Source organism: Balaenoptera musculus, chromosome 6 (assembly GCF_009873245.2).
Source record: "Balaenoptera musculus isolate JJ_BM4_2016_0621 chromosome 6, mBalMus1.pri.v3, whole genome shotgun sequence".
Classification (NCBI taxonomy): domain Eukaryota; kingdom Metazoa; phylum Chordata; class Mammalia; order Artiodactyla; family Balaenopteridae; genus Balaenoptera; species Balaenoptera musculus.
Window position 1 is genome coordinate 95,889,582 of NC_045790.1, and position 283,039 is coordinate 96,172,620.

Sequence of the window (283,039 nt, forward strand, 5' to 3'; positions counted from 1 at the left end):
TGAGACACAGAATTTTAAAAGCCCAACCTACTTCTTCAATCTCCAGTGATTCCCCCCGTATTCCCTGCACTCCTGCCACCTCATGCTCCAGCCCCTGTTCCCTGTGCTTTCCCACCCCCAAGCTATTCCTATGACTGGGGTGCCCTTCAAGACCGCCATCCTTAGGACACCTTCTCTATTCTCCCTGGATCTCCACTGCATTATGTCTTGTGTGACATGGATCCCATTCTACTTGTAACCTCGCAGTCAAGCCAATGGGCTTCGGAGTCAGACACGCCTAAATGAGAACTCCAGTACCCGCAGGTACTAAGCTCCTCTGATCTCAGGCTTCTCAGGGGAAAGAGTCGCAGAGGCTTCAGGGCCTGAATGAAGGGTCCCAGGACCTCTGCTTCAACCCTAGCAGTTTCTCATTTTTCCTGTTTTGCATGTTGGGGTTCCACATAAGCTCTCCCATGACGAAAGGCCCTGCTGCTAAAAAGAAAGTTTGAAAGTGTTGGTTTTGAAGCTAGTTGGGCCCTCATGAATCTTGTTGGAGGTGAGGGGGACTCGTGGTAGAAAATGGACGCAGGTGTGAGGAATGAACCATCTCAGAGACCAGGAGCTGGTTAGTGGGGCAGGGTTGAATGCCCCGCATTCACTGCTTTATAGTCGGAATGCATTATGGAGGCTGCAGGGGGAGGGGTGAAGGCCAGATCTCAGGGAAGGAAGGGGCTCCCTGTCTCCAGTGTTTGTTGGGCCCGACTGCTTCCCTCGCCAGACTCAAAGCCCTGGGGGTGAGCCCTCCAGGCAGTCAAGGGCAGGCAGGAGATGGGACAGTGAGGGGAGGATGTGTTCTTGGGGTACAGAATCCTTGACTGCAGGGTCCAAAGGCTCGGGGCCAGCCACCAGGAAGCTGTGCATACCTACAGCCCGTGCTCCCTTGTAATCACATTGGTAACTGTCCCCAATATGGGCTGCCACCGCCGGTTCCACCTGAGCAAGGCGCAAGGCCTCATGGAAAATGCGGGGATCGGGCTTGGGCCAGCCGGCAGTCTCGGACGTCAGCACAAAGTCGAAGTGTTCCTGCAGACCAACACCCGCCAGGATGTCCTCCAGTCGTCGGTCAAAGTTGGAGACCACTGCCAGCCTCAGACCTCGTTTTCGGCACCCCCTCAGGGTGGCCTCAGCTCCCTCCAACACCTGCCAGGTGCGGGAACTGCTGAAGTCCTCGTACAGCTGGTCAGCGATGGGGGCCACAGCCTGGGCATCCCGAACGCCTGCCTGGTGGAAGGTCTGCAGGACCACATCCAGCCACCACTGGCGGGAGGTGAGGCCGTGGCTCAGGCCATAGCTGGGGAAGCTGTGGCTCTGAGCCCTGTACGCCCGCCCGAAGGCCTGTCCCAGGGCCGTGGCCTCCACCTCCAGCCCGTGGGCCCGGGCCTTGGCGGCATATTCCTCCCCCACGGGGTGGCGGAGCCTGAGCAGCGTGTCCTTCACGTCCCACGTCAGCAGTTGTAACTGGAGCCGGCGCGCCATGGGTCTGCAGGAGGGGGGCCAGGCCACCCCACTCGCACCTCTGCCTCAGGTCCGGGGGCCTCTAGGGGAGGTCGAGCTGGACGGCACCGCACTGAACAACCTGATGGTCTTCTCTTTCCAGGCTTCGTGGGTCAGATCTGCTGGCACTTAGGTAATGTCTTCACAGCAGAAGATCCTGGAGTGTGAGGGCAAGTGAGGTGGAAGTTCAGGCCTCAGAGTCCGAGACAGACTGGGTTCAAATTCTGACACTGCCAACTCACTGTGTGACCCTAAGAGTGTCACTCTCTGAAGCCCAGTCTCTTCAGGTGTAAGAAGAGCACAGTGACTCAACCTCATAAGACTGTTGGACTAAAAGATGATCTGTTCATTCCACCTATTATGTGCTAGATGTTGGGAAAGGGACAGATTTCTAGGCCTCATGGTATGCACAGGCATTAAAGAACAGGGGATACAGCTATCGGACAAAGAACTACATGAATACTTAAGCATAACGAAGACAGCATGTACCATGAGGATATCAATCCAGAAACCCGATTTAGTCTTTGTTGTCGGGGAACTTCCTAAGCAAGTGACGTTTCAGTGGAGATCTGAGAAAGCCTATTCAGGAAATGGAGGTGATTAAATGTTCCTGGCACTGGAAACAGCAAGTGCAAAGGCCCTGAGGCAGGGCAAGGAGTCTGGTGCTTTGGGTAGATAGGGGCCAGCTCAGGCAGGGCCTCGTAGGTCAGCTAAGGAAACAATTACTATGACTGCTATTACTATTGTTTGGAATGTGAAAGACGGCAGAGTCCTTGCAGACCATCTGACCCACCCCTGGACTGTTCAGCCGGGAAAGACTGAGCCAGAGAGGGGCAGATATTTGCCTAAGGTCACAGCCAGCCAGCGGCACAGCCAGGACTAGAACCCAAACCTCCACATTCTCTGGCCAGTACTCCCTTCCACTGCTTAGACGTACTTGGATATAAATTAAAAAAAAAAAAAAAAATCTGATTTTAGTGAACCTGTACAGCCCATGACAAAAGGCAGGACAGAGCAGCCTGTTCCTACCTGTCTTAAAGCCTCTCTCAGCCCCAGATGATGACGCCTGCCTGGGTGGAGAGCCAGTGAAGGATTACTGACCCAGTGCACAGAAAACAAATTCCTCAGCCTAAAGTCTAGAGGCTGGACGCAGCTTCTTGCCCCAGACGGAACTGATTCCAGACACCCAACCTGTTCAGCTAAAACCTGAGGGGCCAGAGTTCAGAGTGCTGCCAAGTTGTTGCCGAGGGACGGACTTGCTGGTGAATCTGGGGACAAGCCCTAGAGGAAGTTTGTCAAGGAAATGAATTTCAGTCAGTCTGGAACTTAGGGAGACCCGTCCAAAGACCCTCTCACTTTGCAGATAGGTAGATGGAGGCCCAGAGAGGGGCGGGAACTCGTCCAGAGTCACGCAGGGAGCCACTGGCATAGCTAAGACTAGAACAAAGGGCCCACAGCGTTTTCCATTTCTGGAAGCCGAAGTTGGGGCCTCTGGCTGCAGGCCGGAATTGCTCACCCTCCCTCCCCACCTCCAGGGCTCGGTGGCGCCAAAGTCCAGGTAGCCTGCTGCTAGAGCGACATCTCTACCCCTGCGGTATGCAGCGGAACCTCCCGCGCCAGTCCCCGGGGCACACGACCCACCTGCCTCGCGGGGAAGCCGGTCAAGGAAGCCGCAGCCGCACGCCTGCTCGGGAAAGAGCGCAGAAGCTCGGCGGCGCCCCTCTTTTCCTGTATCCCAGCCGTCCGCCTGCCTTCTCCGCCTCGCCCCGCCTCCTCCGCTTCGCCTTGCCTCGCCTCGCCCCGCCCCGCCCCACCCCCTCCGCCTCGCCCCGCCCCGCCCCTTCCACTTCTCCTTTCTGTCCTCTCCGCTCGCGCCCTCTGCAGCTTCACCTTCCTCAACCCGGAGCTCTAGTCCCCCATTACCGTGCTCCTCTGCCCTCCCCGTCCCTTCCGTGACCCTCTCTGCCCCTTCGTAAGACCCACTCCTCCTCCCAAGGATCCGGACACCGCCCCCCCCCTCCCCGGAGGTACCCAGGCTGATTTAGGAGGGGGGGATTTGGGTCCCGGTCTGGCTTGCTGAGTGTTGGGTAAACTTGGGCAAGGCGCTGCCCCTCTCTGGTCTGAGTCCCCAGTCGGTACTAGGAGGGAATTGCTTTCAGGTGGAAACCTGTCTTAACCCAAGACAATTTGCTGAGGGTAGAGTGAGGGTAGAGTCCTCTTCAGTAACCTGCTGATTTTTTTTTTCTTTTGATGAAAAAAAGGTTGTCGTGTTCATCTCAAAAACGTTTGAAAATACAAAGTGTACAAAGTGAAAAGCAAAAGCCCAATCTCATTCATTCACTAACTGCTTATTGAACATCTACTCTGTGCCTGACCCTGTTCTTCACGGAGGATATAGTGAGAAATAAGACGGGGTTCCTGCCTTCATGCAACATGGCATGGCAGACAAAAATCAAGATTTCAGAAGTGGTAAGAGCTATGGAGGTAGAAAACAATGGTTTCATGAGCAGTGATGGGGGGCCTCTGTGTTTTGTTTTGTTTTTTAAATTTATTTATTTTTATTTATTTATGGCTGTGTTGGGTCTTCGTTTCTGTGCGAGGGCTTTCTCTAGTTGTGGCAAGCGGGGGCCACTCTTCATCGCGGTGCGCGGGCCTCTCACGTTGCGGAGTACAGGCTCCAGACGCGCAGACTCAGTAATTGTGGCTCACGGGCCCAGTTGCTCCGCGGCATGTGGGATCTTCCCAGACCAGGGCTCGAACCCATGTTCCCTGCATTGGCAGGCAGATTCTCAACCACTGCGCCACCAGGGAAGCCCGGGGCGGGGGGGGGGGGGGGGGGGGGGCTCTTTGGATGAACCAGTTAGGGGAGGAGCAAAAGATCTGAATGGCAGCCAGGTGAAGCTTAAGGACAAGTACAGCTGAGCAAGGGCAATGGCCTCCCTATTTCCCAACCACTTCCCAGGGATTGCTGCAGTTTTGGTTGTTATGCTATCAGACATTTTTCTAGGAGCACACAAATATGCATGCAATTTTCTTTCTTTCTTCCCTCCACCCCCCCCCCCCCTTTTTTTTTAATAAAAACAAAACATCCTCCTATATGCCAAGGCTGGTCTGTTCATTTTGTTCAGAACTGCCTCACCCTCACTGGGCTCAGGCCTGTGAGGAAATACAAAGTTCAGAGTCACAGACCTTGGCTGGCAAGGGAGAGCCTGACTCCAGGCCTTTCTCTTTTTCTGAGTAACTTTTTCAGCAGAGAAAAGGGAGCCTTGCATGTCACAGGAAAGCCAATGACAGGTCCTGCTATTTTGAAACAAGCTTCTTTTTGATTCATCAGTTCAAAAATGGGTCCACTTCCTGGGTATAGTTTCCTTCCTCAGGCAGATGACAGAAATTCCTAGAGGGTTTCATCCTTTGATCTACCCTGTGTGGGCTCTGGCCTGGTGATTGCTCCTGGAGAGACCTGGCATGTCACAATACTGGCTGCTGGCTTAGGTTATTTCTCTTTGAGAAACCAAGCTTCTTACATGAGGGCTTTTTCCTTGAGATTCTCACCCAAAAGCACTAAGTAAACCCAGGCTGGGCCCACCAGACATACATCTCTCTCTCTTTAAAATTTCATTTAGGGAATTTCCCGGTGGTCCAGTGGTTAGGACTCCATGCTTGCCAAGGGTGCGGCTTCAATCCCTGGTCAGGGAAGATCCTGCAAGCTGCGTGGTGTGGCCAAAAAAAAAAAAAAAATCAAATTTCATTTACTTATTTTTTAACTTTTATTAAAATATACATAGAGAAAAGTGCAAAGAAGTGTATATGTCCTTGAATTTTTACAAAGTGAACATACCTATGCAATCAGCACCAAGACCAAGAAAAAGAACATCTCCAGAACCCTGGTGTCCCTGTCCTCTCCAAGTCACTTACTCCCATGAAGGGGAACCACTACCCTAACTTCTAAATGCATGGTTATACTTGTCTTTGAACTGTATCTAAATGGAATAATACAGCATGCACTCTTTTGTCTTGCTTCCTTTGTTCAAAATTTTAGTTGTAAGATTCATCCATGTTGCTATGAGTAGTTACAGGTCATTCATTCTCCTTCCTGTGATATCCCATTATATGAATACCCCACATTTTATTGTTGATGGACATCTGGGTTATCTCCAGTTTTTGGTTATTACAAATATTAGAAAATGTTGCTATGGACATTCTTGAACACATCTTTTGGTCACATGTGTACACATTTCTGTTGGGTAAATCCCTAGATGTGGAATCACTAGGCTATACATATGCGTATGTCCAGTTTCAGTAGATGGGGCAAGTTTTCTGAAGTGGTGTACCAGTCGTGTGAGATTCCACTTGCTCCACAGTCTCAAAAATTGGCATTGTTGGGCTTCCCTGGTGGCGCAGTGGTTAAGAATCTGCCTGCCAATGTAGGGGACACGGATTCGAGCCCTGGTCCAGGAAGATCCCACGTGCCGCGGAGCAACTAAGCCCCTGCACCACAACTACTGAGCCTGCGCTCTAGAGCCCGTGAGCCACAACTACTGAAGCCCACGCGCCCAGAGCCCGTGCTCTGCAACAAGAGAAGCCACCGCAATGAGAAGCCCACGCACCACAAAGAGTAGCCCCCGCTTGCCACAACTTCCGCGCACAGCAACGAAGACCCAATGCAGCCAAAAATAAATTAATTTAAAAAAAATTCGCATTGTCTATTATTTTTTAAATTTTAGGCATTCTGATGGATGTATGGTGGTATCTCATTACGGTTTTAATTTTAATTTCTCCATTGACTAGTGAAGATAACACCTTTTCATGTGTATTGGCCAAGTTTTGACTTAATTTACATGAATAACACATGAATAACACATGATATAATACATGAATATAAAAATGCACTTCAAGCTAAGGTAACACATAAAAGGAGAAAGTCCCTCTAAAAGCAATCCCTCACCTCTACCCCTTGCAATCCCTCCCCAACTTTTGAGCACTGGGCTTGGAGTTAGGAGACCTGAATCCAGCCTTGGTCTGCCACTGACTTGTGTGAATTTGGACAAGTCTCCTTTCTGAGTCTGTCTCTCATCTATAGAATTAGAGTGATGGTCTAATTATAGAATTAGACCATTACTTAGATGGTCTCTAAGGACCTCTTTACTTTGATAGTCTGAGCACTGTTTCCATGATTACAGGAAACTCCATGTGGTGGGCACGGCCATTTGCCCGCATATCCATTCTCTCCATCTTCCTTAGTAACTGAACCCCTGAGTTTTAGCTGAGCGCAGGGCTGCCCCACCAGGCTCTGTTTTCCAGCCTCCCTTACACAACTAGGTGTGACCATGTGACTAAGTTCAGACAAGGGCAGAATGGTGTGTACAACTTTCAGGTTGGGCCCTTGTAAGGAAGCGTCATGCCCTCCATTTGCCCTTCTCCTCTTTCTGCTAACTGAAAAGAGGACCTGATGGTGGGAACTGGACCCACCATCTATGATCACGAGATAGAAGCCGAGATGTGTTGAGGATGACAGAACGAGGCAGGAGCCGTGACCCACCACACCGTATAGCTGACATAGCCTGGACTACTTAAAGAGAAACGTATTTCCGTCTTAAGTTACCGTTATTTTGGCTTTTGTTATAATTACTACACTTGAATCCTGACTAACACAGAGTGACGGGGGAATGACTTTAAATTGGGTGTCAGGGCAGGTTTCTTTGAGGACGTGACACTTAAACCAAGATCTTAACAATGAAAAGGAAACAGTCATACAGATTTTGGGGGAGAGAATTCCAGGCAAAGGGGAGGACCATAGGTGCAAAAGCTCTGAGATCCCACCAGCCTTCCGTGTAAGGAGGGAGACCTTGTCAATCATGGTGCCACATCTCCCATTCCATTGTTTATAGGGACTGAACGGAGAGGCTGGTTATGTGACCTGAGCAGGGCCAATCAGAGACCTCCAGAGATTTGCTATGTGGATAATGGGATAGAAAGGATCTGTCTTTCTCTGGGATTAAGGACCATCTAAGGATCATGTTGCTGTCAAGTGGCAAAAGCCCATCTTAGAATAAAGCCAAGCTGAGGCAAACACATATGAGAGCTAGGAAGGGACAGAGGTCTCCATGAGAGCCTTTGACCCTAGATCCAGCTACACTTGACCTTATTACAGCCCAATTATGGAAACCAATTAGTTCCTTTTTTGTTACTGAATTAAGTTTCTGTCACTGGCAACCAAGAGTACCCAGAACAATGCAGAATATGGGGTGTTGTAAGTCACAGGCCCTGATGTGTGGAATTGGCTGGCAGAGTCCACATAGGGCATATAATAGGTCAGGACTCCCCCTTCCCTAGTTGGGAAATTGGTAGTAAAATGTTTGGTTAAAATGCCTGTTGTTTTTGGGGACCCTCAACCATAGGCCCACTGAGGTAGTTTTAGGGACCTTTTTTTTTTAAAAATAAATTTATTTATTTATTTTTGGCTGCTTTGGGTCTTCGTTGCTGCGCACAGGCTTTCTCTAGTTGCGGCGAGCAGGGGCTACTCTTAGTTGTGGTGCGCGGGCTTCTCATTGCCGTGGCTTCTCTTGTTGCGGAGCACGGGCTCTAGGCGTGCGGGCTTCAGTAGTTGTGGTACACGGGCCCAGTAGTTGTGGCTCAAGGGCTCTAGAGCGTAGGCTCAGTAGTTGAGGTGCACAGGCTTAGTTGCTCCGCGGCATGTGGGATCTTCACGGACCAGGGCTCGAACCCATGTCCCCTGCACTGGCAGGCGGATTCTTAACCACTGCGCCACCAGGGAAGCCCAGTTTAAGGGATCTTAGTGAAACAAAAAGTGAGGACGATGGAATGTGATGGCTATTTGTGGTGGCCTTCAGGATGTCCCACAGAGACAAGCTACCGTCCATGCTGGCACATCTGAGAGGGAAATAATAAAATCAAATCTTGTTGAGAGAGGCCCTTAATGCTCACCAGATGCCTGGAAATCTGAGAATAAAATGCCTTGTTGACTGAGTTCTCTGCCCAAAGATAAAATTACGACTAGCAAGAAGAAGGCACACAGCAGGAGACGGGGACTGTGGAGGAGCCAGGCCCCCCAGGACTACCCAGATCCCTCCAGCTGCCTGCCTGGTCATTACTGCTTTTGTAGACAAAACATAGCGGGGTGGGGGTGGAGCAGACAGTAGGCTGGTACCTCAGGTGCCGAGTCCTGACTCCAGAGGGTGCCGCTCACATAGACCATGATGCCTGAAGGCAACCCCATTACTGGAACTACTAATAGCATAATGTTAGAGCCATAATTTTGTTACTGTTTATTAGGAGGTGGTATGGCACAGTGGGTAAGGGTAGAGGCCTTGGAGTTGTGCTATGTGAGTTCAAATCCCAGCTCTGCTGTTTTTGGTGACTGGGGTCCTAGACCCAGTTCTGCCACAAACTTGTTGAGTGGCCTTGGGAGAGTCACATAAACTGTCGACAGAGCTTCCTCATTGCAAACCCAAGCTAAATTTAGGATTCCCCTTCCAAGCCTTCCCACCTCAGTAAATGGCCTATCAGCCACCCAGGAGCTCAAGCCAAGTTCGTTCTTGACATCTAATCTACCTTCTAAATCCATTCCCTTCTCCATCCCCACTGTCACCACTCAGTCTAGGCCACATTTCTTATTTGCACTTTGCAACAGTGCTGTCAAAATGCTTTTATAAAATGCAAATCAAGAGTCAGTCATTCCCCTGAGTAAAAGCCTTCAAATGGCTTCCCTTTCTCTGGGAATAATGAGAAGGCTCTCCACCTTCCTTCAGCATGGCTTTTGAACCCCTGCATGGTTTGGCCCTGGTGTCTCTCTGCTCAGTTCAGGCCTCTCTTCCCCATCCTTCCCTGTGTTCCAGCCACCCCAGCCTTCCAGCTCATTTTAGCCCCAGGGTTCCCTCTGCCGGGAATGCCCTTCCCTGAACATGTCTCAGCTTGGTTGCTCATTCTCCAGGTCTAGGTTTAAATATCAGACCCTCAGGGAAGTATTTTCTGATCTTCAAACCAGGTCAGGCCCAGGTGTGGCCTTCACAGCACCTGTCACATCATTGGTAACAGGTCCGCCTCTTGGTTTTCCTCAGGGAGACTCATCATCACTCCACTCAAAGTTTACCCTGGGGGCTCTAGACACAGTTATGTGCTCCCTGAGGACTGTTTGTACCTAAAGGGCAGTGTCTTTTTTTTTTAAGAATCGGCAACTTTATTGAGGGTCCCGCTGTGCCTGTGTTTTGCGCTGCCCAGGGGAGCGCAGGTGCCTGCCCAGGACAGGCCAGTCTGAGCGCACAGGGAGTCACTGCCGTTATCTATCTCCCATCTCCATGTGCCTAGAACAGAGCCAGGCCCCCATATGTGCTTGGCCAATGATGAATGTAGGATGGCCTTGAAGGATGTTCCCTTCCACACTAACCAGAAATGAGCTCAGGGGCCAGGTGCCAGGAAGCCAAGAAACTAAGGTGGCGGAAGGTTCTGGTGTGGCCCAAGCCCTGAGACCCGTCAATGGCTGATCTCCCATGAATGTTTCGGGCCTCTAAGTGACTCTTCAAGTCCCAAAGGCTGAGGACAGAATGAGATCAGGTCTTCAGTTAAGTCGGCCACAGCTCTGGGGAAAACTACCAGGAGTCAGAGGGGAGCTGCTTCTGACTCATATAATTCCAAATTTTAAAACAGGTTGTACTGCTGTAACATCCAAACTAACCTTGCTTTGACTCTAGAGTTGGGATTCTCTGTCACTTTGCAGACAGGCAGGTGGACTTGCAAACTGGCGCCTCCTTAGCTGGGCCTGAACCTCCATTGGGGGGAAACATTACGTCGCGTCACCCTCAGAAGAATGAATGGAAACCAGCTGCCCAAGCCAGAAACCCATGAAGGCATCTGTTTCCTCCCATTCCCTCCCTCAATCCCCGCAATGTGAAAGCATCAGCAAAATCTTCCTAGTCTATCTCCAGAATGTATTCTGAATATATTCTGCTTCCTTCTCTCTCCACTGCCACCACCCTGGTCCAGGCCACTGTCATTGCTCCGGGGGTTCAGTAACAGTCTCCCGACCAGGCTTTTTCTGGCTCACCCCTCCATTTTTTTCACAGGAGCAGAATGGGGGAAATTGGAACACATGTTAAGTCCTGGTTAAGATCCTTCAGATGGCTTTCTATCAGATGCAAAATAGAACCCAAGTTTCCTACAAGGTGCAGGATCTACCTTTCCAACCTCCAGTCCTGCAGCCCACCTTCCTCTTCCTCATCTGGCTCCCAGCGGCCCTGCCAAGCCCCTCCCACGGCAGGAGCCTATACACTCCGTCATTCTCGCAGCTTCTGGTGTCTGCTTCCCTCTGCCCTCTGTAAGGGTCTTCCCTTGTCCCTCAACCTCATGGAGGGCTTCTCAAGCAAGGCCCATCATCTGTTATTCTCTGTCTCAGACCCTTTCTTTCCCTGGAAGCACTATTACAATGTGTAACTGCCTTATTTGTCTGTTTTCTTGTTGTTTTCTGTCACCCCTGTTCTCCTTGTATAGATTCCACTCAGAGACAAGCCGAGGTCTGTCCTGCTATACCCCCAGGACCCAGCATTGTGTGTGGGCACAAAGCAGACCTTCTCAAAAAATACCTCTTCAATAAAAATCCTTTTTGGTGGTGGCATCTCCAACAGTCAGGAACTCTCTCTTTGCTTCTGAATTTCGATCCTTACGCAGCGTTCCTGCTTGTTAATGAATAATTCTTTTCTGCTCGTTAATGAGTAATTCTTCTCTGGGTTTATGGCTCAGAGAACAACAGGAGATCTCAGGCAGCCTGGCAACCACTGGCCTGTGTGGGAATCGCCTTCCAGTGGAAGCGCAGCAAATCTCAACTCTAAACCCGGGGTGTCAATCTAAGCCTCAGTCCCAGTGTGCCCAGCTCTACTGCCAGAGGCCTCGAGCTTTCCAGAGCTTTTGAGGGTCCAAGATTCAACTGCCCTCCTTTTCCGTTAATGCTTCAAGCCTTTCTCCCAGGCCCCACTGAGCCAAGGTCCATGATTCCTGGTGGCTTTCAAGCTGAAGCCACCCCAGAGGAAGGAGCTGGGGTGGCAGAGGTGAGCCTCAGGGTTGACCCAGGGGAGGGGTAGGGAAGCCTGGGAGAGCCCATGAGGATGTGGCTGTGAGTGGGAAGATTTGGCACGTTGGCAGAAACCACCCAGGGCTTCTGGGCGCCTGCCAGCGTGTAAGCAGGAAGAGGGCACGAGCACACAGTTCTAAAAGCATCGTTTACTTTGGTTTTCACTTCTCCAAGGCTCAGGAATTAAAAAGTTCTAGTTCTTGGGTCTTGCACACTTTCTCCATCACTCCTTCAGCCACTGCAATAGCTGAGGCGTGTAGTAGGTGATGATGATGTCGGCACCTGTGTTGGGAGAGAAGCGGGAAGCAGGGGAAGGGCAGGGCATCAGCTCGGGGAATACCTTCTGGGAGATGAGGGCCGGGGGTGGGAAGAAGGCTACCATGAAGAGGCACAGCCCACGGGTGTCACAACCTAAGACTGAGTTCAGTTCCGGTGAGTCCTAGCTCTGTACGTTGTGTGACCTTGGGGAAGGCATTTTCTCCTTCTGGGCCTCAGTTTGCCAATGTATAAAACTGCACAGTGGGGGAAACAGGTGAGCTGTGAGTTCCCTCCCAACACTGTATGCTCAACCAACAAAACCAGCTCCCATTTATGAAGTGACAAGCATATGCCAATTACATGTAGGATCTCATTTAATCCTCTTGACAACCACGCACCAGCTATCTTGTCCCTAGTTCATAGACAAGGCCACTGAAGTTAGAGAAGTGGCTTGGCCAAGGTCTCAAAACCAAAAAATAATAGAGGGCTCTGCGTGCTTCACTGTTCCACATTCTGTCCTGCGGTTTCATGTCTCTTCCCCAGCCTGTCTGTTTAGATCTCTGGCATTTCCAGGCATGAGACTCCAGGCTGTCTCATGACTTTATTTCCCTGTCTGGGCAAAGTGCCTATCAGTCCCTGCAGCACATGTCAAAAACTCCCACCCCTGCTTGCTCACCTGCTCTGCGGAAGGCAGTCATGACCTCCAGTACAGCAGCCTTGAGATCAAACGCTCCGGCCTGGGCTCCATGCCACAGCATGGCAAACTCTCCAGAAACGTGGTACACGGCAAGAGGGAGCTCAGGGTGCTGTGGAGAAGCAGCGGGGGGCAGGCAGGTTGAAGTGGGAGGTGGGCACGCCTCTGGGAGTATCCCTTCCTCCCTGCTCAATGTGTGACCGTATTGAGGCCCAAGCCCTGAGTCACTGCTGCTGCCGGCCTGGCCCATCCTCGAGCTGTTAAAGCAGAGCTGTTCAAAGGCTCCTGCGAGCCCTGGCGCAGAGGCCCACAGTGGTTCCCCGGGCGGGACGGGAATGGTGGGGGTGCTGGGGATTCCTGTTTCCCGGGCAGATTGCTCAACTCCGAGATTCTGCAGTCCCTCGATCAAAGGGCCCAGAATCTGTGGACACACTCTCATCTCCCCGAGCCCCCTCTGGCCTCTGCCCTGTGCTCACCTTGTTCTTTACCTCCCGCACGAGGTCCAGGTAGGGCATTCCTGGCTTCACCATGAGCACGTCAGCGCCTTCCCGTACATCCCGGTCCTAAGGGATGAGTTATGGTGTGGGCAGTGCCTGGGAGGCGAGGTGACAGGGGGACAGGCCGGGTGGGGCTGGAGCTCTGGTCACTCACCACCGCGCGGAGGGCCAGGCCTCGTGCTCCGGGCGGCAGCTGGTAGCAGCGGCGATCACCAAAAGCTGGGCTCGACTGAGCTGCGTCCCTGAGAAGTAGAGACACCAGGGTGGGCTCCAGCTTTGGGTTAACGGGTCAGGGATTCAACAGCAGACCCCTGGCCATCCCCACTCACCGGAAAGGTCCATAGAAACAGGAAGCGAATTTGGCACTATAGCTCATCACTGATACCTACGGGCAGATAATAGGGGTCTCGGCTCAGCCAGCCCTCCAGATGTCCCAGGGTGAAGTGACAGGGAGAGAAAGGACCCAGGCCGGAAATAGAGGCCTGTGTCCTAGTCCCACTGGAGCTCTGGGCCTTGCTTTCTCTGTGTGAGGTGCAGACACGGGGGCAGATCCGGTCCAGGCTCTCTTACCTCCCCACGTGCTGCCTGCACCCCCCACCCCTACCCTGTTGCCAAATCCATGTGCCATCAGAGCCTCCTTGATGGTTTCCACGCGTCCGTCCATCATGTCCGACGGGGCCACCACCTGACATCCTAAAGGGCAGAGGGTGGCCTTCAGAACTCTGGGACCCTCCTATCCACCCTGCCACCTCCCTGACCCGGGGGTGCCCATCCCTGCTGGTGGCTCACTCACCTGCCTTGGCATAGGCCAGCGCCACCTCTGCCAGCCGCTGGCGGCTCTCCTCAGCTTGGAACGACCCATTCTCACTCAGAAGCCCTGCAGGACAGACAGCTGGGTTTGGGGAGCATCCCGGGCCTTGGCCCGTCTCCACCGCAGTGGGAGTGCTGGTGGCAGCAGGGCTGGTGGAAGGAGGGAAGCTCACCGCAGTGACCGTGGGAGGTGTAGGGGCACAGGCACACGTCGCAGGCCACCAGGAGGCCGGGGAAGTTCTTGCGCAACAGACGGATGGCCTCGATAGCCGGGGAGTCCTCGGAGTCTGCCGCAGAGCCCCGCTCATCCTAGGGACAGGGGAAGGACAAAGCGGAAGGACAAAGTCACACGAAGCCTTTGGGAGGCACAGTGGCCAGCCACCAGGGCACAGCCCCGGCCCTCTCCTTTATCACCACGACCGCCCCTGGACGAGGAGGCACGGGGAGGACCGTTCCCATTTTGCAGAGGGAAACCTGACTTGCCCATTCAGAGCTGCAGCCCTACTTAGCTTCCCGATCCTACATGGCTGCTGTTTCAAGGGCAGGGGCTGTGTCCGTTCACCGGTGGCCCCAGGGCCAGCACAAGGCTGGAGCGAGGGTGTGGTCAGTGTGGAACCTCAGCTTATCCTCACCCAGCCTCCCCCTCCCCTTCCCTCTGACCCCTCCTCTGATTTGTCACCTTGGGAACTCTGCTGGGGACGCCGAAGACTAGGACACAGCGCAGGCCCTCCTCCACCAGGGGCTTCAGCATCTCTTCCAGCCGGTTCACACCATACCTGCATGGAGGGGCTGAAGTGAGGCAGGTCCCAGGCTAGGGTCCCCCCACCCCTCTGGCCTGTGCCTCTGTTAAGAGTCAAGGTGCACATGGCACGAGGAGGGCTCAAGCCTCACAGTACACGGAGGGGCAGGAATGCACCCACCAAACAGATGGGAAAACCGAGGCCCCACGTAGCAGAGCTATGGGATTCAGCTGTGGAAGGCCCCTTCAAGGTTCTGTTATTGAACTCCCATCTGAAGTTCAGCGTTCCTCTGCTGCGGCGCCTCTGGTGACAGGTAGCTCATTACTGCCCGAGGCTGCCTCTTTTGTTGTGGAACAACTCTGCCCCCCGAGACAGTCCTTCTGAGCTGAAGTCAGCCTCTCTGGATCTTCTACCTCCTGGGTCTGCTTCTGCTTCCTGGCACCTCCACCTGTGAAACTGCTCCCTCCATCATAACCCTGCCCTCCCCACTCCGTCTCCTACCTGGCCACTCCTGGGAGGCTGGCGATAGGCTGTTTGTCATCAGGAACATCCCTGCAAGAGTGGGGGATGGGCTATGGATTGGTAGCTGTGGGAAGGGGCAGTGGTGAGGGGGTGACTGGGAGGGATGGTTGGGAAACTGGGAAGGAATATGGAGGTGGAGATGGTGGGAGGAAGATGGGATCCAGTGTCTGGTTCCCCTGCCTGGCCAAGCCCAGGGCCTGAAATAATAATAGGAACAACAAGAATAACAGTGACAACAAGCAACTGGACTCAAAGAACAGTACTCCTAGGAAGGAGTCAAGTGGTTAAGAACTTGGACACTGAGATCAGAAGGTCCTTGCTTGCTATCCCAGCCACTTACTGACTGGGCGACCTTGGCCAAATGGTACTCTTTGAGCCTCAGGGCCTTCATCTGTATCCTGGGTCGATTCATTCATTCATTCAACAAATATTTATTGAGCACTTATTATGTGTCAGGTACTGTTCTAGGCTCTGGCAACACAACAGTGAACAAAACAGACAAAAATCCCTGCCCTCATGGAGATGACATTCTAAGGGATAATATCCGTATTCTTCTCATGTGAATACTGTCAGGGTGGAATGAGATAATATACATAGGTGCTTAGCATACCAGTACCCGGGACACAGTAAGCCCTCAATAGGTATCAGCTGTGCTATTGTGACTCATCATGACTGCCACCTCTGACATGTACGTAGTACTTTACAGCCAACAAAACATCGTCTCGGCTTCTGTCTTGTTGCAAAAACTCAGGATGACAGGCAAGGGTTATTTTTATTTTCCAAATGGGAAGACTGTATTCTCTTCAAGGTTTGTTTTTCTCTTAATGGCTGTCCTTAACCCAGCAGGCCACGTCCAATACATCGAGCTCCAAGCTGACAGCCCACTTTATCCCCGCAACACAGACACCTGCTCTGTTCACATGCATGCACACACACTCAACCCACCCCCTGCCGATCAGAGACCTGGCTCATTTGGGGACTCACGTGACAAAGATGGGGTAGATAAGGCTGGAGGCACTGAGGCTGGCGGTGGTTGCCTGCCAGGTCCGAAGTAGTGGGTGGAAGTAGCCGCTGTGCAGGACTGACTGGGGCTGCATGGTGGGCAGGGGGGACACAGGGCAGCCGGGTGGCTGGAACTGAGGGTTCCTGGGGGTTCTGCCTCGTGCTCAGCTCTGTGAGGGCGACGAGAGGCGTGTGAGACGTGGTCCCTGGAACCGGGAGGTAGTCACATACCCGCAGGCTTTTCCAGATTCCTGCTTCCCCTGTTCTCTACCCCAGTGCTACTCCTAGTGGGGTTCACCAATCCCTGCCGGTGTGCACCAAGATAAGTAGACACTTTCATGAAACTTCAGAAACTTTCAGAAAGTTTTCAGAAACTTCCAGAGCAAGTTGAATCTAATAATATAAAATCTGGGTTTGTATTTTATTTGGTCTCTTTTTTTAAAACAACATGTCTCTAATAATTCATTTTCATCGCATTTTATCAAAGAATCAGTCTGGGATGGACTGGACTTTACTATGAGAAGCCCTGATCTAGCCACCACTTAAACTTTGCCTATTCCATGAACAATGTCCATGGCCATGGCAGAAATTTTAGAAAAGTACAGATAAGCAAAAAGAGAAAAATTTCCTGTAATTCTACCTCTAGGGGAAAACACTGTTAACCCCTTGGTACACGGACACACACTTAAGAGGATTAAATCGCACCGTGCCGACAGACAGACAGACAGACACGCCTGTGGAGTGGCCATGGAGGCTGTCTTTTTCAGCCCGCCTCCCGCTGCTCCCCAAGCACACTCGGGTGCGCCTCACCCTCTTTCCCTAGGAGGCTGGTGCTCTTTCCACAACTTCCCCATCCCCAAATCCTACCAGGTTCTCCACCAGGCGGCCCCTCCTTCCCTCTCCCTTGCAGCATCTCTTCTTGCCCAGATCACAGTCTCTCTCATATACCAGTTCTCTGTGGCCTTATCTTATCTCGTCCCAGTAGGTGGAGCTTCTGCAGGGCAGGGTCCACACTTAGTTCATGTTTGCCTCCTGCACGGCACTCTGCCACACAGTAAATATATTTACCCACATGAAGTACAAGACAATATGCCCTAAATGCCAAATAAGGGGTGTAAGACAGAAGGAAGCTGGGGCATTAACGTTTGTTTCTTGAGCACCTACTATGTGCCAGGCCATGCTGGGCACTCGCACACGATTTCTCATCCAGTTGGCACCGCAGTCCCAGGGGGTCGGGCTGACTGAGCGCATCTCGGAGAGGCCGAGCCTACCATGAAGGAACCATGACTTCCAATGTGAGTTAGGAGGTCAGAAGCTTGTTGGAAGAAGACAGGACTAGAACTCGGTTTTGCAGGATGAGTGGGTTCGGCTCGGCAGAGGGAAAGGGGAGAATGTTCCCTCCGGAGGGGAAAGAAGGGGCCAGGAGGACGGGCTGCGGACTGCTCTGAGGACTGAAGAGGCAATCGAGGATGTGTGTTTGGAGGGGAGGGGCGGCCAGACTGAGGACAGGGAAGATTTCTGAGCAGGGGGCAGGGCAGGGGCCTGCTCAGAGCCTGGCTTTAGGAAGATAATTCTTGCAGCCTGAGCAGAGCTGACTAGAAGCAGAGGAGGACAGAGGCTGTGGGGCGAGAGGGGTGGGGAGGAGGGGCCATCCTAAGGCAGCCAAGAGGCAGTCTCTTGGGGCGGATGCGCTAGCTTGCTTGACCTGGAGGGCAGCGGAGACAGGGACAGGCAGGAAGAGGGCGGTGGGGAGCCGAGCCTGGAGAGAGAGGAGGTGGAGAGCTCCGTTTTAGACGCTTCCTTTTGGAGGTGCCTAACAGCCAAGTAGGGGGAAAACAAAGAGCCACCAATCTCTCCTTGTATGAATGGGACCTCAAGGCCCAGAGAGGGGCAGGGACTTACCCACGGCTGCACACTCTCTGGGTCTGGTTGGGGGGTCCTTTAGTACACTGATGATGCCTTCCCCTCCCCCTGCCCTCCAGCCTCCCAGGCCCCTTGGCTCCCTCCCAACTAGCTCAGGGGCCTGTTTCATCTGATCCTCCTCCTTGGCGGGGTTGGGGTTATCAGGAGCCACAGAGGATCCACTCCACCACCACACCCCTGGGCCAGCCACAACATCTGACACAGGGGCAAGCCAGGCCTCCCCAAAGATGTCCCAACCCCCATATGAACAATCATTTAGCAGATACAAAGTCCTGAGTGCCCACTTTGTACAAGATTTTGCTCTTAGGTCTGCTAAGGATTAGCCCAGCTCAGAGAGGTTAAGTCACTTGCCCAAGACCACACAGCTAGTGACTGAGCCAGAATTTGAGTTTGTTGTAGACAATGAGTGCAGGGTTTTACCTACCATACCCCATACTACTGATAACCACTTGATTCAGTAGGCGTTGCTCTACCTATACTATCTCTGCCTTGGAGAGATGGAGGGTATCAGAGAAAAATATACTGAGTGTATGTTGTGTGCTGGGCACTGCACTAGGTACTTTACACATATATATTATCCCATTTAATTGCAGAGAATTGTTCTAACTTTTAGTGATAAGGAGATGGAGGCTCAGAGAGGTTAACTGACTTGCTCAATGTCATTCTGCAGAGTCACATCATATTTTGAAGGCAGGTCTTTAGGTCTCTAACTCACTTTCCAGAGAACCTTTATAGCAGCAGGCCCCCAGCTTCTGGAATCCAAAGCTGCATTCCACTGGCTTCAACCCCACATCTACTTTAGAAGGCTGAGGAAGCAAATGCCTTCTGCTTATCAGAAGCAAAAGGGCAGGGCTGCCTAGAGGCCTTGCAGTCCAATTCACCCAGAGGAGACTGGGGGTTAGAGAGTGGTGAGGGGGAGGCCTTACTAGGGCAGTTCCACTTTTATCTGTTTTTTTTTTAAATTTTAGGATTCAGCGAGAGATTTGAGAAATGGGTATTAGTGCTGAAAAAAATTAAAAAGTTGAAAATCACCAACCCTGTTTAATCGTTTACATTCTGCTGCGGAAAGTAGGGTGCAGAAAGGAGACAGGAGTTGTTTGACATCCACAGCGAGTCAGGTACAAAGCTGGGCTTGACCATGGGTCTCCTGGCTTCTACTCAAGGGCCTGTTACCTGCCCCACAAGTAGTCATTCTGTTACATACGTGCTTAATAAACAAACATCTGTTTTTTGTTGTTGTTGTTGTTTGTTTGTTTTGCTGCACCACGTGTCACCTTAGTTCCCCTAACAGGGATCGAACCCGTGCCCACTGCAGTGGAAGCGTGGAGTCTTAACCACTGGACCGCCAGGGAAGCCCCAATAAACAAAGATCTGTGCAGTAGAACAACAGCCCCTGAGCAACAGAGGTGCTTCTCTGTTTGCAGAGCCAAATCCAGGTGGAGGTTTTGCTTTGCCAAAAGTCCCTGAAAAATTGGAAGATTTTCACATACTTGGAAGGGGCACTTCTCCCAAATCAAGGGAGCCTGTGAGCCACAGCTTAAATCCTGTGACACCACACTGAAGACAAGGGCAAGTCACCATGGGATGCAGAACAGGTTAGCTTAACTGGAAGGCTGTAGCAGGCAGTGTAGAAAGAGTAATGTTTCAGGGTCAAACAGTCCCAGGTCTGCTCTGTGCTCTGTGTATGACTTTGGGCAAGGTTGCAGAATCTTCATTTCGTAATCTATGAAATGGGAATGATACTATCAAACTTGCAAAGCTGCAGAGATCAGAGATAGTGAAGAGGTACATGCCTGGCACAGTAGCCACTCAGTAAATATGCAGCTACTTTTACTATCATTAGGAGTAGAAGTGAGCTGACTAGACCTCCTGGAGTGGCTCACAGCTGTGCCCTCTGCACCACACCCAGAAGGGAGAACTTTCACTCAAACCTGGATGGGCCACAGGGTCTCCCAGGATATCTGAGGTGGGGTCCTTGCCTTCCAGCAGCTTATGTGGTGAAGGAGAAATAGTCACCATACAGATGCTACAGTAGAGGGGTGGACTATGTGCTATAGGAGGGACCCGTGTCTCTTGGAATCAAGGATGGACGGCTTCATGGAACAGGCAACACTGAGGGATAAGTAAAATTTCAGATTGTTTGTGAAAGTATCTCCTTCCTTGGAAGGTAACTTCTTCAACTTGGGAGTAACCTAAGTTGGGCCCTGAGAACTACCACCCGGAGGGGCTGAGAAGAGATGCAGGGCCTGATCCCCCCATGTTGTGCTCCACTGAGGATTCCAGAGGCTGTGGTCTTGGCACAGAGGGTTGTGAGCTGCTGCCAGCGATGACAGGCTCTGCCACTAGCAGGGGAGGGCCAGCTAGGTAGAAGGTGGCCAGGGCTGAGAAATCCAAACCCCCAGAAGGGCCCAGGACAGCAGCTGTCAGGCAGTTCTGAAAAGGAGCCGACTGGCTACCTGTTTATTCAAACTGCATTTCCTGAATATCTACTCTGGGCCTGCCCCAGTGCTAGGAATAGGGATGAAAGAGAAGAAGGAGACCCAGGCCTTGACTTGGCTTTGAAGAGCCCAAATCTCCTCTGGAGCTAAAAGGAGAATCAGCCAGTTCCACAAATTCCTAGAACACACTGATTAAGAGGTTCCTTAAAGCTTGCTGACTACATCATTGAAATGATGGTGATACTGGGCTGACACTGGTCCAAGATCGTGCAGGGGGTCAGTGGCAGATCTCGGGCTAGAATCCAGGTCTCCAGCAGAGAAGTCCTCAATTTCCACCATTACTCCTTGATACTTTAAGTACAGATTTCAAAGCTGCTTATCAGCAGAGCTGGACTCCTGGAGAGCTCTGGGTGAAGGGGGTGAGGAAGGAAAGAGGCAGAACGGTGACTCTGGACCTGGCTGCAGTTGGCAGCATGAGGGTTACGGGTGTGGGTTTTGGAGTCTGTAGATGTGGGTTCAAATCCTGAGTCTGTCACCTTCCAGCTGTCTGACCTCAGAATCCTCATCTGGTAAATAAGGACTTGAACAGACCTCAATGGGCTGTTGTAAGACTGAATGGGCCAATGCATGTAACTTATGTACAATCCTAGCACAGAGCGGCTGTTATTGTTTGCACCTCCCTCCCCCATCCTGCGAGGCACCTCGGGCTCTCCACTGATGGAGACTACCCAAGCGGTCTCCAAGGGAATGGACCCCAGACAGGAGACTCGGAGCCCAGACCCGGGTCCCCAAGGGCAACGGCCACGCAGAGACCTTAACCTCGCTGCAGCAGGACATTCTACCTCTAAGAGCCTAAATAGGAGTCCCAGAGTCACTCCGTCCTCGGCTGCACCGCCAGCGCTTGTGGATTACAGCAGAGTCTGGGTCTGGGGACACAAGACTTTGATGCCACAGCCCCTGCCTCCAAGTCCGCCATCTCCCCGGGTCCAGTCCCCACTCACCTGCCTCCCTAAGGAATCTGAGACGCCACTCCCGCCACCGCTGCCGCGCGCTCTGGTCTCCCAAGTCCCACGTGGGGGCGGGGCGGCTCTCCCGGAAGCAGCTGCCTCTCTCACAGCCCGCCCCCTACCGCATGCAGGCCTCGCCCCCTGTGGGCACTTGGCCTGAGGTCGGCTCCGGCCGAGACCACGCCCACTCACGTCAGTAGGCCTTGCCAATCGGGTGTGCCGAAAGGCTGGAGGGCCCGCCCCTCCCTACGCTGAGGTTCGCTCCTGAGCTGCGGAAGTCCCGGGGGAGCCCACTTGGGGGCGCAGGAGCGGCGCGGCAAGGGTGCTGCGTGTGAACCGACCTCGAAGGTGGTTAGAGGCCTGAGGTTTTCTTTATAGCCCCTCTTTTCCCAGCCTAGCGCATACTTGGCACTAGTTGTTTTTTTTTTAAAAAATTGGGTGTTTTTTTTTTTAACTTTCGGGTTTTATTTATTTATTTATGGTTGTGTTGGATCTTCGTTTCTGTGAGAGGGCTTTCTCTAGTTGTGGCAAGTGGGGGCCACTCTTTTATCACAGCCTCTCTTGTTGCGGAGCACAGGCTCCAGAAGCGCAGGCTCAGTAATTGTGGCTCACGGGCCCAGTTGCTCCGCGGCATGTGGGATCTTCCCAGACCAGGACTCGAACCCGTGTCCCTTGCATTGGTAGGCAGATTCTCAACCACTGCGCCACCAGGGAAGCCCGCACTAGTTGTTTATTGAAAGAATAATTAGATGTCAAGGACATTAAAACAACACCATAGTGCCTAACACAATAACTAAGTCCATTTTTGCGGACTGAGCATTTTAAAGTTGTTGAGTTCAGCACCAGGCTGCCCTCCAAGTTTTCAGAGAAAATTTATTTCAGCGTAATTTCTCAGGGCTTACTTACTCTGTGCCATAGTTTGGGAGATGTGATGTGAAAGACATGGGCACTTTGGAAAGGCTCCAAGTCTGACAGGGGAATCAGCCCTGTCTATCTATTATGGGTACAATGAGAGATTTGACCAAAAGTCTGGGGGGGAAAGATGGGGCAGGAGGGATCTGGTGAGGCTTATGGGGCTTGGGTGAACTGGTAGCATCAGATGAGTGAAATAGGGGTCAGGATCAATACCCTAGCAAATTAACTCCTTTTTTTTCCCCCCTAAATATTTACTTATTTATTTATTTGGCTGTGCCGGGTCTTAGTTGCTGCACGCGGGATCTTTAGTTGCAGAATGCGGGATCTTTAGTTGCGGCATGCGGGATCTAGTTCCCTGACCACGGACTGAACCCGTGACCAGGGATCGAACCCATGACCAGGGATCGAACCCGGGCCCCCTGCATTGGGAGTGTGAGTCTTAACCGCTGGACCACCAGGGAAGTCCCAGGAAATGCTTTGTGAAAGTGAGAGGGGGGTTATTGAAAAGTCGACTTTGAACTGTGAAGGATGTCAGAGGGTTGTATTACACTTATTCTCAGATTTTATTTCTCAAAATCTGTACCCCAAGCCTGTTTTATACCTCTTTATATTCCAAGTCTAAGAGGCAGAGAGGCTTAATGCTGGGAAAATATGACACTGCTTAGTTCCCAGCTGCTAGAGTTCTGATCTGTGTTCCAATAAGGAAGGTGGTGGAAAGAAAGTAATGCTTTTTTGTGCATTAAAGAGTTAGGGACCGTACCATACATTTTACATTCACTTATCTAATTTTGATGACAACTATGTTACTATCCTCATTTTATAGATTGGGAAAACAATTGCCAGGAGATTAATTTGCCCCGTGCCACACTGGGATTTCTCTTCATTGCCTGCGAACCATATTCCTTCAACTCACAGAGGTAATTACTATTTATTTTTTCCCCCAGTTTAGATCCCCTGCCCAGCAGGTCTTTCATAACACCTCTCCCGGACTTCCCTGGTGGTCCAGTAGTTAAGACTCCATGCTTCCAATGCAGGGGACATGGGTTCAATCCCTGGGTGGGGAAGTTACGCATGCTGCATGGCATGGCCAAAAACAACAACAACAAAATACCTCTCCTATCTCTGAGTTTATTGATAACTAAAAATAATTAGTACCATTGGATACCTCCAAGATCCCAAACAGGGTGGAAAATTTAAGAATGTTGCTGTTTGGTGTAATCTATTTTTCCCATGTCACTCTTATTCTTGACTGAGAGACCTGTTCCCACTTCTCGCACCCCCCCCAAATATAATTTTGCCTTAATTTGTCACTCTTATCCATAAAAAGTATTGTGAATGCAAGGACATGAATCTTAAATATAACGCTGAGCAAAAGGAGTCAGACACAAGAGAACATATTGTATGATTTCGTTTATATGAAGTGCAAACCCAGGCAAAATTAACCTGTGCTGGAAGTCAGGATAGTGACTACTACTGGGGAGATAGGAAGTGACTGGGAGATCGAAGGTTCTTTTTAGGGTGCTGGTCATGTTGTTTATTGATCTCAGTGTGACTTTCATAGATATGTTTCATTAATTAATTAATTAAATTTTTTTCTTGGTTGCATCTGTGCCGCTTGTGGTATCTTAGTTCCCCAACCAGGGATTGAACCCGGGCCCTTGGCAGTGAAAGTGTGGAGTCCTCACCACTGGACCACCAGGGAATTCCTTCATAGATGTGTTTAGTTGTGAAAATTTACCAACCTCTACTCTTATTTGCACCTTTTAGTATGTATATTCTACTTACTAAATAAAAAGTAAAAAAAAACACCCCAAACTCCCACTTTATTGAGTGCCTCCCAGGTAGGTACATGGCACTGGGCTGAATGCTTGTGAAGAACATAAAAAGAACCAGATATTAGTGGTTGCCAGGGGCAAGGGGAGGGAAACATGGGGAATAACTGCTTGACTGGTATGAGGTTTTATTTTGGGGTGATGAACATGTTTTGGAACTAGATAGACGTGGTGGCTGTGAATGTGCTAAATGCCACTGAGTTGCTCATTTTAAAATGGTTAATTTTGGGCTTCCCCAGTGGTGCAGTGGTTAAGAATCTGCCTGCCAAAGCAGGGGACACGGGTTCGAGCCCTGGTCCGGGAATATCCCACATGCCGCGGAGCAACTAAGCCCATGCACCACAAGTACTGAGCCTGCGCTCTAGAGCCTACGAGCCACAACTACTGAGCCCGTGTGCCTAGAGCCCGTGCTCCGCAACAAGGGAAGCCACCGCAATGAGAAGCCCGCGCACCACAACGAATAGTAGCTCCCGCTCGCCACAACTAGAGAAAGACTGCACGCAGCAACGAAGACCCAATGCAGACAAAAATAAATAAATAACGTTATTAAAAAAAAAGGTTAATTTTATGTTCTGTGAATTTTATCTCAATCAAAAAAGAAAATTGGTTCACCAAATGCAATATGGGTTTTTTCTTAGCTTTGACAAATGTACCATGGTTATGTAAGATTAACATGAGGGCAAACTGGGTGACGGTTATACTCTTTGCTACTTTTCTGTAAATCTAAAATTGTTCAAAAATAAAGTTTACTTAAAAAAAAAAATAGAAGCAAGGCAGTGGGCCACTGGAACGGAATCCCAGCTTTTATAAATTAGTGGTAAGTCACTTCTCTCTGATGAGCCTCAATTTCCCATCTGTGAAAATAGGAGATTTTTTGTAATTTTGCATGGGTAAGGATGGTAATCCTCCCACCCTCCAAATCCAAATCAGAATCTCTAGGCATGAAGGGCTGTGGTTAAAAACAGGTGAGAAACATTACCTTGGCCTAGTAAGGAAACTTCAAAATCCGGATACCACTACAGGATTGAGAGAGGTGTGGTTGGGAAAAACTGACGGATGACCTCAAAGATTCTTCCCAGTCCTTGAATTCTTTTTTTTTTTTTTTAATAAATTTATTTATTTATTTATTTTTGGCTGCGTTGGGTCCTGCGTTGCTGCGCATGGGCTTTCTCTTGTTGCGCTGAGCAGGGGCTACTCTTCGTCGCGGTGCGCAGGCTTCTTGTTGCGGTGGCTTCTCTTGTCACGGAACCCAGGCTTTAGGTGCATGGGCTTCAGTAGTTGTGGCACTCAGGCTCAGTAGTTGTGGCTCTCGGGGTCTAGAGCTCAGGCTCAGTAGTTACGGCGCACGGGCTTAGTTGCTCCGCGGCATGTGGGATCTTCCCAGACCAGGGCTCGAACCCGCGTACCCTGCATTGGTAGACGGATTCTTAACCCCTGCGCCACCAGGGAAATCCCCAGTCCTTGAATTCTATAGTTTTAAGTTATAGTCCCCACTCGCAGGAAACATGATTTTTCTTAGGGAGTCAAAGTTTGGTAAGAACTAAGGTCGTGTGGAAGGAGAGTTCTTTGGGGGATTCATTCTTGACTGGAGCCTTCTGTTGGGGTAGAAGCATGTTACAGAAGGTCAGGTGAGCCCACCTTAAGCAGGCTTTGAGTAACAGGTCTAGGTATGGATTTGACTTAACAGAAAGCAGTGAGGGACTGCAACATAGCAATGTTCCAGGAAGATCCACTTGGCAAGCAGTACACAGAGGAAGCTAGGGGAAGCAGAGATGAGGCAGAAAACTGAGCTCAAAGGAAGCCACAGAAGTCCAGATGGGACTTGAGGGCTTGGCTGAGTGGTGCTCATGGGAATTAAGAAACGACACGTTAAAAAAAAAAAAAAAAAAAGAAACGACATATTTCTAGGGACTTCCCTAGTTGTCCAGTGGTTAAGACTCCACGCTTCCACTGAAGGGGCCTCAGGTTCGACTGAGATCCCACATACCGTGCAGCACGGCCAAAAAAAAAAAAAGGAAACAATATATTTCTAGATATATGCCCTTATGTTCATCGTGGCACAGCATTCTTTACAATAGCCAAGATGTGGAAACAACCTAAGTGCCCACCAATGAATGGATAATGAAGATGTGGTGTACATATACAATGGAATACTATTCAGCCATAAAAAAAAGATGAAATTCTGCCATTTGTGACAACATGAATGGACCTTGAGGTTATTAAGCTAAGTGAAATAAGTCCTGTGGAGAAACACAAATACCGTATGGTTTCACTCATATGTGGAACATAAAAAACTAAAACCCCAAATAAATGAACAAACCAAACCAAACCTACAGAGAACTGAGCAGGAGTTACCAGAGGGGGAGGGGCAAGGGGGAGGGAAAAATGGGTAAAGGGAATCAACAGTATGGTGATGAATGGACAATAAAGTTTTGGTGGGTAGCATGTTGTAGAGTACACAGAAGTAGAAACAGAATGTTGTACACACGAAACCTATGTTATAAATCAATATTACGTAAATTAAAAAATTTTAAATTATACAATTAGAAATGAATATATTAATATAGAATGAGCAAACTGAAGTTAAACTTGAACTATTTTGGTAATCCTTAAATAATATTCTTCTGCTCCAAAAGCAATCAGATACTTGATAACAGTGCCTATGATGTCTAGTAGAAGCCACAGAGATTAGTCTTTAATTTATCACACAGAGTACAAATGTTATGCTGTGTATGTATCCAGACTCTACATTCTCCTTAGGCTACTATTATGAAAGAAAACAGATTATCTTCGACAAGATTATAAAAATGATTTCTTTCCTATTCTGAAGCTGTTCTGTTAATTCAAAGGGAAATGAAAATATGTACGGAAGAGAAAAACAAAAATAAAAACAAGGCCTTGCTGTGTACATGCCACTGTGCTAAAAGTCTTCTGTTATCTTTCAAAATTCTCCTTTTAAGGTAGGTATTAATACTGCCAATTTAAAACTGAAGTTCAGTGTATTTAAAAAAAAATCATTTGCACAATAACCAACTATGAAGGACTCAGTGTATGCTGTCTTCCCAGAGACATAATACTGTGACATTGTAACTAACTTGTAGAAATAGCATCAATATAAATTTCAAGGGAGAAATAAGAAACAAATATATTGAATAGCTTTGTCTTTCATACAAATATAAATGTGAGAGACAGGAAAAAAAAAAAAGCGATGTTTCTGCTGTGGAGAAGGAAAAAGCCACTGGACCTAATGATCGTTGGGGTTGTGTATCTATCTGTGAAATATGATTTGAAACAGTTACGTAACCTAGAGGTAATACCGTGTCATAGCTGAAATCATGGAGATAACAGCAGTGTTCCTTCATAGGATTTAAGAGTTAATACTTGAAACCATTTAGAACAGTGCCAGGAACACAGCAGGGACTCAATAAATGTTTGGAGTTGTTGAGCATCTAGTATGTATGGGGTGCCCAGCAGAGCCATGGGAAGCTCTCACTGTGGTTGAAGAGCTGCAGCGCCCCTGCTTGTTAATGAGCAGCATCTGCTGGTCATCCAAGGTGACACAGGATCCCATATTTATAAGGGTCTGGCTCAGTCCACACCCCAAGAACTGTATAGAGCATGGTCAGTGGTCCTCCCCAAAAGCACACTTACAAACAAGAAGGATGAAAGAGGAGTCATCACTTTTAACAGGAATTTTTATTTATACAAAGCATTATAATTTTCTCAATATTCTTCATTCACTTATCAACAAACTTTCCACTGTATTCATTTAACAAATTAACAGTGTCACACTACATTTCACTACCTTTCAACCTCCAAGCACTCAATTTAGAGACGAACAAAGAAGTGCTCGAAGCACCAAATGGAAAGAGAAGAAAACTAGGAAGGGTCAACAGAGATACTTCAGAAGCAGTTAAAGGGGATGGGTTAGGGGAGGAATTAGATTCCTGAGCACCATCAGATTTCCCTTATGGTTCAGAAAGGTTTACAAAATCATTTTTAAAAGACATGAGATTAGAACTAGGGAATCTAAGACTAAACCATCTGTTTTACAAGAGTAAGACACTGGCATCCTTGCTTGACTAATTCTACTCTGTTGATTTAAAAGCGTTATGTGCCAAGAACATAGCCACCCAAGCAGGTAACATGCCTATAGGCAATACAGAAGGGGTCCAAGCCAAGTGGCTCTGTAGAAACCAAACTTCAATTAATGTTACTGTCAAGTGAGGAGACAATAGAACAGATTTCATTGTTCTCTCGAACCCTTATAGTAATTTCCTAAAGCTAAGCCATTCTGATCACCTGAAATAAGCTAGTACTACCAAATACTGTACAATCAAATAGGCTGACCATGATCAAACCCCAATTTTTCCTGAGCCTTGACTGCCTCTATGATCTGGAACACAGTCGGCAGCATGGAAGTTATTATTACTTTTTTTGGGGGGTGGGGAGGGAACTGGGGATCAACAACTGCCTAACTATACGTGTAAGTAAACAAGAGAGATCAAATTGACCAATTAAATTAGCTCTTCAGAATCTCTCTTGCCAAAAAGTCATAACCTTGAGACTGATTAAGCAAAACAGGATTCCGCTACTCAGATGCTCCGAGTCTGGGAAGCGCTGGTTTTCATGATAATTCAGTTTTTATTTCGATCTTCTGCCTAAGACTACTCTGTCCAGCACGAAAAAGCTTCACACAAACGTGTACGGCGTTTCAGAGTGGTACCTTCCGAGCTGCGTCTCTCCATCCTCTTCAGTTGTCCACTTCCTCCTCTTCATTCTGTTCTTCTTCCTCCAGCCTTTCCTCATCTTCATCGTTGTCCTCATCCCTGCCCTTGTCTTGCTCTTCCGAATCTGTTTTTTTGTCTTTGTCCTTCTTCTTTTGCTCTGAAGCTTCCTTCTTGCCTTTTTGCTCCCTCCTGTAAGCTGTAAGGATGAAGGGGAGGGAGTTAGGAGGCAAGGCTGAACCAGACTGCAGCAGCTAACTCCACTGCATAACTGGAAAAGCTGAGGCACAGAAGGAAAAATAACCCGCCCAGCACCACAAAACAGTTACGCGGTGGTGCCTGCCATCGGAGTCGCATCCAATACTTGCTTACCAGACTTAAAGGCACCCAAGCTGATAAAGACTCAGGGCCAGGTGAGCACAGGTCATACAGGATGAACATCTACTTGGATGAGAAAACGAAAGGGTAGTTACCTTCCAGAGCTTCTTTTAACGGGGTCACGAACCGCTGAAACTCCATCTCCTCCATGGCGGAGAGCACATCGCTGGCATTCAGTGTCTTGCGTTTCCCTTTCATCGCGAAGTTGTTGGCACTGAAAGAAGAAAGATTAAGGGCTGTCAGATGCCCTCTTGCCGCGTCCGGAGTGGGTGGGAAAAGGAGCACCAGAAGTGGCATGAGAAAGCCTGCATGCATGGATGTCTGTGACACGGTAAGTCCCTCCCTTACCGGTACCAAGTTACTGTTGCCTTATTTTGTTTCAGAGATTGCAAGCCCTGGACGAGGGCTCTGAACCTCCTCCACTGAGGTAGAACATAATTAACTGGGGTGTGCGGGCTCCAGGCCACGAACTCCGAACCGGGTGGGGGGGGGGTTGTCTCTTTACGCCTCCCTTATGCCCAGCTAAGCTCCGGCTAGCTCTGTCCGCCTCACCAGGATGTGGCGTACAGCACGAAGACGCTGGCGGCGCGGGAGATGGCGCTCCGGGCCTCCTTGGAGATGCTGACACCGTCCGGGAGCTGTGAGAAAAGCGAGGGTGAGCAAACCTACCGACCCAGGACCTGTTTTCCCCTGCCCGCTCGTCCGCCCCTGGCCCATTCGCCAGCCGGAGCTCCTCACCGCCTCCTTGATGATCCTGGTGATGACGGCATTGGGCAGGTTTAGGTCCTCGGGCCTCTCCGCCATTGCCGCGGCCGGGGCCCGGGCCTCGGACCTCCTCTTCAGGCAGCTACGGCGTCCGGACTTCCCGCGTCGCCACGGTCTGACCCAACGAGGCTTCCGTCGCGCCCCGCGTTGCCCACACAGTGTCCCACAGTTCCCCGCGCGCCATAACCTGCCTCCTCCTCCAGCCCCCCTTCCGCCTCCAGTGGCCGGTGCTTCCGAGCTTTCCACGCTGCCATGGTTTTGGCTCGAGGGGCTTCCGTCCGGCCTCACCGGCACCTGGCGTCCCTTCCCAGGCTCGTTTCCCTGCTTTACGCCACCACCATATCTGGAACTTGCTTAGCAAATGAAGTATGGCTCACTGGGCTTTCCGTCCCTTTCCCATAGTGCTCTGCGCCGCTGCCTGGCGACGTCGCCGCCTGGTGGCTAGCGTGGGAGACGGAGGCGTGGACTGAGCTGGCGGGGCGGGGCTCCTCCCGATGAGAGGCTGGGCGCATCGTTCGCTTCACCGCGCGTCGAAGAGTGGCGTTTTTCTGTGGGATTAGGCCGCTTGGCTTCTGCTTTGGTTTCGCGGAAGCGCGGCCGTCCGAGGCCGCATTCTCCCACTTCCCTTTTCCGGAACGAAGCGGGAAATCTTTTTTCAACTCTGCCGGCGCGAATGGCCACCTCTAATCTTTTTAGCCCTCTCGACTTTGTAGTAATGGTATTAAGAATAACTGTTACCTAAAATTTTTTTTAACGCAGACTACTTTGCCAGCACAGTGCTAGGGCTGGCGACATAGAGATGGGCATGACTAGACCTCGGGGCTCAATTCGGGCTGGTCAGGTAACAAAAGGGCAACACGCAGCCGGTTGTAAGAATAATGTAACATTATATTCGCATTCAAAAACAAACCCTCTTACAATTGTATTTGCTTTTTAGTTCATCGAATTGTTCATAGTGCATCTTTCCTAGTAAAAAAACATTTCCATGGTTTTGCAGTGGCTTTTTTTTAAAAATTTTTATTTATTTATTTTTGGCTGTTTTGGGTCTTCGTTTCTGTGCGAGGGCTCTCTCTAGTTGTGGCGAGCGGGGGCCACTCTTCATCGTGGTGCGCGGGCCTCTCACTCTCGCGGCCTCTCTTGTTGCGGAGCACAGGCTCCAGACGCGCAGGCTCAGTAGTTGTGGCTCACAGGCTTAGTTGCTCCGCGGCATTTGGGATCTTCCCAGACCAGGGCCCAAACCCGTGTCCCCTGCATTGGCGGGCAGATTCTCAACCACTGCGCCACCAGGGAACCCCGCTTTTTTAAAAAAAAAAAATTATTTTATTTTATTTATTTTTGGCTGCATTGGGTCTTAATTGCTGCGCGTGGGCTTTCTCTAGTTGTGGTTCTCTTGTTGCGGAGCACGAGTGTGGGCTCTAGTGTGGGCTTCAGTAGTTGTGGCTTATGGGCTCTAGAGCTCAGGCTCAGTAGTTGTGGCGCACAGGCTTAGTTGCTCTGCGGCATGTGAGATCTTCCATGACCAGGGCTCGAACCCTTGTCCCCTGTATTGGCAGGCAGATTCTTAACCACTGCACCACCAGGGAATGCAGTGGCTTTTTAAGTTCTACCATTTTCCTGTTACATTTGTAGCAATTGTCCTCACTCCCGCAAAGCAGAAATGCTTTTTTTTCTTGAAATCTGCTGTCTCAGGTCACCCTTAGTTTTCCTGTTTTTGACAGAGACATGAACACGGAGAAATATTTCCCTATTATAAAAAAAACAACAGCAAATGGGATGATAAATGGCAACTGAAACTGCTTCAGTTAGAGATTATAGGGTTTGGTGGGAGAACTGTCCACTTGGCTAGAATACACCTGGTTTAAAGATGTCAGGAAGTGCTCAGCTCCAGCCAGTTGCTATCTAGTTGGAATTGGGCCCCTGTGTTGTTAGATATTTTAATCTTTAAGAGGAGCCAGCAATCTGGACATTATGGACTATTTCCATCTTTGCGTAATGGCTCAAAGTGCAGGCCAAACAAAACAAATCATAGGCCAGGTTCAATCCCAGGCCAATAGTTTGCTATCTTTGATTTAAACTATAAGCTCTTTAGAACAGGGACTTATTTTGTTCTTTATTGTTCTCTATGCCCATAACAGTTCCCCTCACATATTTGGTAGTCAATAAATGTGTTGAGTAAAAGAAAAAAGAAATGGACACTGTCCTTAAAAAGTTATTAGGGATCAAGTGGTAGTGATTGCCTAAAACATTTCTAGAGAGAGAAAGATAACATTTATTGAGCACCTGTTTTATATCATACATAAAAGTACATTATCTTATTTAATGCTTCTATGATGCTACTTAGGGATTTCCCCTTCCCTACTTTATATGAGGAAACAGGCTGAGGGAGGTGAAGTAACTTGCCCAAGAGCATACAGCCAGTAAATGAAAAGCCAGTGGCTTCTGATGCGTCTGTGGGTCGACTGATTTGCTGTTTGAGCAAACCCATTCATTTCTGGTGGGTATTTTAGCCGCCTGTGTGAGAACTGGAGCATACTGAAAATTGAAGCATCTTTTCCAAAAGTTTGAGCCATCTAAAGTACTTTTGCGCCTCAGCCGTCGCTCAGTATCCACAGAGGATTGGTTCCAGGAGCCCCTGTGTATAACAAAATCTGAGGATACTCAAGTCCTATGTACATTAATTATAATTTGATAAGGCTTTTTGGAGATGGTGGCATCTTCTCCCTAATGATTAATGAAGGGGAAAAGGAAGGATGCTAATATTTATTTTGAACTATATGCCAGAACTTTTAATGTCCATTAATTAATTGTTGTGGTGACCCTGTGAAATAGACTTATCCTCATTTTGCAGCTGAGGAGACTGAAGCTCAGATTGGTTAAATATCAGGTCACTCAGTTATTAATTTAAATGGTCAGTTAGGAGACCTTCTGGAGTCAGTCTGAACCCAAACTCTTATCACTCTACTCCATGCTGAGATTATTTTATACTTGCTTGTTACCCAATTCCTAATTATCCCGTGACCACCATTTATCTATATGGTTCAATAGAAATATTTCATGCTTTGAGTGCAACTTAATATCTGGACTGCGTGGCTAATGTATAGTATTCCCTAATTATGTGGTGATTGTTTTTCCAGAGGGCTAGAAAGCTGCAAGATTGGCTTTTGTCCTAAAGCATTTGTAGCTATGGACTTGCCAGATAAAAGCCAGTGGGATGAAACTACCTGTGACCTGGCTGTTTGTCAGCACCCACAATGCTGGGCAACTCTCCGCCGAATCGAGAGGGGCCACCCTCGAATTCTGGATTCCTCCCGCAGATCTCCTCTGGATGCTGAAGGTGAATTAGCCAGCCCTGTCTCCTTCCTTACAAGATCCTTGAATTGTTTCTGTTTGGCTCCCTTTTGACATGTTACATGTTTTCCTCTGGTCTGGTCTTTCAGACAGACTCCCAGTGCTCACCATTGTAAACATGGCAGATTCCTGCTTCCAGGCCAAGAGACTTGCTTGTGGTCATTTATCAGGATTTACCTTCCCCAAGGCTCACTCTTTATTGTCTCAACGTTCAAAGTTTTACTCCAAATTTCAACGCAGGTAAATTATCATGGAATCTTCCTTAAAGGGCTTACGACCTCAAAATTCTGGGTTAACTTCCTTTGCCCATGTAGTAGACTTTGAGAAAGCTAGATTAAAAACAAAACATTAATGGGAATTCCCTGGTGGTCCAGTGGTTAGGACTCGGCGCTTTCACTGCTGTGGCCGGGGTTCAATCCCTGGTCGGGGAGGTAAGATTCCGCAAGCTGCATGGCGTGGCAAAAAAAAAACAAAAACAAAAAACAAAAAACCTCACTTAAAGGAGTGATGAATAGTCAGTGGGAAACAGAAAGAAAGTATTTTTTTTTTTTAAACTAATTGTTGAGAACACTAGTGCTTTTTTTTTTCTTTAAATGAAAGCTTCTTTCCTTATTTTTGGCTGTGTTGGGTCTTCTGTGCAAGGGCTTTCTCTAGTTGTGGCGAGCGGGGGCCACTCTTCATCGCGGTGCGCGGGCCTCTCACTGTCGCGGCCTCTCTTGTTGCGGAGCACAAGCTCCAGACGCACAGGCTCAGTAGTTGTGGCTCACGGGCCTAGTTGCTCCGTGGCATTTGGGATCTTCCCAGACCAGGGCTTGAACCCGTGTGCCCGGCCTTGGCAGGCAGATTCTCAACCACTGCGCCACCAGGGAAGCCCTTTTTTTTTTTTTTAATAGAAATTTATTTATTTATTTATTTTTGGTTGCATTGGGTCTTCGTTGCTATGTGCAGGCTTTTCTCTGGTTGCGGCGAGCGGGGGCTACTCTTCGTTGCGGTGCATGGGCTTCTCATTGCGGTAGCTTCTCTTGTTGCGGAGCACGGGCTCTAGGCATGCAGGGTTCAGTAATTGTGGCACACGGGCTCAGTAGTTGTGGCTCGTGGGCTCTAGAGTGCAGGCTCAGTAGTTGTGGCTCACGGACTTAGTTGCTCCACGGCATGTGGGATCTTCCCGGACCAGGGCTCGAACCTGTGTCCCCTGCATTGGCAGGCAGATTCTTAAGCACTGCGCCACCAGGGAAGTCCAAGAAAGTATTCTTATTTGTCTTGTAGGAGTTGGTTAAAAAGGGGGGGCGGTGTATTAGTGTTCTAGGGTTACCATAAAACATGTACTATAGACTGTGGGTTAAACAACAGAAATTTATTTTCTCACAGTTCTAGAGGCTAGAAATCCAAGATTAAGGTATTGGCAGAGTTGTTTTCTTCTGAGCCCTCTCTCCTTGGCTTGTAGGTGGCCATCTTCTCCCTTTGTCTTAACATTGTCTTCCTTCTGTGTGTCTGTGTCCTGATCTCTTCCTACAAGCACACCAGTCATATTGGGTTAGGGCCCACCTATATGACCTCATTTTACCTTAATTATCTCTTTAAAAACCCTGTCTCCAAATACAGTCAAATTCCTTTCTTTTAAACAAAGATTTAAAAAATATTTATTTATTTATTTATTTATTTTGGCTGCGCCGGGTCTTAGTTGTGGCACACGGGATCTTCATTGCAGCACACGGACTTGTTTAGTTGTGGCATGCGGACTCTTGGTTGCGCCATGCATGCAGGATCTAGTTCCCCGACCAGGGATTGAACCTGGGCCCCCTGCATTATGAGCTCGGAGTCTTACCCACTGGACCACAGGGAGGTCCCCAAATACAGTCAAATTCTGAGATACTGGGGGTTAGGACTTCAACATAAGAATTTTGGGGAACACAATTCAACTCATAACAGGGAGTATCTCATCAGCTTCTGTGGGTCTTGAGAAAACTGTGTCCATATACACTGTTTTTCTTATCTTTTATTTTTAAGTATGAAATTATTTGTAAGCTCTCGAAGGCAGAAGCAGTGGTTTCCTTTTGAATCTCCTATAGAGTCTAGGCACCCAGTTAGAGCTTGCTGATGTTGGAAGCTAAGGGACGCGTGTCTGTGGAAAACGTAGACTTAAAATTCAAAGGCCCTGTTGCCTGGAATCAAAACACTAATGAGGGCCCTTATAGTGGTTTCTTTTTCCTGTTTGATTTAAGCAGCCCTTGATGGTTTCTGTTAGGCTAAAAGGTAGTATAGGAGAGGGTAGGACTACTTGCTGGTTTTCTGAGACTTGAACGCTGAGAAAATGGTGGCTTCTTGCAGTCAGGGCCTGTCAAAGCAGACTATGACATCATTTGCTTAGTTGCTCATTGATTTCAGAAATATATCTTAGCGGGGCCACTTTGTTGTGCGCTGGGGATACGACGGTAAACAAGATACGGTCTTTACCTCTAAGGGACTTTCAGCCTAGTTGGGGAGACAAAGAACCATTCAGTGTGATGTGGGTGGTGAGAGAAGTGCCCCCTTGGCATGTGGAAGCACACAGGTAGGGCTCCTAGCCCAGGGCACTGTCTTCTGTACAGATGGTATCTGTGCCTAGACCTGAAAGCAGAGCAGCCTAGTAAAGTGGGGCTTATAAGTGGGTAATGCACGGGAAGAGAGTTCTAGACTATAGCACATGCAAAGGCCTGGAGGCAAGAGGAAATTGTTTACGTATCAGGAAAGTAGCTCATTGTGTCTAGAACAGAGAGCAGGAATGGTCAGAGATGAGGCTGGGGAGCTGGAGTAAAAAGTAGGGGCCTGTGTCTCGGAGGACTTGATAAATCAGGCCAAGGAGTTAGGTCTTTATCTTACACCTCTTCGCAATATTCATTCATTTATACATTTAACGTGTTTTTTAAAAAAATAAAATAGCAAATGATATGAAAATGTAAAGGGTTGATATTCTTTTTTTTTACTGTGGTAAATATACATAACATAAAATTTACCATTTTAACCATTTTTAAGTGTACAGTTCAGTAGCATCAAGTACACTCACAGTCTTGTGCAACCATCGCCACTATCCACTTCTAGAACTTTTTCATCATCTCAAACAGAAACTCTGTGCCCATTAAACAATAACTCCCTTTTCCCTCCTCCCTGTGGCCCCTGGTAATCTCTATTCAATTTTTTTGTCTCTATGCATTTGCCTATTCTAGGTACCTCATATAAATGGAGTCATACAATGTTTGTCCTTTTGTGTCTCGCTTATTTCATCTTGCATAATGTTTTCAGGCTTCATTCATGTTGTCACATTTTTCAGAATTTCATTCCTTTTTAAGGTTGAAAAATAGTCCATTGTATGTCCGTGCCTCATTTTGTTTATTTAGCATGTTTTTGAACATCTACATCAAAGTTGCTTAATAAATTTTTATTGATGGTGATGTAACTATCTGTAGTTGGAGAGAGAAGCACATAGGCTATGAATTCAGTTTGATGCAACAAATAGTTGTGAAGTGTTTGCAATGTGCAACGTCTGGAAGCTGTTCCAGGAAAAACAAACAAAACTTAAGGCGATGCTGAGACCCTACATTCATTTGGTAGGAATTAAGCCCAAGGGTTTCTGTAGATAAGTAGGAGGCTTTTCCTCATAGCACTAATTTTATCATTCCAGTAAGTCTTTTGTGACTCTGTTTCATGTTTGGAAACTCTCATTTTTTAGGCCTTGGAAGGATTTACCTGACAGAGACTTAATATGCCGTACTAACAGATCTCCCAAAGTAAGTCACAGATTACAAAAGGTACTTCCTCAGCATTTTCTCTTTACTAGTGGGAATAAAATATTTGCCTTTATTTAACATTCAGGATGACTATAATCTGAAGATCACTAATGAAGATGAAGATCACTAATATTGGGCCCTTACTATGTGCTAGGCTCTGTGCTAATGCCTTTACATGTTATACTGTTTCTAGAAATCCCAGACACAGTGGGATTGATTTGTGGCAGTTTGGCATAGGTGAGAATTTCCTACCTCTGTCCTGCATAGAGCATGTTCAGCTACTAAGTAAACACTGTCATCTCATAATACAGGGAAATTAGAATGCCAGAATGTCAGATCTAAAATAAGCCTCAAGATCGTCTACACTCATGACTTTCAGAGTTTTTTTAGCTATGACCTATGGTAAGAGATACACTTTACAACAAAATATCATGGAACAATCTTTACCCTAACTATGAGTGATAGACTCTGAAATTTTCTATCCTATTCTATTTCATTTTAGAACAGTGTAGGCTGTGATTCACAAAATTTGATTTCATGACCTATGAATAAATTGCAAATGCAGTTTGAAGAATATTGCTGTGGTCTATCTCATATATCTTACAGTTGAGGAAACTGAGGCCCAGATAGGAAGTGATTTGCTGAAGCACAGCTAGTTAGGAGAAGAGCTAAATTTTAAGAAGGACAAAACCCTTCTACTTGTCTACAATAGAGATTTACTATTTTTTGCAGTCCTACTGGATGCCTTATATTTTTTTCCATAAGATCCTTCACTTTTCATGTGGTGGAGAGTGTAAGGGACCAAGAGAGGGTACATGGGTTTGAAAAGATGAATGAACAAATCACTTACCTCTTTGACCTCTTCAGAATGAGAGGGTTAGATTCAATTAGTTTTAAGTTAATTGTCTGGGATAATACACGCGCATGGTTCTAAATTCAAAATGCATAAAGGGGTTTATGGTGCAAAAAAGGTCTTCTCTGTTCCCCCAAGCCAGTTAGTTCCTTTTCATGGGGACAACCTTATTTTTAATAGTTTTTCTTTTTCCCTGCCTGAATCCTGCCAGGGGTATAGACTAGATGATTTATAAGATTTCCTTATAAATCTAGGATCCTAAATAGTGAAATGTGAAAAAATTTATGACTTTAACTTTTATGTAGTTGCTTATAATTGCAGACAGGCTGTAAAAGTAGAAAACTTGCTTCTGCCTCTGTCGGTTCTCTCCCTGCTCCCAGACTGTGTTGTTTTATCTTCAGGGGATCTAAGTCTCTGGAGTGCAGTGGGCAGGATGAGTAGTGTTCCCTTAGGTAAGCCCCAAGGTATCCTCCTATGAGGTGGGGTTGGGAGTTGCTAAATGCTACCCTAATGTGGCAGGGAGGCAGGGGAGACTATACACTTACCAGTGCTCACTCTTGCAGAGTACCTTTACTGATACCTAGTTTCTCGGAGGAATAGTATGAAGATATTTTGGGGATGGGAAATGTTTTTTTCTTACCATCTTCTGAACCACCATACCTTTTGGTTAGCATGATGATTCAGTCCTTATCCTGGTACTGAATACCATTAGGAGTGGGTAACTTCAAGCCATACACAGGCTTTATATCTTTCTCTTAGCTATCAGTGCTAAATTTGAATGAGACACAACTTCCTTGTCCTCAAGATGTAGGAAATACGGATGTAATCTGGATCCCAGAGAAGCATACGAGGTGAGTATCATGTCGAGAACTTGGGAGTCTTCAACTCTTGTGTTCTACAAATGCCTATCGTCCTCTGCAGACCTTCTCTCTGTGACCTCGTTTTTTTTTTCTTTTTTTAAAATTAATTAATTAATTAATTTTTGGCTGTGTTGGGTCTTCGTTGCTGCGCGTGGGCTTTCTCTAGCTGCGGCGAGCAGGGGCTACTCTTCGTTGCGGTGCGTGGGCTTCTCACTGCAGTGGCTTCACTTGTTACGGAGCATGGGCTCTAGAGCACAGGCTCAGAAGTTGTGGCACACGGGCTTAGTTGCTCCACGGCATGTGGGATCTTTCCGGACCAGGGATCGAACCCGTGTCCCTTGCATTGGCAGGTGGATTCTTAACCACTGTGCCACCAGGGAAGTCCCCTGTGACCTTGCTTTTAGCTACCTCATTGCAAGAAGCAGGAGGTCAAGCAGAGCAGAAGGCTGTGGTCTCTTGTATTTGCCTCTTGCTACACTGGAATTCTTGTTAGTACACTTTGAGATTCATGCTTTGGGAGTTGTCTACGTAAAATTCTACCTGACAGTAAATAGCATACAAGATAGGGCCCAATGTATTTATGAGGTTTGATTAAGAAACAAATGCCTTCTGACTATCAATTTTTCTTATTAGCCATCAGCAACTAGTAAAGTTTTCAGTGAAGCCTGTGAATCTTTGGTCTCAACCCTAAGGACTAGCACACTGGTACAAAATGAATAGCATATATATAGCACTTGTATACAAAGCAAGTGTGACGAAGATCATTTGTCGAAGGTCCAAAGGCTTGCTAATATTGACAATCATTGGAAGAAATTGGTTTTCCTTTCGTGACTGCTGAGGCTTTCAGATTCTTTTTGAGTGACTGTTTAGAGATGATGAGACTTTATTTTCTTTAAAAAAATCCTGTGAATGCTTCTTTATATATGCATTTTGTGTGCGAATATATATGGTGTAAACAAAAAACCCCTAAGGATTTATTTCCTTTCATGTAAAAGAAGCCCAGAGTTGGGTGGGCCAGGGCTAGTATGTCAGCTCCATGAGGTAATCAGAAGCCAGAGCTCCTTCTAGCTTTTTGGGTCATCATCCTTAGCCCATGGCTTCCATCTTCTTAGGTGCTTTCTAGGGGCTTTCAAAGTCTAAGTTGACTGCTAGAGCTTCAGCCATCATATCTGTGTTCCAGGCAAGAAGGAGGAGGGAGATGACAGAGCAAAAAATATTTGAGCACCTCTGTGCTAAGCAGTGGAATTCAGTGGAGAACTAAATACTTTGTCCCTTCCTCCTGCAGTCTTATGGTGGTGGTGGGATTCAGACATTATAGACATCGCTGCACCTAAGTATATAATTACTAGTTTGGATGAATACTATGAAAGTAAGTAACTGGATTGTATGAGAGAACGGTGGGGAACCTAGTTCAGATGTGAGGGCGAGGTGGGGGTGGGGTTCTTGTTTTTAGCAGCCTCTGGGAAGCAGGCACCCCTGGCTTCCCAGCCAGCCGTCCTAGAGTACTGAATGGAGGATGGAAATCTTCATGGTCGTCATTCATACATATCCCTGATGTTTCTGTTTAAGATGTTTGGGAATAAGTTGTGGTTATTCTTATTTCAAGTCCAGCTGAGAAGCATATTATTCGCAGCCAGGATGGGGAGATGAAAAGAAAGAAATCTACAGGGGTAAGTGTGCTGTTTTGGCCAAACCTTCATGATATTACTCTGCAGAGTTTATTTTTGTTTTCCTTTCAGGTATCTTCCCCCTCCCCCCATTCTCTCTTTAAATGAACAAAATCTGCCAAAGAAAACCCCTCTTAAGGAAGGAATAATTACCAAACCATCTTCTACTCTGAGACTCTTTTCCCCTACCTCCTCCTTGTAGGAAGGTAAAAGAACACTTTGAAGAGATGTTAGGAGGAACTGTTGGGTATTCAGAGGGAATTTTTGGTTGATGAAAAGCTAATTTTCATTGTGATGGGAATAGAATGTCAACAGACTAGAAGTTATAATGGACCTGTGCTTCTAATTCTAATTCTGCCATTTATTGGATAAATGTAGCCTTGGGTAAGTCACAGAGCTGGCAGGTTGCTATGTCCAGGAGAATAGTGTCTTGGCCCATTTTGTTTGTTGCTGAATCCCCAGCCCTAGCCCTGTGCCTGGCACATAGTTGGCCAATAAGTATTTGTTCAGAACCTTTTGGGGAAAAAAATGACACAAAACAGCTAATCCCCATATTATCTGAATTCAACAGTAGGGTTGGAGAGCCAGATTAGGAAAAATGTGGTGGGTCTGGTAGTGTAGAGGAGGCGAGGATGCTGGAGTAGGTCTGGAAACAAGAGTTTCCCATGGCACCGTTGTACTGGGAGGCTGGAATGCTGATGGGACGAAGTGGCATTGAAAAGAGTGCTTCAGGGAGTTCTTTCCATCATTTCTCTTCCAGAAACACAAGTCATCTCGGGACCCACAAACACAGTTGGGACCTCCAGGGATGATTGTGCCTCCTTCCTCCCCAGTACACTTGTTTGAACAACTAAGTTCAGAATGCGTACCTTTATGGAACCAGTATGACATGTTACCTCAGGATCTACTGAAGGAGTAAGTAGCACGTAAGCCTGTGGGAGAGCCAGAGCATCTTCTTTTCTTCAGAAGCTGAGAAGGGTCTAAGCAGTGTGCTCTTTCTGAGGAGGGAGGGGAGAAAACTGCCACTCTACTTGGTCACTGAGTTCTTGGACTTATCAGTGTGCAGTGATGACAGTAATCACCCCCATTTATTAAGTACTTGCCATCTGCCAGGCCCTGTGCACACTGCATATCTTCTCTCCTTTAAACCTCCACTGGGAGGTAGACACGCTTTTCTTTCTGTAGATGAGTTACGGGTAAGTGGGAGGCAGAATGGATATGTGGTTTGGAGCGAGACAACCTTTGAATTTTGTATTGAAATTTACCGCCTTTGTGAATTTTGACTATTTAGTTAGCATCTTTAATCTTCATTTTCCTCATTTGCAAAATGAGGATAATAATACCTGTTCTTACGGTGTGGTAAGGATTCAGTGGTATAAAACACATGAGCCTGACGTATAGTAAACACTTAATCCATTCAGCTACAATTATCATACTTGCATCTCAAAGCCATTACTGAACGAGCACCTGTTGGTACAGGCCTTTGAAGGCCCAGAGTGGACATGTCTTCAAATGTGGAGCCTTTTCATCTCTTTCTCCTCAGCCAAGAAGAGCTGTTGCCGACTTTCTGCTGTCTCTGTTCCCTGCAGCCTCTTGCTGGATAAAGGGAAAACCGTACCTTATCTGGAGATGCAGACACAGCTGGCCATGATGAGAAAGAAACCTCCCCTGGAAAAGAGCCGACCTGACAGTGCCATTTCTGCTAAGATGTATTTATCTGTACACTGCCTCACCCCGCAAGTAAGAGCCAGGGAACCTCAGAGGAAGATGTCTGTATGCAAGTCCAAACTCATCTCTCCTCAAGGCTGGAGGAGTTAACGTTCTATTTCTTCTTTCTCTTCTATCCTTCCACTCTGGATCCAGGCCCCATAGAAGGGCTGGGCTGTATGTAGGTGAAAGCAAATGTACAGGGAGAGGTTTAAGGAGAGCAGCGTTCTCTATTTCTTCTGCATTTTGCTTCCCACACCTTTCCCCTCTCCAGAGCCCCTGGTACAATGCTGCACACATTGGCTTCTCAAAAAATGTTTGTTGACTAGATGGATGAATGCATTTGGGGATACATTTTGGGAAAGGGAAAGACCTACAGTAGAGCTGTTCTTCTTCTTTTTTTTTTTTCTCTAGAGACCAGCATTGAGATATCCTGAACATTTGAAGAAACTATATTATAACCTGACAACAGAAGGTAGGTTTTTCTGGTGCTGCTAGATCTCCAGGTACCATTCCCCGTCAGCCCACATTTCTGATACTTGATCTTGGTCCCATGTTTGTGGCCACAGTCTTATAGGGTCACATGTAGAACTCAGAAAACTGCAACTTCAAAAAGCACCCCCTCCCGGCTTGGTCCTGACCAGAGAGAGAGTGTCACCACTGGGTAGCAGAGCACAGCAAGCAGCCCCGCGGAAGGGTGGGAGCTGTCAGGGAGAAGAGGATTGAGCTGGCTCTCTGGTCACCAGGTTACAGGAAGCAGCAGCAGCAGCAGCAGGGGAAGGTGAAGACAGCTACTAGGAAACAGGTAGAGTGGCAGCGAGGGGACCCCTAGGACCTGCTGGGATTGGAGCAAGTGGGTGAAGCCTGGAGCAGGAAGGGATGTATGAGAGATGGGATTCTCCCTGTTGTCTGCTGGTTGTAGATACAAAGTTCCTGTATGGTTATAGATACTAACTTCCTTCCTTTAAACCCTTTTTGAAAAGGTTTCTTCACTTCCAAAAGTCCTAATTCAGTTCCCCCTCATGTGGGTTTCAGGAGGCTAAAAAGAAATCCAAGAGTGAACCAGGGAGCCACAACACCTCGCGTAAACGTTCAGGTGCCATGGTTTATGACCCACGCTGTGGTAAGGAGAATGTATGGGTTTGGGAGTGACAGAATCCCAGGACCTAGCTGAGGACAGGAAAAGCTGAACACGTTTGTCATTTGAGGACCTGCCTTTATCAGGCGCTCGGAGTTCCCCTCGGAATGCTTTGGTTTGGCTGGTCTACCATGTATCATCCTTCCATCAAATATTTACAAAGCAAGCGAGCTGGGCCAGATGTCTGCTTCACATGGGTATTTGAGAGATGACCATGAACATGAGTCAGAGTCACTTTCCGCTCAGGTTCTACTTTAGAAAAGGCGGCGGTTTGAGGATGAAGAGCTAGCCCAGGTTATTGAAGAGAAGAGCCCTGAGGGCTCATCGGCCAGTAAGGCAGGGAAGAGCCAGGGTCCCTCACCAGAGGGCCATGAGAGTTCTAAGGAAGCGGAGTCAGCCGCTTCTCAGCCATAGGTTAAAAGTCTCAGGAAGCTCACACTATCTAGCCCCATCCAGCAGTCAGGGGGCTAATTCTTGACAGGCGATCCTTTTCCTGTGGTGTTCATGCCAGAGATAAGAGATTCCCCTTTTTGGAGTTCTTATCATGTCTGAGCTGAAGGATATACTTGCCCTGGTCCCTCTGACGTTTCTCAGCTTGAGTGCAGAATGGGAGAAAGAATCCCCCTAAACCTTGGAAGATTCTTCTGCCCTAAATAGACTGGACATTGCTGTCTGTAATGTGAAAATAACTGTTTAATCATCAGAATTCACTCTGCAACCCTGGGGCACTGAGGGCTCGGGTAAGATGTTTCCTGAGAAGGATGCTGTTCTTTGTTTAGCTCCCATCCCACTGAGCTCTCTGATACCTAAAGTGTCTTCTAACCTGAAGATCTAAGAAGGCTCCTGACCTTCACATGGGAGGTAGACAGAACTGGGGCAGAGGTACTTGTCCAAGGTTAGCCCTGCATCCAGGGTGATCGCCAGTCCCCTGAGTTTCATTCTGGTGCCTTCTGTTCCTCTTCCTGATGCCTCCAATAGGAGCAGCTTTGCTTGGATGACTGGGGAGCCCTTTGAATTGTGTTCTTAGAGTGGTGGCTTGTCTTCCTTGAGCTGAGAAAGGCCTCATGCAAGAGATGATTTTTTGTTTCTTTTTTTAAAAAATTTTTTAGGCCGCGCTGTGTGGCATGCAGGATCTTAGTTCCCCAACCAGGGATTGAACCCGTGCCCCCTGCCCTAGGAGCATGGAGTCTTAACCACTGGACTGCCAGGGAAGTCCTGAGGTTATTTTTGCATTGGATCTTGAATATGTGTGAGAGTTTTCCCAGTATGGACGAGAATTCCTGGAAACAGGAATAGGCTGGGTAAAGGCATCTTGGAGGAGCATGGCTGCAGGGAGGAGCACTGAGCAGTCTGACGTGGCTGTGGGGTCAGGTATTTAAGGGAGAGAGGTAAATCAGGCCGAAGAGCCTGCTGAGATGTTTGATCTTCATCCTCAGTGGTGGTCAGTGATGCTCTACCTTCACGGTGCCCTGAAATCAATTGAGGAGCTTTTAAAACCCTAAAACCCAGGCTGCACCCCAGACCTGTCAAATCAGAGTTTCTGGTGTTAGTATCCAGGCCTCGGTGGTTTTTAGAATGCCCCAGTGCTTCCAGTGTGTGGCTAAGGTGAGGGCTAGTTCTGTTAGGCAGCCAACACACGTGCCGAGCAAGGGAGTTCCTTGATTAGCGTTCCCTTTTACCATCATACCTCTGGTGGCAGATTGGAAGATGTTCATTTAAAGAAAGGGAAACTGAGAAAGGAAAGAATAAGTGCATTTAGGGACTAGTTGGGGAAACATCTGATACAAGAGAATCATAGATCTAGAGTTTTTTGGGGAGGGAGGATGTTCATTTTCAGGAGCCAATATAGGTACGTAGGGATGGCACAGAAAGTAAGAGCAGTGTTCATAGACTGAACAGGTAGACTTAGGGGTTCTTTTGCTGCTATGATGTACAGGCACCTGCCCCTTAGGTTTCATGGAGGAATCCTGGATATTTTAATACAGACTTTATCTTAATCACTAATTCTGTAATAGGTGTGGTCACAGTCCCAGGTGAACAGAATCACACGTAGAACTCAGAGGGCTTAACTCCCTTTTACCTGCCTCTAAGGTTCTGTATTGTCCTGGATGGGGAGTCACCTGTAGACTAGAGATCAACTAGAAGTTCAACAATGGGATATGAAATACCAATAAGAAGAGAACTGCATTGATTTTGTGGTCACTAGGTCACAGAACTCTACCAGGTCGGGAAAGTGACAAAACACAGCAGCAGCAGATGAAGATAGACGGCCCCACTTTGAAACAGGTGAGAGTGTCTGAGTGCCATTCTGCTAGGGCTGTTTCAGTTGTCTGTCACTGTATAACACACCACCCCAAAGCAGAACCATAGTGGTTTGCTATTTCTCATGGTTCTGTGGGTTGACTGGACAGTTTTTCTGGTCTTGCTTAAGGTCACTCATGCAGCTGCATTCAGCTGGAGGCTGGGTTGGGGCTCTTGGCCAAATTGTCTTAGTTCTCTTCTATGAAGCCTCTCCATGTGGCTAGTTTGGGCTTCTTGACAGCATAGTAATCTCATGAAAGCACTTTCCTAGGGATGGGCCTGGAACTGGAACAGTATCACTTCTGCCACATTTTATTTATCAAAAAAATCACAAGTCTAGTCCAGATTCAAGAGGAGAGGAAATCAACTCCATCTCTTGATGGAAAGAACAGCATGTACATACAGGAATGCGAGGGATTGTTGGCAGCCACCTTTGGAGGCAGTCTACCCTTAGTTGACAGCTGGAAATGGGGGAAAACTGGGTTCTGCCTTCATCTGGTCAGCCTGGAGGTCAAAGAATGCGTGACACAAGCTTCTCTCTTCAATCTCAGGAGGTGGCATTTTGTCCTGTCTTAGATACTAATTTCTCCAAGAAAAGCATCTTTTAGAAAAGCCCTTTGTTTCCTAAAGTCCTGATTCAAGTTTCCTTACACGTATGAATTTCAGGATTCCACAGAGAGACCACAGATGGACTGCACTAAGAAAATCCTGGATTCCTTCCCCGGTAGGAAGAATAAGATACTGGGGTGGAGGAACCTTAGTAAGTGACTGAGGACAGGAAGAGCTGAACCTGTGCTGACCAGGATGGTTCACCTCCCTGGAGGGCAGAGCTGTCATCCCTCAGAAGGGTCCTAAAGATATTCCAGCCCTTCCTTTCTGTCTTGATTTTTCACAGTTAGTTGGGAGAAGGCTACAGGTGCAATTAATGGCTGGGTCTTTTTTTAGGTCCTGAATTTTCCACAATAGAATGCACTAACAAGGACATCAGGACTCAGATGGAGATTTTGCTGGAAGCCCAAGAGAGGACCCCAAACAGTACTTCTAGAACAGGCTGGAACCCTGAGCTCAAACTGCTGAGGATTCTTCAGGCCACTGATGAAGAGGACGAGGAGAACCAACCCTCTGGGGCACAGAGTGAAGAGTCTCTGGAGGCATAGGCGGAAGGCATCATGGGGCAGCCTTATTCCAGAGCAGCATGCTTGGATTCCTGAGGACAGTGACCTTGGACATAAGGGCAGGAAGGAGAGGGGACTTCTACTTCCTGGAGCCTCTACCGGGGTCTGACCTTAGGGATTCTGTTTTCTTCATTCACTTCTACTTGCTTCTAAAATAAGCGAGGGAGAAAAAGCCCCACCCCTTTCTAACTTAGACCTTTTCTCTTCCATTAGGTCCAGGATAATTTTAGTGATTAAATACAGCTGCTGCTTATCAAAAGACTCATTTCTCTGTTTCTGGGTCACTTTTATCTCCTCTCTGAAACTGAAAGGTTTCTAGTTACAGGAAGATGAATTTGGCCTGTGGGAACCCCTACTGTGTTGCTTTTCCTCCTATTCCCTGGAAATGGTTTATTTTGAGGATGGCATCTGCATCATTATCAAATAACATTCATTGTGCTGTGTGTTATGTGTAGTATTCTTTGTGTGGTAGAGGACTCATATTAACCTAAAAGAGACTAAGGATCCAGTTCCTAAGTTACTGAGTCTGCAGGAAAATTCCAGTGATGTTCATAAAGACGCAGAATTTCAGAGTCTCAGGGTTGCTTGTACTTGGTTTTTGGAAGGATTTCTAAAAATGTTTTTGTCCTTAAACTTTTTAGTACAGAAAAATTTCAAAATTACATAAAAGAGAATAATATAAGGAAACTCTCATGTACCCATACTGAAAGAGAATAATATAAGGAGACTCTCATGTACCCAGTATCTTAGATTTGGGTAATAAAAGCCTGGGCCCCATGCCCCATGAGTTGAGGTAAGGGCAGTTGGGGCCCCAGTATTCTCAGCAGCTCTGTACCCAAGGTAGAGCTTCCCTTCCACAATTAGGGGCTGGGTGGTAGAAGAGAGACTCCGCCTATGGGCTGTACTCACAGAACTTAGTCTCAGCGACAGGTAGCTAGGGGCAGGATGAGAAATGATGACATTCTGTTCCTCCTGGAAAGTAGCCCTCTGACTTGGAACTAGGGAGCGAGGGAGCCCTGCATCCTTGGGCGCAGCAGTCTGGAGTCGAGTTGTCCCAGTGAAGTGGGGGAAAAGGGCGGGGGAGTGGGCCTAGGGTCACATACCGTAGACTCTTGGAGTTCTTACCGAGGTTTTGTAGATTTTCTTGAACAAGCGTTTCTTCATTTGTTGTATGCACTTAGAGCCATTTCCAGAGACTTAAATAAATTAAAATAATTTTCATTAGTTTCACTGGAGAGCTGTTTGTGGAGCTCCTTGCACTGTGAGGCAAGAAGTGGAATTCTGGACTGGGCCTGTGAACTTTTTGTAAAGAGGAACTTACCCCTCATCAATTAATTTGGTTACCCTAAGTACAGTTTGTACAAGAAAGGCAGATTAAATGTTCTACCCTTTTTTAACATTGTCTCAAAACAGACCAAATTAGAAAGCTAAAACTGCTGCCTGTCCATTCTTCATCTTTCCCAAGCCAAATCAAAATTATATGACATCATTTGTGTTACTAGACTGAACTATATTTAGCTGAATCTTCATGGTGAGAGGAATCCAAGAGGCTTATATAGGCTGTTTTTCTGAAAATAATTATTTCTCAAATGTACATTACATTGCAGAATGACTCCTGTGCGCTAACTTAAAAATTTACAACTGTTTCCACTTCTTCTTAGCCTACCCTTAGACCTGTCCTCCCGAGCAAACCCGATTTCCAATGGGCACTAGTGGGGTTGAGGATGGGCAGGGCTTAGCTTTAATTTGCTCATTTTATCTGAAGACTTAGAGAAGGTCTAACTATAGTGAAGCAACTCCCAGAAATTGGCACATTCGTTTAAGTCGTGATGATTAGTACAGAGTTACCTTTTGAATCATGACATATTTTGAGTGAGAAGATATTTGCTATCTGAATACTGGCCTTTGCTTCTATTTTCAAAGAGAGAAAAAATATTGTAGGCTGAAACTTGTTTCATCTTTGTTATGCCAGTCCCTCAAATTTGGATAATCATAAACAGAATTTAGGGAAATATCTACATACCACATTACAGTTTTCAAGGCACTTTATACCCACTATTTTGATTGGTTCTCTGGCCAACTCTATAGGTAGCTGTGGATTGTCTCTGTTTTATAGTTTAAGAAACTCAGGCTCAGAATAAAGGGCTGATGATAGCCCATTTGGAGCCTTTGGGTGAATTAGAAAAAAGGGACCCTTTAAGGCACTTTACTACTATCTGCTAAAAAATTATTTCAATGAATATACAAATCTACGGTGATTACAATTTGAGCAACACCCCTAGTGTTGGTCCACTGCACAACAGTACCTGCTGGCCTTGCTGGAGAGGTTAAGTAATTTGCCAGAAATCAAAGGCCAGCAAGTGAAGGGGGTTGGGCTTAGAACCTGAGCCCTTGTCTGTTCCAGTGTGTTCTGATGCCTCTCTGATTCCCTCTCTTTATGCACAGCTGACAATCAGAAAGGAAGGATGAGGCCCTGTAGAAAAGAATTGACTGATGGGGAGGAGCCCTCATGAACCCTTTGTTTCAGCCTCCCAATGTTCTGAGAGAGAAGGAGCCAGGTAACTGTTGCTAACTGCCGTTTCCCCACCATCTGGGCCATAGGAATCAGGAGAATCGAGGCCTAATAGCCAGGAGGCTCCAGCCAGAATCGCTTGAAGATCTGCTTTACGCACTTGAGCAGACAGGACGACTTAAGACTTGGTCTGTTGGAATACTGTCCGGGGAGCCTTTTGTTCCCAAGAAACTAGATTCTGTTTTTTTTTTTGTTGTTGTTGTTCTTTTCTACTTTCTTTGTGATCTCTACTAGGGATAGGCCACTTTATTTGCTCACCTTGGTTTTCTGAGCATACTTCCCAATGACACCTGGCCCAGTTTGACCTGTGTGCATAAGCAGAGTCAGTGAAAGCATCTTCAGACATTCTGTGCCCACACTCTCATCCTTGCAGAGCCAGCTGTCTTTTGTTTTGCTCTTGGTCCTGACATCTGGGGTAACAGATTCTGTTCTTCATTATTTTTGGATTACAGAAAGCTCCCTTTGGAGAGCGGGAGTCAGGGTTTTCATTCGCTGTGGCAGTGACCCTTAAAAAAATCAGTGTATTCAAATGTGCCTAAAGGAATTGTTCGCTAAATTAAGGACAGAAATGCCTCTCGCTTTTAGATTAAAATGATTAGAGGTTCTTTGGAATCTAGAAGAATGTGGGAGAAAAAAATTGTAAATTTTCAATTGCCATAAGGTACTAAGGTATGAAATTAATTTGCTCGTCTGTTTATACATTTATTTAAAAAATGTTAAGTACTTATTATATGTTAGAGGATCAACCCCTAGATTATCTTGATAGAAAAGGAAATGTTCTGCAGAGATGGTGGGGAGTCATTCATAGGAATATAGCTAGAAGTTTCACTGGAGCAAATGGTAAAGTTGTTTGAGACCACTAGGTGGTGATATTACATTATGAAAATGATATTCTTCTAAGACTGGAGGCCTCTGGTTGTTTCTGAGACCGTCTGTATACACAGCCAAAGAGACTTCTTTGTGAGTAAACGGAGGAAAAGCTACATTTCAACCTTTACCTAAGTGATCTAATTTAAGTGCTCAAGGGGACTGGAATCTCCTGGAGGGATTGGGCTGTGTCTGTTGTGTCACGCTTATCGCCCCAGCTTATAGCTCCAGCATGTAGTAGGCGCTCAGTAAATGAGTGAATGAATGAATGAATGAGTCTTTGAACAATTTAGATTCTCATTAGAAGAACCATTTCAAGAGTGTGGAAAATTCTGGAACATGCACAGAGGCCTAGGATTTGGGGAAGTTGGGGGCTATTGATGGTCCTGACAGATCATCAGCTGGGCAGAGACTCAGGGAGGCAGCATTTGGGAAGGTAGAAACATCAAAAGCTATCTGAGGCTCCTATATTGCTTTGTGTCTCCTAAATTTATCTTGATGAGATTTCACCTGTTTAATATAGGGAGGGTGTAAACCAACAAATTCGGATTTTTTCTTGCATCTGTATTACTTCTAATGATGGCTCTGCCTTGGAAAGGATCTCCAAAAATAACTTACTCTTCTCTGCCTCTCATTCATTGGTACAGTTGTTCATTCAGTAATTTATTTGTTGTTCATTCATTCAGTCCACAAATATTAATTGAGCACCTATTATGTGCAAAGCACTGGTCTAGGCTGTGTGATCATCTCTGACATTCTCCTATCATGGCCCCTTTGAGTTCAGGGAATCACCAAATCCTATTAGCTGTAGAATCCAAATTTATGCTCCTCTCTGTTCCTCCTGCTCTTACCCTAGTCCAGGCCTCCATCTTCTTTCATCTGGGTCACTGCATCAACCCCTGATCTTTACTGCTCCCATCCATTCTCCCATCTTTCCAATGTGCAAATATGGTCACGTTACTCCTTTCCTTAAAACTCTCCCTTGGGGACTTCCCTGGTGGCACAGTGGTTAAGAATCTGCCTGCCAATGCAGGGGACATGGGTTCGATCCCTAGTCCGGGAAGATCCCACATGCTGTGGAGCAACTAAGCCCATGCACCACAACTACTGAGCCTGCGTGCCACAACTACTGAAGTCCACGCACCTGGAGCCTGTGCTCCGCAACAAGAGAAGACACCACAATGAGAAGCCCGCGCACCGTAACAAAGAGTAGCCCACGCTCGCCACAACTAGAGAAAGCCTGCGTGCGGCAACGAAGACCCAAAGCAGCCAAAAATAAATAAATAAATAAAATAATTTAAAAAAACCTACCAAACAAAAAAACTCTCCCTTACCCTCAGGGTCAAACCCAACCTCTTTTGCTTGTTTTACAAGCCTTACAAGATAGGGCTGTGACCTGGTTGGGCCCTACTTGTTTTCCTTAGCCCCAATTCCCCCAACTCTCACCTCGTTCTGTGTGCTCCAGTCATAACTTTTTCTTTTGGTTCTTTTAATAAGCCCTGTCCTCTCTTACCTTCAGACTTTTTCTTCCCCCATACTCTTCCTTTAACCTATAAAATTATTTTCTTCCTCCTTCTGCCTGGCGACTTTCTACTCATTCTTTAGATCTCAGCTTGTGTGTTATTATTTTGGGGAGCTTTTTCTGAGCACTGTCATGGTGAGGTTCCACTCTTTCCCCTTTCCTCTCATACCCTTTCCTCACAGCTTGTCCGTTGCCACCCTCCACTGCCAGACTATCAGTTCTGTGATTGGCATCTGTCTTCACTGCATATCTTTACCACCTGGTTGACTGCCTGGCACATTGTAAATGCTCAATGACATATGCTGAATGAGTGAATGAATAAAAAACACAGTGACATATCTCCTCCTTTGGGGTACATTTGATGTAGCAGTGTGAGTTGAGTGGTACAAAGAAGGAGCTATAGTGGTAAGAAGGAAGGGGTACTTTGGGTGCTACCATCTGAGGCTGAATTAAGTTTTGGCAAGTGGAGATGTTTGTGGAGGTGGCCTTTAGGTAGAGGGAAGTGGGAAAAGTTTGGGGGATAGGCAGGGGGTGTAGTGTTCCTGTCTGGGAAGAGTGGAATGTAGGACTGGAGATGACTTGTGACTAGATAGTTTAGGGCCTTGAATGCCAGCCTGGAGAGAGTGGACTCTATCTGATAACACTGATGGCTTTTGAACAGAGGAGTGATAGAACGAAATCAGTGCTTTAGAAAATGTTAATCTAATGTCAGTGAAACAAGAATTGGAGAGAGACCAGCTCTGTGTCATAGGAGGCTGTCATAGAAGTCAAGATGGGAGGTGACCAGGGCTTGGATCATGTACGTGGCAATAAGAATGGAGACAAAGGGAAGTTGTGCAGAGGAAGAATTAAGAAGCTGGAAAGTGGAAAGAAAGAGTGAGGGAGAGGGAGGAGTCAAAGAATTTTCAGCCTGACAGTGAGGTGCTGTCATCAGAAATTGTGAAGTTATAAGGAAGAACCAGTTTAAGGGAAGATAAAGGAATTCGTTCATCAAACCTTTCAGTGGAGTTCTAGCTATCTATGCTTTTCACTTACGGAAATTCAGTCAGTGTGTGGGGCTAAAACATGAAGCACAAGTGCGAGGGAGTGACAGACTATAATGCAGCTGGTGGGGGCTGTTCTGGCTCTGCACTCAGTGAAAATACATCCCGGAGGGAGTGCAAGATGGAGAAGGTGAATTTGCCGTTCCCCTTTTGATTCACAATACCATGTGCATTTTATGGGTGACTGAGGGCTTATTTGAGGGTAATTTTGACTATTCACAGTCTATGCTTTATATGCTGATTTAGATCTGAATTCCCTGGCAAGATTTGCCTTTTTAAAATGTGTGCCAGACTAGGCTGGGCAGTAGCAGCTACTAAGAAGACACATCTCAGTCACTGCATTAGAGTTGTTCACAGTTAGCTGGGTAGAAAGATATGAAAGCAGACAATTAGGGCTACAGTCTAGGTGAGCTGTCGGGGAGAGGGTGGGTGCAGAGAGGAAGGAGATTTTTGGTTAGTGTGTCAAAGCAGAGGTGGCCCTGGGCCCTAGCGTTGCAGAGAGATCCAGGAGTCAGATCAGAACAGGTAGCTGAGAGTAAAAATAGGAGTGAATGAGATCTCAGAGGGGGAGAATATTGAGGAAGGAGGGAGACTGAAGGGCACAACTGGGTAGCATACTCTCACTAGGAGGCAGGAAGAGCCATAAAATAGAGGAATTTTCAGAGAAGTGGGAGGAAAACTAAGGCAAGGGGGATGAGGACTGAGAAGAGGCAAATGATATTCAGAATATGGAAGTCAATGATGACCTCTGAGTGAACAGTTTCAGTAAGTGGTGGGAGCAGAAAAAGGGGTCCGAGAGTGATTGGTAAGAATCTGGAAGCAAAAGGAATACATGTCACTGCTCTCAGTTACAGTTCCAGTAAAACCAACCCAGATGTATTCCCTAGTTCCCAAGGAAATTCCCTTGGACAATGTTTGGGATCTCTAGATGCCATGACCTCTGTCCCTGTATGATCTGCTACTGTCCACTGGAAGACAGTTCATCATCACATTACATTGGTCCAGAAAAAGGCTTTGGTCTACATAAGCTTTATATTCAAGCTTGAGTGTCATCCATCTGAGCCACAGATCTCAGCTGTGGTGGTTGCATTTTATACTAAATATATCCATATTATTTTCTTCCATAAGTAGAATCCACATTCCCACCTGACTGCAAATGCTAAGTTGCTAATAGCTTCCCTGGAGTTTGCTTCTTGCAATTACCTCATCAGAATTTAGACAAGGCAACATATAACAATTTATTCCAGGATGCAGGGAGCTCTGGGTGTTTTTTTTTTGATTTAATTTATTTTATTTTTGGCTGCATTGGGTCTTCACTGCTGCGCGCAGGCTTTCTCTTGTTGCACCGAGTGGGGCTACTCTTCGTTGCATTGTGCGGGCTTCTCATTGCCGTGGCCTCTCTTGTTGTGGAGCACAGGCTCTAGGCGTGTGGACTCAGTAGTTGTGGCATGCGGGCTCTAGAGTGCAGACTCAGTAGTTGTGGTGCACGGGCCCAGTTGCTCCGCAGCATGTGGGATCTTCCTGGACCAGGGCTCGAACCCTTGTCCCCTGCGTTGGCAGGTAGATTCTTAACCACTGCGCCACCAGGGAAGCCCTCTGGGTGTTTTTTTTAGTTAATCATTTATTATCCTAGTTATAGTGTTCTTTTTTTTTTTATTTCTAATTTTTAAAATTTTTTTAATTTTTTGCAGCATAAGAACAGTAATGGTTTTGATTCACTTTATTTATTTTTTTAAACATCTTTATTGGAGTATAATTGCTTTACAATGGTGTGTTAGTTTCTGCTGTATAACAAATTGAATCAGCTATACATGTACCCCCATATCTCCCTCCCTCCCACCCTCCCTATCCCACCCCTCTAGGTGGTCACAAAGCACCGAGCTGATCTCCCTGTGCTATGCGGCTGCTTCCCACTAGCTATCTATTCTACATTTGGTAGTATATATATGTCAATGCCACTCTCTCACTTCGTCCCAGCTTACCCGTCCCCCTCCCCATGTCCTCAGGTCCATTCTCTACGTCTGTGTCTTTATTCCTGTCCTGCCCCTAGGTTCTTCAGAACCATTTTTTTTTTTTAGATTCCATATATGTGTTAGCATACGGTATTTGTTTTTCTCTTTCTGTCTTACTTCACTCTGTATGACAGTCTCTAGGTCCATCTATAGTGTTCTTTTAAAGAGATTTAAATAATAGGAAAAAACCCTTTTATATGTACCCACATAGTTACCATTTCTGGTGTTCTCTTCATTCCTTTTGTAGATCAAGATTTCCATATGGTATTGTTTTCCTCCTGCCTGAAAGACTTCAGCATCTCTTGTAGTGCAGGTTTGTCGATGATGAATTCAATTAGCTTTTGTAAGTCTGAGAAAATCTTTATTTTCGCCTTCATTTTTAAAAGATGTTTTTGCTGGGTATAGAATTCTAGGTTGACAGTTTTTTTCTTTAAAGTTGTTGCTTCACTGTCTTCAGGTACATATTTCAGGTAAGTCCAATGTCATTCTTTTCTTTGTTCCTCTGTATATAATGTGGTTTTTTCTTGCTGCTTTCAAGATTTTTCTCTTTGTCACTGGTTACTTAGAAAGCTTTTGATCTTTTTGGGTCTTGCTTTTAGGGTTTTTTAGATGAGAACAGAGCATCATTTAGTCTAGGGCTAATTATTCCCCACAACTGGGGTAAAACCCTTCTGAGTACCTACCCAATGCCCCATGAATTAGAAGGTCTTTCCACTCTGGCTGATGAGAATAAGAGCTAATCCTGGTCCTGTGAGAGCCTGGGAAAGATTATTCCCACTAGTTCTTTTTGGTGGTTCCTTCCCCAGCCTCAGGGTACTTTCCTAACACCTATGAGCTCATTAGCACTTAGTTGAAGATTTGAAGGGAGACCCTCTGCAGATCTTTGAAGCTCTCTGTGCAGCTCTTTCCTCTCTGATGTTCTATCCTGTGAGCTCTAGCTGCCTTGGCCTCCTGACCTCCTCAACTGAGGGTTTGGAGTTGGTCTCTCCAGGCAAGGAGCTGCGGCAATCATAGGGCTCACCTTGCTGGTTTTGTTTCCCAGGGATCACCGCCCTTTGTTGCTTGATGTCCAGTATCTTGAAAACTGTTGTTTCATATATTTTGTCCAGTCTTTTAGTTGTTTCAGGTGAGAGGGAAAATCCAGTCCCTGGATTGGTCCAGTCCCAAGATGTTACTCCATCTTGGCAGGAGGCAGAAGTTTATATTGTTCCTTAAGTTTGGAAAACTTTTTGAGGGCCTCTGGAGCCCTTGACTATGCCAAGCCAAGCTGCTTGTTATCAGGTCAGGAAAACGGGTGCTTATTGAAGAGGCTAAAAGGGCTTCCAACATAACTACAAGGAAACTGAGCCATTCTAGAAGAGACAGGTGACTCAGCTTTTCTGTCAAGCCTTTGGCCCTTATCATTGGACTCAACTTACTATTTCACATTCCTCTGGCAGGGAAGGTTTTGTTCTCTTCTATTTTGAAATAATATCTCTCAGCTTACTTGAAATCTTGAGTTTTTTTTGCTTGGTTCCCACTTAGACCCTATTTGTGTATTTAGGTCACCAAAGGCTCCTATAGCTGAGGCAAATTGAAGTTTCTCAGTGGTATTTACAGCAACCAGCACCTGCTTCTGTAGAGAACCACTAACCCAAGATACTGTGTTTTACCTTGAAGATGAATTGCAGACATACATACTTTTAAAAGGCAAATCCTTCATTTCAAGGGTGAAAAAAATACCACTTAACAAAACATTCCAGCTGGTTAAATTTAGGACAAGAAAAAAAACCTGACCCAAGAATATTCTCTGGCTTTGAGCCCAGGGTATTTTTCCTTTTGGAGTGAATTTGGTACAGTTTCATTCATGTGGAGCTGTTGCCTCCCAGCATTTTATTCTGGGATGGAAGGTCAACAATGATTGTCTTGTTGCTAAATCCAATGGACACTTCTCAGTTATTAACCTACTTGACCTCTCAACAGTGTTTGAGATTGTTGACTATTGTCTCTTTCTTAATACATTGCCTGGCTTTCCTTCTCCCTTTCTAGCCTTTCTTCCTCTGCCTGTCTTTTCAGTTGGTATTCTTCTTGGTTCTTTCCTGAGCCTTCTTCTCACATTAAACATTCTATTTGGGCTCTTTTATCCATGCCATGGCTTCACTGGGAATTCCTAAATCTATGTTTTAGCCTAAGTGTTTTTTCCTGAACTTATGTCCAGTGTATTCAACAGTTCACTTGACATATTCAGTTGGACAGCAAGTAAGTAACTCAACCTTAGCAGGCTCAGAGGTGAACTCATCAAGTCTCCCCTCGGTCCAGCCCTTCCTCTCATGTTCTCCATCTCTGTAAAGGTCACTTCTGAATAGCTAATTTCTCAAGCCAGGATTTCTTGACTTTTACCTTCCAATCAACCACCAAGTCCTGTTGATTCTACCTTTTTCTATCCCTACTGCTACTACACTAGTTTTTTTTTAACCTGGGCTATTGGAAAAGAGTTCACCTAACAGCACTTTTGGATTCCAACCCTCATGCCACCCCTCCATCTTCCCAATCCATTTTAAAAAAAAATTATTTATTTATTATTTATTTTTGGCTGTGTTGGGTCTTCGTTGCTGCACGCGGGCTTTCTCTAGTTGCGGCAAGCGGGGGCTACTCTTCGTTGTGGTGTGCGGGCTTCTCATTGCTGTGGCTTCTCTTGTTTCGGAGCACGGGCTCTAGGCGCTCGGGCTTCAGTAGTTGTGGCATGCGGGCTCCATAGTTGTGGCACTCAGGCTCAGTAGTTGTGGCTTGCGAGCTCTAGAGTGCAGGCTCAGTAGTTGAGGCGCATGGGCTTAGTTGCTCCGCGGCATGTGGGATCTTCCTGGACCAGGGCTCGAACCCGTGTCCCTTGCATTGGCAGCTGGATTCCTTTTTTTTTTTTTTTTAAAGATACAAAAGATGTCTTTTATTTCTTCAGTAAAGCCCTCCAGGGTTCTCTGGTGGCGCAATGGTTAAGAATCCGCCTGCCAATGCAGGGAACACGGGTTCGAGCCCTGGTCCGGGAAGATCCCACATGCCGCGGAGCAACTAAGCCCGTGTGCCACAACTACTGAGCCTGCGCTGTAGAGCCCGCAAGCCACTACTACTGAAGCCCATGGGCCTAGAGCCCGTGCTCCACAATAAGAGAAGACACCGCAGTGAGAAGCCCGCACACTGGTAGGAAGAGCAGCCCCCGCTCAACGTAACTAGAGAAAGCCCGCACGCAGCAACAAAGACCGAACACAGCAATCAATCAATCAATCAATCAATCAATAAATAATCCATCCCTCCAAAATTTACTCTCCTATCTTATAAGGCCCACATTTTCTCCAAGGACCAAACCCACAGCCTTTGGCGTTGCCTAATTTACTTTACCAAGGAATTAAAACCATGAACCAAAGCTTGCTGCTTAACCCTTTCAGTTCTGACCTTCCCCATATCTGGGGCGGAGGGGGTGTCGGGGGGGTGACAGTGAAGTGCAGAGAGGAGAGGACAGACACACAGGGTGTACTCATGAGATGCGGGAGCACCAGCGTTAACGGAAATAAAGCCAGCTTTGGATAGGGGGCTCAGAAAGTTAGTCCCGGATGTACTGGGACACGATGCGTCACCTCCTCACACTACGTCCCTGGGCTTTCCTCTCCTCTGCTGCAGGTATCAAACCAAGCGCTGTTCTTCCAAGATGCCCTGCCAGCCCAGGGGTCCAGGAGGCCATAGGTCTGGCCTCTGTGACATTCTGAATACCTCCTCACTAAGAACAGCAGTTTGACAACATAAATTATCTGGTGGCGTGGAGTCAGGCTCAGGCTGTACACCCCCACACCGCTTTTTATGGATCCCGCCCCCTGCGCTTCCCGATTTCCCCCCGACCCCCCCACCCCCCTTCCTGCCACATTTGGAGCTAAAGACACCAGCATTTGTTATGACTTCTGCATAAAGCAGTCATGGAAGCGGCCCCCTTCAGGGTCTCTGGCTGCCCACTTCCTCTTGATCCTCCCCCACCCCTACGAAGTCCAGTCAATGCAGAAGAGATCATGCCTAAAGCTACAATGTGCAGTGTTTCTAAAGGGAAGGGAAATGTCACATAGAAAGTAATACAAAAAAGGATTAAATTTGTCAGCTGTCCACACACTATTAAGACCACATGCTTTATACAGCGGCAATGCAGTCGAGCCCACTTCTTCACTCAGCAGGCAGAGCTGGGGACAGGCCTCTTGGGCTCGGGAGGAGGCAGCTGAGGAAGGCAAGGAGGCACTAGGAGCTCTCCTGCTTCTGAAGTCTCCACTCCGTGGCAGCAGGGCGGGCGGATTCTTAACCACTGCACCACCAGGGAAGTCCCCCCAGTCCATTTTTTAATACTCTAGCCAGAGTGATCTTTCTAAAACACAAAACCTTTTGGGATCGCTCAAAGTCTTTCAACGACTGCCCTACATTTAGGATAAAGCCCAAGCTCCTTTTAATAATATGTGAAGCCCTGTATGATGTTTACCTTCTTGCATATTCCTCCCTCCCTGCCATGTGTCCCACTGTTCCATTCCTCAAATGTATAAGCTTCTCTCATTATCTGGCCTTTGCAAATTTTGTTCTTTTTGCCTATAACCCTTCCTTCACCTCATTGGCTTGGCTAAATCATCCTTCAGGTCACTTTCTTTGAGAAGTCTTCTCTGACTTCCATTCTCATCTTGGTTGGCCCGGATCCCCAGGCTAAGTGAGATACTAATCTGTGTTTCTGCAGGTTGCCATGTTTCCTCCATTGTAACACTCATCCAATCTTCCACCAGATTGTAAGCTCCATCTTGTTCACTTCTGTATGCTCAGTGTTCAGTGTAAGGCTCAGCACAACATGGGTGCTTAGCTTAGCAAACATCTGTTGAATTGAATTTTAATGTGTTAGAAGCCATGGAGGTCTTAGTACTACTAGTTGAAGATTAGTGTGAAAGATGACATTCTATAGTGGTTCTTTGGCTGGATTCTTATTTCTCCACTGTTTATTTACTACCTTAGCCACCTGATTCATTTAACAACTCTGAAACTTAGTTGTCTCATCTGTAAATACAAATGCTTGAACTTCCTGAAGGCAAATGGTGGGATGATTTTTTTCTTTTTCTGGTTACTAGTATTTTATGTATTAGTCAATTACATTTCCTCTCTTGTGCAATGATTATTCATGTTCTTTGGTACAATTATTTTTTCTTACTGATTTGTAAGACTTCTTTGTACATATATACACATTTGCCATATATTTTGTAAATATTTTACATTCATTTTTTAATTTAAAAATTAATTTTTTATGGCCATAGAAAAACCTTTTTTTTAAAATTAAAAAAAATTTTTTTCAACCATTAAAAGCTGTAAAATCCACTCTTAGCTTACTTGCTGTACAAAAGTAGGTGGCTGGTCAGATTGGCCTGTAGGCAGAGTTTGCCAACCCCTGCACTAGTATGTTCATTAAATCTGAGCCGTCTTTGCATTCCTGGAATATATACCATTTGAATGTATCATGAATATACTGCTGGATTTGATTTGCTAATATTTTATTTAGGATGTTTGTGTCTATATTCATAAATCAGATTGGTCTAGCAGAGATTTCAAACTAGTTATAGGGCAGAGGTATATTTTATTTGGCCTACATAATATTTTTTAAAAATTTGAATGAATAGTCAATATTAAAAAATTGGGAGACATCATATGAAAAATTAGACATTTCTAGCTTTTCTTTTAAAAAAGGAATGTGGCAAAACTGGGGGAATGTGGGCCTAGTTTTGTCAAATTTTTAATAGGTCTTTTATCTATGTTTTCTATTTCATTAACTTCTACTCTTATTTTTATCTTTGACCTTTGGTCTGTAGTTTTCTGTTGCTAACCTTATCTGGTTTTGTCTTTGCCTAGCCTTGTATCTAGTACTGACAAATCTTCCAGTTTTGTTTTTTTTTCTAGTTCTGAAACAGTTTTAAATTACTTAGGCATTATCTGTTTCTTGAAGGTCTAATAGAATTGGCCTCTAAAACTATCTGAGTCTTCTGTAATTTTGTCAGGTAGATTTTTTATTTCCTTTTGTATTTTATCTATGGTTAGTGATCTATTAAAAATTTTAAACTCTTGTATCAATTTTAATAATTAATACTTTCTAGAAAAGCATCAATTTCCCCCCAGATTTTCAAATTTACAAATAAAGTTGCAATGGTTTTCTCTCATAATTTAAAGAATTACCTTTGTATCTTGGCTATCTTTCTCTTTCCTAAACTTGTTTATTTATAGTTTTCTTTGTTTTGCCAGAGTTCTGTTTTATTGGTCTTTTCAAAGAACCAGGCTATGGTTTTATTGTTGAAGTCTGTTTTTTAAAAATAAGTTTCAACTTTAACCTTATTATTTCCTTTTAAAATTTTCATCTGAATTAGCTGTTCCACTTCTCTTTGAAATGAGTCTTTAGTTTAAAGAATTTTGAACATTGTCTTGTTTTCTAAGTAAAATCATATTTCCCCTGAACTTTCTATTCTGTTCCATTGATCTGTTTGTCTTCTTTCTACATTATTATAAGACTGTTTAACATCTGGTAGTCCTAGTCCCCTTTATTATTATTTTTCAAAATTGTTTTGGATATTGGGCCAGATGATATCTTAAAGGCACTAAGTTTCTTTGATAGCTAATGTGAAAATGCACCCAAATAAACCTCTTTAGTCCCTTCCCTCCAAACACAAGTAGTCCTTATTCTTCTTGAAACAGAGTTAGTCTTAAAAAATATAATCAATCAATCTTTGTATGTGGATGTGCTGTATGTATATAGTGCATTTAAGTGAGTTTTTTTGGTGTGTGTGTGTGTGTGTCTGTGTAGCGTGTGTCTGTGTGCTTGTGTATGTGCATAGGATGCATTAAATCTGTGGGGTGTGATTGTATATATGTGTGAGGTGTGTATGTGGTGTGTTTGTGTGTGGGGTGTATGTATATGGTATGTTTGTGTATCTGGTGTATTCGTGAATGTATGTGGGAAGTGTTATGGTACACGTGGGTGTGTGTGCAGAGCGTGTGCAGTGTTAATATTGTATGTGTAGTTTGTTTATGTATGTGTGGAGTGTGTGTGAGTGTTAGAAGGATACTGAGGCCCATGACCAGGGGAGCTAGAGTGTTCAGGGCATGTCAGAAAGCCAGGCGTGGTCCTCAAACTCCCTTGTCTTTTTGGAGAAAGCAGGGCCATAAACCTCAACCCTTTCTGGATGTCCGCTGTAGACAGTAGTGTGGGTTAATGGGGCCAGTGTCTCCTGCAGTGCCACTGCCCAGGCTCCCACTCACTTCTGTCCTCCCCCTCCTGAGAAAAGAGTGACCTGCCCCTTTAAGAGAAGGAAGCTTCTAGTGCTCTACTAAGTAAAGGGGCCTTACTGTTGGTGGTGAGGGCGGTGGAGGTGGTGCCACCCCAAGAGTCAGATCAGTATCAGAGTGGCACTGGGGTCCCCAACTGATGGGGCAGGAGGAGTCAGGAGGGAACCTGCAAGGCAGCAGGACCTTTGTCCCGAGTAGGGGTGAAGTGCCAAGTGTGGGCCTCAGTCTTTTCTCCCCCAGGCCACAAACAGATAATGCAAGTCTACCCAGCTCTCCTGCTGGCTTCTACCCTCCTGAATGTGTATCTATCTGCCGGTTGCTCACAGCTTCCTGAGTCCAAGGTGATCTCCCTTAGTGCAGGTGCTACAGTGGTCCCTGAGCTGTGAAGGGGCCACTGTCACCTTGGGCACATCACTTTTCCCTTTGTGGGCCTCCCTTTGCTCAGACTCCTGAACATCATACTTTCTAATTCCTACTGGGATGGACCCCCCTTTCAGGGGGCATCCTCAGGCCATGCCTAACTCATGCTCCCATCTTGGTCCCGCAGGTCTACAGCACTTCCAGCCTCCGTGTCCTGTCTGCATCCTGTGGCTTGAGCCTGAGGTTGCCTGTTTTCCTTGGCTGGATGGAGTGGCAGAGCCGGGATACTTCCCTGCCCAGAAAGGATGCCTGGATTCAGACTTCCCCAGCCAGGATAAGGATCAGGCCTGCTCAAGTCCAGGGTGCAGGTAAGTCTGTCTGTCACTGGGCTGGGGCCAAGGGAGCAGGCTTGCCCCTGCTAAGGGCAGTGCTCAAGGAGTTGGGGTGGGGGAAGAGCAGAGCAGGGCTTCACAATGCGCCAGGATTTGAACAACCCACTGGCCTTTATGTGACTCATTTGCACTTGACCACTACTTTGTTGATTTCTGGGCTCCTTTTCCAGTTTCTGCTCCCCTCTGGTGGCCAGCTGGCCCTGTGGCATCTAGTTTCCTTACCTGCCTCAAGAAGGCAGGTCTGCTCCCTCCACCTGCCATTGGCCATGGGGCAGGAGTGGAGGCCAAGGAAGAACAGAAGGAGGATGGCCTTTGGGGCAGACCAGGCCTGGGTTCAAATTTCAGCCCTGCCCACCTTGGAAAAGTCACCTGCCCTCTCTGTGTGAGATTTACCAGGTTTATCCCTGGTAAATTGGGGCTAATACTTCCTAGGGTTACTGTGAAGATTAAATGAGAAGATGTGTGTAAATTGCCCAGCTCAGCCACTGGCACCTGGTACTCCATACATATAACTTTTCTCCCCACTTTCTTTCTTGCATCCCCCAACCTTGTCTTGAGTGGATCACTGAGCCACAGATATCCATTTGGCAACTGCCGACACTTCCCATTTTTAGATTTACATAAGACCAGCAGCTTTCCCCACGGCATCAACAGAGAGCTGCAGAGCAGATGTCTTTGAAACTGCTCCCAGGAGGCATCCCGTGAATGTTTGCCGACAAAGCAGCGCAGGGGCTGACCTTCCTTCCAGCTCTGCTTCCTCGCAACAAGCTCTGGAGATTGAAAGTGCCGGCCCCCTCCACATACTATACTGTGCATTTCTGTCCCCTCAGATGATGCTGGGGGCCTGTGCTCCTGTCTCATGGCCCCAGGCTGCCCATGGGGGGCCATGAGGCTGGCTGGAGGAACCTGCTCTGGTCTGGACCTGTGCCAGGCTGCTGTCATCCAAGAGAAGGCTCAAGAGAGAGATGGAGGGGCCAGGGTCAGGGAAGGGCCCTGCAGCTGGTGGGGGGTGGAGGTCCAAGGGTGGAGAACGTTTTTCCAAACCCCATCGCCTTGGGCCAGGAGTGTGCTCCCCTGCCCTTGCTTGGGTCTGGTGAGTACAGGTCTGAGCTTCAAAGCATGTTGCAAACCTGGCTAATTGCTGGCCTGGGGCAGCTGGGCGAGCAGGCCAAGCCCGCCGAGTGGGCGCGCCAGGAGCCGCGGGCCTGGTATGGGGCTGGCACCTGCAGCCCAGAGCGGCCCCCGAGCCCCGAGCCTTGGTGGGGCCGCCCATCCTGCCGGCTCCACAGGGAGGACCACCGTCCCGGCAGCAGATGGACCGCGGGCGCCTCCTCCCCTCGGCCGGTGGCGGCGCGGTCCGGTGGAAATCTCCCTATTCAAACCGGCACGGGCCAATCAGGGCCTGGCGCGCCCGCCGGTTCAAACGCGCGCTGCAGCCGGCCTCCGGCGCCCGCAGCCGAGACACTGGCGCGGGGGCGGTGAACCTGCTGCCTCGGTTACTGGGAGCAACACAGACGCCTCGAGTTACAGGCGCCCCGGCCCGGCCGGAGCGGGGCCATTGCCATGGAGCGCTCCCTGCACCGCGTCTCCCTCGGGAGCCGGCGCGCCCACCCGGGCTTGTCCTTCTACCTCACCACTTTTGGTAAGTGCCCGCGGCGGCTGCCGCCAGGGGCTGCTTCACCCTGCCCGCAGCGCCCAGAGAGGGCAACCCCTCGTGGTGGCAGGTGAGGCAGGGAGCAGCCATCCTTCTGTTTGGGGACACCTGCCCCCCGTGGTCGCGCAGGAGGGGCTCAGGGCACAGGCTCAGGCCGCGCAAGCCGCTGGGCCCCACCTGCTGCCTGGCCACTGGTGCCAAGTGCAGTTGGTTGTGCCTCACTTGGCTGGAACAGTCGTGCCCCAGTTAATCTTTCAGGGATGGGGTTTGCCACCACTAAGCTTCCCATTAACAAGCAGCTCAGGGTTAAGTCAAGGTCTTGTTACTACATCTCCAGACCTCCTCAGTCCTCTTTCCTTTGGCTCAGGGACAGGACAGGTGCTGGGTCAGCCCCGATGGCCTTGACTTCCTGTGGGCTCACCTTGGAGAGGCTGCAGCGCCATGGCTCCAGTGGATGCCTGACCTGCAGCAGAGATGGGAGAATTCTCTCCTCCAGGAGCTACTGCGCTCTCAGCAGGGTCCCAGGGCTGCCCTGGGGGCTTGAGGTGGAAAGAATTGGGCAATAGGCTCCTGCTTCCAAGCCCCTAGATAGCAGGAGTGGGTTCCCCCAAATAACAGCTGGGCAGCAGCTGCCCCAGTGGTCTGGGCAAACCTGGCCTTCCAAGTCCCCACAGTAAAGATAAATAGCCCTGTCCTAGGATACAGCTCTTCCTAGCCCTTGTTTCCTCACTGGTTCTGCAACTCTTTGTGGGGAGGGAGTTATATCTCCTCTCTGAAGACTTGAGATCCTGAGAAGAAGGTCTCCCAGTGAGCCAGCTGCAGAGTTGGTACCTGAGCTCAAGCCTTCTGAGATGACGTGTACAGCACATTAAAAAAAAACTTTTATACAATTTTCCTCATGAAAGTTGGGGCAGTTATTGCAACATAAGTGGACTTTGCCCACATTTCAAAGACAGAGCACCTAAGGAGTTATGCCCTCCTTGGGGTTCCGGCTCTCCTACTTTCAGGCTTACTACCTCTATCACCACACTTGGCTCTTCACAACCTGCCTTCTTCTCTAGGGGCAGAGGGAGTAATGGAAAAGCAGTGGCCTGGCCCCTAGAAATGGCCTGTGGTCTGGCATCCTGGAATTCACGAGTCCAGTTGGTAGAGGGTAACGAGTAATTAACTCAACACTGTTTGTTGCATGTTTATCACGTGCCATGCCGTGTGCCAGGTGCTTTCCCTGCATCATCTCATTTAATCCTCCCAACCGGTGGAGGCAATTCCTGTTAGCCCCACGAGGATGTAGGATTCTACCAGATAGGGGAGGTTGCCGGGATGCTCTGAGCTGGTGGTACTGGGGTGGTCAGGAAAGAGTGGCAGAGAGCTGTGAGGCCTTGTTACCTTAGCCGTGTCCTGATTAAAAAGTAAAAGACGTTTCACTGTTTTTTCTCCTCATTATCGCGGTAAGATGTATTCATTGTTGAAAACTTACTGAAAAGAAGAAAGCGAAAATCACCTGTAATCTGACTCCCCAGAGAAGGCCATTGTTAACATGGTTTATATCCTTCCAGACTTATTTCTCTGTGTGTGTGTGTGTATTTGTGTGTGCCTAATTTTAACAAAATTGAGATTCTGCTGTATGTACAGCTTTGTAACCTGTTTCTTTTCCTTACTGGTATGATGTGACTATTTCCTTGTATCAGCCCATATTCTTGTACTGAGTTAATCTCCCTGCCAGATCTGGGAAGTTGGGGAGGATCCAACCCAGCAGGGCGTGGATGACCTGCCCAGCCACGGCCTCAGGGCTGCGTTGGGTGGGTATCAGGGAGGGTTGTTGCTTGAACCAGTGATGTGACCTGAGTGTGCACCGGGGCGGGCAGGAACCTGGTGGGGTGGGGAGCCTCCCGCTCCCCGTATGCAGCCTCCTCTCACATCTCTCCGTGGACTGACACTGGAAGAGTTCTCTCCTGCTTCCTTCATTAGCTCTGTTTCCTTGACAAATGCCGCCCCTCTTCCAGGCTGCTGATTTCTTTGTACACTGAGTGATCTTTGCTTGTCTGCTTGGGAATGAAGAGTTTTACGGGTGGTTATCAAACGTGGCCAGTTATCAGAAGCACCTAGAGATCCCAGAGATCCTGGTTTAATAGGTCTGGGGTGGAGTCAAAGAATCTGTCATTTTAAGAAGCCACAGAAGTATTTTGTTGATGAGCCAGGTTTGGAAGCTATGGATTCAGAGTCAGTTGGCTATCAACTATTCAGTTTGATAGCCAACTTGGACTCCCTTAAAATGAAGGTCTTTGCTAAGTTTTCCTCAGTTCACGGGCTTTTCCCCAGCATGGCAGGTAGCCCCTGGCCTTCAGCAGTGGGCTTTGCCCTGGTGGAACCAGAGGAAGCTGCTGCTTAGCTGGTGGTTTCCTGAGCACAAATAGGTAAAGGGAGCTAAATTTCCAGCATCTCTGGAACTAAAAAGAAACAAAATTGTTTTGACCAGAATTTTTTTCTGGGAGAATACTGTATGGAATATGTCATGATTTATGTATTTTTGTGTGTGTGTGTGTGTGTGTGTGTTTGTGCGCATGAGTACAGCTCCTTGTCCCCCAATAAGGGGCACCTTCAAGTAACGTTAGTTGGCCATACATTATGTTGCCTTCTAAGGAGGTGACCTGGCTTCAAGGGAGGGGGGTAAGTAAACTAGAGCTCGAACCCAACTACTCCAGAGGGATTTTATATTTATGAGAAATGGTATAATCTGAAGAAGCCATTACAGGTGCACATAAGTTTTTTTTCCTTCAGGATTATATATTTTAATTTTATTAGTATATTTGTTAACTTAAAAAATAGCTTTTTTGAGATATAATTCACATACATACAATTCACTCATTTAAAGTATACAATTAAATGGTTTTCAGTACATTCACAGAGTTGTGTAACCATTACCACAGTCAATTTTAGACCATTTTTATCACTTCAAAAAGAAACACTATACCCTTTAGTTTATTACCCCCAATTCCCAATCCCCTCTGTCCCCTAACTCTAAGCAATCACTAATGTACTTTCTGTCTTTATATATTTGCTTGTTCTGGACATTTCATATAAATGGAATCCTATAATAGGTGACCTTTTGTGACTGGCTTCTTTCACTTAGCATAATGTTTACAAGGTTCACCCATGTTGTAGCATATATCAGTATTTCATTCATTTTTATGGCTGAGTAATATTCTATTGTATGGATATACCACATTTTGTTTATTAATTCATTGATAGACATTTGGATTGTTTCTGTCTTTTGGCTATTATGAATATTGCTCTGCTATGAACACTGATACACAAGTTTTTGTGTGGACAGATGTTTTCAGTTCTCTTGGGTATACACCTAGGAGTAGAATTGCTAGGTCAAATGGTAACTCTATGTTTAACTATTTGAGAAACTACGAAACTCTTTTCCAGAGTGGTTGCACCACTTTGCATTTCTGTCAGCAAGGCATGAGGGTTTTGCTTTCTCCACAACCTCACCAACACTTGCTATTATCTGACTTTTTGATTCTAGCCATCCTAGTGCATGTGAAGTGGTATCTCATCGTGGTTTTGATTTGCATTTCCCTGATGACCAGTGCTATTTAGCATCTTTTCATGTGCTTATTGGCTATTTGTATATCTTCTTTAGAGAAACGTTTATTCATATTCTTTGCCCATTTAATTTAAAATTTTAAAAATTTAAAATTAATTTAAATAACCAATTTAAGGACTATTTGTTTATTTTTTAGTTGTAAGAGTTCTTTATATATGCTAGATACTAGTCCCTTATCAGATATTATTTACAAATATTTTCTCTCAATTTGTGGGGTTTTTTTTTTTTTTTTAATGCTTTAATGATTTTCCTTTGCTTTGGGATAAAGTCTAAACTGAGTGCAGCCTTCAAGGTCTTTTTTAAAAAAATTTATTTAATTTTATTTATTTTGGCTGTGTTGGGTCTTCGTTGCTGCGTGCGAGCTTTCTCTAGCTGCGGTGAGCGGGGGCTACTCTTCATTGCGGTGCGCGGGCTTCTCATTGTGGTGGCTTCTCTTTGTTGTGGAGCACGGGCTGTAGGCACGCGGGCTTCAGTAGTTGTGGCATTGAGGCTCAGTAATTGTGGCTCGCGGGCTCTAGAGCGCAGGCTCAGTAGTTGTGGCGCATGGGCTTAGTTGCTCCGCGGCATGTGGGATCTTCCTGGGCCAGGGCTCAAACCCGTGTCCCCTGCATTGGCAGGCGGATTCTTATCCACTGCACCACCAGGGAAGTCCAATCTGTGGGGTTTTTGATCCACTTTCTTGATAGTGTTCTTTGAAGCTCAAATGTTTTTCATTTTGATGGAGTCCAATTAATCCATTTTTAATTTTGTTGCTGTGCTTTTGGTGTCGAATCTCAGCATCTACTATCACAGAAATTTACCTCTATGTTTTCTTCTTAGAGTTTTATAGTTTTGAGGGCTTCCCTGGTGGCGCAGTGGTTAGGAGTCTGCCTGCCAATGCAGGGGACACGGGTTCGAGCCCTGGTCCGGGAAGATCCCACATGCTGCGGAGCAACTAAGTCCGTGCGCCACAACTACTGACTCTGTGCTCTAGAGCCCGCGAACCACAACTACTGAGCCCGCGCGCCACAGCTACTGCAGCCCACGCACGTAGAGCCTGTGCTCCGCAACAAGAGAAGCCACCGCAATGAGAAGCCCGTGCACCGCAACGAAGAGTAGCCCCCGCTTGCCACAACTAGAGAAAGCCTGTGTGCAGCAACAAAGACCCAGTGCAGCCAAAAATAAATAAAATAAATAAATTTATTAAAAAAAAAAAGTTGTATAGTTTTGACTCTTAGATTTAGGTCTTTGAGTTAAAAGCTTATTTTTAAAAAAACATTTTGAGTTAATTTTTGTATATGGTGTGAGGAAAGGATCCAACTTCATTCACTTGTATACGGTATCCAGTTGTCCTGGCATCATTTGTTGAAAATACTATTATATTGTCATTGGATGGTCTTGGCACCTATGTTGAAAATTAATTGACCATACATACATGCGTTTCTTTCTGGACTTTTAATTCTGTTCCATTAATCTGTTTGTCTGTTCTTATGCCAGTATCACACTGTCTTGAAAACTGTTGCTTTGTAGTAAGTTTTGAAATTGGGAAGTGTGAATCCTTCAATTTTGTTCTTCTTTTTCAAGATTGTTTTGACTATCTTGGGTTCCTTGATTTTCCATATGAATTTAGGCATAATATTTTATATAGAAAATATAAAACCAAGTTCATAAAAATGTTTGATAAATATTTAAAGCATATCTTCTTGAAAGGATACCAATTTATTAGCTTGCCTGAGGCAACAGATAACTAACTTACCTGGGATTTGGTCCAGGGCCTGAATGTGGTGAGTAGTCATGGGAGAGAAAAGCTTGCCTTTTCTCCAGGGTGTCTGAGCCAGGAGGTGATAGGCAGGCTGGACACGTTCTGAGGGCTGCAGGGAGCTGTGGCCATTCAGTGACACAACCCAACTCTCTTTAGAACGGTTATACCCAAATGAACCTGCAAGATGAAAGCTGTGGGTAGCAGCTCTGCCTGTAAGCTCTAGAGAAAGTGCCTGGAATCTTGGGTTTGCTAGAAGGAAGTCAGAAAGATATGGTTCTGCAGGCAGAGTAGACTAAGGAATGTCGTTAATTTGGTGGGCATTTTCTTTGTTTTTCTATGTTTGTTGTGATAGTACAATATTAGCTGGGACCTGTCCCTCTCCTTTCTCTGCCTCTCATTAGAAGCCACAGAGATAAAAAGTCCATTTTCTGTAGTGAGAATGAAGCTTGGGAACAGATGCCAGGCAGGATGATGTGTTGGGCAGTGTGAAGTCAGGCCCTGAACTTGAGGCCTGCGACATGTCCCTGCCAGCTGCCCCTGGCTCGCCCGGCTGCTCTGAGCCCAGACCGATGGGGAAACCCATCCAACCATTTCTCAAGAGCTTGTCATTTGCTGGTCAGGGGACTCAGCATTTATTGGCTTTCCTGTCATTTGGAGTCCATTTGCTTGGGAGCTTTCAGAAATTCTCAGAGTCTGGCCTGTTGACAACCCTTTGTTTTCTTTTCCAGTTCTGCTCTCTATGTACTTTTTAAAAACACTATTTATTATGAAATATAACACACATACAGAAAAGTGTCCCTCCAAATGATGTGCAGTTCAGTGATTTATTGTGAAGCATATACTGTGTAACTTTCACTGGGGATTGGCTTCTGGATTGCCAATACCCAGAAACCTCATGTTTGATATGTAAATAGTTTTTTTCTTTATCATTCAGTTCAAAATGTTTTCTAATTTTCAAGTAATTTCTTCTTGAATCCATGAGTTATTTGGAATTATATTTCTTAATTTCCAAATACTGGGGATTTTAGTAGTTTTTTTGTTCCTAATTTTACCTTTATGCAGAGAACGTACTCTTCATCCATTTAGTCCTTTGATGGCTTAGCTTTTATAAATGTTCTGTGTGTACTTGAAAAGATCTGAAGTAGGTGGGTGTAGTGTTCTTTGCATATGGCAGGTTTAGGTCAAGTTTACTACTTATACTGTTCATATATTATATATCCTTGCTGATTTCCTCCCCCCCCATCAGTTACTGAGAGAAGTGTGTTAAAATTCCTACTATGATTATAAATTTATCTATTTCTCATTATAGTTCTGTCATTTTTTTCCTTTATATATTTTGAAGCAATATTAAGAACATACAAATTTAGAATCATTATCTTTCTGATGAGTTGAAACTCTTATTATTCTGGTCTTCTTTTATTGTTTTGAAGTCTTCTCTTCATTTTTAGTGGCGACAAAGTCCACTTTTCCTGACATTGACATAGATACCCAGCCTTCTTTTGGTTAATAATTGCTTGGCATATCTTTTTCCATCCTATTTCTTTCAATCTTTCTGTTTCTTTATATTTTAGGTGTGCTGTGTCTATTACAAACGGCAGGCACAGACTTGTTATTTTTTTCTTCTTAATGCAGACCTGGGATGATACCTTCTTTAAAAAGATCTTTATTTGTTTCTGTCAGGTGCTGGAGGTCACTAGCATCTGGAATAATCTTAATTCAATGTTAGGGACTCAGATTGAGGTGAGCTGCAGTCCCTTGAGGAACTGTGTCTGACCATGGTTTACTCTGTTCCTAAGGAGCAACCCTTTGGGGCTCCAACCCAAAATGTAGGGGTGCAGAAGGACCCCATTTCTTGGCAGGCCCTGGTCTCCAACTCCTGTTCCTCCAGCCCCAAGAGGCAAGCAGAAACTCTGCTCAGACTATCAGACTTTGTTACCTCTGGAATTTGTAAATACCCCCAGGAGAAAATTAGCCCAGAAAAACAGTAAACTTAATTGCATGGACCTCCATCCCCCCAGATCCTGCTTCGTAGTTCCTCTCTATCTTGTTACATCTCCAACAACAGCTCTATTAGGGCTGTATTATTATTATTCTTTCCATTGTACAGATGAGAAAACTGAGGATGTAGTGATTAAGGATCATCAGTGGTGGAACCAGGACCCAAACTAGGTCTTAATGATTCCAAAATGCTTTGCTTAGAGATCCATGCTTCCTCTCTTGTGTTTTTCATATTAGACTTGCTCTGCTGGAAAACTTCATTTGATAGTGAAAAAAAATAATGAAAATGTAAAACATAATGAAAATAGGGGACTTCCCTGGTGGTCAGTGAGTAAGACTCCACGCTCCCAATGCAGGAGACCTGGGTTTGATCCCTGGTCGGGAACTAGATCCCACATGCATGCCGCAACTAAGAGTTCGCATGCCACAACTAAGAAGCCCACATGCCACAACTAGGAAGTCCGCATGCTGCAACTAAAGATCCCACATGCTGCAATGAAGATCCTGTGTGCCGCAACTAAGACCCGGTGCAGCCAAAATAAATAAATAAATAAATAAATAAATATTTAAAAAGCATAATGAAAATAAATGATTGACTCCATTGTATGGCTCAAAGCTATTAGCAAGCACATAACAGGTGCTAATCATTATATAATAACATACTTAACTTTGGAGAAGCCTGTAATATGAAATGGATAAGGATGCTGAGTAATTTATAAAATGTGATAAAACTGACAATTCTGGAATTAAACTTATATGAATTTATAGATATGATTAAATTATTATAATAAAACTTAAAGGAGAATTGGAAAAGGCAGGATAATGTGAATTTTCTATATATTATAGTACTGTACACAAATGTGTATAAAAGAAAACCATTTGCTCTGCAGGTAAAGCATTTTCTTGAATGTGCTGGGCTGTCCTTGGGTTAATGTGGGACATTTCCAGATTTTGCAGTTTGGTGATAGTGAGTATGGTTTAAATCTATCAAAATTCTTTATTAAGAAAATGACGGACCTCAAAAACTGGGAGTCTTCTTTATCCTTAGTCATACTATACTGATTTATCTTAGAACTGTATTTTCTTAACAATTTTTAAAATTGAAAAATTGTTTCAGAATTGAGATCAGATTTATGTCACCCAATTGTGGAGGCAACATGGGTATGTATTAGTTATCTACTGCTTCATAACAGGTGATCCCACTACGTATTGGCTTAAAAAACCAAACATTTTTTATCTCACTGTTTCTGTGAGTCAGGAGTTTGGGGATGGCTTAGCTGGGTGTTTTTGCTGAGGGTCTCTCACGTAGGTTGCAGTCAAGATGTTAGCAGACTTATGCTGGCAGTGCAATCTACTTCTGGAAGGAAAAACAGCTTGGGAAGCCACATGAATATGAGGTTTCACAGGAAGCAGAGAGTCAAATGAACAGGGTTGAACTGACCCATCATGATTTTTATTCCACCACGGCAGCCCCCTCCTCACTTTTGTTCTGCCAGCACGTACCATCAAAAGCCAGGGCCGCTTCTCCAAATGGAACTCAAGGTTCTCCCTCCTCAAAACAAAACACTTGAAATTCTACAGGGCTACATCCTAAGAGCTGTGTTCCCCAGCACCGCTACCGTTTCTCCCTTAGAGGCAGAGAGAGTGAAATGCATGAACAGGGCATAACCCTCTCTGAGTGTTAGCGGCTGGCCAGGCTCCACGTAGACCCAACCTCCTTTGTATGTTTGTCCTGTTATCATCCATCTTCCTGTGGCTTTCAACACATGACAGCTCTTAAATGGGGAATTGCTTTTGGGGTGATTGAGTTTGGGGATGACTGGTGCTCCTTGCTAGCCAGGCAAGTCCCTCATAAATGTAGTCTCCGCACTCTGGGTGGTGTGAGCTCCTTCTCGGACACATTCCTGCTGATCCCTGTGTCCAGCAGTGGTGTGCAGCGCCCATCTTCTTGCTTCATTTTCTAAGTAGGTCTCTTCCTGACTGTGTCCTGAGAGTCGGAGCTCATCTTCCTGTGGCCCTCTATTTAGGAAGGTCTGCCAGATTAAATTTCTTTAGCTGACTTCTGTAACTTTTTTCCCATAGTGTCCAGTGAGTCCGAAACCCCCAAGTCCTGTACCCAGCAGAACATGGGTTCATTGCTTTCTCTGCACTTTCTGAAGCTCACTCTCATCCGGTATTTTTCCTGCCATATGGGGCCCATCTGTTCTCCCTTTACTTCTGGGCCCCCGCTCCCTGGTGACTTTCTGCAGCCTCTCTGGGCACCTGTCACCACCACCCTTTGCAGACAGAGTCAGTGCCCAACTGTAGCCCCATGGGAACTGGGGATGTGCCCTCTCCAGGGCTCCCGAACACCCGGTGAGGATGACTTCAGGCCCTCTAGCCTGAACTTCCTGCATATTCTCAGGCCACACCCTGAGCCTAGGGAGAAAGTAGGGATATTGACAAGACCAGAGATTTGGGGGGCTTGATTAGCTGGTACCTAGACCAGCTGAAGCCCCCAGGGATTCAACCTGACTTCCCCTCCTCCTGGTGGTTCATTTCTCTAGACTTGAAGACATTTCTTGGAGCCTGCCTTCTCTTGGGCTTCCTCTTGGCTTCTCAAGCAAAGGACAAACCTTGTCCTGTGTCTGATGGCTCTCTCTGCTTCTGGACCCCAGGGTTGCATTGGCAGATGCCATGGTGCGTAGTTAGAGGGCTGTGAGTGTTCTGGAAAACCAGTTCAGTGCACAGGAAAGGTTTGGGCAGAGTTCTGGTCTCTAGTTCTGGCTCAGTCTACCCTGGTCCCTCTGGGTCCAGGGCAAGTCACCTTTCATCTCTGGGCAGGACTGTTCTGGCTGCCAAATGAGGAGGTTGGGCAAGGTGATTTCAGGAGTCTTAGACATTCGATGGAATGGACTAAGGGGGAGGACAGAGGGGACAGTCATGGCCGAGGGAAGGGTTCCCATTCTTCATCTTGCCGTCCGTCATCTGTGAGCCTGACAGTGGGCTGGGGTAGGGTGTGTACTGCCCTGGGGACTTGGAGCTTGGTCTGCTGGGTTTGGTTTCTCTGCTGTTACAGGGTGTAGGCAGGGCCCAGAAGAGGAGCTGCGTGGAGCTGTGCAGACTCATCTGATTTCTGAGTCAGTCTTCACCCCAGGCCCGTCCTCTGCTCCAGCGCCATCCTTGACCTTGCTCACGCCCCTGTCCTAGCCACTGGGCTCTGAGTTCCCTGAGGGTAGGCACTGTTCAGATCTGCCCTTCCTCCCTCAGGCCTTTGTGCAGGTGCCTGGCAGATGTTTGCCAAATGGAATTAGTGACCATTTGTGTCGGGAGATTTCTCGGTTCTGATTTCTGGGAAAGGGCTGTTGGAAGGTGATAGGTGTTGGGCAGCACAGTGGTTCCCACGGCTGCGGAAAGCCAGATGTGTTTGGGGCCCGAGTCGGCTTTGCACTGGTAACAGTTTCAGAAAAAATGTGTTAACTGTAGATACCTTTGGGTTGATGAGATCCAGTCCATGGCTGCTGGCCCTGTTCATCTGTTTCCAGCCTCCTTCTCCCACCCCACGCTGGATCCGGGCCCGGTTTTTGTAGGAGGTTTCTCAGCTCTAGGGAGCCCCAAAGTGGTAATTGCTCAGACCTTGAACTAATAATACCATGGATTCTACTGGCGCCTTTCATCCAAGGACCTCCTCGCCCTCCAGCATTATCTGATCCCCACACAGCTCAGAAAGTGCGATAACCCCTATTATTAGCTCCACCTCACCACCGGGGACACTGCGGCTCTGAGAGAGGAGGGTAGTTGGTTCTGGGGCTGGAGCAGAACTCCTGGGCTTCTGAGATCAGTGTCCTGGGCAGGAGAGCGGCAGGGATTTCTGATGGGTGAAGAGCTGGACCAGGGTTTGCTGGAGCCTGAATTGCTTGGGACTGTAGCTTAAACACCCCAAAGTATGAGGGGCAAGATCATAGTGGTTGGTGGACTGCTGTAGAGCTATGAGACGTGGAGTTTCCCTCCTTTCTGTGCTATGCCTGCCCTTCTGCCAGCCAGCAACTAAGCGTGAGCCCCAACCACCAGTCCAGTTTCACGGGGCATGTCCAGAGATGAACAGTTGGGATGATGAGGGATGTCTAACTGTGCCATGAGGAATGTTGGAGGGACTTCAGACTTTGGTGTAAAGGAGAGAGCCCAGAGACTGCACAGTGAGGTCCAGTCAATGAAAGGTACTGAGAGACCATTTTTGGCTCAATAAAGATGCAGCACAGAACAATCAGGTCTATCTCAAAAGGGACAGGGCTCTCATTGCAGGAAGCAAGCTCCCCATCCCTGGAAGTGATCAAGCAGAGGCAGATAACTTCTAGACAGTGTTGTCATGGATGGAGCAGATGCAGGGCTTTCTGGATGATGTGCTGGTTTGCTGCAGGCTGGGAAGCCCTGCCCTTCCCCTGTGTCCACTGGGTAGATCTAGTTCAGTGGTTTCTTGAGGTTCTAGGAGGAGTCTATTGGATGGAGAGAAGATTTTTCCACGTGTCATTGAGGAGGAGGAGTGTGGTCCTATCTCTCCTCTATCCATTCTGGCGAGCCACTGGGTGTCTGTGAGGATGACCTGATGTTCTGTTTTTTGCGTTTTTTTATAAATTTATTTATTTATTTTTTGGCAGTGTTGGGTCTTCGTTGCTGCACGCGGGCTTTCTCTGGTTGCGGTGAGCGGGGACTACTCTTCATTGCAGTACGTGGGCTTCTCATTGCGGTGGCTTCTCTTGTTGCAGAGCACCGGCTCTGGGTGCACGGGCTTCAGTAGTTGTGGCACGTGGGCTTCAGTAGTTGTGGCACGTGGGCTCAGTAGTTGTGGCTCGTGGGCTCTAGAGTGCAGGCTCAGTAGCAGTGGAGCACGGGCTTAGTTGCTCCGCGGCATGTGGGATCTTCCCGGACCAGGGCTCCCACCTGTGTCCCCTGCATCGGCAGGTGGATTCTTAACCACTGTGCCACCAGGGAAGTACCCCCCTTTCCTTCTTTATTTGTTTCCTCTTTAGTTTTTTTTTTTAAGTTTTGTTGAAATATAGTTGATTTACAATGTGTGTTAATGTCTCCTGTATAGCAAAGTGGCTCAGTTATATATATATACATATATATATATTTTTTTTTTCATATTTTTGCATTATGGTTTGTCACAGGATGTTGAATATAGTTCCCTGTGCTATACAGTAGGACCTTGTTGTTTATCCATCCTATATATAATCGTTTGCCTCTGCTAATCCCAAACTCCCATTCCTTCCCTCCCCTACCCCTGCTCCCCCTTGGCAACCAGAAGTCTGTTCTCTATGTCTGTGTGTTTCCTCTTTAGTTTATTTTTAATTATAAAAGTGCTATAGGTCATGGATATATTTGTACTGTTACAACAACTACAATAGTGATAGGTTGAGATTCCTCTTGACTTCCCTCCCTCCAATTCACAGTCTCTTCCCTAGAGGTGATCACTGTTTTTAATTTGACATCCTTTCAGAAAACACACACACACACACACACACACACAGCACAGCACACACACAGAAATATATACCATGTGTATTGTTCTGCAATTTGCTTGTTCCACTTAAAAACATGTCTCAATAATGTTCCTATTCCAGGACTTATACTGCTCCCCCATTCTTTATATCAGCCCATACTATCCCACAGCACAGCTATAGTTCGTTCATTTAACCGTTTTCATATGGATGGATTTTTCAGGTGTTTCCAATTTTTTACAATGCTGTGGTGCCAGCCTTTGTGCACACTTGAGTTTTTGTCTATGATAGTTACCTGGAAGTATAATTGCTAGGTTGAATGATAAGGACATTTATATTTAATAGATATTGTCAGAAATTACCCTCCATTTACACTTCCTCCAACGGGGTATGAGGGGATCTGTTTTCCTGCATCTTTACCAACATTTGACATTATTGTCTTTAGATTATCTGCCGATCAGATTGGGGGAAGGTGGCATTTTATTGTTAATTTACATGTCTCAGATCTTCATGAAGTTGAGCATCTTTTTGCATGTTTATGGGCCATTTTGTCATTGCTGAATTTCCAATTCAATGTCCTTTGCTTGTTTTTCTATTGTGTTGTCTCATAACTTTGTTTATGATATGTTTAATTGTAACAGACATTTTAAAAGTCTTATGGAGTCAGATTTATCTATCTTTTCCCTGTGACTTATGCTTTTTTGTGTATTGCTTAAGAGGGCCATCTCCAAGCTTAGAAACATGTTCAGAGACTCTTCAGTGTGCTCTGGTCTAGGGCTCCTCAACCTTTAATGTGCATGCAACTTCCTGGGGATATTGGTTTTTTTTTGTTTGTTTGTTTGTTTTTTTGGATTAAACTACAATTTTATTTTAAAATATCACAGCCCCTCAGAAAACATCACTATAGCTTGAAAAATCACATTCACTTACAGCTCACATTCTTGATCCTTGAAGTGACATTTCATAACTCCAATATATGGCATGCTTCTCTGAGTCAGTCATTTTATCTTGGATGCCCTTTAAAGCAGCATTCCTTAGGGCGTCCTTGAAGCTCCTACATTCACCTGTACCTCTCATCATGATGGAAATCAAAGCCTTCTCTTGCTTCAGGTGACTAGAGTTGGTTTTCACTCTCGTTTTGGGGGAGAAGGCCATCCCCCAGCGAGTGGGGTCCCTGGGGCTGCGAGGCGGAGCAGCGTGAACCTGTCGGGCCTGCGAGGCCTGCTTGGCCGACACGAGACGCGAGGCGGCGTCTGGCTCTCCTTCCTGGGGATATTGTTAAACTGTAGCCCTGAATTCAGGAGGCCTGGGCCAGGGCTTGAGATGCTGAATTTTTAACTATCTTCCACGTGCTTCTTGTGCTGCTGGTTCTTGGACCTCACTTTGAGTAGCAAGGCTCTAAGCCAAGGTCAGAGAAAGCCTCCTTAGCTTTTCTTTAGGGAGGTCAGGATTCTGTGGAATGACTGGGGGCAGTAGCATTGACTTTGAAGGATCTCTCTGCCCACAGCTGATCTCTTTCCTTTTGCTTTTCCCGAAACTCATTCATCATATGTCCTTGTATTGTTATTGCCTTCCCAGAACATAGCTAGCTGTCTGTCACAGCTGGAAAGCTTTGGCCAACCCCCCAGCATGGACTTCTGACTGAGACCCAGGATCCTTAACTCTCCAATCTAGCCTCACTGAGGTGTGGATGCAACAACTTTTCCGACTGTCCAACAGTGAGAGCTCCCCAGCATTGACCTGGGCTGCCTTGTAAAGTAGTGAGCTCCCCATCACCTGGGGGAGGAAGGATGGAAATCAATACCGCTGGAGGTATTGACGTGGTGAGGAGGCTTAACTAGGTGGCTTCTGAGCTCTCTTCCAACCCAGAGACTGTATGAATCTTTGAATCGCTTCACATGAACAGAAGCACATTCCCGTCGACGTCACTCTCCATTTTTCACCTGGCAAGGAAACGAGGTGAAGCTGTTTCTCCTGTTGTTTCCTCAGGTCAGCTGAAGCTGTCCATCGATGCCCAGGACCGGGTTCTGCTGCTCCACAGTGAGTATGGCTGTGCGCCGGGCTCACCGGGGAAGGCTGGGCTACTTGGCCTCCCGCATGGAGCCAGGGCCGGGTGGAGGTATTACCATGGCCAAGGCTACTTTTTCATCTTTGTATAGTGTCTTGCCATGTGTCTGTTGAAAAAAAGCGGGTATTCACTTGGGACTCCTAGAGACATTTCCCTGGTCCTGCTCCGATGCAGGTGGAGTCCACGGCAGGCTGGAGCTGTCCCCGGGCACCTCAGCATCCTGCTTGGCCCCGGTGGAGCAGGGCCTCAGAAGAGCTTCCCTGTCCTTCCTCTCGTCTTTCTTCCTTCCTTTCTTCTCTCTTTCTCTTTTTCTCATCCATTCATTCGTTCACTGATGGCAGTGTCACGGCTAAGGTCACCACCTTTGGAACCAGACTGCTCGTGTCTGAATCCCGGCTCTGATACTTTCTTGCCAAGTGACCTTAAGCAAGCTTAGTTTCTCGTCTGCTGGATGGCAATAAAAGTACCTATCTTATGGGATGTGACAAGGATTAAAGGAGTCAATATTAGTGAAGCGCTTAAGACAGCGCCCAGCATGTGGTAAACCCTATATTAGTGTCTGTTAAATAAGATAGAAAACCATCAATTCCAAAAATAGTGATTGAGCATTGGCCCTGTGCTAGGGGCTGGGGACACCAAGGAGAAGCACCCACCTCTGTCTGGGTGGTGCTGATAGGATGGCAGGAAGGCTTGGCCGAGGGGGCGATGCCCACACTCCATCCTGAAGGAGGACCGAGCCTGAGCCAGGCAGAGGGGAGCAGGAGGGCCGGGCACTGCACGCTGGGGGAGCTGCAGGTGCGAAGGCCTGGGGTCAGAGAGAGCACCATGCCCTTGAGGACTGTCTAACGTGCCTGCGGCACAGCACAGGAAGGGGCGCAGGGGTGAGCTGGGACCGGGCCATGAAGGTCTGATGTGCCACCCAGAGGATTTTATACTTTACCTGCCATTTATCCATTTGTCCTTCCATCCAGCACACAAATAGTTACTGAACTGTCGTGGCCTGGCTCTTCTGTTTGGCCCAGCAGGCCCTGCCTGTCTCTCCAGCCTCCCTGGCTCTTGCTGTTCAAGGCAACCTCCGCCCCCTGTTCTGTCCGGTTTTGTGCCCTCCTCGCCCCCCAATGCATCATGCTTGCTTATGCCCTTGCCTTCGCGCCCACTGTTCCTTGCGTCTGAGCCTGCCTTCTGTTTGAACTCCTTTTGAAGAACAAGTCTCCCTTCCTCTGATTTTGTAAGAAATTCGCCTGCCTTAATCTCATTAAGACTCAGGAAGGAAGGCTCATTTTGCCTCATTTTTTCCCCTCCAGGAATCACCCCCTGACCCACCTGCAGGGCTGAGTTTGTTGCTTCCTCCTCTGTGTCCTCATCGCAGTCCTGACTACACTGTGTCACCCTGGTGTGTCCAGGATCTGTCTCCTTCAGTAGACGGGGAGTGTAGCGAGGGTGGGGACCGTGTCTGCCTCAACTCCACGGGGGGACAGGTAGACCAAGGGGTTCATCGGGCCTGGATCCGCCCTCAAGAGCCACACCCACAGGAAGGTCTCACGCAGGAACAGTTGCTAGGATACCAGGCAGAGGAGACCAGCAGGCGCCTGGGGTCCTCCAGTCTTGGCCTTGGGGGGCCCAAGGTGAACTTCCCAAGGACCAGCAGAGGGGGGTTCTTTGCCTGCCAGAGCCTGACTCCAGCTGTGCAAACAGTTTTTGCCAAGTGCATCTTGGCCTCCCCCGGTCCATTTGTCCTGCACAGTTTGCTTTGGCTTCACCCCAGTCTTAGGCCCTTCATCACTTCCAGCCTGTTCCCCTCTCTCCTTTGGCTTCCCAGGCCTCACGCCTCAGACTACAGGGGCTCCGTCTGAGCCAAGCGCTAGGGCTCAATTAAAACCGAACAGAAAAGAAAATAGAAAAGAGGCTCAGCTTCTGTCAGGTCCACTGTCTGCTTTCTACAGACCTCAGGCAAACAAGCCACACTTGCTTTCGGGGCCAGACCTGCACCCCGCACCCCACCCCCCAATCCCTTGCCTTTATTTATTCTTGTTTTCTTTAGCAAATCTTTCTTGAGCAATTACCTTGCCAGGCACTCTACTAAGCACCTTAAGACACATGATCTCGTTTAATCTGCACAACTACCACGTGAAGTGGATATTAGTATCACTAACCCATTATTATCACTGACCCATTACAAAATGGCAAATTCAGTCTCCTGGGTGAAGCAGCTTGCTCTGGCTCACATGACTATGTTCTCCAACTTGGCCCTTCCATCCCAGGAGGCAGTCTTGGGCGGTGGAAGGAGCACTGGACTGGGAGTCAAGAGACAGGGATCTAAAGCAAGCTCTGTCATTCCCATTGCTCTGTGACTTTGGGCACGTTTCTTACTGCCTTTGGATGCCCCTCATAGCCTCATCTTCGCCATTAAATGAGGGGTTGGACTCCATAAATGTTACATTCCCTTTCAGGGAGTCAGGGGATTGAAAGCATCCTATAATGCCTTGGTGAAGGTGCTGCCTGAGTGTGGGAGATGGTGGGAGTGGGCTAGACCAGAGAGGGGTTAATATCCAGTGGTTGGTATGTAGATTAAGAGCCTGGTAACGATCCTTCCCACCCACCCACCCCAACATTTTAATTCTCTGTTTAGTCATAGAAGGCAAAGGCCTGATGAGCAAGGAGCCTGGCGTCTGTGATTCCTACGTGAAGGTATATGATGAGCTGGAGGTGGGGTGGGGCGTGGTGAGGGACCACATCACCAGACTGAGTTCCAAGGTCCCAGCACATCTGTGGGCCTTGGGTCATTCGAGGTGGCAGCTGCGGTTACATCATTTGGTCAGTAGGCATTTATTAAGCCTAGTGATGAGGCCCTGAGCTAAGATGGACCCCCTTCCCTTAGCCCGGCTTGGCCTCTAGGGCTTCCTGCAAGCTCTGGAATCTTACGGGTGATCTTGGGCATCACCCCATAAGTGAGCACTGTGAGCGTGTGGTTGACGGAAATCCACAGGCAATCCCAAGCCCTCTGGTGAAAAGCAACATCTTCACTCCTCTCTTCCCCAAAACTAGAGGCAGGATGGCAGTTTGGGTGGTGGGGTAGAGGGAGTGTCTCTGAGGGCTGGAGGATCCATCTGAAAGGAGCCCTTGGGGTGAAGACAGAGGCCCCATAGGGGCAGGGGGCCTACTTCCAGCCGGAGCCAAAGGCCAGACGCCTCCCAGAGTGTGGCAGCCAGATGTCAGGTGCAGGCTTTGATGCACCGCTCTGCCTTCTCAAAGCCGCCAGGCTGCGCAGAGGCCCCTGTGGGCTGGGACAAGGTCAGGAGCGGGGTGGGAACCTGCGGCGGGGGATGCATGGCACTAGGACGAGAGCATGGGTGGGGGGCCTTGGCAGAGGCTGGCCTGGAGCCTCCTGGGAAGGGAGCACTCAGCAGCTGCTGGGAACTTAGAAGAGAAGAGGCCTTGTGCTTTGGGGGAACCTCTCTGCTTGGAGGAAGAGCAGAGATGGTCAAGTTGCACCCCATCTCTGCCTGGGCCTGGCGCTGCCTCCTGGGTACCACCCCCGTGAGGCCCTGTCCTGGCATCTGACTGCAGTGCCTCCAGCCCAGGGCTCCTCTTTCTTTCCTGGCATTTGGTTGAGGACTCCACTCTGTCCTCTGCAGAAGCTGGTTTGAAGAACACTCGGGAAGCCTTTAGCTTGGAGATGTGGAGTCAGCCACGGGGGTTAGGTGATTACATGGCTCTGAGATCGGCTAACCCTTACTTTTCTCCAATTCAAGATTTCTTTGGTCCCCGAAGATAATCGACTACGCTGTCAGAAGACGCAGACCATTCCAGACTGCAGAGACCCAGTCTTCCACGAGCACTTCTTCTTGTAAGAGTCTGGAGCAGCTGGGCCCTCGAGAGCAGAGGGAAGGAGTGTTTATCTGGAAACAGCTCTGTTTGCCAAATCTAGAATCAGATCTAAGCAGAAAAACAGTGACTTCTAAAGGATGTCTTTGTTGTCTCATTGACTTGTGTCCTTGCATCCCTGGCACCTGGCCCAGCAGCGAGGTCCACAGTGATACGGTATCATGTGGCTGGTTCTCATAACTAAAATGTCCAGCCTGAGGCTGGCAGCCCCTGAAAAAAGTAGGCAATTTCCCACTGTGCCTCGGGACAAACTTTCTCCTTTAGCAGCAGGAATTTTCCAAGCTGAGGGATGTTTTGCCACCCCTCCCGCCCGTCCCCAACTTGCTAACTTCTCTGAGTCTTGGCTTCCTTATTTGTAAAATGGGGCTAATAACGTACCAACCTCAGAGAGCGGAGGTGTAAATGAGACAGTATAACACAGAGTGTCAGGTGTTATTATTATTATTTCTTCCCCTCATCCCTGAGCTCTGGGGCCAATGGGAAGGTAATGGACATTTTGTATTTTCCTATTAGTGAAAATTAATCATATTTTGTTATTTTCCTTACTACACAAGGTAATTTTGCTTATTGTAGAAAAATAGAAAATATAGGTAAACAAGAAGAAGAGAGAAAACACTCCTAGTCCTGCTACTCACGGATATGTTTTGTGGTATTTCTTTTCAGATCTTTGAATTTGTGCGGGTGTGTGTTTCCAAAGATGGAATTGTTCTATAGTATTGTGTTGTAACCTCCTTTTCATCCCTAACAATGTAATGTAAACTCTTTCATGAATATAAATACTCATCTCCCACACTATTTATGCTCTAGTTTATTTAACCAGCTCCTTATGGTTGGATGTTCAGGTTATTTCCAGAATTTGCCGTGATGATGGACTCCGTGGGTCTGGACTGGAGCTCGGCCCTGCTAACACGCTGACTGTCTGGTTTGCTTTGCAGTCCCGTCCCAGAGGAAGACGAACAGAAGCGCCTTCTGGTCACAGTGTGGAACAGGGCAGGTGACTCCAGGTGAGGGGAACTGCTGAGCTGGAGGGGAGATCCTGCTCTGGGCTCATGGGTGGCAGCCAGGTGGCCAGCATACAGAAGGGGCTCAGTTAGTGCTTGGTGGATAAATGAATGGTGGTGGCTAAGTTTGAGAGGCTGCCACTCCCCTGAGTCCCCGTCACTCCAGGTGATGCCAAGGATCATGTTACCAACGTGCATTTGCTGAGCCCTTGGTATCAACACGACACTGTGTTGGCCACTGGGATGCCAACGAGCCTACATGTGGCTTCTGCTCTCAAGGGACCTACTTTCAGAAGAGGACACCAGGCTCTGCATGGAGGCAAATTACAGTCACAATACACACAGGCTCAGTTCCACAGGAGTAGAAGCTCCATAAAAAATGGGTCCATTTCTCTCTTAGTCACCACTGTACCCAGTGCCTAGCATGTAGATGTTTGGTGATTATTGGCTGAAGGAATAAAAGAACAAAATGAGTAATAAGACAGTAAGTGTGGGAAGAAGGAGAGTTCATCATGGGCTGAGGCGATTGAGGAAGGCTTCATGCAAAAAGTGGGATTTTGAACTTGGGGCAGAGCTCAAGAATAAGACAAGGAGAGTAGGCTGGAAAGGGCATTGCAGGCAGGAGCACAGCACAAGCAAAGGCAAAGAGGCAGGAACATGTGCGGGGGGCTCAGGCTGCCATGAGGAGGCCAGTTTAGGAGGTGCAGAGTTTTGTGTAGGAGAAACCTAACAGGTTTCAGGCAGCCCAGGACACAGGAGGCGGATGTAGTCGTTAGTAATGGCGGCCAGTACAGAGCAGGGGAAGAGTGCTGGGTGGTAAGGGTGAGAATCAGCTGCTAAGGGAAGGGAATGGAAGTGGGTGAGAGCACTTGACTGCATGGCCTGCTGTGAGCAGCAGGGGCTCATTTAGCTGGTGCAGCCCAAGAAATCTGGGAGACTCTGTGGCCAGTAACATTTGTCCAATAATCGTAGAACAGAATGGTGACCGGAAAAGGGCCTAGGTGAATGAAAATCAGCTCAACTCACCAGCTTAGACCCAGAAAATATTTTGGGGCTCAGTGCTTTTTGGTACCCTAAATTTGATAGCTAGTATGCTTTTAAAGTTGAGCCTTCCTCAACTTTCATAATGAAAGATTTGTCTTTCAATAGAGTATCGTTTACTGATACTTTATCGTTTACTGGTATCGTAAACAAGAGCAATCCTTTACTGGGTGTTGACCACAAGCCAGGGTTTAACAGTGCATTATCTCATTTAGTTCTTAAAACAACTCTAAGGAAAGTATGTTTTTGTCTTAAGTTTTCAGAAAAGGAAACTGAAGCTAAGAAAGGGAGTTACTTGCCTAAGGTCGCATGGCCAGTGGACAGTAGGGGCAAGATGGGAACCCAGGTATTTAGACCCTAGAGTCTTCAGTCTCAGCCAGTAGAGTACAGAGGGCAGGGCAGGAGTGGAGAGGGATCTGCAAACTCATTGGTGTTGCTGGAGGGTCAATTACAAAGTAGGGACTGACTGGAGATAAGATGAAGAGGCTGGCATAAACCACATCGGATGATTCTGTAGGGTTTCTTTGGAGTGTGAATTTTCTCAGAAGGGCCAGTAGTTCTCAGTCCTGGCTATGCATCAGAATCACCTGGGATGCTGGTGGGGAACATAGGTTCCCAGGTAACACATCAGATTGATTAAGTCCAAATTTTCACGGGCAGGGCCTAGGAATCTGCACTTACCCAAGTTCTCAGGGTGAACCTCATGCAGCCAGCTTGGTGTTTGGGAATCTGGTGATGGGGAGATACTGAAGGGTGTTGAGCAGGGGCATGACAGGTGTGTATTCTAGATCTATCACTCTGGTAGGTCTTTTGGAGGTTGGGGAGGAGCTGGGAGATTCTTGTGGTGACTCTGTGAGAGAGATGATTTAGGGATAGAGAGGAGGGAAACAGACCCAGGATATATTTAGGAGCTTAAACCAATGGTACTTAGCAGTGATCTGGCTGTGAGAGCAGTGGGAGAAGTCAAGGATAACTCCTGGGTAGCTGGTAACGTCTCCAGCTAAGCCAGAGTGTGCGGAGGGGAAGGGGGAGCAGCTGTGGATATGGTGAGATGGAGGTGCCTGGAGGGCAGCCAGCTGAGGGCTGTGTGGGAGGGTTGCCTTTGCTGACCTGGAGCTCAGGGGAAAGAGAGGTCTGTGGAGATGTGGGAGCCGTGCCCGCCAAGGTGGTGGGTGAAATTTTGAGCAGGTGAGACCACCCAGGAAGACAGTGGGTGCCAAGGACGAAGGGTCAGAGTCCCGTCTTGAAGGGATGGACACAGGAAGGGAAAGCCCTGAAGGAGACAGGGGAAGAGTGGTGGAGACACGGAAGGACGCCTGGCGAGCCTTCTGGATGGAAGCAGACACCAAACTGGGAGTCACCGCTCCCTCTGCTGTGACCACTCTCCTGCGAGAGCAGAGCAGGCCAGGCGGAGCCTGCTGGAGAAGTGGCGGCAGTGCACTTGGCGGTTTTTGGAAAAGAAAGTGAGGCTGGGGAAAGTGAGTCAGCACCCAGTGAGGCAGCGTGACAGAGGCAGTGTCTCCACTTGTTGCCTATTTTGGGAAAGTGAGATTCCTTATTAAACAAAACACAGGCAAACTCGTGGTCACAGTCCCAACCCGAAGCTCAAGAGGGACAGAGCAGGCTCAGGCAGACCTGCTTTCCCAACAGATGGCCCTGCCCAAGGTGCCAGCACCGCAGTGACCGGCTCAGCGGGTGGGAGGCAGAGTATTGATCCATCTCTGAATGAGGAGGCCTCTGAGCTGGAGGAGACAGACAGGGCGCTTGCCGGAAACTTCTGCCCTGCCGAACACTCTCAGATCAAACTGTGCTTCTCTGAAGGACGGACATGCAACTTCACAACATGAAAGACAATTACAGAAGGAAGGAAACAAACATTTATGAACTCTTCTCTGTGCCAAGCACTTTACATACATTATCTCATTTAATCCTCACAGCGACCCTGAGAGGTAGGAATTATTATGGTCTCTCTCTTCAGAGAAGAGAAAACTGAGATTTACGAAGGCTAAGGAACTTGCTCAAGGTTATATAATACCTCATATTTATTAATCACTTTATGTCCACTAAGTGTGTGGACATTAAGCATATTCCATGCATTATCTAATTTAATCCTCACAACACCATATAAAGTAGGCGTTATTGATGTCTGTCTTTTACAGGCACAGAGAGGTTAAGTAACTTGCCCAAGGTAACACAGCCAGCACATGGTGAAAACAAGATGCAAATCCAGGTGGCCTGGTGCCAAACCACATTATAGTACACTTGACCAGCTCACCCAGGTGACACAGGGCTCCAAAGCCACACTCTTTCTGTGTCAGTACACTTGTGCCTCAGGCCTCAGGCTACCTCTCATAGCATTTATAATGTAGTTTTATATAAATCATCCAGCTGAACATGTGGCAGTTACATTTTTTAAAAAAATTATTTATTTATTTAGGTTGCGCTGGGTCTTAGTTGAGGCACACGGGATCTTTGTTGCCACGTGTGGGCTCTTCATTGCAGGATGAGGGATCTTTAGTTGCAGCACGCGGGCTCTTTTAGTTGTGGCATATGGGCTCTTTTAGTTGCAGCATGTGGGCTTTAGTTGCGGCGTGCGGGATCTAGTTCTCTGAGCAGGGATCGAACCCCTGCCCCCTGCATTGGGAGCGCAGTCTTAACTACTGGACTGCCAGGGAAGTCCGGGCAGTTACATTTTGAAACTAATAGGAAATGAAAAGGGAGCATCTGTTTCATGAATTCGCATGATCCTTCCAGTTATGGCTGTAAATTTGTACTAGAGAAGCAAGATGATCTACAAGGAAGTTCTGGGGGTACTGGCTGATTTCAGCTCACACAGTGATTTCAGCTCTTGGTGGGAGCTGAGGAGAACCAGGCCTCAGAGCAGTAGATTTTGGCTTAGCTCCAACTCGCTGTGAGACTGTAGATAGGTCCCTTCCCTGCTCTGGGCCTCATTTTCTTCACCTGTAAAATGCAGTGATCTCAAAGATTTCTTTTGGCTTGCAGGTTCTGTGAGTTTTTAAGAAATTATAGACATTTTCAAACATATGCAAAGTTAGAAAATAGTATGTAATAACCCCTCACATACTCATAGCCCAGCTTCATCAATTATCAATATATGGCCAATTTTATTTCATTTATGCCCTCACCCACTTTCCCCTCCTCCAGTGGATTATTTTAAAGCAAATCCCATCTCATGACATCATCTCATCTCAGCTATATAAATCTCTAAAAGATGGCTTACGAAAACAACCACAATGCCATTATCACATTTAAAAATTAACAGTAACTCCTTAATGTCACCGACTATGGAACTGAACTACTTAAAAGTTTTGTTTGATGATATGGTAAAAGCCAAACTGAAGGCCTTCCCTGGTGGCGCAGTGGTTACGGGTCCGCCTGCCAACGTGGGGGACACGGGTTCGGGCCCTGGTCCGGGAGGATCCCGCGTGCCGCGGAGCGGCTGAGCCCGTGCGCCACAACTACTGAGCCTGTGCTCTAGAGCCCGTGAGCCACGACTGCTGGGCCCGCGTGCCACAGCTGCTGAGGCCCGCGCACCCTGGAGCCCGTGCTCCACGATAGGAGAGGCCACCGCGGTGAGGGGCTTGCACACCGCGGCGGGGAGTGGCCCCCGCTCGCCGCGGCTGGAGGGAGCCCGCGTGCAGCAATGAAGACCCAACACAGCCAAAAATAAAATAAAATAAAAAATAAAATAAAATAAATTAAAAAAAAAAAAAGCCTAACTGAAGCTTCTAGTGTCAATCATAGTGTTTTCAGAACTTGTGGTCAGAGAACAATCTTAGAATTGTAATGTTATGCACCAAGTTAAGAAAACCCCAAAACACACACAGCATATGTTTGAAAAACGGAATCTTTTATGCTAACAGTAATTAAGTATATGGAGAGGCTGCTTGCTGTGTGTCGCACACTATCCTGGGTACTCTGTGCTCTTTCCTTTAAACTATTTTATAAACAACCTCAGTGCCAAGTGCAGTGCCATAAAGTTAGAAAGCTTGTGACCAGAGATGGGGACTGAGCCTAAGGAAAGAAAAAATGATTGGAAAAATATTGTGCGATTTAAGCCATCAAATTAAAAATAAATTGAGATTAAATGGGATAAGTCTGTAACAGAAATAGTTTAAGCCCCTGAGAGAGAGAATTAAAGTGCATTCCCTTAAAATAACGCATTTTCATTTTGTAGCGGGTCTCCTACCCTGTGCTCAAAAGTAAACTGAGCCGAGTACAACCATCCCTCTGGGTCCATGGGGGATTTGTTCCGGGACCCCTGTGGATACCAAAATCCATGGATGCTCAAGTCCCTTATATAAAGTGGTATAGTATAGTCGGCCCTCCGTATCCATGGGTTCCGCATCCTTTCATACGGAGGGCTGGCTGTACTCTTGCCCTTGAATGTTCCATGATGCCTTACCTCTGAGCCTTTGTACCAGCTATTCCCTCTGCCTGAAATGCTCTTCCTTTCCTTCTCTCTGGCTTAACTCTTTAGGCCTTCTTTGAGCATCTCAGCCCTAAACTACCTCTTGCCTCTCTAAGCTTTCAGCATTTGTTGCCTGCACTGTTCAACTCTCAATCTCACTCTGTCTAGTGACATCCCTTGTATTGCTGTCTTGAACTGGTATTTAAATTCCTGAATGTTTGTCTTGTTTCCTTAATGCTGCAGCTCCTTGCCCAGTGCCTGCCAACATGGGCATGATGGATTCATCCGTTTGTCACGGCTTCACTGAGCTTAGGGTTCGGCATTCAGAAGTACCCAAGGCTTGGCCCCTGAGACTTTGTGCCTAGAGAAATTTCAGGCGGTCTCCCAAGTTTATTACCTGACTAGTATATTGCCGTGTACTCAGGCTGCATGTAAAAAAAGTCTTTCTTCTTCCAAAGGTTTTCGAAAACAGGCTTCAGAAGTAGCTAATTGAAGAACACTTAGAGGTTCCTGCTTATGGACATTAATTGTGACCATTTGCTTGGCCTAAATTATCATGAAATCATGGAGGCCCCTTAGCAGGAAGCAAAGCTCACGAGAGGCTATTAACCATTTAGTATTCTCTAAGCACCAGGGGGTGAAATTTCCACTTACTGAAGAGCAGGGAGAGGCAGCCTTTATTACAGCTAAAGCATCCTGCCTGGAGATTTAGAAAGTTACAGCCATACTCAGTGTGAAAGAAAAGTGTACAGCAAGGCAGTGTGGGCACCTAGATACCAGCTGGGTTGCTTTTGAATGTGTTGACACACAAAATTAAATCAGTGATGAGGACTTTGGCAAAGGCTTGACAAGGCTTTTCTGGGATGTCAGCTCAGGTCAGTGTCTGCCACTCATGTTGGTCACTGCAGCTGCCCCTCCATTAGTGCTGACTTGGCCACTTGCCAGGAGGGAGGAGTATTTGTTTTTGGTGCTGGGTGGGCAGGTGGATGTGGAAGGGTCGCTTTAATGGAGTGACTACACTGTTCTCTATGGGTAGATGGTTAATATGGCCTGGTATGATGGGAGGGGACAAGGAAGGAGAAGAGAGCAGGTGCAGCCCGGGCTGCAGGAAAGCGGGGGCAGGAAGAGAGAGCTGCGGGGGGCGGGTAGCAGAGTGAGAGTAGCTGGTGAGACACGGCCTGGTGCAGAGTGTGCATCTGTGGGGGCGGGGTACCAGCTTTGAGAATCCGTCCCCAGCATTCTGCATCCCTGGCCCTCAATCGGCTTGGCTGCCGGCAAGAAGCCAGTTTTATTTTGCTTAGGACTGTCAGGTGGTAGGCTGCCATCCTTTCTGGAGAATCCAAACAAAATGTATTTATAAAGATGTTGTACACTACCGGTCCTCGACTGGGGCAGGCACGGGTGGGTGCCCTGTAGGATCCCCTGGGCAGCTTTCTCCAGACTCCCATGCCCAGACCCCACCTTGGACATACTGGGTCTGGATCTCAGGAGCAGGCTCTGGGGCACAGGACTTGGACAGGCTCTTCAGGGTGTTCTGTGGACTTGTTCAGGCCCCCTTAGACCAGGCTCGGAGGAGGCACATCTCCAGGGTGTTAGTTCACTACCCATCGAGGCAGCTCATTACATCCTTGGCTTTGATATGGTGCCTTCCCCAGAACATGCTGAATCCCTCATCTATGTGGGTCCCTCACATATTGAAGTCAACCATCAGGGTTCTGCTCCAGTCTTAATACCCATGTTGTTTCTTGATTAATAGCTATTAAACCAATCTCTGAAGAGGCCTGAGTTTTGGGGATATGCTAAGAGAGAAGAGGTAGAAAAAAAAAGAAAGCAACTCTAGTGTTAGGGTGGAGAAAGGTGTGGTAGAATAGAAGTACTTTCAAATACATTTATACTACTTTTTTTTTTTCTGATTCCAAAAGTAGCGCTTGTTCCCAGTGAAAATTTAAAAACACTAAAAACCCAAAGGAGAAAAGAAAAACCTTTCTATTCCCACCTGCCAGATACACCCATTGTTAATATTTTGGTGGACATCTTTCTCATTAAACTATAGATTTATAAACTTGCTTTTATCTCATAATAGCAATATTATTTTTGTCACTTCATTAATATTAATCTATGCTATCACTGTTGAAAGCTGCCAAGTATCAATCAGTCCCTCAGTGTTGCACATTGGAACTTAATGATGGACATTTTTCAGGAACTTTGAATTACCCTTAGTCAAGTAGGACCCAACTGAACTCAGCCTGTCTGCGCAGCGTGACATTTCCATGAGTCCTGACCCTGGCTCATGTCTACTGGCCCACTGGCAGCCAGGTCAGGTTGGTCTTGGCAACTTTTGTGTGTCAGGTTGGTTTGGACCTTGATCTGGAACTGTCCAAGCACTGCCCAGGTCTTGCCTGGACCTAAGACAAATCTTCTTGAGCTTGAGGTCCCATAACTTTTCTCCTGGATTGAGCATCACCAGCAGATGTGGGAGCTGAAATTCCCTTTGGGGACTGGCTCTTCAGACCTACCAGCACCAGAACGGTTCAAACCTCCGAGGTAACTCTGAGCTTCTGTGGTGGGTTTCCCATGGGACTCTGCTACTAATGAGTCCTGTGACCTTGGGAAGGGGATCAACTCAGCCTCAGTTTTTTCCTCTGTGAAATGGAGAGAATAACTCCACTCCAGCCTCACTCACAAAGTTGGAAAGATCAAATGAGACAATGCAGGTAAAAGTGCTTCGTAAACCGCAGTGCATCAGGCAAACCTATGTTACACTTGACAATCGACCTCCCGATGTAGCGCAATGAAAAGGTGCTCACTCGAACTTCTCTTGTTCTCCCAGACAGAGTGGACTCATTGGCTGCATGAGCTTCGGGGTGAAGTCCCTCCTGACTCCGGACAAGGTGGGTCCTAGGGAAGCTTCTGGCAGTGTCAGGCCACCTAGCCAGGGCTGGTACAGGCAGGGGCCTTTGTCTGGAAGCCCTGCGGCGGGGCTTCAGTCTGTAAGATGGTGCCCCACTGAGACAGGTGCCCCCTGGCCTGATAACAACACTGTTACCTGCGTGACCAAGGATCTGGGTTCCTGCCTTGGCTCATTCTTGTCAGAGACCAGTTGTTAGGCAGCTCCAAGTCTTCCCAGAAGGCTCTAGGTCTGGTGTCTCCCCTTAAGGACACTGGCAGGTCCCTCAGAGCTCAGAGCACTCCCTGCCCTGGAGGCTGAGGGACGGGTGCTTCTCGTGGTCTGTTCCAGGGGTTGCCTTGACGTTGTTTGCCAGGTCTCAGGCTTGTGGGCCTAGCAGGTGCTCAGGGATGGAGTGAACATCCTCTGTGGCGCTTTCCTTCAGGCTGGGTGAGGACTCTGGGACCTAGAGGCCCCTCCCTGTGGGTGGCCAGACTGTTACCCAACTCTACTTGGATGGCACTCCCCGCATTGGAGGCTTTTGAGCAGGGGAGGGATGTGCTCCTCTTGCATATCCCTGGAGATGTTCTGGTGGCCTGCTGCAAGGAGTTGCCAGGTGGCCCTGCCACCCAGCTCTGTGTCCTGGAAGTGAAGTCTGGGGTAGGTGGCTGAGGACCCTTTATCCTACATGTGGGTCCCAACTATCTTGTCTTGACTGCAGTCTTGGCCTTATTCCCTCTTGGGAGAAGATGTCTGCCCCTGGGGACTGCTCAGGGGCCTCAGGATGCCTGCTTTCTGGCCTCTCCCTCCCTCCCTCCCTTCTGTTCTGTCAACATTTATTGGGCTCCTGCTGTGTACCAGGCACGGTGCTAGGCACATCAAGGAGCCTGTGTACAGCCTAGTGGGGGAGGCAAGCCTGTGAGTAGACTTGTTCTCTAGGGACAAGAGGCGTGGGAAATCGGCAGAGGGGAGGATCAGCTCTGCCTGGAGCATCAAGGAGGGCTTCCTGGAGGTGCAGGCATGGCAGCTCCCTTTGGGGAAGGGAGGCTGGAGTGTGTGTGTCTGCAGAGATGCTGCTCCTGAGGAGGCTCTCCAGCTGCTGCTTTTTGACGGGGATTGGTGGCTGCCTGACCTGTGCCCTCTGCCTCCTCTGAGCATGTCACGCCTTCTCTTGTGACAGGAGACCAGCGGCTGGTACTACCTGCTGCGCGAGGACCTGGGCCGGACCAAGCACCTGAAGGTGGCCAGGCGGAGACTGCAGCCCCTGAGAGGTGCATGTCCACCCCCTTCAGTTCTGCCCAGACATGCCGACCCCCAGGGCTCCCCCCACTCCACTGTGTAGTAGCCTCAGTCCCTGTGTTTTGTGGCATGTGTCACCCTAGGCTGCCATCAGACCCTGGGTCCAGGGACTTCTCACGAGTGCTTGCTAGAATGCAGCCTGCAGGCAGCCTCATGCCCATGACTCCTTTATTTATCTAGCTCATGGAGGGCTGGGCTTTTGGACCTTCCCGTGTGGCCCTTCCTCAGGGTCCGTGGTCTCAGGATCCCCTCTGGGCTGCCTGGCTGACCTTGGGGCGCCCACCTCTGCAGACAGGCCATGTGGGCCCTGCTGTGGGTCCTGAGGATTTTCCCCTTCTGCTCTGTCCTTCCCACGCACCCATCTGGCTCCTGAGTCCCTGCCTGGCCCGAGCCTGGGCATTCCCACATCCTGGAGGCCAGCAGTGACCTGGGCCGCCACATGGGCCTGGCACCCTGGCCTCACCCTCTGGGTGGTCTGTGGAACGGGCACTTAGATGCCAGCAGAAACTTTCTGACTCTGCTCTGTCACCTTCCAGACCCTTTGTTGAGACTGTTGGGAGGTGAGGACACCGAGAACAGGGAGAAACTCAAGGTAGGTGGGGACAACCTGGGCAGGACTGACGGGCCCTGAGCACTGCTCTGGGCTCTAACCTGCTTCTGGTCAGTCCCTTGGCCCAGGAGACCCCTAAACAGGGCAGCATTCGGTGCCTGAGACTCAGATTCACTTGGTGCTTGGAAACTCAGCAAGTTGTGCATTTTTAAGAGGTTATTTCTGGTGCTTTTCTTGGGTTACTCAAGCTTGGGGCAGCAGTGGGGAGAGAGCCGGGCCCTGGCCCCTGGAAGTAGAGGAGTCTGGGTTGTACTGACTTTCGGGCTCTTGAAGCCGAGTCCTCCCGTTCCTGCAGGCCCCCTCAGGCCCCTTGCCTCCCCTGCCACTGTGGCCCAATTCGCCTTCAGGTTTGGCCCCCTTGATGTCAGGGAGCAGCTGTGAGTCTGAGCCCGAGACCGATGGGTCCTCACTTCATTAGGGCTTTGAAGCTAGAGAGGAACCTTCCTATAGGGATTTTGGGGAATTCATCCAAATTTGTCACTTTGCAGGCCATGGCAGGTGATCTCTGGTTTGCTGTAACCACTAAGAGAGGGAGAAACAAGCTCCCAGTGCTGAGTAGTCCCTCGGTTGTTATCTAACATGACCCTCACTCCCACCTCTGAGGTGGTTGTTACTACCCATTTCACAGATGAGTGGGACTTGTAAGGTTCAGAGATGTTAGGTCACTCTCTGTGGCCACACAGCCAGCAAGTGGCACAGGGAGGATCTGAAATATGGCTCCAGGTATGGCTGTCTCCTGCAAGTGGCCTAGTTGGGAAGATACGACAGTGATATTTTCCATGATAATATATGACATTTAGGTGTATTATTATCTACAAGACATTTCCCCTTTCATTCACTCAAGTCATTCACTCATTCATTCATTAAGTATTTATTGAACGTCTACATGGGCTAGGCCTTGTGCCGGGTGCCGGGATATAGCTGTCAAAGATCCCTGCCCTCACAGAGCGTACCGGCTAGGGCTGCACTGCCCAGTGTGGCAGCCACTAGCCGTCGGTTGCTACTGAGCATTCGAAATGTGGCTAGTATGAACGAGGACCTGAATTTTAAATTTTATTTAAAAATTTAAATTTAAGTTGCACCTGTGTCTAATCGCTACCATACTGGATAGTACAGTATTAGAGTAACTTGCTGGGTCTCTGTTCTCTGTGGCTTCATTACAAGTTTAAAAGCTTTCTTCCAGCTTCAGTGGGGGAGCTGCAAAGGCCTTTCTCCCTCTCTCTGTACATGCCGAGCACAGAGAGGACAGTGACCAGGGAGTCTCCCTGGGGATTTGTGGGAATTGCCCGGGCATCAACACTGCAGGTTTCTAGGTGGCCTGGGAGAGTCCTACTTCGTGCTGGGCTCTGCACACAGGCCCTGGCCTCTGGGGACATTGTTCTGAGGTGTGTTTGATTTTACTCGGCTTGCACACGCAGAGATGTCCGTAGGACTCAGCAAGGTGTGGGTGATTGTCAGAGGCTTGGTTAGGGCAGGGGGAGAACCCCAAGAGGTGACCTGTTCAACTCCCTCTTCGTGTGCATGGAGGGATGGAGGATTAGAAACCTGGGTGACCTGACCACTGTACAGTAACCAAAGCTGGGCTGGACCGAGGGACACTGTCTGGCATGAAGGATGTGAGTGGCTGGGTAGTTTTCCTCAGGGGCTCGAGGTTGGTGGAAGCGGCTCTAGGCTCACCAGGCACTGCTCTACAAGGCAGGGATCAAGACTGGGGCTCTGGTCCCAGCTCCATCCCACCCTGCTGTGTGATCTCAACTGCTCAAGGCCCCCACTTCTTCACCAGTAAAAAGAGGAGGCTGGATTATCTAGTGATTGGAAATCCCTTCCCAACCTGACTTTATGGTCTGTCATCGGATCCTTAAAGCAGCCCATGTACATGGATGAGGAAACTGACTTTTAAGAGCTTCTGAGTGGCAGGCAAACTCCAGATGTTTTGTATTCCCTGTCTTGACGTGGGATGTCTGTGAGTGCAAAGCATCCTTAGGTTCTCAGGCTGAGTTAGTTCCCTGCATTTGTACCGGGGATCCTGGGATTTGCAGGGGGAGGCGGCGTTGTTACAGAGTGGGCCGTGTTTTCTGCCTGGGTTCTCCTCCAGCCAGCGGTGTTTGTGAGAACACTGGAATCACAAAGTGGCCCATGGCGGAGAATGCAGCCAGAACAAAGGCGCCCTCTCCCCGCCGGGGCCCGGGGAATACTAACTAGTTGACAGGAATTTTAATATAAAACTCTCCCTCTTCCTTGTCATTCGGAGGTTTCAGGAAGCCTTCGGGCTTATCGTGCCGAGGCACACAGCACAGACAGGGCTTGGGGAGGTGAGAGGTGATTTCCTGCCATTCTTCTGCGGGGCGGGCTTCCCAGGGCGGTCATGCCAGGCTGACGGGGCGCAGTGCGGGCTCCCACTGCTGGGGGGGAGAGCCGGGTTTTCATGGGTCGGCAGTCGAGGCAGGACCCGCAGCCATGAACCGCTTCAATGGGCTCTGCAAGGTGTGTTCGGAGCGCCGCTACCGCCAGGTGGGTGCTTGGCCCCTTGGGGGGCGCATGGGGTGTCGTTGGGGGTCAGGGGTGTGGGCTCACTGAGCAGGACTTGTCTCCCCACAAGGCCTTCCTTGCCTCCTCCTGCCCCTTGCAGGTTCATTGTGATCTGGGGGGAGGATAGAGGCAGGAACTGGCCCCGAGGTGGCCTTTACCTGCCGCCCCTCTCTAGGGGCAGACGAGGCCAGCTTTTCGCCATCCTAACCACTGACTGGGTGGTGTCCATGGTGAGATTATCTAGTTGATTTTCTGTCATTTTTATTTGGGAGGAGTGTGGGTTATAAAAAGAGCATCCCAAGCCTGAGATTGTAAGTGGCTAGGTTGCTGAACAGCTGGATTTGTGTTTTTTTGCTAACTTTCCCTACTTCTGATGGGACGGCAGTGCCTGTCCTGCGTTGTGTAGGTGTGATTGTGTTTTAGCGTGTGTTGGTGTGTGCTTGTGAGCGAGGTAGGATGTGTCTGTGTATATGTGCGCACACATGATTTTCCTCCCGGGTGGCTGTGATGCCTTGAGGTGGGTCCGGAGTCCTCTGGCTTCAGAGCCCAACGTCATGGAGGGGGCTTGGCCCTCAGCCTCCAGTCTCAGGATATGGGGCAGAGTGGGAGTGATGATCCCTTAGCCCCCAAGACTCTTCTGGAACTGTGAGGGACATTTGTTTTTTCTTATAAAAAAGGCATGGTGTCAGACAGGGTGAAGGCAAGGGATGTCCAGATTTTGGGAATGTCCAAGGTGATGGGACTCTGGAATGGTTCTGATTTTAAAAGTATAGAAAAGTCCCTCTGTGTTTTAATGACCAGCCTGGAATCTGGGTCCTGAACTCCTTCAAACAGGCAGACTTAGGTCTCAGGGAGATGCTCAGAGGGGCCTCCTGCACCGTGCGCGGGACATGTGTGTTCTCTCTCCAGTCCCTAGCTCTCAGGGCCCTCCCGCCCTCCTGGAGCCTGCAGAGCAGCCCCTGCGACACTGGCAACTGGATGGCGGGGTGGTGAGGCACAGAGGGCACGGGGTGGGAGGTCGAGAAGTCCTCGGTCACTTGGGACTACAGGCCTGAGGACCGGGACACTCTGGCAGTCAGAGTAGGACCAGGCATGAGTGTGGTCCGGGCCTGGGGCTCTGGGACTCAAGTTCAAAACGGATCCCCTGCTAGAAAGTAGTGCGAGGTTGAGAGCACCAGCTTTGTGCCAGACCCGGGCTCACATCCAGCTCTGCCCTTCTTGAGGTCTGACTCTTGTGCATGGCAGTTTACCTCCCTGAGCCTCAGTCTTCCTGTCAGTGGAATAGGGTGATAATGTGACGATGCTGTGAAAGTAAATGGAATGTGTATGAAGTGCCTGGTGCAGGGGGTTCAATAACTGTGACATTTAGGGATTGGGATTGAAGTCTAAGCATGACAGAGGGTCAGAAGTCAAGCAGGAGGGCAGAAGTGAGATGCTGGCATGGGTGAGATCTGAGAGCAGTAGCAGTTCCTGTGCTGGACAGGAAAGAGCAAGAAGCACCCCAGGAAGGATGGCCTCTGCCAGGAGTCGCGGAGGTCCCAGAGTTAGGGCAGGGCTGCTCCCCTTGCCTCCTGACCCTGAGGCCTGAGGTCAGAGAGGAGGGCTGAGAGCTTACTTGCTTCAGGCCTCAGTTTCCTTCTCTGTAAAATGGGCATACTGAAACTAGCCCTGCATTCCCTCAGGGCTGCAGTGATGATCAGGTTCTTTGGACATTGTCCTCTCAATATGGTCATGGTCACGATGGACAGAGCATAATTCTGCTTCCTTCACGCAGTCCCACCCCCTCACACTGAGCAGGAGAGGGGCTTGCTTCCCAACACTGTCTCCTCTTCCCCTCTTCCCAGCCCCCAGCTGGCCTGGACTGTTGTCTGGACTGGCTCTGCTTAGGCTGGTGCCCAGGAAGGCAGAGGGGTCTCCTGTCCACAGCCCCACCTGGATGCGGGGAACAGGCTGTTTTCTGGAGCACCCTCCTTCTCTCCAGATTCAGCTTTGGGGCCAGTCCCCAAACTGTTAGCCCTGGGTGCTGGGACTGGTTTTCCAGAGCCGCGCCCCAGGCAGGAGGGGCCGTGGCTCTTGGTGGGGTAGGACTGGGGAAGTGCTAGCAAGATGCTGGCATCCCAGCTTCTGCCTGGGTTGAGGGTGGGCTGTGAGGTCCCTAAAATCCCTGCTGGCCGCATGGAGTGGACCGGGCTCCTGTCATCGTCCCTTGGCCTCAGTCTGGGCTTTCCGCGCTCACTCCAGAGTTTGTTTTTCTTTCTTTCTTTCCATTTTTTTTCTCTTCCTGTCTTAGCTGTGTGTTTTCCCAGAATTCTTATGGGAACAGGGTATTTTCCTGCCCCCCCCCCCTTCCCCTTGTCTGTCAGATTTCCTGTTTTACAAACTCGCTTTGAATCCAGGCCCAGGGCTGGTGGGAAGCAGAGCCTCAGGGGCCTCCCCAGCAGCATCCAAGGGCCTGGGTCACCCCGGGCTCCCTGGCCCTCTCCTTTCCTGTGCCTGGCCTTTGGGACAGCTGACAGGTGAATGCCGGGCACCCAGCCTGGAAGAGGTAACCCCTAAAGGAAGGAGGTAGAAGTCTCCTAACGAGGCGGTGGCCCTTGACCTCTCTAAGGGTTGCTGAGCTGGCTTCTTCCTCAGCCTGCCTGGGGTGCTCTACCCCATGCTGCACCAGGGCCCACGCCACATCCAGGGAGCCAGACCCCTTTTCTGACTTTAGCTGCCTTAGGCTGTTGCTCTCATACACCTGCTCTGAGCAGCCTGGAATTGCTCTTTGAGTGGGCAGGGGCTGGGCTTTCTGCACCCCTCCCAAAGCCTAACTGGGGGTGCACAGAGAGGGCATGCAGCAAGGTAGAACTGAGTTGAGCTAGCAGACCGCGCCGCACCCTGCCAGCTTTCCGCTGCTGGTGGGAGGCTGCAGCGCTGTCCTCACTAGCGGAGCACTTGCTGGTTCCTGCCGTGCACCAGGCCTGTCATCTAAAGTCAAAGCACAAAGGACTCTTCCCAGCACCATCCTCACGTTTTGCTGTAATGCTTATCATGACCTGCTTTGCTTTGGAGAGATCAGTGTACCCTCATGCTCCTCTGGGAGCCAGAGACCAAGGCCTCATGACCTGGTACCTCAGCAGAGCCTGGCATGCAGTAGGAGCTCAATAATTGCATGTTGCTTTGAAAAGAGCATCCAGATGGCAGGGCCCTTTCAGGGGACTTCTGAAAGTAGGGGTTGTGCACCTGCCACGCACACAGGCTTGCAGCAGGCACAGTGAAGTCATTGGCTAGTTCAGGTTCAGCCAGGAAACCTATCTGTGCCCTCACTTGCCTCCTCACCCGGGAGCCCTCACTGATACCTTGAGGCCCTGGCGGTGGACGACCCTGAGACCCCTTAGCACGTGTCCCCTGCCCCTTGGCCTGAGGTGGTGAGTGTGTGCATCCCTGTCTTCCCTCCCCTGTGCTCTGGGAGGGCAGCCAACTGGCCAGCTTTGTCTCTGGGCCCTCAGCATGGGGCCAGCCTTGGGCCGATGCTCCATGAACCCCTGGGGAAAGGAGGAAGGGACCGAGCAGGCAGTGGGTCACAGGTGAGGTGGAGACGTGCAGTGCAGTGGGCCCTTAGGTAAAGGGCTAGGCCACATGTCTGCCAGGGCTGAGGAAGGCGAGATTCACCCTTCCAAGGCTCTGCCTGGGCCCTTCCACATGGGCCTGGCTTACCTCCTGAGCTCCCAGCCTTCCTGCTTGGCCCACAACCCAGTGCTCAAGATGCCTGGACCAAGATAGGGACAGCGAGGGGCCGGCCAGCCTCCTTCTTGGCTCCAGCAACCTTGGAGAGGAAGGTGGCTCTGGGGTGGGGACTGTGGTCTTCGCGACCTTGGAGCAGAGGCAGCAGCCTCATGGCTTCTGGGAGTAACTGGGCAGGGCTGTGTCCTAGATCACCATCCCGAGGGGGAAGGACGGCTTCGGCTTCACCATCTGCTGCGACTCTCCGGTCCGAGTGCAGGCCGTGGATTCCGGTGAGTGAGTGTCTCGGGTGATGCCAGCCCGAGGCTTTGCAAACAAGATGTTGGAACTGAAAGGGGAGCCCTAAATGGAGCAAAGTGTCCTGGTTTTTCAAAACGAAAAGAATAATATTTTTAAATGACCACAGATGAAAGTGAGGTCTATGAAAATACACCTACTCTTTTTTTTTTTTGTTTTTAATCAAAATGAAAATAGATTTTTATATTTTGTTTCCCAATCATTTCAAACAGGAACTAAACCTATATTTTCAGTAATGGCTGCATGGGAAAATGAGAGTCATTTGTGAACTCGATTTGGAACCAGTATTTTATCCTATTCCAGCCTGATTAGCACTTATAAATAGTCATTCCCTCCCTATTTTTCACAAAGAAAAGACTTCTAGTCACAGAGTGAGCATCCAAAGTGGAGAAGCTGGGACATGGTGATCTGGGTGCCCCCATTGCCTGTGAGCCTGGCAGCAAGGAAGGGTTCTCAAGGGGTGGGAGGCCCTGGGGAGGGAGGGGGGCCTGGCGGGGCGGTGGACAGCAGAGAGGTCAGCCAGTACTGGGTATGCAGGCAGGGAGGAAGTGAGGGCAAAGGGGAACCTCCCTTCAAGGTCCCCGAGAGCCCCCGAGGTTGGCCCCTCATTCACAGATGAAGAAACAGAGGGGAGCGGTCCTTGTCCAAGGTCACTGTGGAAGCAAAGGACCCCGGGGCTTTCAAGGGGGTTGTGGGCTTTAGGAGCCCTTGAGTGGCTTTTCTTTGTCCCTGCAGGGGGCCCGGCAGAGCGGGCAGGGCTGCAGCAGCTGGACACGGTGCTGCAGCTGAACGAGAGGCCCGTGGAGCACTGGAAATGCGTGGAGCTGGCACACGAGATCCGGTGACAGGGGCGGCGGGCAGCCTGGGGCCTCGGGCTGAGGCGCACCTCCCCTCCCCAGACCTGGGCACACGCCTCGCCCGTCCCTCCTTCCCAGCTGTGAGCAATTCACTTTGCTCCTTGGGGAATCAGTTTCTTGGCCTGAAATTGGAAGGTTCAGGTTCTGAGCAATTTTGGATCCCAGAGCAGACAGCGGGGAAGAAGCTCTCAAACAGACCCTGTGGTTTGTGGTGCAGCTCCAGGGGGTCGCTCTCTACTTTAGCTCATTAGTTTTGCTACCTCAGAACTAAGCCCTTGGTTTCCTAAGGATGCGTAGATGTTGCCAACATTTTCAATTGCACAATTAAACAGTTATTCTTTAAATTTTGGGGTCCCCTAAATTTTGACCCTCTGGGTTAAAGCCCTCGTGGCCCATTTTAGGTCTGCTTCTAGAATGACCGGATGAGGGGTTGTACACTGGCCATGGCTTTCTTGCTCCTCCTTGATAATACTTTGTGTCCAGGAGGCACATCACTAGCTGAGTTTGGTCTTCTTTCTTGTTTACTTGGCCTTGGCCTCAGTGTCCTTCCCAGCCTCTGCCAGTCAACTAGAGCCGACCTAAGGGACCCCTTTGCTGTCTCTACTTGAGATGGCCCCTGCATCCCTTCCTGCTCTGGCGCTGGGGCTTTCCTGCCCTCTTCCCCTCTCTTCCTCTCTGCCCCCGCAGGCCCCTACCGTGGCTGACTTTGGTCTCCCCCCGACTCAGCTTCTCTTTGTGACTCCCTGCCTCCTCCAACTTCCAGGAGCTGCCCCAGCGAGATCATCCTGCTCGTGTGGCGCATGGTCCCCCAGGTCAAGCCGGGGCCAGATGGCGGGGTCCTGCGGCGGGCGTCCTGCAAGTCGACCCATGACCTCCAGTCGCCCCCCAACAAGCGGGAGAAGAACTGCACCCACGGGGCCCAGGCACGGCCAGAGCAGCGCCACAGCTGTCACCTGGTGTGTGACAGCTCGGATGGGCTGCTGCTCGGTGGCTGGGAGCGCTACACTGAGGTGACCAAGCGTGGGGGCCAGCACACCCTGCCTGCACTGTCCCGTGCCACTGCCCCCGCCGACCCCAACTACATCATCCTGGCCCCGCTGAACCCTGGGAGCCAGGTATGGACAGCTGGTTCAGGGGAGGTGAAGGGCATGGGTCCCTGAGTGAGGCCAGGAAGATGCGAAGACTCAATATTGTGTTGTGAGGAGGCTGCCAGGGGCTTGGAGCCGGGAGCAGGGAAGTGGGCTGTGTGTTAGCGCCAGCCTCTATAGGGCTGTCCTGTAGGGCTGTCCTGGGCAGAGACAGCAGGTGGGTCTTTGTGGCCTCAGGGCACAGATCCAGGACCAGGGGAGGTCACACGGTAGAAGATTTCACCTCAAAAGAAGGAAGAGCTTTCTGCCAGTCTGCACTTTTCCGCAGCGGAATGGGCTGCGTGGTAGGCAGTGAGCCCGTCATAGGAGCTATAAGATGGCGTAATGGGATGTCGGCATGTGTGCCCCAAAATATTGGTCCCAGGAGATACTCTGGGAAGAAAGTTTCCTGAGGTCAAATAAGTTTGAGAAACACCTTATACTCTCTTCCTCTTCTGGGAGATTCCCAATGCATATTAGCCTATTTGAGGCTCTGAGGGCATCTGCAGTGAAGAAGGTGGTTTACCCTTGTTTAACCGAGCATTTCTCACACTCCCCTGACGGTGCACCCTTTGTGGCGGGGTTGTTAGCGTCCCAAGTGCCAGTGTTTCACAGAACACACTTTGGAACAAGCTGCTGTCAAGGAAGTTGGGGACTTGGCCAAGGGGTTAGGCTTGATGACAGCTAAAGCCTCGTTCAACTCGAACATTCTGGAGGATTCTAGATTCTGTGATCCCTCCAGGCCCCCCTCTCAGCTCGTTAGCGGGACTGCTGTTTTGCCCTCGTGCCCTGAGATGCTCCCCTCCTCTCCCCAGGCCAGGGCTGAGCAGCCTGCCTGGTGGTTGGCCCCGTTCCTGGGGCTGAGGTAGTTCTCTGTCTTTCCCTCGCAGCTGCTGCGGCCTGTGTACCAGGAGGATGCCATCCCCGAAGGTGAGTCTCTCCTCTGCTGCTGTGCCCTCTGAGCCCCGGAGAGATGGCGAGGTTAGCTGCGAGGCCGGGCCCCACCTCCTCCTCTGAGTTGGGAGGCCTTCCCAACAGAGTCAAGATCCCCCCACATATTGACACAGACTCTGTCTCCTCTTGGGACCTTTTTCTCCCTCACTGAACCAGTGCCTCTCTTCCTTGGAGCCTGAACTGAGGAGGAAGAGAGGGCATCTTCCCAGAGCAGTCTAACAGACGGTGTTCAGGACTCAGGCATTCAGCTGAGGTTCAACCAACGTTACTGAGACACCATGGTTGGGCCTGCTCGGGAGGGAGGCACGGAATTTGGAACTGGGAGGTTCCAAATTGGAGTCGTGTGAGTTTGAGCAACTCATGTCCCCTCACTGAGCCTCAGTTTCTTTATCTATAAAACAGGGCTGATAATTCCCACTTCAGAGGGTTGTTGGGAGGATTGAAGGAGATAATGGTTTTGAGTAGCAGCCTGTTTACTGAGTGATGTTACACAGAAGTTAGCTGTCTTTGAAGCGCACAGATGTCTCTGCTGTGTGAAGGGATTTTTCCCCTTTGTCCTTCAAATCCTGGCCTTATTTTTTAAGGGCCAGGGAGAGAAGCTGGGCTCAAAACCAGTTCCTTCTCCCAGGAAACCTGAGGTATCAGTGTTGATGCTGGAGTTGGCTGGGCATTCCTTTAGGCCCTCTCTGCGCTGGCCTGAGTCTAGCTGGCTGGAGTCCAGATGGTATCTGGAAGGTTGAGACCAGCCTTGCCTGGTGGTCCATGGTGCTGACCTTGGATATGCTTGAACCCTTCCTTCAGAGCTCACAGAATGCCCTTTGACCTTCTTCTTTGTGAACGGCCTTTTCCCAACCACTTGCAGACTTGCTTCCTTGCTGTCCCCCTCTGTCAGTAGCATGAAGACGATGCTTGCTTAGAGCAGGTGCCCTTTGGAGGGAAAAGGGCTCCCATCAGGCTCAGAGTTGCGGATGGAAGCCGTCTTTATTCTCTCCAGGCTGGGGCATTTGGGTGTTAGGGCTTGGTCTGTTGGAAATGAATCTGTGTTCGTTCCGGAGAAAAGTCTGATGGTGATTCAACACTGAGTTTTAAAAAAGCTTTTAGTTGCCGCATCGGGTTAGAGTGGAGATGTCACTGCTAAATGGTGACCCCGTTAAGGGCAGGGCCTAGGCCTGCTCACCTCCGTGTGTCTGATGCTGGTCCCAGGGTCTGACAGACAGCACGTACTCAACAGAATTTTATTTGAGTGACTGACTGAAGGGGAATGACTCTGGTTGCCTCCAAGGTTTGCAGACTGCTCATGGGGGAAGGGAGCTGGAGAGGTGTGTGGGTTGAGGCAGGCTGGTGTGGTTCCTTCTCGGCCGAGAGATGCCTCTTGGTGTCCTCCCAGCTCGTGTCCACATTTTGGTTCCCCTCTGAGAATACAGTACTTAGTAAACCAAGAAGGGCAGAGTCACGCAGGCTGCGGGAGAGGGACAAGCAAGGAAATGATGCTGCTGTTAATAACAGTGGTAACTTTTGAACGCATTATATTAAGAACTTGACCTGACTTCACTTATTCTTCACGATGATAATTATTTTGGTATCCAAGGACATCTTTGCTCTTTACCAGGGATCAAATATTCCTAGCTCCTGGTCCGCGGGTTCAGAGGAAGGGGTGGAATTCAGGGTACAAATCTTCCCTTAAACGCACTCAGGGTTCTCCAGAGGCTAAAGCTGTCGCCAGGGTGCCGACTTCTGTCTCCTCCTCTGGTTGAGCTGCTCGGCCTCCTTGCAGGAGGGTGGGTGGGTTGAGCCAACCTGAATAGAATGGGGTCTGGTGCCCTTCTGGGGCCTGGGGTGCCTGCCCGCCTGTCGTTGGCGTGTTCTCCAGGGCTGAGGGTGCCCTTGGCATTGTCCCTTGCCCTGTGAAAGCAGCCCAGCCTCAGATTCGCCACGGCCGGTGGGGGGGGCGATGGCTGCCAGGGCTCACCTTGGAAGCCGGAGCAAAGCCTAGTAATTACTGTTTGGTCAGTGAAGCAGGTGTTTAAGGGGTGATATGGGGGTTTGGACCAGAGGGTGTAAGTGGTAGCAGGTGGGAAGTTAAGGAGTTTGCCTTCACAGAGCTCAGTAGCTGGGTTATAACTTGGATTGTTTTTAAAAAAAGATACTTCAAAAAATCAGTTTTGGAAAATCAAGCCCACTTGCTACACACTATCCAGGGTATGTGGAGATGGGGCACGAGGGCATGCCACATAGGTTGGGTTGATTCCGCTTTGTACCAGTTACTGGCCAGATGACCTTGGGCAAGTCCCCCAATCACTCCAGGCCTCAGTTGCCTTGTCTATAAAATGGGGCTGCTTCCCACCTGAAGGCAGAGGTGTATGTCAAGTGGCTTATTCATGACTCTCTAGGCCCAAGGCAAAGATTCTGTGACAGCCCTATGCAGCTGGGCTAGGGCAGGGAAGAAGTGGATTCCTTTAAAGGTCAGACTGGGGGCGGGCAAAGGCCCAGATTTTGGCATTAGCAAACAGCCCCCTTCGTTAAGTTTGGTCTACTTTGCCTTGCTTGTCAGCCCTGTGTGGTTTTGCCTTCTCTGGTCTAGGCTCGGTTGTGTTAAATTAGACTGTCTAGTTCCAGACTGACCCTGTGATCCCCGTTCATGGTACAGTTTGTGGCGCAGCAGCCCTGTCCTAATGCCAGCCCTGACGGGTGGATTATTCGTTGTCTTGGGTTTATAATCCTCGTGCCCTCACACCCTGGTACCATTCACCAAACCCTTTCCCATCAGGTCTCTCGTGTGTGCCCTCACCTGCCCTGGGGCAGGCAAGGCAGCAGTCTGTTTTATCTCTGCTTTGCAGTGGAGAAAACTCTGGCTCAGGGGGGAAGGAACCTGGTCAGGGTTACACAGCCAGTCTCTGCGGAGGCCAGTGCTCAAGTTCAGGTGTCTTGTCCAACTCAAATCCAGTGCAGAGCTTGCGAGCCAGGATGGGTTCTTTCAGCAAAGGGGCCAGTGCCTGGCAGCACAGAGCCCTCTGGGGCGGACGTCCAGGGCCGGAGCAGACGAGGAGCTGGGTAGGTACTTCCAGGCATCTGCCCCCCGCCCCTGTCCTGGGCTCACGCTCTTTTTACTCTTCTCTAAGTGATTCCCTGAAGAAGCAGGAAGTGGTTTAGGTTATTATGGTTCGAGTGCTGTCCCAAGATACTGCCGTGATCGGTGGTCACTTGTGTGTGTGGGTTGACTTGTTTTTCTCACCCTGCTCGGTGAGGAGGGGCATGGGGTGGGTAGAGGAAGCAAGTGTGAAACCTTCCGAGCTGAGTTTTTCCCCTGAGACTGTGGACCACGCGTTGGTGGGGAGCTTCCCCGAGATGTAGCTGGGGGTCAGGCCACCTGTTCACCCCCAGGCTGCCAGGACTGGGGGTGGCGGAAGGAGACCTGGGCCCCAGTGGGCTGCGCATGCAGGTCAGGGAGGGCTGATCAGTTGCCCACCTGAGAGCAGGGACCCTCGGAGGGGGCCCAGGTGTGTGCGGAGTCTGAATGCCCTGGAGTTTGTCTCCTACCTGCTTGTGTCCAAGAATTCCTGACTTTTTAGCTACTCTGTGTTTTGCCTTTCTGCCCATTGGATGAGACATGATAAAGATCTGTATGCCACCCCTTGTTCAGTGTGAGGGTGCGTGTCCTGCTGTGTCACCTTATAGAGGGACTCCCTGCAGCTCTCTGCTCTTTTCCCTGGGGGTGATTCATTCTCTCTCTCTCTCCCCCTTTTCTGATGAGAATAATTTGTGAGTTGATAGCCAAGCCGGGGAATACCTCCTGGCTGCGATGAAGCCTAGGATTCCCAGAGTCCCTGGAGTATCTGGTTAACTTGCTTTTCCAAGTGGAGAAATCACAACAACAAAACCACAATAAGTTAGCAGCTCACTCTTATCGCGCACTTACCAGGTCCCAGGCATTATTCTAGGGGCTTTACTTGGAGTGTCTCATTTAATCCTCACAGCAACCCCATGAGCTTCGTACTATAATTGCAGTGAGGAAACCAAGACTCTGAGGGGGGAAGTGAGTTTCTGGTGGTCACCAAGCTGGGGAGCAGAGGAGTGGGATTTGGGTGCAGCCCTCTGGCTCAGGACTGGTGCTCTTCCCCGGGAACTGGAGCGGCAGGTGGCCCTCCTTATTCCAGACTGACTCAGTGAGCCAGGCCACTCCAGCCCCCTTGGCTAGTAGAAGGCAGACCCCCATAGATCCTGAGAAAGCCCACTGTCTCTGCTATCACTGCAGAGACATGACCTCCAGTCCCTTTGTTCAGGGGACCTGGGAGGCAATGAAACGGGCCAGCAGTGCTGGGTGTGCGCAGGGAGCAGTGGGGATGGGGACAAGGGGGAGCACACATGCTCTGCCACCCGGGACGCTCCATCTGATTGCTTGTTTCATGTGGGACTGTGGGCCCGGTGAGGTCACATCTTCTGATTTTTCGAATCTGAGAGATTTTCTGATTTTTAAGTGTACGAGGCCAAACCGATAGGTCTGATTCAGGTCCTGGGTCACCAGATGAGGAATGCTGCCTTCATCGTAGTTGGCGGTTCCCAGCTCTGTCCTTGCCCTGGAGTTGCTGGTTTACACGTTAGTATCTCTCACAGAGTATGAGGGGATTCCTTCCGAGGTCTCCCTGTCTTCTCAGCGCCTTGGTCAGGGCCCGGCACATGGTAGCTGCTGTTGTTAATGGCTGTTAATGGACTGAGCCTGTGTCCCCTGTTTCTGCAGAGGCATGCCTCTGCAGGCGGGATAGAAATGCCTCATGGTCCCCCATCTCTGTTCCACAGAATCAGGGAGTCCCAGCAAAGGGAAGTCTTACACGGGCCTGGGGAAGAAGTGTCGGCTGATGAAGACGGTGCAGACCATGAAGGGCCATGGGAACTACCAGAATTGCCCGGTCATGAGGCCGCACGCCCCACACTCAAGCTATGGCACCTACGTCACCCTGGCCCCCAAGGTCCTGGTGTTCCCCATCTTCGTTCAGGTGAGCTGATGGCCGACCCCAAGGGCTCCCTCTGGAGGAGGTGAGAAAGAATAGGGTCCTTCACTCCGGGACTCAGAGATGGGACCTCGTTCCAGGACTGAGGACCCCCTTTTGGGAAAGACAAATAGCTTTAGGGGCTCAGGATTCTGGGGGTTATACTGAGGGAGCAGAGGTTTCCGGGAGGAGGAACAGGAGAGTGGGGGCAGGGAAGCTCAGCAACAAGTGGGTCCCCCCTCCCCTCCCCTCCCCCTCCCCCTCCCCTTTCTCTGGGGCCATTGCAGACACGCTACAGCTGCTGGTTGTATTGGCACAGGGCCTGTGTGCTGAGGGTTCTGCTTCCTGGCTCCTCCAGTGCTTTGTTGTTTGGAGATGACCAAGGGAGAGAGCCTCGAGGTCTGGCATCTTGTCTGGCCATCAGACATCTTAGCAAACATGTCTGGCCGGTACTAGCTGGTGGCCTGAGATTATTTAGATCTCCCTTCTCCTACTTTTCTCTCTTTTTCCTTCTCTTCCTCCCCATTTCCAAACCTTTATTTATTCTATCACCCAGTTATAACCAATGTGAGCATTTAGATATCTTTCCTGTGCATATACATATTTAAAAAAAACCCAGACAGATCTTATTGTATGTTTTATATCCTGTTGCCTTTTTTAAGCAAGAATTGCAGCATGAACATTTCCTACATCATTAAATAAATTCTTTGAGTCTGTGTCTTGTACCGGTTGGACACTACTATATGGATGTACCATATTTATTTAACCGGTTCTCTATTCTGTTCAGACACTTGTGTTATGTCTACTCTTTTGCTATTGTAAATAACTCTGTGACGAAGATCCTCATGCATGAATTGCCTCTTGGATTATTTTCCTTGGGGGAGATTCCAAGAAGCGAAATGACTGGGCTATGGGTCATAAACATCTTAAAGGCTCTTTATGCATATTTTGAAAAATTGCTTTCCAGAGACACTCTTAGTTTATCCTCTCATCAGCAACCTAGAGGGGACATGGCCCCAAGAGCTTCATTTCTGACCATGCCTGCCTTCTCTGGCGTCCCATTCTGGGCCTGTCACTGGCCAGTGGATCTTAGAACTCATACTTTTATAGGACGCTCACAACGCAACTCTGGCAGGTGACGCGCCTCTCCCCAGACAACTCCGTGGGCAGGGTCTGCCCTTTGCCTTTCTCTGGGTCTCTTTTCTTTCTCGGGATGTAACCACAAAGGTCTTGGAATCCACGGGATTTATTTTTCATTTTCATTTTAAATTTTTACAAAAAAAATTAAAAATTAGTTTTTAAAAGTTATAAAAAACTTTTGAGTTGTAAAATATATAAACCAAAAATGGCATAACACTTAAATGCAGAGTTTAACGGGTAATTATAAAGCGGATATTGACTAAGAGAAAGGACTAGACCATTGCCACCACTCTAGAGGCTGTGTATCTCTCTTCCTGATTACGATGCCCCCTCCCCCCGAGACGTACCCACTAACCTGACTTTATGATAATCATTTCCTAGCTTTCCTTTAGTTTTACCACCTATATGTGCTTTCCTAAATGACTTCTTTTTGAATATTGCTTAATGAAACCATATCTCATATCTTCTTTTGGGCCTTGCTTCTCTTGCCTCACGTTACTTGTAAGATCCATCTTGGTTGTTGTGAGTAGTTGACATTTGTTTCGTTATCTTTCTTCCAGCACCTTGCTTGGTGTCAGGTGCCCAGAAACCATGTTATAAATGTGCATTCACGAGGATAAGCCCTGCTGGGTAGTCCAGAACTTAGGGAGTTTTCTTCAGGCTGCGTGGGGGCAGGGCTCCACCGTGGGTATGGGGCAGGGTCATGTGGTGGGGTGAGAGGTTTGGGTGAGAATTGGTCCCTGGGAACTGACAGCTGAGAAGGACTCAGTGAACTCAAGTGTGTTATGAATGTAGAGCGGGAACTGGCCTGGCCTTGAAGGGACTCAGGTGACCAAATCTGGCATGAGGCTCTCAGGATACTGCCAGAGGCGTCCTGAGAGCCTGGGCCTGACAGCATGAACAGGACAGATGGGGGAATGTGGGGGCCGGGAGCGCCCAGGAGCTCGGTGCAGTGGGGGAGCTGGGGCGGGCGTGGGTGGTAGGGTCGGGAGGGGGTGGGGAGGATGGCAGAGGCCGACCATGTGGTTGGACTTCCTGCAGCTAGTGTGTGAGGGCTGGTGGGGAAGGTAGCAGCAGCAGTTCCGCCCAGGATGAGCGTCTCTGTCTTTCTGTTTCTGTCTGTGTATGAGGGGGCGTGTGGGCTCTGGGGGTGTTGGGGCAGGGCTAGAGGTCTTCTGTGGCTGGCTTTGGCAGGCTGCCTCCCCCTCCCTGTCCCCTTCCCTCCCCCTCCCCTCCCCTCCCCCTCCCCCCCATCTCCACCAGGCCTCTTTGAACTGTCCTCTTTGTTTTCAGCCTTTAGATCTCTGTAACCCTGCCCGGACCCTCCTGTTGTCGGAGGAGCTGCTGCTGTACGAGGGGAGAAACAAGGCTGTCGAGGTAAGACACTCACGTTTCCCGGGTGGGGTTTCTGGTGGGCTTCATCGGCCATCCTCCAGGCCCCTAACTTTCCTCTCTTCCTGATGGTCTCAGAATTGTACAATCGGGGTAGAAAAGACCGGAAAAGGCCTCCATGCCCTCTTTACCAAATGACTACCCAGCTTTTTTTGGTATATTTCCAGTGATGGGGAACTCGCCACCTCTCAAAGCGACAGAGTCCATCTTTGATGGTTAGAGAGTTTTCCCAACCCCTAATGACGTTCCACTGTTTATCCCAACTTCCTCTAAGGAGCAGGAGAGATGGCATTTCACCCCAGCTGTGATGAACGACTTTGTGGGTGAGAAGATTAAAGCTGTTAGCCAAAGAGAATTTTTTAGAAGAGCACCCGTTACCTGGGTTTTTGGGTGTATATTAACCCAAATCCCAAATCCTCTTCTGAGGGATAAGTCTGTGATCTCTCTTTGGGCTCTAGCTCTGCCAACAGAGGCCTGGGTGTGTAGGTCATGCTACTTTTCCTGGGAGCGGGCCCCGGCTTATCTCTAACTGGGGGGATTTCACTCGCCTACACCATCCCCAGAGCTGGCCAGGTTCCGGCTCAGTCTCACAAGTTTAAATCTACTTGGGAACAGAAGTTGGAGCCCTGGGGTCTGACTGGGCTACCTGGGAGGCTTGAAGAGAGGGTAGGGGGCTTGCCTTCAATCAGGCCCTGATTCAGAGCTGGCAGCGTGGCTTGGCTGAGTTGAGTGGCAGCTTGGGGTGGTGGAAAGATCAGGAAACTTGGAGGCAGAAGGCATGTAGCCAGCTCTTGCTCCGCTGCTGGTTCACTTACGACTTCTTCCTTCTTCCTCAGTCTTCCCATCAGAACAGTGGGGGTGTGTGTGTGTTTGAGGCAGCAAGGGCAGGGTCTGAGGTCAGCTGATCTCTAAGGGCCCTTTCAGCCTCAGCATTCCGGGACATTTTGTGTAGTCGTGGCTAAAGCAGGCTGCTTTTGTTCTGTTTGTGAAACAAGCAGACCAGAATTCATATTTTCCAAATGAGCGTTGTCTTTCAGGGGCGCTCCCTGGGGAGACTGCAGGATTATTTCTACCACACTGGTGTTGCTTATCACATTTCTGGGCCTCCTCTTCGGGAACTTTCTTAAGAACCTTGGCATAACTTCTGAATTGCCTCTGTGGGAGTAAAACTTCATCTGTTGCGGGGGATTTGGGTTTTAGGAACGAGAAGTCCTTTGGAGCTATGCTTGGTGAATAAGTGTGTGGTGGAGCTCAGTCAGGTAGCCAAAGGTCACAAACTGAGGTGTGGATATAAACTCACAAGACTCAGAAGAAGGCAGTTAGAAATGGCAGCCACCGTGGAACACATTCATATGTCTCAATGTGCTCTTTTCTTCCCCTACTTACTCACCATTAAGCCTGCAAACCTTGAGCACTTGTTATTTGTCCTCACTGTGCAAGTTTTCCATACTTGATCCCAGTTAACTCTCCCAGCTCCCCGAGGAGAGGCACGTTTGTCCCGACTCAGTAGATGAGGAAACCGAGGCTCCAGTGAGATTAACTAGGACCTGAGGGTCTCAAGACTCCTAAAAGGTGGAGCCATGATTAGCACTTGGGATCTCTCTGGCTCAGCAGTTCTTTCCAGGATCCCATGCCGGCTCTGGTGTGTTTGTTTAAAAACAAACTAACAGGGCTTCCCTGGTGGCGCAGAGGTTGAGAATCTGCCTGCCAATGCAGGGGACACGGGTTCGAGCCCTGGTCTGGGAAGATCCCACATGCCGCGGAGCGGCTGGGCCCGTGAGCCACAATTACTGAGCCTGCGCGTCTGGAGCCTGTGCTCCGCAACAAGAGAGGCCGCGGTAACGAGAGGCCTGCGCATCGCGATGAAGAGTGGCCCCCGCTTGCCACAACTAGAGGAAGCCCTCGCACAGAAACGAAGCCCCAACACAGCCATAAATAAATAAATAAAAATTAAAAAAAAAACAACAAACAAACAAACAAAAAAACTAACAAACACAAGCTGAAGCCAGGGCCTGATGATAGTTAAAATCTGTCCAAAAGCTCTTTGCCTAGTGGGTCTTTGGAGCCCTAGAACTAAGAGACCCCCTTTTGACGGTTGAAAGAAATGATTTGAAGACAAGGAAAAATAGTGCATTTCTTTTTCTTGAAATATGATAGGAAGTAAATATGTGGCTCTTAGTAGCCTGTCGTGTTATTCAGGCCAAAAATATAAACCAATTCAAGTGGGGTTTGGAGAAGTTCAGAGAATCGCATCGTGGCTGGGCCCTCAGGAGCCGTCCATTCTAACTGCTTCCCTGTAACTTTCCAGCTGATCGTTTTCCAGCCTGTTCTTGAGTCTGCTGAGGGAGCCCTCCCGGCAGTGGTTCTATTACCAGAGAGCCCTAAATTGTAGAAAGTTCTCCCTGGTGCTCGACAGAAATCTTTGTTCGTGGAACGTTCCCCCTTGGCTCGTTGTCCCTTCTCTTCTCTGGGCATGCTCCGTGAGCTGATCCAATCCCACACCGTGAACTGTCCTCATCACACGCCCTCCCGGAAGTCACCAACTTGATTAACGTGCCCTGAGATCAAATCAGCGTTTTGGTACAGCCTCATTTCTACATTCAAAGAATGGTTACTGAGCGTCTACGATGGAGCCAGGCCCTGTGCTGGAGGTTCCAGGAGTCCTATGGGGCACAAGACAGACATGCCCTCACTTTACACACTGACTCAGGCACCAAGGCCTTTGCTGCAAACCCTGCCCTCAGGCAAGATTCCTCCGAGGAAGCTTGGTTAGGACCACGTGGGATTAGTGATCCTTCAAGTCGCAAGGATTTCCTAACCAAGCGATTCCTCTCCTCTTGAGCCTTTGGGAAAACAGCTGTGTCCCTGGAGCAAGTGTGGGGAAGACAGCTGGAGGCCCCCAGGGCCTGCTGTGGGAAGCAGAAGGTAACTGGGCTGTGGAGATGGGCGTCTCTGCACTGCGGGCTGCTGTGGCTCCCGCCGGGAGCAAGGCCCGCAGGGTGCTGGTGAGACGGGAAAGGCGCCCACCTGCCCTCCCCTGGCACCCTTGCCTCTCTGCCCTGTCTCCCGCTGTGCGCCAGCTCTGTCCTTTCCCTGACCCGGCTTTTGGGGAAATTCTTCGTTCAGGCCTTAATCACTTCCTGTCTAGACCACATTCTCAGCTCTGGGAATCTGGGCCAGAGCAGCGACCTGGGTCTTTTCTCACCTTGCTTGTGCCTCTTCTCCACTTGCCATCCATCCAGCCCTCTCTGGGCCTGGGTTGTTTTTTGAATTTTTAGCCTCCTGAAGACTATCTCCTCTGACCCTTCCTCTGCCAGCTTCCCTGTGGGTCCAGAGACCACTTCCAGGTTTCTACTGAGTGGGTCAGGGGAGCCTGAGGGTTTGTCTTGTGCTCGCCTAGTGTAGAACTTTCTCCTTTCCACTCATTGGATGTTGAAGTCTTCTTCTCAGACAACCAACCCCTAAACTCCTCCTGAACTCTGAGATCATTTTCTTCCCTTCCCTTAACTTCATGTTTCTGTCTCCTTTGTTCCTCATTTTTGGTCCCTGCTTGGATTCTTTCACATTCAGGGACAGGACAACTGTAGGCATATTGCTACCTCGCCATATTGTGAGAGCTTTGGGGTCAGCCAGACCTGGGCAATGGTCTCTGGCTGTGTAGCCTTGGACAGGTCACTTAACCTCTCGGTGCTGTAGGGTCCTCACCTATACATGAGGGCAATGATGTTAGGTACAAGTGAGGAGCCACTGAGCAGAAAGTAAGTGCTCAATAAATGGAGGCTTCTGTGGGCTATGTTGGGTCAGGGCTGTGATGGGAAGGGGTTTGGAGAGAGACACTGCCAGGATGCCTTCCAGCCCAGGGTTCAGGAGCCCTTGTGTTTGGTCCCCGTTAGATAAGCCAGAGCCCCTGAATGCCTCCTGCTCAAGAATGCCCTCTATCGTCTCTGTGGCCCAGATTCCCTCAAACCTCTGTTTGCCACGTAGTCCTTTGAAAAACACTTATGTATTTTTAAATTATAAAAGTAACAGATTCTCATTGCAAACTAATGCAAATTAAACAGAAATGTATAAAGTCAAGTCCCATTCCCCACATTGAAGACTGTGATGAGTATTTTAGACATTAAAAAATGTATAAATACCGACAGATTTACAGTTTGGTTTTACGAAGTTGGATTATACGCTAGGTATTTTTTGGACATTGCACTATTTCGATTTATGATGGACAGATTTCCATTTCTGCCCACATAGCTCTACTTTATTCTTTCAATAGCTGCATAAAATTCTACCACATGAAGGTAGCATAATTTAGTTTATCCATCCTCTCTTAATGGGTGTTTATGTTCTTTTTTAAAATTACAAAAATTTGTAATGCTGAGAACATCCCTACATGTTCATATTTATATGTCCTTGTAAGTATTTCTATAGGCTAGAGTCATAGAGGTGGAGTTGTTAGGTCATCTTTAACAGTCTGACAGCTAAATGTCAACATGTTGGCTTTCTAATCTTCGGCAACAATCCAGCACACGCTCACTGTGGCCCTTCGTAGTGCATGCCGACCTTCCAGCGGACTCTTCTTACCCCAGATGCGATGAAATGTCAGATTTTGACACCTCAAAGGGAATTCCACATAATTAATAATATTTTGTTTTCTTCGGAGAATCTAAAATAGGGTTTTTATTGCTTTTGACTAAAGGCCACCGCAGGATTTACAAAACAAAGAACAGTGTACTCTTTACTGGCATTAGAGGATCAAGTGGATTTTTTTTTTAGCATGAAAATATGCTGAGCATGCCTGATGGTTTACCTATAATGTCTAAAAATATCTTTCTCCTCTATTTTTGGAGCAGCTAGTGCATAAAAGAGATTAAAGTTCTGTGCATGTCTGTGTTGGAGCATAAGTAACTGGCTTTTTCTTGAACTGATTGTGCATGAACACAGTTAAAATTATCTGCAAGGAATTTGGTAAGGATGCTCACATTGCATGATGCTTCAAATTCACTGTCTACACAGACCTTGTGAAAGAAGCCTGTAGGGAGCTGGGCAGGGACGTTCCCCCCTGTTTGCACAGATGAAAAAAACTGAGGCAAAAGGGATTCAGCAGACTTAACCAAGTTTTCACGGCTACTTAGTGGGGCAGGTGCCTCGACTTCTGACTCCAAGTCCAGTGCTCTTTCAGCCAGACATTTAGAGGAGAATGCAAGCAAATGTGGCACATCCTGCAGCTCAAGGGTGGCTCCAAGCCAAGGGCACTGGGCTGGAGATTCCAGAGGCGTTTGGTCAGAGAGGTGGGCCTGCGGGGTGTCGGGCTGTTGAGAGGCTGGCAGAGGCCGTCTGGCATGGAGGATGAGGATGAGGGCTGATTTTTGTTCTGTTATTTTTTCCTACTGTGAGGAGTAGGCAAAAGGGCAGTCTTGACTGCAGGTCAGGTCTCTGCCCTTGGCTTAGGCCACGCTGAGCATCTGCTCCTGGTTATGCCCGAGATGATGGAGACTTGTTACCTGGACTCCCAGGGGAGGCTGTGGCTTCTGGCCTCTGGGACAGCAGAACAGCGAGCTCTGTTTGCTCTCTCCCTGTGCAGGTGACGCTGTTTGCCTACTCTGACCTGCTGCTCTTCACCAAGGAGGATGAGCCAGGCCGCTGCAATGTCCTGAGGAACCCCCTCTACCTCCAGAGCGTGAAGCTGCAGGAAGGTGAGTGCATGCCCGAGATGCCCTGGACTCCTCTGCACTCTCCCTGAGTCCTCCTGCTCTGGGCAGCATGGATGGGATGTGTGCCCCTAGGTCTGGTTCGCAGACACTGGCGTTCCAGTCTAGGCTGGCAGGCCCCCGTACACCCTGAGCTTTACCGGGAGGCTTCTGCTCCAGTGAGGTTTCAGGGAGGCTTGGGAGTGGAGTGGGAAGAGCACTGGGTTCAGACAGACCTGTGTTCAAATCTTGGCTCCGCCCCTCACTACCTGTGTGACCTCAGGCAAGTTCCTCAACCTCTCTGAGCCTGTTTCCTCATGTGTAAGTGAGGACACCAATAATATCTCAGAAGGTTTTTGTGAAGATTAAATTAGGTCGTTTATGCAAAATGGCTGGCCCACACTGTGTGCCCAGGCAACACATCCGGGACAGGAGCACATGGGAGGGTGAAGCGAGTCTCGACCCCACGCTTGCCACGGTGCCCTCCCCTCCACTCGGGAATGGGAAACCAGCGGGAGTATCTGTCGAGTGGTTTGGTTTGGCGCCTGAGGTCTCTGCTGAAAGGGGCTCAATTTCCTCTCCCAGATTATGAAAACAACACCAGACCTGTTTGAGCATGGGTGACAGGGGCAGGGAGGAAAATATTACCCAGTGAAAGAATTCTGTTTTGACGGGTTTTGCTCCAGGAAAACTTCCTGCCTGTTTGCAAACCCGGCCTGCGTGCTCGGTGCCCCCGCTGTTCTTCCTCCTTAGAAACCCAGGCCGTGTGAGAACCTCCATTCTCGCAGCCCCACAGGAAGTCGCTTACAACTTCTCCTTCTCTGCCTCCGGCTTTCTCCTGCCCACTGACCACGGCGGCCACTGAGGGGGAAAAGCAAGTCACCTTGCTTGGGGCCAGCCTCTCCTGCAGGGTGGGCTGGGCCTGACCAAGGTCATGGGGAGGAGCAGCCCTCTGAGCAAGTTCAGCTGAGATCCTGGCATTCCAAGGAGCCCCCCAGTACCCGCGGGAGCGGGGCGGGCGAGAGCTGCAGTGACTCTGCCCTTGGCTTCCCCGCTGCCCTGCCCCTCCCTCTGTCCCTCACGCCCAGCTTCCCCTACACACCCACTCTCCCGTCCCTCCCACCCCTCTGCACACACATGCAGTGCCCACCCCCAGCTCCCACTATCTAGGACCCAGTCAGATTTGAGGGGTGCTGGTGGGGGGCTGTGCTCGGTAATCCACGCTGATTGATTATAAGAACCATCACACAAGTCGGGCTCATCACACAAGTCTGGGGCCTGCAAGCCCAGGACCCTGGGCTGCTCAGCCTCCTGCTGAAAGGAGGGAGGGGGAAGCGGGCTTTCAAACTGGCTGAGCATTGGGTGCGGGTTGGGAGCGACAGGGCAGAGGAAGAGCTGAGGGCAGCAGCTGGGGGCGTGAGGGCCTGGGCGGGCTTTGCTGCTGACGTGCGGTGTGGCTTCAGCTGCTCCTTTCTCCCTTTTCTGGGCTGCGGTTTTTCTGACTGTGAAAGCAGGCTTGGGCAGTCCACTGTGTTCCCTCCCAGACCTGACGTGCCCACATGGACCCCGAGGTTGCTCTGAGAGGCTGGACGGTGCTCATTTGTCTGGTCCCCACCCCTAGGCCGGGTGGGGGGAGTCCGCTGGGAATTGGTTGGATCTTCCTCTCCTGGAGGCCCCAACCTAAGGCTTGAAGCGAGAGGCAGGGTAAGCACCATCTTCCACTGGGCGGCAGCTGGTCAGGGTGGGTGGCGTGAGGCCTTGGGGGGTGGCAGAGAAACCTCCCGCCTGCCGGGTCGCATGTGAGCGCCAGCCTGTGCGGGCATGGCCTCCTGGGACCAGAGACTGTGGGTGGCCAAGACCAGCCCTGCTCAGGAGAGATGATACAGCCTTTGGAGCCTATTGGGTTGGCACGTGAGGGGGTCTGTGTGTGTGTGTGTGTGTGTGTGTGTGTGTGTGTGTGTGTGCGCGTGTGTGCGTGCACGCGCCTGTCCTGGCTGGCCGGGCAGTTGTTCTGGTGCGAACTGTCTTGCCTTTCTCCAGCGGTGTCAGTCAGCAAACACAGCGAGTGTGGCTTTCCATGGAGCCAAGGAGCTGCTGGGAGCGAAGGAAATGGCTCAGAGACACTGAGCACTCAAGGTGCACATTCCAATGCTTAGATGTGTTTTCAGGCACTTGTGGGGAGCCCTTGCCTCCTCCCCTGCCCCCGCTCCCTGAGACAGCCTTGGGGGTCCCGGGGTTTGCAGAAGTCCGGTGACCACCTCTCCAGCTGTCGGAGTTGGAGCCGCAGGACCCGGTGTCCTGAGTCCTGGCGCCCGCACTCCTGCCCGCCTCCCCACACCCCCAGAGACTCGCTGCAGCAGCAAGGGCCTGAGCGAGGCTTTTAAGAGATGCATTTGGGGCCTCAGCTGGAGCTTCTCTTGGCAGGATGGTCTCTGATTAACATTGCTCATGACTCCTAAGGTTTCTTGTCTCTTTCAAATCAACATGTGTGGAAAGTTCAGTTTGGGGCGGAGAAGATGGTGAACAAGGAGCACGCCCAGCCTTTCCTGCAGGCTGGGGCTGGCGAGGGCTGTTCCCTGGCCGAGGAGGATCTGCCCCACCCAGGGACCAAGGACTCCCTTGTGTGACATGCCTGATGTGTGCTTGGCTCTGCTGGCCGGGCCTACTCCCAGAGCTGGGCACGGGCACAGAACATCGTGGGTGCCCAGTGACTGTTTGTTGGGTGAATGAGTGTAGGACCCAAGGGGGATGGGAAGCGTGGCCTCAGCTTGGGGGCTGGGGTGCACTCCTCCCTCAGGGCTCCCGGCTGGTGGCCACTTAAACCTTGCCCGCCCTCCTCCTGCCCAGCTTCCCCCGAGCTTCAGCAGGGCTGAATGGCAGTGTAATGGGAACAGGCGGAGAGCTGGCGGAGAGCTGGCGCTAACAACTGGGACATCTCCGGTCAGCCGGGGCCCATTGTGGTCTCTTCCTGCCTCTGCCGCCCACTGGCTTTGCTGTTCTTTGTGTTTCTGCCTCCCGGGTGGCCAGTATCCCACCCACAGTGTGTCTTCCTGACCTGCTGTGGTCTCTCAGGATGGCCTGGAAATGTCCAGCTGATTCTTGGGTTCACCATCCACCCTGAGGAGCCCAGGAGCCCCATCTTGGAAACTCAGCTGCTTAGGTCCCGGCTGCTGGAACACTTGGAGTTAAATTTAGTCGGTTGACATTTTCTGAGCACCTCGTCAGAGCCCACCTCAGTGCTGGCCGCCAGGGTGAGAGCAGAGGACGAGACACATACATTCCCACCTCCGGAGCGCATGGCCAGGTGAAATGACAGATGAGTAAACCGGGAGAGGGACAGAAGTGTGACACAGTGGTCAGAACACAGGCTTTGGAGGCAGGCGGCCCTGGGTTCAAGTCTCAGCTCTGTCACTTGCCCACTGCATGCCTTCTGCAAGTTGTTTTCCTTCCCTGGGCCTCAGTTTCTGCATCTGGAAAATGGAGACAACAGCCCTCCTGGCCTGTCTCACAGGTGGAGAGGACTTGGTAACTGGTTGATCTGGGGATCTCAGACCAGACTTGACAGAGCTCTGGGAAAATGACAGAGGGGTCAGACCTGGGCCAGGAAGCCATCTCTGGGCTCCCCCCAGCCCATGACTGGGGATCACCCTTGCATAGCCCATGGTCCATGGCCCACATTCCTTGATGGGAAAGAGGGTTCACCCAGGAACCAAATGGCTCCTTGTTAAATTTCAAAATGGTGAAAGTGGTTGGAGTGTTGGATGGAAAGCCCGAATGTGTGCTGCCTCACTGTCCCTTTTCCTTTACACCCGCCCCCATTTCCACACTCTGGGAAGTCCAGAGCCCAGTCCAGTGTTTTGGAAGGGTTTCTGGTGGAGCTGAGGTTTCTCTCCTGGGTCAGCCACGCTGCAGCCTCCTTTTCTGCAGCTGCAGCTCCTTACAGGCACCCTTGGCTCCTGAGCCTTGCTGTCCTTTTATGAGGCTCTGAGCCATGCTGAGTGCTGCCCCCGTTCTGTCCTTCTCCCGAAGTGCTGCCAGCACAAGGCCATGACGTGGATTTCAGTGAAGGTGTGCAGATTTCAGTGAAGGTGTGCAGTAACGCAGGGGTGCGATGGTGGGGTGTCACGGCACAGAAAAGTTTCAAGGCGATCCATCAGCGATCCCTCGCCACTGGAAATATGTCCTAGACTGCATCCCCCGACCTTGGCCTCCTGTCTCCCTGAGGCTCCCATCTACCTGGCTTTCCCCTCCCTTCTAGAACCTGCTCTTCTCTCACTGCCAGCTTCTAAAACCCAAAATTCTGTTATTTTCTTACACAGATCTTTTTGTTTCTCCCTTGGCACTAAAGTCTGCTTCTGGAAAGTCAAGGAAACGGTCCCAGTGTGTTTTCTTAAACAAAAGAAACCACCTCCCCTTGTCTCCACCCTCAGCAATGCAAGGAACTGGCAGAAGCTTTGAAACTAGAGGTTTCTTAAACACGATGGACTTCTTAGGCAGGGCTGCCCCCTGCCCCCCAACCCATCTCTAGGTGGGGAGAAGCAGAAGGATTTATTCTACTTCCAAAGCAAACCCCCATTTACTTATGAGCTATTTTTATCTGGCCCTGGCTGGCATCCCTGGCCTTAGGGATAGATTTGCCCAGGAAACTGCCCATATGCTTGCTCCAAGGGGGCCTGGCCTCCACCCACATGAGGACCTCACTCACTACTTTTCTCAGGAATAGGCTTGACCCACCGTCTCTGTTTTTCCCTTGCCACCTTTACTTTGCAATGCAGTTTGGTTTTTTTTGACAATTTCTTTGATTCAAGTATATGTTGAGGGTTCTGCGTTGAGCCCAGCACTAGTCCTGTTTCCCTGAGGGGACAGGGGGCTGGGTAGGGCCTACGTGGTGGGCTTTTGAGAGGCAGGTGTGTAGTGGTTCGGAGCGTGAGCTCTGGGACCAGGCTTCCCGGGTGTAAATCTGGGTTCTTCCCCCTTCTACCTGAGGCATGTTACTCACCCCCTGTGCCTCAGTTTTCTCACATGAATCATGGATGGTAGTGACCCCTGCCTCATAGGGGTTGTCGTGAGTGTCGAGTTTATGCACACGAAACATTTGGCGCTGTGGTTGGCACACAGTCCTGGGCACTCTAAAGCTCTGTGGCAGCTTAAGCATTTGCTGTTATGTGTGCTGTATGATTGCTTCCCTCTAAAAGGATGACCTGCCTGGTGAGGTCGAGTGCTTGAAATACAGGAAGTTCCTAACCAGCCCTGGCCTGTGCTCAGATGAGTGGCCCACAGGGAGTGCTGCCAGGTTCCGAGGAGCAGCCTGCAGCGGTCAGGGAAGGCCACCTGGAGGAGGAGGCGGGGCTTCCTCACAGTTGCCATCCCTTGAGCACAACTTGTGCTTCTCCATCTCCATGCCTTTGCCCATGCTGTTCCCTCCTCCCGGAGTGCCCTGTCTTCCCATCTTGAGTTCAAGCTCCAAAGGGTCCCCCTTTTGTCAGGAAGCCTTCCCTGACAGCTGTGGGTCATCTCTTGGCTCTTGTGTTTCTGAAGCAGGCTGACCAAATCATCTTCCGCCTTAGGGTAGGTATCCCGCCTCAGCTTCTCTGCTGGAGGAGCGGGGAGTGGCCGACAGGCCCTCCCAGCTGCCTCCCAGGTGGAGAGGTTTTTGTGAGTGGTTGAGTTTGGGATTCTAGACCAGGGGTGAGAGGGCTCTAGGAAAACACACTGAGGGGTTGGGCCTGGGCTGGGAAGCCATCTCTGGGCTCCACCCAGCCCGTGATTGGGGATCCCCCTGCATAGCCCATGCATTCCTTGGTGGCTCCTTGTTGAATTTCAAAATGGCAAAGGCAGTTGGAGTGTTTAAAAGAAAACCCAAGTGTGTGCTGCCTCCGTGTCCCTCATCGCAGGGGGCATGGAGAGGAAGAGGCCTCCTGGGATGGATGACAGCTCCCTGTACCCCACTGCTTGATGCCCAGAGGGTGCTCCTGGCTACCTCTCATGGGGTGAGAGCTCAGTATTCCTTGGGTCAGGCTGACCTGCAGGCAAAGGCCTTACAGCTGTGTCTCAACCTAATTAGATATTAAGTGGGCTTTCCTCCAGAGATTTCCCTGCCCCTCTCTTCCTCTTTTTACAGGAAGTACCACACACAGCCCTCTGGGTGAGACAGCTGGCTGTGCTTAAGCAAACAGTTGAGACTCTGTAACCAATTCTAAAGCAAGTCTTACTTTTTGTTCCCTCAAAGGTTCTTCAGAAGACCTGAAGTTCTGTGTGCTGTATCTAGCAGAGGTGAGTCCTTCCCCCTGAATCTGAGGAGAGAGGTCTGTGTCCTGGTGCTTGAAGGGAGATGTTGGGCCGGGTTCTAGTGCAGGTTCTGACGCTGCCTCCACACCAACTCCTGCCGTGGCTCCGGGCAGGTCCAGAGTGGCAGTGTCCTGCTCTGTGGAATGGGAGCAGCAACCCCTGCCCCTGTGTCTCTCACCTCTGTGTAGAAGAGCAGTGGACGTGAAGGTGCTTAGAGGGGACAGAAGGACACTGTGGTCTCCTGCTTAGGACTTCCTGGTCTCCAGCCCCTGCAGGGGCCACAGTGAGGGCGTGGCCTGAGAGCCAGGCATCACCCCATTCATTTGGTAGTCCTTCCTCTAGAGAGTGCCCTGATTCTTGTGCCCACCTCTTTCCTCCTCTCTTTCTAGAAGGTACCACCTATGTCCCCTCCTGCAGGGTCTTGTCAATGTTTTAAAAGGCCTGAAGGTAACTGTACCCTTACCTGGGCCAGATAATACAGGTGAAAGAAGCCATCTAGCGTCTGTGTTGGGGTTGGAGTGATACCCACTCAGTGTGACTGGTGTTCCTCAGTTCCTCAGACTGGTTATCTCAGTCTGATCAGAAGCTCAGCTAGACGGTGCGCCTTTGCTGAGCAAAATGGGGGCAAACAGCTTACTGCTTGATGTGGTTTGGGAGATAAAATATCATTACCAGGGGTTTAATCAAAGAGGGCCTTGGTGATGAAAAAGTTGAGAGCCACTGAGCCATACAAATCTTTTCAATTTTCAGCAAATTTTCTAATCCCAGCCTCGTACCTCTGCTCATATGAGTCTGCTACCAGTTCCAAGCAGGGATTTATTAGACCCTTTCCTTTACCCAGTAACAGTCCTGGGAAACTGCCTATTCTGTGGGAGAATCTACACTGGCCACACGTTATGGGTGAGGCCTGGTCTACACTGGCTGGCCAAGAGGAGTACACCATTTTGAGAAGGAATTTGCATGTTGTCCGTGATTGGAAAATCATTCCTTCAGTTCCTGGCTAAGATAGGAGGTGCAGGGCTTCAGGCGAGTCCCTTGGGTGAACACAGACCCCTGAGGACAAGACAGTTGATGAGAAGTTAGCTTCAGGGGACAGCAGGGAGTCAGTGGACCTGTCAAAGGACAGTGGACCTTGTCAGAGCTGAGCCGGGGACCCCTGGCAGCCTAGAATGGCCACTTGAGGTCCAAGAAGGCATTGATGTCCTCCCCTGTGTCAGCATATCCCCACCGGGCGCAGGAAGTAGCTGGTGGAGACCCTTCAGGGCCGGCGTGAGTTCATTTCCCCGGAGCCGAGTGAGCAGCTTAGGAGAAGCTGTGAGGCAGCCTGGGAAGAGTCAGAGCATTTGCCTCCCCAGCCTCACCCATCTGGATTCCAGTTCTCTCCAGCGGGGCCTGAAATGAGGCTCCAGGTTCTTTAACGCAAGACAGCTTCCTGCCAGGCTGGGGTTATTTTTCCCAGAGAAAAGCACTTCTGCTCCTTGGTTTCCAGGGAGCTGTGACCTCCTACCCCTCCAAAGATTGACGAAGGGATATTGATCCGGGGCCTTTTATTTCAGTAAAGTGTCAGGTGATCTGGCCCCAAGGGGCTGGGTGTTTGAAGCTCACAGGCAGCTGGAAGCCTCTCTGTTCTCTTAATGGGCTGCTCTTTACGAGAGGCATGTCTGTATCACAGGGAAGGCAAGATCCCTGCTTGCCCTGTGGCCTGGAATAGGCTTGACAACAGTGGTTTTGGAACCCATGGGGAACCCCAGACTCACGTCTTAGTTGGAACTCCCAGCAAGTGGTTTCTCTTCATTGCCTAACAGGCAGGTAGTGTCCAGAGAAAAACCAGGGCAGGGCAAGAGAGTCAGGATTTGGGGACAGTTTTCCACTCTGCATTGAGAAAGCCCCAACTGCCTGGGGGGCAGCAGCTCTGATTGTTCCCCCAGCAGCAGGTCCTGGTTAGTTATCAAGTGGGTGGGATTGTTCTGAGCAGTCCTTGACCCTGGGGCCTCTATTTCCCTGGACAGGTGTCCCTCAGCCCCTGCAAATCCATGGGACAGATGCAGCCCACGACTGGCTGTACCAGGGGCATCGGGTCAAAGGCCACACGGGTCTGGGACCATCCGCTAACTTGGAATTTGATCCTGGCTCCATTAATTTAACAGTCTGCTCTTTGGGGTTAGGAAGACCTAGATTGGAATCTTGGCCCCGCCGGTTCCTAACTGAGTGATCTTGAGCAAGTCACATACTCATCTCTGAACCAAGGCTGATGAGCCCTACCTTGTAAGGTTGTTGTAATGATTAAATGAGATTCAGTAAGATACTGTGTCCAAGGCACTTAGCACAGAACCTGCCACACGGGTGAGTGCTCAATAAATGGTAGCTATTATTTCTGTCAGCTTCCTAACGGGGAGAGCTTTTCATATTCATTTACTCTCCATTAGAGACATCACCAATGATTTATTGATCCTTTAAAATAAAAGCTAAGAGGAATATCTCACATTCTTTGTAATGTACCTATACTGTTAAACAAATGAGGCAAGATCAAAGGCTCTGGAGGAGGCGGAAGACAGACTTTGAATCCCTCCTCTCCTGAGACCTCCTGGGGCTGCTGACTTCACCTCTCTGAGCCTTAGTTTTCTCATCTGAAAAACGGTAACAGCTGTGTTTTTCCTTCCTCCCTATGTCATTGGGTCATTGGGAGAATTGAATAAAATGAGAGAACATTTGTCACAGAAAGCGAGCAAACGTAAATTGTAGTAGAAGAGGTTTTAGTTTTTACAAGGATAATATTAGTTCAGGAACAAGGAGGTTGAGGCAAGATGGGGGTTTTAAAGAAGGCAAGGGGAGCCATGTTTCTAGTTGGATTTGGGGATGCTCACGTTTGAATGCAGAGGTCTGGGCCCAGTGCTGTCGCATCTGGCGGGCTCTGTGCTTAGCTAACCACCCTGCAGTCAAGGAAGCCCTGCCTCTGAGGGAGTTTCGTGAGGATGCTTTCAGGGCAGCTTACAACCTTGACCTCGGAGCCTGATATATGAGGGCACAGTGTCTATGAGTGTTGAAACTGAGGAGTCGGATCACAGAGTGGACCAAGAGAGACGGTTCACATGCAGGGACAGCCAGGCGGACAGTGGGGGGCCCCTGATTTAGACAGATTTAGGCAGATGGGACTTCAGCCTCCCTGGAGGGAGCTGTCTCCATGCTCCCTCTCTTGGCCAGGCCAGCCTCCGAAACTCCAGGCAACACTTAGAGAGGAGCCCTGGGAGCAAGGCCCTCCCCAAAATGTGTGCCCGTCTAAAACAGCCAGCCCCACCCCCCAGCCAGGCCTAGGGTTAAGTCCTTGGTGCCTCAGACGCCTTCTTGAGATCATGGATGGGAAGGTGCTTTTTAAAATTGATACTTAGATCAAGGGAATTATTATTAAGGCAGAATCCTGCTTCAGAACAGAAAGAGAGGAGGAAGTTGGGGCTCAGGGAGATAAAAGTAGAGGCAGGCCTGGGAGGCTCGGGCCAGGACCAGATTTGTGGAGTGATGGCCTTTCCAAGTGGGAAGGGACCACAGTCCCTGCCCCAACTCTCCCCTCGCAGGGGGAACACAGTGAGACAGGGAGCGGAGGGCCCTCTAGTCAGCTCCTGCCCCACCTGGCTTCTCCCTGGAGCATCTTGGGGTCTTTGCTGGGTGTGTCCTTCCCCTGCAGTGGGCTGGGGGTTCTGGGAAGTGGGGGGAATCGGTTATTAAGTGGGAGGATTGCCTCACCACATCCACTCAGTTCCCTGAAACCAAGAGGTGGGGCTTTCTTCCCTCTCTCCTCTGATGCTTTTAGGAAGAACAGCTTCTGAGCACTTTGGGGCCGGAGAGGAATGGCTGGCACCCTGGGAACACTTAGCATGGGAGGTGGCCCTTCCCTGAAGGGGAGCATCCCTGAGGGTTGGGTTTGATGGCAGGGTAGACTGTGTCCCCAAATGCTGTTAGATGATGCTGATAACCACCCCAGCTCAGAGCCTTTGCATTTGCTGTTCCTTCTGCCTGGAACAGTTTCTCCCTAGCACTTTCCTGGCTGGCTCTTTCTTGTTCAGCCTTTGCCGGAGTGCTGCCCCTTCAGAAAGGCCTTCTCCATGTCGTCAGGCTCAGATAGGACCTCTCCCTTTTGGCCTTTCCACAATTTGTAATTACATTGTTTAATTGTTTATTGGTTTATTGTCTCTGCCCCCATCCTGAGGGCAAGAACTCAGTCTCTCTTATCTCCCTCTTCACCCCCAGGGCCTACTACAGTCCCTGACACAAAATAGGTGCTCAATAAATATTTCTTAAACAAATGAAGTACTAATAACAACAATAGCTGCTGTTTATTGAGCCCTGGGTTATTGCTTGCCCTCCCAATGGCTCTGAGAGGTAGGTGATACCACTGTCACTCCCGTTTTACAGACTTTCCTGAGGTGACAGCTAGGAAGTGGCAAAGCTGGGATTCAAACCAGGCCTGCCCAACTGCAAAACAAGGAAGGACTGCGTAGAAACACTGTCTTTTTCTCTGTTCCAATCCATCCGGCTCACGCTCTTAGCTCCCTGGATGAGTTCATCTAATCGCAGCCCTGTGGGGTTATAATCAAATTCCAGTGGAGACAGAAAGAGCTAGCCACCCCCTGCTCAGAGGTCCTGGAGAGGATGATAACACTGGGCGTGCTCTCCCGCCCCTCCCCGCCCCCAGCACGTTCTGGCTCCTTCGGGGCGGGGCCGACTCCCTGGGTCCCAGCCGCTCCCTGGTGCCTGTAAGCTGGCCTGGATTTGACCTCATCCCGGAAGTCCCTCCAGGGAGCCAGAGCTTACTGAGGCCTTCACTTGCCAAGCACTGCGCTAGGCCCGGCTGAAAAAGGCCTTCCTAGAGGGAGATTCTAGTCTAGCTGGGGAGACAAGACTGCAGCATTTAACAAGGTTAAATAGCAAAGTGAGATTTAAATGACAGCAGTGGTAGAGCCTTGCATTCAGTTGAGCAGAACAGTCACTGATCAGACCCAGCTCACGTGTCAGGCAGTAGTGTGGCTGTACAAGGCCACACAACTGCTCTCCAAGGACTTTCCGAAGGGACCGAGTCGCTGTTTGGGCACCCATCTAACCTTGGCCTTGTGATCAGATGAGTGTGCTGAGGTGGGGGAGAGGGGTTCTGTGAGCCCAGAGAGGGGTCCGTAGAGCATCAGAGGGGCGGAGACCTTGGCCCTCTGGGTCCCCCACGTGCTTCCCCAGCTGCTGCCTTGTGCTGCCTGTCCCCGGGGGTGACCTCACCATCGCAGTCGGTGGCTCTCCACAGAACTCCACTGTGTTGGGAACCACTGCCTCCCTCCCTTCCCCCAACCCGTGGGCACACGGCTCGCCAGCTGGCCCCCGAGCCAGCTTCCCTGCTCGTCTGGCTGCCTCGATGTCACCGGGGATTAGTGTGCATTTGTGGCTTTTAGCGGTCACTCCCCTCCCTGCTGCAGCCTCACCCTCTGGAGCCCAGGGATGGGCTTGGGCTTGGTCCTGGGAGCCCCCTGAACCCGGGAGCAGCGCTGACTGCCCCTTTCTCTGTTTGCCCTGACATCAGAAGGCAGAGTGCTTATTCACTCTGGAAGCACACTCGCAGGAGCAGAAGAAGAGGGTGTGCTGGTGCCTGTCGGAGAACATTGCGAAGCAGCAACAGCTGGCGGCTCCGTCCCCTGAGAGCAAGGTAAGGGCCTCGCTGGTGGCCACAGCCCTGGCTGCCTGGCTCCCCCTCGGCCAGCCTGCACCCTTGAGCCTCCGAATTGAGCTTGGGACCAGCCCTGGCTTAGGACTTGGATCTGGGCAGCAAGCTCTTGGCAAGGAGGCCTGTGCTCGAACGACTCTCCCCCTTGGCGTGTCACTGGATCTACTGAGCGAGTTTGACGGTGCTCAGGTAGAGCGACAGAGCCAAATCGAGCACGACCCGTCAATTCTCGGTTCTGTTCTCTAGTTTGCCAACGGCAAGGTCTAGTTCGGGCCGGCCTCCCGGCTGCTGCCTGGCATGCGGTCCCCCTCTGCTACTGGGTGTAGGTCGTGCCCAGGGACAGCGAGCACACGGGTGTTTAACACTGGCCCGAAGCAGACAGAGTTGGGAGGGGACGTTTGCGGCAAAAGCCGTGCTGGTTCGATGCAGGCCACGGCCAGGTGGAGCCAAGTGGAGTTTTCTGGGGACTGGGAGCCGGCCAGCTGGAGCATCAGGGAAGATTAGAGACCCCCAGCTGAAGCTGATCTGGGGCAGGCACCCCCCTCGGCTGGTCCTGTGCCTGTGGAGGGCGTTGGGATCGGAGCTGGACTACAGCCTTCCCCTTGGTCCCCCGGATGCCAGCCCAAGGCACAGTTGTATTCCCCCATTTGTGAGTCACTCAGGTCCCTTCTCTTGCTGAACGTGTTGGCCGTGTTGGGATTTGGTCTGATTTGCTGCAAAGGGAGCCATGGTGGTTGGTCGGCCGGAACCAGGGAGAAGAGGGTAAAGGAAAGCGAGTGCCAGCTGGTCAACTCACAGGCCTCGTGCTGCTTCCTGCTGCGTTGAGGGCCGCCCTGCGCGCCATGCATACGTAGCCCAACGGGGCAGCGGGGCAGGCTGCTGAGGACGGGAGGTGGGGAAGAGGCGGCTGCGCAGCCCCTGCTGGTGGTGGCGGACGGCAGCTCCTCAAATAGTGCGTGTCTGAGAATTACGTGATCTCAGACCCGACAGTTACCTTGTTTTACACTTGCCGGGGGCAAGAATAACTGTGATGAGGGAGGACAGCGGGCACAGCATGGACTTCCAAGTCACATTCTGCTGCTGGCTGGCAGGTGACCTTGGGCAAGTCACTGTACTACTCTGTGCCTGGGTGTCCCCATCTGGGGATAGTAGTTTCTCCTCCAAAGGGTTGCTGTGCAAATTAAATGAGACAGTGCATACACAGTTCATAGCACAGTGCCTGGTATTCAGTAGGTGCTCTTGCTACACTGGCTGGTTCCCAGTCTCAGCTTCTACTCCTCAACAGAGACTTGCCAAGGCTGTAGGCTGCCTGGCCCCCTTGATCCTGGGTTGGTCACAATCAGAGACCAGGCCACTTCCTCCTCACTGGGGTGGCCGCTGGGATGTGGCATGCTTGCTCTTGTGTTCCTTGGTTTTCTTGTGTTTTAGGCTTAGCTCCTCCTGATCTGGGGACAAAGTTCTCTCTGCCTCAACTTCAGAGTTTGCCGGCTCTGGAGAGTGTTGGCAACAGCCTTCTCAATGCCCTGGGGAGTCTCTCCATCTTCGGTTAGGGGGTGAGGGGGACAGTTTGAGTGACTGAAGGTAGGCTGGGTTTCTGAGACAGGCGCTGGTCGCCGCAGGGCTGCGAACTTGGCTGACTGACCCTGGAAGGGCCCGAGGGTTTGGGGCCTGGCTTCCGGGCCACGCCAAAATATATGGGCAGCCTGGGCAGGCAACAGCTGGACGCGTCTTCAAATCAAAACTCTTTAAACGTGTGCTTAATGGAGAAGCTCTGTGTTGGGCGGGAGGCGGGAAAAGACGGAGGGCCCGACCGCTGGGGCGGCCTCAGGATTGCCCCCTCACCTGGGAACGGGCCCTGCCCAGCTGGCACACCCCACTTGGCTCACCCTCCTTGAAAGGCAGTTAGTAACCACTTTTTGTTAGGCAGGCCCCTTGGGGATCTCGCTGCCCAACCTTCCCTACCCCCATCACACCCACTGGAAGAGTCATAGCAGCTCATTCCTTCTAGTCGCGTGCAGAATGCTTCCTGAGAGAAGTTCCCGTATATAGGATTTTCTCCAGCCCCGTATGGTTCCAGGAGTGCTTCAGCAAAAAAAACCTTAACCACCGGGCCCAGGTGGCTGTCCAGCCGGCACAGGCCATCCACCTGCGCTCGGCTCCGTCAGGTCCTAGCTGCCTCCGAGGTGACCGTGAACCTCCTTGCCAAGGGCTGGGCCACAGCCCTTTTACTAGGCTTGCTGTCCTCCAGGGGAGAGAGAAGAGGGAAGGTCAAGCAGAGCTTGGACACTGGCTTCTTGCTTTGGTCAAGCAGAACACTTCTGCCTGAAATCTGTTTGGAGCCCTCACTGAGGAGCACGCCTTTTTTTTTAAACGCCTTTTCTTTGTTCTGAGACTGTTCCGCCTTCTGCTGCAGAATGGAAACCGAGGCCTAAGCCACTCCTTGTCTGCCCAACTCCAGTGCCTCTCTGGGGGAAGAGGGCTTTGCAAGGCAGCTCCCCAAACTCCTGTGCTGCCACTTCTCAACCCTGTTCCTTTCAGCAGTGTTTGCTGACACTTGGAATGTGGGATTCTTCAAACATCTCAAAAAATGCAAAAGTTCTTCCCCAATTTGCAAAACATGATAAATGTGATATGCCCTGAACATGAAATGCTTCTGGGGAAAGACAGAGGGAATTGGAGGAAGATGGATTCAAAGGACAGTAGAGAGGCAGGTGTGCCACCCCCTGCTGTGTGACCTTTGGCAACTGCTTCCTGCCATGGTGGTCCCATCTATGCATTGGTCAGGTGGCTCTTCCAGCTCTTCAAGCTTTGTGATTCTCATGAAAGTTGAGGACCTGGAGTCGTCCAGTTCTCCAAGATTTCTGTATAACTTGATTGCCTGTGGAGTGCGCTGCCCTTAGGGGCCAGGTCTACTCCCCTCCTGGTGGGGGGGAGGGGCAGACATAGACTTTCTGTGCTGTGTCTGAGGTGCCTGTGACCTTGGGTTGCAGTGTTGGGGTCCCGGCTGGGACAAGGACACAACGAGGCAGACAGCAGCCGACTGCATCCCTTCTCTGGGGCTCCACTGCCTTTCTCTGGCTCACTCCTGGCTGACCGCGGCAGGTGGAAGGCTACTCCAGGTGGGCCTGCGTGCTCCCTCTTTCTGTAGAAATAAGTGGCCGGCTTCCTCTCCTCTCCCAGTTTCCTTTTTCTCACCACCCCGTTCTTCCTCGTCAGCATTCTGCCCCCTTTCTTGCTTCATTGTCTATCCCTGGAGGGAAACTACCTGTCTTCTTTCACCTGGGACAACTTCTACTAAACTCCCTGCCATGGGGAATGCTGCCATGCTGCTAATCTAGAATAACTCACAGGTGGTCCTATCTGTGGTTGTTAAGGCTAAGCTAATAGGGAGAGACAAATGCATATTGTGCTGGTTATTCAATCAAATATAGAAATAAATGCCTGCTCGGGGCCGGACACTAGTTTAGGTCCTTTATGGGGGTGGGCGGAGGGCTCTTGGCTGTACATTCATTGTCAGTGAACCTCCACGAGCTCCCACCACATGCACAGCGCTGGCCTGGGCAATGGACATTTCTTGGGGTGCACCCTGAGCTCAGTGCTGGGAATGCACAGGTGAATCTGTCATATTCTTTCCTTGGGAAATTGCGGTCCAGCGGTGGAGACCGCTATGCCAACAGACGGTTCAAAAATAACATAGCGAGTGATATGGGAGGCGTGAGCTCTTACCGCTCTGTGACCTCAGGCGAGGCACCGAGGCTCTCTGAGACTCAAGATTTTCATTAGTAAAGTAGATGGATGAACAGGGTTCTCGTGAGGATTAAACTCATGTAATGTGCTTAGCAAAGTGGCACACAAGAAGAACTCTGTGAATTATTATTATTATTAAAGTTATGTCTATATAGGAAGATTCATCTAGTGACCTTGCTTATTGAAGCTGAATGCTGCCGCTTTGAGCACATGTAACGACTGCTCCATGTCACTTCCTGGTAGCCACCTGCTGTATTCCTGAGACCAGGCAGGGAAACTGAGGCCTCCTGGGTGTGCTCTGGCTGTAAGACTTCTCCCAGGTGTGACACCAAGGTGCGTGCCACCTCGTCATCTCCACCAGGGCGGCTAGAGATGGGGCCCTGGAGATGCCAGGGTCTATCTGAGCACCTTAGAAAGCAGCAGGGGCAGGTCCTGGAGTCAGGCAGCCCTGGCCCGAGTCGACAGCGAGCTAATTCCAGTTCTGTCTGGTTCCACAGAAACTGCACCCTTATGGCTCTCTCCAGCAGGAGATGGGGCCGGCCAACTCAACCAATGCTACCCAGGATAGAAGCTTTACCTCATCAGGACAGACTCTGATTGGCTGAGCAAACCCAAGGGCAGGACTCTGCTTCTGGCAACTTAACCCTTTCTTGGGCATCCCCTACCACACAGTAACCTCACCTCAACTGGACCCAAAACGGAGGACCAAGATGGTGGGCCTAGGGTCATCTGAAGGGCGTGGCGCCACGGGTGTGTGGACTGGCGTCAGAAGGGCCACAGTGGTGTGAGAGGCCCTGTGGGCAGATGCAGACTGGATCAGAAAGCCCCAGATGGAGAAGACCCAGAAACTTATTCCCTACAAGGAAGAAGGAGGTGAAAATAGCATCTGGGCTACCCGTGGTTCCAGCGCCTGCCTCAGGGGCAGCAGGAGAAGTTGGGAGAGGTCAGCCCTGACGGAGAACAATGCCAAGATCCGCTGCTGCCAGAAGATATCTCCACCCATTCGCTCAGTTTTCATCTGAACTCATGCATTCATTCCTTCATTCATCAGATATTTTTAGGGCGTCTACTTTATGCCAGGCTCTGGGCTAGGAGCTGGAGATACTATGGAGAATGAGAGGGACGTGGTCTCTGCTCTTATCAAGATTTCAGTCTTAGTAGGGGAGAGAGCATTACGTAAACACCAACACACACACACACACACACACACACACACACACACGGGATTACACACTGTGATCATCAATGAAGGAAAAGAAAGGATTCCTTTAAGAGAGAATATTATTAGAGATTGCTGTGTGTGGGTGTGTGGGTGTGGGGTGGGGGAGGGGAAGAGCATAACTTTTAAGCCAAGAAAGGAGTTAGCCAGTCAAGGACTTTGGAAAGAATTTTCCAGACAGATGGAACAGCCTGCGAAGAATACCTGAGATAGCAAGGAGCATGGCGTGCTGGAGGAATGGAGGCCAGGCCGTTGGAGCTGGAGCTTAGTGAGGGGGAAGACCAAGTGGGTGGGGGCCAGATCGTACAGGGCTTTGGTGGTTAATGTTGTATGGATTGCATTTGAGACACAGTGGGAAGCCATTGAAGGCTTTTGAGAAAGGGAGTCACAGAATCTCAGGGACATTTCTAGATGTTGAGAGAACCCAAGGAGGGGCCCAAGTGGGTGTGAGGAGATCAGGTTTTTTTTGGGGGGGGGGTCCCTTCAGTCCTCCAGGTGATGGGTGATGGTGGCCCGTCCTGGATGATGGCTGGGGAGGCGGGTATATGAATGCCCAGACCCTCGGGTAGGGGAGGCTCTGCGATGAGAAGAGAGAGTTTCCTGTCCCTCCACCACTCTCACCCTCATCCTCCACTGTGTCTCACTCTTTCAGTGGATGCGAGTAAGGATGGGGCCTTCCTCACGGAGCCCCCTCCTGGTGAGGCCTGGGTAGGGACCAGTGCTGAGTTCCGAGAATGTCCCTGGGAGTTGGGAGTTATAGGTGCTTCAGCTGGCCAAGGTGGTCAAGTTCACAGGTCCCCAGCCTCAGCAGGGGTGGCCTATGCTGTCCCTCCATCCTGTGAACACAGCCCTCTGGAAACTGACTGGGTTTGCTTTCTGCAGAGCTCCTGAGGGTCAGGGACTGGGGCTAAGTGTGGCTCAGCACACTTAGAGGAGGCCGTCCTGCCATGAGGCTGACAAAAGGCCTACCAGGGGACAGCGGTTAGAGCTCAGCCTGCTCACTGCCTGCTGCACTTTCTGGTGCAGCCCAGCGTTGGGCAGCTTTCACACCCTTCTCTAACTGCGCAGACATAGCTCACACACAAAGGGTATGTGTAGGATCAGGGTCATTTGCATAGAAAGGGGGTCAGAGAGGCTGGACTTCAGCTTAGAGAAGTCCCCTTGGAGCTTGGACACTCCGTGTTGTGTCTTGTAAGAGCTTCTCCGTGTCTTTAGAGAGGGATCTTGTGCCCTGGTTTGCTCAGCTGCTTTGGCTACTTGACCCCTAAGAAGGGTGGCCCAGAAGAGAATTTGCCCCTTACCTCCCACGGATCACCCCTCCTCCCAGCCTAGGAAAGATCAGACCCGTCGCATCAGTAATCTAACGGGATCAGCCCAATGCCCTGCCCAGCAGGGGAATAGCCTGGGCCTGAAGTGGGACAAGTGATCCGCAGTGTCTATCAGCCGAGACTCCGCCTGCAGGGTTAATTCTGAGAGGCTGAGCAGCTGAGTCTGCACAGACAGCAAGCTGCACCATGATTTCATTTGCTTCCCTTACAAAATGACATTAAGGGGAGTGGGAGGCACAGGAGAATTGCCCGTCTGGGAAGACAGCGAGCTTTTCTCTCCCGGACCTGGGGACCTACCTCTGTCCACCAGACAGGTGCAGAGGACGGGGGAGCTCTGGCAGCAGGGAAACAGAGACTCGGAATGCGGCACTTAGCCCTGGGGACAGCACTTTCCTCTGGCTTGTCCCAATAAGCTGCTGAGTGGAGCGGAAGCTCCCGTCAGGGTCCTAGACCTGGCTGGCTGCTGGGAAAGCAGACATCAGCTCCTGGAGGGCCCTGGACCCATCTTTCCAGTGACTGTCGTGAGCCACAGTGCCATCGCTGCTCTGCCTCTCAAATCGATGAGACAATTAATTTGGCTCCACGGGCTCGAGAAGATGAAATATGACCGGGTGGCCACTGCTCCTCAGAGGCCCTGTCCATCCCAGACGTCCAGGATGATGAACGCATCGAAATCGCATTTGAGAGTCATAATCACGGGAAACATGGCCGAGCCCCTCCCTCCACATAAATCACGCTAAGAAGCTCACACAATGGTCTCTTTCCTGATGGGCCAATTGTCTTGGTGTGTGTCTCGGGGCGAGCTGGGAGCACGGGAGCACAACCATTTATTGTTGAAAAGGCCATCTGTGCGATTTGAATACAAAGTGATTCTTTAAGTTCCCCACACATCCTTTGATCCCATTTTTTTGTTTTCTTATTGTCTCAGGCTCTGGGTCTGTTGAAACTCCCAGTCTCTCCTGGAAGCAGTCATGCTCTGGTCTCTGCTGCCTGGGTCCTTTGGCCCTTTGGGAGTTGGAACCTGTTGGAAATAATGATGACATTTATTTATGTATGCCTTGTTTTTTTTTATTCTTTAGTTTAAATTCTTTTTTCATAAATTCTGCCACCCAAGCCTGAATTTCTCATACACGGCACCAAGAGCATTCTGCAGGTTGAAGGAGCAGGCAATTTCACAATGTGGGAGGGCTCCACACAGCGAGAGCATGGGCTTCAGAGATGGCAACTGGGATCCCCAGGCATTATCTCCCTTAGACCTCCCAGCAGCCTTGTTTTATGGATGGAAGGGACTAAGACTCAGAGAAGTTAAGTGATTTATCCAAGGTCACATAACTGGTAAGAGGCCGAGCTAGTCCTCAAGCCAAGGCCTTGCAACCTAATCCATTGCTCTTTCTAAATGAAAGATTTGCCTTTTAGGAGTGGAAGTAAGAGAAATCAATCATCTCCTCCAGGAAGAGCCAGGAGGAAGATATCCTGCAGGCAGAAATCGTGGCCCTTTAAGATCCAGAGGGGATGCTTTAGGACTAATAAAAATGAGATGCCTGATTCTCTACACAGTGGAGAATAAACTTCGAGTTCATATGGCCCAGGGGTGGCCCAGGCTGAAAAGATGAATAGCTTCACACAAGATTTAAGAGGTCTGATGTGAAAGACGAGGTGGAAGTCCTGAAGACAGGCTCTCAGCAGCACTGGGGTGGTGGGGTCACCCCATCCCCCTTTTGAGTCTGGCATTCAAGAGGACCAACAGCACAGTCTTGGGGTACCTGGCCGCAATGAACAGCGGCCGAAGGCAGAAGGGGATGGCTCAGGTTCAGGCCCAGATGCACTGAGCATGAGTACAGGAAGGAGGACTTTGACCTCTGCCCTGTTGAGGGTGAGGAGAGAGCCTACTCCAGGTTTTGGGCCCAGATTTTGCCAGTTGACTGACTTGGAATCTCAACCCTAAGTAACTGGGTGTCAAATGGACTAGATTTCAGATATTCTCCACCCGCAGCCACCAACCCCCCCAACCCACCCACCTCCGCCAAAAACCTGTTTTCTAGTCTCTCCAGCTCTCCGCCCTCCCCTGCTTGCTGCCCGTCTGGCTGCGGAGAGACTGCCTTCTTCCCGCCTTAGTCATCTTGCTATCTTTTTTTGTTCTTAAAGAAGACAGCACAGCCTTACCCTCTATCTTGTCTTGACCTCATCTTTCTTCAAGCCTTTCTCTGAATAGGGCCACTGTCCTCCAAACTGTTCCCAGATCCTTGGTTTAAGAGTAGAATAATAACAGTAGGTAATTTATAAGTGAGTGCTTAGACCGTGAACCTGGAGCAATGCCAGGCTCTTCACCTACATTGTCTCTTTAATCCTCACTACAGCCTCGTGAGGTTCTTTGTGGTCCTTACACATTTACTCTCATTATACTCAATTGATATAGGTAAGGACGCTGAGTCTTTGAGAAGAAACTTGCCCAAGGTCACACAGCCAGTGGGTGGCTTGGATTGGAACCTGGGTGCCCAGCTCCAGAGCACTGGCTTTGGATTGCTCTGCTCTCCTACTTTCCAGCAGTCACGGACCATCCAAGCTGGGAGGGGTGGGGAAGCTGAGCAGTCACACTTCCCGCTTCAAGACCATCGTGGGAGGCCATGGTCCCAGCCTGCTTCTTAAGGCTCTCCCTCTGCCCTCCTGCCTTGTGCCCACCGCTCGGCCGTACTGGATTATTTTCCTTCTCTGAATTCCCCATGCACGTTCGTGTTTAGGCTGTTTCTTCTGCCTCATGTTGCCTGCCCTCCTCTGCTGCTCCTGACACATACAGTCCTCAGCCTTCAAGGCTCCCCTGAGACACCTTTCTCAGGCGTGCATCAGAAGTCACTGCTTCCCCCTCTGTGTTCCGCAGTATTTTGTTCATCTTTAGCACAGTGCGTTAGGCGGATATGTCTCACCTGCAAGACCGTGAGCTCCTTGGGAGCCAGTGGAGGTCAAAGTTTATTTATTTCTGATTCTGTTACTGCCTGGTCCTTGGTAGGTGCTCAGTAGATGTTGTAGAATTGGATTGGGCCGTGCAGTTCAAGCCTCTCACGTTCTGGAATCTAGACGAGGAAACTGAGGCTCAAAAAGGGGAAGTGACCTGGCCAGGTTCACGGGACAAGGTAGTGGCAGAGCCAGGACTAGAACACAGGTCTCCTGACTTTCTTGGCTCAGAGCTTTTTCCACTGCACCTCGGCTTTGTAAGACCAGAGCCTGGATCCCCACTTGGCCTTAAGCAATCTAATCTGGCCAGACTCACTTAAGGGTTATAGATGCCACCATATCCACGCTGACTTCTGGGCATCCTCAGAGGGAAGGAGACCCTTCTGAGACCCAGAACTGCTCCTATGGTTCTCTTCCCTGGGTTTGTGGAGCTCCCTTCTCACTGAGCTCCTTGCCTTCAGAGAAAACCAGAGTAGGATTCTGAAGATCTTGGTTCAAATCCTGATTTTGCTTGTAATTCACTGTGTGACTTTGGGCAAATTACTTCACCTCTCTGATCATTTGGTTCTTTACCAAGAAAAATGAGGGAGTTGAATTTAGGTGATCTCCAGGAGTCATCTTCAAAGCCTCAGGACTCTAATAACAGGTTAAAAGAAAAAAGAAATCAGACATTTTGGTCTTCACATTGAAACAAGAGTGTATGTGTGTGAATATATGCAAATGTTGTACGTGGTTAATATTCATCATGTACTTGAGACAAATAAGTATACTTATGGACCTTATACAGGAAGGGGTCCTCATCACAGGCACTCAGATTGTAAGCACAACCCTGCTTCCTTCCACCCAAATGTGCCTCCTTCAGGCTCGCCCCAGGGAAAGTGGCAAGGAGCTTTCAAACCTAGAATCTTCCCCTGGCCCTTCTTTTTTCCTGCTCACAGGACTCTTGTTTTAACTTCACATATATAGGTATACACATATGTTCTTTAATCGGACTCCTGGTCTATGGCATAAAGCTAACTTTCAGTGGAAGTAGTGAGAATCTGTGTGCAGTGCCTTTAGTTTCTAGTGTGGTCAGAAGTCTCCTTCAGACTCTTCCCCAGAAGTTGCCACTGACTTTTTCATTGCCTTTAATGTATATCTTCTTTTGCTCAAACACTACTCAGGGTAAATTTTCTAAAACAGTGTCTTTTAAATGTTAGTCATTTTCCATTTTGGTTAAATTCTATCACAATATAGGTTTCTGCTATTTCTCCTCGTGGGAGAAAATTAAGTGTTCAGTAGGCTAGCCTAGGAAGCTGACCACCATTTATAACACAATTTTCAATGGGAAAATGCATTCTGAGACCCGTCATCAACTCTCAGATGATTTGGGAATACAGCTCAACACACACCACAAAGCAGAGAATATAGTATTTATTTCATGAGTGACTAGAATTTTGATAGAACCACAGAATCTTTGAGTGTGGAACTGAAAAGCCTCCTCCCTCCCCCACCAGGATCAGTCGATTAACAAGCTGATTTGTAGAAACCAAGACCAAGAGAGGGGCAAGAACTTGGCCAGGGGCCCGTAGTTGGTGCTAGAGCTGGAACTAGGACCCACTGCTCAGCTCTACCCTTCAGGGGCCTTTGAAGAGTCTGCCAGGTTGGGGACGGGGCGGGGCACAGACTGTCCTAGAGACACTTGTCATCTCACTCGGCTGTGTTGTCATTAGGAAAAGTAAGTCACCACTTTGGGCTGTAATGGAAATAGTGAGAAATAGCCCTGCTAATGGTGTGGGGAGAGGTTGTCCAGTCAGCTGGCTTGTCTATAAATTCCCAGCGCGTTCTTGCTGGAGCGGAATGAATGGGGCTGCTGTGTTTTACCTGGAGCTCTGAGCAGGGCAGGGCTGGCGGAGACGCTCCCAGTTCTAAAAATAGTAGTGGGATTGGAGCTGAGGGGAAGAGGAAGGGGCTCCTTCGGGAGCTGGGTGGGACGCCTCACCCCCTTCCTCTTCCTGCCGGGCCCTCTGTGAGGAAGCGCCGTCGATTCAGAGAATTTAGATCTGGGAGGGTCCTGGAGCCACCAGCTCTCACGGCCCCTCCTCACACAGAAGAGGAGACCCTGGAGGCCCGGACTGGGGAAAGGACTGGCCAGCCATCCCCAGCCCAGGGGGAAGGTCCCAGATGGTAGGCTGTTTTCCTCCTGCTTTTAGCAGGGCGGCAGCAGGCCGGGCGAGGTTTTCTCTCCCTGCCACTGGGAGCGCACAGGGCCTGGGAACTCCTGGGGCCGGATGTGGTTAGGCTTCCTGAATGTCGCCCAGCAGGCGAGGAGTCCCTGGCTAGTCTGCCCTGAGCCCTGACCTCAGCCAACTGGCCTGCCAGCGCCACGCCTTCCCCTTGCCGTTGTCCCCACCCTTGCTGATTTGTCCTTCTGTCGCCCCCTAGACTGTCTGCAGGGAGGGAGGACAAGGGGCCGCAAAGAACCAGCCTGCAGGACAGAGGGCCTAGTGGCTTGGGACCTTTCTCTGCCCATCCCAAGGAACAAGCAGGGGCAGCTAAGGTAGAGGCAGGGGCCTGATTCAGAGGTAGGCAGGCCAGGGTTCAAATCCCAGCTCTGCTTCTCACTGGCTATGGGATTACTGGCACGTCACCTAGCCTCTGTCAAATGAGACAAGGACATCTCTCTCACAGGGTTCTCCTGAGGAGTAAGGGGAATGGTCTGTGCAAAGTGCCTGGCATGTAGTAGGTACAGACAGCCCTCCGCATCTGCGGGTTCTGCTTCCACAAATTTAACCAACCGCAGATAGAAAAAAAAAAACAACATTCCAGAAAGTTCCAAAAAGCAAAACTTGAATTTGCTGAGCTGGCGACTATTTACATAGTATTTCCGTCATACAACTATTTACATGGCATTTACATTGTATTAGTATTATAGGTAATCTAGAGATGATTTAAAGTATATGGGAGGGATGTGTGTAGGTTCTATGCAAATACTATGCCATTTTATATAAGTGACTTGAGCATCCCTGGATTTTGGTATCTGCTGGGGGTCCGGGAACCACCCACCTCCCACCCCACAGGATACCAAGGGATGACTGTGCTTAGTGGCAGCTGTTATTGCCAGATCAAGTGTGAACATGTGCTTGACTCTGCAGTCCCCTTCTTTGGCCCTCCACCCATGAGGGCATGGCAGGTGTGGGTTTTTTTTTTTTTTTTTGAATGCAGTTGACTTTTGTTGTATTGTTACAAAAGTAATTCATGTTTATTATGAAGAAAACATTTAGTACAGTTGAAACAGGAGAAGGAAATGAAGTTCACCCTTAATCCCAACACCCAGAGATAACCACTGTTAACATTTTGGGGTGTATCCTGTCAGGCATTTGTTTATACACACATATACGTTTGTGTGTATAAACAAATTGCAAATTGGGGTTGCCCACAGTTTTCTAAGTTGCTTTTTTCCATTTAACAATGTAGTGTATCCACGTTTCCATGTCAATAAATGTGCTTCTACAACATCATTTTTAGTGCCTATAGAGTATTTCGTTGTGTAGATGAAACAAGTTTTATTTAAAAAAATCTCCAGTAGGTCAACATTTAGGTTGTTGCCAATATTTCATTGTTACAAAAACCTGAGATAAAAACCTTTATAGCTATATCCCCAGCATCCAGTGTACATCTTTGACCTACCACAAATACTTGTTGATAAATGAACGTTTTGTTAGAATAAATTCCTGGTACTAGAATTTCCAGATGAAAGGGTATATATTTGTAAAAAAGGCTCTCGATACCTATTGCCAAATTACTCTCCAGAATGATTGTACCAATTTATAATCCCAGTTAAGATTGACCAATTCGTCCTGCTTTGCCCCAGACTCTCCCTTTTTAACATGGAAATTCTTGTTCCTGGGAAACCCCTCAGTCCCAAGGAAATTGAGACAGTCTGGGTAAGAGACCATTTCCCCACACACTCACCAACACTGTGCATTGTTACATTTTTTAGTAGGTTCATTTCTTTGAGTACTAGAGATGTTGGATGTTTATATGCCTTTTAGTTATTTACATTACCTCTTTTGTGAGTAGCTTGTTCAGATCTTTTGCCCATTTTTCTGTTGGGCTGCTTATAGTTTATTAATTCACAAGAGCTCTTTATAAAATAAGGATATTTGTATATTAACCTTTTGTTTTTTATTTTTTTAAACTATAGGTGTTTCTGATTTATAGGTAGTCATATCTGTAAATTGCTTTGGTGGCAGCTTTAATGAAGTATTATTCACATATCATACAATTTATCCTTTTAAAGTGTACAACTCAGTGGTTTTTTAGTATATTCACAGACTTGTGCAACCATCACCACAGTCAATTTTAGAACATTTTCATTATTTCCAAAAGAAACCATACCCTTTAGCTATCACCCACCCATTCCCCCATCTCCTCCAGCCCTACACAACCACTAATCCACTTTCTGTCTCTATAGATTTGTTCTGGACATTTCCTATAAATGGAATCATGTAATATTAAGTCTTTTGTGACTGGCTTCCTTCATTTAGCATGAGGTTTTCAAGGTTTATCCATGTTGTAGCATGTATCAGGACCTTATTCCTCTTATGGTGGAATAATATTCCATTGTATGGCTATACCACATTTTATTTATTCAGTCATCTGTTGATGAATCTTTGGGTTGTTTCCACCTTTGGGCTATTATGAATAATGCTGCCATAAATGTTTGTGTACAAGTTTTTGTGTGGACGTATGTTTTCATTTCTTTTGAGTATATACATAGGAGTAGAATTCCTGGATCAAATGGTAATTCTTTTTAACTTTCTGAGGAACTGCTAGACTCTTTTCCAAAGTAGCTTCATGATTTTACCTTCCCACCATCAGCGTACAAGTATTCCAATTTCTCCACATTCTCTCTAACACTTGTTATTTTCCTGTTTTTTTAAAATCATAGCCATCCTAGTGGGTGTGAAATAGCATCTCATTGTGGTTTTGAATTGTGTTTTTCTGATGACTAATGTCATATTTATAAATTAAAAAAAATATTTTTTTGCCTTTAGTGTTGTGATATCCACCCCAGGGTTATACAATATTCACTTCCCCCCACACCTTGAACTTTATGGTTTTATTTTTCAACTTTTAACATTTAGTCTATCTGGAATTTACTTTGGTATATGCTATGAGCAAAAATGCTTTTCATTCTTTCCAAACAGTTATTTGCTCCAGTGCTTTTACATTATATTAGGATAAGTATCCTCTCATTACTCTTTTTAAAAAATAATCCTATTCTCACATACTTGTTCTTTTATTTTTTTTAACATCTTTATTGGAGTATAATTGCTTTACGATGGTGTGTTAGTTTCTGCTATATAACAAAGTGAATCAGTTATACATCTACAAATGTCCCCATATCTCTTCCCTCTTGCATCTCCCTCCCTCCCACCCTCCCTATCCCATCCCTCTAGGTGGTCACAAAGCACCGAGCTGATCTCCCTGTGCTATGCGGCTGCTTCCCACTAGCTATCTATTTTACATCTGGTAGTGTATATATGTCCATGCCACTCTCTCACTTCGTCCCAGCTTACCCTTCCCCCTCCCCATATCCTCAAGTCCATTCTCTAGTAGGTCTGCATCTTTATTCCCGTCTTGCCCCTAGGTTCTTCTGACCAATTTTTTTTTCTTTTTTTTCTTTTTTTTCTTTTTTTAGATTCCATATATATGTGTTAGCATATGGTATTTGTTTTTCTCTTTCTGACTTACTTCACTCTGTATGACGGTCTCTAGGTCCATCCACCTCACTACAAATAACTCAGTTTCGTTCCTTTTTATGGCTGAGTAATATTCCATTGTATATACGTGCCACATCTTCTCTATCCATTCATCTGTCGATGGACACTTAGGTTGCTTCCATATCCTGGCTATTGTAAATAGAGCTGCAATGAACATTTTGGTACATGACTCTTTTTGAATTACGGTTTTCTCAGGGTATATGCCCAGTAGTGGGATTGCTGGGTCGTATGGTAGTTCTATTTTTAGTTTTTTAAGGAACCTCCATACTATTCTCCATAGTGGCTGTATCAATTTACATTCCCACCAGCATTGCAAGAGGGTTCCCTTTTCTCCACACCCTTTCCAGCATTTATTGTTTGTAGATTTTTTGATGATGGCCATTCTGACTGGTGTGAGATGATATCTCATTGTAGTTTTTTTTTTTTTTTAAAGTAACTATTTCTTTTTTTTTTTTTTAATTTTATTTATTTATTTATTTATTTATGGCTGTGTTGGGTCTTCGTTTCTGTGCGAGGGCTTTCTCTAGTTGCGGCAAGTGGGGGCCACTCTTCATCGCGGTGCACGGGCCTCTCACTATCGTGGCCTCTCTTGTTGCGGAGCACAGGCTCCAGACGTGCAGGCTCAATAGCCGTGGCTCACGGGCCTAGCCGCTCCGCGGCATGTGGGATCCTCCCAGACCAGGGCTCGAACCCTTGTCCCCTGCATTGGCAGGCAGACTCTCAACCGCTGCGCCACCAGGGAGGCCCATCTCATTGTAGTTATTTATTTATTTATTTATTTATTTATTTATTGGCTGCTTTGGGTCTTCGTTGCTGCACGCGGGCTTTCTCTAGTTGTGGCGAGCGGTGGCTACTCTTCATTGCGGTACACATGCTTCTCACTGTGGTGGTTTCTTTTGTTTTGGAGCACGGGCTCTAGGCACGGGGGCTTCAGTAGTTGTGGCACATGGGCTCAGCAGTTGTGGCTCGTGGGCTCTAGAGCGCAGGCTCAGTAGTTGTGATGCATGAGCTTAGTTGCTCCGCGGCATGTGGGATCTTCCCAGACCAGGTCTCGAACCCCTGTCCCCTGCACTGGCAGGCAGATTCTTAACCACTGTGCCACCAGGGAAGTCCCTCATTGTAGTTTTGATTTGCATTTCTCTAATGATTAATGAATATTTGTTCCTTTAAATGCAATTCAATATAATTTTATTCAGTCCCCACCTCCTCCCTGCCTCTCCCCCCCAAATCTCATTGAGATTTGCATTGTAATTACATTTAAAAATATACATCAAAAAGGGGAGTTTTGAAGTCTATACAACACCGTCTTCCCATCCAGGAATAGGATTATGTCTCTTCATTTATGCAAATCTTCTTTTAAGATTTCCAAAGTAAAGTTTTGAAAAAAAAATTTCTATACTGGTCTTTTACTGTACATTTGTTGTTAAACTTATTTGAGGAAATTGAAAATTTTTATTTATATTACAAATGGGAATATTTATTTATTTGCATTACATATATTCCTTGATATACTTGTACAAAACTTGTACAAATATATCCTAAACATTGCTGAGCTGAATAAAATAAAGAAAATCCCCATTCTCCAAGCCCTTTCCCCATTGATAGCCACTACTGTAAGTTTGGTGTGTTCCTCCAAATATTTTTTCCATACACATAAACTTAGTATATCATATAAACCTTTCACATCAGTCTTAAAGTTCTCCCTCTTTCCTTTTATTTTTATTTAAAAATTTTTTAAAATTAATTTTTATTGGAGTATAGTTGCTTTACAATGTTGTGTTAGTTTGTGCTGTACAGCAAAGTGAATCAGTTATACATATACATCTATCCCCTCTTTTTTAGATTTCCTTCCCATTTAGGTCACCACAGAGCACTGAGTAGAGTTCCCTGAGCTATGCAGTAGGTTCTCATTAGTTATCTATTTTATACATAGTAGTGTATATATGTCAATCCCAGTCTCCCAGTTCATCCCACCCCCAACCCCCTTGGTATCCGTAAGTTTGTTCTCTACATCTGTGTCTCTATTTCTGCTTTGCAGATAAGTTCATCTGTACCATTTTTCTAGGTTCCACATATAAGCAATAGTATATATGATATTTGTTTTTCTCTTTCTGACTTACTTCACCCTGTATGACAGTCTCTAGATCTATCCATATCTCTGCAAATGGCACTATTTCGTTCCTTTTTATGGCTGAGTAATATTCCATTGTATATATGTAGCACATCTTCTTTATCCATTCCTCTGTTTTTTTTAAAAAAATTATTTATTTATTTTTATTTGTTTATTTATGGCTGTGCCGGGTCTTCGTTTCTGTGCGAGGGCTTTCTCTAGCTGCGGCAAGTGGGGGCCACTCTTCATCGCAGTGCGCGGGCCTCTCACCATCACAGCCTCTCTTGTTGCGGAGCACAGGCTCCAGACGCGCAGGCTCAGTAATTGTGGCTCACGGGCCTAGCTGCTCCGCGGCATGTGGGATCTTCCCAGACCAGGGCTCGAACCCGTGTCCCCTGCATTGGCGGGCAGATTCTCAACCACTGTGCCACCAGGGACACCCTCCATTCCTCTGTTGATGGACATTTAGGTTGCTTCCATGTCCTGGCTGTTGTAAATAGCGCTGCAATGAACATTGGGGTGCATGTATCTTTTTGAATTATGTTTTTCTCTGGGTATATGACCAGGAGTGGGATTGCTGGGTCATATGGTTGTTGTATTTTTAGTTTTTTGAGGAACGTCTATACTGTTCTCCATAGTGGCTGTATCCCTCTTTGTTTTTAGTAGCCAGTGGGCCATAATTTATTTAACTGCCCCCCATACTGATGTGCAATCAGGTTGTTTCCAATGTTTTGACATTATGAGCACTGCTGCAATAAACATCCTGAGAATGTTACATCTTGCTGCACTTTTCTGTAGGATAGAGCGTGACACACACTACCAAAGTGCTCTACAAACGCTTTCCTTCTGTTTAAACATGTAATCTGTCCAACATTATTGTTATTATCTCCATTCTACAGATGAGAAAACAAAGAAACAGAGAGGTTAAGTAGGTGTACAATTTACATCACAGTGAATGACAGTGCCTATTTCCCTACACCCAACCTAATATTGGATGTCATTGCTCTTAATTCTTTGTTTGTATGAAAAGGGAAAATTTATATTTTATTTTAATTTATAATTATTTGATTATTAGTGAGGTTGGGCTTCTTTTTACATTTATTAGTCATTTATATTTCTTCTTCGGCTCATCAGTTCATATCATTTGCCCAGTTTTCTACTGGGGCATTTGTTTTACTTGTAATATTAGAATATTAACCGTTTGCTTATTATGTAGGTTACAAATATTTTTTCCAGTTTATCATTTATCTTTTAACTTTATTTATAGTATCTTTTATCATTCAGAAGTTAACATTTTTTAATAATCAAATATTTTTGTAGTCAAGTCTGTTTTTTGAGGGTAGGGGGCTATACTTTCTGAGGCCTTTTCCTCTTCAAAATTATAACAAATATTCTTCTGTATATTTTTCCAGTACTTTTAACCTTTTATGTTTTACATTCATATTTTTACTTCATCTGCACTTAATCTAGTGCCTGGTGTCAGATGGAACTCTTACTAATTTTTTCCCCAAGTGGTTGACCAGTTTTTCCGAACCTATTTTTTTGAGTTATCCTTCCTTTACTCATTTATCATAGACCAAATTTCCACACATTGGTGGGTTGATTTTTGAATTCGCTTGTTTCCCTCATTTATTCGTCTATTTCTACATCATACTGAGACTTAATCACTGTAGCTTCATAATATGTTTTAGTAGTATTAAATATCCCAAGGCTAACTTCTCATTATTCTTCTGCAAAATTTCCTCTGAAGTTACACACCCTAATTCTAGTCTGCTGGTGATTTTACCCATATCTTTTTTACCGACGTATTTCAATATCAAGAATGACACCAAAAAAAATCTACAAACAATAAATGCTGGAGAGGATGTGGAGAAAAGGGAACCCTCTTGCACTGTTGGTGGGAATGTAAATTGATACAGCCACTATGGAGAACAGTCTGGAGGTTCCTTAAAAAACTAAAAATAGAACTACCATATGACCCAGCAATCCCACTACTGGGCATATACCCTGAGAAAACCATAATTCAAAAAGAGTCATGTACCACAATGGTCATTGCAGCTCTATTTACAATAGCCAGGACATGGAAGCAACCTAAGTGTCCATCGACAGATGAATGGATAAAGAAGATGTGGCACATATATACAATGGAATATTACTCAGCCATAAAAAGAAACGAAATTGAGTTATTTGTAGTGAGGTGGATGGACCTAGAGTCTGTCATACGAGTGAAGTAAGTCAGAAAGAGAAAAGCAAATACTGTATGCTAACACATATATATGGAATCTAAATAAAATAAAATAAAATAAAATGGTTCTGAAGAACCTAGGGGGCAGGACAGGAATAAAGACGCAGACTTAGAGAATGGACTTGAGGACACAGGGAGGGGAAGGGTAAGCTGGGACGAAGTGAGAGAGTGGTATGGACATATATACACTACCAGATGTAAAATAGCTAGCTAGTGGGAAGCAGCCGCATAGCACAGGGAGATCAGCTCGGTGCTTTGTGACCACCTAGAGGGGTGGGATAGGGAGGGTGGGAGGGAGATGCAAGAGGGAGGAGATATGGGGATATATGTTTATGTATAGCTGATTTACTTTGTTATAAAGCAGAAACTAACACACCATTGTAAAGCGATTATACTCCATAAAGATGTTAAAAAAAAAAAAGAATGACACCAGATCTATAATAGCGTGTCCTCATGTCCTACAACCCATAATAAGCATGGCAGCTGGCCCATACTTCTCTTTGCTTTTCTCCATGACTCCTAGGTATTGCTGAAATCATCTGAAATTTTATTTCTGATCGTTATTATTCTTTTTAAAAAAAAAAATTATTTATTTATTTTCGGCTACGTTGGGTCTTCATTGCTGCGCACGGGCTTTCTCTAGTTGCGGAGAGGGGGGCTACTCTTCATTGTGGTGCACAGGCTTCTCATTGCGGTGGCTTCTCTTGTTGCGGAGCACGGGCTGTAAGAGCGCGGGCTTCAGTAGTTGTGGCACACGGGCTCAGTAGTTGTGGCTCACGGGCCTAGTTGCTCTGCGGCATGTGGGATCTTCCTGGAGCAGGGCTTGAACCCATGTCCCCTGCATTGGCAGGCAGATTCTTAACCACTGTGCCACCAGGGAAGCCCTGATTGTTATTATTCTTAAACATTAGTTCTATTGCATTTTGAGAATCATTTACTTAAAATTGCATTTAACTTATCAATTATGTCATCCGTAGTTAAGTGTATAAATGTTTCTGGCTTCATTGCTTGCCAGGCTCTTGTATCCCACAGCATCTTTTTCTTGACTTCTGGATTTTGATTCATTTTGGTCTGGAGAGCTTTCTTGGGTAAATTTTTCAGAAAGGATCTGTGGGTGGCATACTTTCATAGTCTTTGTAAGTCTGAAAATATTTGCCCTCATGTTTGAGTCATCTTTTGCCTGAGTAGTGAATTCTAGGTTAATAGTCCTTCTCCCGCAGAAACCTGAGAGAAAGGCTCTATTGTCCCAGCATTTGGTGTTGTAAGAAGTGCAGTACTCACTTGATTCGCTAAAGTTTCTTTATGGAAGCAAGCAGGATTTCTCTTTCCAATCTTTGGAATTTAGAAATTTCCCCAGATTATTTCTAGTTGTTTGCTCTCTTTTGGTAATTTTTCCTGGTACTAACTAGGTAAGCCTTTCCGGTCTGAAGACCCAAGTCTTCCCTTAGTTCAGGGAAATTTTTTACTGATTTTTGGAATAATTTATTTTCTATGTTTTAAAATTTCCTCTTTTTGGATTTCCTACTACAAATAATAATAATAATACCACCTAATATTTATCAAATGTACTTTCCTTCTGCTGTAATATGCAATCTGCTTAACACTGTTGTTATTATTCCCACTTTATAGGTGAAGAAACAAAGGAACAGAGAGGTTAAATAGACTGTACAAGGTCTCACAGCTAGGAGGTATAGTCCATGATCCAAACTCAGGCATCTGGCTTCAGAACCTGTGTTCTTAGCTACTGTGCTATACGCCCTGCCTGTCAGAACCAACCTCCAGACTTGACCCTGACCCTGACCTCAATACCCTTCAGTGAAAATTTGAGTGTTGACAGCTAGGGACTCTATAAGCAGTAGGAGAAAACATAGGGATGCTAGAATGAAGGAGCTGAAAGAGACAGAGAAACTGAGGACCAGAGAGGAGCAGAGATCATCAGAGGTTCTCCAGTGAATTCAGAATTGGGAATCTTACCCTCCCCCTTTTTCCCTCTGTTCAGCCATGCTCTTCAGGCCTCATCTCTGTCCCTGGTACTACTGCATGGTCTCCTGGTGGATCTCCTGGTTCGTACTCCTGTTCCTTTAGTCACCTCTCTAAACAGCAGCCAAGATGATTCTTCCTATAAAGCAGACCCTGTCACCTTCTCACTGCTGAATGTTTGTTGAATGACTGCATGAATGAAAAAATAATTCCAGAGTACTTATTGTATGTCAGACACTGTGCTAAACACTGGTGATTCAGCACACATTAGTCAAGAATCTTCCAGTTGCAAGTGACAAGAATCCAACTCAGATTAGCTTCAGCCAAGAAATGGAATTTATTGGATTTAGGAGGGTAGCCTTCAGGCATAGCTGGATTCAAGACCTTGAGCAATATCACCAAGAACTGGCTTCACCCGCTCTATCTCTTGGCTCTACCTGCTTATGTGTTGGCTCACTCCCTTAGTGATGGCAGACAGTTGCCAGAAATACCAGGGTGAAGGCCTTACAGTTTGACTCCCTCAATCATTTCAGCAATAATCCTGGGTCTGAGTTTTATTGTTTCAAGCTGGATCATGTGCCTATCCCAGTCACTGAAGACAATAGGATGGGATAAAGTGACTGGCTGTGGCCTGGGTCACATGGCCATCCCTGGAGTGGGAGATGGGTCAGTTCCACGTGAATCACCTGGTTTGAGAGTGAGGGAAGGACGGGTGGTTCCTCAGATGGCAAAGAAGCACAGATAGAAGCTGGTCAGGCAAATGTCCTCTACTTTGTGGTTCATCAACCAACATAGTTCTCATCTCCATAGGGCTAATTAATAGTCTAGTGTGGTGGAGGACAATTGGAGGAAAGACAGACCCCAACCAAGTATGAACAATATATAATGAAAAGATGACATTTGTGACAGAAGGCCCAATGAGGGCACCTACTGGGAGGATCTGGTCAGGGACATGAGGCAAGGGGCAGGAGCTGGGATGTAGGAAGGATCACTCTAGGTGAGGACCTTGAGGTAGACCAGAGTGCGTGGGGGCATGAGGGAGGGGAAAAGGAAGCACGAGATGAGCTGGAGGAGTGTTCAGGGTCCGAGAGGCTGTGTAAGGAGTCTGAACTTTATCCTGGGGCGCTGGGAGCTCTGTGTTCGATGTGTGTCATAGAAAGCTCACAGCCTTGTTGACGAGAATGGCGTAGAGGATGGCAAGGTGAGAGGTAGGGAGCAGTTAGAAAGCTGTTGCCCTCACCCTGGGAAGAGGTGCTGGTGCCTTGGACTAGGGTGCAGGCAGCAGGGATCGAGAGATGAGAGATCCGCATGACGTGGAGGAGGTGGGATCTGCGAGATCTGGTGATTAATTGCATGGGGGGAGAGTTTGGGATAGGGATGACGCCCATGAGTCTGGTTCAGGCAAACAGGTGATTGGTGGTGCCGTTCTCTGAGCTGGGAGCAGTGGAGAGGGAAGCATCTGGGTGACAGGATCATGAGTCCCACTGCAGGTGTGAGTGCTGTGTTAGAGGCCTAGTTAGTGAGTTCTCGTAGAAACAAGGACATTTTGACCAGGGCTTCTTAAATCACCTGCGGTGAAGAGCCTTATACTTTTGTTAAAACGCACACTGTATATGATATCTCATGCTGGTTTGACAGCACCCGAACCAGCCTTATAAGTATTCAATCAGACCACTCCATTGTCTTGCACTTGGATGTCATGGCAATGTCAAGTTGCTACAGAAGTTTCCAAACACTCTTGATTTTGCTGCTTATCTTGTTGTAAACCAGTAACAAGCAGTTCATGGACCAGTGCATCCTGCAGACCACATGCTGGGTGGCACTGATCTCGTCCAACCCTAGCACCCATTTTAGAGACAGGCAAGTTGAGGCCCAAGGAGGGGACTGGCCTTGCCCCAGGTCCTGCAGAAAACAGCAGCAAAGCCAGCATTTCAGTCCAGTCTTTCATCTGCTGACCCTCTGTTTTGGTGACCCGGGCTTAGGCTCAACAGTCCAAGCAAGGGGTGAACTCGGGGGAGTCCGGGGATGATCTGCATTTAGCGGCCAAGGTCACAGGGCTGGCCTCCACATCTGTGCTGAAGACTTCCCAGGAACTCCAGTAGTCAAGACGGCCTGACCCTGGAGCTGGCACAAGCACAGTGGGTCGAGGATTGCTCCCAAAAACCTGAAATCCCAGGCCAGTGAGTGGCTGGTTGGACTGGAGCCAGGAAAGGAGCCAGTCGTGGCTCTTGGCCATCCTGTGCCACTGCAGCACCCAAGGTCAGGCTGATGCTTGGTGGCTGTGATGCGTGCCCCAGGCCAGCGACAGTTCTCAGGACCAGCTCTCCGGGGGGACTTTTGTCTACTGGCTTTTGCTGCATGTGGGCTTCCCCTGGCTGTCGTTGGGAGATGCAGTTCCCATGAGCAGATTGGGGATTGTCCTTGCTGCCTGAAGTTGCTGAGGAAGAGGCACACGTCAAGGGCAGAGACATTTGGGGAACATGAATTAGGGCAGGGCATACAGCTTAAGAGCATACACCTTGGTGCCATGCTGCCTATTTTGCCATTGCCTTTGCCATGTAACCTTTCTGTACCTTAGTTTTCCCATCTGTAGGATGGGGATGATGATAGTAGCCTGTTGCTCAATAAATGTTAGTGATTATCAGCTATTAGTAGAACTGGGCACCATGTTAGGCTCTCATCTATTAGACCCTCAACAGATATTTTCACATTTAACATTACTCTTTTTTTAAAAAAAATAAATAAATTTATTTATGGCTGCGTTGGGTCTTCGTTGCTGCACGCGGGCTTCCTCTAGTTGCAGTGAGCGGGGGCTACTCTTTGTTGCGGTGCGCGGGCTTCTCATTGCAGTGGCTTCTCTTGTTGCGGAGCATGGGCTCTAGGTGTGCAGGCTTCAGTAGTTGTGGCTCGTGGGCTCTAGAGTGCAGGCTCAGTAGTTGTGGCACACGGGCTTAGCTGCTCCGCGGCATGTGGGATCTTCCCGTACCAGGGCTCAAACCCGTGTCCCCTGCATTGGCAGGCGGATTCTGAACCACTGCGCCACCAGGGAAGTCCTAACATTACTCTTTTCACCAACCCACTCAAGGTCAATCCTGTCCTTTGACAGATGATAGCAGCAACAATGACAACACAACAACAGGCCCTCCGTATGCACTATCTCATTTAGTCTTCTGCAGGGCCCATTGAGGCAGATGGTAATAGCCCCATTTTACAGATGAGGAAACCGAGACTCAGAGACATTAAAGTGACTTGCCAAAGATGACTCACATTCAAATTTTTTTAGGCTGCAAAGTCTGTGCTCTTTCTAAATACCGCTGACAGAACCTAATCCTTTAGTAAGAGGACCTCGTGGGGCCTGGGACTGACTCTTGAAGGGGAGGAGTGAAACTGGGGGGCTATGGACACCCATCTCTGGCCTCATTTTGGGATGGAAGACTGAGACCAGTAAGGGGGAAGGGACCTGCCCTGGGTTCTGCAGACTACAGGCCAAAACTCCCCCTGGGTTTGAACCTGAGGATGGATGCCTGCTCTGTCCTGCTCACCCGCACTCCACTTGCAGCACGTGCCCCCGAGAACAAGGCAGGTGCCCCCAGGAAGAGCCAGGAGCATGCCCTTAGCAAGTGGTGGGAGAGTGTGTCCCTTGCCCTGCTGTTAGGGTCCTAGAGGCCAGAACATGGCAGGACAGTTCCTAATTAAGCATCAGCCCCAGAGTCAGCTGTGCCCACCCTCCAAGTCAGATCCCAGGAGCAGGCTGCTTCCCTGCCTGTGTCCATAGTTCCGAGTACAGGCTCTAGCACATAATAGGGATTCAGTAGTTATTGAAATAACCAATAAATGTTTCTTGGCCCACTCTTCTGTGGGGATGGCATTTCTGCATGGAGACTATAGACCCCAAAACCAAGGCTGTAAGACCCAATGAGTAAAGGCCCAGAACTTCCTAAGTGGGTTAGCAGATTTAAAGCTTGGGCTGGAGAGGCATATGCAGATACTTGCACAGTTCCCCAGGGCCACCCAGGGCCTTTGCCCTATTCTGTAACAGGGTGGGGCAGGGGCAGGGCTCTGTAGAAGGCGGGGCCAGTGTGTCCCAGCCCTGGCTTTCATTACCCCCATCACCCAAGCACAGGCCTGGCCCTTTCATTGTCCAAGGCAGTGAAAGCCTGAGCAGCTGCTGGTGGGGTATGGGCGTGGTCTTAGTCTGTCATAAGCTCTGGAATTGCTGGGACCACACCTCCCTGGCTTTGTGCCCAGTTTCTGCCATAGCGGCATCACTCTCCTCCCCACCCTGGAATAAAATCCCAGTAGACTTTGGATCAGAAGGCAGGACAGGGAAGCTCATTAAATAGCTTTTGGCAGGTACCCTCCTTTTTTTGAGGAGGGTATTGCCAAGGCTCAGTCTCCCCCAGGTGGAGTCTGCATGGGGAAGGAAGGTGGGTGGGTTTCCATCTGTGCAGGGTTCATGACGGGGTCTTGCGAACACAATTCCGGGCGGACCAGGCTTAACACAGTGGAGGCAGTGAGGGAAGACAGACGGAGCCTTGCTGCGGTGCGGCTGCGGGGAGCGGCCTGTCCGGGGTGTCTGGGCTGTATCTTGCTGCTGCTGCATCTCCTTAGGGGCCTCTCTGGAGCCTTGGGCTCTGCCTGGGGGTGCTGCTTCTCTTAAAATGGGAGGTGCACATACACTGGCTCCCTGCTAACCCTCCCTGGTCCTAGCTCTGGAAGCTGCTGCCAGCTTGCCTGAACAGTGAGACGTTTGCCTGCATGGCTGGGCTGTATAGCCAACTGGCTTCTCAGTATGTAGCTGGAGGGCTCTGTTCCATGGCCGCCCTGTGCAGTGGTGCAGGGCACAGTGGATAGTGGACTGCGTTTGATCCGTAGCTGTGCACTTACTGGTGACCTTGAGCAGGTTTCATTATCTCTCCGCCTCTGTTTAACTATCTGTAAAATGGGGACAGTAGACATCATATCTGATAGGGTTATGAAGATTTCATGAGTCAGTAATTGGGAAGTGCTCTGAACAGTGCTGACACGTACTGTCAAATAAGTGTTTGTTAAATAAAATATGGAGATCAATAAATGGGGCCCAGGCTCTGAGGGCCCAGGTGCTGATCCTGTGGCCTGTGGGCCACCTGGATCTTGCTGTTCCCTAGATCCCAAGTCCTCCTGTACTGAATAGCACCATCATTTACGTAGGTCTGAGAAGCATTGGGGTGCAACAGAAGGAGCACTGGACTGGGAGTTAGCAAGCTCTGGTCCCAGCCCTGCCACTCAGTTGCTCTGTTTCCTTGGGAAAGTCTCTAACCCTCTCTGGGCCTCAGTTTCTCTGGCTGTCAATAGGGAATATTTATAGAGTGAAAGATCTCCAAGGGCCCTTTCGGCTTAGATAGCCTGACTGACAGTGACTCTCCCATCCTGCCCCAGGCTGTACACTGGGAGGGTCCACATGCCTTGTTGATTTGTGTCTGGAGCTATGGAGAGGCAGTGGGCTCCCCAGGCACTAGATGCTCTCCTAGCCCGGTCTGGCCTGCTCCTGGGCCTAGGGGCACTGAACTGCTGTGCCCTTTCCTCATTATCCTTGTGGTCCAGAGTATTGATGAATGCATTCTGGATCTGTTCTGGACTCAGTGCCCTGGGTTGGCACGGCTGCTCTGGCACAGTGTCTAATGATGGGCTGGCTAGTCTGACTGTGAGCCTGATGTCTGTCTCCATCACTAAGCTGTCGGCTTGGCAAGTGCAGGGCCCCTTTCTGCCTGTTCTCCACCGCATCCCAGCACAGAACCTGGCAGGTAGTTGGTGCTCTGAAACTGTTGATTGAGAGGTGAAGACTCAGCTGAACTCAAGGACTTCTCTCATCTCAAGGAACCCTATATTCAGGCTCTCCACCCTAAGGAATCTTATCCTAAGCACCAGAAATTCCACCCTCGGAACTGTCAGCCTCCCATTGGCACTGGCCGTCTCCTGAGACTCACCTCCTTAGTTTCCCAGGACAAGAATGGGCCCTGCTTCCCAGGAACCTGCAGGACGACAGCCTCCCAATCTGGAGGGTTCTTGGGCCCTGCAAGGACTGCCTTGGATCTGCCCCGAGGGACAAGGCAAAGTGTTGATTGGAGTGCTTAAGTGCCCAGCTCAGATGAGGGCTGTTCCGAGTTGACCCTAATAAAGGATGTTTTCTTATGTCAGCATGCATGAACATGCTGGTATGTGTGAGAGAGACAGGAATAGAGAGTCAGAGACAGGGTCAAGGAGGCAGGCAGAGACAGACATTCAGAGACTTTGAGACTAGTACAAGGAGACTAAGAGGCAGAGGGACAGCACTTCAGCCTAGGGTGGCCGAGGCAGGGTGAGGTGGGAAAGGAGGATAGGGGCTCTTCCTGCCCCATTTTTTTCTGGGCTGACATCCAGGTTGCCTGCCACTTGGGTGGTAAGCATGTTCAGGCTGGAACTGGCTATGGGACAGACACCTCTGACCTGAGCCCCAGGCGCAGCCCAGGGTGTGTTTGTTGACATCAGACAAGCAACTGCAGCAGCCGTAGTCTCAGCATCAAACAGCTTTGCGCTGGCAAGACAGCTTCCTGTGGGGCTGCACAGTGGTTTCGAGTGGGCACCCTGGAGTCGGACCTACCGGTCTTCAAATCCTACTGGTCTTCAAACAGCAAGCTGTGGGCAGCTGCCACTACCATTCCCTACGCTGGATTCTTCATCTGCAAATAGGGTAATACTAGTACCTGCCTCACAAGGTGCCGATGAGGATTAAATGAATTAACGAAGGCCAAGCTCTCAAAATAGTGCCTGGCCCGGGATCACTGAATCCTCTATTAACCCCCCAGGTGGGTAGGTCAAGGGTTGTCAGCCCCATTTTACAGATGAGGAAATCCAGGCTCAGAGATGGGCAGGGACTTGCTCAGTGCACCCAGTCAACCAGGGCTGGAGCTGGAACCTGAACTGGGGACCCTTGCCTCCCAGGCCAGTGCTCTTCCTCTGCCCCCCGCGGTCCCTCTGTTAGGGACCTCTCCTTCACTTGTGATCCTAACTCTTGGGCTGTTGTAATGTGCTCCTCGCAGCCACCGTCCTGGGGGGAGGAAGCCCCAAGCTCTCTGTCCATCTCTGCTTGCCGGGATTTGGCACACAAAAGTGCTAAATAAAAACATGTGTGTTGGGCTGCGCTGATGGTGCTGCTGGGAGATGACTGAAGCAGCCGCTCCCCCCCGCCCCGGGGGCGGTGGCATTCTTGGAGTCAGTGTGTGTCGGTTGCAGGACCCTGGGTTAAATTGCAGCCGCCCACTGGGACGAGAGCAACGTGGGGGTGGGAGGGCGCCGGGAGGTTTCCATGATTGGCTCCGTCCTGGTCCTGCCGGAGAGCCGGAGCTGCGGCCAGTGGGGTCGCGCTGCCCCAGCTGGGGGAGCCCTCGGGATGTGTGTGGGGAGCAGTGCCGGGGAATGCTGCTGTGAGCCATGGATGCCTCTCCCTCCAGAGCGGCGCTCCGGGGGGCCAGCCCCGGGCCTGGGGACTGATGGCAGGGGAGCCAGGGCTGGCGCATGTGAGCCTGTAACCCAGGAGCCGTCCCGGCCCCTCGCAGGCTGAAGGACGGGGTGGCCGAGGACTCTTCCTCGAGACATCCCGGGCTCCTTTTCAGATGAAAGTGTCTTGGGAAATTACAGAGTTTTCTATGTGATGGAAGAAAGAAGTCCAGCCTCTCTCCAGAGTGGCGGCAACGGGCTGGACAGGGTGTGTGTTTGGGAAGGGCGCTGGAGGAGGAGGAGGAGGAAGAGGAGGAGGGACGAGTGATGCAAGGGTTTTGAAAACGCTACCTAGATGTGGGAGGGGGAACCTGGTCATTTGGTTCGGCTTTTCCCGGCAGGTATCGCTCCCCTGGGGACCTTGGGTAAGTCCATGAATAGCCCTGCGGACACAAAGGAGCTCTGTCTGCGGAAGGCAGCCGCTTGACGCGCCACCAGGAGCTGCCACAGCTGCCCGCCTGCCCGCCCGCCCGCCGGCGGGAGGAGCTGGGCGGAGACCCGGGCGGGTGGGCTGGCAGCAGCGGCAGCCGGGAGTCCCCGGGTCCCTGCCGGAGTGTGCTGGGTAGGTGCCTCGGTGCCAGGGTGTGTGTATGGCGGGCAGGGGGCTCTTGTCCAGGCCACCCCGTGCCCCTGTTTCTATTGTTTCTTCCCTAGGACAGCCATTGGTAGGCATGTTGCAACCAAACCATGTGTATTCCGCTCTGAGATAGCTGTGTGTGTGTGTGTGTGTGTGTGTGTGTGTGCGCGCGCGCGCGCGCGCGCTTGTCTGTCTGTCTGTCTGTCTCGGGGTGGGTGGGTGGGAGCCTGCAGGGCTAGGGGCATGCTTCCACTGTGTGCTGCTCCCACTTCAAGGCTGGTCAGCTGGCTTTTCTTTCTGAGGGAAATGAATGTTTGGTGAGCAGAAGTCGGGACGCTGCATAGGGAGGGAGCGCTCAGCCAGCGGTGCTGGCGATCTTGTCAGGGATGCTGACCCCACACGAGGCACCAGGATGACTGTTCTTGCCTAGTTCCATGAGGGGAGGGAGGTGGTCTCGGGGGCTGGACTGGGGGTGGGGTTGCATCTGATCCCTGGGGCTTCTGCTGTCATGCTCACTGGAAGTACAAGCAGAGATGCTCTGCCTCCTGAGCCTCTTGGGAAGGTCTGGCACCTGCTCCTTTGGCTCCTGCCGAGACCCGTAAGGAAGGGGATAATTGTTAGGGACCTGCTCACCCCACAGAGCAAGCCGCTGTAAGCGGACAGAGGCCAATTCTTTTATCAGCTTGGAGGCCCTACATCTCTACGCTTGTCCTGGGGTGTCCAAGAAGAACCCTCGTGCCCTGGGACCTCAGGGCTGAGGAAAGCCCAGGTCCAGAGAGGGGAGGGGCTGTGCCCAAGTTCACACAGCAGGTCTCTGGCCAGGACCAGGATGGAGGACGTCTGTCTCCTGGAACAGTGAGGACAGGATATGTGGGTGCCGTTACCCTGAGCTCAGCTCTGAATCTGGCGCTCCTGGCTTGAGATGCCTAGCTAAGTGCAGGGCCACTGGGCCCCTCACCAAAAACTTGCAGCATCTTGCTGCCCTCAGGCCTCACGGCTGGGGGCTATCTGGCTCCCCTCTCGAGGTGGCTGGAGTGGGTATATCTCCTGGAAGGAAGGAGCTGTACTGTCTGACCCACGAGGGCCCGCGGGATCCCAGCCAGGGCACTGCGGCCATAGTCAAAGTTTCCACCAGGGCCTCTTGAGTCCTCCACGCCCAGCCAAGGGGCACCTCCCCTCTTCGCCAGCCCTAGCACGTGGCAAGGCTTAGCCCAGGGCATGCCCTTCGGGGAGCGAAGTTCCGCAGCAGGGCCTGCTCCAGGCCCGGGCTGGCATCTGCTGCAGCAGGGGGTTGGTGAAGATGGAGGCAGCTGAGGTGAGTGACCCCTTGTTGGGGAGTCTCCAGCACTTTGAACCAGAGATCGTTGATGGGGCTTCTGATTATAAGTATTTGGTATCAGTGAAACCACCCTACCCCCTAGCCTTCTTGCCTTTGCACATGCTGTTCCCGCTGCCTGGAAAGCCTATCTCTTCTCTTCTCTCCAGGTCTTAATCCTACCCAGACTTCCATGACTAGAGCAAATACTGCAGTTAGAATCTGTCTGTCCCTTGGTGGTGGTACCCACTGTAGTTGCTTCATGTCTTATTAATGTGGGATTTGAGCCTTATTCATCCCTTGGTCCCAAGGGCCCAGCCTGGGGCCTGGGACATGATAGGAAAGGGCTCAGATGGGTTTCCTTGAGGACAAGCTCTGACGTCCAAGTCAGCTCTTTCTACCCATCTCCTAGTTCTGCCTGGCAGACAGTGGGCACTACCAACTTGAGGCCTGGCGAGGAGTACCTTTGGAAGGGTCCTAGTTTCTGCATGGCAGGGTTGCTCCCACAGAGCCAAGGGGTTGGGGGATGGGATTTTTGATAGGAGACAAGGCAGGGAGAACCTTGGCTTCAGCCTGGCTGAGGCAACAGAGAAAGCTGGGCTGGGATCATGCTGGGCTGGGTGGTGTGGTGTCCACACCATGGCCTGGGCCACAGAGGGTGGAAGGGGCAGCCCCAGCTGGTTTGAATGCAATGCTCCTGGTCCTTTGCACAGACTGCAGCAGCTTGGAGCTCAGATTGGGCCCTGTTGGGATGGTGCCAACCAGAGTGGTGGATTGGAGGGTTGGGGGAGCATGTGGTTCTCAGCCAGTGGTCTGCCTGGCTCCCCCAGAAGAGGCGCAGCTGAGGAGGGAATGCCCACACCCCGCTGGGTTCCTAGGGCCGCTGAGAGCCTCTTCCCGTTCAGTCTCCCAAGGCCCTAGAATAGCTGAGTCTGTTTGCCTTCTGGACAGATACGGGACTGAGGCAGGAAAGGAAGGATTTGCCCGAGGTTATATGCGACTCAGCAGCACAGCAGGGACAAGAACCCAGGTCTCCGGGTCCCCCACCCAGGTTTCTCTCCATCACACCAGTTGGATGACTCAGAGTACTTGGCTTTCACCTTGGTGCTCCCTTTTTGGGGACTCCCTTAGTGACACATTCCTTTCCAGGACCCCCGCATTTACTAGCTAGAGCCCGGCTCTCCTCTGAAAAAGCAGCGTGTGCAGTAGAGAAAGCCCTGGCCTGGCCAACAGGCTGGAGACTGAGGCGCAGTCTGGTCCCTGCTCACTGGATGATCTCAGGCAAATCTGCTTTTTTCTCTGGCTCAGTTTCCCCTTTGGAGCAACCAGGGACTGGACCAGGTATTGCCCGGCCCCTTCCAGGCATCCAGAGAATCTTCCATTCTCTGCAGACCCTCTCCTCTTCCTGGGTTCCGAGAGTCATCCATCAAGGCCAGGGTCCGGCTTCTCAGGGAAGCGGCCCCCAACCTGTTCCTCAGGCCCTTCTGGTCAGAAGCCTTCTCTTGCAAGCTGGAGCCTGGGCTGAGGCTGGGAGGTTTGTTGTTGTTTGTGGAACCAGGCCGTTTCCAAGATGTCATTGCTCGGGGAAAACCATCATTCCTCCGAGGGGTAATGAGGCTGCTTATGGCTCAGCCGGCTCAGCCTGGAGAGGCTGGAGCCACTCACGGCAGGCCAGCCAGGCTCGGCCCCCGGGAGTCGCCACCTTTGCCTGAACAACCAGCTGGGTGGGGGCAGGATTGGGAAAGGGGTGCTGGGGCCACGAGCCGCTTGAGAGGTTGGAGCTTCCAGGCACGGAGGAGAGGAGAAGGGGGTCCCAGGAGACCCTCTTCCTCTGGCAATGGGCCGAGGTCATCACTCCAGACGTGTGGAGAGTTGCCAGGTGTGCCCTCTGCTCCAGATGGCCCTGGGCTTCTCCTCTCTCCCTCTGCCACGGGCTGGCCTGCCCGCACCTGGCACTGGGGCTCAGGCTGCTGCCGGAAAACTGTCAGCGGCACCCAACTTAGAAAGGTGGGGAGTGCAGAAAGTTATTTGGAACTGGGCGTGCTCTCCCCTACGTAGCCAGGGCTCTCTGTGGTGTCCTTGGTTATCTCTTGGTGGGGTTAACCTCGGGCTGATAGCAGAACTCAGACACTGGGGGCAGGGTGGCAGAGGGTAGGAGGCATGGGGAAAGGCAGAGGAAGAGCTCGGCAGAGCCTCTGGGAGCCAAATGGCTGGCCACAACCTTGAAAAAAGGCTGGAGGCAGCCACGGGGAGAACCCTGGAATGGAAGGTGGTGTGCCTGTCCCACTCCGCTAGTCAAGGGTTGTAACTGTGTCCACGCAGAGCTCCGAAGCCTTCACGGCTCACACCTCGATTAATGAAGTTCCCAGCTGATTCAAACAGCGGCTCTGTAATTGCTTTCTCTGCCTCTCTCCCTCCCTTCCCTCCACATGTGTCTAACACCCACTATGTACGGTGCACTGGCCAGGTACTGGAGGTATAGGTCCAATCTTTAATCTAGTGCCAGGGATGGGCGTGTAATGGATGGTAACAAGACAGCTTTGCCAGGGAGACGCGTGGAGGGGGAACCCTGGGGAAGCTTCCAACCCAGCCCGGGAGCCCCTGCAGGAGGTGAGACTGAATCCGGATGCACAGACGCTTGTCCATCGAAGGAGGAGATCTCCGTCCCAGTCTGCCCACCCCTCTAGGGTGTAGACATGATTCCTGCCTGACCATAGAGATTGCCTATGTGTGTCCATCCACATGCTGCGGCTTATCGCAGGGGCGGCCGAATAATGTTGTGTGCAGGTGCATGGGCTCTGGACTTGAGGGCAGGCTCTCCCTTTCTACAGTTGGGCGCCCCTGGGTAAGACACAGAAACTCGCGGTGCCTGCATTTCCTCAAGGAAGGGCCCAACCTCACTGGGGTAATGAGATGAGGTGTGTATGCAGAGGGCTGCGTGCATGCTGACACTGAGGCGTGGGGGCAGCGGGGGTACCCCTGGCACCTTCCCTTACCGGTGGCTGTTATTGAATGAGGTGCTGTGGGTGAAGTGAGGTGCTCGGCATGGAGTCTGACACTGAGCGGGCATTTGCTGAACGGGAGGTGGCACAGCAGCTTTGGGGTTGGGAGGGAGGAATCAGTTGGAATGTGCTATCAGGCTCTGGGATGAGGACTTTTATTTGCTTTTGAAATAAACTTTTATATTGAAATGTAAAAGACAGCAAGCGTAGAAGTATGTAGCCGATGAATTTTCACAAAGTGAATAAACTCTTCAGGTCAAGAAACAGAACATTCTAGTACCCTGGGAACCTACCCCGCCCCTGGCCGCGCCCCACCCCTCAGTCACTGCCACCTCAAAGGGTAACCCCTTTCTTGCCTTCGCTCACTGAGTAGTGTTGCCTGTTTTTGAATTTTGTATACGTGGAATCATTGAGTATGTATTCTTTTATGTTGACTTCTTTGGATCAGCATTTTGATGGTGAATCCTTCAGTATTATTGTACTCAGTTTTATTCTGTTCACCCCCACTGTGTGTGGTATTTCACTGTGTGAATATAGGTGCCACAATTTATCCATCCTATCATTGATGGACATTTCGGTTGTTGCCAGTTGGAGGTTATCATGAATAGTACTACTATGAATATTCTCATACATGTCTTTTGATGCACTGTAATATACTTTTCTGTTGGGTAAATACCTAAGGTTTACAATTGCTCAGTCATAAAGTTGTATATAATTAGCTTTAGTAGATTCCACTGTATAATTTTCTTTTTTTTTTTTTAACATCTTTATTGGAGTATAATTGCTTTACAATGGTGTGTTAGTTTCTGCTTCATAACAAAGTGAATCAGTTTATACATACACACATGTCCCCATATCTCTTCCCTCTTGCATCTCCCTCCCTCCCACCCTCCCCATCCCACCCCTCTAGGTGGTCACAAAGCACCGAGCTGATCTCCCTGTGCTATGCGGCTGCTTCCCACTAGCTATCTATTTAACGTTTGGTAGTGTATATATGTCCATGCCACTGTCTCACTTTGTCCCAGCTTACCCTTCCCCCTCCCCGTATCCTCAAGTCCATTCTCTAGTAGGTCTGCATCTTTATTCCCGTCTTGCCCCTAGGTTCTTCTGATCATTTTTTTTTTTTAGATTCCATATATATGTGTTAGCATACGGTATTTGTTTTTCTCTTTCTGACTTACTTCACTCTGTATGACAGTCTCTAGGTCCATCCACCTCACTACAAATAACTCAGTTTCTTTCTTTTTTATGGCTGAGTAATATTCCATTGTATATATGTGCCACATCTTCTTTATCCATTCATCTGTTGATGGACACTTAGGTTGCTTCCATGTCCTGGCTATTGTAAATAGAGCTGCAATGAACATTTTGATACATGACTCTTTTTGAATTACGGTTTTCTCAGGGTATATGCCCAGTAGTGGGATTGCTGGGTTGTATGGTAGTTCTAATTTTAGTTTTTTAAGGAACCTCCAGACTGTTCTCCATAGTGGCTGTATCAATTTACATTCCCACCAACAGTGCAAGAGGGTTCCCTTTTCTCCACACCCTCTCCAGCATTTATTGTTTGTAGATTTTTTGATGATGGCCATTCTGACCGGTGTGAGATGATATCTCATTGTAGTTTTGATTTGCATTTCTCTAATGATTAATGATGTTGAGCATTCGTTCATGTGTTTGTTGGCAATCTGTATATCTTCTTTGGAGAAATGTCTATTTAGGTCTTCTGCCCATTTTTGGATTGGGTTGTTTGTTTTTTTGATATTGAGCTGCATGAGTTACTTGTATGTTTTGGAGATTAATCCTTTGTCAGTTGTTTCATTTGCAAATATTTTCTCCCATTCTGAGGCCACTGTATAATTTTCTAAAGTGTGACACCAACACAACCTTTTCAGGCAGCATAGGAGAGCACCTGTTGCTCCACGTCCTCACCAACAGAATTGGCATTAGCTATTGTGATATCTGATTGTGGTTTTAATTTGCATTTCCTTGATGACTAATGAGGTTTAGCACCTTTTTGTATGTTGATTGGCCGTTTGGATAATCTCTTTGTGAAGTGCCTGTTCAAGTCTTTTCTTCAGTTTTCTATTGGATCATCTTTTTCTTATTGATTTGAGGGAGCTTAAAAAATATTCTGGATATGTGTTCATTGTTGGATGTGCACATTGCAAATATCTCCTCGCACTCAGTGGCTTGCCTTTTCACTCTTTTCTGAAGAATAGAAGTTCTTCATTTTAATGCAGGCCAACTTGTCATTCTTTGTCTCTGTGGAGAATGCTAATTGAATCCTGTTTCTTTGCCTATTACAAGGTTGTAGATATTCTGTTGTGTTGTCTTCTGGATGTTTTATTGTTTTATGTTTCATATTTAGCTCTGAAATCCACCTGAAATAGATTCTTACGTAGGATGCACGTAGAGGTCAAGACTCATTTCCTCTGGGTGGATATCCAATTTATTCAAAAGATCATCCTTTCTCACTGTCGGTCCCTAACACCTTTGTCAGAAATCAAGGGGCAATAGGGTGAGCTGAGTTTTGAAGGATGCGTAGGAGTTCGCCAGATGGACAGAGGAGGGGAGAGCGTTCTGGGAGGAAGCATAGTGAGCACAGATTTAGAGGTGCATGAGAGGAGAGTGTGCTTGGGGAACTACCAACAGTTCAGCCTGGCTGGAGGGAAGAGGGGAGAAGTGGTGTGGTGGAGAGGCCGGTTGGCAGGGACAGGACACACAGGGGAAGGAGATGGGACACCAGAGGGTTGCGGTGGATTTAATCAGGAGGGGAGTATAGTCAGGTTGGTATAAGAGAGATGAGAGACGGTCCCATGACAGGAGGATGAGTTTGGAGCCTGCTGTCAACCCAGACAAACCCAGCCTTGACATCCCCCTCAGCAGAGACAGAGCATGTCTTCTTCAGGGAGGCAGTGGCGGAGGTAGCAGTGTGCCTGGGGCCTTGGAGGGTGGCCTTTGGCTGCAGGTTTGCGGCTGAGTCCGGTGGCCAGATATACATTCCAGTGTCCTTGAGTGGAAAAGCTTCCCGCCACTCCCACCCCAGCCGCCACCCCCACCCCAGCCGCCACCCCGTGCCGCCAGCCCTGCAGGCCCTGAAGGAGGAATAGTTTAGGAACTGGAGCAGACGGACAAGGTGGGGGGGGGTGGATCTCTGGAAAGGGGGTGCTTTCTGCTTCTCCCGCCCTTGATGCACCCACAAGGATCCCGGCCTCACCTTGGGTCCTGAGAACAGACCCTTCCAGGCTGGCTGAGATTCAGAGCTGGACAGACCTCCTCCAGGAGAGGGCCTTTGGGATGGGCCTCAGTTTTCTCCCCTGAAATGTACAGATAATAGTGCCCCCACCCTAGGGCTGTGGTCCGAATATGTCAGGTGCCTTCTCCTGGAGTGGATGCAGGGGAAGGGACTGGTGATGATGATGATGATTACAGGGATTGCAAATGTTTACTGAGCACCCACTACTACGTGCCAGGCCCCTCTATCTGGATGGTCTCCCAACAGTATCATGGTCTGGGTACTTGCTACTTCTGTCGCCATTTCACAGATAAGAAAATTGAGCCTTGAAGAGGTTAAGCAGCTTGCTCAAGGGCACCGAGCTAGGCGGTGGCAGGGCCAGGATTTGAACCTGGATTTGTCTGTCTCCAGACCCCTGTTCTTCACCAGCAATAGGCGTCCCTCCTCCACCCCTGGCTCTGAAAGTGCTCCCTGTTATCCGAGCTGTTGCTTGCAATTAAGCCTGAGATTTTGGGGTTGGTCTCCGGTGCCTGACATGACGGAGAGTCGAGCAGTCGAGAGGAAGGTCATGGCCGTGGGCTGAGCACTGCTGTGCCCCAGGTCCTGCCTGCTGCCCCCTGTCATAGCATCCCTGCGAGGGAGGCATCGCTGACTCAGCCACACGGTTAGGAAGTGGGATTCAGCCCAGGGCTGCCTGATTCCAAATCCCGGTCTCCTGGTCACAGTGCTACTTGTGCCCTTCCCTGAGGGCCTCCTAGCTTGGCAGAGCTTTTTTGTTTGATCAGCCTAGTGTAGAACATCATAGAGAAAGCACAGGCTTCTGACTCTCCCGCCCATGAAGGGGTCCCTGGGCGGGAGGTGGTGTGGGAGGGTCACCAGGTGTATGTAATTCTGTAGCAACCCTGCCCTCACCGGGCGAGTCAGACACCTGCCGCTCAGTCGCCACTAATTTGGGGTAAGAGCAGGGACCCTGCATCTGCTATTGCTTACCACTGCCTAGCACGGTGCCTGGGCCTGGGTGGGAGCTTGGCAAGGTCTTTGGAAGACAGAGAGGGAGGGAGAGAGGAAGGGCAGTGAAGGGGGCAGGAAAGAAGATCATGGGGCAGGAGAAGGAGCAGGACTCTAGGGCCAGCAGACCATGTTTACATTCTGAGTCCTCTACTTACTCAGTTTTTGACGTTGTGTAAGTTACTTAACTTATCTGAGCCCCAGATTCCTTATTTGTAAAATGGGGCCAATGTTGCTACTGACCTCATAATGTTGCTAGACACGAGAAAGTGTAGGTAAAGCAACTGTTGCAGTGGCTGCTGTCTAGTAGATGCTCAGTTAATGCTTTCTCTCTTCCCCTCTCCACCCATCTTTTTCACTGTTTTCTGCTTCCACCATCTCTAGCTCCGCCTTCCTTAACTTCACAGCACTAAGTAAACGTTGCTTTCAGGGTAAAGTTCGAATTCCTTAACATAGCCATGCTTCTGCTCCATGGAACCACCTGCACTTCCTCAAATATTCCATGCTGTCTCTGGCTTTGGCCTGGATACCCTCTCCCATCCCTTTCCCAACCTCCTCCAAGAGCCATCCCAGTCTTTCCTGCTGTCTCTGTGCTTCCATAGCCCCTTGGGGTGGTGGTGGGTCGGTGGGAGATTGACATGGGCCCCTTACCTGGTTCTCTCACCCAGAGACCCAGTGCCTTCAGGGAAAGACATGTGTCTTGCCACCGTTTGGCTCCGGTGCCCCACACAGGCCCTGGCACAGGACTGGGGCTCTGTAGGTATTTGCTGAGTATCTCTGGGGGTTGGGGTGGGGGTGGAGGTGAGTAAGCCAGGGACACAATCCTAATGAGCCAAAGCAGAACCTGCCCGGGGCCATGACAGCAGTGCAGGCCAGGCATTGGCGGGAGAGCAGAGAGCCCTCTAGCCAGGGTATCCCAGGGAGCATTTAACTGGGCTCCAAGAGATGGGCAGGAAGTGGACTTGGTTGAGATAATAAGGTTGAGACAATAAGGTTGAGATAATAAATGAGACAGTGCACGTGCACACATCTGGATCAGGGAGAGAAAGAGGGTGTCAAGTGGGAAGGGAGTGGTGGTGGAACTCACAGGAGAACTGGATCTTGAGCAGAGAGCCCCGGGGTGGGGTAGGAGAGGCCCATGGGGCCGCGCTCACTTTCTGACGGAGGCATCAGTCACCACAGGGGCAGGAAGAGACTGGGGAAACTTCTGTTCTCCACTCGCATGGCTTTCAGATGAGAATAAGGCTGGAGGTGTAGAAGGCGTCTTTGGGGCGGTGGGGTTGGGGGCAGAGACTGCGAGTCCAGGCCCCCCACGCACACGGAAGACCCGAGAGGAGAAGAGGCTTGCCGAGGTGGTGACGGGGGGCACAGTACTGGAAACCCAGACCTTGGGAGCTGCTTCCCCTGCCTGGTGAGAAGCTGGTCATCCAGGAGGGTGGTGGGCATCTCAGCAGGCTCCAAAGGCCAGGCCTGAGGGCATGTTCTTCTGACTTAGCCAGGTGACATTGCCAAGAGTAGGGAAGGTTTCTAAGAGGGGTCCCCTCTCTTCTCACTCCTCAGGGCTTCCTCTTCCCTGCGTGTAGGTGAGCTGCTTCTCCTCTGTGCCTCAGTACTGCTTTCAGTACAATGGGTATGCTCCCTGCTGTGGTGTGTTGCCTGCCTTCCTGAGCCCCTGACAGATCAGTGAGTTGTTGTGTGATTCTTTAGGGACAGAGAATTTTCAGTCTGCAGTCAAATTCCTCCTCCTTCCACTCTCTCCTCCTGCAGTTGGGCCTCTGTTCATAGGGAGCGTGAACAGGTAGCTGACTCTAGCAGGCTTGTCAGCTGCCCAGCCTGGACCAGGGGCTGCCGAGGTCCTGCCTCTTCTGCGTGGGCTCCATTGCAGAGGGAGTGCCATGTATTGGAACTGGTACCAAACTAGGTTCTGGTCTCGATTCTAGTCCTGATTCTGTTGTGTAACCTTGGGCATATTGCCTCCCTTCCCTGGGCTTTAGTCACCTTGTCTGTTAATGGAGGCAGCTCCCAGAATTTCCTGGGGAGTCAAGAAAAGGTCAAGATGCCTGGGCCCTACTTCTGGGGACTCTTATCCAGTAGGTCTGGCACTGGGCCCAGATATAGATATTTTTTAAATGTTCCACAGATTCTAAAGTATATCTCTCTGTTGAGAACCGATAGTCTGGATCAGTACTTTGCAAACTTTAATATGCAAATGAATCACCTGGGATCTTGGTTAAATGTGGGTTCTGATCCAGTAAGTGTGGACTGAGGCCTGAGATTCTGTATTTCATAGGAGCTCCTAGGTACTGCTGCTGCTGCTTCACACATCCCACTTTGAGTAATAAGAATCTAGATGGTCTGTGAAGTTCATTGCATTGCCCATTCATTCGTCCATCCATTCATTCATTCATTCATCATCAACACGTAAAATGGCGAGTGGGGAGAGGTGAGGCTAGAGGGAGAGACAAAGCCCAGCGTCTTCCAGGGCTACAGAATTTGGGCTTTATCTGGAGGGCACTGGGGAGCCACGTCAAGGTTTTAAGCCGAGGAGTGACAGGGTCAGATTTGCATTTAGAAGACTCCTCTGACAGGGCACAGAGAAGGAGCAGAGGGGCGTGGACCACGGCTGGGAGGTCAGCATCAATCTCGGTGCGAGATGTCGTGGTCTTGAGGCAGATGGTGGTAAGTGGAGACGGTGAGAGTGGATTCTTTTCTTCCTTTTTAATTAAACTTTATTTTTCAGAGTAGTTTTAGGAATTGAGAGGAAAGTACAGAGAGTTCCCAATACTTCCTGTCCCTGCACACACATAACCTCCCCCAGTGGAAAGATTCTTTAGAATTTACGAGAGACAATCAAGGAGGATTTGGTGATTGGCCGTGGGGTGGCAGTGAAGAGAGAACGATACCCAGGTCTCTGGTTCGGTCAGGCTGTGGCATCATTGATACAGAGACTCCGAGAGGAGGAATGGACTTGGGGGAAGGTCAGGAGTTCAGTTTGGGGTCCATTGACTCGGGAGCACTGGTGGGATATCTGGAAGGAGGTATCCATGTCCGTGCCTGGGCTCCAGCCGCACGGCTGTCCTCTCTGTCCCCCAGGGTGCTCGCCTTCCTGGCTCGGGGCCTTTGCCTGTGCTGTTTGCTCCGTCATGAGCCCGCCCCTGCCCACTGAGCAGATTTCAGCCTCAGTGTCCTTCCACAGGGTGGCCCTTCCCACACGCCCCTTTATTCTCTCACGGGACCTTACAGTTTTCCTTCACTATGGATCGGTGTTTTTCATACTGTTTCTGTGGGTGATGACTCGGCTCATGCCAGGCCTTCCTCTCCAGCCTGTAAGCTCCATCAGGACAGGGATCACGTCTTTCTTATTCTTGTATCCACAGAGCCTAGAACATTCTGAGAAAGGACAGGTCTGGGCTGGCAGCGGGGACTGGGTGTTGTCCATGACCAGATGGTACAGATGGTGCTTTTGTTGCCTGGGGAGTGGATGAGCGCTCGAGGGAGCGTGCGGGCCTGAGGTGAGAGAGGGGGCTGGAGCAGGTTCCAGCGAACAGGACACAGGCCGAGAGGCCCGCGATGCGGCGGAGAAGGGGGGTCATCGGCTAGTCGGAGGAAACCCAGGGAAGGAAATGTCAAAGCGGGGCCGCGCTGCGGTGGTTGCGGCTGCCGCCTGTGGAGTGCTTGTGGACCAGCACGGTGCCGAGCTCTGGGTGTACATCAGCTCATTCACTCCTCGCACAGCATCCTGTGTTACGGCTAAGGAAACTGGGGCCCAGAGAGGTTCCCCCCGAGGTCACCTAGCCAGTAAGTGTGAAGTGGGGATCAGTATCCAGCGCTCTCCCCACTGTAAGGTGCTGCCTCCGTTCTCCTGGACTTTGCCAAACTTGCTGCAGTGGGGACAGGGAAGGAGGACAGCCTGGAGGCCCCTGTGGCAGGGCGGTGGCTTCAGCCTCTGGGTGTCAAGAAGCCAGGCCTGAGGAGCTGGACGGAGGCTGGGCAGGGGTTCCTGGAAGCCGGCCTCGAGCCAGAGACCCAGAGGCATGCCGAACTTGAAGGAGCAACCCCGTCTCAAAAGGCAAGCCTGGAGGTCAAATGGCCATGTGGGAATTCTAGTAGCCTCTCCCTTTCTCTGACGACTTTCCATTTCACAGAGCACTTTCCTGTCCTTTCTCAGGCTTGGTCCCCAGAAGTGATAGTCTGGGATCACACAGCCAGCAAATGATGGGGTCAGGATTCCAGCCCAGGTCTTCCGGCATTATGTCCAGGACTCTTTCCGAAAATCCTTTGTAAGGGCCACCCTGAGATGGAGGGAAACCCCAGTTCACCCCCCACCCCCTGGCCTCCACCACCCCAGCCCAGCCCAGCCCAGTGCAGGAAGTGGTTTCTGAGGGCAGATGAGGAGCGCGGCATCTGTGGTAGATGTGATGAGTCATCTCAGAGTGCGAGCTGCAGGTTGACTCGGGTCAGCCGACCCGGCTCCACGGTTAGTAGTTGTGTGACATTGGGCAAGTTATTTCCAGCAGTCTGCCGCCACCCTCAGCCCCAATAGCAGGTGGGGGTCTAGGGCCCAGGGGACGTAGCTGGTGTGAGCAGGCCTCTGGATGTCACACCTGTCACCCTTCCCCAGCCCGTTCCGAGCCCTGGATTGGACTGGGGAGAGGATTTGATTATGTCGTAAACAGAGGCTCCATTTAGAGGGCCTGGCTCATTTCCTGAGTGCTTCTAGCGGGCGAGACATGCACAGAATTAGCCCTGGTCCAGCCAAGCCAAAGAAGTGATGGATGGGAGAGATACGCACTCCCCGCAGAAGAGGGGCAGCTGCATGGAGCGCTCGGACCCAGGGCCCTGGGCCAGCAGGCTGGTCTCTGGGGCGCCTTGGCTGGATTCTTGTCACTCCAAGCTGCTGTAACAGCTGCCTAACTGGGTGTCCCCAGCTGCCTGCACTTTCTCCATGAGAGCACTCACCACGCTCATTAAGACCAATTGTCTAACCTCTGTTTTTCTGCTCAGCTGAGGGCAGGGACTGTGTCTGACTTGTCCGCTGCTGTCCCCACCCCGACCCCAGGGCCTAACTCAGTACTTGGGGAATGAATGACTGCGTGTATGCGTGCATGTCCCAGTCCTCCCGCCACCCCCATGTCCTGCTCACACCACCTGGGGCAGTTTCACATAGTGCGGCTCTGCCCGTGTCACTCCCTTGCTCACAGGACGATCCCGCACCCGGCATCCATTCTGTACTATGGCTCTCATCTTTATTTCTTTTCCTGTCCTAATTCTCCCACTTGCCACCCTCTCCCCCAAGGTTTCAGAGGCCCCCTCCCCCCCCCAGGTACCCAATGCCGCCCTAGCTTTCCCAGGAACACAGGCCTGACCGCACCGGCTCAGGTGCTCACACAAGCCCCGTCCAGGAGCACAGGATGGAGCCGATGAGCTCTGGTCCGTGTTTGCCAGTGTCTGCCCTGTGGCAGATGGGCCGGGGTGAGGGGCCTCCAGCAGTGCTCATAGCCTGCTGCCCCTCCCTCTAGACCCCTGGGGCCCCAAACTGTTGTGTGTAGGGTCCAAGGAAGTGGGGAGAGACCGCTGGCCGGGAGGCAGGAGTCCTCATACTGAATCAGCCTTGGATTTCTTAGGTAATTCCCTTAGCCCCTGGGACCTCAGTTTCCCTATCTCTAAGATAAGCCTAGACTAATAATAGCTCCCACTTTATCAGATGCTTCTCTGGGGCTGGGCCCTGTGAAGAACAGTAACTTAGTCCTGTGAGTCTGGTGTGATATCATGGCTCTGTTCCAGGTAAGGAAACGGGGCTGGGCTTGGAGAAGTCGGGAGGCTTGGCCATTTTCTTGCACGGCTGGGAAATGACACCGCTGGAATCAAAACCAAAGTCCACCTCAGGCGGTCTGAGCAGGAACCGCCGGGCGCTCTGAGAGCCCTCGGTCCTGGGTGGTTTCTCAGCGTCCCTGGGGCGGGGGCCCTCTGGGGACAGAGGCACTTCCCCTCCTGGCTTTGTTTGGCTTGGCCTCGGTTTAGGGCAGGATTGGCAGAGGCAGGCTGACTTGCATTTCTGGTTTTGGGTCTGTTGCTGCACTTTCCCTACGGTGGGCGGGCGGGCTCAGCGCAGTCACTGCTGGTACAGGCCCCAGCCCCCCCCCAACCCCGAAAGGGGAAGTGCAGCCTGCTGCCCTCTCAGGGCCCAGTGCCAGGCCCCGAGGGCACCGATTGCTGCTTCCCTAGTCCATCCTTCCAGATGGAGGGGTATGGCGGGGTGGGGAGGTGACAGAATGTAGGGCACCAGGGAGCTGGCTGCTGAAGTTTGTTTTTCTTGAGGGAGAAGGCTCCCTGGTGGGTGGGGGACGGGCGGGGCACTGGGTGGCTCTGGGGACTGAGATCCGAAGTGGGCTTGGGAAGAAGGAGCCAGAGGCCAGGCTTTAACCCCAGCTTAGCCCTGGGTTTTTTGTTTGTTTGTTTGTTTTTAGCCTTGGGTTTATAGGCACCTTTGGGCAAGTCCCTAGGTCACTGTCCAGGCTGGGCCCTCTGTCTTCCTGTCAGTTCAGTGGAGGGTCTCCCTGACCCCCTGGGAACAAACTAAGGTTCCCAGATGAGATTCCTGGATTGGGGCTCCTGGCATCACAATTGCCAACTTCGACTCTGGGAGTTTGACAGTTTGCTTCCAGGGGTCCATGGGAAAGATGTGTCACTGTTTGAGGTTCGTGACCATTGTTTTAATCACCATGACTACCACCACCATCATCCCATTTCAGAGCTTTGTACTTTTTATAGTCTACTCTCCTGGTGTGTCACTTGGGTACATTGGTTATCCCATTTCATAGGTGGAGAGCCTGAGGCCCAGAGGGTTTAGGGACTGGCTTATCCTGGCCCCGTTGTGTGATTCTAGGTTGGCCCCTGCTCCTTTCTGGGCCTCAGCCTCCCCATCTGTGCAGCAGAGATTTGGGCTCGCTGAAGTTCCAGGGTCTGAGGCAATGAGGTCCAAGGGGTTCCTGGGTGGAGTTGTCTTCATCCTGGAGCTGCAGGCAGGATTTCCAGGGCAGGAAGTCCTCCCGGTGAGTGGGCACCTGTCTTTGTCTGTGCCTGGGAACCAGACCCTGGCCACATGGTCCTAGAGTCCTCTGAGGCTTCCCCTCCTGGCTCAGCAACTCTCTCCGCACCCCACCGCCCAGGGTGGTTGATGGGGAGGACCTTTCACTGTCATCCTCCCAGGCGGTGCTCTTACCCGCACCGGGCTTTCACATCCGCTCTGGGGCTCCCAGACACCACTGTGACCTCTGACACGTGTGTGCAGCACCCTACAGCTGCTCCGACCTGTGGCTGGGCCACTTATTCCCAGATGTGAGGCCTGGCTGGTCCAGGGCTTAAAAGAATTCCCAGCTGCAGGCATAGCCTTTCAGCCTCTGGCAGCTGTGCAGTGGTGCATAAGTCACTGCTCTCTGGGCTCATCTTCCTCATCCATCAAATGGACATTTGTGGTCTTTACAGTAAGACCTCTTTTTTTTTTTTTTTAACTTTTTTTTCTTTTTTTTTAAAATTTATTTATTTATGGCTGTGTTGGGTCTTCGTTTCTGTGCGAGGGCTTTTCTCTAGTTGTGGCAAGCGGGGGCCACTCTTCATTGCGGTGCGCGGGCCTCTCACTATCGTGGCCTCTCTTGCTGCGGAGCACAGGCTCCAGATGCTCAGGCTCAGTAATTGTGGCTCACGGGCCCAGTTGCTCCGCGGCATGTGGGATCTTCCCAGACCAGGGCTCGAACCCGTGTCCCCTGCATTGGCAGGCAGATTCTCAACCACTGTGCCACCAGGGAAGTCCTACAGTAAGACCTCTTAACCTATGTGCTGAGGTATTTAGCCCTGAAATTTTCCACCTCTGCGTGTGTGTGTGCGCGCGCGCGCATGCGTAACTCTATAGTTCCCAGGGATGTGTGGCATCTTTCTCTTTCATTAGTTCTAGGTGCTGTGGCCTCTTCATAGACGAAACCTGGGCTCTGAGTAGTTCTAGGTCCAGCATTCCAAGTCCTTAACTGTGATGAGGGACCCAACCTAGCCCAGGCCTGACCAACTTTCCCGCGTGGCTGTGACACTGAGACACCCCTGACTTTCTCTGAGCCCCAGTCTTCCTGTGAGATAGCTGCTTTTCATACCCCATCAAGGGCACCATTTTTCCCTTTGCAAATGAAATCTGCAGGAACCCAGCAAAAACTCCAAGGGTTCTGAGGGTTGTGTGTGAGGCAGGAAATGCTTCCCTTTTTGTATGTGGAACTTCTGAGGTTCCTCCAAACACAGTTTCAAAAGCACTGGACAGATGATCCCTCAGTGAGGTTCCATGTGTCTGTGACATCTCTCTAGTCCAGGTGTGAGCAAATATTTTGAAGTTCTGGTTTTATTCCAGTTTATTAGTTTCAGAAAGATCTAAACATTCAGAGCAAGTTCTAATTTGAATGACTCACTAAGGTTTTTTAAAACCTTTGGTTCAGGTAGAAGATATCCTTTGGCTGGGTCCAGGATTCTCCCACTTGGTGATTGCTCTGGCTTGGGGCTTGGTTTGATTCTGGCCCATGAAGGCAAAGGCTGTCTGGCTCCTCATTTATTCACAGAGTGACTTACTCACAGAGGGACCATGACATTTCCCTTAGAGGGCCAGTGGGAAGATTACATAAGAGGGGTTTAATCTGCCATGGTCCCTGGCATATGGTAGGAGCCAGATAATGGTAACTAACCTCTCCCTCTTCTCCCTTAAATGACCAACCATGTTTTGATGGAGCAGAAGTTTCCAGCAAGGAAATAAGGGTGGGAGCCCATATTCAGTTAAGCCAAAGGGACTGTCAGGTTTCCATGTGGCACTTGCGCTTTCACAGTGTAGGGTGTGGGGTTTGGGTCACTGCTTGATTTTGTTTCAATCTCTGTGACATTGGCTTGTGCACAGTGGCCTCCGCTTGTGAGCCTTCCTCATTTTCTCTTTATTTCACAGATGTTTGAGACCGAGGCAGATGAGAAGAGGGAGATGCCCTTGGAGGAAAGGAAGGGGCCGGGTGCCGAGGACCCCTCACCCAGCAAGGACCCCTCTCGTGGCCAGGATCCTCCTCCAGGACAAGACCTTCCACCCAAAGAGGACTCCTCTTCCAGCCGGGAACCTTCTGCTGGCCCAGAATCACCATCCAGCAAGGACTCACCTTCCTGCACAGAGTCTCCTGCGGGCCAGGAGCCCTTGCCAAGCAAGGACTCCTCACCATGCCAGGAACACCCTACAGCCCCAGCCTTCTTTCCATGCCAGGACCTTCCTGCTGGGCAAGAACCCTCTCCCAGCCAAGACCCTCTAATCAGAAAAGACCTCCCTGACATCCAGGACCCCCCTGCCCAGGACCTTCCGCCCCGTCAAGACCTGCCCCCCAGCCAGGACCCCCTGGCAGCTGAGCCCCTTGCTAAGGAGACCACGAGCTCTGGGGATCCACCAGCAGCCACAGGAGACTCGCCTGTGGCCTCCAGGCCAAACTTCGTGATCCCCGAGGTCCGGCTGGATAGCACCTACAGTCAGAAGGCAGGGGCGGAGGGGGGCAGCTCGGGCGATGAGGAGGATGCAGAAGAGGCTGAGGAGGGTGAAGAGGGCGAGGAGGACGAGGACGAGGACACAAGTGATGACAACTATGGAGAGCGTGGTGAGGCCAAGCGCAGCAGCATGATCGAGACGGGCCAGGGTGCGGAGGGAGGCCTCTCGCTGCGCGTGCAGAACTCGCTGCGGCGCCGGACGCACAGCGAGGGCAGCCTGCTGCAGGAGGCCCGCGGGCCCTGCTTCGCCTCCGACACTACCTTGCACTGCTCAGATGGAGAGGGCACCGCGTCCACCTGGGCCATGCCTTCGCCCCGCACCCTCAAGAAGGAACTGGGCCGCAATGGTGGCTCAATGCACCACCTTTCCCTCTTCTTCACAGGACACAGGAAGGTAAGGGGGCCAAGGGTGGAGGGGGAGTGGGTACATGACAAGGTGGGGTGGAGGGAGCGTGCGTTCCAGGAGCCGCAGGGAAGGAGCCTTTGCTTTGTCCCACCTCTGTTCTTCTCTCAGCCTTCCAATGAGCCTTCCACCCATTTGACAGAGGATGAAACTGAGGGTCAGAGGGACCAAGAAGGCAGAACCTGGACTTAAACCCAAGACTTTATGACTCCAGATATTCTTACAGCTCCGTTGTACTGGGGGAACCCACAGAAAGTAGAGCAGGTGTATTTGGATCTAAAAGATCCAACATCATAACTGGAGAAATAGTTGTAATTTACACTTGGTCCAGGCCTAGCCAGACTAGAAGTGTATCAGCCAACAAGCATGACAGCACATATTTCCTCTGTGCTGGCATTATTCTAAGCAATTTAGAGGAGCTCATTAACTCTCACAACAGCCCCGTGAGGGAGATACTGTTGTGAAGAAACTGAGGCACTGGGAGGGTATCTGATTTGCACCGGGTCGCACGATTTATAAAAGTCTGAATCAGAATTAGAATGTGGCTCCAGGGCTGGAGCTCTTAACCACTGTGCTCTTTGCCTCTTGCAAATATTTATAACTAGATGAATAAGTGTTTATTGATTTCCTGCTGTGTGCCAGGCCCTGTGCTCTGTGCCACAGCGGGGGCCACAGAAATGTGTGAGGCTGATCTCAGCCTGTGAGGAATGCTTTTTCTGTGTGGGCCCCGAAGGTGGCCTAACAGTGAAAAGATTGCATCATGGCCTTGAAGCCCGTTAGCCAGCTTGAGCCTGGGCTCTGTCCCTTACTAACTGTGTGGCCTTGGGTGAGTCACTCAGCTCTTCTGAGCCTTAGTGTCTTCTCTGAAAAGCAGAGATTAATAGCACTCACATCCCATGGTGGTTGAGGGTGAACCCAAAGGGTCCAGTGCCTGATGACATTCGTGCAGGCGCCAGGCGAATGCTGTGGAGGTGCTCACAGCCAGTGCGGTGCAAGGTGTTGTTATGACAACTGTTGTGAGGCCAGGCAGGTGCAGATTCAGGGAGGAGAGACCCCAAGGGCCTAGGGGCACGAGGGAAGGCTTCTGGCAAAAGATGCTCCTCAGTGTGGCCTTGAAGGTTGGGCAGGTTTAGAATAAACAAAGGGGATGAGGTAGGCATTCTGTGAAAGACCATGACCGGGACAAAACTGTCTGTAGAAGTCAGTTTAGCTAGAACAAGGGATTTTTACAGTGCAGGGATGGTAGATGGGTGGCACTCATTCTGCCATTTCTGCCTCCAAACCCATGGCAGATATGACTAATGGATTCCAGCACATTTCCCCACCAAGTTGGGACACGGCCTCAGAAACCTTCTTAGCTTCTCAGCCGCTAGCAATAAGGCCGCTGGGCACGTGGGAGGACACCTTCTGCTGAAAGGCGGCTGGGCTGGAAGGGCCGGTTGGGGCCCTCCAGAAAAGGCCTTTGTGTCCAGGAACTGGAACTAAATCCCAAAGGAATGGGGACTGGATCTGTTTCCTCATCTGTAAGCACTTTGATGTGCTCCAAAATCACCAGGGGAATAGGTTATTTATTTATTTATTTTTAAACATCTTTACTGCAATATAATTGCTTTACAATGGTGTGTTAGTTTCTGCTTTATAACAAAGTGAATCAGCTATACATATACATATATCCCCATAGCTCCTCCCTCTTGAGTCTCCCTCCCACCCTCCCTATCCCACCCCTCTAGGTGGTCACAAAGCACCGAGCTGATCTCCCTGTGCTATGCGGCTGCTTCCCACTAGCTAGCTATTTTACATTTGGTAGTGTATATAAGTCCATGCCACTCTCTCACTTCGTCCCAGCTTACACTTCCCCCTCCCCGTGTCCTCAAAGTCCATTCTCTACGTTTGTGTCTTTATTCCTGTCCTGCCCCTAGGCTCTTCAGGACCATTTTTTTTTTTTTTTTAGATTCCATATATATGTGTTAGCATATGGTATTTGTTTTTCTCTTTCTGACTTACTTCACTCTGTATGACAGACTCTAGGTCCATCCACGTCACTACAAATAACTCAGTTTCGTTTCTTTTTATGGCTGAGTAATATTCCATTGTATATACGTGCCACATCTTCTTTATCCATTCATCTGTCAGTGGACACTTAGGTCGCTTCCATGTCCTGGCTATTGTAAATAGAGCTGCAGTGAACATTGTGGTACATGACTCTTTTTGAATTATGGTTTTCTCAGGGAATATGCCTAGTAGTGGGATTGCTGGGTCATATGGTAGTTCTATTTTTAGTTTTTTAAGGAACCTCCGTACTGTTCTCCATAGTGGCTGTATCAGTTTACATTTCCACCAGCAGTGCAAGAGGGTTCCCTTTTCTCCACACCCTTTCCAGCATTTATTGTTTGTAGATTTTTTGATTATGGCCATTCTGACTGGTGTGAGGTGATACCTCATTGTGGTTTTGATTTGCATTTCTCTAATGATTAATGATGTTGAACATTCTTTCATGTGTTTGTTGGCAATCTGTATATCTTCTTTGGGGAATAGGTTATTAACATATAGATTTCTAAGTCCCCCTACCCCAGAATCTGGAATCAGATTTTCTGGAATCAGAATTTCCAGGGGGTGGTGCCCAGACCGTTATTTTTTATTTTTTTTTGGCCACGCTGCTAGGCTTGCAGGATTTTTTTTTTTTTTTTTTTTATAAATTTATTTATTCATTTATTTTGGCTGCGTTGGGTCTTTGTTGCTGTGCGCAGGCTGTCTCTAGTTGCAGCGAGCGGGGGCTACTCTTTGTTGCGGTGCACAGGCTTCTCACTTCTCTTGTTGAGGAGCACGGGCTCTAGGCTCCTGGGCTTCAGTAGTTGCAGCACACAGGCTCAGTAGTTGTGGCTTGTGGGCTCTAGAGCGCAGGCTCAGTAGTTATGGCGCACAGGCTTAGTTGCTCCACGGCATGTGGGATCTTCCCGGACCAGGGCTCGAACCCGTGTCCCCTGCATTGGCAGGCAGATTCTTAACCACTGCGCCACCAGGGAAGTCCCAGACCTTGCATTTTCAACAAGCCCCTCAGGGATTGGAACGTTCCCCACCGTTTGAGTATCACCATCTTAGGCCATTTCTTGAGGCAGCTTCTATAGGAAAGAGTCCAGAACTCTCCTACTGAGGTGAGGCTTCAGGCTGACTCAGGCCAGGCCTGGACACTCTCCTCTGGAGGACGGCTGAAGTCTAAGGGCTTGCCACCTACCTTGCGCCTCCCAATTTCAGTGCCCCCACCAGACCCTTCCAAGTTATGTGCCCCCCTGCCCCCCTTGCTCCAATACAAATATTTGTAGACAGATAAATTCACATACATTCTCATGTACATTTCTAGTTCCCTAAATCCGTTGATCTCAGCTCCTATTTTGGGGCAGATACTTCCACCTGGTAGTCCAGCAGGCCTGGGCCAGCTCTCTCCTGTCTCCACTTCCTCCTTTGGGTGCCAAAGGTTCCCACTGGCATCCTCCCCTCCCCCACCCTCTTTTGGCCTGTTGCCTCCTTTCTTGGGCTTGAGTAACTAAGCTGGCAGGGACCTCAGAGGCTGCCACTAGCCCCTTGGTGGCTACCCTTCCAAGTGGCTTCTGCTTGCCAGGCCTCAAGTCCCTCATCATCGTTCCTATCCTGCTCCCTCCGGACAGCCAACTTCAGTAAGAAGCTAACCCTTGTCAGGGGGAAGTGAAGTCCAGGCTGGACAGGTACCCTGGTCTCCCTCCATCCCTCACTGGCAGTGGGCCTTGGGCAAGTCCCTGCCCTTCTCTGTCCCTCAGTTTCCTCATCAGTAAAATAGGTATTATCAGTAAATAATATTGATACCTCCTTCATAGCGTTGCTGGGAAGATTAAAGAGCCTGACTCGGGTAAAGTGTTCAGATCAGTGCCTGGCACTCAGCACCTGCTAGGTGCTCCATAAATGGGAATCGTGTTGATGATGATGGTGATGATGATGGTGATGAAGAGGAGGAGGGGGAGGAGGATAGCAAGAGTAGTAACGGTTCTCCCAGCATTCACTAGGCGCCTCCAGCTCCCCGTTCTAACCTTCACAACACTGCCGCGAGCTGGGACCAGTTGTACTCATCTTACAGTGGGGAGCCTGAGGCCTAGGGAGAAGGGTTTGTCCCAGGCCACGTGATGATGGAGCTGGACAGTGGCCTCACCCTGTCCAGTTGTCTCTGGCTGTACCCCAGACCCTGCACACCTCTTGCTGGTGAGGGGCAGGGTGTGGGGGGATGGCAGCGGGGGGAGGCGACGGGTTTTCCTGTGACTTCCATCTTCCTGGCTTGGGCCTGGCTTTCCAGGGGGCGGTCCATGGATGCCAACAGATCACAGTTTCCAGGCAAGAGGTGAAGAGGAGAGGGGTGAGGTCTTCAGGCTGTGGAGTCAGACGGGCTGCATTCATGTTTCAACTCTGTTTCCTCCCTCCTGGTCCTGAGACCTAGGCCAAGTTATGTTTTTTTCTCTGAGCTTTAGTTTTCTCTTATAAAATGGGAATGCTAAGTCTTCATGGAGTTGTCCCAGGGCTTCAAGAAGATTGCAGCATGTTGACAGCTCTGTGCCCACAGTAGTGATCCTGTGATAGAATGAGACCCAGGAGGGCCAGACAGAGCTGGCGTGGCCTCAGGCCTGTCATTGTGCTGCTGTGTGGCTAAGCTGAGACTGGCCAGAGAGCATACTGCCTATCACAGGGGTGACAGTCCCTATGTTACTCCTCGCCTCACCTGTCATTCCTCCCTCTTGTACACTGAGTGATTTCTGCTGTGTATAGGACTGTCTGAACCAGACAGACCTGAGAGATGGTCCACTCGGCCACGATCATCTTATGGATGGGCTGCCTGAGGTCTAGAGAGGAAAAGATCCCCAGGCTTATCCCGCGGGTCATTCCCTGAAGCTGGCCCTTGTGCTGGGTTGAGTTGTCTCACAGTGCCCTCTGCTGCCGGACCCCCGCCTTGCCGGCTGCTCCCTGGCGGTCTGGCAGAGCAGATCCACGGGCCTGTGTCTGTCCTTTTCCTGGGAGCCGGGGGAGCTCCAAGAGTATCTGTGTCTCAGCCCACGATGCTGCCATTGAATTTCACCCCAGCCTGGCCTGGCTTGGCCCAGGATCACGGGTCATGCTTTGACAGTGAGGAGAAGAGGCCGTGGCCCCTCCCTGGCTGTGCTTCATTCTCCCCTCCTGCAGGAAACCGGCTTGGGCAGAGTCTGTCAGCCGAGGGTGCCAGCCCTGCTGCACTAAGCTTACCACCTAGGCTGCAGGTCAGACAAGAGGTGCCTTCCAGCTCCAAGACGTGGTAATACCTTCTAGCCTCCTATTTTTAAAAAGCCTAAAGGACTATTTCCTCTGTCTAAACAAATAAGTGTAGAGTTTAGCTCCAGTGTTTCTACAAGGTTCCTTGGGGTCTGTCAGGATAGTCTGGGTCAGAGAGAGCAGCCAGGCATGGCCAGGTGGCCCCAGAAGTCGGATCAGGACCAATAGGAGAAATCAGGTGAGGCCCTGCTCACAGAAAAGCCCTCAATCATGGGTGGGCTCTGGAGCCAGACCTGAAATTCTCTGCTACTGGCCAGCTCGGAGAGCCCAGGCAAGTTACTGGACTCCTCTGGGCCTCAGTTTCCTCAGCTGTAAACTGGGGAAAATAACAGCAAATAGCTCTTAGAATTGTTGAGAAGGTTAAATTAAAGTATGATATGGCACTTTAGCACATTGCCTGGCATATAGTAAATAACAGCAATAACCACCATAACTTATAGTTATTGAGCACTTCCAGTACCAGGCACTTTCGCATGTGTTCATTAATCCTCATAACGGCCCTATGAGGTAGGTCCAATTATTATCCTCATCTTACAAATAAAGAAACTGAGGCACAGAGAAGGGATGTAATTTGGCTAAGGTCAATTAGCTAAGTGACTGAGCTAGGATTCAAATCCAGGCAGTTAATTTTTTTATTATTATTGTTTTTTAAAGTAAATTTATTTTATCTTTGGCTGTGTTGGGTCTTCGTTGCTGCGCGTGGGCTTTCTCTAGTTGCGGCGAGCGGGGGCTTCTCTTCTTTGCGGTGCGCGGGCTTCTCATTGTGGTGATTTCTCTTGTTGCAGAGCACAGGCTCTAGGCACGCGGGCTTCAGTAGTTGTGGCACACAGGCTCAGTAGTTGCGGCTTGCGGGCTCAGTTGCTCCGCGGCATGTGGGATCTTCCCGGACCAGGGCTCGAACCTGTGACCCCTGCATTGGCAGGCAGATTCTTAACCACTGTGCCACCAGGGAAGCCCCTCAAATCCAGGCAGTTTAGCATTTAACTCTTAACCATGACTATTATTATAGTTATAATTACAATACGAATTATAATTATTCTTCCAGTCCCTGGAGGTGGCCGGGGCGCTGGGCGGGCCCCAGGGATTTCTGTCTGGAGTGAAGGGAGGGCTGAGTGGTTCTGGGTTCGCCTCCATTCGCCTTTCAGCAGGGAGGGCCATGGAGCAGAGCAGGCAGTGGGGAGCAGATGGGAAGGAGCGGCCCCTTTGCGTGCTGGGCCCTGGGCAGGCCTCGCTGCAGCTCTTGGAGACAGGAGGCTTGGGAGCCACTCTGAGGCTGGAAGTCAGAACCCTGACTCTCTGTCTCAGTTTCTTCTCTTCCTGGAACACAGCACCGCTTGGTGTGTGGGTTTCGCTAGCCGCTTTGGGGGCCGACTCCCAGGGCTAGAGTTCCCTGGCCCCTCTGTCAGGCAGATTGGTGAAGGCCCGACCCTGGAGAAGATGACCCCCTCCCAGCAGTGGAAGGAAGAGCCCATTTCCCAGCAGTGCAGAGGCTGGGGGTGCCGGGCGGGGCGGGAGTGGTCCCCAGGCCCATTGTGTGGGGCCGATAAAGTGCGGAAGCTGAGGTTAAATGGGAGGAAGCCCAGTGCTGGCGGCCCTTTCCCACGGATGGGGGCTTCAGGCACGGCCCAGCCAGCCCAGCACAACTGTGACCTGCGTGCATGGGGTGACAGTGACAGCGTTCACTGGGCTGTGAATGCTGGTGGTCCCCGATTACTGAGGGTGCCCTGTGTGCCAGGTTGGGCCTTGGGGGCCCAGACTTTATCCTGGTGAATCTCTCAACAGCGGGTTGGGTGGCCGTCACCATGCCTCTGCTAGAGCTAAAGAAGCTGAAGCTGAGAGGCCAGGAAACGTCTCCAAAGTCAATGGCAGCAGGATCTATACCCAGGCCTGGCTGCAAGCTGTAGATCCGGAATCCCACACCACAGACGGGCGTGTGCCTGTGTGTGCACGTACACACGTGTTTACAACCTTGGTAGGGCAGCGTTCTCAGGAAAGAGGCAGCATTTCCCCTGAGTCTTTCATTGAAGGCATTCAAAATGTGCCGCATCCTCTGCATTTAACTAGCAGCATCCTCTGGCGGAGAAACACAGGCCCTGAATTCAGACACATCTAGATTCCAGCTGTCACTTAAAGGCTGTCACTTAAATCCTTGGACAGGTGACTTAACTTCTCTGAGGTTCTGTTTACTTTATGGACTTACTCTGAAGATTAATGAGATAGTGTCTGGATAATGCCCATTCTGAGGTCTGGCCTGTAGCATGAGCTCCATGAATGAAGCTGTAATTCATCCATCCATCCATCCTCGGGTGGTTGCACCACTGAGGCTGGTAGCTCCCCCTGCTGGCTATATCTGGATTAAGGCCACTTTTCTTGCCAGAATTGAGAACACTGTATTTAAAGGTTTAGCCCATCTTCTTTATTTTACAAATGAGGAAACTGAGGCCCAGGGTATGGCTCATGAGGAGTCCGAGCTGCGATTCACATCTGGGGGCCTTCTGTCTTATCTTAGGACATAGTGTCCAAGCCCAGCCTACCCTTAGCTCTACCTCCTCCAATATCTCAGAGCATTTCCTGTGCTCCCACTCTGGAGTGGCACTGTGGGGGCCCTGGTTTCCCCTGGAGGAGGCTGGGCACGCACAGGCAGGGCGACAGAGGGCGGCCCCAGTAGAGCTGGTGGGAGCCTGGAGTGGTCTGGAGGAGGCGAGGAGTAGCAGACTGGGAGGAGGTAGAGACTGGGCAGAAGAGGAGAGAGCGTTCCAGGAAGGGGGCACAGCACAGGCAAGGGCAAGCAGGTGGGGGTGGGCTCAATGGAGCCCCGGGGAATAAAGGTGCAGGCCTTGGATCAAGCAGTGAGGCCTTCAAGACACATCATCCCCAGCCTGCTTTCCCTCTCTCTTGATTCATTCATTCATTTAACAAGTATTTCTTGAGCTCCTAATGTATACCAGGCCCAGTCAAGGTGACCTAGACAGAGGTGAAGGCAGACAGAGGCCCTGCTCTTGGGAACTCACAGTCCAGTAGAGGAGACAGATTTGGAAGAAGCCATGTTGGTTATAGTGGGGAACTCACAAGGGGTGAAGGGGGCACACCCTTGGTCTGGGGGTCAAGGAGGGCTTCCCAGGTGAGGAGGCATTTAAGCAGCTTACCCGAGGTCAGGTCTTTCCTGAGGCTGGGTCTTAGGAGGAGAAGGAGAGTCATAAAAGCATCCCCCACGGAAGGAATAGCACGTGCAAAGCCCGAGGTGAGGGGACCGGGCTGTGAAGACATTCCTTCTGGCTAGAGGGCAGTTTGAAGAGGTTGCTGGAGTAGGGGTCGGGCCAGAGAGATAACCAAAGGAGTTGTAACTGAGGTTGTTATGGAGCTTTCTGACCAGCTCCTAAGATGGTAGACCCTGCATTGTCATGTCAGGGAGTTTGGACATTATCCTGAGGGTACTTGGGAGCCATGGAAAGCTATAAGGCAAGAGAGGTGCTCTCCTGTGTGATAATTTACTTAACACACTGCTGACCAATCCCAGGTCTCTTTAAAACCTCAGAATCCTGAGTTGGTTAGTCATTATGATCTCCATTTTGAAATTAAAAGCACTAGAGGCTCAGAGAGGGACAGCAACTGGCTAAGTCACACAGTAGAACCTTCACTGAAGCTTCCTCTCTGGCCTGCCCTACCGCCATGAATGCTGTGTTTCTGGCTTCTCCCGCACAAGCCGTGTATCAGGAGGAGGCTCCTTTGGGTGGAGGCTCTGCTAAGCCAGCCGCACTCCATGAACAGACTGCTCGCTGTAGCGGGGTCTTCCTCCCTCCCCTGTTCTTCAAGGGGTGGGAGCATGGAGGTGGGGGTGGTTTGTAGGAGCTGCTGGGTCCCTGAGCCTCTCTTTGCTCAGGCAGCCACCCCTGCGTACCCAGACTGCAACATGTCTGTGTTTTCTCTGCAGATGAGTGGGGCTGACACAGCTGGGGACGATGATGACGCCTCCCGGAAGAGAAAGAGCAAAAACCTGTACGTTGGAAAGATCCCTGGTCCTCACCCTAGTGATGGGGGGGGCTCCCTGCACCCCACTTTGTCCTCTGCCCTCTGGCTTATTCCCCATGCCCAGTGGCCTAGGGGTAGAGGCGGAGAGAAGGGGCTGAACCCAGTCCTGCCCCAGACAGACACCCGTGAACAACGGGATCTTGGGACTTAGCAGTGGCCCCAGGGTAAGGTCACCAGGGTCCTGAGCACCCACCACTGCCCTCAGCACCCACTCAGAGTGAGGCAAGGTGCTGATTTAGTATCTGGAAGCCACAGGGAACGAAGCAGAAGCAACCAACCAGGTTGCCCTGGCCCTGTCCAGCTGCTAAGCCAAGCAGCGGCCAAGTGACCACGACAAGTTCTTTGCTCCCTCTGAGAAGGGGTTGACCAGTGACCAGACTGGTCATGGGATTCCCCTTTCTCCTCTCGAGCTCTTGAATGCTAGCAGTCTTGGGCATTGCCAGAAGGGGGTGCTGCTGGCTCAGAGAGCAGATCCGGTACCTTTCTGGCCACGCCCCTCTCCCCCCTACCCCGCTCCCGTGACTATTTATACTTTCGATTCGATTCGGAGGTTTGTTAGAGGCGCTCATTCATTAACAGAGAGTGAGTGGTTTCTTCTCGGGTCTCTTTGTACCTCGGGCCCTGGAGACTGTGGGGGGCAGGGATGGGAGGAGGCAGTGAGGCACCTGGTGGCCCACAGAGGGAACCCCTCTCCCTCCAGGTCCTGTAGTGCCCACCATTATGCACCAGTTGGGCCCCGGGGGTGTGGAGAACAGGAGTCCTTCCCGGATGCCTCCTGCAACCTTCTTCCCTGACCTCGACCTTGGCTGGGGTCCACTCCCTGGAAACTCTTTCCCCAGCTTCCCCTGCCCTCTCCAGTTTCCTGCAGCAACTGTAGGCTTCTCTCACTCTGCAGCCAGGAGCAGTCACACTTTCTAGGGAAGGTAAAATGCACAAACAAAAATAATTCTTTGCACCAACCATCCGGTCCAGGCAGCATCAGAGCTGCCGTGGGTGGTGCTCCCAGGGGTGGAGCAGTGGAGGGCAGCAGAGGGTGGGCATCCAGGGTGCTGGAGCTGCCCTGTTCCACCAACTCTAGCCTTCTTTCAAAGCGGGCGCTGCCTTTTGACCGCATGAAGTTCACATTCTTAAAAGCTTAGTCAAGGACTCTTAGAATCTGGGACGATAATAAAAATAACTCATGTTTATTGTGCTAGGCACTATTCTGTGTGCATTACATATATTATCTAATTTAACCTTTACCATAATTTTTATTTTACATTTCTTTTTTCTTATTTACTCTATTTTGCAAGTGAGTAAACTGAGGCAGAAAGAGGTTAAGTTACTTGTCCAAGGTCACAAAGCAAGGAAGTGGTAGAGTTGAGATCTGAAACCTGGCATGTTGGCTCTAAAAGTATATAGAGATATACATATATTTTAAAATTTATTTATTTATTTATTTATTCAGAGCCTGTTATTATTAATTAATTAATTAATTAATTTTTGGGGCCTTGCCGCGCTGCTTATGGGATCTTAGTTCCCTGACCAGGGATCTAACCCGGGCCCCCTGCAGTGGAAGCACGGAGTCCTAACCACTGGACCACCAGGGAATTCCCATGGAACCTGTTATTTTTAAGCTTGGTGCAGAACACCCTGAAGGAAGTCCACAGCACCCCAGCTAAGTAGCCTTTGAGCCTCTAGTGACAGGAGTCCATTCCCCAGAGGGCACTCATTCCATCTTTTCATGGCTCTGATTGGAGGAAAGTGTTCCTTTAGCTTCCTCTTGTGGGTCCCTGTTCTGCTCTCTGGGCCCACGTGGGGACACATGAGGCACCTCTGAGCTCTGCCATCCTTTCTCGAGTTGCCCGTGTGGCAACCAGGGACTTCTGAGGACCTCTCCAGCTGTGCCTTGCAGCTGTGAGTCTGCCCAGCTGTGCATCTGGGAGGAAAGGCTTGGCTGGGCAGGGGCTTCAGCCTCCTCCAGCCACAGAGAAACACAGTGGTCTCTGAGCCAGCAAGGAGCCCAGGTGGATGGTGGCAGCCTGCAGGTTGGACCTCAGGCAAGCTTCTCCTGCTCCCTGGGAGCGGGCCAGGAGCAGGGGCTCTGAGACAGAGCACTGTGCCCCAGGAAGCCAGGCTCTCTCACTCCTAGCCACGCCAGGGCTCTCCGAGGGCCTTGGTCCTCACCAGTCCAGTCCCTGGACTCCTTGGCCTTATCTCATTGGCTTGGAATCTGCTAGAGCAGGATCCCAATCTCTAATCAGCTGTCCCAGACCCTCAGGACAAGTATGGATTAAGCCTGAGCGCTTTTGCCCCAGGCACTGTGCTAAAGCTTTCTGTGCATTTTCTCCTTGCCTCAAAACAACCCCAGCAGATGGTAGGTACTATTATCATCTGTGTTTAACAGATGAGAAAACTTGACATTCAGAGAGGTCAGGTAACTTGACAAAGGGCACACAGTTGGTAACTGCTGGAGCTGGGATTTGAACCCAAGACTGTCTTGCTGCCGCACTGTAGCTTTTAACCTCCACCCTGGACCACTTTCCTTCATTAAACAGGGTGTCCCATAGGTCTTAGTGCCCTTTGAAGCTTGAATAACTTCAGAAGTAGGCTCCCAATTTATAAAACACATTTGAGAATTCAATTATTCAAATTTCTTTTACACTTATTTAGCTTTGTGATTTTGATAACACATTTTTAATCTTACGCGTTTAATTTTTCGTTAAGTCAGCATTTTTCATCTGTAATCAGAAGGGCAGAGATCAAAAATAAAACAAAAAATTTATTACTCAAATGTCATAAGACTAAATATGCATGAAAAAATTAATTCATTTCAAATCATGTTTTTGAGAGTTTATAGGATTTGTACTTTTGAAGTTATTCAGGCTTAAAACTACTGAAACTTTGTGGGACATTCTGCATATTCATGGATGGATGTATCCAAAGCCAATGACAGGCTGAGCTGTCTTCTGGCAGGAACTATTCTCTAGGAGGTGCCCAGAGTAGGGGTCTAGGGACAAGGGGGAGGCAAACATGAGTATGAGACACTTAACCCCTTTCTTGCCAGCAGCTTGCCCAGGGCTGAAATCTGCCTGGGGGAATGGCAGGGCTAAAAATGGTTCTTGGCTAAAAATAGCCAGTCCTGCCACCCAGGTGGGCAGAGCCTCCTCTCCCTCCCGCCTTCCCTCCCAGCAATTTGCTGACTTGTTTTCTCCTCCTTCCCGGGGGCGCTGCCATGGCAACGGGGAGGCCAGTCACAAATAATGGGTCTGGCTTCCTGCCTGGGCGGGCCCCAGAGGCCGCCCCTTACAGACACATGCCCCTTTCACAGGCTCCCTCTCAGGGTTGGCCAGGAGGGATATTTTTTTTCTGCTCCGGTCCTGGTCCCTCCCATTTCCTGGCTCCTCCTGTCTGAGTCCCAGCCCAGCCTGTGCCTGGGAGTCCAGTCCTCCAGCTGGGATCCCAGCGAGCGCTCGGCTGCAGCCCGCACCGTTGCCGCCTGGGACGCGGGTTGGGAACAAGAGCCTGGGGTGCTCCCAGCAGACCGTCCCAGGCAACAAGGTGGGGGGCCCTACAGCGATGCTCCGAGGCATGTACCTCACTCGGAACGGGAACCTCCAGAGGCGGCACACCATGAAGGAGTAGGTGCCCCTCACCCCAGCCTTCACCCTCCCGACCCTGAATTTGCAGCGGCCGAGTGTGCCAGGCTGACTGACCCCCTTTTCTGCTTTTGTCCCCAGAGCCAAGGACATGAAGAACAAGCTGGGCATCTTCAGGCGGCGGAACGAATCCCCTGGGGCCCAGCCAGCGGGCAAGGCAGACAAAGTGACGAAGTCATTCAAGTAGGTCCTCTCTGGCCCCCCTGGGCCCCCCTCAGACACTTACTGGTCCCTGTGGGAGCAGGGCTAGCAGTGGGGTTAAGAGAGAAGGCTGTTGGCTTGATCCAGCTCTGGGGCGATGGAGGCTCTCGTAGAGGAAGCCTGGTACCCGGCATGAGCAGCCCTCATGGGGAGATGCTGTCCTGGGAAGGATGACCAGGGAGGGGCAGAGGTGGGGATAGAAGTGATGCCGGCCCCAAGAAAGGGGGTGGGCCCCCTCCTGGGCTCCCCAGCCGGGCTAAGCTACTTTGTGGGCCAAGGCAGCTGACAGAGGTCACCCAGCCCTAGCCGCCCCACTTCCCTCACTGTGCCCCTTGCCTCACCCCTCAGGCCCACCTCAGAGGAAGCACTCAAGTGGGGCGAGTCCTTGGAGAAGCTGCTGGTCCACAAATGTAAGTGGGGGCCAGCCGGCCTGTTCCCTCCCTGTGTCTCTCCCCCCTCCTCCTTTCCTCCTCTCCCAGGCCCAGAGAGTGCGTCTGGCTCTGCAGAGGTTACCTTTCCCTCTTTCCGGGGCCCAGGACACCCAGTCAGGTGTCCCTACCATTGGGAAAGGCCGAGGCCCTTGGTCTGGCCTTGGAGCCGGCTGCTGCCAGCCCCTCCCTGTCCATGGGCGCTGGCACTGCCTGCCAGAGGCCGTTGGGACCTGTGTGCTCAGACCCATATTCCCAGAATAACAATAAACATTTCCATGTACTGAGGGCTTAACACTGGGCCAGATGCGCCTGCCATCTCGTGGGTGGGAACCCCTCTGATCCTCACAGGGCTCCAGGAAATAAGGCTGATGATCCCCATTTGACAGATGAGGAAACTGAGGCTCAGATGGGGAGTGACCTGGCCAAGGCCCACAAAGAGGCAGTGGCAGGGGTGGGACCATATGCCAGGGTTCCTGGCTCTCAGGAGTGGGTCAGTTTACTAAGACCCCAGCAGCTGCACCTGAAAGGCCCCAGGAGGGTAAGCTGGGGGGCCTGAGGACAGGAGGGGCTGGTTTGGCCTCTCACCCCAGGATCTGGGCTTCTCCTCACAGATGGGCTAGCGGTGTTCCAAGCCTTCCTCCGCACTGAGTTTAGTGAGGAGAACCTGGAATTCTGGCTGGCGTGCGAGGACTTCAAGAAGGTCAAGTCACAGTCCAAGATGGCGGCCAAGGCCAAGAAGATCTTTGCTGAGTACATCGCGATCCAGGCGTGCAAGGAGGTAGGGCTTTGAGCTGGGCCCTCGGGCCCCCATTCCCATGCCCAGTGGCCTCTCAGTGATTGGGGTGCCTGGAAGCCTCAAAGAGAGGAGCTCAGGAAGGAGAGAGGCCAGACTGATTCTAGGGACCATGTGCCCAGGTTGAAGAGGAAGCAGGCTGGGGCCCTGGGGAGAACAGAATCCTGACTGATAACAAAAATGGCCACTGTCAATGTGCTACTGGGTGCCAGGCACATGCTAAGCCCTTCACGTATGAGCTCTCGTATTTAACCCTCATGACAACTTGTAAAATAATTTTTAATATTATTTTCATTTTAAAAATGAGGAGACAGTCTCAGAGAGCCTAACATGTATTGAGTGCTTCCTGTGTGCCAGCTGTGTCTGTTTAATATGGATGATCATGCTTAATTTTCACAACTCTGAGGAATGTACTATTTTTTTTTAATTTTTAAAATTAATTTTATTTATTTATTTATTGGCTGCGTTGGGTCTTTGTTGTGGTGCGCGGGCTTCTTATTGCAGTGGCTTCTCTTGTTGTGGAGCACGGGCTCTAGGCGCATGGGCTTCAGTGGTTGCAGCATGCGGGCTCAGTAGTTGCGGCACGTGGGCTCTAGGACGCACGGGCTTCAGTAGTTGTGGTGCACGGGCTTAGTTGCTCCGCGGCATGTGGGATCTTCCCGGACCAGGGATCAAACCCGTGTCCCCTGCATTGGCAGGCGGATTCTTAACCGCTGCGCCACCAGGGAAGTCTGAGGAATGTACTATTATGCTACCCTATACATAAGACGTTTGAGGCTCAGAGCACTTAAGTGATTTGCTTAAGGTCACACACCTAGATGTGGCACTGCTGGGATTTGAACTTGGGCAGCCTGACCCTAGAGGCAGTGATTTCGGGCCCTATAAACTCTACCACCCCTACAGTAAGTGACCAAGCCAGGACTTGATTCTGCTAACCTGCGGGCCTCCCCTCTGAACCTTAAGATGTGGAGCAGAAGGGCTTGGGGGTGAGAGGCTGGGCAGGTCCTGTCCCGGCCCCTGGCCCCTAGGAGCAGCTTCTTGCAGGCAGCCTTGACCACGTCACCCTCTGCCTGCACAGGTAAACCTGGACTCGTACACACGGGAGCACACCAAGGACAACCTGCAGAGCGTCACGCGGGGCTGCTTTGACCTGGCGCAGAAGCGCATCTTCGGGCTCATGGAGAAGGACTCGTACCCACGCTTCCTCCGCTCGGACCTCTACCTGGACCTCATTAACCAGAAGAAGATGAGTCCCCCGCTTTAGGGGCCACCGGGGTAGAGCTCAACGTTCACACCAGGCGGGCTGGGCCCCTCCCCACCTGCCTCCCTACCCCCTGCGACAGAGGGGGCAAGTGAGCCCCCAGAGGCTGTGTCCGGACAGACAGACGGGCATTTGGATGAGAGGCCTGGACCAAGAGAGGCCCAGGCCACTGGAGGAGTAGAGGGACTGGCCCCGTTGGGCCCCCACTGCCCTGGTACGAGGGGGCCCAAGGGCCCTGGCAGGTTAGGGGCCCTGGCTGAGCCGGATCTGGAGCTGCTGCTCCCTGCTGCGGAGACTTGGCAATGACCAAGTTCCTTAAAGAGCTGGCTGATGGGCAGGGGACCGAGGCCTGGGCCCTGGGGCTCTCCAGGGGGGGTCACTCGGACTCACAGCTCAGACCCCCGCCTTGAGTTTTATTTATTTAAACAGCAGTTGGATGCTTGGCACCTCGTCCTGTAATAGGAAACCTTTGCCTCATCAGTTTTCCTAATTTACAAGTGCAATATTTTAACCAACGCCTTGTGAAAAGCCACCTTGCGGAGAAGGTGGGCACCATTTTCCAGTTTCAGGGGATCTGCTGGTCCCGAGCCCCAGTGGCGGATAGCTGGGCCTGCTGGACTGACAAGGCCCAGAGGGGCGGGGGCTGCAGTCTGACCTCACACCAAAATCCAGCACCCCTGAGTGAGGGGTCCCCCGGGGCCTCTGGGAAAGCATGGCACCCTCAGACCACACAGCGGCCGAGTTCAGAAGCAAATAAAAGCCCTGTGTTATTTTTTGTTCTTGACCCTTTCTGTGTGTTCCTGGTTTCAAGGCTTCCCAGGGTGACTGGGGCTGGGATGGTTGCTAGGTGGGCCCTCAATTCAGCTTCTTCTCCTCTCTTGCCGTCACCTGCCTCCCGTCCCGGAGCTGGTGCTGCTCCCTGACAACCGCCTCCTCTGTGCCAGGTGCTCTGGCAGGCTTGTTCTACTTACCATCTCATCTTCACTGCGAGCCTGGGAGGTGGGGGTTATCCCCGTTTTACACATGAGGCAGGTGAAGCCCAGGCAGGTAAGGTGACTTGTCCAAGGTCACACAGCCGGCAAGTGGCAGAGACAGGGTTCAGCCTAAGCCCACCTGGCTGCAAAGCCTGCTCTGTGGATTGTCGTCCTCTACCAGCTACTGGATGGAGTCCCAGCTGGGCTGCTAACTGGCTCCGTGACCTTCGGCAAGTTCCTTCACTTCTCTGCCCTGCCACACCCTGAGATTCTAGTGGAACTTTCAGGTAGCACAGGGGTGATTGGTGGAGGTGGATGGGGCCAGAATCTCAGGCAGGGTGGCAGCTGCAGGCAGGCAGGCTCATGGAGGCCTTTAGGACAGAGGAAGAGCTGGGGAGGTCGGGACGGGGGGTAGGGTTCCCAGAGAGTCCCTCTGTGGCCCTGGGGGAGACTTCCCCCTCTGTGCCTAACAGGAGATACAAATTTAGGAAAGGCCTTGTTCGAAGCCACAGTTCAGAGGAGGCCCTGGACCCCCTCACTTAGAGGGGTAGAAGAGAGCCCAGCCAAGCTGATGCAAAAGCTGCCCCTGATGCCCACACGTTCCACCTGCCAGGGTCCGGAGGCAGGGACCAGGGTGTGGCCTGGGGCGGGGACTGGCTCAGCTGGGCTGACTTAGATGAAGGCGGACAGAGTGGGTGCAGGAGGGGCTGGGCCCCATCTCCTTGGAGCTTGTTCCCTGCGTGGGGTTTTGGGTTCAGTTCTGCCCACCGGGACTTGGAGATGCAAAGGATACGGGGCTGTGCAGCCACTCTCCTCCCTGCCTTCCCTTGCTGGTCTCCCTGAGCAAGGCCAGCCCCAGGTTCCCCCCTGTAGAAGGAGAGCATCAGAAACGGTGGTCTCTGGGGCCAGGCATACAATAGGTGCTTAATAGGTGCTACAGCTTTTTCCCCTAGCACCAGCGTGTGAGCTCCTCCAGGAGTGGGGCTGGGTCTTCTTCCAGGCACCAAGGGCCTGGCGCTGGACCTGGCCATTGAGCCCTGTTTGGCTTTGTAAATGGTGAAGGGCTTTCTCACGGCAGAGCTGCCAGTGCCTCAATGACTCTGGAAGGACGGGGGACAGAGATGTGCTCCTCGATCAGACTGAGGGAACCTCTCAGGTGTCCAAGCCTGAGATTTGGGGGCCTGACAGCTGGAAAAAGCAAGGCCCACAGAGGACTGCAACACCACTCCTGTTCCCCAAAATGGTAGCAGCAGAGCTGACGTCAGTGCCTGGGACTTCCGGGTCCCAGCCTGCCTGGCCTCGCTGTGGCATCCTCTGCTTGGAGGAGACACTGGGCCATCGAGGAGACTCACCTTCCCCTTTCTTTAGGTTCCAGGGATTCAGCCTCGGGCCAGGCCCTCCACCTTCCCATTCCCAAGTTACCATGGAAACCACCATCCAGGAGAACCAAGTCAGGCAGATGGAATTCCCATTTCGGAAGGCCCCACTGCCTGGTTTCCATTACTCACACATGGGGCCCTTGGCCTCCAAGCTGCTTTGGCTACACTGAACAGCTGGAGAGCAGCCTGGAAAGGCGCCTGGATCCGCCTGCCCTACCCCCGCCTGGGCTCCTGGGGGCCTTAGGCACAGCCCTCACCGCCTTAGGCCACAGTCCCCTTACCTGTATGTTATCTGGACTGCTCCCCATTTCTTCTTTCATACGTGAGGGAGGAGTAGCCCCCTTGGTCTCCATCTGGCAATCCCAGGCTGGTCGATGTGGGATCTGGGAGCTGTGAGGTCATCATGTCCAGCTCCCTTCCCATCTCACAGATGGGAAGACCGAGGCAGAGGTAGGGAAGCAGCACTGTGTAGAGGTGCAAGGCCCAGGCCCTGGAGTCAGGCTCTAGGATTCAGCCCCTGGTTTTACCACTTACTACTAGCTACAAATCTTTGGAAAAAAAAAAAATCTTGTAGCCTCTCTGCCTCAGTTTTCTCATCTATAAATTGTGCATATTGGCACCTACCTCAGAGTCACAGTGACTCAGCGAGGTCGTTTGCAGCAAGTTTAGCTCAGTGCCTGGCACAGGGACGTGCTCCTCTAACACGAGAGGCCGTCAGCCACATCATTTTCAGGGTCACAGGGAGGCAGCAAAGCTCATTGTCTACCCTGATTAGTGGACAGGGAGCCTTTAGTCTCAGACCCCAGATCCCTGTCCTTCCAGGAATGGTTTTGCTGGAGGACAAAGCCAGCCTGTTCCAGGGAGTAAGTCAGAAACAGTCTGTCCCTGAACCACTGCCCAGTCTTGGCCTGGCTGCGAGCAGTTGGGGTCAGCTGGCAAATACGGTGTGAAGGGTGGAAAGGGGAGAGGGCACAGTGATGCCACTCGGTTGGATGCCAGTGGGAGGAGATTCAGCGCTGGCCTGCCTGTGGCAACTTCAGCCGTTTCCTTATGGACCAGTCAAGTCCCTCATGCTCTTGGCCTCTTGGCCTGGCTGGGGGCAGATATGGCCTCCCAGACCCTCCAGCATGGAAGAGACCATCTGGATCCAGCTGCTGCTTGGTGCTTGGGTCCCTTCTTGGGTTTCTACTTGCATCCCTCCTGTGACGGGAAGCTTAATACCTCCTGAGGCAGCTCAGGAGGGCCTGGGAGCCTCTTGGGGGTTCTAAAGTTCTTCCCCGGTGAAGCTGGGATCCTGGGGTGGGGTGGGGCAATGGAGGCAGGTCAGCAGTAGCCCCCGCAGGCCTCCTGCCCAGGCAGCCCCCCACAGGCTTGCCCAATTCTCCCACTCCGCTCCTCCCTGCTCCCACCAGACTCCCCCGAGCTCCCTACCCCCACCTCCCTGCCTTGCTCCCCCTGGACCCTTTGCCTAATGTCTCCTCCCTGCATCCCTCCCCCTGACATCCTACCCTAGAAAGTCTCCGATTTACCTCTCTTCCTGCGGAAGCCTGCCCTTCGCCCCTGCCTCTCCCTCAGTGCTCTCAGGCCCTCAAGCAACAGACCCTGGGCCTCAGAGAAGACGCTCCTGTGCTGTTGTTTTGCTTATAATCTGCAACATCTGTGAAACATCTGGCTTTGCCTGTCCTCTCCCTGGCTGGGTCAGGCAGGAGGGAAGGGGGTACCCTGGGCCCCCTGCTGCCGGGGGACCCCTCCCTTGGGTTGGAGGAGACAAGGAAGGGGCGGGGGGGAACAGAGGGGGGTGAGGAAGAGCCGTGGGGCTGATCTGGGCCTGCTCAACACGATGGGAGTGAAGGCATAGCTGGGGCTGGGAGAGGGCAGTGCCAGGTTGCAGATAAAAAGTGAGTGATGGCTGTGGCTGCACGCCAAGGGCATTCCATGCCTCATCTCCACCAGGCCTCACAACAGGCCTGGAGAGGGTCTGAGTATTGTTTTCATTTTACAAGTGAGAAAGTTAAGGTTCAGAGAAAGTGGACAAGTGTGTGGTGGCTGAGTAGGAACTGGGACCCCAACCCTAACTCCCAGGCAGCCTCACCTCCAGGCAGCCTGAGAGATTTGGTGGCTTGGTTCGGGGGCTCTTAACTCAGATTCTCCTTGGCTTGAGGGCAGAGCTTTTCTCAGGAAGGTCATCGAATGGCGGGAGCTTAAGTGTGTGGGGATATCTGGTCCTGAATGTCAGCTCTCAGTAGAGCTGTGTGAGAAGTTGCTTTACCTTTCCGATGCTCAGTCATCTCATCTATAAAATGGGAATGATAATCCCACCTCATGGGACTCTCGTGGACTCAGTGAGATAATGAATATGTGTAAACCCTCAGCACAGGGTCAGCCAGGGAGGGCGGCCCACGCGTGGGTGGAGGGAGGGAGGGAGGCCTGGGGCTGCGACTGAGGGATCCAAGAGGTGAGGTCAGCCCCAGCCCCCACCAGCCTGCGCAGGGGAAGCGGCCCCCCCACCTCTACTCCACAGCCAGTTTTTAACTAGATGGCCGGTGACTCAAGACAAGGGCAAGGCCCCAAGAGGATGGCGTTGGGCCCCAGGCCCCAGTGGGCTCAGCAGAGTCCTACCTGCTGTTTCAGGGGCAACTGAATAGCACGGATTCTGCCAGGCAGCTGCCCTACCTCCAGATCTGTCCCAAGCTCTCGAGTGACCTTGGATGAGGCCCCTCCCCTCTCCTGTTGTTTTCTTCTGGTTTTCCTCCTGTCTGAGGACCTTCTGAAGGGGCAGATGGCACTTTGTGTGATGTGAGGGCTGGGATTCAGGCCAAGTGTGTTGGTGTCTGTGGTGTGTGTGTGTGTGTGTGTGTGTGTGTGTGTGTGTGTGTGTTATGATTCTAAAAACAGGGTTCAGCCACTTCTCCAGAACACTGGAGGGGCCGGCTTGGATGGCGCAGTCTATTGACCACTGGTCCCTGAGTCTCCGTGCGTTCACGCCCCTCGGGACAATGCCCTCCGCATCCTCTAGCCAGGCTGGGCTGAGGAAGGATCTGCTGGTTATTTATGCTCCTTCCCTTGAGGTAAGGTCCACACCCCACCCTGCCTCTGCCACACACACACTGAGCCCAGGTCAGATCAGTCCCCGCCAGGAGCCCTCTGACTCCGACACCTTGGGCTGTATTTGCGTTTCCCTCTGAAGTGTTCTTGCAGGAGGACTGGCTCCGTCCCTGGAGCCTGTCCATTGCAAGGCAGTGGAGAGCAGTGGCTAGGAGCGTGGGCTTGGGAGGCTGACAGACCTGGTTTGAGTTCAGGCTCAGACGCTTATTTGCTGTGTGACCTCAGGCAAGTCACTTAACCTCTTTGAGCCACTGTGTCCTCACTTAAAAACAGGGGGTAATAATAGTTCCCACTAATAGGGTTGTTGTGAAGGATAAAAGCAGCCTGTGAGCTCTCTGCATACAGCCCTTCTGCTCTGCTTTCAGGTCCTTGAACGCACCATGCTCCCTTCCACCTCAGGACCTTTGTATGTGCGTTTCCCTCTGCCCAGAACACTCTTTCCCTTCTCCCGTACTTGCTAATGATAATGACAATAATAATAGCTAACATTTATTGAGCATTTAATATTTGCTAGGCAGTGTGCTAAGTATTTGACTGACACTTTCTTATTTTATGCTCACAACAACCCCATGAGTTAAGAGCCAGTGTTATTAACCACTACAGTGTAGTGTCCTGAGGACGTTTTCTGGAGCCAGATCACTTGGGGTAACTCCCAGCTCTTCCACTCATTTGTGTGACCTGGGGCAAGTTGCTTCACTTTCTGGGCCTCAGTTTACCCATCTGTATTTGGGGATAGGAATAGCACTAGTACCATAAGGTAGCTATAATGAGAATTTAAAGGGTTAACACCTGTAAAGTACTTAGAGCAGTGCCTAGCACATTGTAAATCCTATATAAGTGTTTTATTAAATAAAACCCTATTTCTCAGACAAGAAAACTGAGGCACAGAGAGGTTGTGCCTTGCTCAAGGTTACATGTTAACAAGAGGGGGATGGGTTTTGAACTCAGGCTGACTGGGTCCAAGCCCATGCTTTTAAGCACTAAGCTGTATTCCTATCCTCTCTTCCCCTAGAGCTCAGATTAGATGTCACCTCCTCAGGGAAGCCTTCCCTGATAGCCCTGACTAGAGGAGGGCCCTGCTTCCTGCTCACAAAGTGCCTTGTGACTCTCCTTCATGGCCCTTGTTATAGATGGTAATTACTTATACATATGCGTTCACTTCATTGCTGTCTTTTCCTCTCAACTATAAAGCCTTTGAGGGTAGGGACCATGTCTGTGCTGCTTCTTACTGTTTTCCCAGCATTATTACATTGCCTGACACGTAGTAAGTGCTTAATAAATACTTATTCAATGGATGGGAGGCATATAGTAGTCCTTAGCATGGTTAGTAGTTACACAAAATAAACTCATGAAAACAGCTAAGAAGCTACTGTATAAGTAAAGATTGTGTTCTGTTGTGACAGAGAACATAAGATAGAAGTTTGTAGCCTCTCTCACATAAAGGAAATTGATATATACCAGGGCTAGTATGGCATCTCCATGATCATCAGGAACCTAATTCCTTCTATTTTGTTGCTTTGCCATCCTCATATTGTAACTTCCACTTCATGTCCACAATGGCTGCTTGAGTTCCAGCCATCACTTCTGCATGTGGGAAGAGTGAAGGGGTAAGAAAGAGAGGGCAAAAGGGGATGTCAATTATTTCTTAGAGAAGGCTCCCATAAACTGTCATATGACACTTTCCTTTATATCACATTGGTCAGGGCTTGGTCACAGGGCTGTACTTCATTACAAGAGAGGCTGGAAAATGTAGTCTGAATCCAGATAGCCATATGACCAGATAAAAACCAGAGGTTCTATTACTTTGGGGTAACAGAAGGGTAGAGTGGATGTTGGGAAACAAGTAGGTGTCTCTGCCACAGTCACCAGTGACAGACATCCATCCTCTTAGGGCAGTGGAGAGGAGACATGGCAAGCTGGCGTGTATTAATCAGCTATTGTCTTACTAATGCTGCAAAACAGATCGCTCCAAAGTTCGGTAGCTTAAAACAACAATCATTTTTTCTCCCTTATGCTTCAACAAGTCAGCTAGAGTCAACTGATCCAGGAGGAGCTGGCTGGACTTGGCTCTTCACTATGGGCTGGGCTCAGCTCTGCTCCATGCGCCCCTCCCGGCCCGCCCCCCACCCGCCTCCGAAGGGTCAGCACCTACCTGGGGCAAGTTCTCCCTGACATGAAAGCAGGTTTTGTTTTTCAATTTTCAATTTTGAAATAATTATGTACTCACAGGAAATTGTGCAAAGATAGTACAGAGAGGTCCCATGTGCCCTTCACCTAGTTTCTCCCAACAATTACATCTTACTTAATTATAGTACAATATCGAAACCAGAATCTGACATTGGTACTATGTGTGTGTATAGTTCTGTGTCATTTTATCACATGTGTAGATTATGTGACCACGACCACAGTCAAGATACAGAACGATTTCACCACAAAGGTCTCCCTCAATATCCCTTTATAGTCACACTCATCTTCCACTTCCACCATCCCTAACTCCTGGCAACCACTAATCTGCTCTCCATCTCTATAATTTTGTCATTTTAAGAATGTTATATAAATGGAATCACACAGTATGTGACCTTTTGAGATTGTCTTTTCCACTCACCATAATACCCTTGAGATCCACACGAGCTGTTGTGTGTGTCAATAGTTCAATCCTGTTTATTGCCGAGTTGAGTAGTGTTCCTTCGTATGGATGCACAGTAGTTTGTTTAACCATTCACTTACTGAAGGACATTTTCGTTGTTTCCAATTTGGGGCTATTCATATAAAGTGCCTATGAACAATCGTGTAGAGAGTTTTGTGTGGACACAAGTTTTCATTTCTCTGGGATAAATGTCCAGGAGTGGCACTGCTGGGTCATATGGTTTAAGTATAGGTTTAATATTTAAGAAGCTGCCAAACTACCTCTGACTAGATGACTGTGAGAGATCTCTGCATCCTTGCCAGCATGTAATGTTGCCCCTATGTTTTATTTTAGCTGTTAATAGGTTTGTAATGCTATCTCATCCAGGCCTTAATTTGCATTTCCCTAATGGCTAGCGATATTGGACATCTCTTCATGTACTTATTGCCGCCTGTATATCCTCTGGTGAGATGTCTTTTGCCCATTTTCTAATCAGAATGTTTGCTTTTTTACTGTTTAGTTTTGAGAGCACTTTATGTGTTCTGTGTATGAATCCTTTGTGAAATATGTGATTTGCAAATAATTTCTCTCCATCTGTAGCTTCTTTTCATTTTCCTAATAGCATCTTTTTCAAAGCAAAAGCTTTGGATTTTGATCAAGTCCAATTTTCCTTTTTTTTTTCTTTTATGGATCATGCTTTTGGTGTTGTATCTAGGAACTTTTCACCAAGCCCTAGGTCCTGAAGATTTTCTCCTACGTTTTCTTCTAAAAATTTTGTAGTTTTACATTTAAATTCTATGATCCCTTTTGAGTTAACTCTTGTATAGCATGTGAGATTTAGGTTGAAGTTTATTTTTTGCATAAGGATGTCCAATTGCTCCAGCATCATTTGTTGAAAAGAATATCGTTCATCCATTGATTTTTTTTTAATAACAGCGTTATTGGGATATAATCACATATACAATTCACCTATTTAAAGTATACAACTCAATGGTTTTTAGTATATTCACAGAGTTGTACAACCATCACCACAATCAATTTTAGAACATTTTCATCATCCCCTAAAAAATCTCCACACCTATTAGGAGTCACTCCCTCCCCCATACCCCTTCCCACTCAGTCCCGGGCAATCATGAATCTCCTTTCTGTCTGTACAGATTTGCCTATTCTGGACATTTTATATAAATGGAATCATACAATATGTGGTCTTTTCTGTCTGGCTTCTCTCACTTAGCATAATGTTTTCAAGTTCATTGTCTTGTAGCATGGATCAGTACTTCATTTCTTTTTATTGCCTGATGATATTCCATTGTATATATCACATTCCAAATATCACATACTACACCACATTTTATTTATCTATTCATCAGTTGAGGGACATTGGGGTTGTTTCCACATTTTGGCTATTATGAATAATGTTGCTATAAACATTCATGTACAAGTTTTTGTGTGGAAATATGTTTTACATTCTCTCGGGTATATACCTAGATTTGGAATTACTGAGTCATAAACTCTTATGTTTAAAATTTTGAGGAACTGCCAGACTACCATTGTACATTCTCACCAGCAGTGTATGAGGGTTCCAATCTCTCCACATCTTTACCAAGATTTGCTGTAATTTTTTTTATAGCCATCCTATCATTGAATTCCTTTTGCATCTTTGTCAAAATCAGTTGGCCATACTCGTATGAGTCTATTTCTAGATTCTCTATTCTGTTTCATTGATTCATGTTTCTTTCCTTCCATCAATGCCACATAGTCTTGATTACGGTACCTATATAAGTCTTAAAATCAGGTAGAGTAATTCTTCCCACTTTATTCTTTTTCAAAATTGTGGTAGTTATCCTAGTTCCTTTATCTATCTGTATAAATTTTAGGATAATCTTGCCTAATCTGCAAAAAGTCTTCCTGAGATTTTGATAGTAATTGTGTTAAACGTGTATTTCAATCTGTGGAGAACTGGTATCTTTGCTATGTTGACTATTCCAATCCATGAGCATGGTATGTCTCTTCATTTATTTAAATCTTCTTTGATTTCTTTTGTCAGCATTCTGTAGTTTTCAGCATACAAGTCCTGTACATGTTTTGTTAGATTTACACCTATGTATTTCATTCTTTTCTGGTGATTGTAAATGATATTATATTTCAGTTTCCCCATGTTCATTGCTAGCACATAGAAATACAATGGATTTTTGTACCTTGATCTTGTAGCTTGTGACCTTGCTGAACTTACTTAATAGTTCTAGGAGGTTTTTTTGGTAGATACCTTGAGTTTTTCTATATAGACAATCATGTCATCTGCCAATGGGGACAGTTTTATTTTTTCCTTTCTGATCTGTATGCTATTTATTTCCCTGTCTTGCCTTATTGGGCTTCAGTCTTTACCAAAAAATATGATATCAGCTGTAGGTTTTTTGTAGGTGTTATTTATTCATTTAGGAAGCTGCTTTATTTATATAGCATGTTTATTTGCATATATTTATATGTACCTATATGTTTATATTGGAAGTTTATTTATATAGGAAGTTGCCCTCTATTCCTAATTTTTGAGATTAAAAAAAATAATATTGGGAGGATTTCTGTATATTTTTAAAATTTTTTAATAAATTTATTTATTTTATTTATTTATTTTTGGCTGCGTTGGGTCTTTGTTGCTGTGCACAGGCTTTCTCTAGTTGCGGCGAGCAGGGGCTACTCTTCGTTGCAGTATGCGGGCTTCTCACTGTGGTGGCTTCTCTTGTTGTGGAGCACGGCTCTAGGTGCGCGGGCTTCAGTAGTTGTGGCACATGGGCTCAGTAGTTGTGGCTCGCGGGCTCTAGAGTGCAGGCTCAGTAGTTGTGGCGCACAACTAAGTTGTGGCTTAGTTGCTCCTCAGCATGTGGGATCTTCCCGGACCAGGGATTGAACCCGTGTCCCCTGCATTGGCAGGTGGATTCCTAACCACTGTGCCACCAGGGAAGTCCCTTGAGAATTTTTACCATGAGTGGGTGTTGAATTTTGTTAAATGGGTTTTTTAAAAAATCAATTGATATGATCATATGACTACTTCTTTAGCCTGTGAATGTGGTGGGTTACACTGATTGATTTTTGAACCAATCAAATATTGAACCAGCTTTGCATCCCTGGAATAAACTTCATTTGGTAATGGTGTATAATTTTTAAAATATGTTGATGTGTTCTATTTGCTAATGTTTTGTTAAGGATTTTTGCATCATATACCTGAGGGATATTGGTGTGTAGTTTTCTTTCTTTGTATTATCTTCGTTTGGTTTGGGTATCAAGGTAATACCAGCTTCCTAAAATAAATTGGGAAGGGCTCCCTCCTTTTCTATTTTCCAGAAGAGATTGTGTAGAATTGGTATTAATTTTTCTTTCAGGTGCAAGTGTATTTTAAGCCTCTGTTTGAAAGTTGTCTGCTAATATCCCATTGGCCAAAACAAGTCACATGGCTGTGCCTGATGTCAAGGGTGGGGAAGAATGATCTACCTTCTGTATATTTCACCAGAACTAAGCTCTTCACTCCAGGCTGCAGGCACCCACAGGCCAGTGCAGGCTGGGCTTTTCTAGAACCCATGTCTGCCTGACTGGGCCCTCCCGGGAAGGACTTTTGAAGATGCTGTCTGTATAATATTGATATACTTGATTTAAGCACAGCATATTAATCAAACTCCCAACGTACAAATAATACAAGGCCTTCCTTACTGAATAATCAGTGATTCAATTCCCAGACTCTGAGTTTAAAAGATAGGATTTAATCTACTCAATTTGGTTGATTTTCATTTTTCCAACAATTTCATTCACCAGCCTCAGGGTGACTACTATGTTTATGTCCATGGGGGGCTCAGAAAAGTTTAGAACCTGGCCCCCAAAGACCTCTCCAGCCTCATTACCCTCACACTCCATCTCCAGCCTTGTCCCTGCCCACACATACATACCAGGTAGACTCATTTGCACCCCTGGGTCTTTGCACATGCTGCCCTCTGCCTGGAACACGGTTCCCGCCACCTCTTCACATGGCCATCTCCTCCTTAACCTTTGAGACTCAGCTCAGGGGTTGTGTCCTCCAGGAACCCTTTGCTGACTTCCCAAGTCTGGAGGAGGGCTCTTCTCTGGGCCATCCCAGCACTGCGCTCCGGTGACCCAATCCTGGACTTGCCTCTTCACTTGTCCCCTTCTCCCCTGGAGTGTGAGCCCCTGCAGGGCTAGAACTGAGTGGCTGTCTGGGTCCTCAGCAACCAGCCCAGGGCCCAGCCCAGAGCAGGCTCTCGGAAGCTGACAGTTGAAGGCCTGAATGGCTGCAGGCTTGGTGTTCACAGCCCACAGGCAGAGCCGCCGGAGTCCACCTAATGATATGTCGCGGGTGAGAAACCCCCTTCCTGAGGCCTGGAGGGGTGTGCTAAAGGCACCTCTCTCTGTCCTCGCCAGCCCTCAGCTTCTCCCTCAGGGCTGTGACTATCCCTTAGGGAGGAGAACTCAGAGAAGGCCCTGGAAGTGAAGGCATCCAGGGCACCTGCACCAGGCAAGGCGTGGCCTTGAAGGTCAGGAAAGCCTTGCCTGGCGTTCAGGGATCTGCTCAACTGAGCCTGAGCTTCCCTTTGAGACTCCCTTGCTGCTCTCCCAAATAGACTCCCCAGAGCCTCTCACTGTTCTCTTCAGCCTCAGCCCTCCTCCCTTTGCTTCTGCTGTTCCTGCCACCTGGAATGCCTTTCCCTGTTTCTCTTTGCTTTGCCTGTTCTTCCAGGCCCTTCCTCCCAGCCCACCGCAAGCCAAGTCTGCAAGTCTGCACTGAGCCTCTGCCCTTTGGGAATTAGAGCCGGCCTCAAATTTTCCACGAAATATTTTGTGGGTGTGAGTTTGGACCTCCCTGAGGGTGAGCTGGGAGCTGGCCAAGTTGGACTTCACCCAGAGTAGTGGCCAGGAAGAGGGGGGCAGCTCCTGATCCCCGGAGGGAGATAAGCAGCTGGACCCCAGCACTCCGTTGGGGCTATTTTTAGCGGCTGGTTCCTGGCAGGCCTGGCGCGGTTTGGGCCTGGAGGGAGAACAATGGGCCACTGAGGCCAGGCGGAGGGCGAATGACAGCCCTCAGAGGCAGGGGAACAGAGGTTGCCTGCCCCCCATGCCGACCGGCAGGAAAAGCTTCTAGGGCAAGCTATTTGTCAGACTTCCTGCGGAGCCAGGTGCGGGGCCAGCTGGGTGATTCCAGAAGACTGTCCTCATGAGTACCACTACCACCCTTTCTTGAGGCCTTTCTATGGGCTGGACACCATGCTAAGCACCAGGTGTGCCGTCTCCTCTTTCTCAGCCTTGTCGTACAGACGTGGAAACTGAGGCCCGGCTCAGAGAGGTCAGTAACTTGCTCACACACAGCAATGAAGAGAAGCAGTCGAGATTCAAACCCAGGTCCTCTCTGTCTCTCCTTCCAGAGGGCGGGACGTTGCAGAGCCTTCCACTCCCAGCCCTCCCTGTCTCAGACCCTCCCTGGGCCCCGTGGGCTTTCCTGCCTAATGGCTCTGACTCCATGAATGACCTTGCGCACGTCACTCGCCTTCCTCGGGCCTCAGTTTACTCATCTGTAAAATGGAGGGGAACCTTTCTCTCAGGGCTGTTGAGGGTTGAAACAGAGGCCAGGTGGGCGCGCCACAGGTGGGCACCAGGGAGGGAGGAGACGTGCATTTTCGGCACTCTCCACTTGCCAGCATTTGCTGACTGAAAGAACCCATGAACCATAGTTCTGTTTATCTCGGGAGGTGTTCGCCCAGGAAATGCCCTCCAAACCTCTCAGGGTCTGGTGGGTACGAGGCCCCGCGGGAGGGACAGGTCAGCTCTGTCCAGTGCTTTTGGGGAATTCACAGTCTGAAAGGGGAGACAGGCCCACGAACAGGCGATGAGAGCACAATGAGAGAGAGGCATCAAAATATCTGTGTCAGCTTCCTTGGGCTGCCCTAAGAGACTAGGGGAGTTTAACCAACAAAAATTTGTTTTCTCACAGTTCTGGAAGCCAGAAGTCCAAGGTCAAGGTGTCAGCAGGGTTGTTTCTCCTGGGCTTGCAGACAGCAGCAGCCTTCTCCCCTTGTCTTCGCATGGTCTTCCCTCTGTGTGCATCTGGGTCTAAATTTCCTCTTCTGATAAGGACACCGGTACTACTGGATTCGGACCCACCCTAATGACCTCATTTTAACTTCATCACCTCTTCAAAGGCCCTGTCGGCAAACACAGTCACATTCTGAGGTCCTGGGGGTTAGGACTTCAATATAGGAATTTGGGGAGGCACAATTCAGCCCAGAGCAATGGCCATGTGAAATAACTGACGGCAGACGCCTTTGCACATTGGCAGAGAGTGAATTTGTCTCAGGTGGGGCCCCCCCGGGGTCTCCAAGGAGCCAACCAGACAAAGTACTTCATCATAACAGGAAAAGGGGGAGGGGCTCTGAGTGGGGAGAGGGAGGAATTGCCAGAACCCTCCCAGAGGTCAGGTTCCCCCCCAACCCCCTCCAGCTGGTGAGACATTCTCTGGGGTGAGGGGTGGTTGACAAATTCCTGAGAATTACGCTGCCTGACTCTGAATGTCGACTTGTTTTGTTCTCAGCACTGGAATTGCTCTCTGCTATCTCCAAAACGTCAGTAAACTGTTTTCCAAATTGACTCTGCACTGCAAGGCCTTTGGGATAAGGTGGGAGTAAGGTGCCTGCAGCTGGGACAGAGGGCAGCCGTAGCGCTGAGAGCAAGGAGGACCAATGAGTGGACATAAGACCTACCGAAATCCATGGGGACTGGGGGGAGGACATGCCAGGCTGCTGGGTGGGGACCGAAGTTACCTAGATAGGACGGCAGTGACAGGAGGATTGGGGGCCACCAGGCAGCTCTACCTGGGAAGAAGGCACCTACACTGGCCTGGAGGGGTGGGCATCAAGGAAGACTTCCTGGAGGAGGTGAAGACTAAGGGGGGGTCTTTAAGTGTGAGTCAGAAATTGCCAGAGGAGAGCAATGGCATCTCAAGCACAGAATCCTGCAGGGACATAAGCCTGGTGTCTGCCGACTCTGGATCACGTCTTGCTGAGCAGTCCCCTGTGGCCAGGCCCGGACTAAGCTCTTCCCAACAGGTAACAAAACCAGGTGGCCATGTGGGACTGGCTGTAGCTGGTGTGAGGGGTGCAGGTGAAGAGGTGCAGGAGAGGAGAATAGTGGGTGCTGGCCAGACCGAGAGGGCCTGGAATGCTGGGTGGCATAAAGGACTTTATGCCCAATGGGGGGGAGGGAGAGGCTTTGAGCAGAGGAGGGTCAAGTGAGATGTCTGATGGCGGTGGGCCGGTGTAAGGGTAGACACAGAGTGGAGAACAGGACCATGGAACTCAGAGTGAGGCAGCCAAGAGGTCACGGAGGGCCACTCCAGGGCCCGGTGCTTGGTTGTGGCCGTCCAGTGGCATCTTGATAAATGACCTGCCTGATCCAGGGAGGACTCCATTGTGGCTTTCCAAGAACTGCTGTTTCTCTTTCTTCTGCAGCTTCTCCTGGGGACAGGAGGGGAGAGACCTTTGGACTGGTCAAGACCCGCTATAAGTCGTTCTGACGAGGGCAGCCGGGGATGGGGACAGGACACATGTCAGTCAAGCGCCCTGCCTGTGCCAGGCCTCTGTCAAGCGCCTCACACACCCGCATGCGGCCCCAAACCACCCCAGGAGGCAGCTGTTGTTATCCCCATTTTACAGAGGAGGAAACTGAGGCTCAGGGAGGGAGGAGGACTTGCCCAAGGCCTCTAGGCTGGGAAGGCCTTGAATCTGGGACTTTCTGCCAGAAAAGCCCATCTCCCAAGAAGCTCCCTTCGGCCCCAGCTGGGCTGCCTCAGTTTCTAAGAAGTAGGGGGTGAGCCTCTAGCAGTTCTTGCTGCCTGGGGATAGAGGGGCTACATGGGTATGAGGGTACCTGGCCTGGCTGAGCTGCCAGGGAAGGATGGAGAGGTGGTCGGGGAAAGGCCCATCCACTGTCTACCCACTCCTGGCGCCAATTCTGGGCCTACACCTCTGCAGACATGAAAGAAGAGGCTGTGGCTCTCATGGAGCTAAAAGCCCACAAGTGTGCAAGCCGCTCCTGACTGCCCTGCCTGATCCCCAAAGTCAAGAGCCTGCCTTCCTGTCTCCAGGGACTTCCTCTCTCCTCGTGGCTGCCAGGAGCCTGCCTTCACTTCTGTCTCCCCCTGAGCCTGTTTCCTCCTCTGATAAAATGGGGTAATCATGCTCCTTTGATGGGTGGGTATGAGAGGGAAACGAGGCCATGTTTGTAGAGAGCCCAGGTCCCGGAGTGCCCGCTCTGGGCACAGTTGCCGGGACTGCTGTGGGCTTTGCCTGTTGGCTCTGGCACTGAAGGCCAGCCCACTGTGGGGAGGAGGTAGGAGGCTGGGCTCCGGCTCCTACTCTCTGGGTGACACTGGGCTGCAGGCTTCTCTGAACTTGAGCTGTATTGCCTCCATCTCTTTGGACTGGGGGTTTTAGGACTGGGTGTCACCAGGGGCAAAGTTTAGTTTGGATGTTAGGGGCAGGGTCTGGTGGGGAGTAAGTTCGTAACATGGCCCCTTTCCTTTCAGCTGCTTTCTCTGTGTGTTGTGCTTTCCCTAACAAATTGCCCTGGAAAGATCTCGAAAAGGTGTCACTTTGAAAAGTGTGCCAGGGGAACCCCTCCCCAGCATGGTCCCCCTTCCAGATGTGCTTCTGGCCTGATCACAGCATCAAATACACACAATACACACAAAATGTATCAAGCACACACATCACACACACACCTCCCCCCCCATATAGAGCACACATCAAACACATCACACACACACCACACAAACCATACCACAAATATACACACTACACATGAACATACAAACACAGCACATACATAGTACACATACACACACTCCACCACACATGTCACACACATAGACCATATTCACACACATCAAACACACACATACACCAGCAGAACTCCAGTGCATTTAGCATCTTTTGATTGAGAAAGCGCATTTCAACAAAAGCTCTATGAGTTCAGTGATGCTTTGAAATGATTTGTATTTCGTTCATCCTGACAGTATCTTCAGACAATTGAAAACCAGCCATTGAAAGATGCATCAAACACATTCTTCATTCTGGTCCCAGTTCCTGTGGCTCCAGGCAGCCCAGTGGGAACGCTGCACACCCCAGGCTCTGGGGTGTAAGCGTGGGGACCCCTGGTTCAGCCACCATTCAGTCACGCTCTTCCAGTGGGATTTTGGGTCCCTCTTGCTCCGCTACTGTCCTTCGTCTGAGGCATGGCTTCCCTCTCTCCACATCACGGGCTCAAGGTTGTGCGCATGCGTGTGTGAGTGCTGCCATGTCTATGAGCTCATAAACCACTGTCCTGCAGGATCCTCCTGCAGAGAAACTTCCCCGCCAGCTCCACCCAGAAGGCAGAGCAGATGGAAAATTGGAGCAAGCCCCCATCTCGGGTCAAGGAAGAAAATATTCTTTTTTCCCCTTCTCTCTAAAAATATGCCCAGGCCTTTTTTGAGCCTTGATGCAATAAAAACCAGCTGTGGCTCAGAACAGCCCCTGCAGCCTTTGCCTAGGGAGAAGGAAAACAAAAACAGCCACTGGAGGCGGGGTCAATGGCTGTGTCCAGGCGCCAGGCCCAGAAGCCAGCCACCTCCCACCTGGAATTGGGTCTCAAATGGGCACGGAAGCGTCCCTGTCTGTTCGTCCTGGTGTGGGCTCAGGGAACCGGGGATCACTTAGCCCTTCCTCTTTTAATGCTTGGTGCTGAGGTTGGGAAGATGACAAGAGGTGGGTGTGACTTGGAGTCTGCTCCCAGCTACCTCTGCATCTCCTGGAGGAGACAGATGCGCACTCGCGGTACCCAGAGTCAATCTAAGGGAGTCTTCTGGTAGCCTAGAGGAGAAGTGGCTGCGTCCGATTTGGGGAGAAGGAAAGTTTCCTAGAGCACGTGACATTTGGATGGCCTTAAAGGAAGGAGACAAGCAAAGATGTTCTAGGAGGAGGGACCAGAATCAGCAAAGGCCTGGAGATGGGGCAGTGGTTACTGTGTGGTGACCAGAATGTAAGGCAAAGGTGGGGGAACACAGGGAGATCAGCCTGGGGAGGTAGATTGGGACCTAATGCTAGGTGTTCTGTGGGGTGATAGGGAGCCATGGAAGGTGCTTGAGCAGAGGAGGGACTCATCTAGAGGGGGCGCTGCTTGGAGGATATTTGGAGGGGAAGTCTGGTTGCGTAATTGGAGTTGAGGTTTTGTTGGGGAGTCCCTTAAAGAGGGAGCTGAATCTTCTAACTGGACTTCCTGGTACCCTGCCCATCCCAGGGCACAGATCCCTCTGGAGGAGAGTGTGGAGAGGTGCTAGGGATTTGGGGCCAGGAGATCTGGCTTCTAGTTCTGACTCTGATGTAGATTCATGTGTCCTTGAATAGATCCTTGTCCTTCCTAGGCCTCTACTTTCCCACCTGCACAAGGGGACTGTGAAGTCTTTACCTTTCCCTGGAATATCAGTGCTGGGCAGGCTTATGATGCCCTGAGGGACAGATAGGGAAGATGTTGCCCACAGTCCCCCAGCATGGCAGCTGGAGGGGGACCCAGGCACCCAGGCTCCTGGGTTCCAGGCTCCGGAGGAGGGCTTCCTGGTGTGGATTTGTGGCTTTGGGGGTCCACTGGGTCTGGCTCCTGTCCCCAGAAAGCTGCCACCCCCAGCAGCCCTGCCGCAGGTAAGAGGCCTGGGCTAGGGTCGGGGCTCAGGGGCCTGCCCTCCCCTCCTGGGGAAGGAGCTTCAAACGGTGCCAAACAGGGACCCTCGTGTCATTCCGTCTCATTTCCTTCATCAGCAAGCCCGTGAGGATGGGTCTGTCACCCTTTTGCAGAAGGCAAAACCGAGGCTCCAGAGGTGGACCGACTTTCCTCCAGACTCACAGCAGATACAGAGCAGAGCTAGGATCTGAGCCCTTGTCTGTCTGCCGTGGGCTGCTCTGCCACGGGACCCTCTCCTTCCTCCCGCCCCCTGTTCCCCCAGCCAGACTCAAGCTCTTGCTCACCATCGGATCTCAGGGCCCCAGCTAGGCACACAGTGGGTGCTCAGGAAATGCTTGTGGGCTGGATGGTTGGATGGCTAGATGGATGGATGGCCTGGGGAGAAAATACAGGCTGGGCCAGCACCTCTTCATCCAAAGCGCTTTCCTGGGCAGGAGAGATGCCCCTCTTTAGGCAGCCCCAACACGATGGCCCTTTGACATCCCCCAGTTCCCATGCAGCGACCAAGGGAGGCCTGCTCTCCCTCGCCCTCCATGCCCAGCCCAGCAAGGTGAGTGGACACCAGGGCAGACACTTGGTGGTGGTCAGTAGTTACCTCAAGGCTGCTGGGTCTGTTAAGAGTGGTTGAGGACCCCTGAAAAATTAGAAGATCAGCTAAAAGTCTGTTGGTTGCAGGCCATGCTGTTTCCTGGACCAACTCTCCCATTGGCCCTGGGTGCCCCCTTACCGCAATGTTTTCCGGAGCTTCTGAGCTGTGCCAGCTGCCTGGCAGCAGCAGCCCCTGGAGGCGGGTGCCTCCTGGCACCGTGGGAGGTCTGCCATCCTCCTGGCCCGGGCTCCTCACAGTCTTGTCCCCGAAGCCCCCCAGCCAGCACAGAATCCCCACCTTCCTCTGTCTTAGCCGGGACCCCTCCCACCTGCCAAGGCTTGGGTTTGTCTCGATACCCACCCCTCTCACCTCCTCTGCAGCTTCTCGGAGACCCACGGCAACCTGGAGTCCCGGAGAAATAATAATGATAAAGCCAACGGTATTTTCAGTACATTTCACAGAGCACTAAGTACCAGGAGCTGCGCTAAATGCTTTGCACTCGCTATTCCTTTTCATCCTCACAATAAGCCTAAGAGCTAGCTAATTGTGCAGACTCCTTGCAAGAAACACATGGCCCAATCCAAGGATTTATTCGGTGGGTCTCAAACTTGTGTGCACATTGGAATCATCAGGGAGGCATCAAAACTCTGGTGCTCGAGTCCTACCTGAAGGGGGTGTGATTTAATTGGTCTGGGGTGTTGGCCTGGGCTTTGGAATTTTTAAAAGATCCCAGAAGAGTCTAATGTACAGACCAGTATGGGAACCAACAGTTTTCGTGAGGAGGGTTTAGTGAAGGGACTCTTTTTTTCAAAGAGCTTTATTGAGGTATAGTAAACACACACTAAACCCCACATATTTAAAATATATACTTTGATAAGTTTGTTTCTTTTTTTTACCATCAACCATTTCTAAGCGAACAGTTCAGTAACGCTAAGTATATTCACATCGTTGTGCAATGAATCTCCAGAACTTTTTCATCTTGCAAAAATGAAATTCTGTGCCCATTAAGCAACTTCTCTCCATTTCCCACCCCCTCTTCCCCTGGCAGCCATCACTCTACTTTCTGTCTCTGTGACTTTACCTGCTCTAGGCACCCCATGTAAGTGGAATCATACAGGATTTGTCTTCCTGTGACTGGCTTATTTCACTTACCATGATGTCTTCAAGGTCCATCCATGCGTGTCCGAATTTCCTTCCTTTTAAGACTGAATGATATTCCATTGTATGTATACACCACATTTTGCTTATTTGTTCATCCATGAATGGACGCTTGGGTTGCTTCCACGTTTTGGCTACCGTGAATAATGCTGCTATGAACATGGTTGTACAAATATTTCTTTGAGAAATTGCTTTCAATTCTTTGGGATATATACCCAGAGGTGGGATTGCTGGATCATATGGTAATTCTATTTTGAATTTTTTGAGGAACTACCATACTGTTTTCCATAGTGGCTGTACCGTTTTACATTCCCATTTAATAGTGCACAAAGTTTCCAATTTCTCCACATCCTCACCAGCACTTGTTATTTTCTGTTTCTGTTTTTGTTTTTTGACAGTGGCCATCCTAAAGGATGTGAGGCGCTATCTCATTGTGGTTTTGATTTGCTTTTCTCTAACGATTAGTGATGTGGAGCGTCTTCTCATGTGCTTGTTGGGCATTTGTATATCATCTTGGGAGAATAATGTAAGGATTTTTTTACTGAAGTGTGGCCAAGAGGTTAAAAGACCCAGTAGGGGATGGTGACAACTCAGAGACCAGCCACAGCAGGAAGCCGGAAGCACCGTTAGGCCTGAAGGGGCAAGAGGCAGGCATCGTGTTACCATAACCCACCAGAGCAGGAGGTGTGGACAGGAGTGGTGATCCTGGGAGGGGACACAGCCACAGCCAGGACTGTGGCCCAGCAGAGGGAGCGTGGACATCCCCTGATTTCTCTCTCCTCCTTCCCCCTCTTGGATCTCTAGCCTGGTGGGGTCAGCCTCCTGGGGAACAGTGCGGGGAGAGGGGAGAATGAATCTAGGGGGCAAAGGGCAGGGCAAACCGAGTTACTGCCCCCCCGACCCCCTCAAAGAGGTATATATTGCTAACTCCATTTTATAGTTGAGGAAACTGAGTCAAGTGTGGCACAGCTTGGAGGCTGTCACACCAATATGTGAGCCCTGGTCTAGGTGATGCCAGCCTGAGTATTCTAACCATTAGACTGCACTGCCTCCCAGCAGGGCTCAGTGCACTAGGGGAAGGGTGCTCCTTCAGCCAAGGTACCTGACCCTCCCTTGAGCTTGACCAAGGCTGATCTGGCTCTTTCTCCCTCCTTCCTCTTCCACTGAGAAAGCAACAGGGTTGAATGGTGGTTCTGTTCTTGATGGAGGTGGGAGCAGGAAGGGAACTGTCATCGGCTAAAGACACCCAGCTCTGCCGAGCTCTGCCCCACGTGGGGTCGTAACCTGGGCTTGTTCTGGAGCCACCAAATCCTAGAGCTGAAAGAGACCCTCCAGGCTCTCTGGATGAAACTTCTCCTTGTCCAGAAGAAGAAGCTGAGGCCCTGTCCTCATGGCTGGGCCTAGAGCCCAGGCTTCCTGACTGTGGTCCCTGGGCTCCTCCAGGGTAGCCGAGCCCACTCTGCTCATCAGAGCTGCCCTTAACGGCTCCCTCACCTCCCGGGAACCCACAGGTGGAAAGATGCTGGATCGTGGGTCATTCTCATCCATGCATAAAGCAGGCTCCCCTGGACTGCTATTTCCAGCACTCTGCTGGTTCAGGATGTTCTACCAAACTCCAGACCAAGAAAGAAATTGGGTTGGTGGGTGAGACAGGTGCCCGGTCCTGCAGGAAGAGAATCTGTTTTCAAACACTTTGGTGGCTACCGTGGCCTCTGTGTGGCCCAGTTGGGCAGGGTGGCCACTTTCCTCTTCTTCCAGCCCCCAGCCCTGGGCTCCTGTGGATATGGGGAACTCCCTTGTGCACCTGCAGCCCAGAGGCCCCCTGAGACTTGAGCTGGAAGAGTCACAGGGTCTTGGACTCTCCCAACAGGAAGGGCTCCTGGCAACACCCAGGTCTGGTCTCTCACTGTAGAGATGGGAGGACTGAAGTCCAGAGAAGTTGAGGAACTTGTCCGGGGGTGTCCTGAGATGCATGAAGTTGCCGGATGCCAGCGCTGCTGGTGGTTGGCAAGCTCTGAGTCCTTTCTTCCCCCCCCCCCAACCCCCACTCCCCTTCCCTGGAGCTCTGCTCGGCAACTACTTGCATTTTTGCAAAGTGATGTCATCTGCAGATAATGGTTTTTCCGTTTCTGGTGGAGCAGGAGTTCCAGATATTGCGCTTTGGGGGAGGGGCTCAGGAGAGCTGATTGTCTACCCCTCAGGCATGGGGGCGCTGGGTAGACCCCCTCAATCCTCCCATAGCCACGTCTAAGTTGCCGAAGGCAGACCTGTGGTCTCAGGCCTCCTGGTCTCCCAAGTCCTGAATGACCAAAACTGTGAGAGCTCCAGAGAGGGACCTCTTTACCTCTTCCTTGTACAGATGGGAGTCTGAGGCCCAGAGAGGGCAGGGCCTTGCCCAAGCTCACACAGCATTTTGAGGCAAACCTGGACTCACACCCAGACTTCTAACATCCTGAGCTACTTGCCCATAGTTCAAGGTCTCCCAACCTCAGCACTATTGACATTTTGGGCAAGGGGTGAGGGGTGGTTGTCCTATGTGTTGTAGGATGTTTAGCAGCGTCTCTGGCCTCTACCCACTAGATGCCAGTTACCCACCTCCCCCAAGCTGTGACAACCAAAAACGTGTCCAGCTATTGCCAAATGTCCCTTCCCACCCCCAGGAGAGAGCAAAATTGTCCTCTTTTGAAAACCACTGTCATAACTGTGGTACCTGGCAGCAAGCTCTTATTCCACCACCCTCCATTTTTAGATTTTTTTTTGGGGGGGGGTGGAGGTGGTGTAATAGGAGACGCTGGGGAAAATTCCTTTTGTTCCCAGGAAGAAAGTAACCCTCCACCTCCAGAGCCCTGTAGCCACCACTGTCGGCAGGAGAGTGTTCTTGAATCCGAAGCCCAAAAGGCGCTTTGTCTGAGGACCCGACTCCATGCGAGACACCTTCAGGATGTTAAGGCAGCACTGGAGGAGGCTGCGAGGGGCTGGCCGGGGTCCAGGACCTCCTCCTGGCTGGGAACACTGCTTCCTCTGATCACTTTTCTTGGAGCAAAACTGCCGATTTATTTTCTTGGGGAAATAAAAATAAATGCTGGCTTTTGTAATCCCATCCCCAATCCCATCTGGAAAAATCAGTCTCATGGAGCTTGGCTGCCCGAACTCTGAGGGCTGTGTCTGGCAGAACCTGGAGTCACGATGGGCGCTTGAACATCGGAACAGGCACAGCTGACATTTCCTTTCCTGTTACAAGTTTCCTTGGAATGTTAGCAGCCCTGGGAGGCAGTCCGTGGGCAGGCGGAATTTGGTGGAAAGGAGCCCTGGACAGGCCAGAGGCCAGCTCAGCTTCTGACTTGCTGTGTGACTTCAAGTCTTAGTTCTTTTCCTCTTTGGGCCTTGACTTCCCCATCTGTGAAGTGGGACGAGGAGTGTTTCTCAACGTGTGGTCCACGGACCACATGCATCAGAATCACTTAGGGAATGTGTTTAAGATTCCTCCCTCAGATGTCCTAAAGTTTTATGAGCTTCCAATTGATTTCAATGTGCTTACTTTTTGGGACCCACTGCCCCAAAGACCCAAGGGATTTTCCCTCCAAGTCTTAAATTTGAACACACTACAGTTTTGCATGGTCTCCTTTTCCCCCTTATAACCAGGTACGAGGGTCTCGCCTGAGGCGAGAGGGTAAAATTATGTAGTGGTTCGGCACTGGACATTGCTCCTGAAAATTATCTGCTTTCAAGCTCTTGGCAAGGTCCCTGAGGTCCTCCATCCAACTAAAGTCACTGTTAAAGCACTTTATTCCTACAATGATGAAACTCTAGCTGCTAGTTATAGAGTTTGGTTTCAAAATTGTTCCATTTATTATTTTCATTGGATTGGCTTGTAAACCCTTGTAGAGTCATACATCAATTATAACTGTATTATTCCATAAGAATGCATTTTCCAGACGAGGTTTATCCCTTCTGTGAAAAACTAAAAAAAAAAATTTTCCTTTCTTTTTATATTAAATGGAAGTCTTTCACAATGTGTTACCTATTTATACCATCTTAAATGGAGGTCAGGGAACATAAATTTTTTTTTTTTTGCTTTTAAATTTTCATTTATTTAGTATCAAGGAACATATGTCCACATTAACAATTTCTGACCATGTAATGAAAGTACTAATATTAGCTAGTGTTGACCATTGTTCCAAGAGCTTTACATTTACCACAATAATCCTCCGAAGAAGGTAGTTTTGGTATTGTTCTCATTTTGCAGATGAGGAACCAGAGGCTCAGACTAAAAAACATGGGCAAGGTCAAACAACTAGGATGGGGGGAGGTCAGGATTTGAACCTGGGTAATCCAGCTCCTGTGTGTTAACCATTGAGGGAACATAATTTTACTCTTTCTTGATGCCCAAGGGCTGTCACTGTGAGCTTCAACTATTGTATGCATGATGCTTGTAGGGACTCCTAAATTGTGCAGTTGCTTGGCCGGGCCACAAAAAGTCGCCCAAGATGCTATATCTCTGTGTTTGCTTTTAAAAGTTTTGTTTTGCTTTTATGTTTATGTTTTAAAACATTTCTTCTTCACAGCATGGTCATGATGATGCCCTCTAGTGGAAAACCAATAACCCATGTGTGTTAAAATTGTTTGTATTGTTAGAGTTGATAAACAACAAATGAGAAGATTCTCAGACGAGTTAAGGGCATGAACTTTTTACTTTTATTTTGGCAGCTGGGAGAGAGATGGGGGTAGTTTTTTCTTTGTAATTTAAAGCCCAGTTCCAGATGCCTCTGATAGTTTTCTGGATAAATGAGGAGATCGTGTAGATAAATTTTTCCATGTAACGAATTTACATTCCAGGTGTATTTGTTTTGCTTCTGAATTAGAGATGCTTTGATTTCCTCCTTATCCACACCCTGTTCTTGGAGCAGCTGCTCCACCCCTAGCCTATGACACATGACCCAGCTCACTGGCCCACTTGATCTCGCTTGGGCCACTCAGATTCTCTGACCAGGAGATTTGCAACTAGGATTCAAAACTGGAAAAAGTCACCTGTGGGGAGCTGAGCTTGTAGGCTATGGGACTCAGAGACTGAGCCCATCATGGGGAGCTGCTCACGTGGGTCATGGGCAAGTCCAGAGTGAGCCCAGAAGCTAGGCTGTGGAAATCCCTTGAGCAGAGATGCAGGGTGTGAGGTATCTGTGTGTGTGTGTGTGTGTGTGTGTGTGTGGTAGTGGTGGTGAAACACAAGGGTCCCAAGGCCCTGAAAGGGGGACTTGCTCTGGTCATGTCACAGAAAACCAGGGCCCTGACAGAACCCTGGCCTCTCTCTGCATCTGGGAGACTGAGACCTTGGGAGAGGCAGAGACTGACCTAAGGTCACTTAGAGGGGATGTGGCTAAGGTGGACTTGAACTCTGCCATGCTTGTTCTGCTTTCGTATCTGGGCAACTGATTCAGAGGATGGACAGGCCATGTCTCCCCTGTCTCTTCTGCCACATTCTCTTCTGCTGGGAATCTGAGGACGAGGCAGATGTCGGCATGGCATGATTTGCTCCAAATGTCTCCCCAACAGCTGGTTACAGTATCTACAATCCCACCATCTTCCATTTCCAGAAGTAGCCCTGGGCAAGTGCACACCATGCATCTTGTTCACAGTAAAGATTAATTAATGATTTGAAAAGCCCAGGATAAGGAAACTCACACTTACTGAAACCTCAGGCAACTTATACCCAGCCCATAGCCTTAGGAAGGTAGCCCAATCGCTCCCATTTTACAGGGGAGGAAGCTGAGGCTCAGAGACGTGAGGTGACTTGCCCAGGGCCACACAGCAAGTCAGGAGCAGGGCTCAAATCTGCTTCCAGATCCCAGGCTCCCTGCTCGAAAGAGCACAGGTACTGAGTTCTGGAGCCAAGGATAGGCTGAGGTGTCGGGCAGGTTATGAGGTGAACTTGTCTCACAGAATCATTCAGTAGGAATTGTCTGGGCCTCGGAATTAGAGCCATCTGACTCCATAACCTTGGATTCCTTTCTGGGCCTCAATTCCCTCACCTCCAAAGGAGGGTAGGACTGGATGTTCCCTGTGATCCCAGAGAACTCTGTGGGCTAAGAGTGGGGCTAGGCTCTGGAGCCTGAATCGGAGAGACCTAGAGGCAGTAGCTGACAGACTGCCCATGGTCCAGATTCCAAGGGACTGGACAGCAAGAGCATGGGTGCTGGAGCCCAACAGCCTGGCTTCAAATCCCCCTGCTCCACCCACTACTACCATGTGGGCTCAAGGAGGTTAAATGAATGGCTCCAGCCTCAGTTTCCTCATCTATAAAATGGGGATAATAATAGTATCTACCCCATAGTAAGGATTAAATAGGTCAATACACGTACAGTCAGAGCAGCACTTGGCACTAGTAAGTTTTCCAGGTGTGTTAGTTCCTGCTTCCACGCCCCGCACCCACACTCTTGGGGGTGAGAAGGTTTAAACTTCCAGTCCTGCTGAACATCGACCTCCTTCCAGATGCGGTGGCAGCCCTGGGATGCAGCAGCTGGTCCCCGTGGGCCTGTTTCCTGGTCAGAGTGAGTCCATGGTCACTCAGATGTGACACATGGCCTGGCCGCCCCCCCTGGGACCGCAGGCAGCCAGTCCTGGGCTAAAAATAGTGTTTTCATGAGTGGAGCCAGGCAGGGCCGTTCTGGGACCCACAATTAGCACTTGTGTTAAAAACCCAGTCTCAGACTCTCTGGCCCTGCCCCTCAGCCCTGCCCCTTCGGTGCTGCTGCTTGGGGGAGACTACTCAGGGTTACGGGGAGTCTGTGTGGTCAGGGAGGGGCCTCGGGGAGGGGAGGAGTGCAGTGATGGGTCCTCTTACAGGAAAGGGTTCCAATTTCTCTGTAACTTTGAGAGGTAGGAAGGAAAATCTCCCTTGATATGGAGGAAACGGAAGTTTTCAGAGTTCACAGTCAGGGGGGTATACAGTCAAATGTGGGCTCTGGATTTGTGTCCCAGTCCCAAGTCTCTCCCCCTCCACCTGCTGCTGCCATGGCACGGCCCACAGGGGAGCGATCCTGACTGGGGTGAGGGCTGGCCTGAGCAGGCTTCCTTCTCTCCCTGAGAGAAGGTGTGGTCATCTCGTGAGGATCGGGGTCAGCCAGGGGGGTCCAGCTCAGTGAGCAGCAGAGCCAGAGCTGAAGCTGAGCCGTAGATGAGCCGGTGGAGCGTGAGGAGGGCCAGGCCCGGAGCGGGCAGGTGGAGCAGCAGGTCCCGGCCAGCGGGAAGCCGAGGCGGGCATCCGTGTGGCGTGACCTGGGCGCGGCTGGCAGCGGGGAGCCTGTAAGAGGCAGGGTAGGAGCTCAGGGCCCCCAACGGGGATGAAGCCTGGCCATGCCACGGCCCTACCAAAGGTCCTTCCAAGGCTCCGTACTGCTTGGTCATCTGTCCCCCACTAGACTGTGAGCTTTCTGAGGGCCCAGTGCTTTAGAATAAGTGAGCAGATGGGACTTTTGGCCCGGGACCCCAGACAACACTGACCTTTCCTAGAGAAGGACTGGGGGCCCTGAGGGGGAAGGAGAAGGACGAAGGTCCAACGTAGTCTGCTCAGGGACCTCTTTGGCTCCTTGTCAAGGAGAACACTCAGAACTCAGAAAACCCTGTCCCCTCCCCTGACCCTCAGGGAGAGCCATGCCCAAGGAGGGGTGGCCACAGCCCCTGGCCGGAGAAAAATCAAGAGATAAAGTTGGTGGCCGTGCTCTTTCCAAGTTCCTCAAGTTCGATTCCGCGTTGGCCCAAAGTGGGTTTGGGGTGGGGAGGTGGCCTTTAGAATTTGGGGAGTAGAGGCCTTTGGAACTTTGAGAATCTTGGAAACTTTAGAGCTTTCAGAATCTTTAGAAGTCTTAAAATCGTGGAAATTTTAGAACCTTTGGAATCTTAAAATCTGGAGCACTTTTAAGATCTTGGACTCTTGACATTCTGGAATGTAGAGGGATTTAAACTGGGGGATTCTTCTTCTTTTTTCCTATTTTTTTCTTTTTGGCCATGCCGCGCGGCTTGTGGGATCTTAGTTCCCTGACCAGGGATCAAACCTGGGCCCTCAGGAGTGAAAGCACGGAGTCCTAACCACTGGACCACCAGGGTGTTCCCAAGCTGGGGTGTTCTGCTCTTGGAGTAGAAAGTGTCTTTTTGGTGTAGGGATGGACACCCACTCACAGACCTGGTCCCTCTCTTCCCAGCAGTCCTCGGAGCCCAGTGTTTCAAATATCCTGGTCTTGTGCAGCTTTTCATTTCAGATTTAAAAAATAAAATTGTATTGATCATCTTAAATTTTGGATGTTGTGTTTCTTAAGCAAATGATGACAATATTTATTGCCTAGTTGGGTTTTTAAGATTCCAGATTTTTTTTAAAGATGATTGTTGCCTCTTGTGTCACCAATTCACCAAACATTCACGCTGGAATGGGGCGTAGAAATCACCTACTTTTTCAGATGGGGAAACTGAGGCCCAGAGGGGGTATGGGATATGTTCAGGGTCCTCTGGTAATTCAGAGTCAGATCTGGCCTTCTTGGCTCCTGCATCTGAGCTGTACCCGCCACCTCCCTTTGTGCCCACCCAGCTCCCCTGTTCTTGGTAGCTGCCCCGTCCGCTTGGGCTGAGGATTTTCCATGCTTTTCCACAGCTTTCTCCCACGTCCAAGTTTCCTCTCTACAAGATGGGGCCAGGGATTCCTGAGCCAGGCTGAGGCCCACGTGCCTGGAACGTGAGATGCATGTAAAGAGCAGAGACCCTGCCTGGTCACTTCCAGCAATCAGGGTACACGAGGAAATGAGGAAAACAGCGTCTCCACTGCAGCTCAGCCAGGGCTCTGGGGTCTGGAAAGCTCTTTGGAGAACTGGAGGGTTGTTTGGATCCGGGTCCTTTGTCTCCTGCAGTAGCCTGCCCTGGTGGCCGCCCGTGGAGGCTTCTCAGCCCCTCTCTGCCTCTTCCTCCACCGGCCACTGTCGCCTACTGCATCCTCTCCGTCTCAGGGTTTCTGTTTCTTTGTGGCCTCTGCCTCCTCATGGTTTCTCCTGCCTATGGCTCCCGTGAGCGCAAACCCTCTGCAGCCCCAGAGTTCCTCTTTCCTTCGTGTATTCAGCTTTGGCTCTCACTCCCAACTTCTCAGCTTAACACTCAATGTCCCCCTACGAGAGGACTTGATTGGTTTGGAAGTCCCCACTAGGACAGGCCCTGGATTAAATGGACTCTCATACACAGGCTCTGATTCTTTGACACCAACTGGGTGTCCAGCAATTCAATTTCACACTAACTCGCCGAGTTAGTGCAGACCCCACAGGTTTAGGGCTCAGTCCCACAAGACTGTCTCCATTTCAGATGCTGGTCACGAGACTCAGGGACAACCTGGGATTGAGGCTATGAATTCTAGGGTTCTCACAACCCCCTTCTCAGGTTCCATAATTTGCTAGAACAACTCACAAAACTCGGGAACATGCTTTACTATTACCGGTTTATTATAAAGGATACAACTCAGAAGCAGCCAACTGGAAGAGGACGAAATATGGCGGGGACAGGGGAGGGGAGTGGGATTTCACAGAGTATCCAGCCCTCTTAGGGCACACCACCCTCCCAGCAAGTCGATCTATTCACCAACCAAGAAGCTCTCCAAACTCCGTTGTTTAGGAGGTTTTTCTTCAAGTTTCATTATATAGGCATGATAGATTTAATCCTTGGCCATTGGTGATTGAATTCAATCTCCAGCCTCCCTCCCCTCCCAGGAGGTTGAAGTGGGTGTGAGGACAGCCAGCCCCATCTTGAACCTATCTAGGGTCTCCCCATGCGTCATCTCATTAGCATACAAAAGACAATAAATTTCAAGGGATTTAGGACCTCTGGGTCCTAAATTTAGGATTTAGGAAGCAGGGACTAAGACCAAATACTAACTTTTTTATTATACCATACTGACCACTTCTCTGGCCACTTACCAACTTCAAGATTGGCTGCTCTTGGGTCAAACACCCACTTTGGTCCAGACAGCCCTGGCCAAGGTGGAGGGATGGCTCAGAGTAGTGTGTGGTGGCCCTTGTGTAAGCTGCTCAGACTGGGAATGGACATGGCAGGTGACAGAAGCGTCTGGGCAACTGGGGGTTACTCAGCCTGGCTGCACAAGACCAGGATATTTGAAACACTGGGCTCTGAGGACTGGTGGGAAGAGAGGAACCAGGTCTGTGAGTGGGTGTCCATCCCTACACCAAAAAGGCACTTTCCACTCCAAGAGCAGAACGCCCCAGTTTGGGAACACCCTGGTGGTCCAGTGGTTAGGACTCCGTGCTTTCACTCCTGAGGGCCCAGGTTTGATCCCTGGTCAGGGAACTAAGATCCCACAAGCTGCGTGGCATGGCCAAAAAGAAAAAAATAGGAAAAAAGAAGAACCCTCCAGTTTAAATCCCTCTACATTCCAGAATGTCAAGAGTCCAAGATCTTAAAAGTGCTCCAGATTTTAAGATTCCAAAGGTTCTAAAATTTCCAAGATTTTAAGACTTCTAAAGATTCTGAAAGCTCTAAAGTTTCCAAGATTCTCAAAGTTCCAAAGGCCTCTACTCCCCAAATTCTAAAGGTCACCTCCCCACCCCAAACCCACTTTGGGCCAACGCGGAATCGAACTTGAGGAACTTGGAAAGAGCACGGCCACCAACTTTACCTCTTGATTTTTCTCTGGCCAGGGGCTGTGGCCATCCCTCCTTGGGCATGGCTCTCCCTGAGGGTCAGGGGAGGGGACAGGGTTTTCTGAGTTCTGAGTGTTCTCCTTGACAAGGAGCCGAAGAGGTCCCTGAGCAGACTACGTTGGACCTTCGTCCTTCTCCTTCCCCCTCAGGGCCCCCAGTCCTTCTCTAGGAAAGGTCAGTGTTGTCTGGGGTCCTGGGCCAAAAGTCCCATCTGCTCACTTATTCTAAAGCACTGGGCCCTCAGAAAGCTCACAGTCTAGTGGGGGACAGATGACCAAGCAGTACGGAGCCTTGGAAGGACCTTTGGTAGGGCCGTGGCATGGCCAGGCTTCATCCCCGTTGGGGGCCCTGAGCTCCTACCCTGCCTCTTACAGGCTCCCCGCCGCCAGCCGCGCCCAGGTCACGCCACACGGATGCCCGCCTCGGCTTCCCGCTGGCCGGGACCTGCTGCTCCACCTGCCCGCTCCGGGCCTGGCCCTCCTCACGCTCCACCGGCTCGTCTACAGCTCAGCTTCAGCTCTGGCTCTGCTGCTCACTGAGCTGGACCCTCCTGGCTGACCACGATCCTCACGAGATGACCACACCTTCTCTCAGGGAGAGAAGGAAGCCTGCTCAGGCCAGCCCTCACCCCAGTCAGGATCGCTCCCCTGTGGGCCGTGCCATGGCAGCAGCAGGTGGAGGGGGAGAGACTTGGGACTGGGACACAAATCCAGAGCCCAAACAGTTGTCTCCATATTTGGCCATCCCACAGCTGGCTGTCAATCAGTACAGTCCATCCTCCTTCCACTTGGATCCCTTCCAACTCACACCCTCTTCCCTCTTGCCTTGTGTCTACCCAGCCACTCAGGTCTACAGTGAGTCGCTGAAATAGGCAAAGCCTTTTCCCATCTCAAGGGATTCACACATGCTGTTCCCTCTGCCTGGAATGCCCTTCCCTGCCTCCCTCCAGCCCCTGGCTAACTCCCCCTCCTCGGGCCTTGCCTGGCCTCCTGCTCTGAATGACACGCTCCTATCACATGTGTCCCCTGAACTTTTCCTTAATAATACTCATCAGTCTTTGTAGTGATAAACTGCTTTGCATGATTGTTTACCAAATCACTAGACTGTATGTTCCAGGAAGGCAGGCGTTGGATCTGTTTTGTTCAGCACCGTTACAACAGCACCTAGAATAGGCCTGGCTTAGTAGATAGCTGTTGAATGAATGAATGAATGAAATTGCATCAGAGATAATTATGATGTACAAAGGCTTATATATCTGCATGAATTAGAAAAATGGAAACAACTTGAATATTCAATAGTAGCCAATTAAAAAATACTTATAGTAATGTACCATGGAATTTACACAGCCACTAAAATCACAGTTTAAAAGCATATTCATACCCAACATTATTAGTCATTAGGGAAACGCAAATCAAAACCACAACGGCTGTAATTTAAAAAAAAGGAAAATAACCAGTGTTGGTGAGGATGTGGAGAAATTGGAATCCTCATACGTTGTTGATGGGAATGTAAAATGGTGTCGCCACTGTGGAAAACAGCCTGGCAGTTCCTCAAAAAGCTAAATATAGAATCACCATAACCCAGCGATTCTACTCCTACGTATATATCCAGGAGAAATGAAAACATTTGTCCAGACAAAACTTTGTAGTATGTAGATGCTCATAGCAGCATTATTCATAATATCCCAGAAGTGGAAACAACCCAAATGTCGATCAACTAATGAGGAGACAAACAAAATGTGGCATATTCTTATGATAAAACACAATTCAGCCATAGAAAGGAAGTACTGTTATACGCTATAACATGGATGAAACTTGAAAACATTATGCTAAGTGAAAGAAGCCAGACATAATTCTATTTATATGATTCCATTTATATGACTTATACAGAATGGCAAGTCCATAGATAGAAAGTAGATTAGTGGTTGTCAGGAGATAGGGGAAAGGGGAGAATTGGGACTAACCACTAATAGGTCAGTTTCTTTCTGGGGTGATGGAAATGTTCTGGAAGGAGATAGTGGTGATAGCTGTACAACATGGTGAATATAGTAAAAACCACTGAATAGCACACCTTAAAATGGTGGATTTTATGTTATGTGAATTATATCTCAAAAAATTAATTAAGAGTATATTCCATGGTAGAGGAGAGTACTCATGATGTATTACAGGGAGAACACAGGGTACTTAGTCTAGCTACAGAATCTACTATGGTCAGTATATACCGCAATTTCTAAAAATTATTAGAGAAAGAGAGAGGGTAGCATGTACAGATACACAGCCACAAACTTAGATATGTAAGAAATATCATGTTTGTCTCAATTTTTCAAGTGGACCAGTGGGAAATTCAGTCTCATTTGGGGGCTCCTTTCCTCTCCCCTCTGTCCACACTAGCCAGAGGGCCCCAACCCCCGCTTCCCTGGGGATGGGGGTTGGGGAAGTTGGGGGTGTCTGGGATTCAGCCTCCCTAGACATCCTCACAGCCACCCCCTCCAGGCCCTGCCTCTTTCCCAATTGGGAAGCCCTTCCCTCTCTACTCTCCCTTCCCCTCCCCTCTCCCTCCCCCTTCCTTCTCGCTGTTCTTAAAGCCACAACCCTCCCCCCACCATACCCCAAGAACGCTTAGGACGAACTCCTCGAACTCCTCGGTGAGCTCAGACATCCTCAAAAGGTGGAAGCAGAGATTCTCTTTAGGAAGCTCTGCCACTCAGCTCTGAAAAAGTACCTTCCCCGGGTCTCTCACCAGGGATACTATGGTAACCAAGCTACCTCCTACAATGGAGAAGGGGGGCAAAGGCAATGCAGAGGGAAAAACAAATTATCCTGCCATATATGTGAACAGAAAACAAGACTTTACATTTTTACAGCATTTGTCTCTGGGGGAGGAATGAGGGGTAATTTTCATTATTCTTCTTTATGCTTGTTTGAATTTTCTACACTGAACATATATAACTTTATCAATTTAAAATAGGATTTAAAAATCCTACCACCCACCATCTAAAAAAACCCAAACTTTCCTCTCCACAAAGCCAGGTCCTCTTTAGTCCTTCCTCCTTCCCTGGCCAGTTGCAATCAGAGTGGAAGCGATGCTAAAATGGCACTCTTCACCCCTGTTTGGACAATAGCAAAGCCCTCATGGGCTGAGCAAGGTCCCTGAAATTTGCAAGAAAATGACAGAGAATGCCATGACCCTTGAATGTCAGACATTGAGAAAAGGGAAGGGGAGAGATCTGTGGGAAATTTCTTTGAAGAAAGCTTATGTGTGGGGGGTGGGCTACAAGGGGGCCCAGAGTGTGAGAGGCCTGCCACCTCCGTCACCTTAATGAAGAGAGCTTGACACATGATCCCTGAAACTGGGGGACACTGGGGGCTGGAGGAAGCTCAAGGGGCCTCTGTCAGGGGAGAGGATGACCGTCATCCCAGAGGGTGTTTCCTGAGGCCCATGTGGGCAGGGAGAACTGATAGGCAGCCCGTCCAGTACCTGCCTAAGAGAATATTCTGGAAGAAGGTGGGGTCTGGGGGAGGGCTCTGTGTGGGAGGGCAGAGGGAGAGCACTGGCCCCCCTGGGAGCCTCAGACACCCCCGTGAATCTGCCCACAAGAAAGACAGCTTCAGGCTCAGAGAGCATCAAGCCAGCTCACCATGGAAGCAGCGAGGTCAGAACTTTCCCCATCCTCCCTTTAGCTCTCTTCCTTCCCTACTGCTCAAAGCCTGGCTGGGTAGAAATGGCAGCCTGGACTATGTGGTACGGGGCTGGGGAGAGAAGAAGTTGACCTCTGCCCCTTTTTCTGGACCAGAACATTCTACATGGGTCTGGGCATTCTCATGATTGTCTCAGAAGGACTGTCCTTACCTCAGACTGAGCAGAAAAGTTTCCCCTCCCCAGAGTCATCCCACTGACTGCATTTTAAAGAGAGTGAGATGCAAAAATCAAGTTGTGGGTTTTTTTTTTTTGGTTGCTCTGGGTCTTAGTTGCAGCTCGTGGGCTTCTTAGTTGCAGCTCGTGGGCTCCTTAGTTGCGGCATGCATGTGGGATGTAGTTCCTTGACCAGGGATTGAACCTGGGCCCCCTGCACTGGGAGCGTGGAGTCTTAACAACTGTGCCACCAGGGAAGTCCCAAGTTGTGGGTGTTTTTTTTTGTTTGTTTGTTTGTTTTTAAGGGTTTGTGATTATCAGATTTTATACTTTTGGTTGCATTGTATGTAAATTGATTTTTTTGAGGTATATATATTTTTATTAATTTTTATTGGAGTATAGTTGCTTTACAATGTTGTGTTAGTTTCTGCTGTACAGCAAAGAAAGTCAGTTATACGTATATATACATATCCACTCTTTTTTTTTTTTTTTTAAACTTTATTTATTTATTTATTTTTGGCTGTGTTGGGTCTTCGTTTCTGTGCGAGGGCTTTCTCTAGTTGCAGCAAGCGGGGACCACTCTTCATCGCGGTGCGCGGGCCTCTCACTATCGTGGCCTCTCTTGTTGCAGAGCACAGGCTCCAGACGCGCAGGCTCAGTAGTTGTGGCTCACGGGCCTAGTTGCTCCGTGGCATGTGGGATCTTCCCAGACCAGGGCTCGAACCCGTGTCCCCTGCATTGGCAGGCAGATTCTCAACCACTGCGCCATCAGGGAAGCCCCATATCCACTCTTTTTTAGATTCCCTTCCCAAAGGTCACCACAGAGCATTGAGTAGAGTTCCCTGTGCTATACAGTAGGTTCTCATTCATTACCTATTTTCAAGTTGTGTTTTTAATTACATCACAATCTGACTTCTTCAACTTGCTAGTTCCAATAGCATTATTTTCAGCAGTCGCTTCGAGCCAGGCTACTAACAAAAGTAAATGCCCATCTAGCCTCAGAATAATCCTAGAGGCAGGCACTGCCCTCCTAATGATCCCAAAGGAGAAACTGAAGCCTGGAGCAGTTAGAGGACATGTCCTCTGTCACACAGCAGGTATGTGGCAGATCTGAGGGTCTCTGTGACACCCTGTCTGGACTGACCAGCCTCATCTGTGAAATGGGGATGCAGTGGGCTACCTTGCAGGGTCACCACAAGGATTCATTCAGAGGTGAGTGGAGGTACCACAGCAGGAGGTGCAGTAAAGTCACACCCTTTTGGGGCCTACCCTCCGCCCCATCCCCCAGGTCTGTGTCTCTAGGCGGGGCCAGGGCTGTGTGTTTAGCCTGGTGGGTCCTCACATCTGGAAAGCACAGCTTTGCTGGCACGTATTGGCTTTTGGATTCTGGAACCCCCCGCATCTGTCCCCCATCCTCCATCTCCAGGCAGTTGACAGCAGGAATCCCACAGCCAGGCTGGCGGGGAGGTGAGGACGGGGGAGTCCAGGCTGTGGGGAGGACGGCTGCCTCTCCTGAGAGCTGCCAGGGTGAGGTCTGGCCGGCTTCCCCTCCCTCAGGCCAGAGCCCCTGCTAACCTCACTTGACGTCGATGTCTCTGGTTTACTGGGAGCCAGGCAGTACCCGTGAGTCCTCAACATGTGAGAGGCTGAGGTTTTTTCTGCTGCTGTCTGCCTGGCACCCTGCTGGCCCTTCCAGAGGGGCCCAGGAATTGGGTCTGCAGAGATCTGGAGCAGGAGGAAATGAGGGACCCCATGCCCCGCTCCTGGTCTGGGGGCAGAATGGCCTCAGCCTCCACAGTGGGGCAGTGAGGGGACAAGGACTCCTGGGCCAGGCCCTCCTTCTGGAGGCAGGAGTCCTGCTTTCTGGCCTCGCTTACTGTGTGACCTCAGGCAGAGCTGTCTGCCTCTCTCAGCCTTGTGAGCCCAGGTGTTATGTAGGGGAAGAAAAGTAATGTTCCCTCTACCCTTCTGAGTTCTTAGCTGAGACCCCTGTAATAAAAGACATTAACAAGAGAAAAACAGAAGTATATGAACATGTATCCCTCGTGAACACATGGGCCATAGCCAGGAAGAGTCACTCCCTGAGATGGCCTAGAATTCAGGCTGAAGCACCATCTTAATAGGGAAAGGGGTGGGAGGATGCAGGTCTCTTAGGGTGGAGGAAATGATTTTAGGAAAGGTGAATGGGCTCCTAGAAGAATAGACGGGAAGCGTGATAGTGTAACAGGGAAGAGCAAACCCGACTCCATGTTGGATCTGTTTCTTTTACTTTAACCTTTGCTTTTCATTGCTTTTGTTATTAGAATCATACATAATGGCCTGCCTCAGGGAACCCTGCCCCTCTGCCTGAATGTTAAACTAAAGAGCCTTTGTTCAGCTCACAATCTGACCCTGCCCACCTGTAAATAAAATGGCTGCAGAAAAGAAGAAATGAACACATTCCCTCCCCAATGCTGGCCAAGCCAGGCAAAACTAACGGCCTTTTTACTTTACTTCCTCAGCTCCTCCCCCTCTCTGTTCTATAAAAGAAACTGTCATCCAGACGCTGATAAGAAGGTTTTTGGGGGACACTAGTCCGCCATCTTCTTGGTCTGCTGGCTTTCCGAATAAAGTCGCTATTCCTTGCCTCAACACCTCGTCTCCCAGTTTATTGGCCTGTCATGCGGCGAGCAGACAGGCCAATAAATTAGGTTTGTGATGAAGCTTGTGTGGGTGTGGCATCGACGTCTAGTCTCTTCTGTGTCTAGATTCAACTCCCCTGGTTGACGACACTCCAGGGGAGGAGATTGATGACCAATGAGTTCCTTTTGGAGGATCTATCTGGAGGCAGATAAAGAGAGTTCAGAGGAAGCCTTTCCTTGCATTTGCTGTTTTTAAGTGCCTACAACTCACAATAATTGATATATCAAAGAGACATATATTAGGGTGGCACATTCTGTTACCCTTCACCAAAAAAGAGGGAAGTAGTTCTGCACTGCGTGTGTGTGTTTGTGTGTGTGTGTGGGTGTGTGTTTACATGCTTGTGTGCTTGTGTGTGAGTATGAGTGAGAGCTAGGGGGCTTTGGAAATGTGGGGGGAGCATTTTCGGTTGTCACAATGATGGACACGGGGTGTTATTGACATATAGTGCTGCAAAGCCGGGGATCGTAAATGTCCTGCTCTGCACAGGACCGTCCCATGCAGTAAGGGCTGGTTGTATCTCATAGAAATTCTAGGCAAGATAACTTCCAAGGTCTGGAACTTTTGATATTTTGGGATCATTTTTGGAAAGAAAAAAGCTTGTTGCTACTTAACCTGAGGAAGAATTTCCTTGCACTATTATGATTATGGCGCCAAAGAATGAAGACACGTCAAAGGCCCCCTTGCCCTGGAAGAGGGTGGGTCTAGTTAACTGGAAAGCTCCTTGATGGGGGTGACTCTGGGAAGGTTTGGGATGAAGGGCTGGAGGCAGCTGAGTTCCTATCCCTGACACACTGGAGTTGGGGGCAGGGGGAGGGGTTGTGATGGGGAGGAGGAGAGAGGAGACCCTCGTGTGTGGAGTGCTGGGCCCTTGAGGGCAGGAGCCCTATGATGCAAGCTGAACAGGGAAAAATTCTTGGAGGTGTGGGGTTGGGGAGAAAAGGATGCTTAAAAATGGCAAAGTCAGATGTCCAGTATAAAGTTGTGTTCCACAGTCTAAACATTTTTCCACGTTCCATCTTCAGTTAAATCTAGGGCACACTCACAGATGCCTTGGGGGAATGAGTTTTTCCTGGCCCTTGAGGAAGGGGCTGAGTGTCGCATCTCAGTAGAGGCACCAAGGAACTGAGAGAGTGCTTCTGGGGATACTGAGTGATCCACACTGAATCAACTCTGAGAAGTTTGGAAGCAGAGAGACTACAAGAAGGCGAAACCCTCATGCTGAAATCTTGGAGAGGGCTTTAGACTGGAGTGAAAGATGCCTGGCAATCCAGTAATTATAGCCCTAATGATGACTAGCATTTACTGAACGTTTACCGTCAGCAGGTTTGAAGAGGCATGTATTACAGTGGTTAAATAAGCAGTTCCCAGTTTGGGTTACCTGGGTCTAAATCCCGGCCTATATTATTTCATCGGTCTAAATCGATTACATAATGTAACCCACATGAGGCACGGAGCACCGTCCACGGCATACATTTCTCAGTAGAATCAGTGGTTATCGTGACAATGGTCACTGCTCCGTTATCTCCAGGGGCGGGGAGACGGCAGCTGACATTCAGGTTTCCGTATGTCCTCTCATTTAACTCTCACATCAGTTCCATGAGGCGAATGCTTTATTCCCCGTTGTACAGATGAAGAAATGTAGGCTCGGAGAGGTGCAGCCACTTTCCCTGAGGCCACATAGCTAGCAAGCACTGGAGTCCGGGTTTGGACTCAGGTCTCTCTGACCCCATAACCCTGCTCCTTGTTTTCCTCCAGGCAGCCTCCGGGATTGTCTAGCAGTGGGGGGAGGTGCCTTGATAGATCATGAGCTCCCTGTCAATAGGCACTGGAAGAGGGTTTTCTGCTCTGGGCAGGAGCGCAGATGATTTCTGGCTCTAGGACTCAACGCTGTGACTCAGTTTTAGGCTCTGGGAAGGGTTGTGGGAATTGCTGGTGAGCTTCCAGGCCTAGTCACAAGGTTTGAGAGCCAGGGTGTGCTAAGAAGGCCTGCAGACCCAGGAGGCCACTGTGCTGCCCTTAACACACATGGAGGTGGTGTGAGTGTGTGTGCACGATGAATTGACACTGTTTTGTTTTCTTCACCAAGAGCGCCGGCCCTGCTGGTGTGGTCACCTCACAAGGAATAGTCTGCACTCTGGGTCGCAGGTGGTGACACAGGATATGGGCACAAAATTCCAGGAAGAATGACAGGGGCGGGCTGGAGGCTTGGTGACCACTGTGTCCCTGACATTCTTTATGCAGAAAGTGTAACCCTTCTGTTCTCCTGGGCTGGGAACACTGCCTCAGGATACAGTGGGCATGAGAGCCCCACGGGTGGCCCAGAGGCCTGGGAGCAGGAGACAGTAAGTCAGGACCAGCTGTGCCACCAACCCATTGGGGGACCTTCGCTTCCCCCATCCAGACAAGAAGGGGCTCAGGCCAGTCTCCTGGGCAGTGGGGAGGGTCCTGGATGTCTGACTTGACATCCTTGGAATTCCCCAAGCTGGGAAGGCTCAGGAGTATTCCCCTAAAAGGCCTGGTTGGGGAATGACTAGCCCAAAGAAGCATTATTGCATCAAAGAAAAGGAAAGCAATTCGGTGCAGAAATTTCCGGTAGGAAAGGTACCGGGAACATTCCCAGGTTGGGAGTGGAGATGGGGGGCACTTTCTTCCTGCTTAGGGCATGTGACCTCTCCAGGGGAAAAAGAACAGCTGCTCCCACCTCAGGACAGAGTGTGAGAAAATGGGCTGGAATTACAGCAGGAGGGATTAAGGTTAGACACTTAGTTCAACCAGATAAAGCAGTCACTTGGATCGTTTACTCTGGGAGGGATTCAGTCTGAAGTTGTAAACAGGTTTAACAAGGCTTAGAGAAATCCACAGAAACTGCACACAAATGGAGAAGTATGGGAAAGGTAAGTTTTCAAATCAACAATGGAGTTTTAGTATCAGCCATATTCCTGGTACTGTGCTGGGTGTCTTGGCAATGGGTACATGGTCCTTATTCCCCAGAAACTTGTAGCACATTGCTAGAAGAAAGAGTCTGAAAACCAGTCAAAAGCCAAAAAAAAAAAAAAAAAAAATCAAAGTTCAAATCCAGGATGTAATATTTATTGAGCACTTGCTGGGCGCTAAGCCCTTTGCATTCACGAGATCATGGAATGAATGAAAAAAATAACCCTATTTTGTGGAGGGAGAAGTGGGCTCAGAGAGGTTGCATCCCATGGCTGGGGCCACACAGCTGTTAAGCAGCAGAACTGCCTTTCTTCAATGTGCCATATATTCCCATGCTAGATGCCCGAGCTGGGGACCTTTCTCATTCCTTCTCTGTGCCAGGTGCTGTGCCACATGGTGGGGGTCCTAGGGACAACAGGCCAGCCCCCATCCTCATGGGTTTACCCTCTATGGCTGGTTCAGAGGAGGAATTCTTGCTACTGGAAATTTGGTGTCTGCAGACCCATTCCAGAGGCATTCAAGGCAGTGAGAAGCCCAGGCAGGGGTGCAGGGGCTCAAGGAAGGTGGGATCGGAGAGGTCACCAGGAGATCAAAGCTTTCTGTGGGAAGGTGGTCAGGCTAGGTGAGGACAGATGTCCCTAACTCTAGGGTTATTCACGGAGGGGAGGTCACCGTGGATGCAGAACTTCCAGGAGCCCCTGGCTGTAGCGCCTGGATTTCCAGCATCCCAGGCATATAGCGAACACTGCCCTTGGAGACAGGATGGGAAAGTGGTTAGGGGCACAGGTTTTGGAATTGGGCAGATCTGGACTCGGCCCAGCTCTAGCTCTGTGTGACCCTGAACAAGTGACTTGCCCTCTCTGAGGCTCAGTTTCCCCAACTGTTAAACAAAAATACTTTCCTTGCAAGGGTTGGCCCAGTGCTTGGCACGTTATAAGCACCCCATCTATGGGGGCTGCTATCATTCGGTTATGATTGGGCAATTCTTGCCTCTGCTTGCTTTCTGGTCTCAGTTTCCCAGATAACAGGACGTCTTTTGAGCAGCTCTGAGAGGCCAGGGCTCTGTCAGAGACTCTAGGCAGGGGCTGACCAGAGCCTGGTCCCCACGGAGATCAAATTTCCAACCCCTCAATGGAGCCAAGTAAACACAGGGGAGACAGCGAGGCTCCCTCAGCTGCCCACTAACAACCAGATTCCTGAAGCTACCGCAGCCGCAGCTGCTCTCTCTGATTGCGTCTGGCTCCAGTGTCCCCAGGCCCTGCTGCTGTCACCCTCATGAGACCCTGGGGTTTAGGGTACGGGTGTGGAAGAGGCGGTGCAAGCCAGTTTCGTGGTGTCGGTGGCGGCCAGTGTGTCAGCTGCTTCCAGGTGCAGATGGCTTGTCTCTCGAAGTTTTCCTTTCCAGATCCCTCCTTCCTCTGTTGGTGATTTCATGGACCACTAAAGCTGCTGACAGATGAGACAGAGTGCAGGATGCTAAGAAAACTCCCTCCCCCAGCCCTGCAACTGTTGCACCCCCGTTCATCCAGGCCAAGGTCAGTGGCCCCAGCTTTATAACCTCTAAATTCTTCTTCTATTCTCTGACTTTTTACTTTCCAAGAGAAATCAGCATGTATTTACTGAGCACATCTATGTACTAGGCATATGTAGCAAAATCCCAGTCTTTAAGGATTTTATCATTTCTGCCTGGTGAACTCCTATCCACCCTCAAAGCCCAGTTCCAATATCCTCTTCCATTTCTCCATGCTATTAATCTCATGCCACTTCCTCAGTGGTTCTCTGCACGTGGTCACGTGAGCTTTTCAGCAGCTCTTTGGGGCCAAGCTTCCTCCCACTTGAGAACTTTCACTGGTGCTGCCCGCTCCGATCTCACCATTCCCGAGCAAACCATATTCACTCTTCAGAACCTAGGGCCCCTGGACTTTACCCTCAAAGGGTAAAGATGCTCAAGATCCCCAAGGGGTTCTGTCAGTTAAGCATTTACAGTGTGTTATTTGATTCCTGTCTGTCTCCCTCCCTGTAATATAAATTCCACGGGGGCAGGGAGTGTGTGTCTTCGTTTACTTTTGTCATCTTGGGTCTGGTATGTGGAGGACTCTCTGTATGCATCTGCTGAATGGACCCGCTCTTCCATGAAGTCTTCCCTGATTTCCTCAGGCACTGTTTCTCTCCTGTCTGCATGTTTCTCATCACTTTCTTTCTTGTCTTACTTTGTTTATTCTGGAATATTTATACATATAGAAAAGTGCACAAAATATGTGTACAGTTTAACAAATAATTTTAAAGCAAACACCCACTTAACTACCACCCAGGTAGAGATATAGAACATAATCAGCAACCAGAACTCCCTGTGTGCCTTTCTCTTCCCACTATAGTTAGCCATGGCCTTAAGTTTTGATCATTTCTTGCTTTATTTTATAGTTTTGTTTCTACAAAGGCATTCCTAAACCACAGAGTTTCACTTTGCCCACTTTTTGGAACTTCATGTGCACAGAATCATACTGCACATATTTTTGTGTGGGCTTGGCTTCTTTGGCTCAATATTATGTTTGCAAAGCTCGTCCACATTGGGGTGTATAATTGCAGTTCATTAACTTTCTCTGAGTACAGTTTTTTATCATATGACATCATTTATTTATTCATTCTTCTGCCAATAGACATTTTAACTGTGCTGCTATAAACTTTCCTTTTTGTCTTTTGTAGCACATGAGCACTCAAATTTCAGGCTATATACCTAGGACTGGAATTGCTGGGTCATAGGATATGCATTACATCAATTGTATGAAACAATGCCAACTGTTTTCTAAAGTGTTTGTACCAACTTACCCTCTCGTAGCAGTGAATGAGAGTTCCCATTGCTCCACATCCTTGTGAACACTTGTTATTGCCAGATTTTTAATCTTTGTCAATCTAGTGGGTATGTTATTTCATCTCATGATTTAAATTTGCATTTCTCTCATTACCAGTAAGCTTGAACACCTTTTCTCATTGTTATTAGCCATTTGGATTTTCTGGGGGAGGTGTCTTTTCAAGTCATTTATCCTTTCTTTTCTCATCGATTGTCGGAATTTACTCTGGATATGGGTTCTTTGTCAGATACGTGTTGTAAATATCCTCTCCCACCCTGAGGTTTATCTTTTCACTCCTTTAATTGCATTTCTGGGGGGTCAGACATTTTAAAATTTAATGTTATCAAATTTATCAAACTTTTCCTTTATGTTTAGTGCTTTTTGAGAAGTCCTTCCCTAGCTTGGGCTCATAATATCTTTTCAAAGTTTTATAGTTGCTTTTCATATTTAGGTCTGCAATCTACATGGAATTTTTTGTTTGGTATGATGTGAGATAGTGGTCAAGGTTCATTTTTTCCTTCCATATGGCAATCCCTAAACAGCATTGTTTATTGTAAACACTGTCCTTTCCTCACCACATCACCTTTGTCTTCAGTCAAGTGTCCATCTATGTGTGGGTCTGTTTCTGGATTCTGTTCCATTGGACTGTGTGTCCATTCTTGTACCAACATCACATTTTACTACAGCTTGACTTTTCTGTATTATATCTTTATATAAGTCTTGACAGCTGGTAGAGCAACTCATTCAACTTATATCAATATATTCTTTGAGTATCTTGCTCTTTTCAATTTCTATATACATTTTAGAATCAGCCTTTCAGGAGGGAGATGCAAAAGGGAGGAGATACGGGTATATGTATATGTATAGCTGATTCACTTTGTTATACAGCAGAAACTTAACACACCATTGCAAAGCAATTATACTCCAGTAAAGATGTTAAAAAAAAATAGAATCAGCCTTTCAAGTTCTACTAACACACACACAAACACACACACATACACCCCTCTGTTCATCCCTGAACTTTCTGTCTCCATCCTTCACAGCACTTAGCACTGGATTATAGATGTTTATGTGTCTATCTCCCCATCCAGGCTGTAAGCGTTGCTCAGGGCAAGGACTCTGACTTCACTTCATTTCTACATCCCAAGGCCTTCCTTCCTTGTTGAATGGAGTGGAAGATATACTCATCTTGCACAAAATCATCTAAAAGGTCCCAGAGAGTTGGAACAAGAGGAGAATGAGGATGCAAGACAACTTGAACACAAGGCCCCAGCAAGGCAGCTGTCTCATCCTGAGTTCAGCCAATGAAACTACAGTCAAATTCATGCTAGAGGGGAGCTCGCTGTGTTGAATGTACCGAGGATGTTCTAGGATATTGGTCTCCAACATGGCACCTCCATAAAGGATTTTCAAACTTAGGACACCCTGAGGGTCCCAATTTTCTTTTTTGGCCACGCAGGGATCAAACCCGCACCCCCTGCAGTGGAAACACGGAGTCTCAACCACTGGGTCGCCAGGGAATTCCCATACAGGATTTTTAAAAGATGATTTTAACTATTCCCAGTGTTCTCCTTATGTGCTGACCTTAGAACCAACTTCCATATATGTCAGGACTCCATCTAACCTTCTTTGGCACAAACCTCCCCAGTAACAACTTTTTTGCAAGCTCCTTGAAAGCAGGGTCTGTTTCTGTTTACTGCAGAAGTGCCTTTCCGTGGTACTTGGCACATTGTAGGTCCTTAGTAAATGCTGTAATTATGATTAGTAAATGTTGCTAACTCTTCAGTCTCACCTGCCTTCCACAAATGTTTTGTTTAAAGAACTCTTCTAAAAAGTAACTATTGAGACATACCTTACATGCAATAAAATGCATCCATAAATGTATATTTTGATGTGTTTTGACAGATATATACATCTGTGTAATCACCACCGCTATCAAGATACAGAACATTGCTGTCACTTCCAAAAGTTTCCTCATGACCCATTCCTGACAATACCTTCCACCTCTGGCCTCAGTCCACACTGATCTGCTTACTGTCACAGTAGACTAGATTTGCCTTTTCCAGAGATTGATATAAATGGGATCATATAGTGTGTAGTATTTTGTATCTGGCTTCTTTTACTCAGTGTAACATTTTTGAGATTCACCCATGCGTATATGAGTAGTTCACTTCTTTTGGCTGTGGATCAGTGTTCTATTGCATGGATGTACCAGTTTTTTTATACAGTCACCAGTTGACTGACATTTGGATTATTTCCAATTTGGGGATATTACAGGTAAAGCTACTATGAACATTCACGTACAAGTCTTCTCTAAGATAAATACCTCAGAGTGGAATTGCTGGGTGATGCAGTAAATGCATGCTAAACTTTATAAGCAGCTGCCAACCTGTTTTCAAAGTATCATTTTATATCCTCACCAGTGATATATGAGAATTCTAGTTGCTCCATATCTTCATCAGCACTTGGTATTGTCAGTAATTTTAATTTTAGCCATTCTGGTGAGTGTGTAGTAGAATTTCATTGTCATTTGTATTTACATTTCTCTAATGACAAATGACATTAAGCATCATATGTGCTTATTGGTTATTTGTGTATCTTCCTTTGTGGAGTGTCTATTCAAACTTAAATTTTAAAAATTGGATTATCTTTTTAGTATTGATTTGAAAGATTTCTTCATATATTCTGGATACAGGTTCTTTGTCAGAATATTGTATCGTGCATATTTTCTCCTAGTTTGTGGCTAGTCTTTTCACTTCTTAACAATGTCTTTAAAGAGCAGAAGTTTAAATTTTGATGAAGGTCAATTGAAATTTTTTTTCTTTTACATTTAGTGCATTCTGTGTCCTTTATAAGAAATTCTTGCCTAATTCAAGGTTGAAAGATTTTCTCCTATATTTTCTTCTAGAAGTTTTATAATTTTAGCTTTTATGCCTCAGCCTATGATCTATTTTACATCAATTTTTTGTATATGGCAAGAGGTAAAGGTCAGGTTCATTTATTTTTTATACTGATTCCTCCTTGAATTATCTTGACACTTTCATCAAAATCAACTGACCATATATGCTTGGGTCTATTTCGGGACTCTCTATTCTGTTCCGTTGACCTTTATGTCAACAATTTTGCCAGTAGCATGCTGTCTTAATTACTACAGTGTTATAATAGGTTTGAAATCAGGAAGTTTAAGTCCTTCAAATTTCTTCTTCTTTTTCAACATGATCTTAGTTATTCTAGGTTTTTTTCTTTTCCATATACATTTTATAATCACCTGGTCAATTTCTATAAAAAAGGCTGCTGGGATTTTGTTTGGAATTGCCCTGAATCTGTAGTTCAATTTGGGGGGAATCTGTAGATCACTTCTAACAACAATGAGATTTTTCAGTCAAAGAATATAGTATATCTCTCCATTTCTTTGGGAATTTCTTAATATCTGTCAGCAATATTGTATAGTTTTTCTCATACAGGTGTTGCATATATTTTGTTAAGTATATCCCTAAGTGTTTGATATCTTTTTGATGCTATTGTAAATGGCATTTTCATAAATTCAATTTCAAGATGTTCATTGCCATTATATAGAAATACAATTTATCTGTGAATATTGACCTTGTATCCTGCAACCTTTTTAAACTCACTTATTAGTTGTAGTAGCTTTTTATGAGGTTCCTTGGGATTTTCTGTGTATATGGGATTGGGGTTTTTCCCCAGTAAAGATTGTTTTGCTCCTTCCTTTCCAACATGTATGTACTTTATTTTTTTCTTGCTTTATTGCACTGGTTAGAACCTCCTGTACAATGCTGAATCAAAATGTCAAGAGTGAGCATCTTGACTTGTTCCCAGTTTTAGTGAGAAAGCATTCAATCTTCACCATTAAGTAGGATTTTAGCCCTAGCTTTTTTTTTTTTAATAGACATTCTTTATCAAATTGAAGAATTTCCTTCTATTTCTAGTTTGCTGAGAGCTTTAAATTATGCATGAGTATTGAATTTTGTCCATTTTTATCTGAACTTATTGAGATAATCATGTGGCTTTTCTCCTTTATTCTGTCAATATTGTGAATAATATTAATTAATTTTCAAATGTTAAACCACCTTTGCATTCCTGGGATAAATGTACTTGGTCATTTTATGCATTGCTGTGTTCACTTTGCTAAAATTTAAAGGATTTTTCCTCTCTGTTTATGAGGGATATTGTTCTGTAATTCCTCCCTCCCTCCCTTCCTCTCTCCCTTTTTCTTTCTTTCTTTCTTTCTTTCAACTTGTATTGTCTCTGATGTTGGTATCATGGGAATGATGGGTATCACAAAATGAGCTGGGAAATTCCTCCTCCTATATTCTTTAAAAAAGTTTGTGTAAGATTGGTGTTATTTCTGCTTTAAATATTTGATAGAATTCACCAGTGAAGTCATCTGGGTTTGGAGTTTTATTTGTGTGAAACTTAATTACAAATCTAATTCTTTAATAGATATAGGACTATTCAGATTTTCTATTTTTTTTTTTGAGTTAGTTTTGTTAATTTATGTCCTTCAAGAAACTTGTCCATTTAATCTAAATTTTCAGATTTATTAACGTAATGCTGTTTGTATTGTCCCCTATTGTCCTGTTAGGATTTATAGTGATGCTCCTCCTGCATTCTTGATATTGGTAATTGTGTCTTCTTTCTTTTTGCTCTTGATCAATCTGGTTAGAAGTTTATTAATTTTATTAATTTTTCCCCAGTAAACATCTTTTGATCTTACTGACTTATTCTATTCTATTGTTTTTTCTCTTATGGTTCACTGATTTCTGTTCCCTAGTATTCCCTCCCTTTTTCTTCCTTTGGGTTTATTTGTTCTTCTTTTTCAAGCTTCATCAAGTAGAAGCTTAGATCATTGATTTGAAACCTATCTTTTTTCTAATATAAACATTTGAAGCTATAAATTTCCCTTTAAGCACTTTCTAAGCTGCATCCCACTCATTTTAGCCCCTTCTCTGGGCTTCAGTTTACCCCGAATGCCTACTTCACAGGCTTGGCGTGAGCAGCCCCTGCTTTGCAAAGGGGAGCCTTCCATAAATGGCCTCTTCACTTCCACTGTTGTTCCTTCTAATTCATTTCCCCAGGACAGCCAGAGAGAAGTTTACCATGTTCTTACAACCTTCCACTGGCTCCCTCTCTACTTAGAAAAATATCCAAGCCCCTATCAAGGCCCTGCATGATCTGGCTCCCATCCACCTCCTGGATCTCATTTTCTCTCTCCTATCTGGTCCCTCACTGCATTCCAACTGTGCTGGCCTTCTTTTTTGTTTCTCTCAACTCATGAAGCTCTTTCTTGCCTCTGAGCCTTTTTAAATGCCATTCGCATTGTCTGGAATGCTCTCCTCCTGTATCAGTTAACAAACCATCCCCAAACCTAGTAACTTAAAACAACAATCATTCATGATTTCTTAGGAGGCAGTGAGTCAGCCAAATAGCTCTGATGGTCTGGTTGGGCCTTGGTTGACCTTGGTTGGGGCCACAAATACATCTTGGGTCACTGGTGGGTTGGATAGTGGCCCTGCTGATCTTGGCTGGGGTCCCTTACATGTGGGTGATCCGAGGGCTGTTGACTGGTCTAGCCTGGCCTTGGCTGCAATGGCTGAGACAACTTGGCTCTCATCCATGTGCCTCTCTCATCTCTCCAGTAGGCTTGCTGGGGGTGAAGGCAGGAGTCCAAGGGAAGGTAGACTCCTGCAAGCATGTTTTCAAGACTCTGTGTAGGTCAGGTCTCCTAATAGCCTATTGGAAAAGCGAGTCCATGGCCAAGCCCAGATTCAAGGGTGGAGAAATAGACTCTGCATCTTTAGTGGGAAGAACTGCAAGGTCACAGGACCTTGCAAAGGAGAAAAGCGGGAGCATCTTCATCCCTGCCCCCTCTTTCTACCTAGTACCTTCTCATGCTCTATCTCCTCCTTGAAGAAGTCTTCTCTGACCATCCTGGGGGCAACAGTCGTCCTCCAGTTTTTCTCAGTCAGAGTCCTGGTTTGCTTCCTTCACAGTCCTCAGCTGTAATTCTTTCTCGTGTGTGTGTGTGTGTGTGTGTGTGTGTGTGTGTGTGTGTGTGTGTGTGTTTCCCATGGCCTGGCAGGGGAGCAGGGACCACGACGTCTGTGTGCCCTTTGTGTCCCCAGGCTCAGCCCAGGGCCTGGCACAATGTAAGCGCTCTGCAAATATTCATGCACTGCCTCGGGGCAGTCAGTCCCCTTCCCTGAGTTGCCAAGTCCCAGGAGTGGGGCCTTACAGAAAGAAAACAGCTCCCACACTCAACCTGGGTGCCGAGGCTGCCCTTGGCGTTCGAAATGAGGCTCACAAGTCAGGCTGAATTGGTGGTCACACTCCTTGCTTAGAAGGGCAGGTCATCCTGCCCTGAGGGACTCACAGGCCTTGCTCTACTGCCCTTCATTCTTAAAATAGATTTAAAAACCCACTCTGTGGAGTGAGGACCTCTGGAGTTTCAGAACTGGAAGGTCAGAGCCTGTGGGCCCTGGTCCCCTGTGGGTTTGAGGCCGCAGTGCCTGCTTGGTGGGACATCATAGGACCAAGCCTGCCTCTGACTCCCAGGTCTGATTCAACCCATCAAATCCCCATGGGACTTCCAGCTCTGTCCCTCTACGTTGTAGCCATAGGGGCATTCGGAAGCCTGCCCAGCTCACCATTTGGGGCAACATATTGGAAGTGAGATATTGAACTGGACCTTCTTTATTCTCTCCAACATTAATGTTAATAATAGTGTAGCATTCCCTCCTTATCTGCCGTTTTGCTTTCCACGGTTTTAGTTACCTGTGGTCAACCACGGTCCAAAAATATTAAATGGAAATTCCGGAAATAAACAATTCATCTGTTTTAAGTTGCACACTGTTCTAAGTAGCGTGATGAAATAATCTACCCCCGTCCATCTTTGTCCTGCCTGGGACGTGAATCACCCCTTTACCTGCCTGTTAGTCACCTCTTGGTTATCAGATCAGCTGCTGAGGTATCACAGTGCTTGAATTCAAGGGACTCTTATTTTACGTAATAATGGCCCCAAACCTCAAGAGTAGCGATGCCGGCAATTTGGATCTGCCAAAGAAGCCGTGAATTGCTTCCCGTAAGTAAAAAGGTGAAAATTCTCAACATAGTAAGAAAAAAAAAATCATATGCTGAAGTTGCTGAGATCTACTAAGGACTAATCTTCTATTCGTGAAATTGTGAAGAAGGAATAAGAAATTCTTTCCAGTTTTGCTGGTGTACCTCAAACTGTAAAATTAGGGCCACAGTGCATGATACATGCTTGGTGAAGATGGAAAAGGTATTCAATTTATAAAATATTTTGAAAGAGAGAGACCATATTCACATAACTTTTATTACTGTATGTTGTTATAATTGTTCTATTTTATTATTAGTTACTGTGGCTAATCTCTTACTGTGCCCAACTTATAAATTAAACTTTATCATAGGATAAAACATAGTATATATAGGGTTCGGTACTATTTGTGGTTTCAAGCATCCACTAGGGTCTTGGAACCTATCCCCTGCGGATAAGGGCAGGGGGGCTACTATAATAGTAGTAAAATAGTAACTACAGTTTCCTTGGCATGTACAGTGTGTAAGATACTTTGCATAGCTTGGCTCATTCAAGTCTCACAATGACTGTGTGGCTGGTAACATTTCAGACCCATTTGACAGATGGGGAAACAGAGCACGTCGGAGTGTGTCTGAGGTTGCAAAGTACAGATTTGAATTCAGGTCTGTCTATGGCTGGAGCCAGTGACCTGGTCCACCACCAGGCCCCAGCTGCCCCTCTGTCTCCCCTCCAGCACCCAGGGCCCGGACCAGACCTCTGGCTCTTGCCCTCCCTCCCCGCCCCTTAGCCCCGGCAGGGTCTGTGTCTGAGTAGTTACCCAAGGCCTCTTAGCAACTCCTCTTCCCCACTAGCTGACCCTCTGGTCACTCAGCTACCGCCCAGCTGGCCCCTGGGTCTGACTGCTGCTCCAGGGCAGGGAGGGCCCTGTGGGAACTGGAAGGGCCGCCCTGTCAGGGGCCTTTGTCTCTTCCTTAATTGGGTCCCACCGTCTCTCCAGTCCCTGAGAGCCATGAAGCCATGGGCCAAGTCCTCGGCACAGCGGCAGGCAGAGGACGCTGAGTGGAAGCAGATGTGCCCGGGCCGCTTCTGGACCACTGCCAGGGGAGCCTTCGGGCCTGGGAGGTTGCTGGGATGCTAGTGCTGGGTGAGGGCTGGGCTCCGAAAGAAGCTGCCTCAGAGCCGAATATTTTAATCTGTTCGGTTTGAGAACAAAATCAAGTCTTCATTTTTGTGTTCTAAGCCAAAGGTAATCAGAGAGGGAGCCCGACCTCTGGTGTGTCTTACGGATGGGGAAACTGAGGTCCAGGGCAGGGATTTACCCCAGGTCACCTAGTCCTTTGTGAACTCTGACATGCTATACAACTTAAGGTGGTGATTGGGGTCCCCAGCCTTCCAGTGGCAAGGACTTGTGGGCATCTTTCTTGTGTGGCCTGAGTGACACAAGAGACACCCCTGACCTTCTAGGAAGGGGAAGATAGCCAGTGTCCACATGTTCGGTCAGGTGAACTCCTGCCCCAAGACCACAATGGGCTCCTTAACCACTTACTGACAAACGGACCCATCTCCCCAGGGGAAGGAGTGTTTGCCTTACTTCAGTGACCCAGTTCCTGGGGTCTTTTGAGAGAGACAGCTCTGAACTGGGAATGGGAACCTTGGGTTCAAGCCCTGAGACTGTCTCTGATGTGCTGTGTGAACTTGAGCAAGCTGCTTCTCCTCTCTGGGCCTCAGTTTTTTCCATCCGAAAAATGGGATAAGGGTAAACTTAGGTTTACTGCACAGAAGGTCTTCTGTGCAGCAGAGAGTATATTTTGAAAATCTGGCCCCTTGTTCATTTCTTGTGAGCTTCCAAAATCAGTGCTTTGAGATAGGAAGAGCAGTATTCTCACTCCCTGGAAGGGAATTGAGAGTTCAGAGCGGTGAAGCGACTTGCTCAATGACACACAGCATCTGTGAAGCAACGTTGTGGGGTTGGATGGAGGTTTCTCGGTTTCTAGTTCTGTGGTCATCTCCTCCTCAGGAGACCCACTACGTTCTGCCAGGCCACATGGGGACAGCAGCTCTGGGGTCCTCTACCACCTCTCATGGAAAAACTGAAAATGATGGTAAGGGCCACAGCATTGAAGCTGGCTTCACCTTCCTATCAGAAGGGGCTTCAGAGCCTCGACACGGTGCCTGGCCCAGGAACCCCCTCAGCATCCCCTTTGGAGAGTGAGGTCAGCCAGCCTCTGCTGGGATAGCTCCTGGCTTCCCTGGGCAAGGTTAGCCCCGACTGTGAGAAAGTGTCCCCCACCTGGGCTGAGACCTGACTCCTTATCAAGGTCTTGCCTGCCCTCCCCGCCCCCCGCAGCCGTACACACGCTGCTCCCGAGCCTGGGGAGATCCAGCAGGCCCTGGAAATGTGCCCCTCTGCTGCTGCCTTGTTCTGAGGCCCTCCCCGTCTGCTCACCTGGCTCGCATGGCAGAAGCGCCCCTACCCTGAGGCTGTGGCTGCCTCACCCAGGCAGGTGGGAGCTGACCTCTCTCTGCCCCTGGCAACACCAGAGGGGCTCCTGGCCCTGCCAGCTCTTCTGCTGGACCCTCATGGCGGAAGGGCCCAGACTCCAGGGACAGGCCAGCAGGAAGACTCAGTGGTCTGGAAGTCAGGACATCTGAGTCTGTGAAACATTTCTGCCAGTAACTTGCTGGGTAATCTTGGGTGGGTTGTTTTCCTTCTCCCGGTCTTAGTTTTCTCATCCGTAGAATGGGGATGGTCATAATCCCTGACCAGCAGGGCCTACAGGGTTTGTATAAAACCCAATGCGGGGGTGGGGTTAGAAGTGAAACCTTTGCAGACAAAAACACTGGACATAGGTGAGGGCTGTGCGGTGTGACATCATCTCACCCAGCAGCGATTCTGGACAAATCTGAGCCTCTCCGCTCCCTTCTGCAGTCGTGGGTGGGTCCTCAGGCAGGTGTGCAGGTCACCTTAAGTTGCCTGCTTCACACCCTTCACAAACCGCTGGGTCCTGGGGCTGTACCAGGCAGAGGGGGGACAAGCCATGGGATGGGTAGGAAGGATATTCTCTGTTGATGGCAATTCAAAACATTTTTAACATGTTGAAACAAACATGGATATATTATGGAACAGAAGGAGAACTTGGCTCGCATTTTGAAGATAAAACACAAGCTGGGGAGACTTCAAGGCGATGGCAGGCTTTGCCTTGCCTGGCTCTGTCCCTCTCCCCACCCTCCTGCTGGTGCGTGTCTCACTCTCCTTCTGTAGAAGAGGAGCTTGAGGGAGAAACTGTGTGGCCCTGGGACCGCCCGAGTCAACCCAACCGATGGAATTTCTGATTAATACCCCTCAGACCCCTTCCTCCATCAAATTCCACTCTTTTATTTTTTAAATATTTTTTAAAATATTATTTATTTATTTTTACTTTTGGCTGCATTGGGTCTTCGTTGCTGTGCGCAGGCCCTCTCCAGCTGCGGCGAGTCGGGGCTACTCTTCCTTGCGGTGCGCAGGCTTCTCTTGTTGCAGAGCGTGGGCTCTAGGTGCGCGGGCTTCAGTAGTTGTGGCACGTGGGCTCTAGAGCTCAGGCTCAGTAGTTGGGGCGCACGGGCTTAGTTGCTCCACGGCATGTGGGATCTTCCCGGACCAGGGCTCGAACCCGTGTCCCCTGCATTGGCAGGTGGATTCTTAACCACTGCACCACCAAGAAAGTCCTCCACTCTTCTTATTTATTATAAACATGCTATTCAGAAGTCTTGGTTAAATACCTGAGCTCATTTCCGTTCCTTAGAAATGAGCTCAGACGTTTGTTGTTTAACAAAAAAAGAAATATGGGGACTTGCCTGGTGGTGCAGTGGTTAAGAATCTGCCTTGCAATGCAGGCAACACGGGTTCGAGCCCTGGTCCAGGAAGATCCCACATGCCGCAGAGCAACTAAGCCTGTGTGCCACAACTACTGAGCCTGTGTGCCACAACTACTGAAGCCCATGAGCCTAGAGCCCATGCTCCACAACAAGAGAAGCCACTGTAATGAGAAGCCTGTGCACCGCAACGAAGAGTAACCCCCACCCGAGCAATGAAGACCCAATGCAGCCAAAAATAAATAAATAAATAAATAATTAAAAAAAAAAAAAAAGAAATATGGTAGTTGTTGTCACCGTCATCATCACCCTCATCATCATCATTGCCATCGTCACCGTCTTGCACAGGCAGGTATTAGACTTTGCTTTTCTGAAAAGGCCAGACTTGAGCAGCGCTGCCCTCACCTGGAAAGGCTGAAGCTCCAAGAGACTGAGCTCCGTGATATCCACAGGCACACGGATCCCCCAGGGGCCTCGCTGGAATGCAAATTCCGACTCAGAGACCCGAGCTTCCGGTAGTCTCCCAGGTGAGAGATGCTGCTGGTCCTAGGGCCACCCCTGGGCCCCACGGCCAGTTGGGGATGAAGTTGGGGCTGGCGCCAGCCTCCTCCCCTGCAGCAACCTGCCTACCCTCCTTCCTCCTGCCGTTCAGTGTGACCTGGAAAGCACTGGGTGGCCTGGGATGGGCTCAGATGGCACCACATCCAAAAGGACCAGGCCTGCTCTATCTGTCCGCTTGAAGAATTAGGAAATTAACATAGTGTAACCTCCAATGTAGTAAGCGAGGCAGGCAGGAGCCATGGCGGCATGCTGAGAGCACAGGGTGAAAGTTGTTGGGTAACAGTATATTTACAGTCTTGAAGCATCCCCCCAAAGATTACTTGTTAACGATAGAGGGGAGCGTGTTTTGATGCTGGAGGGGCCTGGCTGTCACCACCTCCAGGGGGCCCTCAGGCTGGGCCCCGGCCATGGTGAGATGGGCTGACGGCCTGTGCCGCCCTTGATGGAAACATTTGGCCTGAGGCTGACGTGGGAGCCTCGTGGGACACTCTGCAGGACATCTGGCCAGGGTTCCTCAAAGGGTCTAGTACCATGAGGAACGGAGTTGGGGAGACATAACTGCCAAATGCCGCACGTGACACTTCACTGGATCCTGGATCGGGAAAAATAAACAAGTGGGAGTGTGGACGTTGTGTTGGGTGATTTGTCTAAAGAGTGTTGATTATCTTTGGTGTGGGGTTGTGTAGGAGAAGTGTGCCCTTGTTCCTGGGAGAGGCACAGTGAAGGGTTTGGGGATGAAGTATCATGAGGCCCCATCTTACCTTTGGATGGTTTGGCAAACATGAGATGTGTGTTTCCATGGAGAGGGAGAGAAAGAGAGAGACAGACAGAGACAGAGACAGAGACAGAGACAGAGGAGGAGAGAGAGGTGGCCTGGGTATGGCAAGATGTTAATAGTTGGTGGATCTCCATGAAGGGTATGCTTGCAACTATTCAGTGGGTTAGAAACGTTTCGAAATTAAAAAAATGCATATAATCATAAAAGAAGAAAGTCACCAAAAAGCCATACATCTTTACTGAAATCTTTCTAAGAGACATAAAGGCAGGACTTACATGACAGAAAAATGTCTTAAATATCCTCTTCACCCATCCACCACTCAAAATCTCACTTATTATGGAAGCTGCTCCTCATAAAATCCCCTTTTCTCTCTTTTTAAATCCCCCTTTTCAAAGGTTAGACGACTGGGTGTGAAGTCTTACTCTGGCATTTACATACTGTGTGGCTTTGGCCAAATTGCTTAAACCTGCCTGTGCCTCAGTTTCCTCATCTGTAAAATGGGGGGGGGGGAGGAATATTGGTACCTACCTGCAGCATTGTCATGGGGATTAAATGTTATCATAGTGCCCAGGGAGCACCCGGCTGATAGCAAGAGCTCAGTAAATGACGTGACTGCCCATGGCAGGTTGTCCATGGCCTTTTTGGGATGCTCAGCTAAGTGAGGGCTGGCCCCATGGTGGCTTCGCAGGTGTCTCTGACTGCCCATCCCACGGTGGGCACACGGACATGACTGCTGCTCAGACCAGATCACGTGGGATGATTGTGCAGGACCGCCAGCTGGAGGTTGGGCCTTGCCACGTGCCTCACTGTGACCACCAGGTGGCGGCATTTAATAGCAGACGCTCCTCTTTCCCTGTGCTCTCTTCCCATGTTGAAACGCAGGGGCCACGCTGAGCCAACTTGAGGTCCTGCTGCACCTATGGTGGACTCCGTATGAGCAAGAAATACATCTTTGTGGTTTTGAGCCTCTTGGATGTAGAAGTTGTTTTGTTTCCAGTACAACCTTATCTACCCCTTCTGATAAAACTGGTTTGCCCTGTCCCCGGCTCAGTCTCCCTGGAATGTTCATCTAGAGGAAGGTCAGTCTTAACTGGACCTTCCCAAGCGTCTCTGACTCCCAGCCAGTGTTCTTAGCCGGTTAGAAGCCTCCAAGCTCAGTTCTGCAGCCCCCGGCAGTCCCTTTGCCCTGGCCGGGGGCCCCTGAAACACGATCACAGAGAGGGCAGCCTCGTTTCCCCAAATACAGGCTCTTATCAGCCCTATCTGCTGTAGGACATTTGGTCATTGTCTTAGTCTAGACATCAGAATTAAAATCTCTTATCAGCTCGTATTCTGGGGAAGTTGGGTCAGGCAGTATCAGGGCCAAAATTCCTCTGCTTCCAGCACAGCTGCTGCTGCAGCTGCATCAGAGATGAAGCTTATTGGAAGGGAAACCAGGGATGAGGGAAGGAGGCTTGGACGGAGAGCCAGAAAGCCTGGGCTCCAGCCCTGGCTCTGCTTTTCATTGTGTGATCTCAGGGAGTCTCTTCTTTTTTTTTTTTTTTTAAATTAATTAATTAATTTATTTATTTTTGCTGTGTTGGGTCTTCGTTTCTGTGCGAGGGCTTTCTCTAGCTGCGGCAAGCGGGGGCCTCTCTTCATCGCGGTGCGCGGGCCTCTCACTATCGCGGCCTCTCTTGTTGCGGAGCACAGGCTCCAGACGCGCAGGCTCAGTAAGTGTGGCTCACGGGCCCAGTTGCTCCGTGGCATGTGGGATCTTCCCAGATCAGGGCTCGAACCCGTGTCCCCTGCATTGGCAGGCAGATTCTCAACCGCTGCGCCACCAGGGAAGCCCGAGTCTCTTCCTTTCTTTGGGCCAAAGACTAAATGGATTCCTGCCTGAGGGTCTTTGCACAGGTTATTCCTTTTGCCTGAGAGCTCTCACCATCTCCTTCCCTTGACACCTGCTTAACTCTTGCTCGGCCATCACATCTCAGCCTGAAACACAGGGTCACTGTGTTCCATGCATTGTGTTTCATGCTCGCAGCCTTAGAGCACACACTTGTTTGCTTTAATTACTTTAATTAAAGTAATTAATTACTTGTTCAGAGACTGCCTCCCCGCTAGGCTCTGAGCTCTATGAAAGTGACAATCTGTGATTCCATCGGTTTGGCTAAGGAATGAGTGATGTGTGTGGATCTGACCTGTGAGAGCCTCCCTGGCAGCCTGGGCATGGAGGGATGGAGGGTGGTGTTTCAAGGTGCCCAGCCCACCCCTCCCAGGAGTTGCAGGAGGGTCCCTGTCTTCCAGCTCCCTTGGCAAGGATTAAGCGTGGCCTAAGTGACTTGGTCCTGTGCTGCACCCTGGTGTCCACCTCTAAGATTACAGTCCCAGACCCTCCCCTCTGCGGAGGAAACTGTCTGGGTGCTTTCCCTGCTTTGTTGTGTGCATTCCTAACTGCAGCCTTGTGAGATGGAGGTCTGTTCGTTTATTTGAAAAATATTTATTGAGTACCTATTATTTGCCTGGCACTTTGCTAGGAGCTGGTGCCTCACTGCTGAACTTTCTTCCCTCACGGAGCTTACATTCAGGTCTGTGATGGGGAAGGAAAACAGTAAATAAATAAATACACAGAATTGTGTGGGTGTACACGTGTATGCATGTATGTGTGTGTGTGTTTATGTACACGTGTGCATATACGTGCGTGTATTTGTGTGTGTATGTGGACAGCACGTTGGTGGCCCAGATGTTAACTGACTTGTCCAAGGTCACAGAGATGCTGCTGGATTTGAACCCAGTTGTAACGATCATAGCTCGTAACTGCATAACCCTAACTCCCTGCCACGTGCCGAAGTCAGTGTTCTTTACATATGTGTTAATTTGTTTTATTCTCACAACAACCCTGTTGTTATCCCATTTTGCAGATGGGGAAACAAAGCACAGAGAGGCTAGATAATTTGCCCAAGGTCACTTATCTGCTAAATGGTGGAACCAGGACTTGAACCCAGGCACTTTGGCTCCAGAGCCCATCTTCTTAACACTGTGCTACACAAACTCTGAGAGTTTTGACATCCAGGGCTTCAGTGATGGTGACCACAAACCCAGTGCCACCCTCTCCTCCCACCCCAGCCAAGAAGGATCAGAAGAGCCCATCCTGGTCAGTCCTCTGTCTCCAAAACATCCAAGATGGCTGAGTAGCCTCTTGACCCACGACTTGGAAAGAGTGGGGAAGACAGGGTGTTGCGGATGGTCCCTGCTCTCAGGGAGCCTGATGGTCTGGCTCTGGGAGCAGAACCAACCCTGCTTAGCTATGAGGTAAGGAGCTCAGGTGCAGAGAACAGGGAAGGCTTCTTGGAGGAGGTGAGGGCTGGGCTGGGCCTAGAAAATTGAGTAGGACTCAGATGTACATTTCCAAGAGGGAATGGGGTGAGCTGAGGCTCGGAGGGAGGAAGCGTGAAGCCGCCCACGGGCTCTGAGCTTCAGGGCTTGCCCGCCAGGCCAAGGAGCTGGACTGCCTGCTGGCTGGGGGCCCTCAAGGGGAAGGACAGGGTCAGGTCTGGGCTTTGGAGGAGCCTCTGGCTGCAGAGTGGAGGGTGGGCTGGGGGTCTCCCTGAAAGAGGGAGACCAGGTGGGGCCTCTTGCAGGCGTCCAGGTGAGAGGGGCAGGGACAGCCAGGGGAGAGAGGTGAAGGGCTCACAGAGGCTGAAGCCAAGGTGAGTTTTGAGATGACTTGGCCTGCCCCCTCCTCCCACCTCTCTGACTTCCTTTCCTCCAGTTTCCCCCCACTCACTCTACTCTTTGCTCTTCCTTTATTAAAGAAAAATTATTCTGACACTTGTTAAAATGGTAAAGACTTTATTCAAGACTATTGCAGTAGGGGAGAGAGACTGAGCCCAACTCTGAGTGCAGCAAAGACAGCTGGGGACTCCTAAGCAAGGAGCAGAATGAGGGGCCGGTGGACAGCAAGTTACTAAGAGCAGGCTTCAAGGGTAGGGAGGTGCTCACTAAACTGGCCTAACAGGATTCTGCTACAGGCAGGCCAAGGACTTGGATGTCAAGGGTAGTGGGATTCTTGCTAGACTGACTTAGGATCCTTTGCTTAAAAACGTCTTCAAATATGTGACCAGGCACACACGCACATATGCACTCACAGAAATATAGACGTGTGCCTACACACAAAAGAACTCATGTACATACACACACCCACACATACGTATACACACGTGTACACAGATGCACACGTGCACACAATGCATACGTGAGCACACACACACACGATATATACACAGACATTGTACGTATACATATGTGCACACGCGCACACACAGGCACATACACATGCACTTCTGACACCCTGACTCTGACCCCCTCCTCTGGCCACAGCGCCATGCTAGGGTTCCTTGGGTATCTGTGGACTCAGACCTGAATGGGTGACCCCAATGAGCCTCTGCTGCCACCTTGTGGCCACTTCTCAGATAGCAGAAGATAGGAGGCTCAGGCCTTTCCCTGTTTCCAGTCCCTATGAAGCCCCTAGACCCAGTCCTGGGAAACTCTTAGCTGCCCCAGAGTCTTGCCCACCCTGGAGCACTTGCTTTTGCCAATTGCTGTGGGTGATTAGTGGGGCCTGGAGCAGGGTGATGACCCAACTCTCACCGTTACCCTCTAATCCTCTTCATGCCCCCCACCTCCAGGCCTCCAGGGTGCTCTCCCCTCTGCTTAGGGCACCCCTCACCCCATCTCCCCCAACTGCTCTGTGAGCCCTTTGGGGGCAGAGACTGTTGTGCTCATCTCCGGATCTGGGGACCTCATGTGGCCTCTGGAACAGACAAGTGCTGGGTGAGCAGGGGAGGGAGGGGGAAGGAAGGAAGGGGGAAAAGATGGGCTCGATAAACTGTTACCCACCCCAAGAGACAAATGATCCAAGTTTTAACAAGGAGAGAGAACAAAAGCCTGAGATTTTTTTCACAATCCTTTTATCTTGCTCTAAGTTATTACTTGCTTCCTGATATTTTTATCAGAAATAAATGCTCATCTCTAAATGCTCCCCAAAGGCAAAAGTTATTGGATGTGACCTATGTCTGTCACCTCCATGGAAGAGGAGACACTTAAGCTGTAATGGGGGAGGGGTGATCTTTGCAAGTGAACGTTTGAAACAGTGAGAGAAACCTCCCTAGTGGGGGCTGAGAAGTCAGTGCTGGCAACATCTGATGACTATTTGATATGATTCTGAGTAGGTAATAGAAGGAACTTTGTGGAAAACCCCTTTCAACTGATGTCTATCTCTTGGAATTCTGAACTGTCTCTCACTACCTTTTAAAGAGAAGCATTTAGGTTTTTTTAAAGTCTGGCAAGAAGAAGGGCATCTTCTCTGATATTTGGCCAAGAATTAATTTAAAAATGTTATTTGAACACCCATTATGCACCAGTTCCAAGGTGCTGGGATAGAGTCATGAATGACGCAGACAGAATTCCTGCCTTCATGGGGCTTACATTACAGAAGGGGAGACAGAGAGTAAACAAATCAACAGAGATGTATGAAATCCTGCCAGGTAATGATGAGGACATGAAGAAAAATATAGCAGGGTGAGGGGACAGAGAGTGACAAGGGCACAGTTTTAGGTACATGGCCTAAAAGAGGCCTTTCTGAGGAGGGGACAGATATGAATCCACCTAAAACAAGTGAGCAAGAAGGCAGGACACTTTGATGTATACCCTGAATAAAATATTTTGATTTTTTTAATTCTTAAAAATTACACAAGTAATTTAGGTTTATTACAGACAATTTTGAAAGTACAGGTAAACCAAAAGAAGTGCTCATAATCGCTTTACCTGCAGGTATACACACGCCTGGAGTGGGGACTCCTCTAGGTGCCTACACTGGATACAATTTAAGACTGAATTATCCTGTCTCTGAGAAATGTACTTTGGACCAACTGTGTGGTTGTCTTTTTTAAGCCAAGGACCAACCGTGCCCTGGGCGTTCCTGTCTTACACGGGTTTTCTGGAGTCATTTATGTCATCCGGCCCCCACGTGACTCTGAGTTGGTGACTCCTGCTGTGTCCTGGCCTTTCCACAAGAGGCGGGCATCAGGAAAGCGGCAGACACAGGTTATGGGAAGACTGCATCCCAGGCAAATGTAAGAGGTGGTTGGGTTGAAAGGACTGACTGCGGCCACTTCAATTCTCGAACCAGTCAGAGAGATGGCCAGGCGATTCTCCAGTAGAGAAACTGGATCGCTCACAAATAAATGTATGAAGGAGTGTTCAGATTCATTTGAAGTCCAGGAAGTGCGCATTAAAACAAGTCACTTTGCCATACAGCAGAGACTGGCACAACATTGTAAATCAACTATACTTCAATAAATTAAAAACAAAAAACAATACTGCCCGTCAGATGAGCAAGATAGCAAGTTGGATGGTACCAAGTGTAGGAGCAAATGTGGGAGACAGCCACGATGCATCAGCAGTGGAGGGTTATCTATACAAATAGAACGGCCATTCTGGAGAACAATCTAAAACCAGCAGCCCCACTCCTTGATTTATAGCCTGGAGAAAATCTCATCCAGGAGCGCACGCTTTGGGACAAAAGGGGAAATAGGAAGCACTGCAGGTGCCCATCCCTATGAGAAGGAATGAGGCAACATGGAGGACACCCGTTCTGGCATGCCATTGGCAAACAGCAGCAACCAAGGAGATGGACAGACGGCACGTTGGAATGGATCTCTAAAACAGGGTTAAGTGAACAAATAACAAACAGAACAAGGTCTATAGTGCAGCACCATCTGGGTACATGTTAGCTCCTATCATTTGGACATTTAGAATTGCATAGACAATTCTGTTTGGTCTCCATCCCATTTCCCCTGGTCCCCATTACAAAGTTACCTTTTCTACCTGGATACTTTCTAGGATTTCTCCTTTTTTTTTTTTTTTTTTCCTCCTTTGAAAATTTTGCTGTAGCATTGCTTACAACGTCCTGGGTCCTTTTGCTCCGTACACACAGTTCTTTTTGCAGCTCAGAAGAGTTTCTTTGTGTTGCTTCTTTAATTCTAGAGTTTGTTTCATTTGTTCTGGCTTCTCACTCATGAACACCATTTTTTTTCATTTGTCTGCTGTCTCTTCTTCCCCATTTTTCTAAAATGATCATATTATCAATTGTAATTTTTATTTACTTGTCTTTTTCTTCTGTGTTCTTCTCTGAACCACCAACTCAACTATCTGTGGCATCAATTCCAATGTTCACTGCCACCAGTATGGCTTGGGTCCTGCCATTGTGTTTCTAGTTTCCTTGCCGACTCCCTTGTCTCACCCACCTCCTTCTGCATCTCATCTTGTTGCTTTCTGCAGGCTCCATGCCTTCTTAGGCTCTAGGAAGATGTCTGAAATGACTTGCAGTGGGTCATTTTTGGAGGTTTATTCACCTCCTGGACACTGCCCCATATCTCCTGTACAATTGTTTTTTTCATGACTTCCATGTTGGGGTTTTTGGGTTTTGTTTTTTTTTCCCTTTTTGCTCACCCTCAAGTGAAGCCAGAAAACAGATCTGCTCTCTTTTTACTGGGTTGGTGATCTACTCCTCCAGTCCTTCAGCAGGAGGGCATGATGTTTGTAGATACCAGCTGTCAACTTTAATAATATCCTAGCCAGTTATTTTACTAACAAATGGGAGTTTATTCAGGAATAGCCAGAGGAATTGTAAACTGGGAGGTGTGAACTATGGCGGACCACAGGCAAATCCAGCGAACAAGGCAGGGAACTTGCTTTTATAGGGAAAAGGGGAGAGTTGCGAGGGGCTGTAATAACCAAAGTTTCCATTGGAGGAAACTGAGAGTCCATTGTATGGAAGTTTCTCATTGGTTGGACTACGATGGTCTCTGATTGGCTGGGCTACCTTTGGGCAGAGAGGCGCTTTCTTCTTCCTGCTGGTGGTAAAGTAGGCAACACCTTCCTGTGGGAGATGTAGGCATAGGTGGCTTCCTGTTTGGAGTAAATGACAAAGCATGACTGCAGGGTGAGAGCTCCCAGGCCTGTCCCGACTTCAGTTTTAGCTGAGGTTTCTTTAATTCCGCACATATTTCTTGTTTCTAGCGAATTTTCACATAGTTTCTTTGTGACTTCTTCTCCCTTCTGTTGTCTGCTTCTCTATCATCCTGAGCGATGTTGGATGGCAGAATTGTCCCCGCCCCCCAGCTGCCCCCCACTGCCACGGGCACTTTCTCATGCCTCCCACTGCTGCCCTGCACAGGACTCGTCCTCTGGGAAGCACCGCATCGTTGCCAACCCTGTCCTCTTTCTTCAACTTCTGCGCAACGTCTGAAGGTAAGAGAGGACAGCTACCAGAGTCCTGGTTGGCACAGGCCTTGGGTCAGGGAATAGAGGGTGGGAAAGCTGTGAAGCGTCTTCCTGTCTTTTTCATCCAGATGGTTCTTTGCACTGGGAACCTATAAAGCGGTCTTTTAAAAACCCAAACTGAATCAGGTGACTCCCTTCTTAAAGCAATTGATCCACTCCCCATTGCCCTCCTGTTAGAGTCTGAGTTCCTTAATAGGCTTCACAGTTCTCCCTAATCTCCTCATGGCCTCCTCTCAAGCCTTAGTTCCCCTCACTGCCCTTGAACTTCATGTGGCTTCCTGAACCCTCCACGCTCTCCACAGACCCCTGTGCCTTTACATAAGCTGCTCCCTTGGCGGCAATGGCCTTCCCCTCCCCACCCCATCTCTCCCTGGAGCTGACTAATAAGATAGGGCTCAGATACGTCTCCTGCAGGAGCCCAGCTCTGATGTTCCTGATAGATGAGGTCCCCCAACTCCCACCCTGTGCTGCGTTCTTTCATCCAGTCATTCCTTACACATATCCTGGATCCGATTTAACTTCAGACACTCTGGCATCCCTTCTTACACTGTCCTGTGGGGAACAGATCTTATTCACTGTGTCCCCAGAGCCCAGCAGTCCATAACTCATTCAATGCTGGCAAAACTTAACAAAGGAGCCCACACTACCATCACAAACCTGAGCCATGCTTCCACTAGAGGGCAGCACTACACAAATGTCACCTTGAGACCCAGTTCCAACAGTTGGTGGTGCTGGGCTTCGGGGAAGGGCAGTCAGAAAGGCCCACAGCCTCCAGCCGGGCAGCTCCAGAATGTCCCAGGCTTCTGACTGAGGTCCTTCAGCTGTGCCCTTGGCCTGTCCCAGGACCACACATCCCATCTAGTTCAATTTTGTTAAGAACGTTTTAGAATCCAGGAAAGCATGTGAGGGCCAAGGAAAGGGAGGGGCCTTCTCCTGGGGGAGGAACAGGCTTGGACTAAACCTTCAAGGGCTGTGTTTAGGAAATGCAAGGGTGGAACTAATATCATGCAATTGGACATTGACTAAACTATTCCTTTTTGGTTTAGCATTAAAAACAAAAACAAAAACAAAAACCTCATTACCTAAATTGCTTTAGAAATCTGGAAAGACCTATGCATAATCTGTCTTTCCAAAGATAGAAACTCAATCCCCCTCTGCTGTTGGGAACAGAATATAAAAATAATCACCAGCTTTGGGGTCTGAATGCCACCTCGATGGGGAGGAGATTGGTTGTAGGGGGGCAGTGCCAGCCTTGCAAGGTAAGGTGGGCAGAAATTAGCATCCCAAACTGCCCTCTGCAAAATTGTCATTTAACCAGGTTAAAAAAAGATATTCCCAAACAGGCTGCTTATGATGGCCTCAGAGCTGATGTGGAAGCCGCCAAATGCATGTATTTGTGGAGTTGTAAGTAGGTCAGATATTTCTGTCGCTAATTATTACTTGTGAAAAAATATGTCGTGAGCTTGCCGCAGGGAGAGAATATCGAAAGCAGCATTGATCTTTGGAAACTCCAGCCAGATTTATCCGTACAGGGCTGACATCCCGAGGACCCTGTCGAAAGAGGAGGAAATGTCCTAAATCCAGGTCCCCGGGGGGCAGTTGCAGGAACTCCAGCAGGAAGTTGGGAAACCTGGGTCCTAGCCTTTGATTTTTACTTCCCTCTCCTGGGCTTCAGTTTTCTCATTGGGTTAGATTTTTATATTCAGTGCAAATGTTGTCTGATGCCATGACCTCCTTGGTGGAAAGTCATATTCTGGGGACCTGGGCTTTCCCTTCTGTTTAAGGGATAAATTTTCCTGTTCTGGGAGATTTAGGCAAGGAATCAGTTCAGAAGTGAGATAAAAATTTTTTGGCATTGAATATTAGCAGGAAATTTTGCTGCACTTGGATCAGACTCATGTGCCTAAATATTTGCTGAGTGTTGAATATGTGTTGGACATTGTGGCAGGCATGTTGGGCACACAAATGCATGTGACTCTGCCCACTCTGTATATCTAAGATTGGTGGCTCCTTCTTACTGAGTTTCAGAGGGTGAGATGATTTGTCCAAGGTTACACACATAGGAAGTAGCAGAGTAGGGATTCAAACCCAGCTTCTCGCTTCAGTATCCTAAACCAGCCCCCATAGCTACGCTTGAGTGAGTGGTTAGGAGGACAAAGATAACCCCTCCCCTTCTCCTAGATGTGAAGTCTGGATACCAGGGCAAGATGCTGCTCTAATTAGTTTTATATTACAGGCTCTGAGACTTGTCAATGCTTTATGCAAAGTTATGCAGAATATGCAAATCAGGGGTGGCTCTGGTTATGTTGTTACCAGTGCAGCACCTGTGATTTTCTGATCTGAAAAGTTCTGCCTGCAGAGCTTCCTGGTGGCATGGACAGTGGGAAGGGTCCTGGGCTGCTTTCCACAAAGTCACACATGCTCTGAAGTCCCCTATAAGAGTTGTGTCCAGGAGTTGGAATGTAAACGCCCTTGCCATACAGACAGTATTAACCCCAAATATTTGGGCAGGAATGAATTTAGTTGATCTGAAAAGTTCTTGTTTTTATTTTTAAATAGGTGGGCCTGTTTCCTCGCCTTCAAAATGGGTACGTTGGTCTCAATGATCTTTAAGGTCCTGTGATAACTACGAGTCTTCAGAATCCTGTGTCGAGGCTTCTGGAAAGGACAATCTGCTGTCTTTCTTTTCAATACTCTGCTTATGAGGCTTCTGCCCCTACCTCTCTCCTGCACTCCTCACCACCACCCCTTGTTCACTCCCCCTGCAAGCTATTTGGCCCTCTGGAACCTGCTGTGCCTTTTTTTTTTTGCCTCCCATGCTTTGCAGGTGCTGTTTCTGTGCCCTGGAATGTCTTTCTCTCTCTTCTCCAATGTCTAACTCCTTCTCTTCCTTCATGGGCCAGCTGAGATGTCACCTCCTCCTGCCCTGCACCCCAGGCAAGACCAGGCAGCCTCATCCCCAGTCCTCTTGGACCTAGCTGGCTAGCCAGGAGGTAGCAAGCCCAGGAGGTGGTCAGCCCACTGGGGACAGAGACCCCAGGCAAGTGGCCCAAGACTGTCAAAGTCGTCATGCCTCAATGTTTAAGGAATTAACAAATCAAAGAATAAATGCATCCACTCATTTTAGTTTAGAATTGTCCAAAGGAAGCAGTTGCAATGAACTCCCCCTACCTAGCTTGTGACTTTAGACTAAAAATAGGTGTAGGGACACCAGGCTCCTCTAACTCCCTAATATGAATTTTAATTTTTAATAACTTGAGAAATCAGTGAACTATACCTATGGGAAAATGATGAGGAATCAGCCACATAAATTAATGGAAAGTATGTGTTCACATTATCTAACTATATTAAGTGTGAATAATAATTAATTATAGATTCTACATGCGGTCTTGTCTTTGAGAATTCAATGTGAGAGAATTTAAAAAGTCATTCATCACCCCCCTGTGCTCCACCCCAGGCCGTAACATAAAAAGCAATGGCCAAAGAATTTTCCATAATTTATGAAAATCATCATCTTAGAGAAAAAATAACTCTCAGTAGGAGCGTAATAACTGGGAAAAAGAAGCTGCATCAAGTATGGTTGTTAATGCTGTTGTAATCACCTGACCACCCTTCCCTTTCTCTCCTGCATTTATTCATTCTCCCGTTCATGCACACCACTCTGTGGTGTACGGAGAGGTGGTCTAACCAGTGGATATGAACATGAGCTCTAGAGCCAGATTGTTTGAGTTCAAAGCCAAGCTCATCTACTTTGCAGCTGTGTGGTCTTAGGCAAGTTGCTTAACTACTCTGTTCCCCACTTTCCTTACATATAAAATGAAGATAATAATAGCTCCTATTGCATAGGGCTGGTGTGTGTGTGTGTGTGCGTGTGTGCGTGCAAGGGTAGTACATAAGCCAATACACATAAAGTGCTTAGCACAGAGCCTAAGCACCCAATAAACACTAAGTCTGGTTGTGAGCCTGACATTTATACTGGGTGCTGCTTAAGATGGACTGAGTTTCTGTCGTTGAAGAGTTTGCTGAGTGGTGAGGGAAACAGACTGTAAATAAGCAAGCTCATTTAAAATTACAAGTTGTGTGTGTTACATATGGAATGAGGAAGGTGCTATGATAGGGAGTGATAGGGTGCTATGACAGGGCTTCTCACATAAGGGGGACAGGGCCATTTCTCTGAGGAGGTGACATTTTGGTCAAGATCTGAAGGGTAAGAAGCAGATGGGGTAGTGAAGTGTCAGGGCAGAAGGTTTCAGGTCTTGGCTTGTGTGCTATTATCTACCGGGGCTGCCCTTTTCCTGTTTCCAGTTTTTAAAGTGTGGACCTGCCGTATCAGCTATTAAGACAGACCATAGAGCCACAGTGATAAGAACACTGCTGTAAAGGATATAGAAAAGTTGGTAGGTAGTGGCACAGACTTGATCATAGTTTTTGCTAAAGAGGTGCCACAAGACAACGGGGAAAGGACAGAGTTTGGAAAACTGGCCTGCTCTAGGGAGAAAAAGAAAGCTAATTCTGCCTTACCCCACACAAAAGCTGGACTCCAGATAGGTTAAAGACATAAGCTTAAAACTCTAAAGGGAGTGGAAGAAAATTGGGATAATAGGTTTCTGATTTGGGGGGTGGGGTCAGAAAAGACTTCCTAACCAAGACCAAAAAGGCACAATGAGCCAAAACATTGTTAAATTTGACTATCATAATTAAGGACTCCTGTTCAGCAGAGGAGAGCATAGACAAAATAGGGAAACAGATGCCAAGCTGGGCTTACGTAATACGTCTGTATTACGTCTAAAACAATAAGTGATTGTTACCTGTAATGTACAAAAGACTCCTTGTGATCAATAGGGGAAAACCCCCAGTAAATTCAATACAAATAGCCAACAAGCTCATGAAGAGATGCACAAACGTGCTAAAATCCAAGATATGCAAACGAAAACAAGACACACGGAAGCCACCTTCTAAGCCTCAGAAGGGCGACACGTAGAAAGGTAGGTGACACCAAGGATGCAGGGAGAAGGGGATGCAGTTGGGAGCCATTCTCAGGAACGCTGAGGACCACAGCACAAGGGCAGTTGGCTGAGAGACCAAGGGCATCCCGAAGGCCAATCACTGCACCAGGACGAGCCATGCCCATGGCCTAGGGCTGGCTGTGCCTGGAGGAAGGAGATCCCCTTCCAAATCACGCAAGATACCTCCTGCCAGCCGGCAGGTTGGTGGGGCAGCATCTACCTGGAGGGGGTGCCCTCCTCTGGTCCACACAGAGCCGCCATTTGGGCTACAGGGCCCTGGCCTTTGGAAAGCCATTTGTCCACGTTTAAGGAAATTACTTATCCAGTAAGACCACTCCTGGATGTCTGTCCCAGAGACATCACATAGGACAAAAGGGAACCCGCATAAAGTGCCACGGCTGCAGAGTTTGGAGGGTCAGGGATTTTGGAGGTCACCCAGGTGTCCATCCCTGGGGAAGTGGATGAGAAAAACACAGTGGATTCTCACCATGGGATACTGTGCACAGTTAGAAGCAACTGTTACATACCACTGAACACACTTTGGTGCTGAGTGGAAAAAAAAAGAAAAAAAGAATCAGACTGAGAGCTTTAGCATAGAATTAGTCATGTTAATTAAAAGCATATACAAACACAGAACAGCATGACATGTTCTGTAAGGATTCATACATATATATTTTTTAATTAATTAATCTATTTAAAAAAATTTTTTGCTGCGTTGGGTCTTGGTTGCTGCGTGTGGGCTTCTCTTGTTGCGGTGGCTTCTCTTGTTGCAGAGCATGGTCACTAGGGCGCGCAGGCTTCAGTAGTTGTGGCTTGCGGGCTTGGTTGCTGCACGGCATGTGGGCTCTTCCCGGCCCAGGGATCGAACCCGTGTCCCCTGCATTGACAGGCAGATTCTTAACCACTGCACCACCAGGGACGTCCCAAGGATTCGTACATACTTAAGAATATATATCAACCATATCAGTAAGGATGCCTATGGGGGAAGGGGGATGATAGTGGGGATCAGGGATGAAGGAGGAAAAAAATTTAAAAAACAGAAACGTGAACCCGTGGACAGGGTCCTGGTCAGTTCAATGGTGAGAATGTGCCGGGGGTGAGGAGATGAGGGCCTTTGCTCCCCACACCTGAGTCTGATGAAAGTGTAAAGACAACAAAACTGATACAAAAGCATGATCCACCCTGTCTGTTGTGGATGAGCCCACACTTTTCTCCTTCAAGGGCTGGGCATCATTTCTTTTCTCCTCCGAGAGCCCCGGACACATGTTTTGCTCAGCTTGGGAAATTGTGAGCCTCTTGAAGATGGAAAATTATTTGTTTGTCATCTATCTTTCTACCAATTGCAAACAACAGGGCCTAATAAAATCTTGCTGCATTGCTTTCCTTGCTCTTTGAGCAGCACGGCACCTCCACAAATTGATGAGTATGAAGGGGGAAAGTGGTGGACACCCTGACCCCCTGCCTCCAGTCTACCTACTCGGCCCATTGATTTGCTCGCCTTTCACAACGTTTATCTCAGTTGTAATCACTTGTTCATTCTAAGGCTCCCCCGCTGACCTGTCGGTGTCCTGATGGAAGGACCAAGCCTGCCTGACTTCTTGCTGGATCCTCGCACCCCACTGGCCCTGCCTCGTTGACTGTGCTGATAATTAGTTGTCAAACAGATACATCAGTAAATGAACGAATAATGAGCAAATGGATGAGTTTGCATCTTTGAAGAGTAGGTCGTATCCTGTGTCATTCTGGGGAGACGCACGTATTTCTTGGAAGGCATAATGTCTCTCAAAGGAACGGAAAGGTCATCCTTTGATGCGTTAGGTCCCTGTGGGTGACGGCATTAGGTCTGTGGCTTTCCATCGTGAATCTGCAAAGCCTCAGCTCAGCGTCCACTGTCCAGAGAGCTCTGATAACGGGCACCAGGGAGGCCGCTAGAGTCTGGCTCTCGATCTGAATGCCGAGACTTATTAAGATACAAAAATAAAGTGTGAGCTGCCGAGCTGGAAGGTATGATTAGTGTTTACGATGCAGACAGACAGACTGGGAGGGGAGCTCATTGGCTGCAATGCACCCCTTTTCCTGTACATAAACTCGTCACCATGGCAATTGTTTTCTCTGCAAGTTCCCTCCAAGCAGCCATTGGTGTTTCTTGATTTCCACACAAGGATGACCTTGTTAGGTCTTGTTAGATAGAAACAAGACAAACGCTCCAACAACACAGGCTTCCTCTGCCCAGTTTCCCTCGGGCTAATTACAACACGCCTGAGATGCCCCTTCAGGTGGATTAAAATGAGACGCTTGACGGTTAATTTAAATAACAAACAGTGTCAGCCGCCATCTGCATCTGCAGAGGGGCCCCGACCCCTCAGCTGTTCCCCATAAGCAAAAGGATCTGTCTTCTGGTCCAGCAAGATTATAAAACCCCAGGCCAAGAGACTCCAGGACTCCCCCAAATACCAGTGCTGGTGCCATAAGGACCGGGCCCTTATGGGAACCTGCAGTGTCTCAAAGTTGACAAGACCTGCAGTGCCAGACCCTCTGCCCAGCACCCCCTTAGGCCTGGCAGTTTACTGATTTCATCCTTTTTCACCCCTATTAAAGGAAACCTGGGTGCCTTGACCTATTATTGCTGCTCTGTTAATGATTGGCATAAATATTACCTTCTAATTACACAGAATTTTGAATTTTTTTCCCCCAAAACCTTTGCTGGGTTATTTCACTGTCCTGTTTTTCCAAATAGTCTGTTTCCATTCATCTAAGCTTTTAGTGGGGCCACACTCCCTGGGGTGGTAAGAGAGAGACATGCATGTTTCTTTCTTCCAGAGACTGGGTACTGCTCCAAACTGGAGGGGGCTGGGCCCAGCTGGACCCAGTGCGGGTCCTAGGCTGCCTTTGCTGGAAGAGCCTTATTCGTGGCAGGGAGACTGAGGCCACTGCGTGCAGCGTGGTGCACACAGTGTGAGGGGCGCGCACCACACTGCGGCAGAGCCAGGTGTGGGCCACAGCCGCCACCCCAGCCGCCTCCCAGGCAGGAAGAGATGGCCAGGCCCCCTCCTGGCAGCGTGGGAAACCGAGGCCAGCACCCTTCTCCATCCCTGACCTGCCAGTCTCACCGTCGCCTCGACTGATCATCAAAGCAGCTCTGAACCCATCTCCTGCTGGGGTGGCAGCCGGCCCCCAGCCTTCCTTCTTGGATGATAGCAGCCCCTTAGCAACTTTCTTTCAGGAGCAGCCTCTTCCTTACTTGATGTGGTTTGGGTAGGGCATCCCTAGACGTTAGGGTTTAATTGGTCTGGGGGCGGCTTGAGCACTGGGATTTTTAAGAACGCCCCAGGTGATTCTAGAAGGTAGCCAAGTTTGAAAACCACTGCCTCTTCCCCTGGCCCAGGGATGGGCCAATAAACCAAAGTGGGCCAATCAGAGTCCTTCCCTAGGATTTCACTGTGGATAGAAGAAGGTCTTTCTTTCAAGGCTATTAGTGGGAACTAGGTCAGCCTGTCTACACTCAGCCCCCGCTCACCCCCTGCAGCCGCCCCTCTCCTCACGCCCGCTCCACTGAGGACCTCACCACTGGGTCGTCATCATCTGTCCACAGCTGCGTTCCTGCCAGACTGTGGGCTCTTCCGAGGCAGGGGTGTGTCCTGTTCCAATTCACCCCCTACGTTTAGCTCACAGCTAGGCACAGGGTGAGGCCTGATGAATCTTGGTTTGGTAAGTGAGCCATATTTAGCTCCCAGAAGCATGGGGGAAGCGCCGGCTGTGGGCCTGGGGCTCATCGTGTCTCTCCATGTGCCTGAGAGGGAGGGGGAGGGGAGAATGGTAGAAAAAGAGGGCGTCACAAAACAGTGGGGAGAGGGAGGGGGAGGGAGAGGGAGGAGTTGGGGGAGGGCACAGTGCTCAATTCTTTTGTCCCTTCCTTCACTTGACACATTTTCTGAGCTCCTACTCTGAGCCATACACAGAAAGTTTCCCGGAGATGAACTAAGGTACAGATGATTAAAAGAAAACCGTCAGTCATTTGGCCTTTTGGAAGAAACAGTGGGGGATTTGCAGAGTCCAACCCTTCTGGTGAGTGTCTTAATTTTCTACTCTGCTGGGCAGGGTGGGACACGGCTTCACAGAATGAGGCACTTAGACGTGAGAGATGGGGCACCTGGAGTGTCTCCTGATGCTTGGAAGACCTCCAAGATAATGCTGGTTACTTTTCTGGTTTCCTGGAATGCTGGTTTCAAAGTACACAGCCATCCTGCAGCAAACATCATGGCATTGCCTCTTGATTTTTTTCTCTCTGGCTCCAAACCAGTGGGGTCCCTTTGTTTATGGCCTACAGGGAAACCAGAGCAACCATGAAAAATTACATTTTATAAACCTGCTGTTTTATAAAACTATGTTTATAAAGCTACAAAACAAACAAACAAACAAAAAGGAACCAGCAGGGATCGAACCAGCGCCCCCTGCATTGGAAGCGCAGAGTCTTAACCACTGGGCCACCAGGGAACTCCTGGGATAGCTCAGAAGTTCAACTGATCCAAGCAAGCCAGGCTGGGCTGATCTTGGCTGGGCCCACTCACGTGTCTGAGAATTCCAGTCAGTGTGTTCCTCAGAGGGCCACCTTCCAGGGATGTCAGGGGTGCACTGAGAAATAAAATAAGGTTCTGTGAGCAAATAAGTTTGGGATCCGCTGGGTTAAAGAAAGTTCGCTTATTCATTGATCCAACAAACATTCATTGAATGCTTATTATATGCCATTGTTCTAGGGCCTGGGAGCACATCAGTGAATAAAGCTAAAACAGACAAAAATCCCTGCTTGGGGATTATAGTCTAGTAAAAAGGTTGAAGAGTTTTCTTTTCTGCAGGACCTCTCAGAGCCTTTAATATACTAAGGGGCATCACCCAAAGAGGACAAGGCATGCAGTGTTGTCCAGGGTTACTGGACGCTGGAACTCTTGTTCTGCGGGGCACTGGCAGAACTGATGTTCTGTGAAATAGACTTTGAGAAACACTAACCCAGTCCAACCTCCTGTGGTACAGATGGGGAAGCTGAGGCCATGTTCAAGGTCACCCAGGCAGGGCTGGTGCTGGAGCATGGTCTCCTGACTCACTGCTCAGTGCTCTTCCACATCCTTTCCCCTTGATCTTATGTTTTCTTTCTTTCTTTTTTTTTTAAGGCCAAACCTGGCTTTAGAGTGCCTGAGATTTGGGAGGCTCCGATGAACTTAGATGCTTGAGATCAAGATTGCTGGGCGCTCCCAAGCCCTCCACGGGGCCTCCGGGGCTGGAGTCTTGTGGAGATGTCATACCTCCAACCACATTGGTCATGTGACCTCTCCCCAAGCCCAGCCCCGCCGATAGGAGCCACTGTGCCTGTCCCTGGGGAAAAGAGGCAAACTGGGACATGGGAAGAGAAGTGAGATTGTTAGGGGAAAGGCCAACATCCTGGTGCTTGGGAAAGTTGTCTGTTTTCTTGATGAAACCTACAGTGTCACTCTCCTCTGTGGACATCCTTGGGTGCTCTGACATCCCCCAGTCTGTTCCCTGAAGTACAGGCACTGTGTTTAGTGTCTAGAATCTTCTAAGAGCTTGCAATGTCCAGGGGTGTTTTCCATGCAGGCCACCGGGCAGATATGTTGCAGCACAGAGGGAGAAACTGAGGTTCACAGATGTAAAGTCACCTGCACGATATCATCAGTGGATATCACTTGGTGGAGCTGGGACTGGGACCCAGGTCTGCCTGTCCCTTCAACACACCCACGCTCATCACTAAGAAGTGAATGATTTTTAGGAAACTCTTTATCTGGGAAGCAGGAACAAGGATTCCAGCTCTGAGGACCTCAGAAGGTTTGGGAGGATCAAATGAGATGCCTTTTTGTCAGAGAATGTTGACAACAGCATTAACTTTATGGCCCAGGCCCTGTGCTAGGGGCTTCCCAAACATTATTGCAATAATAAACATGGCATTTTTCTGACAAGGAAACTGAGGCCCACAGGGGTGAAACCGCTCGCCCAGGGTCACTTTCCAGTGATGGCAGAGACCTTAGCTTGTCTGAGCTGAAAGCTGAGTTCTTCCTATGGCCTCACACGGCCTGCCTCACTGCAAGGCGATCAGCTTGTGAGCCACTACTATTCTTGAAAATAGTCCATAAGCCAATCATTTAAGAACATAGGCTGCCTTAACAACCTCAAGTGGGGGCTCCTGACCTCCATGAGAGCCTGGCATCCTTCTCTTTCTGGAATTTTCCACTTAGCCCTTCCCTCATGCACTTGCTTCCTGAGAACATCGAAACCTTATAATAAAATAAACCTGGCTTCACCACAAAGAGCAGCCCCTTCAACTCACTTCTTTCTTCTCTAAATATTTCTTTAGTACTATGTCTTTGATTTCAAGATATTTCAACAACCCCCCTAAAGGATCTCAACATTTTCCCTGAACTAGAAAAATAAAAAAATAAAACACTCTGCTGGGAAGAAAAGGAAAATTGTATGTTCTTTTGTTTACACGAGTGTACAAAAAATCATTACAGATCTCCATGTGGCCTTGGTGATTTTCCACCGTGATATGGAAAGAGAAATGGATAAACGGGAGTCTGCAACCAATCTCAGGGGATTTCTTTTCTATTTGGGTGACCCCTGAAAGGCTCCCGAGCATATGGCTATTTTTGAAAGAAAAGAGGAAACGCTGAGGGGCGGCCACGATTAACAATAGTTCACCCAGATGCTAACTTTTTCTGATGTTTGCTTGTTTTTATTTTTATTTAATCTGACTTTTTGATGTAATTGTTGGCATTTTGTTTCTGACCTTAAACCAGTATAATTCATCTTGGGCATGACAAGAGAGGCAATGGACTATCAGTGATCAAGATGCAATCTATTTTCTTAAATTATGACCCAGCCATGTTCACTGAGATGATGTTGAGTAAGGTTCATTGGGGGCCGGGGGATGGGGATGGGGAAGTGGCACTGCTTTGCTCTTTACTTACTTTGATCACAATTTACCCTTCGGTCGCCTGGAATAGGAGTTTATTTCTGTTCACCCAAGGCTCCCACCAAGAGGCCTTTACATTTGGGAAGAACTTGAGCCACGTCCTGACCCATGAATTCTGGATGCAAAATGTGCAGATTCAGAATGAAGAATTGCTTTCCTAAAACTCTGAGCTACGTAAATTCTAGGTATAGTGGACTGAGCGTTGGACCAGGAGTCAGCTCATGTAATCCTCCGATAAGCCCTAAGGAGAAGGTTGTTGTCGTGCCCATTTTATAGATGAGGGTACTGAGACATGGAGAGTTGAACTAATTTGCCCAAACCAGCAAGCAGTGGAGCCTTGGATTCAAGTGCAGCCTCCTCCCTGCAGAGGCTGGGATCTCGAAGACCAAGCACAGATTGCTTTGTGACCTCGGGTCAATCCCCTCCCTTCTCTAGGCCCTAATTTCCTCTTCTCTAAAATAAGAGCGCTTGGATGGCTGGTTTCTAGGACCCTTTCTAGAATTGACTACAGATAAAATTTCATGATCTTCCTCAAAGCCCAGCAGACATCCAGATTTTAACAGGGGGTTGCCGTCAAGTTTCCTCTCCAGAGTCTGAAGACGAGAGAAGAATTTAGTATGGATGGAGAGGAGAATTTAGTGTGGATGGAGAGAAGTAGCATTTAATAAGCGAATGCTCTGTGTGCTATGTGTTTTACACATGTACTTGATCGCCATTCAATCTTCACCATAACTTAATGAGATAAGTACTTTTATCATCCTCACTTTACAGATGTAGAAACTGAGGTTCAGAGAGGGGCTGCTTGTATCAAGGTCACGCAGCTGAGGAGTGGTGGAGCCAGGATTAGCCTCCGGGTTCCCACAGTAGCCTGTTCTTCTCCCATCAAAGCATGCTTTGTATCGCCTGCTTATCTGTGTCCAGTCCAGTCTAGACCATGAGTTTTGAGTGGCAAGGATTGTGTTTTAGTCTCTGTGTCTGTCTAGGGGCCTGCACAGGGTCTGCCCCAGAATAGTGATCAATAAACATTGTCAAATGGTTGTATGAGTGCAACACCCCAGAGCTCATTCTATCCACTGAGCTAACTGCGCGGGGGTCTCGGTTGGGAGGAAAAAAGCGGGTGTGAGGAGAAGTTCTCAGAAACAGCCTTTATTTACAGGGTGAGCAACGTGAACTGACTTGGCTCCCAAACCCAGATGCCCACCCTCTTTCACAAGCTTGGAATCGAGCTCAAATGGGCAAAATGTTCTGTCGAAAGGCTTCTATTTTCTCTAAATAAACTCCTGGTGAACCAGGAGGGCTGTGACCTCATTCCCTTCTCCTGCTGGCTGTGATATAGTTAGAAAGCTTACTCTTGAGTTTTACTTTTTTCTTTGTGCTTTTCAATATTTCCAAAATTTTGTATAATGATTTTTTTAAAAGCAAATTAAATGCTTACTTGTTTTAAGGTAGGATCAATAATGAGACTGGATCCTCATCCTTCAATGCTTTGGTAAACAGCAAAGTGGCAATTGGGGGTCATATATTCATAAGAACTGTGGCACTGAATTAAAGAGTACTTTTTTAAAAGAATAAGAAAAAAAAAAGGAAACAAGACTCCACCTGATAGAAGGCAGAACAAGTGGAAAACCTGCTGCTACCACTGATACCCACAAGAGGGCGCACAGGGTCACCAGGAAGGCAAAACTCAAGCTCAATATCCACCCCAGCAGCTGCGAAGGACCGAAGACCTGGTTCTGGAACATCAACCATGACACCACCTCTCCAGCACTTTACAGTTTACGTTAGGCTCTTTCTCCTCCCCTTGTCAGTTGAGCCCACAAGGGTTTCCACCCCTGGGGCATTTGTGGTTCTCTCTTTGCCTAGTGGGGGCACTGCTGGCATTTAGTGTGTGTGTGTGTGTGTGTGTGTATGTGTGTGTGTGTGTGTGTGTGTGTGTGTGTATGTGTCCAGGGCAAGCAGAGGTGTAAACAGGCTCCACAAGCTCTAACAGCTGGCAGTACACCTGGGAATTCATTCATGAAGATATGGCCTTCCCACAAATAGCACCCCCTTGTTAAAACTCTGGGTCTGCAACAACCATATTAAGGACATTTTTCACTAACCTTGTCAAAGTCAACCTGGCTTTTGAGAGTAGAGGAGAGAAGCCAATGAACAGACAACAGCCTTGCACCATTTCTCCTGAAGAGGAGAGTCGCAGGAGGGCCCGAGGTGGGAAAGCAGAGAGCCTGTCTTTTCTCTACGACACTGAGTCAACTTGGCTGAAACCCACTGTGGGCACTTTGCTTATGTCATCTCTTTTAGGGCCCGCAACAATTCTGGGAGGGAGGTATCACTATCCCCACTTTACAGATGGGAAAACTGAGGCTCAGAGAAGTTAAGTCATCTGTCCAACATCTCCCTCCCCCCCAGCACTTCAGACACATGGAAGCAAGATTTTAACCCCGAAAGAGCCCAGGCTTCACCACCCCCACCATTGCCTCTATTGAGGCAGATCCAGGCCGGGGAGTGACTTTCCAGAGAAGGGGTAAAAAAGCAGGGGTGGGTTAGGACTCAAGCTCCTGACTCAGGAGGCCAAATTACCCACTTCAGATCCTAGCAGGCTGCAGGGGGGCCATCGCTGGTTCAAGTGTTCTGTGAGCTGGTGCATGAAATCTTTTATGTTTTTCCCCATTAATGCATTCTGTACTTACAGTTCTTACTATAATTACTGTGTGGTAATTAACAAGGGAAAATAACACATCTGGGTCTATACTGCAACTTCAAACAGATGTACGAGAAGCAGAGGCGCGTGGAGGCCCTTTCAGTATTTGACAAATAGGTCTTGAGCACCTACTACGGAGCAGCCTCTTGAGGTGCTGGGGGTCCTCAGTGAGCCACCTGGGCAAGGTCCCTGGCAGAAGGGTGAGGGATGGCTGATAGACCGTGGGTACACAAGCATGTCAAAGATGTCAGTTCATATGAAGACAATAAGGCTGGGTGACATGTGGCCAGGACGGCCTTTTCCTGGAGGTGGCATCTGAGCTGCGGCCTGCAGCAGAGATCTGGGGAGAAGCAGGCCAGGCTGGGAGAAGGGCAAGTGCCAAGGCTCCGGGGTAGGAGTGTGGCTGACAGAGGCCTGAGATGTGGAAGTTTCCTTACTCTCCTCTCTCCCTCCCCATCCTTGCAAAGGAGCCCACAGAAAGCCCCTGCCCTGGAGGTCTGGTGGCTCCTATTCCCGACTCCGGGGGGCCTGGTGTGAAAGGGCCCTGCAAAATGGCCAGACCCTGGCAAAGGCCTACTTTGCCCCCAGCTCTGAGGGGGCCCTAAGATTTCTTTTCTTTCATTTGCCATCACTCTGAGGTGGGGGGGCATTCCAGGTCGAGGGCACAGCAGGTGCAATAGGCGGCTGGAAGAGGGTTGGCGGGGCTGGAGCTGGGGTGTGAGGGAAAGTGCGGGGTAGCTGAGGGAGCAGGAGATAGATCTGGTGGGCTCTGCGGGGAGGTGGTTCTCCCGCGGGGCAGTGGTGCGTTGTTCTCCATGGTGGTGTTATCATTATTCCCCACGCAGAGGAAGGGACCGAGAGTCAGTCCCACCGGGAGTGACTTGCCTTTGAGGTTGGAGGCTGGCAGCGCAGAGTCCCTGGGGGTGGAGGGAAGCCCCAGGCCAGCCTCCCACCCTGGTCCAGATGCCCACAGAGGCTTTCCAAGGCCACCCCTCTCTACCAAGGGATGGAGACAGCATTTGAAAAGGGGAGTCCCTGTGGGTCTTGGGGAAACTGGGACCTTTCCAGAGGTGGGGACTGGGGCCCCTGATGTGAAGGCAGTGGCTGAGGAAGTGAGGGCAGGAGGGAGGGGACCGGGGAGTGGGGCTGGGGAAGGGCCAGAGGAGGGAGAAGGCATGGCGGGACTTGGCCTGCACCACCTTTTAAAGTGAGGACTAACCCCCCAGCCAGGCCATGAGGACACTTGGGTCTTTCCTTCCTGGCATCTCAGTTTCTCCTTCTGCGCAGGTGGGCTTGGACCAGAAGTCCTTTTCCAGCCCTTTCTGTTGGTTTTTCTAAATCCTCCGTCCCCTGCTTCCTAGTCTGGGGGGTTCTTGCTCTCTGTGTGTGGTGGGAGTGGGTGGGTAGGCACACTGAGAAATGCCTCCTATAGACAGAAGTCGGGGTCCTGGGGGATCGTCTGGTGGACCACCGTCTTCTGGCTTCTGGTAATTCTGTGCCCATCCTCCCCTCCTCCTTTCACCCTTCCTCCGCATCCCCCAATCCTGCTTCCTTCTCTGGGCCCCGAGGGAGCCTCTACAATTAGCTCTCCCGCCCCGGGCTCCCTTATAAACTCTCCCGGAGGGTCCCGCTCTCCTTCTGCCGGCGGCGGTTGCCACTGGGGACGTCCCCAGGCGGCGGTGCCTAGCTCCCTGCTCCAGGATACAGGCTCGCGCAGGGGCCGAGTCAGTGCTGCCCCCGCGCTGGGCCCTGCGGGCTGGGTCGGGGGACACGGGGTTGGGCGAGGCTCAGAGGGGTCGGGAGAGGATGCCGGGCAGCCTGCACCCCCGCCCCCGCCCTCGCTGGGATCCCTGGTTCCACCCACGCCCTCCAACCTGGGCGAGCGCACTGACACTCGCTTTCCATCTGACTTGCTCTTGACCTTGGACCTTCTCGGATCTGTTTCCTCTTTAGTAAAATATGGAGATCATAATAGATGATCTCCGGAGAGTGAGTGCATGCTGGCCAAAACCGCTTTGTAAGCAAGGGTTACGGACTATATATTGGGGGAGGGGGCTCCCTTTCTAGACTTGCGCCAGAGTGGCTCAGATGACAGATTTGGAATCAAGCAGCCTGGGCTGAATGACCTTGGCGGGTCACTCCGTTTTTTCAGGGCCTCAGTGTGCTCCTGTGTGAATTGGGGATGGTGTTAGTAGCACCGCCTCAGTTTGAGAATTCTATGTGTTCATTCATGTGAAGTGCCTGGAAGAGTGACTGGTACAAGAAGTGCCCATTAAGTGTTAGCTCTTGTTACTATCACCCTGTTCTGCAGGTGAGGGTAGCAAGGCACCCGTTCCGGTGCCTTTCTTCAGGGTGCACAGCTGATAACCGACTCCTTCTGCAGCTCCTTCATGGGGTCCAGCTCCCTCACTGGGATTCCCTGTTTTGCTCCCCTGTTGATCTCTGCTTCCAACCCACCCCTGTGTCATCTCCAGGTTGTTGTACTGAGAATGAGGCACAGCCCCTGTGAGACGCAGAGATGTCCAGCGGTCGGCTAGGTCTGAGCTCTTGAGGGAGTTTAAGGCAACCTGCCAGGTTCAGGCCCTTGACCTAGAGGGCGCCCCTTGTCTTGACTGTGGGGGGGGGGAGTGGGGAGAACCCTGGGCTCTGAACTATCCCTGGAGGCTCCTGCTGGCTTTGTGGAGGGATGAAAAGATCCCAGGCTGTGGAGGCAGACAGACCTGGCTTTGAATTCTGTCTCCACCACTTATGCTTAGTGTCCTTGGGCAAATACTTCCCCTCTCAGAGCCTAGTTTTCTTAACTGTAAATGAAACAGTAACATCTGCCTTGTGGGGGTAATGGCAAAGATTAGAGATTATTGTGCAAAGCCCCTCCCATCCTGCCTGACACCCACGATGTGGTAACTGGCATTAGGGTTATTATCATTGCTGGAGACTTGCTCTGTGAACTTGTGTGTGTATCCTACCTTCTCTGAGCTTCATTTTCCCCAGCCTGGTAATGAGACAGCTGATCAGATCTTTAATGCTGCAGAAGATCTAAACTGTGATTTTTTTTTTTTTTTTTTTTTTTTTTAAAACTTTTATTTATTGTTTATTTATTATGTTTATTTTTGGCTGTGTTGGGTCTTCGTTTCTGTGTGAGGGCCCTCTCCAGTTGCGGCGAGTGGGGGCCACCCTCCATCGCGGTGCGCGGCCCGTCACCATCGCGGCCTCTCTCGTTGCGGAGCAGAGGCTCCAGACGCTCAGGCTCAGCAGTTGTGGCTCACGGGCCCAGCCGCTCCGCGGCACGAGGGATCCTCCCAGACCAGGGCTCGAACCCGTGTCCCCTGCACTGGCAGGCAGACTCCCAACCACTGCGCCACCAGGGAAGCCCTAAACTGTGATTCTTATGGAGAGGGAAGATGCTGGCGGTGACCTGCCCATGTCCACCTGGCACTTGTCGGATCTGTACGCACCAAGGCTTCCTAATTCAAGCACCTGGAACTCTGCCCTAGAGCTTTCTCTGGCTGCTGCAGGAGCAAGCTTGGCCTGCAGGTGGGGATGGCCAGAAAAGTCAGGGAGTTAACGCCCCAGGAGCAGCCCTCAGGCACTGGTGGGTGGGAGCTGGTGGACAAATACCCCAACTTCCTCAGTCCCAGGTGGGCAACTCTGAGACCTTTCGATATTATGTCTCCCATTGTTGCCCAGCCGGAGGGAGCCCCAGTTGCCCACAGAAGTGACCTGCTCTTCATGCCCCCTGAATTGGCTTCCTTCCCTATCCCGAGTCATGTCCCTGCCCCTTAGTGGTGCTTCCCTGGATCATCTACCAAATAAACTGTGCGCTCAGCTCTGGAGCTTGGAGTCTCCCTCAGTGGTCCTGGCAGGGTGGTCATCGTCCAGCCCTGGGTGGAATACCAATCTCCTCCCTTCCCTGAAGGTCAAGTCCAAAGGACAACTATTCCAGGAGCGCTGAGGGGACAGACACCTGGATTATCTTGGTGCTGGTACTTGGATCTCAAAAGACTGTTTGAAATGTATCCTGAGTGAAATGAACAGAGCTAGGAATGCTGAGTGCCTGAATGAATCAATGAATGAATGAGCATTTACCCATGGATCTCCTTCCACATCGCTGCTGCGTCCAGGCTTATGACAAGGCCTGGCAACACTGGGGAGGCGGGGCGGGGAGGATCAAGTTGCATGAACAAGGAAATCATGATTCACAATCAAAACATTAATAAGAGCCCAGACATCATGAGTCCATCTGTCCAGGTCACAATGTACCTTCACATCTAAGATCTCACTTGTTATCCCCAACGACCTGACCAGGAGGGTTTTCTTCTAATTACCATGATTATTATTTATATCATCATTACTATGTGCCTCATCTTGGTGTAGGCTGAGGCCACTCCCCACTCCTGGGTCCTGGTAGACATGAGTAATCAATCAAGGTGTTCTCGCCCACTGAGCCTCAGCGTCCTTCCCCATCTAGCACCGGAGGCAGTGGCTACCAATCAACTGACGTTGGCATGAAAGCTGAAACCCATTTTGCTTCCCTGGCTAGCAGCTTTCCTGACAACAGTAAATTCTTATTAAATTAAATTGAAAGGCTCAAGGAAGAAGAGGCAAGCTAGGTTTGGGGCCTGGGTCTCCTGACGTCCACCCAGCCCAGCGGTCTGAGTGCAGACATCAGTTAGGAGCCTGCTTCGTTGAAAGGTTCCCTCATTTCTCTAACCTAATGAGACAGCCCCAGACACTGTGACACGTGTGTGCGTGCGCACGCGTGCACACACACACACACACACACACACACATGGCAGACTTCCCTTAAAACTTAAAAAGAATCACTGAGCAGTGTTGGCAAGGAGATCAGGCAAAAGGGAGTTTGGGGATTGGCCAGCTGCTACAGCCAGGTACATGGGCTTCCTAAACCACACAGTGGGGCTGGATACCGCAGGGAGACTCTGCGCTGTAATGAATTAATCACTGATAACAAAGACTCAAATTTACTCTTATCTCTAAACAGGGAAATGCTTTTTGACTAGCAAATTGGCAATTTTCATTTTCATCACTGCAAGGGCATGAATTTTCTCTCTCTTTTTATAAATTTATTTATTTAGTTTTGGCTGTGTTGGGTCTCCGTTGCTGCACGCAAGCTTTCTCTAGTTGCGGCGAGCGGGGGCTACTCTTCATTGCAGTGCGCGGGCTTCTCATTGCGGTGGCTTCTCTTGTTGCGGAGCATGGGCTCTAGGTGTGCGGGCTTCAGTAGTTGTGGTGCGTGGGCTCAGTAGTTGTGGCTCCCAGGCTCTAGAGCGCAGGCTCAGTAGTTGTGGCTCACGGGCTTAGTTGCTCCGTGGCATGTGGGATCTTCCCAGACCAGGGATAGAACCCGTGTCCCCTGCGTTGGCAGGCGGATTCTTAACCACTATGCCACCAAGGAAGTACTGAATTTTCTCTTGATTTGTTATTTTCCAGACAGAAAGTGTTCCTTTTAGAATCTAGGACCAGTGGCTGGAAGCCCCTGCTTCATGGGTCCCTGTTGGCTAGACTGGGGAGAGGCCTTGCTGAGCCCCTCCAGAGCAGGGACCCCTGCCCAAGCCATGTGACCTCCCTGAGCCTCGGTCTCTTCATCTGGAGAATCCAATGCCCGCCCCTGTCTGGCTGCCACTGTGCAGGGCGGTGGGGTCGGTTGCCAGCTGAGTAACTTTGGGTAAATTACTTTGCTTCCCTGGCCATAGTTTTCCTATTTAAAAAAGGAAATAACGACATCTTCTTTGACAAGATGTTGAGCGGATTGCACGCAACGTGTATGCAAAAGCTATACCTGGGAAGCACAGGGTAGAACTGAATCTCTCAATCTTGTTAGGCCTCTCCCCCTCATCTTACTGAATTGTTGTAAAATTCAAGATGATTCATGAGAAAATGCTATCTACACCAGTGCTGTCAGTTAGAACTTTCAGCAAAGATAGAAATATTTTCTATCTTCACAGTCCAAGACTCCTGAAACATTGCTCATGTGCTCAAGTACTGTCTTTTACATTGTATTGCATTTAAATCAATTGGAATTTAAAAGCCACAAGTGGCTAGTGGCGACTAGGGTGGACTTGACACATTTAAGCATACAGCAATGATCTCCTTTAAGAAGTAAATCTCTTCACCCTCTCCCCCAACACCCTCATCAAAGTCAACACTTTGGCACCAAGCAGTCACTGTTGCCCAACTATATACAAGTTCATGAAGCTGGCTTAGAGCCCAGGAACCTTAGAGACAAAGCCAAATCTGCCATTTTTTATAGAAAAAAATCGAGACCCAGAAAGGGTGACATAACTCGCCCAATGACACATGAGCCTCATCTCCTGATTCCTGGTGGAGAGCTGTCTCCACCAGCAAAGAGGGTCCCCCCAGCCATGGTAGGCTAATTGATTCTCCCTCTCCCTGGGGACGAGGTCAGAGGTGACCTGCAGGATGAACCCTGTCTGCAGTCTCAGACTGAGACCACTCTAATTACTGTTAAAACTCTGAAATGCTGATTCCTGGTGCAAGTGCCCCATTTGGCAGACTAATAATTAGATTTTTGTTCTTTCCCGTTGCCAGGAGAGTCCCACAAAGTAGCCACAGACCTCCCCAAAGGGAAGATGTGTCAGAATAAGGAATTTTTCCTGTGACCTGGGAACCTGGGAGTCCAGTGGGTGAAACTTCAGGTGAGTGACAGCCAACATGGGCCCTAGATGGGCAAAGCTCTGAGTTGTTCTGAATGTTATCTCCTCTTCTTACAACTGCACGGAGGCTGGGGGTGAATCTGGTCCAGTGAAGTCCCAACAAAAGCACATGGTGAGAGATAATGAAGATTAAGGGAGAAGTTTCAGCAGAGCGCAACAGAGAAATGGATTAACTGAGATATTATCTTATCAAAACGGAAGGCAGAAATAGCCTGTCTAAAAGCAGAACCTTTTGCAGTGAGGGGATTGCCCATAAAAATCATCATGTGGATTATCTAATCTAAGAGGGTTTTAGTAGTTCAAGCAAGACACTGCTCAGGTACTATCAGAGCACTTTCTGCTCCTTTCTACCCATGATGCTAGCAAGAAACCCAAACCTTGCTGTGTAGAAAATGCACTGTGTTCCTCCAGCGACAGCCTGGCTGCCAGCCCCAGGGGAGTGATGGACATTGGGCCAAGGAACCCTAGGAAATGAAAGCCTTGTTTCAGTGCTGCTACTGCCTGGCCGTGCAGTGCTGGACACCTGACCTCACCTTCTTGGACCTCAGTCTGCCATTTTTAAACAAGGAAAGAGTTAGGAGGGCCCTTTAGCCAGCCCCTGTGACCCACCTCCCACTGAAGCCCTCAACACCTGCTCAGGGCTCCAGGCTCATGGAACTACCTGGTTTTCTGAATATGTCATGGGGTTTCATTATCCAGGGCTCAACACCAGTTCAATTTATCCTGTTTGTTTGTTTTCTTGATCATTGTCTGTTTCCTCCACTGGGATGTCAGCTTTTCAAGGATGGTCGGCTGCCTGTTTTGCTCACCGATGTGTTGAGGTTTACCCAGCCCTAGATCAGTGACTGGCACATAGTAGCTGCCCAACAAATAATTGTTGAAGGCTCAACATGAATCATAGATCTAGATGTAAGAGTTTAAACTAAAAAACTTTTAGAAGAAAACGTAGGGGTAAATTTTTGTGACCTCGGGTTAGGTACTGGTTTCTTAGATATGACACCACGGGCACAAGCAACAAAAGAAGAATAGATACATCTGGACTATATCAAAATAAAAAAAAATTTTTTCCTTCAAAGGAACCATCAGGAAAGTGAAAAGACAGCCTATAGAATGGAAGAAAATATTTGAAAATCATATATCTGATAAGGGCCTAGTATTTATAAATATATAAAGAACTCAAAAACCAAAAGACAAATGATTGTAAAAAATGGACAAAGGATTTGAATAGACGTTACTCCAAAGAAGATACACAAATGGCAATAAGCACTGAAAAGTTACTGATGGTAAGTTACCATTAGTTATCAGAGAATGCAAATCAAAACCACAATGAGATACTACTCCACACCCACTAGGATGGCTAGAATCAAAAAGTCAGATAATAACTAGTGATAATGAGGATGTGAAGGAGTTGAATTCCTCATAATTGCTGGTGGGAATTTAAGATGGGACAGCTACTTTTCCACTTTGGAAAACAGTTTGGAGGTTCCTTAGAAAATTAAACATTGAATTACCATATGATCCGGCAATTCCACTCCTAGGTCTGTACCCAAGAGAACTGAAAACACGCCCACACAAAAACTTGTACACAAATGTTCACAGCAGCATTATTCATAATAGCCAAAAAGAAGATGTAAACTACCCAAATGTCCATCAACCGCTGAGTAGATAAATAAGATGTGGTATATTCACACCACATGCTAAATGTTATTTGTCAATAAAAAGGAATGCAGTATTGATACATGTTACAACATGGATGAATTTTGAAAACATGATGCTAAGTGAAAGAAGCTGGTCACAAAAAACCATACATTCCATGATTCCACTTACGTGAAATGCCCCAAATAGGCAAATTCATAGAGACCGAAAGAAGATTAGTGGCTGGGGGAGGAGGGAATGGAGAGTGACTGTTTATGGTTTTGGGGATTCTTTTGGGGGAGATGAAAACTTCCTAAAATTAAATTGTGGCAGTGGTACTAAAACCACTGAATTGTTCATTTTAAATGGGTGAATTGTGGGGCACATGAATATATCAGTAGAGCTTCTTTTTTAAAAAAAGTTAAAAAAAACCCCAACTATGGAAAAATGAAGTTTTCCAGGAAATCATGGTGTCTGGGCTGAGCCCTGAGGTGTGAATAGAGGGAGGGAGGTGAAGTTTGGGTTTGGTGTTGGGGTCACCGAAAAGCATGGAGAGAGAGTGAGTGCTTTGTGAAGGAAGAGCACCTGGCAAAGGTCCCAAGGGGGGGAGAATGAATCCTGAAGCTGAAGGAAGGGGAGCATAGCTGGGATGAAGCAGGAGGGCCGGGAATGAGGCGGGAGAGGAATCACGGGCCGGTAGGACAAGAGAAGGAAATCAATTCCCACTCTACCGGCAGAAAATGGAATCCACTTTCAATCCCTCATCCTAAACTCTTCATGTCTTCGGGGGAATCAAACAGTGGATGCCCTGGGCAAGAGCCCGTTTTTAGGCTTGACTTAGGTACATATTAGCAACTACTGTGTGCCATAGTAGCCCAGATTCCAAGATTACGAGATGTGTATTCTCCTCCTGCACGCCAATTTGCCACTTGCATTGGTGGGGGCAGGGAAGACCAACGTGATGACAAGCTCCCCTAAAATGCATGTGCGTGTGTGAACGCACACGTGCTCATAAACTTTCACATGTGCCTGCGCACCTGCGCGCACACAGTTGCACACACATGGACATGTGCACACACACCCATGCAAACATGCACACGCACAGACTGTGTGAGCATAGATGCATACTCACATAGGCACACACACGCATACTGTGCACACGCATAAACTCACACACTCTCACACATGTCTCACACATGTACACACACGCAGACACATGTGAGTCCACACGTGCATGCACACACTCAGACACACATCCAGAACGGGGCATGGGATCCCTTCTGCTGCCTCTGGGAGCTCTGTAGGCATGCCTGGGAGCTCTAGCTTTCGGAACAGCAAGCCCACTCATCCGCGTGGCTTCCCCTTCTATCACTCTTCCCTGGCTCTGATTTACTCATGTCAGCAAAATGTATCTTTTCCTAACAGTGTTGGCATTCTGCATTTTTTTCTAGGTGTTATTGCAGGCAGCCAGGTGACTCATGCACCAAGCAGGGCATTTCTTTCTAATGTGGTTTGTCTCTTGTTTCCTTTCTCCAAACTTGGTGTCTTGCCTATAAATTCAGAAGCTCGCTAACTTCTGGGCACATTTCCTTCCCCTCCTTCACCTCAAGTCTAATCTGATGGCAGGTCTTCCCTGCAGAGTTTCCTACTCTGATGAAATCACCTTCTTGACACTTGACCACAGGGTTTTTGTAAATCTGGACATCTTAATCCAGAATATTCAAAACTCTCCAGTTATAATCCCAGCTCTGCTACTGGGACAAATTTCTAACCTCTCATAGCCCGCATTTTCACCTCTGGATGATGGAGATGATACCCTCCATCCTGCCCAGTGATGGAGAGAGTTGAGCGGGACCCAGCACAGTGCCTGCCCCCCTCTGGCAGTGCCAGGGCTGGGATGAGACCTGAATGCCTTGGGAATGCTAGCTGTGTGGCCATCCTTTCAAACAATGGTCTTAATATTTGTTTGACCATTTGTTCAGAGGAGGGAAAGGGCGGCCTGGGTGAGGGCCAGAGCAGACCCTCTGTTGGAAGCCTGGGACTACTGCACTGAGGAATTCAGCTCTGGTCCACACTTGCATATCTAACTCTTCCAGTCCGTTAACACCGTTGCACGTGGTGATGGACACTGCTCTTATGTGAGAACATCCCTGGGAACACCATCCCCACCCAAGTGGTTTCTCAGAGTATTCCTTCTAAGCTGCTCTTAGAGTTTGTGTCTTTAGGAAACCGCCTGGCGGGGCTGTGGACTGAGCATAGCAGGGGCAGCGGCAGCACGTTCCAGGGACCCTTGAGGGTGGGGTGGACCCACATCTTAAGGATTCTGTTGTTTCTTATCTTCAGTACAGCTCTGCATCACTCCCCTCCTCAAACACCTCCAGGGGCTGCCTACTGCCCACAGAATGAAGTCTCAATTCCTTAACCTGGCATTCAAGGCCCCCACGACCTGGGATCAGCATGCATCAGCATGCATTTGTCTTGCACTGCTCTTCTTTAGCCCCTCTAGGTTAGAGCTGCTGCCCCCAAGCTCGCCTGACTGTGTCTCTACTCGTGCTGTGCCTCTGCACTGGGCTCTGTTGCACCCCGTCCGTAGCTCCTCGCCGGGACCACTGCAGTACATACATCCCAACATCGAGAATCTGCACTGCTTCCCCAAAGCTTTCTGAGGCTGCCAGAGCCCACTTTGCCTGCCAGGATGAACAACAGGCTTGTTGAAAATCTATTTGCTCCACATGACAGTAAGGCATAGGAGAGCAGGATCCTTGTCTACAGTGATTTTGCTGTATCCTTAGTACCTACTGCAGGGCCTGGCA

At 49.5% G+C, this 283,039-nt stretch overlaps 5 protein-coding genes across 23 annotated transcripts; 2 read left to right on the forward strand and 3 right to left on the reverse strand.

Annotated features, from left to right (window-relative positions):
* Nucleotides 1-602: 602 nt before the first annotated feature.
* On the reverse strand, nt 603-3,288 carry HDHD3 (haloacid dehalogenase like hydrolase domain containing 3). Its single transcript, XM_036854240.1, has 2 exons — nt 3,175-3,288; nt 603-1,690 (listed from the first exon to the last, which is right to left on the reverse strand). The coding sequence occupies exon 2, from the start codon at nt 1,513-1,515 to the stop codon at nt 760-762; it is 756 nt and encodes a 251-aa protein (XP_036710135.1). The 5' UTR covers nt 1,516-1,690; nt 3,175-3,288; the 3' UTR covers nt 603-759.
* A 7,967-nt stretch (nt 3,289-11,255) lies between these two features.
* On the reverse strand, nt 11,256-21,640 carry ALAD (aminolevulinate dehydratase). Of its 3 annotated transcripts, none has more exons than XM_036856471.1 (12): nt 21,500-21,640; nt 16,120-16,307; nt 15,115-15,165; nt 14,553-14,649; nt 14,047-14,182; nt 13,857-13,940; nt 13,668-13,756; nt 13,393-13,448; nt 13,218-13,305; nt 13,043-13,129; nt 12,549-12,678; nt 11,256-11,896 (listed from the first exon to the last, which is right to left on the reverse strand). In XM_036856471.1, the coding sequence occupies exons 2-12, from the start codon at nt 16,230-16,232 to the stop codon at nt 11,838-11,840; spliced, it is 990 nt and encodes a 329-aa protein (XP_036712366.1). In that variant the 5' UTR covers nt 16,233-16,307; nt 21,500-21,640; the 3' UTR covers nt 11,256-11,837. The 3 variants fall into 3 exon arrangements, with proteins under 3 accessions (XP_036712366.1, XP_036712368.1, XP_036712369.1); XM_036856473.1 differs by having other exon boundaries at nt 16,120-16,343; nt 21,500-21,605; XM_036856474.1 differs by lacking the exon at nt 21,500-21,640 and adding an exon at nt 17,005-17,088.
* Nucleotides 21,641-27,933: 6,293 nt separating this feature from the next.
* Nucleotides 27,934-30,532, reverse strand: POLE3 (DNA polymerase epsilon 3, accessory subunit). Its single transcript, XM_036856229.1, has 4 exons — nt 30,096-30,532; nt 29,910-29,995; nt 29,453-29,571; nt 27,934-29,178 (listed from the first exon to the last, which is right to left on the reverse strand). Exons 1-4 carry the CDS (start codon nt 30,159-30,161, stop codon nt 29,006-29,008), a joined length of 444 nt encoding a protein of 147 aa, XP_036712124.1. The 5' UTR covers nt 30,162-30,532; the 3' UTR covers nt 27,934-29,005.
* On the forward strand, nt 30,411-47,378 carry C6H9orf43 (chromosome 6 C9orf43 homolog). Of its 7 annotated transcripts, none has more exons than XM_036856222.1 (14): nt 30,411-30,488; nt 33,257-33,456; nt 33,560-33,710; nt 37,177-37,234; nt 38,847-38,938; nt 40,554-40,617; nt 41,375-41,529; nt 42,204-42,354; nt 42,736-42,796; nt 43,068-43,126; nt 43,357-43,444; nt 45,666-45,745; nt 46,427-46,484; nt 46,706-47,378. In XM_036856222.1, exons 1-14 carry the CDS (start codon nt 30,484-30,486, stop codon nt 46,915-46,917), a joined length of 1,434 nt encoding a protein of 477 aa, XP_036712117.1. In that variant the 5' UTR covers nt 30,411-30,483; the 3' UTR covers nt 46,918-47,378. The 7 variants fall into 7 exon arrangements, with proteins under 7 accessions (XP_036712117.1, XP_036712118.1, XP_036712123.1 ...); XM_036856223.1 differs by having other exon boundaries at nt 43,357-43,417; XM_036856225.1 differs by lacking the exon at nt 30,411-30,488 and adding an exon at nt 30,556-30,963.
* A 17,119-nt stretch (nt 47,379-64,497) lies between these two features.
* Nucleotides 64,498-193,803, forward strand: RGS3 (regulator of G protein signaling 3). Of its 11 annotated transcripts, XM_036855444.1 has the most exons (23): nt 64,498-64,656; nt 79,487-79,537; nt 82,195-82,253; nt 83,318-83,412; nt 84,386-84,454; nt 92,755-92,815; nt 93,992-94,082; nt 94,647-94,702; nt 101,166-101,247; nt 102,008-102,113; nt 102,893-103,244; nt 104,147-104,186; nt 109,005-109,201; nt 111,629-111,712; nt 117,306-117,417; nt 123,641-123,684; nt 129,257-129,379; nt 176,367-177,335; nt 186,598-186,662; nt 190,415-190,516; nt 190,883-190,944; nt 191,577-191,743; nt 192,837-193,803. In XM_036855444.1, exons 1-23 carry the CDS (start codon nt 64,578-64,580, stop codon nt 193,020-193,022), a joined length of 3,252 nt encoding a protein of 1,083 aa, XP_036711339.1. In that variant the 5' UTR covers nt 64,498-64,577; the 3' UTR covers nt 193,023-193,803. The 11 variants fall into 11 exon arrangements, with proteins under 11 accessions (XP_036711339.1, XP_036711343.1, XP_036711340.1 ...); XM_036855445.1 differs by lacking the exon at nt 64,498-64,656 and having other exon boundaries at nt 102,893-103,139; XM_036855448.1 differs by lacking the exons at nt 176,367-177,335; nt 186,598-186,662; nt 190,415-190,516; ... (1 more) ...; nt 191,577-191,743; nt 192,837-193,803 and adding an exon at nt 133,642-137,676.
* The last annotated feature ends 89,236 nt before the right edge of the window (nt 193,804-283,039 follow it).

What these genes read in the sequence shown, in the direction of transcription:
- HDHD3 (XM_036854240.1), bottom strand. Translation starts at nt 1,515, where the DNA reads ATGGCGCGCCGGCTCCAGTTACAACTGCTGACGTGGGACGTGAAGGAC.
- ALAD (XM_036856471.1), bottom strand. Translation starts at nt 16,232, where the DNA reads ATGCAGCCCCAGTCAGTCCTGCACAGCGGCTACTTCCACCCACTACTT. An exon ending in CACCTCCCACGGTCACTGCG is followed by an intron (nt 13,941 to 14,046) that starts GTGAGCTTCCCT and finishes TCTGTCCTGCAG; the next exon opens with GGCTTCTGAGTGAGAATGGG. An exon ending in TGTTTCTATGGACCTTTCCG is followed by an intron (nt 13,306 to 13,392) that starts GTGAGTGGGGAT and finishes TCTACTTCTCAG; the next exon opens with GGACGCAGCTCAGTCGAGCC.
- POLE3 (XM_036856229.1), bottom strand. Translation starts at nt 30,161, where the DNA reads ATGGCGGAGAGGCCCGAGGACCTAAACCTGCCCAATGCCGTCATCACC. An exon ending in GTGCTGTACGCCACATCCTG is followed by an intron (nt 29,572 to 29,909) that starts GTGAGGCGGACA and finishes TTCTTCTTTCAG; the next exon opens with TGCCAACAACTTCGCGATGA. An exon ending in GTTAAAAGAAGCTCTGGAAG is followed by an intron (nt 29,179 to 29,452) that starts GTAACTACCCTT and finishes TCATCCTTACAG; the next exon opens with CTTACAGGAGGGAGCAAAAA.
- C6H9orf43 (XM_036856222.1), top strand. An exon ending in AAAGAAAGAAATCTACAGGG is followed by an intron (nt 40,618 to 41,374) that starts GTAAGTGTGCTG and finishes TTTCTCTTCCAG; the next exon opens with AAACACAAGTCATCTCGGGA. An exon ending in CCTCAGGATCTACTGAAGGA is followed by an intron (nt 41,530 to 42,203) that starts GTAAGTAGCACG and finishes TGTTCCCTGCAG; the next exon opens with CCTCTTGCTGGATAAAGGGA.
- RGS3 (XM_036855444.1), top strand. Translation starts at nt 64,578, where the DNA reads ATGGAGCGCTCCCTGCACCGCGTCTCCCTCGGGAGCCGGCGCGCCCAC. An exon ending in CCGGGTTCTGCTGCTCCACA is followed by an intron (nt 79,538 to 82,194) that starts GTGAGTATGGCT and finishes TTCTCTGTTTAG; the next exon opens with TCATAGAAGGCAAAGGCCTG. An exon ending in AAAGTGACGAAGTCATTCAA is followed by an intron (nt 190,517 to 190,882) that starts GTAGGTCCTCTC and finishes CTCACCCCTCAG; the next exon opens with GCCCACCTCAGAGGAAGCAC.